General features: G+C 60.3%; 12 protein-coding genes and 2 long non-coding RNA genes across 35 annotated transcripts; 11 read left to right on the top strand and 3 right to left on the bottom strand.

The window, feature by feature from the left end:
* The first annotated feature begins 8445 nt into the window (after positions 1–8445).
* Positions 8446–11820, top strand: CCDC166 (coiled-coil domain containing 166). The gene is made up of 2 exons (XM_032610552.1): positions 8446–9545; positions 9637–11820. Exons 1-2 carry the CDS (start codon positions 9105–9107, stop codon positions 10531–10533), a joined length of 1338 nt encoding a protein of 445 aa, XP_032466443.1. The 5' UTR covers positions 8446–9104; the 3' UTR covers positions 10534–11820.
* Positions 11821–25910: 14090 nt separating this feature from the next.
* On the bottom strand, positions 25911–37562 carry ZNF623 (zinc finger protein 623). Of its 2 annotated transcripts, none has more exons than XM_032610069.1 (2): positions 37447–37562; positions 25911–30019 (listed from the first exon to the last, which is right to left on the bottom strand). In XM_032610069.1, exon 2 carries the CDS (start codon positions 29930–29932, stop codon positions 28448–28450), a length of 1485 nt encoding a protein of 494 aa, XP_032465960.1. In that variant the 5' UTR covers positions 29933–30019; positions 37447–37562; the 3' UTR covers positions 25911–28447. The 2 variants fall into 2 exon arrangements, with proteins under 2 accessions (XP_032465960.1, XP_032465961.1); XM_032610070.1 differs by lacking the exon at positions 37447–37562 and adding an exon at positions 35282–35297.
* Positions 37563–44196: 6634 nt separating this feature from the next.
* LOC116742439 lies at positions 44197–53830 on the top strand. Of its 2 annotated transcripts, XR_004346461.1 has the most exons (6): positions 44197–44624; positions 45037–45163; positions 45612–45725; positions 46154–46457; positions 49029–49511; positions 51263–53830. It is a non-coding gene; the product is annotated as an uncharacterized LOC116742439 (long non-coding RNA). The 2 variants fall into 2 exon arrangements; XR_004346460.1 differs by having other exon boundaries at positions 49029–53830.
* Positions 53831–55653: 1823 nt separating this feature from the next.
* On the top strand, positions 55654–60830 carry TSTA3 (tissue specific transplantation antigen P35B). 3 transcript variants are annotated; one of them, XM_032610085.1, is made up of 11 exons: positions 55682–55797; positions 56815–56971; positions 57287–57401; positions 58532–58660; positions 58745–58818; positions 59017–59150; positions 59271–59335; positions 59700–59766; positions 59925–60004; positions 60215–60314; positions 60488–60830. In XM_032610085.1, exons 2-11 carry the CDS (start codon positions 56826–56828, stop codon positions 60541–60543), a joined length of 966 nt encoding a protein of 321 aa, XP_032465976.1. In that variant the 5' UTR covers positions 55682–55797; positions 56815–56825; the 3' UTR covers positions 60544–60830. The 3 variants fall into 3 exon arrangements, 1 of the variants encoding a protein (XP_032465976.1); XR_004346459.1 differs by having other exon boundaries at positions 55654–55786; positions 59925–60314; positions 60488–60537; XR_004346458.1 differs by having other exon boundaries at positions 59925–60314; positions 60488–60537.
* Positions 60831–62994: 2164 nt separating this feature from the next.
* PYCR3 (pyrroline-5-carboxylate reductase 3) lies at positions 62995–67929 on the top strand. The gene is made up of 6 exons (XM_032610086.1): positions 62995–63137; positions 64682–64746; positions 65196–65375; positions 65684–65896; positions 66225–66317; positions 66511–67929. The coding sequence occupies exons 1-6, from the start codon at positions 63038–63040 to the stop codon at positions 66691–66693; spliced, it is 834 nt and encodes a 277-aa protein (XP_032465977.1). The 5' UTR covers positions 62995–63037; the 3' UTR covers positions 66694–67929.
* A 67-nt stretch (positions 67930–67996) lies between these two features.
* TIGD5 (tigger transposable element derived 5) lies at positions 67997–73077 on the bottom strand. The gene has a single exon (XM_032610068.1). The coding sequence runs from the start codon at positions 73045–73047 to the stop codon at positions 71119–71121; it is 1929 nt and encodes a 642-aa protein (XP_032465959.1). The 5' UTR covers positions 73048–73077; the 3' UTR covers positions 67997–71118.
* Positions 73078–73239: 162 nt separating this feature from the next.
* Positions 73240–88010, top strand: EEF1D (eukaryotic translation elongation factor 1 delta). 3 transcript variants are annotated; one of them, XM_032610061.1, is made up of 10 exons: positions 76238–77111; positions 77264–77278; positions 79720–80801; positions 82680–82800; positions 83199–83270; positions 86800–86899; positions 86978–87078; positions 87233–87451; positions 87594–87788; positions 87913–88010. In XM_032610061.1, the coding sequence occupies exons 1-10, from the start codon at positions 77076–77078 to the stop codon at positions 87949–87951; spliced, it is 1980 nt and encodes a 659-aa protein (XP_032465952.1). In that variant the 5' UTR covers positions 76238–77075; the 3' UTR covers positions 87952–88010. The 3 variants fall into 3 exon arrangements, with proteins under 3 accessions (XP_032465954.1, XP_032465953.1, XP_032465952.1); XM_032610062.1 differs by lacking the exons at positions 76238–77111; positions 77264–77278; positions 79720–80801 and adding exons at positions 73486–73577; positions 84134–84217; XM_032610063.1 differs by lacking the exons at positions 76238–77111; positions 77264–77278; positions 79720–80801 and adding an exon at positions 73240–73577.
* Positions 88011–88657: 647 nt separating this feature from the next.
* NAPRT (nicotinate phosphoribosyltransferase) lies at positions 88658–95555 on the top strand. Of its 6 annotated transcripts, none has more exons than XR_004346455.1 (17): positions 88658–89490; positions 89583–89710; positions 89791–89873; positions 90128–90258; positions 90365–90480; positions 90740–90936; positions 91013–91153; positions 91447–91531; positions 91620–91700; positions 91797–91899; positions 91985–92139; positions 92241–92348; positions 92435–92485; positions 92553–92682; positions 94741–94885; positions 95055–95209; positions 95435–95555. XR_004346455.1 is itself a non-coding variant. In XM_032610064.1 (17 exons), exons 1-16 carry the CDS (start codon positions 89265–89267, stop codon positions 95137–95139), a joined length of 1965 nt encoding a protein of 654 aa, XP_032465955.1. In that variant the 5' UTR covers positions 88658–89264; the 3' UTR covers positions 95140–95171; positions 95435–95551. The 6 variants fall into 6 exon arrangements, 3 of the variants coding, with proteins under 3 accessions (XP_032465955.1, XP_032465956.1, XP_032465957.1); XM_032610064.1 differs by having other exon boundaries at positions 95055–95171; positions 95435–95551; XR_004346456.1 differs by having other exon boundaries at positions 88659–89490; positions 92580–92682.
* LOC116742265 (maestro heat-like repeat-containing protein family member 6) lies at positions 95335–96464 on the top strand. Its single transcript, XM_032609591.1, has 3 exons — positions 95335–95347; positions 95751–95947; positions 96134–96464. The coding sequence occupies exons 1-3, from the start codon at positions 95335–95337 to the stop codon at positions 96320–96322; spliced, it is 399 nt and encodes a 132-aa protein (XP_032465482.1). The 3' UTR covers positions 96323–96464.
* Positions 96149–99793, top strand: MROH6 (maestro heat like repeat family member 6). The gene is given in 10 exon segments (XM_032610083.1): positions 96149–96274; positions 96388–96525; positions 96620–96734; positions 97062–97217; positions 97315–97555; positions 97807–97926; positions 98183–98285; positions 98397–98462; positions 98596–98689; positions 98691–99793. Coding segments are annotated over 9 exon segments (1089 nt in total). The 5' UTR covers positions 96149–96274; positions 96388–96425; the 3' UTR covers positions 98785–99793.
* Positions 99794–102374: 2581 nt separating this feature from the next.
* GSDMD (gasdermin D) lies at positions 102375–108293 on the bottom strand. Of its 10 annotated transcripts, none has more exons than XM_032610072.1 (13): positions 107236–108288; positions 106535–106677; positions 106219–106315; positions 105921–106141; positions 105545–105737; positions 104711–104879; positions 104493–104595; positions 104207–104260; positions 103849–103944; positions 103549–103724; positions 103266–103407; positions 103096–103169; positions 102377–102965 (listed from the first exon to the last, which is right to left on the bottom strand). In XM_032610072.1, exons 4-13 carry the CDS (start codon positions 106135–106137, stop codon positions 102726–102728), a joined length of 1464 nt encoding a protein of 487 aa, XP_032465963.1. In that variant the 5' UTR covers positions 106138–106141; positions 106219–106315; positions 106535–106677; positions 107236–108288; the 3' UTR covers positions 102377–102725. The 10 variants fall into 10 exon arrangements, with proteins under 10 accessions (XP_032465972.1, XP_032465964.1, XP_032465963.1 ...); XM_032610079.1 differs by having other exon boundaries at positions 105921–106012; positions 107236–108282; XM_032610075.1 differs by having other exon boundaries at positions 102378–102965; positions 103849–103920; positions 107236–108274.
* On the top strand, positions 103651–104581 carry LOC116742440. Its single transcript, XR_004346462.1, has 3 exons — positions 103651–103752; positions 104192–104283; positions 104441–104581. It is a non-coding gene; the product is annotated as an uncharacterized LOC116742440 (long non-coding RNA).
* A 6550-nt stretch (positions 108294–114843) lies between the features above and the next one.
* On the top strand, positions 114844–194487 carry ZC3H3 (zinc finger CCCH-type containing 3). Of its 2 annotated transcripts, none has more exons than XM_032610056.1 (12): positions 114844–114942; positions 116367–117669; positions 118868–119064; positions 144336–144489; positions 169136–169323; positions 175180–175222; positions 175297–175458; positions 175541–175610; positions 177481–177612; positions 191468–191652; positions 192239–192627; positions 194315–194487. In XM_032610056.1, exons 1-12 carry the CDS (start codon positions 114855–114857, stop codon positions 194344–194346), a joined length of 2943 nt encoding a protein of 980 aa, XP_032465947.1. In that variant the 5' UTR covers positions 114844–114854; the 3' UTR covers positions 194347–194487. The 2 variants fall into 2 exon arrangements, with proteins under 2 accessions (XP_032465947.1, XP_032465948.1); XM_032610057.1 differs by lacking the exon at positions 114844–114942 and adding an exon at positions 115043–115078.
* A 7740-nt stretch (positions 194488–202227) lies between these two features.
* Positions 202228–204844, top strand: MAFA (MAF bZIP transcription factor A). The gene has a single exon (XM_032610084.1). The coding sequence runs from the start codon at positions 202573–202575 to the stop codon at positions 203602–203604; it is 1032 nt and encodes a 343-aa protein (XP_032465975.1). The 5' UTR covers positions 202228–202572; the 3' UTR covers positions 203605–204844.
* Positions 204845–212514: the final 7670 nt, after the last annotated feature.

Raw genomic sequence — 212514 nt, 5'->3', positions numbered from 1 at the left:
CCTGCTGCAGCCTCCAGAACGTCTCCACCAATCCGGGCCTTTGCACGTGCAGTGCCCACCGCCCGGGACGCTCTTTCCTCCCTCCGCCTTGCTTCTCCGGTCTCTGCTAAGGGGGTGCCGACGGTTAGGGTGTCATTCGCAGACAGCCCCTCCACTCCTTGGGCATTTGGCGGCAGGGGCCGGGCCATCCCCAGCGGGTGCGAGCGCTTGAACTGGGCAGTTGCTGAGGCACCGCCAGGAAACTGGGGGTTAGTTCCAGGGCGGGGGTCCCGGCAAGCGGCTGGGAGAGCAAACCTGGAGGCGGTGAGAGTCTATGAGACTGGCTGAGAGGGGGCTGCCGTGCGCAGAGGTCAAGCGCTCGCAGAAAAAGGAAGCCAGGTAAGGGGGCCGACGGGCGGGGGTAGCCAGGGAAGGAAGTGGGAGCACCGAGGGGACAGCCAGGCAAAGGCCCCGAGTGGGAGTGTGCCTGGCGCGTTGCAGCCACAGGGAGGCCCCGTGTGGCTGGAGCCCAGGGATGGAGACCAAGGTATCAGCAGGGGGCGGTGGGCAAAGCTGGAGGGATCTTCCCCGACCAGGGCTCGAACCCGTGTCCCCTGCACTGGCAGGTGGATTCTTGGCCGCTGTGCCACCAGGGAAGCCCAATAAGCATTTGTGAAGTTAATGAATATTATGTGCAGAACTAAATTCGCAAGTGCTTTGAAGGAAAAAACGACTTCCTGTATCTTTCAGCGTCTCCTTCGGCATTCATAGAGTGCCCTATTCTTAGGTCCCAATAAATATTTTTGGTAGATATAGTGAAGAAGGTGCTTCGTCATATGACTTTATATAGCATTCCGAATGATCTTTCTAGAGGATATATTTTTTTACAAGAATAATTTCCCAGGGATATGTGATAGAGAACTGAGTCAACTAGTAAAGAAATGGAGCCTCTGATCCCAATTCTGGAACGGACTCACTGTGTGACAGTGGACAAGTGACATAACTTTGCAGCTCTGCAGCGTCCTCATCTGTAAACAGGAATAAGAAAAAAATCAGCGCTAGAAGGACCTGAAAGCTCTTAGTCACATAGAAATACTAGCACACTGTACAGAATATACAAGAAAGTTCATGGCAGTATCGCTTGCAATTGTGAAAAACTGGAAACAACCTATGAGTACATCAAGAGGAGACTACATAAATGAGGTCATGAAAAGCAAAGGAAGACAGAAATTGTCACACACCAGAGAACACTAAAGAGATATGATAACTAAAGGCACCGTGGATTGGATTCTGGAACTGAAAAAGGACAGCAGTGGGAAAAATGGTGAAATTTGAATCAAGTCTGGAGTTTAGTTTATACACAGGCTATACAAGAGGACTTATGATGAGAAAAATGTCAATCACAGCTTTAAGCCCTTGGTTTGGAAGGAGCCAATGAGAAAGCGCATTGGAAGGGGATGTATGTACAATTTCATTCACAGGAAATCGGTAACGGATGATACTTTCCTTGCACTTTCCACCCCAACAATAACTTTGTGCTCCTGGTGCTTGAAGAGTCTCCATATCCTGGTGAAGAGAATTCCCGTGCTTGGGCAGCTGACCCCCTTTCCGGCCACCTGGGTGACCTGGACATCCCAGCTCAGGCTGAAGCGGGGGAGGAAGATGTGCTGAAGCCTACGCCTCTGCTCTGCCGCTCCTGCACTGACTGCTGGCCAGCTTCCTAGGAACCAGAGGGAGGCGAAAGCCCAGGCCTCCCTGCCACACACGTGGCCCCGACGCTGCCTCTGGGGCACCCTTCTGGCTTGCGGACATTGCCTCCATGTTATCTGCAATGAGCCTCACGGACCACTGTCCTCCTCTAGCTCAAGGGACTTGGCTTGAAATTCAGTAATTCATTTTTCTGATTGATCAAGCCTGCTGTTGAAGTTCTCCACTGGGTTTTTAATTCTTCGTTTCTATTGTATTCTTCAGCACCACAATTTCTGTTTGGTTCTTTTTTATGATTTCTGTCTCATTGTTGAAATTCTTGTTTCGTTCACGTGTTGTTTTCTTGGTATTGTTATCTATCTTCGTTCTCTTGTGGCTCACTAACAATTTGGCGATCTCTATGAAAAAATGTACGATGCATGTATCATTTGATTCAAAAGGAATTTGTCATACAAAAATCTCACAAGCAGGTAAAAATAGTTTTCGGTAGCATTGTCTTAGCAGGGAAAAGTTGGTGGCAATGTAAGTGTTCATCAGTATCAGACTGGTTAAATTAATCATACTTCAATTAGGCTATACAGCCGCTATTATATATAGAATACCACGTAGCTAGTAATGTGTTTTATATCTATATATACTGCCCTGAAAAAGTTACTGAAGATATATTGTTAAGCAAATAAAACATTTACAACAAAAAAATAAATAAATAAAAATAAATAAAATTATGGACAAAGGATTTGAATAGACATATCTCCAAAGAAGATATACAAATGGTCAGCGCCCCAGGAGAAGATGCTCAGCGTCGTTAGCAATCGGGGAAATGCAATCAAGACACACGAGGCCACGCTCCGTCACTAGGATGACTTTCAGAAAAAAGTCTTGGCAAGGATGGCGAGAAGTCAGAACTCATACGGTGCTGGTGGGATGTAAATGGTGCAGATGCTGTGCAAAAGTGTTCGGCAAGTCCTCGAAAAGTTAAAGATAGAATTACCGTACAATCCAGCAATTCCACTTCTGGGTATATATCCAAAATAACCGAAAACAGGTATTCAAACAAATGCTTGTACACAAGTGTTCACAACAGCCTCTTCACAAAAGCCAAAAGGTGAAAACAACACAAATGCCCATCCACTGATGGATGGATAAAGAAAATATTATCTATACAGACAATAGAATTTAATTCAGCCATAGAAAGGAATGAAGTACTGATACGTGCTACAATGTGGATGAGCCCTGGAAACATAATGCTAAGTGAACTAAGTCAGATACAAGAAGTCGCATATTATATGAGTCCACTTAAATGAAATATTCCGAATAAGTACCTCCATAGACAGGGAAAGCAGGTTGGTGGTTCCCAGGGGTTGAGGGGAGGGGAGACGGGTAGTGACTGCTTAATGGGTACAGGGTTCCTTTCGGGGGTGATGAAAATGTTTTGTAACCACATAGCAGTGGTGGTTACACAACATTGTGACAGTACCAAATGCCACTAACGCGTATACTTCAACATGGTTAATTTTATGTTATGTGATTTCACCTAAAAAAAAAAAGAAGTTACAAGGCTGGGAGGAAGCAGCAAAAAGGAAGCCGTATCCAGGAGAGAAATAAGCTGATAGAGCCAGCCCCATGAATGACAGAGATGGTGGAATTGCCAGTGACTCTAAAGACAGCTGCCATAAGTATGCTCGTGGGCATAAAGAAAGCATGAATAAAGTGAAATCAGAAAGGAAAATTATTAAAAAGAACCAAATGGAATTTCTAGAGCCGAAAAATGAATGTCTGAAATGAAAAACTCAGTGGATGGGCACCGCAGAAAAAATGATCAGTGAACTCAAATACACAGCACTATAAACTATCCAAATTGAAACCCACAGGAAAAAAAAAAACACCTCACTGACCTGTGGGACGGTGTCAACAAAAGGGGGGGTGCAGAAAGCATGTTTGAGAAAGTAATGGCTGAAATTTTTGCAAATTTAAAGAAAAAATTAGATATTCACAGATCCAGGAATTTAAATGAAGCCCAGGTAGGAAAAACACAAAGGAACTCGTAACTAAACTGCTGAAAACAGTGACAAAGAAAAAATACTAAAAGTAACCAAAGAAATTTACATGCAGAGGAACGAAAATAAGCATAAACTGCAGAGTTTTTATCAGAAGAAAACAATTCAAAGCAGAAGGAAAAGCAATGACATCATTAATGTACTCAAAGGGGAAAAATGTGAATCTAGAGTTCTCGAACCAATCCCTAAAAGTGTAGTGTATAGAAAGCACACAGAAGAGATTACAAATGAGAAGCTGGGTACGGTTAAAGTGGAACCCAGCGTTAAAAAATTAGAAGAGTGGCCAAACAGGAGAGGGGATTCTTCAGGCTGGAAATGAACTAAATCTGGTGAGAATCATGGTACCGTGGAAACCGCTGGAGCCTTTAGTGGAAAGCCTCCTGCCAGTGGAAATGGCTGATATAATCATCATTAAATGACTCGTGCATTGATGGAAAGAGGATGTAATTAAATGTTCTGTTATATTAAAAATGTTTTCATATTATTGACATCTTGTAATCAAGAAGACTGATACAGAACATAAAAATAAACATAAAATTAGAAAACTAACAGAGGAATTACGAGTGTCAGGAATGAAAGACTACCTTCCTACCAGATCCTTCAAACATTGAAAATAAGGCTTTATTGTCAAGAACCCTCCCACCAATACATTTGATAACTTAGATGAGATGGCAAGTCCATTGAATGAGTGGGAGTATTCCCCAAATATAATCACTAATAAACATAAAGGGCTTCCCTGGTGGCGCAGTGGTTGAGAGTCCGCCTGCCGACGCAGGGGACGCGGGTTCGTGCCCCGGTCCAGGAAGATCCCACATGCCGCGGAGCGGCTGGGCCCCGTGAGCCATGGCCGCTGAGCCTGCGCGTCCGGAGCCTGTGCTCCACAATGGGAGAGGCCACAACAGTGAAAGGCCCACGTACCACAAAAAACAAAAAAAAACAAAAAAAAAACATAAAGATAAACTGAAAAACTCTATGGCCACAAGGACGGAGAGAACAGAAGGCCCATCGATGGAAATGGAGGAAGGACTGATCACCACTTGGACAGGCTGAAAGGGATGACAGCTGGACTCACTACGGAGGGTCCGAGGTGAGGAGCGGGCCGAGAGGCCAGGAAGGTCGGCATGCTTGACTCGGAAGGCACAGCTGGGCGTTCCCCCAGCTGTGGGCAGCAGGAAAGGCAAGTGGGAGCCTTAGTAAACTCAGTAGACAAGAGCGGGGCCTGGTGGGCGGGGGGCGCGGAGCAGTCCAACGCAGCTGCTGGGGGCAGTGGGACCTCTGGCCCCTGGAGCAGCAGGGACATGTGCCAGCTAGCAGGCCAGCCCCTCTTCTCCCTGCCTCCCCCCAGGAACCCGCAGCCAAAGGAGGCCTCAGCCCTGCCATTCTGCCGCCAAGAACGTGGCCCTAAGCAGAATCATCCCCAAATCAGTGAATTTCAGCAAAAGAGGAATTCTGCAGCATGAACTTCATTACATTTACTTAATTATTAAATCAAATTTTCAGTGGACATTTGATTCACCCATTAGTTATTTTTTAATCTGCTATTATGTGTTTTCTCTCGGGGCCATTATTTCTACCCAGTCCAACTTTCCCTTGTCCAAATATCCTGGCAGATATAAATTTTGTCAAGTCTTTATTTTCTCATCGGTTGTCAGTTGACAGTTTCATTGCGTGCAGTTGTAACCTCCACCTTCGTTTTGAGTGCGTTGTTGACTCGGGGTATTTACTATGCGTTGAGAAGTGCGGGGACTGTGCATTTAATTTTTAGCTGACCCACGGGGAGACCATGCGCAGTTTGGGGGGCCTCATCCAGGAGGCCCAGAGTTAGGGGGAGCAGGCGTGTGGCAGGTGACAGCCCCCAGGTTGAAACGATTTGGCCTAAACCTCCTGCTTCATCCATCACCAGCCTCCTTATGACCCTGGAGACCAGCTCACAGGGATCGCACCTCCCACACTGCAGAGTGTCACAGTCTGAGTATGGGCCCCACCCCTTCCTTCCCCTCAGTGTCCAAGTCTGAGTAGATATCAGCTGTGTCCCCATGTGTGTCACAGTGTAGCCCACCGCCCACCCTGTTGCCGGTGCAGCCCCCGACCCTGTGGGGTAGACCTGCCGTGCTCCCCTGCACCTGGGTCTCTGAAGTTGGGCTCCCCTCTCTCCTGCTCCCAGCGTGGGCTATGGACCCAGGTACCCCAGGTCACTCTGGGCACCTGCCTGGGCCCCTCCCAGGAGAGCACCTCGGGGTTGTAGCTGTGGTTGTCTCTAGATCACGTGCCCAGACTTGGAAACGGGGGTCCCCCGAGGGGGTGCGCCCCCCAGCTGGGCGCCTCGTCGTGGCTGTCTCTCAGGGGCATCTCTGAGCCAGCCCGTGGAGGTGGGCGCTGGCATCGCCATCGGGACCTACGCAGGGCTCTGGGCTCTGGGCATCCTTCTGTTTGTCATCCTCTTCCTCACAAACAGGTAGGTGAGCACCCCTGGGAGGGGGGGCATGCAGACCAACCTGGACCACACCCCGAGGCCCAGCCGCCCTGGTCTGGCCGCTCAGGGAGGACCAGGGAGCCAAGCCCACAGGCCCTGGGCTCCAACGAAGCCTCTCCCCGAAGCTGCGACCCCGCTGACCCTGAGTAGGCCAGGGCCCGGATCACCGCAGCAGCATCACCGCAGAGCCCCAGCCGGCCCTCACGTGCTCTGCACATACGCGCACCCCGGGGCTCCCGCTGGCTCCCACCTGCCTTGGCTCATGGGACTCGGGTGGCGGTGCCGCCGTGTCCCTCACTGCACCGCGCGTCTGGAGAGGGCACTTCCTCCAGGGGCGCCATGGCTGTGGGAGCTGACGCACATCGTGGCCTGGATCTGGTCCTTCCACCTGGGGCTGACCGTGAGCCTGGTGTGGGTCTGGCACCGATTCCAAGGTACTTGGCTGTGGAGGGGCCGCCACTTGAGGAAGGGTGCCTGGCCCAGGGCCAGCTTAGGTTGGGGTGAGGGGAGGGGGTGGGGCAGGTCTGCAGGCAGCACACAAGCTGGGATATAGGGGAGGGGACAGACTTGGGTCCTGCCCAGGGCACAGAGAACAGCTGGGTCTGGGCTCTCCAGGGCTTGACCTCAGCCAGAGGACGCACTGGATAGACAGGCTCTCCTGGCCTCACTCACATTCCTGCCCATCCTCCCCTTTGCCATGGTGATCGCCATCAGCACTGCGCTTCTGATCAAGGGACAAGGTACCGGGGTGGGGCTGAGGCAGCCCTGCTGCCAGGCCCCCAGGGTCCCTTTGTCTGACCTCTGCTCAGCATCTGGCCGCCTCTGTGGTGTCAGACTCCCACCGGGGCTGAGCTCCAAGGACAGGGTCTCTGGCATCACCTGAACCCACCCCCACCTCCACAGGTCCACTTGCCCTGGGCAGGTGGAAGGGTCATAGGCACTGGCCATGTGGCCTCAGGCTGCCGTGGAGTGGGATTCAGTTAAAAGCAGCTGGCTCCTCCCTTTGCCCCAGGGCACAGCACAGGGACAGGAGAGGACTCAGCCAGAGAGGCAGTGCACACAGTGGGAAGAGCCCACCAAGGTCCAAGTCACAGACCCAGTGCTTTCAGGAGTCCTTGGGCAGCTCACTCACTCTGCCTGTTTCTCCATCTGTGAAATGGGAGCAGAGGCCGCTGGAAGTGCTCACCCCCCGGGTCAGACACACAGCCCAACCCCACTGGGACTCCTGAGAAGGGGCGCAAACCCCAAGTCTCCGGAGCTCAGTAGGGAGGGCTCCGAGGCAGAAGGAACAGTAAGTGAGGGCAGGAAGGTGTGCCCTCCGGCGGCCTGCCCAGGCTTGGGGGCAGGGGCTGAGTGGTGAGGGCTGCATCCCAGGAACAAGCCGGTGGGACGTTCTGCCGCAGCCTTCAAGGTCCTTGCAGGCCCCTAGCAGAGCCCGCTGTGGGGAAGGGGCCGGGGTGGGAGGAGAAGGGGGACGGGAGGGGGCATCCTTGCCAGAAGCTGAGCAGACTGCTGGCCCTCTCCCACCCGGTGTCCTTCCAGCTCGGTGTCCCTGCCAAGAGATGAGTGACCCTCCAGACGCCTCCCGGCCGGAGTCCGAGGGTACTGCAGCCTTGGCCCCGGGAGGGACAGAGACCCCCCACGCCATTCACGAAGGGAGTGGGGAAGGACCCCAAGGGTGCGGAGAAGTATCAAGAGTGACACTTGGCTTTGAATCTGGGCCCTTGGAGGTGAGTTCCGTCTCCCGTGGGCGGTGGTGGGACCTGGTGGACACCAGGCACCGCTTTCCCAACACAGTGAGAGAAAGCCACCGGACGTCCGCAGTGGCGGGCATCTCAGCCCGCTTGCAGGCCGGGCGTCCCCCTCTTCCCTGGGAGAGGGGCTGCTCCCGGAAACACCCACGCGCCCCGTGGCTGTCGGCGGGGATCGAGCCCGAGGAAACGGAGGGGACAAGGTCCCCTTCTGCCCCTAATCGCCGCGGGGCAGAGGCAAAGCGCAGCCTCTGCGGCCGGACTGGGCTGGGAGCGCAGAGGTGGACGCTTGCGGCTGGTGGCGGGGGTGGGGGGCGGGGGGCGGACCGGGCGGGGTGCGAGGGGCCGTGAGGGAGCCGAGCCCGGCTTGGGCGTGGTTTGGAGGTCTTCCGGGCGGGACCGGGGCTGGGGGCGTGGCGGGGGCGCGGCTTCCCTCAGGACTCCACCTTCGATTGCATCCGGATTGCGTAATCGGGAATTGCCCCGCCGGGAAGAACCCGGTCTCGAGGAATCCGGAGACAGAGGAGAACGAAACGCTCGCCACACCTCTTCTGGGAGGAGGCGTTTATGAGCTTTAACGCGAGGACACCTCGCCGGGGAATCGGGAGGCCCGGACGACTTAAAATTTAAAAACCTCTGCCCATCGGTTGCCTTGCTTCGAAACAGAAATTAAGAGACCCAGGTCGACCTAGACACTCCCGCGACAGATGTGTGCGGCGCAGGAGCCCGGGAGGAGCCCGGGAGGGGCGGCCCACGGTGCGGTGTGCTCTGGGAAGGAACAGGGTCCGAGTCTGCGGAGGACCGGCCCGGCCTTGAGAGCAGGGCCCGACCACTCGCAGTCTGTTGCGCAAGCAACGGGGCGGGAGTTGGGGAGGGCGGCTAAGTTCTGTTTCCAGGGAGACCGTTCGGCTGACCGCCAACAGAGCTAAAGGTGGACAAACCCCGACGGGCGGCCAAGGTCCTGAAGAAGCCCCCTAGTAAAGGCTGGCGACGATGCCCTGACCCTTGATTGACCCCAAACTCCTGATTCTGCCTCTCCCAACCTCGTGACCCTGAGACGCGTCGAACCCCGCCAGAATCTTCGGACTGGTCGAGGGGAAGGGCTGAGCTGGAGGAGCGGGCTGGAGGCCTCGACCCATGGTGCCCAAGAGGAAGCGCTGGCCGAGCGCCGGGGGCCGGTCTGGCGCGGCGGGAGAGGGCACCGAGCCGCCGCTATCGGAGAGCGCTCATTACTTGCAGCGAGAATACAAACTGCTCTCGGAGCAGCTGGACGCCTGCGAGGAGCGCGTCGACCAGGTGCTGCAGGAGAACGCCTTCCTGGACTGCGAGGCGCAGCGCCTGCGCGAGGAGAACCGGCTCTACGCCAGCTACGTGAGCACGCGCGCGCAGCGCTGCGCCAACGCTATCGTCCGGCTGGAGGAGCAGAACCGCGTGGACCTGACGCAGATCCACCGGCAGCGCGCAGAGCTGGCGTCGCTCTACCGCCGGCGTGAGGAGGGGGTGTGCGCGCAGCTGCTGGAGATGGAGACGCGCGCAGCGCAGATGGCGCGACAGGTGCAGGAGCTGCAGCCGTACAAGGCCAGTACGCGCCCCCGCGGGAGGGCCGGGCGCGGGCAGGGCGAGGTGGGTGCACGCCGCGGACCGGAGCTGACCCGCGGCCCCGCCGCAGGAGCTGCAGCTGGAGCAGCTGGCCCGGATACGGGCGCTGGAGCGCGAGCTGCTGCATATGCGCGTGGAGCACATGCAGCTGCTCCATCGCATGAAGCGGTGTTTCCTGGAGGACAAAGCAGCCTTCGAGCGCGAGGCGCGCCAGCGCGTGCAGTCCCTGGCGCGGCGCGCGGAGCGGGAGGCGGCGCGCGCGCTCATCGCGCACACACAGGCCATCAGAGAGGACAACGGGCGCCTGCGGCAGGAGCTGCTGCGGCTGCAACGCCGGGCCCAGGTGCTGCACGACACGCGGCGCCAGTTGCTGGAGCAGCGTGAACAGCTGCGGCGCGAGCACGAGGACATGCGGGACCTGGCCCACGTGCACAGCTGGCTGCGCCGGGGCCCCGAGGGCCCGCCGCTTTGGCAACCGCCGCTGGCCAACTCGCACCCTGAGCACTTCGCCTCCACCACGATCCAGTCGCGCGCGACCTCCCGGGCCCCATCAGTCTCGGCCTCCCGGAACCCGTCTCAGGTCTCGTGGCGCGCGGCCTCTTGGGCCCCATCGGTGCTTTCGAAGCTCGCGGTTCCCTGGGTCCCGTCATTGGTCCCGTCGCGTGTTGGCTCCAGGGTCCTGTCGCTGGCCCCTTCGAAGGCGGGATCACGGGTCCCATGCCAGGACCCATCGCATGCGAGCTCCAGGGTCCCGTCCTTGACCCTGTCGCGCCCAGGCTCCCGAGTCCCGTCCCTGACCCCGCCACGCCTGGATTCCCGGGCCCCTTCGCGGTCCTCATTGCGTGCCGCCTCACAGAACACCACCCTCTCTGGGAAGTCCGTCCCCGGGTCGGGCTCTTCCCGTCTCCCAGTCGAAGGAGACCGTGAATGTGACGCTGCAGGCGAAGGCGCCTTGGGGAGATCCTGAACTTGCCCGGAGGAAGGCCAATGAGGCCAGACGGTGCGGGGGAGACGGGGGTGTGCAGGACGCGGATTTGGTGAGTGGATTATCAATAAAGGTGTGACCCCCACCCCCACCCCTCTCCGTTCTGGCACCGCCTGCTTCGCTGTCCAGCATTTCTGGCCGGCGCAGGGACCACTCATTATGGCTCCCAGTTTCCAAGCTGCAAGGTAGCTTGATTGTCCTGTGCCCTGTGTGTCTGCCAGGATTGAGCATCCCTCAACCCCACAGCTGACCTCTGGCAGGGGCAGAGGGAGTCGGCCATGCCATCGTCCTGCCCATGAGGGCTGAAGTCTGGTGGCAGAGATGGACATCACGGGCATGGACAGGTAGTATGAGAGCAGGAAGGGAGTCTGGCGGGCCAGGGAGGAGCTGGTCCACTGCGTGTGGCGGCCAGGAGGGCCAGCGTGGTTTGAGCTGCTCAAGAGAGCCATGGGGGGTGGGCGTGAGCTTTGTTCTGGCGCCACGGGGAGCCACGGGCGTTTTTATGTTTAACCTATTGTTTTTTTGTTTGTTTTTGCCGCGCCCTGCGGCTTGTGGGATCCTAGTTCCCTGACCAGGGATTGAACCCAGGCCCTGGCAGTGAAAGTCCTAACCACTGGACCTCCAGGGAGTTCTGGGGGGGGAGGGTAATTTTAAATTTTGATTTAGCTGTCAGTCCAAGTGCACGGAGGCCAGTTAGTACGCTCTCCCTCACCTGTGGTTTGCATTCATCAACGGCTGCATTGGGGAGGTGGAGCGTGGGGGAGACCAGGGCGGATGCGCCACCGTGGCCCATGGACCTGGGCCCTGTGGAGGGAGGAGTTCAGACCGCAGCTTTCAAACAGAGCCCCCCCAGCCCCCACCAACCTTGCCGTGGAAATTTAGTTAAATGTTCTGGTTCTGGGTTGGAAGTGCTGGTGGGGGGCTGGCAGCATCAAACACAAATTCTCTGAGAAGAGTTCACTTGAGGGACTTCCCTGGTGGCGCAGTGGTTAAGAATCCGCCTGCCAATGGAGGGGACACCGGTTGGAGCCCTGGTCTGGGAAGATCCCACATGCCACGGAGCAACTAAGCCCGTGCACCACAACTACCGAGCCTGTGTGCTACGACTACTGAAGCCCGCGCGCCTAGAGCCCGTGCTCCGCAACAAGAGAAGCCACCGTAACGAGAAGCCCACGCACTGCAATGAAGAGTAGCCCTGCTCGCCCCAACTAGAGAAAGCCCGTGCGCATCAGCGAAGACCTAACGCAGCCAAAAAATAAATAAATAAACCTATTCAAAAAAATGAAATCTTGTTACCAATAGGTTCTTTTTTTTTTTTTCCCCCTCCATTGCGGTGTGTGGGCTTTTCATTGCGGTGGCTTCTCTTTGCGGAGCACAGGCTGTAGGCACTCGGGCTTCAGTAGTTGTGGCACGTGGGCTCAGTAGTTGTGGCTTGCGGGCTCTAGAGCGCACGCTCAGTAGTTGTGGCGCACGGGCTTAGTTGCTCCGCGGCATATGGGATCTTCCCAGATCAGGGCTCGAACCCGTGTCCCCTGCATTGGCAGGCGGATTCTTAACCACTGCACCAGCAGGGAAGGCTTATAACAACATTTTAGTTTTGCCTGGACTTTTGTTAAGCCACAAATTAGACATTGTTACTCTTTGTGAAAATTCACCCACTTGCATCCTTAGCATTTGGGACACATCTGTATGTACGTTAGGCTTTGATAAAAAGTTCACTTTCAGAACCCTGTTGGGCTGGTTCTGGTAGTTCCTTCTTCCTTGCACAGCTTTCCAGCATCTCCCTCTTAACAAGCTGCTCAAACTCAGCCCTGGTCTGCCCGGCAGGCTGCCCGCTGACGGTGCCTGTGGGGATGGAGGAGAGCCACCCCATAGGCCCCGAGGAGGTGGAGCAACAGGAACTCCCCATGCCTTGCTGGAGGGGATGCAGACTGCTGCAGCCACTCTAAGAGACAATTTGGTGGTTTCTCACAAAATTAACATACTTGTATAATATGATCCAGCAATGACACTCCAACCCAAAGGAACTGAGAACTTATGTCCACACAAAAACCTGCACATGTACGTTTATAGCAGCTTTGTTCATAACTGACAAAACTTGGGAGCAACCCAGATGTCCTTCAGTAGGTGAGTAGATAAATACATGGTGGTCCATCCAGAAAATGAAATATTAATTAGCACTGAAAAGAAATGAGCTATCGGCCACGGAAAGACATGGAGGAACCTTAAGTGCAAATCGCTAAATGAAAGAAGCCAACCTAAAGAGGCTGCACATTGCATGATTCCGACTCTGTGACATTCTGGGAAAGTCAGAACCATGGCCACAGCTAAAAGATTAGTGGTTGGGCTTCCCTGGTGGCGCAGTGGTTAAGAATCCGCCTGCCAATGCAGGGGACACGGGTTCCAGCCTTGGTCTGGGGAGATCTCACATGCCGTGGAGCAACTAACCCTGTGCGCTGCAACTACTGAGCCTGCGCTCTAGAGCCTGCGAGTCACAACTACTGAAGCCCACGGGCCTAGAGCCCATGCTCCACAACAAGACAAGCCACTGCAATGAGAAGCCCACACACCGCAACAAAGAGTAGCCCCCGCTCTCCACAACTAGAGAAAGCCCGCACGCAGCAACGGAGACCCAATGCAGCCCAAAATAATTTTTTTTAATTATTAAAAAAAAAAAAAAGAAGACAGAGACACAGAGGACCACACCTGTGTCAGCAGAGCTGAGGCTGGAGCCCTGTGGCCACGAGCCAAGGGGTGCCAAGGATGGCCGGCGCCATGAGAAGCTGGAGATAGGGAGGCTTCAGAGGCAGCACGGCCCGGCTGGTGCCTTGACCTCACACTCTAGCCTGTAGAGCTGAGACAGTAAGTTCTGTTGTCTTCAGCCACCCAGATTGTGGCACTTTGTCACGGCCGTCCCAGGAGACCGATACAGCCCTTGCATGCAGACATCAGCTCAGGAGGTGGCCTCCCGTGGGACACGTGTCACGACGCTGTTAGAAGAATGGGGACGCGGAAGGGCCACAAGAGATGGACAAAAGCACCCGTAGAAGGACGTGGAGAGTACGAGTCCATTATTTCGAGGACAAGAAACCAAAACCACGTGCTTATTTTCACAGCACAAGACGGGCGCTTGAGGACATACTCTGCCATCAGCAGACCATCCCTCGGGCCAGGGGAGGGGATCTTTCGCTCTTTGCCATTTCCCAGAGGGAGATACTTCATTTAGTGTGAGGCTTATGTTGACCCCTAACTTGGAATAAATCTCACTAAAACAATACGACTTGGCTCCCTTTTCTAGACAAAAGTTGCCTGATTTATCGGCCAAGGGAGCCAGGACCTCACCCCTCTCCCTGGGGTGAACGTCCAGAGGAACTCCCGGGGAGGGGCGTCCAGCGGGTCACGAAGGACAGGGACGAAGCAGCAACGACCCACCAGCTTGGGTTTTCTGGGCCCCAAATGGGAGGTGTGGGATGCTCTGCTCTGCGGGCCAGGTCCCGCGGCAGCTGCTCAGGGACAGATCGCACGTGGTGGGCGCATCCGGGGAGAAGGTGTGCGGAGGGGTGGACGCCTCGGGCACCAGGGGCACACCCGTCCCTTTCCACCAGCCATGGGACAGCCCGCTGCTGAGAAGGCTGGTGCTTCCTCAGGACACCTGCCCCTGGGGACGTGCGGACAGGGAGCTGAGGTGCAGACCTACCTTACTGCGCCTTCACCACCACGCTTCTCCCCCCAGGGTGCCGCATCCAGCAAAGGGTTCGCAGGGAGCCGTGCACAAGGACACAAGGAGGCAGCTGTGTCCCTGCCGTCTGCCCGCTGCCACTCCCTCAAAGCGTTCGCCACCAGGGCTTGCCCAGCCGGGCACAGAGGAAACTGCAGGCTGGGACAAGCCAGCCAGCAAGGGGAGCCGGATGTGCCCACTGTTGGGCAGCCACTAAGCGCCAGGGTGACCCACTGGTATCACTCGATAATCGTCATCAGATGGGATGTAGCTAATTGCACAGTTCTGTGTTGTCCACACTTAATTCCACACGATGGCGTCACGAGGTGCAGCATCACAAAGGAGTAAAAACCAGAAACAGGCGACCTGGACGCACGGCCAGCTGGGCTGCGGGACAAGCCCAAAGACCCAAGACAGGCCATCCCAGCTTGCACTCAAAGGCCATCTGAAGGCCTCCACCACTCCACACGTGGGGTGGGAACAAACCAACAAACCCGGCACTTCCCTGCTCACAGCTCTGAGCTGGAAGAAAAATATAAGCGCTGGCACAAAAGTTTGGATTTTATAAATAAGAAAAGCCACTTGGATGTTCCAAAGGGCACATTTCTATTTATTCCAGAGGGCCATGGGTCCCGTGCCCTTAAGGCCTCACTGGCCATCATGGGGCCACCCTGAAGCAGCAAGGCCCTTCCCCAGCTGGGCTGTGGGCAGGACTGACCCAGAGAAGCTTCTGCTATAAACTGAATTGTATCCCCCCTCCCGAATCCTGTGTTGAAACCCTAACCCCAGTGTGGTGCCATTTGGAGGTGGGGCCTCTGGGAGGTGATGAGGTGAGATGAGGTTGTCGGGTGGGGCCCTGTCATGGGATTAGAGCCCTTATAAAAGGAAGAGACACCAGCGCGCTCTCTCCCTTCCCCACGTGAGCACACAGTGCGAAGGCACCATCTGCAAGCCGGGAGGTGGGTCCTTGTCAGAACCGGCCACCTGATCTCCGACTTCCAGCCTCCAGAACCGTGAGAAATAAACTTCCACCGTGTCAGCCTCCTGGTCTGTGGTGTGTTGCTATGGCAGCCCGAGCAGACTGACACAGCTTCGTAACTTGATAACTTAATGGCTATTTTCTCCCATCTTCAGTATGTATTAATGAACTTCGAATATAAATATCCTGTAAAATGAGAAAAACATGTAGGAAAGTTCCAAACATGCTCATCACTTAGCTTCAACAACTCATTTTGCCAATACTGTTTTCTTTCTTCTTTTTATTAGAATTTTAAAGTAAGTCCCATACATTATGCCATTTCACCCATAAATTTGTCAGAATGCATCCTTCTTAAGGACTTTTAAACACAGAACCACACTATCATTATCACAGCAAGCTCCTTAATACCACCTAATACCCAGTCCATGTTCAAATTTCCATGACTGTCTCAAAAAAGCCTTTTTACAACTGGTTTGCTCAAATCGGGGTCAGGTGGTCCCTCAGTGCGATGCCTCTGGGGCTCTGCTAGCTCCTCACGGCCCCCCACGTTTTTCTCTCTGGAATTCAGACAAAAATTAAAATCTTCCACCAAGCCTTTGGATAACCTGAAATAGCGTTCCCACGAGCAAGGGGGACAGGTGTCCTGCCCAGTGACCAAGTCTCCAAGTGCGAGCCGGTGCCCTACAGAAGCCCACTCCACAGGTTTTTACTTCGGGGCTGGGCAAGCAAAGACGCCTGGAGTCTGGAACAAAGAGGTCGCCTCTCCCCACAAGTCTCCCTGATGTGAACATGGCCAGAGGAACCCCACGCACACCTCCACTTCCCTTCGCCTGTGGGTCCCCTGATGCCTCGTCAGGAAGCCCAGATGGTGGACGCCCTTCCCGCAGCGGCTCCGAGCGGTGGGTGCTGAAGCCCTCGGGCCCGCAGAGCCTTGCCGCACAGGGAGGCCTTCCCGCCGTTGCCACGCGGGTGAGGCTCGTGCTCCAAGCAGACCCGGCGGGCGGGCCCAGGTGGCCTCTCAGGCTGAAGGCCTGTCCGCACACCTCGCAGCCGAAGGGCTGCTCGCTTCTGTAGTTCCTCTGGTGTCGCAGAAGGTCCGGGACCCGCCTGAAGGTCCGGCCACACTGGAAACGCTCAAAGGCAAAGCCACTCCCCACCCCACCCCTGGCTCGAGGGCTGCCAGAAGCGATTAGTGTCTCCACCGGTAAAGGGCCTCCCTTGCCCGGTGGAGGAAACAGGCACTTATACAGGCTGGCAGCGAGACAGGAGAAAATCCACACAACGTGTCTTATCAGCTCACTCCCATCTAATTAGGGATTCACTCCAAGAAAGTGGCCCAGCAGTGAGAAAGAAGCACACAGATGTGCTAAAACTATAAATGGTGGAAAGCTGAACATGAACTCAAGTGCTCACCCAGATGAGGTCACAGCTAGGTCAACGCTGGCGTCATCCGCAGGAGGGAGGACTGTAATGCTGGAGTTCACCTGAAGAGCCGGGTAGCACCTTACATACTTGTGTTTACACAGGAACAAAGACACCAGTCAGCATAGAGACTGTGCTCTCTGTTCCCCTAACCAGCCCCCGCTCCTGGGTTGGGGGAGGGTGCCGGGAACAGGGACCCACATCCTTCTGAACCACTCACCCTCGGCTTCCCTCCAACCTGGCACCCGAGACCCTCTCTGTCTTGGGGCTCCACACCACCCAGTGTCTGCCCGGCTGGTCTCATTTCCACACGTCTGCTTGATCTCACTTCTGAGGGAATCTGAAATGAAAAACAAAAGACCACCACAGTCACCACCTCCCGTAAGGGAAGGAGGCGCCCTCATCATCCCTGGGACGAGCACAAGGAATAAGGCACCTGCCCACGGCCACACAAGAAGCCCCTCAGAGCAGGGCTGTCAGGCCCGAGACCTCATGCCGGGCGTGCGCCTGCTGGTGCGGCCGCGAGGTTGGAGCACCCACACCCTCTCAGGCCCCCTGCCGTGCACACCCACGGCGCCCGCCGGCTCGGCACACAGCAGAGCAGCGCTCCGTGCAGGGGCGGGGCGCCAGCCCGGGTTTCCAGGGTCCGGTCAGACAGCATCTCCTGCCCACGGTCCCAGTGGGAGGGGAGAACGTCATCGGTGGGTGCTGGGCGCTGATCTCCCCTGGGAGCAGAGGGAGACCCTGGGGACCCCTCCGCACTTCCTGAAACGCGGGTCTCTCCCGCCCCACAACCCGCGGCTCACCCCACTGTTCCAGGCGAGAGACGCGGCCAGGTATGGGGCCTCGAAATCCTCCAAGGAGAGAAAAGGTGTGGTTTTCTGTATAGAAGACAAAGCGAGGGTGCAGGCCAGCCCTTGGGGCAACGTCCAGGAAGCCACCCCAAAGCAGAGAAGACAGACAGGGAGGAGGGAGCCAGGGCCAAACCATGACAGGCTCTCCCCACCCTCCTTGCCGGCGGGGCCAGGTCTAACAGTGGACGGGTCTGAGGAAGGAAGAGTGGGCTGCCTCCAGGGCAGCACGAAGAATGCCCTTGGCCAGACTCGGTGCAGGACGGCCCCTCCACAGACACAGGACAAGAGCTCCAGCTCCCACACCCCCTTAGCCCGAACTCGAGGCCCTGGCGCCATCGAGGGACTGGATGGGCCCTGCAGGCTGAATTCAGCCGAGCTCCTGAAACTGCCGGCATCACACCCCGGCCCAGCCCCCTCTGGCCAGGGTCCGCACACTGCCGCCACTCTTCCCCTGAGGAGTGCATGGCCACCTGCAACACAAACAGCTCCCGCCAGGAGCAGGACGGCAGACCTGGCTGCTGCTGAAACGCACGTGTCTGGAAGAAAAGGCGGGGGGCCAGGGGGTCTCAAAGGAGGAGAAACCTCAAAAGGCCTGAAGCTGAGGCTCAAGGGAAGGCTCCTGTCATGGAATGAATGTCTGTGTCCCTCAGATTCATCTGCAGAAGCCCTAACTCCCAGTATGGCTGCATTTGAAGGCGGGGCCTCTAGGGAAGTATTTAAGGTTAAAAAAGGTCATAGGGTGGGGCCCTGATCCGATAGGATTAGGGTCCTCGTAAGAAGAGACACCAGAGCCCTCTTGCACCCTCTTCCTCTCTCTCTCCTTCTACAAGCCAGGAAGCGGGCCCTCACCAGAACCAACCATGGCAGCACCCTGATCTGGGACTTCCAGCCTCCAGACTGTGAGAAATCAACCAATAAATGCGTGTGTGCGGAGTTACGGCAGCTTCAGCGGACTAAGCACCTAGAGAAGTGAATGTATTTTCACGTTTTCTGTAACATCCGCTATGGTCTTAATGTAAATGAATCACATCTCCCCCCACTCCGTAAGACAGAGCTGGCAGGCAGGCAGGCAGTCACAGACCTCTGGAGCCACCATGGTGGACCACTCCCACGGGTGGGCTGGGGGCTGGGGTCCTGGTCAGCCTGCAGGGCACAGGGAGGTGGTGCTCACCTGGGACACATCCGTGGGAACAGCAGAGGCCTTTCGGGAGACGTGTGGGCCCCTCCGGGGAAAGGCAGGTGCTGAGGGCTCATCTGTGAGACAAAGAAAGTGAGTGAGAGCTGCAGCCCAGAAGCCCCCACCTGACCCCAAGAGCCCTGAACCTTCTCAGTGCACCAAGGGAGATTCAGGAAAACCAGTGACACGAGCCCATGCACGCTCCATAATGGAAGGGGAATTTGGGGGTCAGGTGGGGGCCAGCATCACTGTAAGGAAACCACTGGGTGCCCTGGGTCCCCCACCCCCATACACACGGACCCTGACATTCCAGAGAGCAAGCCACAGGCTGTCACCAAATGGTGGCGAGACCATCATTTATGGCTGAAAACCAGCAGCTTAGCCGCAGACAAGTGATTGGACAGTTGGGGGCTAAACCCCACCCTGTGTGCTTCCCCAGGAGACAGGGGCAGGATGGCCCATGCCCTCAGCAGTGCACACACCAACGTTCTCGGGCACTTTCCCCTGAATCAAATTCTTCCACCAGAGCTTCATTATTCTTCACCAAGTTTTGGGAATAAGCAGCAAGCTCCCCTAAACTGGGCAGACATGGTCTGCTCAGATCCTACTTCTGCCCCCAGGTTTGTTCAGAGCCACCCTCCTCAGGATCCCAAAGTCTCCGGCCACAGCGAGTGCCTGTGTCTTTCCTGGGCGAAATGCAGAGCCCCGAGATGCAGAAGAGCACAGTTCCCAAGACACCCAGAGAAAGGGGCCAGCTGGATGAAGATGCCTAGTTTCCCACGACAGGGATGAAAGAACAAGGTCACGCTACAGATCCTACAGACGTGAAAAGTACCGTTACGTCCACTATGACCAACTCTATGTCAGCAAGTTCTGCAACTGAGATGAAACGGACAAATTCCCTTATAAACGCAGAGTTATGAAACTCACAAAAAACAGAAAAAACCCTGTCACAGAGAAAACACCAGACCTAGCTGATTCACTGGTCAACCCTACCAAATCCTTAAGGAAGCCTATACCAACCTCAGAAGCCTGTAGAATGACAAAGAGCAAACCTTTTCCAGCCTGTGTCGTGAAGCCAGCAAAGTCGACACGAAAACCTGATAAAGACATCATAAGACAAGCAGCTTACAGGCCAGTATCTCTCATAAGCAGACACAGAAATGCTTAACAAAACATTAGGAAGCCCAGTAGAGCAATTTACTGAAAGAGCTCTGTGTCATGACCAAGTTTATGTCCAAAACACAAGGTTGGTTTGCTATCCATTCCCGGGAGTGAGGGACTCCAGGGCTGGAAAGATTCAGAGAGCTTCCAGGTTGGTGAACACGTGGAGATTTGAGAAGAGAGCAGTGTTTAGAGAGGCCTTGGAAGCTCCGGGCCCTTTCCCCATACTTTTCCTAAGCAACTTCCCCCTGCTGTTCCTGAGCCTTATTCTTTTATCATGAACCAGTGATCCAGTAAGTAAAATGTTTCTCTGAGTTCTGTGAACTGCTCTAGCAAACAGGCCAAACCCAAGGCAGAGGCTGTGGGAACCTGCAGATCTATAGCCAGTCAGTCAGAATCACTGGTGGCAGCCTGGACTTGAGACTGGTGTCTGAAGTGTGGGGAGAGGGGCAGTCCTGTTGGACTGAGACCTTAACTTGTGGGATCTGATATTACCTCCAGGTAGAGACGGTCATAATTCAGTTAGCTGCTTGGTGGTGTGGGAAAAAACCACACATCCGACCTAGGAATATATTTAACAAAGGATGTACAAGTCTTCTACTCTCAGAATTACAAAACAATGCTGAGCAAACTAAGTTGGAAATAAATTGAGTGATATCCCCTGTTTATGGGTATTGTCAATTCTCCCTAAACTGATCTAGAAATTCAACACCACTCCAAGCAAAATCACAGCAGTTGTTTTGGGGTTTTGTTTGTAGAAACAGACAGGGTGATAATAAAAGTTAAATGGAAAAGCAAATGACCTCAAATAACCCACCTTGAAGAACAAAGTTGGAAGACTTACACTCCTTGATTCTAAGACTAACTACAGTTAACTAAGGCAGTGTAGTACTGGCACAAGCATAGATACAGATCAATGGAACAGCAGAGACCGCAGAAACAGACCCACACATACAGTTAAGTGTTTTATGACAAGGGCATCAATGTAATTCAAAGGGTAAAATTTATTATTTTTTTTCAATTAATGGTGCCAGAACAATAAGGGGAAAAATTAACCTTAACACACCCTCCCTAACACCATACCCCAAACTAATTCAAGGTCGATCTTGGGCCTAAATGTGAACGCTGAAACTATAAAGCTTCTAGAAGAAAAAAATTGAAGAATATTTTCATAACCTTGGGGTAGGCAGAGATTTCATTGGTGGGACCCCAAAAGCACTCACCTTAAAATTTTTTAATTCATAAATTGGACTTTATCAAAATTAAAAGTTTCTGCTTATCAAGAGACAGTTAAGAAATAAAAAGGCAAGCCACGGACTGGGAGAAAATATTTCCAATATATATATATCTGACAAAAGACTCGTATCCAGAACTAGAACTCTCACAAACCAGTAAGAAAAAGAAAAATGAAACTCAAAATGGGAAGAATATTTGGACTCTTCCACCAAAAGATATACATGGCCGGGCTTCCCTGGTGGCGCAGTGGTTGAGAGTCCGCCTGCCGATGCAGGGGACGCGGGTTCGTGCCCCGGTCCGGGAAGATCCCACGTGCCGCGGAGCGGCTGGGCCCGTGAGCCATGGCCGCTGAGCCTGCGCGTCCGGAGCCTGTGCTCCGCAACGGGAGAGGTCCAAAAAAATATATACATGGCCTATAAACACATGAACAGGTGCACTGGGCACAGGTGTCATGGGCAGTGCTTGGCATGAGAGCCTGAGCTCCTCCACCCACTAATAATGATCACAGCGATAAGTAAGAAGAGCTCCCTGCACTGGGCATCCACTATGGACTATAAATGGGCTGGAGTTGGCCGGCTGGAAAGCAGACAGTAAGGGGGAGAACTCTATGAGATACTGCTACCGAACCAGGCTTGGGTCTGTTCGCCTGTGTACAGTAAAGCCAATCTACTGACACTGGGCTGCGGGGAAGGAAAGTGCAGCACTTACTGCCGCCACCAAGCAATGAGAATGGGCAGCTCATGCAAAAGACCTGAACTCTCTGATGGCTCTCAGGGAGGGGGTCTTAAAAGCAGTGTGAGAGAGGGGGCTGCAGGCTGTGTGAGCAGCTCGTGCGTAATTCTTGGATTGGTTGGCATCAAGGTGAAGTTTCAAGCATCATCAACCTTCTGGTTTCAAGCAGTCTAGCGTCTGTTCTTGCAATCAGCAGTTTTCATCTGGTGGGTTGGCTTCCTGTAAATACAACTTAGGAATGCGTGTCAGGCCTTTATCGCTATCTTTCCGGCAACTGGGAGTTCGGTGATTCTGCTATGTGGCAGATTTATAGTCTAAATTGTTACCAGCGCCCCAGCCCAACAGCTATTCTTTGTTTCTACATCTTCACATTTCCCAATCATTAACTCTTGAGCCAGCCTTTTACTTCAAAAGAGGACACAGGGGCTTGTATAACGTTTCAATACGGCCAGAGAAGCGGGCAAAGGCTGGAGTACCCAAGGCATCCTGGGCCATGGCTATACATGAGAGGGCAGGGACGGTCTAATACCACACCTCTGTGATCCGTACACTTCAGAAAGACCCCCCCCCCCCCACTGCGGTGAGCCAATCAGAAGGCGGCAGGACAAGACCAGGTCGGGGAGACAGGGAGACGACCACCGACCACTGAGGAGGTCGAGAGGAGAGATGAAAGGGGCCGGGAGGTAGACGTGGAGGGTGGGAACGGAGACAGGCGGGAAAGACTCAAGGTCACCACGGAGCTAGAACGCCAGTCACTTTGCGTGATGGTCTGGGGCTGGAGGACGCGGCTCCCACCTGCGGAGGAGCCCCGAGCGGGGTGTTTTTCATACTAAGCCGGCAGCCGGGCACAGTGTCTGGCTCCCACCGGAGCGGTGCAGGCTGGACTCGCAAACGTGGAGGGCGCCCACGACCACAGACGGGGCCGCCCGGGGAGGGCGCAGCTGGAAGAGGAAACGGGCCGGAGGCGGAGGACGCGCCGGGAGGGACCTGAGGCGGGCGGGCGCGCGCACGCTGACCGACAGGTGGGCCCCTACACGTAAGCCTAACCGGACCTCCGCGAGGACGGGATCGGGAAGGGCCGCGGCGAGCGAGCGAGAAGAAAACTTCCCAGCGGAAGTGCTTCTCCCGCCTCCGGAAGCTGCGCTTCCGCCCCTCTAGGCGTTCGTCTCGGTGGTGGAGGGCCACGGGGCCGACCCCAGCCCGGCCCGACCCGGCCCGACCCGACCCGGCCCGCACTCCCGGGCCGCAGGAATAATAATGAAAACACCATACGTCAGTCTGTGGAATGCAGCTAAAGCAATGTTTAGAGGAAAAATACTGGCTTTAAATGTTTACATCAGAAAAGAAGTAAGGTCTAAAACTAAGAACCAAACTTCCACTTTAATAAACTAGAAAAGGGAAGGGAATCTAGCTCAAAGTAGAAGGAAAGAAATAAAATCGTTCTATTTCAGTGAAATAGAAAACAAACAATAGAGAAAATCAAGGAAAACGAAAGCTGCTTCTTTGAAAGGACTAATAACCTTGGTAAATCTGTAGCTAGACTGATCAGAAAAGCAGAAGGAAGACACAAATCACCAACACCAGGAAGAAAAGCGGAGATATCATTTTAAATATAACTCATTAAGATAGAATGTAAAGTACAGTGCACAAAAGCAATGAAATGTTTCAACAACCTTATGCCAACGCCTCAGTTATATTAGATGAAATAAGTAATTCCTTGAAAGATACAAGTTACCAAATTGTCACAAGAAGAAATAGAAAAATCTGAGTAGTGCTTTATCTATTACAGAAATTGAAGTTGTAATTTTCCCACAAAGAACTCCCCAGGGTTTCACTGGTGAAATGTATCAAAGGTCTAAGGAAGAAGTAATGTCGTTACACAAACAACTTCAGAAAATAGATGTGGGGAGACTAATTCACAACTCTTTGAGAGCAATGCTACCATGATATGAAAACAAGACGTCCTCTCACTTCTACTGAAAATTGTATAAGATGCCCAGCAATAAAGCAAGAAAAAGGAGCAAAGTCTATACAAACTAGAAAGGCAGAAGTAAAATTCTTTGATTACATAGAAAACGCTGAAGAATCTAGAATAAAGCTACTGGAACCAGTAAGTGAATTCATCTAGGTTGCTGGATACAAGGTCAATTAACAAAAATCAAATGTATTTCTACACACTGGCAATGACAACTGGAAAAGGCTTTAAAAAAACCAAGACGGAAATCAAAAAGTGTAAAATATTAAATTTTTTGGTAAATTAGACTTAATCAAAAAAAATTTAATCTGATCTTCAAAAGACATCATTAAGAAAATTAAAAGGTAAGCCAGGAACTCGCTGTTGGCCTTCGGCTGCTTCATCACCGCCGCCTTCAAAGACCAGAGCGAGTCTCGCGCATCACGCTGAAAAACGTAGAAGACGTCACGTATTTGAAAGATATGAAAAAAAAATTTTTTTCTTTGACGATGGAAATGGTCTCAAGGGAAACAGGAATGTCACTTTAACCCTATCTTGGAACGTTGTACCGAATGCTTGCTGGAACTCTACCTCATGTGACAGGATCAGGACATGTATCTGTCCCATTTCCAGACACATATGAAATAACAAAGTTATTAAATTATTCTGAATTTGAAACAACATATTTTTACACCTAACGAATTGTAACTCATTTATCTCTTCCCTTGCAGCATCTTCATCTGTTATTTGGTTGTTAATTTCTTTCTTTTTGGTGTAATAATGAACATCAAAAGGCATATTTGAGGTGAAAGGTTAATGTGCTACTTAAACTTAATTTTACAAGCAAAAACAAAGGCCACCAGAGTGGAGTATTACAAGAATAGGACAACCACATAGTAAGGATTTGTAAAATATTTATATTTGAAGTGTTCCCCGTATTTCCATTATTCTTCATGTAATATGAAGTGAGCACAAAGGGTGGTTAAAACTTTCAGGTTGCCTGTGGAGTTATAAGAACTCTATTTGTGCTTTGCATCTATGCAAGTTCACACTGGATGTGATTTAGAAGCAGACATCCTCTTTTATATTTTAGGGTATGTCTGAATACTGGAAAAATTAATACAGTTATTGGTGAGAAGCCTGGTTATAGCCAAAATTGATGAGATTTTATTTCATTTGTCTTAGGAATGCCCACAATGCTTGTTTTTCTTACAGGTGACTAGCAACTTTCTCCACTAAAGACTAAATACCACTTTATATGCTATAAATCACTCCAAATCATTTTAAGTCTCTTAAGTCAAAAAAAAAAAAAAAAAAAATAGGTAAGCCTAAGACTAAAAGGAAGTATTTATGGGCTTCCGTGGTGGCGCAGTGGTTGAGAGTCCGCCTGCCGATGTAGGGGACGCGGCTTCGTGCCCCGGTCCGGGAAGATCCCACATGCCGCGGAGCGGCTGGGCCCGTGAGCCATGGCCGCTGAGCCTGCGCGTCCGGAGCCTGTGCTCCGCAACGGGAGAGGCCACGACGGTGAGAGGCCCGCGTACCGCAAAAAAAAAAAAAAAAAGGAAGTATTCATAATAAATATATGTTTGGGGGAATTCCCTGGCGGTCCAGTGGTTAGGACTCAGCGCTTTCGCTGCTGAGGGCCCGGGTTCAATCCCTGGTCGGGGAACTAAGATCCCACAAGCCGTGTGGTGCAGCCATAGCTTAATAAATAAATACATGTTTGGGAAGAGACTTTGACCTAGAATATAAAAAAGACTCTCATAAGTAAATAACACAAACCACCCAATTTTAAAATGGGCAAAAGGTGTGAACAGACACATCACAAAAAATGATACAGATGCTCAGCCTCATCATTCGGCAGGCAAATATAAATGAGAAGCATAAAGAGACACCGCTGTGTGCCACTGGAGCGGATGAGGGTTTGGAACCGTGACAACACCACGTGTCGGTAAGGATGTGGACCAGTGGAACGCTGCCAGTGCAGGAGTGTAAAAGTCTTCAATCACGATGAAGAACTTTTTGGCAATTTCTCATGAAGTTAAAATTCACGTATCTTATAATCCAGCAATTAAATTCCTAGGCATTTACCCAAGTGAAATAAAGAGGCGCGTCCAAATAAATACTTCTACGGAAATGCTCATAGCAGTTTTATTCGTTACAGCCAAAGCTGGAAGCCCAAATTTCCACCAACAGATGAATGAATAAGAAATGATGCTTACGCGTACAACGTAACACTGCTCACAGAGAAAAAGAGCTGTGGAAACACAGAACCGCTCGGCTGAGTCTTTAAAACGTGCCGAAGTGAAAGACGTTTGGGTTACACAGGATTACGTGCCATATGAATCCGTTTATACGAAGTCCTGGAACAGGCATAACGAATCCACACTAGCAGGAAGTGGTTACTCGGGCCTGAGGTGGGACTAACCGGGAAAGGACAAAAGGGAACATTTTGGGGTGACAGACATGTTATCCTTGATCATGATGATGGTTACACAGGCGTATGGATTTGTCAAAATTCTGTACACTTAAAATAGGTGTTTTACCGTATGGCAACTGGACCTCAACCAAACAAAGTTGGTTAAAATGGGCTGGTAATATCTGCTTCTATACCATTTGAAACATCTCCAGTCATGGTGGGTTTTCCAAAAGACGGAGCACTGTGTGCTCTTTTTGAACTATTTACCCCCTCAAGGCTTCTAGGGTTGCTGGAGTTTAAGAACTCAAGATATACCCTCACGGGCAATCCATTATCACAGCACTTCGAAACCGGTTGTTTTGTTAATGTTCAGATAAAAGAAATTCAGAGGGAACAACTAACAGTTCTGCTGTGTAATAAAACTGGCCTGCTTTCGAACAGCCGTACCCAGAGAGGGATCCACCAGTCCTGCCGTTTCCCCAGATTCCCTCCCAGACCATCCCCTGCTCTAGCCGACAAATGTCTACTTATCTCTGTAGACCAGTTTGCTGTCACCTCCTCTGCGAAGCCGTCCCAGTTGCCCCATGCCAAATTAGTCACCTCCTTACCTATGCTCCAGCTGGGAACACACTTCTCTTTCAACACTTAACTCAGCGTACCGTGACCTTCCTGCCTCCCCCATCAGACTCTGGACGACTTCAGGACAGATGGTGTCTCCTTCTTCTCGGTTTCCCAGTATTTAGCACTGGTCCTTTTAGATAAGTACATTTTCAAATCAATGACAAAGTGAGCCAGAGAGCAGGGAGAGGGGAAGACGTTGGCTCCATCATGGAATGGCTGAGACGGGAAAAGTCATGTAGCGCACCAGGACTGTGTGCCCTTTGAATGAATCAGGAAGATACACGGATGACTGACTGAGGACAAGCCTCCCCCAGGGCAAGCGGAGAGTCATGGACAAGCCGTGAAGGCAAAAACACAAGGGGCGCCATCTCACTCTGGCTCCTGCCTACAAGTGCTGAACGCAGTATGAGCCGAAGAGGCCAGCAGGGCCGAGAGGAAGCATTTACGACAGACCAGCAGATTACACAAAACAGCAACAGCAAAAAGAGCATCCGAAAACATATTTTAAAGCGCAGTAGAGAGAGGACAAGCCAGGTACACAAGGACGGGGGTGTGCTTTGTACTGCCTTGCTCTAGACGCCAGGGACACATATATCTATCAGATACACTCACTGTGCTCCACGAGTTAACACTGTAACAAGGAAAGAGAGAGGATCTGAAACACGATTTTGACATATCAGAGTAAGGGCAGCAACAGAGGTGAAGGACCACCGAGGAACGGAAGCAGAGGGGTAGCGGGCTGAGCCGAGAGTCAGCCGGGTGAGGAGAGGGGGCATTCCAACCAGGACAGAGGCAAGGAGGCAGGAGCGGCCTGGGTAAGTGGGGACGTCCAGCAGTTAGTGCTGCCGCAGTGCCAACGGTGCGGCAGGGAGTTAACCGGCGGGAGAAGAGGCCCCAGGAAGCAAAAGGCCTTCGGATGTAGGATGGGGAGATTGGAACTTATCCTAAGGACGACAGGGAACCAATTTGTGGTTTTAGATAAGAAAGGATGTTTCTCCAACTTGCCTTTCTGACAGATCAAAATATGCTAAGGAGGGGCTTCCCTGGTGGCGCAGTGGTTGAGAGTCCGCCTGCCGATGCGGGGGACGCGGGCTCGTGCCCCGGTCCGGGAGGATCCCATATGCCACGGAGCGGCTGGGCCCGTGAGCCATGGCCGCCGAGCCTGCGCGTCCGGAGCCTGTGCTCCGCAACAGGGAGAGGCCACAACAGTGAGAGGCCCGCGTACCGCAAAAAAAAAGAAAAAAGAAAAAGAAAAAAATGCTAAGGAATACTCTTTTAAAGTGATACGATTAGGTACATCATTCTACTTTAGAAGGGATTTAACTCTGGGGTGAATTGTCATTGTGCACTGAAACAGAAGAACCTTCTCCCGAGGCCGAGCTCCTCCCCCCAGGCTGGTCCAGCTCCAAGTCAGCTGTCCAGTCACGTGGCTCTCCCGCGGGCACGTGCTCCCAGCGGAGGAGGAAGACAGCGGGCGGGCTGGGCAGCCAAGTGGGAGGTGGCAGCCCACTCCAGAGGCAGCCCTGCCGGTGACTCTGGGAAATGGTGACACGTCCAAAGCCGCATGACTTAGGGCTCACACCGCTCGCTTCGACTATCACTCAGTGAGTTGGAGAATAGTTACAAGTCTGTGTGCTCCCCCTGACCTACATACTTCTCACCCAAATGTATGGGGGTCTGACTCAAGGGAAGTCCCTCTTGGTGAACCTCCTGGCTGCCTTTAAAGTTTGGAGTTGAGGTGAACTCTGTCCTATACTGACTACATTCATAGAGTTTGTCTTCAGCATGAATTTTCTGGTGCTGAAGGAAGTTTGACCTCTGAATAAAGCCTTTCCCACAGTAGCTACATACATAGGGCTTCTCTCCAGTGTGAATAACCTGGTGTAGGAGGAGCTTGGAGCTCTGAATGAAGGCTTTCCCACAGTCCTTACACGCAAAGGGCCTGTCCCCAGTGTGGATCTTCTGATGCTCAGTGAGATGGGCTTTCTGGAGAAACGCTTTCCCACATTCCTTACACTCATACACCCTCTCTCCAGTGTGGATCTTCTGGTGTCGAATAAGGTACGAACTCAGAAAGAACGCTTTCCCGCACTCGTTACATTCATAGAGCTTCTCTCCAGTGTGGATCCTCTGGTGCTGCGTGAAGTTCGACGTCTGGCTGAAACGCTTCCCGCACTCGCCGCACACGTAAGGCCTCTCCCCGGTGTGGGTCCTCTGGTGCTGGATGAGCTTCGAGCTCCGGATGAAGGCCTTGCCGCACTCGTTGCACTCGTAGGGCCTCTCCCCGGTGTGGATCCTCTGGTGCTCGACGAGGTCCGAGCGGTGGCGGAAGGCCTTCCCGCACTCCTCGCACTCGTACTGCCTCACCTCCGTGTGGACCTGGTAATGCCGGATGAGGCTGGAGCTCCGGATGAAGGCCTTGCCGCACTCGTTGCACTCGTAGGGCCTCTCCCCGGTGTGAATCCTCTGGTGCCGGATGAGCAGCGAGCTCTGACTGAAGCCTTTCCCGCACTCCTTGCACTCGAAAGGTCGCTCCCGGGTGTGGACGCGCTGGTGGCGGATCAGGTCCGAGCTGTGACAGAACGCCTTCCCACACTGAGCGCACTTGAAGGGCCTCTCTCCTGCGTGCGCGCTCTGATGCCCCACGAGATCCGCGTAGAGAACGAAGTCCTTCCCACACGCGTTACACACGTAGAGTCCGTCTCCGCCGTGAGCGCGCGGTTGCTCCACGAGGCGGGAGCTCTGGCCGAAGCCCCTCCCACACTCGTCACGTCTGTGAGATTTCTCCCCAGCCTGAGAAACCTGATGTCTGACCAGGTCCGAATTAAATGGGAAGCTTCCGCAAGCCTCGCGCTGGTGGGCCTCCCCTTCGATCAGCTCTCTCTGAAGCAGGAGGAGGTTTGAGCTCAGGACGGGGCTTCCTCCTGACGTACTGCCCACCTGCGCTGCCTCTCCTGTTTGGATCTTCCAGTGGGTAACTGTCACCTGCTTGAAACCTCCCTCCGGGGAGGGGCAGCTCCGCAGGCTCTGCCCGTCCAGGTTTCCCAACAGCCCCCCTAATCTGGGTTCAGAGCCCCCGCCAGGCGCAGGGGCAGCGAGCTCCATCACGGTGAGGGCTTCGGACACTGTCTTCTGCAGATTTCCATGCTCAGAAATTCAGGCTCCGGAGTCACCTTCTAGTCACCCGTCAGTCTGCAATCAAAGAGAGTACGGTTATCTTTTCCCTTCCTTAACAGACGGGAATCTGCTGGAGCGGGAGGGCGGGTAGCAAAACGCATATCCAAGGAGTGGGAGAGAGGAAAATGTTCCCTCTGCCCACACTCCCGGCCCAGCACCGTGCTCGGCTCACCCCGCCGGCCTCTCCGCCGGCGAAGGCCTCTCTGGGCTCCACCGCTAACACCAACTCCAGGGGACAGACTGGCCGATGGCAGATGGGCAGGGATGTGGCTTGGACTCCACTCAAAAATCAAGACATATTCCAAAGAAACACAGATGGATTGCTCTTACCACCTCTGCGCTGCCCCTCCTCCCCCAGCCTAGATGGTCGATGGGATTATATTCATCTGGGGTATATATTACACTCATTCTCTTGCATATTAATCCTAACTCCCCTGCCCTTCCCCTCCTCTATACTTGTGCGGGAAAACCCCAACTCGAGTAAAATTCAGCTTCCTTCCTGATCGGTGTCTGCACCCCTGCCGACTCAGTTCTCTCTACATTTATAACCAGTTGCCTAACGGACCCTGAGAGCTGCCGGCAATTCCTACACTTGGCCAACTCCCCCGTAAGATCATCTCCTGGTTTCTCCTCTCCTCTCAAATGTCCAACACGCCGTCCTTCCTCTCAGGGACGATGACCTTGCGTCTTCCTTCAGTGAGCAAATAGAAGCAATGAGACGAGAACGCCCACTTTCTCCCACATTTACCAACCTACCTGTGTTTGCGCCCACACCACACCCTCCCTCTTTACAGGGTTAAATGTCCTTGATCGAATCCAAGGTAAAGACGTCCACCTGTGCACCCCCGGCCCCGCCCTGCAGAAGTCTGGGGTTGGAATGTTCACCACAGCCCTGTTCATATCACCAAAATATCCATCAACAGAAAAAAGGGTAAACTGAGGAGTCCTCCAACAAGGGAGGAATGCATAGCAATGAAGAGACCTGCCCCACACAAAAGCACAGGTGAACCTCACAGATGTAACGGTGAGCCAGAGTTCATATCGTATGATCCTATTTACACAAAGTTCAGAAACAGACAAAACCAACCATGGTGGGAGACTCGAGTCAATGATGGTCTCTAGGGAGAAGATCGTGGTTGGCAGGGGGTGCAGGGAGGCCTCAGGGTTCTGGTGACCTGCACGTGGGCCTCGCTCCACAGGTGTGTTTGCTTTGGAAAAGCCTGTGCTTATTTAACCTCCCACGGTCTCTGGGACGCTGTGCCCAGCTCCCTTCTCCAGCTCTGGAATTCTCGCACCCGGAGCTGAGCTCCGTTGCAGTCACGCCCTCTCCGTTGCGAGCCATCCGTCGCTATGTAACAGTTCACCTCAGACTTCCAGCAGAAAAGGGACCCAGCTCCCATCTCACAGGGCCGTAGGTCGGAAGCCCAGCCTGGTACGACTGGGGCCCCTGAGAAGGGTCGCACAAGGTGTCAGCCAGGCTGAGATCTCCTCTGGAAGCTCTGGGAAAACATATTTCCACACGCTCAGGTTGTTGGCAGAAGGTGGTCCCCTGCGCTTGTGGAACTGTCCCCGATCACTGGCTGGTGGCCCCTCGGGATCACCCGCACCTTCCAGGCAGGAGCAGCTCAGACGCCCTCTCTGATTCTCTTCCGTGACCAGCTGCAGAAAGCCTGCTTTCCGAGGGCTCCCCGACTAGCCCTACCTTATGTCAACTGACCGCCAGAGCCCTCCCTGGCAGCCGGGAGGGGTGCACAGTCGGGGCCATCTCAGGACCCTGCCTGCCACACCCCAGCTGGGGCCCAGCCCACGACAGAGCGCAGAGCACCGAAGTCTCCACCTGGGGCAACTCGGAAGGGTCACCCAGCCCCGAAGCTCCACTGGGATGTGTCTGGGCCTGTTTCAAACCCACTGCCCGATCCCTCCTTCCTCACAGATGCATCCCCGAGCGTGCCCCCCAGCTGCGCCCACTTCCCAGGAGCTCCGTCCAAGACGACCCTGCATGATCACCTCTCACCCCAAATCTGCACCAGTGGGAAGCAGACCAGTTGCTATGCAGCCCCACAAAGCGATGCCCTCCAAAACCCATTTCCAACGTGGCTGCCAAGGACAAGGATGTGCCCCTGAGGGCACAGCCAAGCAGAGGGGAGCAGCCCGGGGCAGGAAAGCGGTGTAACCAGGTAACACGAGCTCTAGGGCCGCAGGGCTTCTTCCCAACAGGCTGTTCTTTTTTCTTCGCGAGGGGCAGCTCGCATCAAGTGCACACATCTCGATGAACTTCTGGCGTACACCTGCCTAAGCGCCAACACTTCCATAGCCCAGAGGCTCCCCCTCCAAGGGGAACCATCTCTATTATTATAGGTGAATCCTGCATGTTTTCTATTTCAATTAAATGGAATCATACGGTTATGTTTTGTGTCTGCTTTTTATTCAACATGTACCCACTTTTTATGGAGACAGAATTCACACACCATAAAATTCACCATTTTAAAGTGCACAATTCAGTGCTTTTTAGAATACCCCTAAGGGTGTAGAACGTTCCACACGATCTAATTACCTCCCGGGCACGGTCACGCCCCCACCATGGGTCTGCTGACGCTGAGCGCCGCACTGGGGAGGCCACTTGTGTGGCACAGACCTCACGGTGTGCGGCCTCCACTGCGTGAACACACCGTCGCGCGCCTTCCTCTCTCCTATCCACCAACACCGAGGGGCTGGCAGCTCGGGCTTGGGGACAGAGCTGCCATAACTGGTCCTGTGCTTGTCTTCTGGTCGACAGAGGTGCTCATTTCCGCTGGGTCCTGGGACTCCTTCGCTTCAGTGGCCACCAGTTCAGGCCGCCCTTGCAGACTCCACTGGGAACTGCAGCCGCTGTGGACCAGCGACTGCTGTGGGTTTGGGGTTCTTCCCCTTCCTGAGTGGGGGCATCTATGTGGTGGGTGAGGAGACAGCTTTTGGGGAGGGCGGGACTTGTCTGAGTTTAGACTGTGACCACGTGAAGAGGCCCTGGTGCCGGGAGAAGGCCACACACAGAGATCCTGGCTCTGGGCGGGAAGCAGTAACTGAGCATGACCTGGTGTGGGGCCCAGGGTGGCCGATGGGGTAAACAGTGGCAGAGACACACTGCCCGGCGTCCCTGCTTCCTCTGAGTGATTGAAACCCCTCCAGAAATTTTAGTGGACACACAGCAGTGAACGACTTCATTTCCTGAAGTTCCCTGAAGTGAGGTGTGACCCTGTGACTGATTCCAGCTGTGAGACAGGAATGGAAGGGATGTGCGCATGCCTCCGTCTCCCACCCTCTCGCCCACCCGCGGTGACGTATGGTAGGCTCCAGGGCGCTGGAGGGGCAGAGCCACCCACCTGCCTGTGAGATGGAACACGAGAAACCAAGGTTCCTGTTGGAAACACTATGTTTGAATCTGTTACAGCAAAATGAACCCATGCTTAAATACTGCTATTAGACGTGACTATTCAGAGGCCACGTTCCCTGTGATGATAAAGAAACTGAACCCGCAACCGAGAGCTGACAATGAGGATGAGAAGCTGAGCACAAGTCTATGCAAGGCATTTCTCTCCGTGTGAGATTTGCAACACAGCTTCCTGGAGCAGCAGCCCTCTTGGGGTGCCCTGTGACGCAGCATTTACGACCACTGCCTGGTGACGTTCGCTGAGAATGTTCTTCCGAGTTAAAGGCCCACTAACTTGGTTTAAAATCTTTTCTGCTTATAAAAATTACTTTTAACTAGTTATTTTTTCAAGGTATAAAGGTAAACTATGCTATTCAAGAAAAACTTAAAAAATAACAATAAAATTACCCTTAACCCCACCACTCAGATTACACGGGCATTTTTCCTCTAGTGCTTTTCTGCACCAATGTATTATGAAATCAGGACCACACTCCTCAGTCTCATAGCCTGTTTTACTTCACTTTTATATCTTGTTAATTCTTAGCGATTAAAAACATAAGATACACATTGTAAAAATATTTCAAGGGGTAAACATAAAATACAGACTATGATAACCCCCAGCAATCCAACAGAGAACCACTGTTAGCTGTTCAGTTTATACACATTCATCCAGACCTCTGATTAAACAAAAACGATGATACATTTACTTAGGTACACACGATTTTCAGACATGAACACGGGCTCACACTATACCCATCCACCTGCAACACTTTCTGGCATTCTTCAAGTTCATTCACACAGATGCACCTGGCGTTCTGAGCAGCGTCGCCAGCACAGGCGCTCAGAGGCCCTACTACACATCAGGCGCCACAGGCAGACCATCCCTGTGCCTCTGGTGTCACGAGGAAGGATGCTCCCTGACATATTCTGCCCGCTTCTCTTCCCCAGACAGGTGGAAGGAGTTAGCCAAATGAAAGGTCTGAGAGAATAACTAGGCATGCAGCACCCAACCTCTTGGACAAGGTGTCCAGCAGGCAGGACAGTGTCTAACCAGCACTCGCCTGAGAAGTCCAGTGTCACTCCAACCTAGGCTTTGACCAATAGTGAGGTGACCTCTCGCTCTTCATGGGCCTCACTGGCGCAGACCTGGGAGGGCAGGAGGGGTGCTACTTATGAGGGCCCCTCAAACTCCAACCAGGCAGTGCTGAACGGGCCTGCATGGTCTCAGGGACACCTCCAAACCTTGTGAGGCAGTTATTACCTCTATTCTTTACTCTACTTCACAGAGGCTGAGAAAGTCAGTTACCCAAGGCTGTGAAGTGGCAGAGCTCAGGTTCAGAGCCAGGCCTGTCTACCTCCACTGCCCATTTCCCGCTGTTGAAGATTTTTTTCCCTTCCCAACTACGATGTCACTTCTACAGGATATTTTGCTTAGATCAGCTGGGATTAGTATTATAAAAGTAAGCTTAGGGCTTCCCTGGAGGCTCAGTGGTCGAGAGTCCGCCTGCCGATGTAGGGGACACGGGTTCGTGCCCTGGTCCGGGAAGATCCCACGTGCCGCGGAGCGGCTGGGCCCGTGAGCCATGGCTGCTGAGCCTGTGCATCTGGAGCCTGTGCTCTGCAACGGGAGAGGCCACAATAGTGAGAGGCCCGTGTACCGCAAAAAAAAAAAAAAAAAAAAAGGCGGGGGGAAGACTTGGTTTTTTGTTTTGGAGGTGATATTTTCTGATTTTTTTGTTCAAAATGACTGTTATACCATCTGAAAACAGGCTTGCATATACTTACAAGAATATAGCTTTAAAAATGTATGCCTTTTCATGATTTTCATAACTTTTTTTAACTTTAGAGGAAGTTTTAAAAATTAAATATACCTTGCTTTGAATAAACATTTATCTTAAATTCAGCAATCTTTCAGTTTCTGCTTAGCTCCTTTTTCTTCTGTGAATTCAAGCAAAATTAAATTGATACTCTTTCATTTAAAGAAACCTGAATGAAATGAACAAAGGAAGTAAAAATACGCCAGACATCTGGTTCCATAACATCCAAGGCTAATGTGGCCCACTCTTCTGTTATATAGAATTTGCGGGACAAAATATAACATGAAACTGTCTAAATACACAGTTGATGCTGAGAGATGGGGCAAGCCTCAGTGCTGCGAATGAAGTGGAAGCTTAGCCTGGGAGTGGAGCCTGTGAGCAGCCCAGAGGGGCTCAGAGATGGTGAGGGGGCAGTGCCCGCTGCAGGCACTAGAAGCTGTCTGCACTGGTGAAAGGGCGTTACAGCCTTGGGCTTACAAGTTAGCCAAGGTCGCTGTCTGCTGCTTACAGCCTAAAGAAAGGAAGCAGGAAGGTTTGCAAAGCTTCACCCTTGGGAATAATGGGAAAAAGAGAGTAAAAAGACACACGAGGAAGACACGGACTAGAGCTCCAGGAGAATCCGCACCTCTGTGCTGCCCTGCAGCCGCCACTGTCATCAACCTGAGCTTCTGCCACTGCAGCCGTGTTGGGGACCCAGTGCCTGGCGTGTGCTTTTCTTCTTTCCTCACAACCATCCATGAGGTTTAGGGAGGTGACTCGTTTAAGGCTGAGCCAGCTGCTAGCTGCTATCTCCTCCTCCTCCCACCCCACCCCACCCCACCCCATGGCCATTTGGTTTTTGCTCCCAGGGCTCTGCCCAACGAGGCCAATGGTCTTCTCCTTTCCTGACAAGTTCAGTGCCCTTTCAACAGTCATCTTCCACAACCCGAGGCAGCACTGGACATGCCTGACAGCTCCTTGAACTGGTTCAAGGCCTCGCCCTGTTTCTGGGTCAGCTGCTTCCCTGAGCACCCCTTCCATCACTGGCTTGTGAATGTGGTCTGGGCCTTCTCAGCTCAGCCTTGCAAGCCCCATCGTCCCCAGGACCTTTCCAGGAGAGTCAGGAATCCATCACCATCACTCCAGGAAGGGCTGGAGCCACCAAGTTAGGCTTGTGAAAGTACAGAGACCCCTCCCCACTCATTTCTCTCTGTATTCTCCATAAGAGGGACGCTGCAGTTATCACCATTATTGAGATACCGTTACAATGTTACATCTACAAAAAGTCCCACCTCTGTGGACAGGAGCAAGGTATCGCCTGAAGACTCGGTTAGATTGGCATCTCTCAGACCCTAGGTGGGCAAAAGACATTTCTGTCATTCATTGGGACTGGAGCTCGGGGAAAGGATGTGCTGCAGAGAGGCTACTGCAGCGTGATGAGCTCTACAGACAAACTGCCTGAGTTCAAACTGGCCTCCAGCTAACATTCCTGGGAAACCACAGGCATGCTACTCAGGCCCTGAAGATCCCATGACCACCATGCAGCCACTGCATGAGGGGGTAAGACGTCCAGAACATCAGCAGAGACGGCCACCGGGTTCAGATACGACTCTAGAAAGGGAGCCTTCAGGGGAGAGCTGGGACAGCGCAGCCCATCACCTCTCCCCACCTGGGAGTTCTCCTTCAGGACCAGGGCTGGAGGGGATCCTGTTCATCACTTCTACCCCCGCCAGGGCAGAGGTGCCGGCTCTGCATCTCCTCCAGCACAAAGAGGCTCGAGGCCCCGGCCACTTCCCCAGCATCATTTGGAGCGCTCCCTTGGACTCCTGGGAGAGGAGGCAGACTTAGAGCAAACAGTAGTACTAGCCGCACCTGTGTCCCCCCCACCCCACCCCGCGCCAGGCCACCTCGGAAGGGCTGGTGGGCTTGAGAACTGCGACACAGACGCTGAAGCTGGAGGCTCTACGGCTTGGGTGTGTGACCCCTGGAGCCAGAGAAAGGAACCAAGAGAGTGCAACCGGGTATTCACCCACACGACGTTCCTTAGGGAGAGAAGCTGCGGGCCCCGGGCCGGACTGCAGCCCAGCGGGGGCGGCCGTGACGGCTGCCAGGAGCCGGGCTCACCGTGGTCCAGGCTCCGGGACCCCCGTGCGGGCCGACCGCGCTCAGCCCGCCCGTCCGCCCGACCGGAGGACCCTGCCGCCCCCGCCCCCGCCCGCGGCCCGGAACGCGCCACTCACCCGGCGCCCAGCGGCGAGAGGACGGCGCGCGCGCCCGCACGCGGACCGCTGGCCGCCCGCCCCGCTGGCCTGCTGACAAAGCCCGCACGGCCGCCCGCACGCCGCGGCCGGAAATCGGCCCGAGGCCCCGCCCGGGGAGCTTCCGGTGCCGCTCTAGGCGCGCAGAGACCAGCCGGTCTCTCGGTGGTACGGGCCTCCGGCCGGCCGCGGGCTGCAGGGAGCCCGGCAGGGAGCCGGGCAGGGGGCAGAGCAGGACGGCATCTCCCGCGCCCCCGCAGCCTTGAGCGCCGCCTGCCCGCCAAGTGTGAATGGCTGACAGGGGTTGTGTCTCCCGGGAGCTGTAAATGCTGGCGTTGAGAACCAGGCGGAGCTCCCGGCGCCCAGCGGCCCCGGGCCCGAGGGCGTGCGTCCCCCCTCCACCTTCGGGCACGGGCCGGGGGCCGCTCCTCAGAGAGGCGAGGCCTGGTGTGGCGCGGGCCGCCGAGGGCTTCCGCCTCCTTCCCGTGGCGGGCAGCGCTTCCCGAGCCTTCCCTCAGAGGCTCACTCCAAGCCCACGAGGAATGTCCTCCAACATCTTCCTTCTACGGACCAGGGACTGAAGCTGGAGAAGCCAGGTCACTTCCTCGAGGTCACACAGCTAGTGAGTGGCCAGGTCGACCGCCTCGAGGGCCACGCTCCTGCACCGGCCGTGCGTTTGGTCCTGCGGGAGCAGGAATGGCCGCTGGGGACAGTCGCGGGAAATCCCGCTGATTCCCGCCCCCCAACCCCCACCCCACCCCCGGGTGGAAGAGCATGCCTCCAATTTCCAAACCCAAAGCCGACCAAAACACAATCCAGCTGGACCTGGGGAAGGGCAGTATTCACAAGCACCAGCTCTGTCAGGGGGTGAGATGCAAGGAGCAAGCAAGGGGGTCATTACAATAAGCAGTGCCAAAGAGGGGCCCTGGGCCCTGAGGAAGTGCTCCTGGCCGCCACCGGGAGCACACACACACCTCTCTGCACAGCAGGGAAAGCTTCTTGGAGGAGGAGGCCTGAGAGGGAGAGGGATGTCTCTTAACAAAACATGGACAAGATCTGTATGCTGCAAATTAAAAAATGATGATGAGGGCTTCCCTGGTGGCGCAGTGGTTGAGAGTCCGCCCGCCGATGCAGGGGACGCGGGTTCATGCCCTGGTCCGGGAGGATCCCACGTGCCGCGGAGCAGCTGGGCGCGTGAGCCATGGCCGCTGAGCCTGGGCGTCCGGAGCCTGTGCTCCGCAACGGGAGAGGCCACAACAGTGAGGCCCGCGTACTGCAAAAAAAAAAAAAAAGAAAAAGAAAAAAGATGGTGATGAAAGAGATCAAAGAAGAACTAAATAAATGGAGACATTATCGTATTCATGGACTGGAAGACTCAACATCGTAAAAATGTTAATTTTCCCCGAATTAATCTAAAGGTTTAATGCAATTCCTATCGAAATTCCAGAAAGAATTTTAGTAGACACAGATAAGCTTATTCTAAAATGTATATGGACAGGACAGGCCCTAGAACAGCTTAAAAATTCTTGAAAAAGAAGAATAAAATGGAAGGACCACCACCTGATATTAAGACCTACAGTACTGCTGCTGTAATCAGAACAGTGTGGCATTGGTGGGGGGATAGACACCTAGGTCTATGGATCAGGATAAAGAACCAGGCACATATCCCACACAGATATGCCCAGAGGACTTTTGACAAAGGTACAAAAGCAATTCCATGGAGACTTCAATTAATAATAACATCAGTGTCGGCTCATCAATTGTTTAAAAAAAGAAAAGAAAAGAAAAGTAAAACAGCCAAACTTGTGTTTTTTTGTTGTTAAACTTTCGTCAGTATTATTAATAAGCAGCAGTCCCTCTCAAATACCTGTGGGTGGCGCAAAGTCAAGAGAAATTTCATTTTCTACTCAAGACCAAGATTTGCTCTTTGAGAACGTTACGTTGTTTTGCTTAACTTTTTAGGTTCTTCTAGAATCTAAATTAAATCTACTTTCTTTAAAGCACTTAGCATTCCCATCACATGTCCAAGGGCAGCTACAAGGTCATATGTGACATGTTTTTCCAAGATGTTTCATCTTTGGGCGAATCCAGAAAATCTTGCATATAATCTTTTGATTGTTCCAGAGAATGTTATCATGATCAGCACAATTGAGGTCAGGTCTCCCAGTGACATGACACATAACACAAAAAAATGCTTCTAGATTTTTGGCCAAAAGTCTGACTTCTACACAGCTTTACCTTCTCTAACCATGTCAGTGCTAGTAGCACCTACTTGCCCTCGGTAATTTTTTAAATCAATGCCTAAAATGGTAAGTTTCTTTTTTTCAGTCCTTTCCTTAAGTTAAATGAGTGTTTCATCTAGACCAACCTATATGCGAATTCAAGAGAAGTGTGAATTAATATTACAAAATATTTCTCAGCCACTATTGCAAGTACTGCACTAATTCCTGAGTACTGCTGGAATCATAGATTGGAACGGGAAGAACAGCAAGAAAGATCCGACCCATTAGTTAATTTATCTTTTTTCATACCTAAGTGCCTCCACTGCTCAGCTTCCCCTGCACAACCCACAGATCTTTGTGGTCTTCAAAAAATTCTCTTAAGAGGGGACTTCCTTGGTGGTCCAGTGGGTAAGACTCCATGCTCCTAACGCAGGGGGCCCAGGTTCAATCCTGCATTGCCACGACGAAGAAGTCCACATGCCGCAACTAAAGATCACACATGCCGCAGCTAAGACCCGGCACGGCCAAAATAAATAAATAAATATATTTTTAAAAAATTCTCTTAAGGGCATGAAAAGGCAAGCTGCAGACTGGGAGAAAATATGTGCAAATCACATATCTGACAACGTATTTGTATCTGGAATATAGGAAGAATTCTCTAAATAGTAAGAAAACAAATAATTCAATTAGAAAATGGATAAAAGATTTGAACACACAGTTCACCAAAATATATATATACAGATGGCAAATAAGCACATTAAAAGATATTCAACATCATTAGCCATAAAGGGAAATGCAAGTTAAACCCATAATGAAATATCTATCAGAACACATCTCTCAGAATGGCTAAAATTAAATACAAATAGTGACCACACTAAACGCTGGTAAGGGAGTGGATCACTTCTACGTTGCTGGTGGGAACATAAAAAAGAATTCTAGAAAAGAGTTAGGCAGTTTATTGTAAAGTTAATCATATACTTGCCACATGACCCAGCAATTGCATTTATTGGGTATTTATCCTACAAAAATAAAAAAAGGTATGTTCACACAAAAGCCTGCACCTGAATGTTCATAGCAGCTTTATTCACAACTGCCAACTGTCCTTCAACAGGTGAATGAACAAACAAACCCAGGTCCATCCACACCGTGGGAAACAACTCTGCAACCAAAAGGAACAAACTTTTGATGCAACGTGGGCGCATTACAGGGCATTATACTGAGTGCAAAAGCCAGTCTCAAAACGCTGCATACTGCATGGTTCCAGTCATACGACACTCTCGCGGTGATGACATCGTAGAACCAGGCTGGTTCCCAGGAGTTAGAGTTGTGGGGAGGTGTGAGAATGCAGAAGCACCGTAAGGGCGTTTCTTTGTGGTGATGGAGCAGGGCTGTGTCCTGATTATGGTGGTGGTTACAAGAAACCATACATGTGACAAAATTTCAAAAAACTACACACCCCCTCCCAAAATAAAGAGTGTGTGCAAAACTGATGAAATCGGTTAAGGTCTGTACATGAGTTAATACCATCTCCAATTTCCTGGTTTTGACAATGTAAGATGGTTTTTTTTTTGGAAAAGCTGAATGAAAAGAACATGGGACCTCTCTGTAGTACTTTGCAAATTCTTGTGAGTCTAAAATTATTTCAAAATAAAAAGTTAAAGTTAAAAAAACAAAACATAGGGCTTCACTGGTGACGCAGTGGTTGAGAGTCCACCTGCCGAGGCAGGGGACGCGGGTTCGTGCCCCGGTCTGGGAAGATCCCACATGCTGCGGAGCGGCTGGGCCCGTGAGCCATGGCCACTGAGCCTGCACGTCCGGAGCCTGTGCTCCGCAACGGGAGAGGCCACAACAGTGAGAGGTCCGCGTACCGCAAACAAAAACAAACAAAAAAAAACCCAAAACAAACAAAAAAACCCATAAGTTATACTTAATGAGTATAAAGATGTACAATAAAAAATTATATAGGGCTTCCCTGGTGGTGCAGTGGTTAAGTATCCACCTGCCAATGCAGGGGACACAGGTTCGATCCCTGGTCCGCGAAGATCCCACATGCCATGGAGCAACTAAGCCCATGCGCCACAACTACTGAGCCTGTGCGCCACAACCTCTGAAGCCCGCGTGCCTACTAGAGCCCATGCTCTGCAACAAGAGAAGCCACTGCAACGAGAAGCCCACGCACCGCAACGAAGAGTAGCACCCGCTCACCGCAACTAGAGAAAGCCCGCACGCAGCAACAAAGACCCAACTCAGCCAAAAATAAAATAAATAAATTGTAAAAATTATATAAGTGAAAAATGTCCATATTTAATTATAACTATTTTAAAAAATACATTTGGAAAAATTGTACAGTGACCACTCATGTACCCAGCATCCCGTTTCTACCATTATTGCCTTGCTATATTTCTTTATCATGCATTTATTCTATTCATCTGCATACCTATTCTGTCTACCCATTCATCTTATTTTTTGGTGCATTTCAAAGTAAGTGGCAGACGTTAGTAAAATTCAATCCTAAATAGTTCAGCATGCAGATCACTAACTAACTAGAGTTCAATATAGTTAGAGGAGACATTTTTAGGTAAAATTTATACAGTGAAATGCACGTCTTACGTGTACCCTTGCGTGAACTTTGACATACGCAGACCCTTGTGTCACTCAAACCCTGATGTATGTAAGGAGCATCACCATCACCCCAGAAAATTCCCTCAAGGCTCTGCCCAGCCGATGCCCCCCGAATCCTAAAGACACAGACACTGCTCTCATTATCTTCACCATAGATCGGTTTTCCCTGCTCTTGAGATTTCAAGCTGAAATGTTGAAATTTAATTTTTTGAAAATTTAATTTTGATTAAATATGTTTATAAACATAAAACATTTGCAATTCGAGGGTTCAGTGTCCGTCTAGTTGCCAAGATAAAAAATCGGTATCAGGCTGAGTGCATGCAATGTCTAGACCTACAAATGTACATGCTTATGAGGAACATGAATTCCTTGATAATGCAAAATGTACAAATATTGTGAATACTACAGGAATTTGTGAGGACCTCTGAAGCCACGAACTGCAGCATGAAGAGGTAACAGTCTGCATTCTTAAACCTTTGAGTGCTGGTAGCTTTTAAGCCTCACCTCTCCCTCTTCCCTTTGCCCCACATCTGGGCAAGTGGATGGGAAAGGCTGGGTGCCCCCTCCAAATCCCTGCCTGCAAGTGGGAACCGTCAACCTGGCCCACGCCCTAACCATGATCAAACCCCAATCTAGTCTTCTTTGCTTGCTTTCTCAAGCCATTTTCGGAGGGCTGCCCTGCTGTCCCCAGAAAAGCCTCCTTATGTAACTAGTGAATCTTTTCATACCTTCTTGGTGTGTGTGTGGCATCGTAAGTCCACATCACAACCAATTTTTTTGTGGGGTCTATTCTGTCCCCGCAGCGTGATTGCTACAGAAGAGAAGCAAGAGTAGGGATGGTCCTCACTACTACCAGCTGTCGCTTCCTTATGCTGGATCAGTTGCGCGCCAAGGATCTAAGTAACTCATTTGTATTTCCTCTCACCTAAGCAGCACCTCCACTGCTCCAATCCTCCTTGTACCTGGAAGCAGTACTTTTCCAACACCAGTTGGTCACAACCACAAACCTTCCTGGTATCTGGACCAATCGCTTTTTTTTTTTTTTTAAAGACAGAGTTTTGGGACTTCCCTGGTGGCGCAGTGGTTAAGAATCCGCCTACCAATGCAGGGGACACGGGTTCACATGCTGCAGAACAACTAAGCCCGTGCGCTACAACTTACTGAGCCTGTGCTCTATAGCCCGCAAGCCACAGCTACTGAGCCCGCTAGCCACAATAACTGAAGCCCGCGCACCTAGAGCCCATGCTGGGCAGCAAAGAGAAGCCAACGCCATGAGAAGTCCCCGCACCAAAACGAAGAGTAGCCCCCGCTCTCCGCAACTAGAGAAAGCCCGTGTGAAGCAACGAAGACTCAATGCAGCCAAAAATAAATAAATAAATAAATTAAAAAAAAAAAAAAAAAGACAGAGCTGTGTCAATGCCAAGCCCAGATCCTGGGAGACAGAGGTGGCTGTGTGTGACTATCAGGCCCTCCGAGGTCGCAGCCCAGGGCGGCGCCCGCCAGGCGGTGGAGGGGATGCGGACTGTCCTAGGAACAGGAGGGTCCGGAACAGGTTCCTAAGTCTGCCTTAGAAAGAGTCTCAAGTTGATTCCCAAGTTCATTCAGATCCACGGGACCAGAACTCCCTCGGCAAAGGTCCGAAACCTGTGCCTTCTGCAAGCGTCCCAGGTGATCCTGCGCAAGTAACCGAAAGAGGCGGGGCCTGGGCGCGCAAGCGCGGAGGGGCTGCAGGGAATTGTGCCTGTGGAGCAACCCGGGAGGAGGAAAGGGGCCTGAAGGAGGCGGGGCCTGAGAACCTGTCCGAGGGCCGGGCGGGGCGGGGCGGGGCGGGCCTGCAGAGACAAAGAGGGGGAGGAGCCGGGCGGGAGCCGCGCCGGAGCCGGCCCGCTCACCGTGGGCGGGCTGGGGCGGCCCGATTCGGGCTTTGGGCTTCGGCGGTGAGTCCGGCGCGGCGCCGCTCCGACCCCGCTGAACCGCGGAGCCCGGGAGCTGTAGCCTCGCCCCAGGCAGGCCGGGCGGAGTGGTGGTGGGTGGGCTTATCCCGCTTCCCCGCGCGGCGCCCACCCAGCTCCCCTGCTTTATTATGGATTGACCCGCGCGCCAGGGTCCTCACGTCAACGCAGAGCGTCGGCGTCCCCGGGAGGCACCTGTCCCGGCCAGCCTCGTAGCTGATGCCGCGGAAGGGCCGGGGCTCGGTCCGGACCCCCCGGGCCCGCCGCCCTCCCCTGCCGGCTCTCCTCTCCGCAGCGCTCTGCCCTCGCCTCGGAGGGACCGGGAGCCGGCTTGGTGGGCAGCTCCCCGGCCGCCGGGCCCCAGGTGAGCGCGCCTGCTCCCAGGACCTGGGCTCCTTGCGACCCGGGAGATCTTTCCGCGGAGCCCTCCGCACCTGGGAACCTGAGTCCCAGGTCCTCTCCAGGACGAGGGAACTCACTGGGGCGTCCCTCGTCCCTCCCCTTTTTTCTCCCGGGGCCTCCCTGAGGCTGGGGAGGGACACTCACCAAGGAAGACTGTAGGGAGAAGGTTGGGGGATGGAAGGTGGAGAGAAATAGGGCCAGCTGGACAGGTTGGGTTGAGGGTTGTCATTAGGGGTCCCCTGGCAGGCAGGGTACCGGGGACGGGGTCCAGGGGTCCCACACGCCTGCTAGTGAGCCTTCTGCCTCCCCCACCTTGAATTTCCCCACCCCGTCCTGAGGTGGTGACCCCACGGGCAGCACCAGTGTTGTTTCAGGGCCTGCTGACCTTTGGGGACATGGCTGTGCACCTCACGCAGGAAGAAGGGGCACGTCTGGACCCGGGGCAGAGGGCCCTGTATAGAGACGTGATGCTGGAGACTTAGAGGAACCTGGCCTCCCTGGGTGAGGTGTCTCAGCCCCACGCCTTCCCTCTTCCCCACCCCCAGCCCACACTCAGAGCTCAGGTGGGATCCCAGAGGGGCCAGGCTGGCTGTGACTCCAGGACCAGAGTCAGGAGAGCCAGGACATTCTGCTCCCAGGCCCAGGGGACAGGTGGGGTTTCTGGACCCATCCCCGGGTCCAGACGTGCCCCTTCTTCCTGCGTCCCCGGGGCAGGGCCTTTCCCAGCACTTTGCTGCTGGGTGACTAGAGTGCCCACTTCTCCCACAGCTGTGGACCTCGGCTGCGCCCACATCCCTGCCCTGCTTGCTGTCCCCCTCAGCCTCCTGGGGAGACCCCCTGTTTCTAAGCCTGCATCCTGGGTCCAGCTAAACCCCAGTCCCAGGCTGCCCCTGGGGCGGGAAGCCAAGGGTGCCGTGGCGCTTCAGTTCACCCATTTCCTCTCTGGCAGGAGTTCCAGGATCCAAACCAGATCTGATCTCCCAGCTGGAGCAAGGAAAGGAGCCCTGGGGCTCGGATCTGCTGGGGGCCCAGGAAGGAGAGACCGCGGGAGACCCCAGCACAGGTGAATGAGGGGTGCCGCGGGCCTCAGATTGTTCAGTATATATGCTTAGTACACACAGCCAGTGTCGTGAATGGTCAGACAGGACAGTCACACGGTCGTCCCCGTGGGACGAGTTATCAGACAGAACCCTCAACTGCAAGGAACCGAAAACCCAACCCAACCGGCCAAAGTTGTGGGGAGGCTCTTGGCTCAAGTCCTGAAAGTTGGGGGTGGGGTTGGTTCTCTGCGCTGTGGGTCTCAGGCTCCGAATGCTGTTGTTGGCACAGGGGTGAAAGCCAGACTATTTAACGTTGGTTGGGTCAGACATCCAGCCTCCAAGAACGGAGGCTGGCCACGTGTGGTAGTGGCCCACTGGTGACCATCGCACCATCAGGACATGTCTGTCCACCTGCTGTTAAACAGAAACTTCTGTTCTCTATTTCTCACAGCAACGCTTCCAACACCAAATGTAGGGCGGTTCCTCACACCAACCAGTCTCCGCCTCTCTGCACATCAACTGGGTGTCCTACGATTTAGTTCTGACACTGACCACCCGGAGTTAGCGCAGACCCTGCCCGTGAAGGGCCCAGTCCCACGAGACCGCCCCCACTTCAGGTGCCAGTCACAAGGCCAGGCTGGCACCTGTGCTTCTGCTCGACCAGCTGTGGATTGGAGGTTCCCACGACCCCACCCTTGGGCTTGAGGCCAAAAACAGCTCAGAACTCAAGGAAACACCGTACTTAACAGTTACTGGTGAGTTACCGGCTTATTATAAAGGACACAACTCAGGAACAGCCCAGTGGAAGAGAGGCACAGGGCAAGGTCTGGGGAAGGGGTGCAGAGCTCCCACACCCCCTCTAGGTGTGCTCACTCCCCAGCACCTCCACGTGGTCACCAACCCAGAAGCTCTCCGAACCCCTTCGCGTAGGGTGGTTGTGGAGGCTCCACTGCCTGTGTGTGATTGATCAAATCATTGGCCACTGGGGATTGAACCTGGTCACTAGCCCTTCTCCCCTCCTTGGAGGTCTGGGGCTAGGACAGAAAGTGTTTCAGGTTTTGCAGGCCACACAGTCTCTGTCGCAGAGCCCACGGTTCTAGTAAGCGGAAGCAAAAATGCTGCATGTGTGTCCCAGGGCGGATGGCCCTGGCTCCTTGTACACCTGCCGTTGGTTGAGTGCCTGTGCACCCCAGGGAGGGCCACAGCTCGTTCCTCAGCAGAACCTTGCCAGGTTGCATCAGGCTGCGGCCTCTAGTCATGCATATATGGGAGGACCAGTGTTTTTGGAGGCCCTGTACCTCCTGCTTTATCTCCTTTGCCACAAAATGGATCCCTTGATCTAAAGCTGTGACCTGTGGCTTCGACGTTTAGAAACCCGGGGTGGGCCCTAGAAGCAGGGTGCTGGCAAAGGTGCTTCAGGCAGACCTGTGTCTGGAGTAGGTATCAGCGTTGGTCGGGACCAGCCACTGTCTCCTCCAGGATGGAAGGTCCTGTGTGATTAACTGGCCCACAAGCACTGGTCAGTCTCCTGCAGGTTTCACACTGAGGATTCAGCCTTTGCTGACAGGTCACCCGTTCAGTGGGGACAGCAGCTAGAGGGGTTTCCACAAGAGGGAGCTATGTACGTCCCCTCCCTGCACTGGGGTTCCTCTTCCCATGGGCTCACCTGTTCAAGCTCTGGTGACCAAGGACAGAGGCTAGCTGATATGCCCAGGACAGGCCGTCCTGTCCCCCGGTCCCTGAGTGCCTTCCCCACAATGGATCTGTACACCGTCCATCGCACGCCTCTCCCCAGGTGTGACCTTGCCCTGGGATTCACCTGCATCCTCACCTCGGAGCTGGCAAGCAGGCACCCTGCCCTGAGCTCTGCCCCTGGGAGATTGCCCCATCCCTGGCCAGATTTGGAGCCCACCCAGGCAGGTAGTGGGCCCTGGACCACCTGGTTGTTGGGGTCCCAGGGAGGCCCCGGGGACAAGCTGAGACAGCTGCTAGTGTCAAAGAGATGAGTGATGTGAGGATCTGGGCCCTCATTCCGATGACTAATCGTGTCTTCTGGACCTGCCAGGCCTGTTTAGATGCATGTGCCTGTAACCTGTCTGCTGGTGGCCGCTCTGACCACATAGTCATTTTCTGTCCCTTGTCCGGTCTCTGCAGAGCCCAGCGGCACATCACACACCACTTTTTTTTTTTTTTTTTGGTGTATGCGGGCCTCTCACTGTTGTGGCCTCTCCCGCTGCGGAGCACAAGCTCCGGACGCGGAGGCTCAGTGGCCATGGCCCACGGGCCCAGCCGCTCCACGGCATGTGGGATCTTCCCAGACCAGGGCACGAACCGGTGTCCCCTGCATCGGCAGGCGGACTCCCAACCACTGCGCCACCAGGGAAGCCCCCACACACCACTTTTGAAATCGCAAGTGTGTCCTTGCCCAGAATCTAAGGGCTCTGCGTGGCACAGCTGACCAGGGACTCCACGCAGGGTCCCGTGGCTCCTGTCCCCTCGCAGCCGGGACCTGAGGCAGAGCCCTGGCTTTCTTCCAGGCCCTGCTCGACATTGGCAGCCTCTGGGTCACTCAGCGACAGGTGGGAGCAGTCTCCCCCGTGTGGCGTGTCTCCCGGAGCGAGGAGGGCGAGGTCACCTGGGCCTCTCGCCATAGACTCGACGTGGCCCTGGCCCTTTGTAGGTTCTGCCCCACCCTCTGCCGTGCAGGCATCTCTCTAGGGTATCTGGAGCATGTAACACTTCAGTGCGTTCACTGCATCCAGTTGGCATGAGGTCATCGACACAGTGACCGCCGGCCCGCTGTGGATGAACACATTTGCCAAATTGAGCGTCCCTTCCCGAGTGCAAGGGGCTGCTGCTCTGCCCATCACAGGCGCCGCGTCTGGCCCAGCAGCTGAAGCCAGGCCTACACTTGGGCAAGCTCCCAGCGGTTCCCAGCAGCAGGCGTGAGCCATCCGGTGGTTCATGGGCCACACAGGTGGACCTAATGGGGCCGTGGTGGAGCCACCGTCCCTGCATCCCTCTGCTCTGAGGTGGCCGTGTGCACACAGCACCGCTGCTGGTTGAGGACCTCGGCCGGGGCTGGGGGCAGTCTCTGCGGTGTTGTAGTGTATCTTACGACCGGGCCGAAAGCAAGCTCATCCCACGAGATGAACTGTGCCAAAACACAGCAGTAGAGGGCTGCCGCTCGCTCAGGCAAAACAGCGCCGTCTGTCCTGCTGTGGTAGCTTTTATTTAAGCATTATCTAGGTTTACATTTTAAGACTTGTTTTCTTAACATTCCAGAAATGCCAGAGCAGCAACATATGCTTTTATTGATTATACAGGTAACAATGGGCTTCCTTGAAGATGTGCCGTGCTTCGTCCTTGACCGCAAAAGCAGCACAAGGACATTGCCTTGTGTTTCCATTATTCTGATTGTACTGAAGTAGCACAAGGACATTTGCTTGTGTTCCCACCATTCTGATTCTACTGAGGACATCTCATGGATCAGTGCCCGAAGCACTCAATGCTTATTCGCAGGGCCCTGGTTTGCCGGGGTGGGGGGGGGGGGGGGGGGAGCGGGGGGTGGCTCAAAGCAACCAGGACTGTTTGCAGTTCTGGCTTATTCGCCAGCCCCCAGTTTGCTGGGGGGGGGGGGGTGGTCTCATGGGTCACGTCTCCTTCCCATGTCCTCAGTTATTCCACTACACTGGGGCTTCCACTTGGCCCTTCCCAACGTAATGGCTCTTACCCCTCAGGTCCGGAGACTGATGAGAGGGTTATCCCCGCTGCTAAGTTCATCCGTCCTGACGAGGCCCTGCAAGTGGGTCCGTGACTTGGTTCCCCAGCCCTTTTGTCACCCAGCTTCCATATGCCCAACTCTAATGGCATTTTGGGGCCCTATTTTCAGTGTCAGCTCAAATGCTGCATCCAGCAGCCTGCCAGGTGTGGGCATCCCTCTTTTCCCAGCATTCAGCTCTTTGGGAAGGAGAGTATCTGTTGTGCTAACTTGCAGGAGGTTTGTCTCAAGGGGACCCAGCCTCCCCTTCGTCAGCGGGCCCCAGGTCTGAGAACTGCCCAGATCTGGGTGAGGGATTGGGCTCTCCAGCATGGCGGCTCATCTTAGCCTTCCCCTCCCCATCTCTTGGCCTTTCCTGGTTCTACAAGTCAAGCAGCAGCCTGGCCAGCTGCTCACTGTCTGGCACACCGAGATCGATTACCCATCGCCAAGCATCCCCATCCCGCACCCCAGGGCCCTGCTCCTCCCCTCTCCGGGCCTTAATCTCCACCAAGGCGATGGGCCAGCCTGTGTCTTCAGAAGCCTTGGTGTTTGGCTTTATGGCTAAGCGTGTGCCCCACAGTCAGCACAGCCACAGTGGGGAGCTGACGCTCTAGAAGAGCTACGGAGGCCTCTGGCTCTTGGCCTCCCCTGGGGGCGGCTGCCCTGAGCCTGTCATTCTCCTCAGTGCCGTCCACGACATTTACAAAGGACAGGCGACCCCACAGCCTCCCGAAGACCACTGCCCCACATGGCTAGAGGGCAAGAATGACCACGTAACCTTGCGCTCCCCTCCTGCTGCCCTGTCTCCAACTACCGCCGCAAAGGCCCTGCCTCCTGATGCTGTGCCAGCTTTCTCACCCCAGCCCTGCACTAGAGGCTTGTGGGCCTCTGAGCAGCGGGGCCTGGTTGCAGTCCCCCCGTCCAGTACTAGTCACCGCAGTTTGGGTCCCCCTGAGCACAGAGCCTGAGAGTTTGGGGTATAGACGGTGTATTTGGAAGGCAGCAATTTTGGAAGCAGGCGAGAGGGAGCAGGGAGACAGGAGAGCAAAGTCAGTACAGAGTTGCCACTGCAAGTGTGCGGGGCACGACAGCTCCAAGGACCGTGACCGCTGAGAGGCTGCAGGAGGCGTCTGGGATTGTCCATCAGAGCGAGGGAGATGGGACACTTGTCCTCTGTTCCCACCCCCGGGGCGGTGCCTGTCACGCAGCATGGGCTGGCAGCATGGAGCTCTGGAGGGGTTGAGGTGCACCTGTACCCCAGAGGATGCGGGCAGTCAGAGCTCTGCAGAGCTGTCTGCTGCAGTGAGGAGGCCGGAATCCGAGAGAGGCAGGGGGCCTGGCATAGTGTGCAGGCAGTGTCAGCTGTGAGCTTCCACTCAGAAAAGGTGGGGAGGGCTTCCCTGGCGGCGCAGTGGTTGAGTGTCCGCCTGCCGATGCGGGGGACACGGGTTTGTGCCCCGGTCCGGGAAGATGCCACATGCCGCGGAGTGGCTGGGCCCGTGAGCCATGGCCGCTGAGCCTGCGCGTCCGGAGCCTGTGCTCCACAACGGGAGAGGCCACAACAGTGAGAGGCCCACGTACCGGAAAAAAAAAAAAGGTGGGGAGGAAACGGGACACAGGAGGGGAAGGTCCGTGGAGGAGGAGAGCACATGAGCACAGCCAGTGAACCTGGTGTCACCTGTGAGACACCCCACGGAGAGGGCTGGCGCGTGGAGTCCGTTCCCCCCGGGCACGGAGGGGGCCCCAGGTGGACCTTCTCAAACAGAGTAACACACAGGCCCTTTCTCTTCGTTGCAGGTTCCAGCCGGGGGTCTTTGCGTAAGCAGGTGATGGCGAGGGTGAAAATGACTCAAGCCTCAGAGCCTCCAGAAGCATCTGGAAGGTTCTCAGGGGGTGGGCCTCCAACACTGGTCTGCAGAGAAGCCGCTGGGCACGAGGGCAGGCTAGGGAGCCTTGAGAACTTCCTTTTCCAGGAGAGACAACCACACAGAACCTACTGGACCATCTCCAAAGCAGAAGGTGCCCAGAAAGGCGGTAAATGAGGACCCGAACTTCTCCGCAGCCCGCGCCCCGGGGCCCGTAAGAGAAACATGAAACGGTAGCGAGCCCACACGTGCGAAACGTGAGCCAAGAGCTTCCGGTACCTCTCGCGCCTGTGAGACACCGGGCCACGCACAGCGCCGAGAAGCCGCACGCGTGCGGGAGTGCGGCCGCGCGTTCAGCCAGCGCTCGCACCTGGCGCAGCGCCGCAGCGCGCACGGGGGCCAGAAGCCGCACACCTGCGGACAGTGCAGCCACGCATCCACAGCGGCGAGAAGCCCTTCGGGTGCCAGTGGTGCGGGAAGCCCTTCAGTTACAGCACCCTCCTCGCCCAGCACCAGCGGATCCACACCCGAGAGAGGCCGTTCCGGTGCGCGAGGTGCGGGAAGAGCTTCATCTGGAAGTCCAGCTTTCGGAACCACCAGAAATCACACCGAGGCAGCGTGGACCTCTGTAAGCTAAGCTCTGGAAGCAGCCGCTGGAGGGGAGAGCTTGGGACTCGCTGCTACTCCAAGGAGCGCCCCGGAAGGATGTCCCCGGACACGTGGAGCAGTGCCAGAGCGAGACCAGCACGAGGGACCGGATTGTTTCTCCACCCGTGATCAACTTGTGCATTTCGGGTCCTTCCCACGACAGGGGGGTGGCCCAGGCCTGCCTGCCCCGGCGGGCGCCACCCGATAGCCTGCTGGATTCCGCGTGGCTGTGGCACTTCTTGGGCAAGTTGATGGTTTGAAAGTCGCTATTTTCAAGTGCATCCAGATTTTATTTTTGAAACTTAAAACGTAGGTCTTTGTCTCTATTTGCATCATAGGTGGGTTCTAAACGCCTTTGAAATCCAGATGGGCTACAGAGCTTTTGGATAGTCAATCTTTCATCGCACAGCAGCCCTGAGCACCCGGCGGAGGGCATGGGGAGGTCACGTAACTCTAGTCATCATTCGGTTCGGGCTCGTTATTTTCGGATGCTGATTTGCTGCAGGGGGCTGTGACTGTTCCACCTGGGGCAGCTCAGCCCTTGCGCTGTTGGCGCTGTGACTTTACTCACTCAGCTTCGCTTTCCTGTATGCGCACTCTTTGCTTGTGTCACACTGAGTGTGCATGGCATTTGAACTGTTCTTTTTTTCCAGCCAGTTCTTCTATACGGAATAGGTTTGCATAGTATGAATGTTTTCTATACAACAGTAACATTAAAAACTATTAAAACACATGGTAGAAATATGAGACAACAGATATAAAAGAAGCCACTGGTCATGAAACACAGAAGATCCATGAGAAAGTTAGTTTGCAAATGCTGCCCAAGCGTGGGGGCAGGGGGGAGGCTGTGCCTTTGTGTCCTGTGACCACCCACTGAATTCTTGTCATTCCCGGATACATCATACCACCACTTACAGGCTGAGCGTCACCATGTCTAATGAAACTCCAGCCATTTTCCTACAGACATGGTCAATAACTTAATTATAGAAGCAATACATGATCATTTGAGGAAATATACAAATATATAGATATAAAATAAAGTAAAATGGGGGACTTCCCTGGCGGTCCAGTGGTTAAGACTCCGCGCTTCCACTGCAGGGGAATCTCCAGTCCCTGGTTGGGGAACCAAGACCCCACATGCCATGCAGTGTGGCCTAAATAAATAAATAAATAAAATTAAGTAAAATATAACAGGAAGTTTTATTTTGACTCATATTGGTGCTGTAGGAACCCGGTAAACTGACAATGAAACGGGGGGATTTGGGTGTTGCCCACAGTGTTTCACCCAAACTATGTAGATTCAAAGCTGTAACAGAAGAAAACTTTCCTGAACTAAAGGCATATCTGATTTCAATGCTGAAAGACCTGATTGTGCACTAAGAAAAAAACAGAGAACACAAAGTCTAATGAAATTACTGAACCACAAAGATAAAATACTACACAAACATCCGGGAAAAAGAAGTAGATCACCAACAGAGGAAAAAAATCAGTTTGCCCCAGACTTTAATTAACAAAGGCTGTAGCTCTTTCCGTATTTATTTCCTTAATGTGTCGTAGTCATATTTTATTTAATTAATTATTTTATTCATTTCTTTTGGCCGCGTATGGGGCATGCAGGATCTTAGTTCCTGGTGCCCCCTGCGGTGGAAACTTTGAGTCTTAACCACTGGATCACCAGGGAAGTCCTACAGTCATATTTTAAAGCTTATTGCCTTTCTCTTCCCTTTACCTCTTTCCTACTAGTGTGTGATCGCAATAGTTAAATTCAAATTAAGTTCGTAAGATGCAAAAAATATGATGGAATCTTTCCATAAATAAAGGAGACAACATGGCTCCAAAACACTACGTGAAACAGGATGCAATTAATGAACCAGACACTGGATTATCTTCCTTTGGGGAGGGGGAGGGAGTAGTTTTAGAGCTATGTAATAATTGCATTATGTTGGAATGGTTTGAGAGGAAGTTTTGAAATTGCTTTTTGAGAAAATGTGCTTATGTGGATATCAGGTTTTCGAGGAATGGATTGTAGTGAACAGCTCTTGTTTCAGCCCATCCCACATCTATCCCCTCCTTCTTTCTTTTTGTAAGAGCACCTCACCTTTGGTTTGCAGCACTTCCTAGGATCTGTTGTAGGAAGTCACAGTGGTGGTCTCAGTCTGGGTGCACCTCCTCCCGTGGCCACTGGTCAACCCGGGAGGAAGCTAAGGCAATCAGACCCTCCCCTCCAGTCCATCACTGAAGGAAAAGGTGTGTATATATCTCATGTCACCTGTGAATAGTGATAGATTTACTTCTTTCCAATTTGGATGCCTTTTCTTTTTCTTGCCCAGTTACTCTGGCTAGAAATTCCAGTACAATGTTTAACAGGAGTGGCAAAAATGGATATCCTTGTCTAATTTCTTACCTTAGGGGGAAAGCTTTCAGTCTTTCATTCATAGAGTATGATGTTAGCTGTGGGTTTTTCATAAATGCCCTTTATTAAGTTGAGGAAGTCCTCTTCTGTTCCTGGTTTGTTGCGTGTTCTTATCATGAAAGGGTGTGATTTTGTCAAATGCTTTATCTGCATCAGCTGAGATGATCATGTCGTTATTTTCTTTGTCTTTTTTTAAAACAGTTACAGGCGTTTTATTTTTTTTTTTATTATTATTTATTTAAAAATTTTTTGGCTGCGTTGGGCCTTTGTTGCTGCACGTGGGCTTTTCTCTGTTGCGGCGAGCGGGGACTACTCTTCGTTGTGGTGCGCGGGCTTCTCATTGCGGTGGCTTCTCCTGTTGCAGAGCATGGGCTCTAGGTGCACGGACTTCAGTAGTTGTGGCACGTGGGCTCAGCAGTTGTGGCTCACGGACTCTAGAGTGCAGGCTCAGTAGTTGTGGCTCACGGGCCTAGCTGCTCCGCGGCACGTGGGATCCTCCCAGACCAGGGCTCGAACCCGTGTCCACTGCATTAGCAGGAAGATTCTCAACCACTGCGCCACCAGGGAAGCCTGAAAGTCTCGTTTTCTTAGTCACCTGATTGAGGATGTTACCATCTACAAAATCTCTTCACTGGCAACACCTAGATTTGTGTTTGATTGAATCACTGGGTGCTACAGCCTGGCCAAGTTGACACCTAACACCAACCATCACACCAGGCATCATTCCTAACTTCCTCCCCATAACTTGCGTAGCTAGTGAAGCATGAGTCCCGTTAAGTCTACCACCTCGATGTTGCTTAAGTCAGTAAACTTCTTTTGCGTCCTCGTTACCTGAACTACAGCAGTGGCCGCTAAGTGGTCTCCTGCTTTTAATAATCTCCTGAAACGTGTTTGTCTTTTTAATGTATTTATTAAAGTATATTTTATGTACTGCCCCCTCAGTGTCCCGAATATAGTAACAGAGTTGCAGTTGTTTCTCACAAATGCAGTGTTTGCCCTAGGAAAGCACTGAGGAGTTGCAGCTTCTCCATTTTTAGAATGGTGTTTGGTTCTGCCGCCTCTCCTCGGTCCACAGCTTGCGGGCTTTCAGAGACGCGCCGCCTCTCCTCCTCTCCCACGCCCCCACGCTCTCCAGCAGGGGCTCGCGCCCAGCGCCAGGCTGGGTTAAGGGCGGGTCGGGGTCCGCCCAGGGGAGGAGGAGCCGGAAGAACTACATTTCCCAGGCTGCTGCGCGGTTCCGGACTCCATTTCCCAGCAACGCCCGGGGCGCCCCGCCAGGACTCCATTTCCCAGAGTTCCGCGGGAGGGCCCGACCTGGTCCCGCTCCCTCCACCTAACCCCATCGCGTGGCAGGACTCTCAGCCGGCGCCTGAAGCTGCTCTCCGGGCAGGTCAGGTAAGACGCAGGTGAGACAGCGCGGGGCACGAAGGGACCCTGGGACGGGGGGCGTGGTGTGACGAGCCGGGGCCTGGGCCTTGGGTGCCCCGTGACAGCCAGAGGGGCCTGAGGGGTACCCGGAACTGGGGGCATAGGAGGGGCCTGGAAGCGTGGGAGGGGGCCCAGCTGCAAGATGCGGTGGGTTCGGAGGTGGGGCCAGGAAGGGGACCCGGGGGCGTGGGAAGCGCCTGAGGGACGTGGAGGGGCCCGGCCGTGGTGGGGTCTACCCCAAGGCCTGCTGCCGCGCTGCGCGCGCTCTCGAGAGCAGCGGAATTTCTGGGCAGCGTCCCCTCCTGTCCGGGCTGCCCGTGGGGCCCTGCAGCGGGGTCAGAGCCGTCCTGTAGCGGCCCGAGCAGATTTCCAGCCTCCAGGAAGGGTCCTCAGAAGTGGTGGCGCCCCGAGGCCTGTCCATTTCTTAGCCAGAAGCGCAACCTGCCCAGAAGGAGCCAGGCTCTCGAAGGCTAGCTGGGACCAGCTGGCCGCTGGTGGGCACCGGGTTGCATACACAGGCGCCGCCCCTTCCCCGTCTGTAGCATATGGACTTTGGCTGGGAGCAGCCCAAACGACCTGGGCCAGGAGCCCCCAGCCCCAAGGTTGGCTGCCTCCCCTCTTGTCAGACAGAGGGGAGCCGAATGTTCCCTTTCTTGGCCCAGTGGGGGTCAGGGTTGGGCCTGCAGGGCAGAGCCTGGCTCTCCCAGCTGGGTGGTAGTCCTAGGGCCCCTGTGCAGCTCTAGACAGAGGGCTTCCTGGGGAGCAGGGCTGAGAGGAGGGGATGACTCAGGCTAGATGGGTCTGTCTGGTCCCCAGTGGGCAGTCTCCCTGCGCTGCTGACCTTATACTGTGCCCGTTGCCCCAGGCCAGCCCTTGGAAATCACAGTGGGGCCCAGTGCTAAGGGCAGTGACCCTAGGCTGGGGCATCTCGGGGGAGTGGGGTTCTGTTGCGTGGGAGCGGGATGGCCTCAGCCTCACACCATTTGGCCCTGCAGGTGCAGCCAACATGGGTGAGCCCCAGGGGTCCATGCGGATCCTAGTGACTGGGGGCTCTGGGCTGGTGGGCAGAGCCATCCAGAAGGTGGTAGCAGATGGGGCCAGGCTGCCCGGAGAGGACTGGGTGTTTGTTTCTTCCAAGGATGCTGATCTTACGTGAGTGGGCTCATCCCTGGAGCAGCCCCACCATGCCCTCTCCAGACTGAGAGCTCCGGGCCAGGCCTGTTCCTGGGCCTGGTAGCCTCATGTCAGGCCCGTCCCTGCCAGGTGGCTGGCCTGGCCTGGGTGTGTGCAGTTTTGCTCCTGGGCAAACTTCCTCCCATCTCTTCCTGGAAGCCCACACCCTCATGCCAGCCAGGGCCTGACCCTCCCACCTTCGGCCCCGCCTGCCTCCTGCCCCCAGTGCTTTCAGCCAGGGTGCTAGTTCCCTTGGGCCTCCAAGCAGCCCCTGATGGCCCGGCTCCCCCTCAGGGATGCTGCACAGACCCGAGCGCTGTTTGAAAAAGTCCGGCCCACACATGTCATCCATCTTGCTGCAATGGTGGGGGGCCTGTTCCGGAATATCAAATACAATTTGGACTTCTGGGTAAGTGAGGGGGCCCCAGTGAGCACTGGGAGCCAGGACCCCGGATTCTGGGAACTTCCTGGCCAACTTCCCAAGCTCCTGTTCCGGCCCCGGGAAGTCCCTGAGGGGCCCCCAGTGACCCACACTTGATTTGTAGGTAGAGGGGCACGCAGGTGGGCCTGGGGGCATTTGGCCGAATAGGAAAAGCCTCAGAGCTAACCTGGGGGTTGGAGGAGTTGAGACAAGCCAGTGTTTGCCTTGTGATCCCCGGCTGGTTCCTGCCCCTGGGCCTTCAGACCCTCCTGGTTCCAGGAGGTCCAGCTGCACTGAGCCAGGCCCACAGTGCGCTCAGGGGTGCAGAGGTGCGTGAACTGGGCTCTGGGCCTGCAGCATGTGCCCTGAGGGGTTGCACGTGTGGGGTAGGGGCAGGAGGAGAGCTGGGCTGGCCCACAGCCCTGCCCCTGCCTGGCTGGGCCTCTGAGGGCTGGCCCATCATCTCCAAAATTGGCCTTGGCCTGGTTTGGCCCTGCATCGGGCCTGGGATGGCAGAAGCTTAGACCAGATTTTCCCTGGGGGCCCCTGTCGCCACAGGGCCCTCCTCGTCTCAGTGACAGCCTTCGCAGCAGGCTGCCCGGCCACCACCTCTCCCCAGACCACCCAAATGCCCTGGCCAGCTGAAGTCCCCGGAAGGGGCTGGAGGAGGGGTGTGGCCAGCCAAGGCTTCACTTCGCTGAGCCCTAGAGCAGGGTGAGCTCCTGGGGGTGCGGGAGTGGAGAGGCTGCTTCTTCCTGCCCTGCCCGCGGGGCCGGGTTGGGCCCCCTGGGCTCCTGGCTCGCACCTCACCTGCCTAGCCCGCAGCAGCCCCTGTGGGCAGGCTCAGCCCTGAGCTTAGGGGTGTGGCCCTCTCCTCAGGGCCTTCCCCCAGCCTCAGAGTAGGCAGGCCTGGACCCTCCTACAGCCCTGGGGGTGGGACTAACAGGCTGGGAGGGGGCCATGGTTTCTGGACAGTGGGTCCTGGGAGCTGGTAGAACCACTGCCTCAGGTACTGCCTGCCAGGGTGTGTCCGCACTTCTGTCCCTGGAGGGGCAGGTAAGGGCTGGCATCCTGCCTGGGGCCTGAACCCTGCCCTGCCCCTACCCCTGCTCCCTCAGCGGAAAAACATACACATCAACGACAACGTGCTGCACTCGGCCTTCGAGGTGGGGGCGCGAAAGGTGGTCTCCTGCCTGTCTACCTGCATCTTCCCCGACAAGACCAGCTACCCTATCGATGAGACCATGGTGAGGGGCGGGGCTGGGGCGGGGCTGGGGCGGGGCCTGGCCTGGGGGCAGGGCTGAGAAGCAGCGGCTCCTCTGCTCCCCCAGATTCACAACGGACCCCCGCACAGCAGCAATTTTGGCTACTCTTACGCCAAGAGGATGATCGACGTGCAGAACAGGTCCTCTTCCCGCGCGTGCCAGGCTGAAGCCAGCCAAGAACGGGGAAGGGGGCCCCAGATGCCCTGTGGTGGGTGGGCCCAGGGGGCCGCCCTGGCAGGGCTCTCAGATCTCGGCTCCCCTCCTCGCTAGCCTCGGCTGGGGTGGGGCTCGCCCGTGATCCGAGCATGAGGGCCAGAGGGCATGCTGTGCCCCCGCAGGGCCTACTTCCAGCAGCACGGCTGCACCTTCACCGCTGTCATCCCCACCAATGTCTTTGGGCCCCACGACAACTTCAGCATCGAGGACGGTCACGTGCTGCCTGGCCTCATCCACAAGGTGCATCTGGCCAAGAGTGAGTGACCGCCACCCGTGGCACAGCTGTTTGCTTGCTTGATGGGGCCCCTGGGGAACAGCGGGGAGGAGGGGCGGTGCTGGCACGTCCCCTCTGACACCTGCCCTCCCCACCCTGCAGGTCGCGGCTCAGCCTTGACAGTGTGGGGCACAGGGAGGCCTCGGAGGCAGTTCATCTACTCACTGGTTGGTGCCTCGAGGGGCACAGCTATTCCCCAGAACGTCTCCTGGAGCTGCCGCGCTGGCTGTGGGGAGGCATGAGGGAGCCTAGGAAGGGCCGGGTGTCCAGGCTGAGCCCCCAGGGGAGCAGTCACTGGTCCTTGCTGGGTCCGTGTACGTTCCATTCCCCAGGGACGTTGCTGGGTACAGCTCTGAGCTCATCAGGAGAAAGGACTTGGGGCTGAGCTGGCCAAGCACTGCTCAAAGGGGGGTACCCCGGGCCCCAGCCAAGCCTGGGCTGCACCCCGCCAAGCAGGAGCACTTGGGAGAGGTGACCTGGGCCCGTTGGGCCGTAATTTGTGGCCTTTGACCCTGGCTGTCTGACCTCCAGGACCTGGCCCGGCTCTTTATCTGGGTCCTGCGGGAGTACGATGAGGTGGAGCCCATCATCCTGTCAGGTGGGTGCCCTGCAGTCCCACCCCCATTGCAGTGGGGCAGGACACCCGTCTGTCCTGAGAGCCGCTGAGCAGGGCAGCGGGAACGTCTGTGGGGCTGGGCGGCAGTGGGTCCAGGCAGAGGAGGCCTGACCTGGCCGCTGGCCCCTCGGTCCCCACAGTGGGTGAGGAGGATGAGGTGTCCATCCAGGAGGTGGCTGAGGCCGTGGTGGAGGCCATGGACTTCCATGGGGAGATCACCGTATCCTTTGGTTCTAGGCGGGAGACCATGGGCCTCCCTGCAGGAGGCCGTGGGTGTGACGCACCCATGGCACTCACCCTGGCAGCCGGGGGTGAGGGTGTCTGCTGCTTTCTCCTGGAGGCTCCCCCTGGGAAGGCTAGACAAGCTTCAAGGGCAGGCTGGTGGAAGGGTGGGCTGCCCCTTCTTCTGTGCCCTTGACCAGGTGCCTAGTTTGATACAACCAAGTCGGATGGGCAGTTTAAGAAGACGGCCAGTAATGGCAAGCTGCGGGCCTACCTGCCCGACTTCCGGTTCACGCCCTTCAAGCAGGGTGAGCCCTCCCACCCCATCCCTCAGGACCGCCCGGCCCCTCCCCAGGCCTCAGCTCCCTACTGCCGGTTGGGGGTGGACGCCCTGCAGCTTTGGCCTCCATGCCCTCACCGTGGAGGCAGGACACGGGGTGACTGCCCTACGTCCCTGGGCCTCACCTGCCCGCCTCTGCAGCCGTGCAGGAAACCTGTGCCTGGTTTACTGACAACTATGAGCAGGCCCGGAAGTGAAGTGTGCGGCGGGAGCGGGTGCCGCCCTCTCCCCGGCGCTCAGCCAGCAGAGCCCAGCGGCGGCCACTCAGAACCTGCTGGGGCTGAGGGCACTGCCCTCGTGGCGGCCGGCCCCTGCCCCATGCCCTCTGCCGGGGCAGACCTGGCTGACTATCCGGTGAGGCCACCGTTCACACCGTCCTCAGGGAAGCCAAGGCCTGGCCAGGCCCAGCACCCTGCTCCCCGACACCAGTCGCAGAGCATGTACACTTCTGATCCCTGGGAGCCAATAAAGTGCGTTTCCACAGGCCTGGCCCCGGCAGCTCTGTATCAGCCCCCCATCTCCCCCGCCCCAGCACTGCCTCCTGGAGCCTGGCCAGCCCCCAAGAGCTGCTGGGCCACGGTGGCCAACTGTCCCTGGGGTAGAAGGGCAGCAGTGGCCGGAGACACGGAGAGGTGGGTGTGTGGGCAGGTGGCAGGAGAGGCTGGACTGTCAGCCGGCGGGGACAAAGGGCAGGCACCTCCACGCACAGCCAGGTGCAGGCCTGGGTAACCTGCACTCCACGGGCTTACCCACCCCCCCACACATCCCCAGGACTTTGGGGAAAGAGGCTGGGTCTGGATTTGGACAGGCTGAGCAGGCACACAGGTGGATCTGAGGAGAGCAGTGGCGATCGGCCAGTTCAGGCCTGGCCCCTCATCTCCCTATCCCTGAGGTAGCAGCGTGGGTGCTGGGGCTTGGCCTGCCCTTCTCCCATGGGCAGCAACAGGTGTCACACAAGAGTGGGCCTGGCGGGCACAGCGGTGAGTGGCACAGGCCTCCCATCCTCAACAGGAAAGTCTGGACCGGTTGACCCACCGGCCCCCGCCTAGCCAGTCAGTGCCGGGTGTGCTTCCCCCAGGACCCAGGCACCTTCCCTGGCTCCGGGGCCCACCTCCCCAGGGGTACCCTTTGCTGTCTTCACACCAGTGACTCCCAGCTCTCTTCTGGCCCCAGGTGTGTCTGCCACGTTCCTTACTTCCTTTGTTCATTCAGGCGCTATGGGCTGCCTTCCCTGTGCCAGCCACGCAAGTCCCAACCTCCGTCCCGTGTCCAGCTGATCCCTCACTGCGTTTGTTACCACCACCCCGGCCCACGGGCCTCTCCAGGGGCCAGTCCTGCCCCTCTCACATCAGTGCCTCCCCACCTCTTAGGTCTCTGCTGACTGAGGCCCACCCCACCTGCTTGTTTCTCTGGAAACACCTCCCCTCCCCCACCCCCCAGGGCTTGGAGCTCCAGGACCTGGTCGGCCCTTCATGCTGTATCCCCTGGGTGCCAGCCTTTGGGAATCTGAAGGGTCTGCCCCTGTGGGCATTCAGGGAGAGGGGGAGGGGTGGCCCCTGAGTTGGAGCTCGGATCAGCCAAGTGAGAATGGGCGGAAGGAGGCCCTGCGCGGGGCAGAGAGGCCTGGACATGCCTGGCCGGACACAAGTAGTGGTTGTGTGTCCTGACTTGTCCCTTGGGTTATGGGGTGTGTGTGTTTATCGTAGAGGGGCTGTCTCTCCAGCCAGAATGCAAGTCTGCGGGGTGGGGGTTTGTGCACTCCACTGCTGTGTGCCCTTCGTTCCCAGCCCAGAGCAGGGCCCCTACGCTGAAGGGGCAGCGTTGAAGGAAGGAATGAAGGGATCTCATTGTTGAAGAGCTTTGAACATGTCAAAGTAGAGTTTAAAGAAAATAACATCTTTAAAATTCAGTCTTAAAAACTGCAATCTTAGTTCTTCAACCTTGTTTTTCCCATGTCAATCAAAAATTACAAGCACAGCCCACACCCACACCCACCCTCCCCCTCTCAGTCTCTAAGGTGGGCCCTGGCCCTGGCGAAGCACTTCATCTCCCACAGAACCAGCAAGAGGGGCCAGGTCTCCGCTGGGGACCTAGGCCTCATGAAGGTCTCCCCTGCAGCTCCCTGAGAGGCCCTCAGAAACCAGAATCCAGGCTGGCCTGAGGACCTCCTTTAACAGAAAAGCAGACCCCTGCTCCCACGTTTCACTGGCTGTGCCAATTTTATGCTGTCACCCAGACCCGCTGCGGCTTGGGGAAGAGCTGACCACAAGCCCTGACCAGGCAACCCTGTCCTCCACACCCAAGTCCACTGGCAGGCTCCAAGAGGCCTGAGGCACCCACCTCTGGGACAAGACCAGAGGAGCCCCCACCCTTTCCTGCCCTTCGCCTTTAAATGACCAGCTCAAGTTGCCCTTTGGGAAATTTCACACATCGGGACAGAAGCCAGTACAGCATTCTGGCCGCCCGCCCGGCGCCCCGCGCCGCGGCCCACCCCTCCTCGCCCTAGATCTCTCCGGCCAATGAGCTGCGAAGGGGTGATCCCAATTGGTAGCGATCGATCGAGCGTGGAGCCCGCGGGAGGGGGCGGAGCGTGAGGTCTCGGCAGCCAATGGACGAGGGCAGGTGCTGGGCGGTGTAGCCCATTGGCGGCGCTGAGGGCGCGGGCGGGGCGCGGCGCGGGGCGGTGGCGAGATGGCGGCGGCGGTTGCGGCGGAGTCTGGCCCGAGGCGCTTGGGCATCGTGGGCGCCGGCCGCATGGCGGAGGCCATCGCGCAGGGCCTCATCCAAGCAGGTGGGGCGCGTGGGGTCCCGGGCCCGCGGGCTAGCGGGCGTCCGACACCGGCCTGTGTGGGAGGGACGGGCTTACCTCTCCGTTGCTCACCTGCCCCGCGGAGCCCCGGGCAGCACGGGGCCCTCCGCGCAGGGGCCCCAGGGTGGGGCTGGCCGGCGGGCGTGGGCGGGGCGGCACGCGGACCCTGTGCCTCCGGTCTGCTTCCTCTGGGAGCGCGGCTGGAGGGGACGTGGTGGAGAGGCTCAGCGCCGGCCGTCCCCACGTCCGAGTTGAGATGTGCTGAGTACACAGAATAAAATACACGCCGAATTTGGAAGATTTATCATCCAAACAAAAAATAACGTATCTTAGTAAGTTTTAATATTGATTAGGTGTTGGAAGGGTAACATTTTGGCCACCTTGGGTTAAATAAAATGTACTACAATTCACCCGTTTTTTCCTACTTGTTTAGTAAGACTACTAGAAAATGTAAAGTTACGCGTGTGGCTCGAGCGATACTTCTCTTGGACAGCCCTAGCTTAGAGCGCGGGATCTCCTGCCGACTTCCTAAGCTCGTGCCTCGGTCGAGCTGCCTGACCGCGCTGAGCCTCCGACTCTTCTTTCTGTTTGTTCGCCGGCTGCACCCCTGGTGTCCGGCACTGTGCACATTTGGGGCACATCATTCTCCATTCTTCACATTGTAGGCTGTTTAGCCCCTTGCCTGGCTTCTCCCCACTAGATGTCAGTGACACCCCCAGTTGTGACAGCCAAAATGTCTCCAGACACTGTCAATGTCCGGGGGTGGGGGCAAAATCATCCTCGGTCGAGCACCACTTACAGCAGGGATGGAGGTGCTGTCCTAATCATACCCCACAGTATTTAGAAACCTTTATATGTAGATATGGACTGGTTTTCTGCCTTCAGCCATATGTCAAGGTCTAGAAAGGTCAAATCATCAGAAAACAGTTTACTGCAAGTCTCAGGTGTTTTACCTGTAAAACCTGGAGTATCACCTGCCTCCCCTGCTGCACGGAGTCTCGCAGTGCTGCCACCGTCTCTTCAGGCCGTGGGGTGCACTTCTGCCTTCCTGCTAGACCTTACAGAAATCTGATCTGTAGAAGATTTCTACCAAACGGGGACTGAGCCTCTGCTTGGATGTCCCCGTACAGATGCACCCCCCTCCGGAGGAAGCTCGTTCCCCACCCCAGCCTCCCTCCCCACCATGCCCCCTCCCCAGCCTCACTGTTCCCGGAGGCAGGGATCCCTGGGATCTGTGTCCTCACGAGACAAGGCAAGCTCCCGGCCCCTGTGTCCGGCGGGGCGTCTGGACTCAGCAGCAGCAGCAGGTGGGCAGCGATGGCTGCTGAGTAGAATCACGTGAAGCTGGTTGCCTGGTCCCAGCCGAGTGGAGCGGCCCCGCCAAGCACCTGGCTTCTTGGAGAGGCTCAGCGTGGCCCAGGTGTGGCTGAGCCTCAGAGACCTGCTGTAAGGGGCCTGCCAGGCTGGCTTCTCCCCACGCCACATCCTCACTGACGCCCCCTACCCGCCTTTGCCTTTCCTTCCAGGAAAAGTGGAAGCTCAGCACGTGCTGGTCAGCGCGCCGACGGACAGGAACCTCTGCCGCTTCCGGGTGAGCCGGGCAGCTCCTCTGAGTCGAGGCTTCCCAGGGCTCAGATGGCTCTTGGCTCCTTGGGGCCAGGGAAGTGCTGCTTACTTAGCTAAAGTTTTGAGACGGGCTGGGCTGGGCTGGGGAAGGGGAGGTCAAAGGCCAGAAGGAAAGTCAAGGTTGTGGAGGGCCCGGGTGGGGTAAAGGGGTGTGTGTGTGTGCGTGCATGCTGGACGGGCAGGAATGTCACGGGCACTCACTGGGATCAGAGGGCTCGAGGAGGTGCTGACACCAGGGCCATCTGAGGTTGAATCCTGAGCGAGAACGGGTGGTCTGGGCGCATCATGGGCATTAGGTTTAGGGCCGTTTGCAATGGGGGGCCCGTGGGATTGCAGGGTGGGCTCCGGCAGGGAGGGCCGTGGTCTGGGAGGATGCCCGCTGACGTGGGCCTGGTCCCGGCAACCCTGCTGCAGGCCCTGGGCTGCCAGACCACCCACTCCAACCGGGAGGTGCTGCAGAGCTGCTCCCTCGTCTTCTTTGCCACCAAGCCCCACATCCTGCCGGCTGTCCTGGTGGAGGTGGCTCGTGTGGTCACCGCTGAGCACATCTTGGTGTCTGTGGCTGCTGGGGTCTCCCTGAGCACCCTGGAGGAGGTGAGTGGCCTGTCGGGGTGCAGTGGGGGCTGAGGCTCTGACCCCAGGGTGGGCTCTGCTGGCCTCCCACCCCTGCCATCCCAGACCGGCTGCAGCCTGGGTCCAGCCCTTCCAGAAACCAGGATGGGTGGGTTGGGGGGCAGACAGCCTCTCAGCCGGCCTGCACAGGCGGCCAGGTGGCTAGGGGGCTGGGGTTAGGGCTCCTCCCACCTGGGGTTAGGGCGCCACGCCCGGGAAGTAGCGGGGAGCCTGCTCTGGCCCGGCGTGTGCCTGCCCGGCAGCCCTGATCGCAGCCTCTCTCCCGCCAGCTGCTGCCCCCGATGGCGCGAGTGCTGCGGGTCTCGCCCAACCTGCCCTGCGTGGTCCAGGAGGGGGCCATGGTGATGGCACGGGGCCGCTATGCTGGGAGCGACGAGGCCAGGCTCCTGCGGACCCTGCTGGAGGCCTGCGGGCAGTGCGAGGAGGTGCCCGAGGCCCAGGTGGACGTCCACACTGGCCTCAGCGGCAGCGGTGTGGCCTTTGTGAGTGTCGTCTGGTCCCCGCACCCCAACCCCTGCCCTCACAGGCCGGCCCTCGGCAAAGTGGGGCCTTGTGGAGCCCCCCACCCCGACAGCCCCTGGCCCCATGGCTCCCCGGCTGGGTCCGCAGCTCCCCGTGTGCGCCGCCCACCCCCTGTTATCTGTGCCTTCCTGGGCCTTTGAGGCCGGCCCCTTGGCAGACCCCTGGGCTCTGGCCTCGGCTCTGGTGGCTGGTGTGCAGGACCTTGTTCCTGAGGGTCCCCAGCCTTTTCCAGGCTGGGTTCTGTGTCCAAGGGAGTGCTGGCTTTGTCCCCGCCCCCCGCTGCTACAGGTGTGTGCCTTCTCGGAGGCCTTGGCCGAAGGAGCCATCAAGATGGGCATGCCCAGTGGCCTGGCCCACCGCATTGCCGCCCAGACCCTGCTGGTGAGACCCTGCTGCCCAGTCCTGGGGGAGTGTGTGGAAGGGGAGGGGGCAGCACGCCTCCTGGGAGCTGTGGAAAGGGAGACGGGAGGCCTGAGCAGCCTGGGCTGAGACGGGGCGGCGGGGGTGGGGGTGGGGCTGAGCCGAGGAGGGGCTGCTGGCCTCCCCCGAGTCACCCCAATGCCACTTTCCCCAGGGCACGGCCAAGATGCTTCTGCAGAAGGGGCAGCACCCGGCTCAGCTGCGGACTGACGTGTGCACGCCCGGCGGCACCACTATCTATGGGCTCCACGCGCTGGAGCAGGGCGGGCTGCGGGCGGCGGCCATGAGCGCCGTGGAGGCTGCCACCTGCCGGGCCCGGGAACTCAGTAGGAAGTAGGGCGCAGGCACTGGGTGCAGGCCGTGGCCACCCCCCAGCCCCTTCCCGAGGACTCGGGTTCTCTCCAGCCTGCAGGCCAGTGGGGGAGCTGCTTGAGGTGTGGGAGGCTGGCTGGAGGACAGGTCCTGGCCAGCGGGGATCACAGCGGGCTGTGGGCCCCTCTCCAGACCCTGAGCTCGCGGCCAGCGGCAGGTGGAGCTGGTCCTGATGACCCTTCCCTGGGTCAAGAGTCCTGGAGGGTCCCACGGCCTGGCCTCTGACTGCAGGATTTGGTTCTTAGCATGTCTGTGAAAGGACCAACAGGCCAGGAAAGCCAGCAACTTAGGGCCCTAAGCAAGGACGAGGGGCCTCTGGGTGCGGGGCAGACTACCTGCAGCCCAAGGCTCACAGGGGCCTCCCCACCCCACACGGGCCCTAGTGCTGGAGCCCCTTCCTTCCACCCGCCAGCGGTGAGGCTCGCGGCAAAGTGATCCCCTTGGCTGTGAACAGGGCTTACACGGCAGCCTGCCCCTCACTGCCCGCACAGCCCTGAGCCCCCCACCACTCCAGCCTTCATGGGCGGCTGGCCCTCAGCCAGCAACTGTCCGTCTGACCCTGGCCCTTCCACCTGCTAGAAGGCTCAGCCTGAGTCCATTTCGGCACCTTTTCTTTCACTTTTGAACTGCGGCTGTCCTATAGCATGGAGCAACCAATATTTAACTGGAGGCTGGTAAAACCAAATTCCAAGTGCCTGGAAACACGTCTCAGCCAAGGCCCAGGATACTGGGCTCAGACTCGGAACTGTGGGTGTAGGTGGTCTGGGGACAGGGTTTCCCATCACCCGAGAGCTCTGCAAGGGTAGGCTCCCCCTGCCCCCGCCCAGCACTCTAACCTCACCCTCAGCTGTACGTCCATGGGTCCCCGCCATGTATCTTCCAACAGAATCCCTGAGGACCAGGCAGGGCTCAGCTTGGGGAGTGGAAGATGCACCTCTGCCCAGCCCTGCCCTTAGGCGGTCACCTCCCGAATGTGAGGTGCCCGGTGAGCCCAGCTGGTGATGGCCCGTGACAGGAAATGCCAGTTGAAGAGGGCCTGACCCAGGAACAGCAGCTTGGGGCAGGGGCGGGCAGGGTTGCAGCCCAGTCACTGGCCGGCCAAGTCTCTTCACCTTATACTGCGAAGCTAAAATTACTTTTCTCAGAAGCTGGTGGACGTGAACTTTTTTCATCAATGTTGTTCCTTTTCTGTACCTTCCCCACTTTTTCAAATCAGGTGTTCTGGATCCAAGCACTAGACAGTTACAAAAATAAGACTAGAACAGGGATCATGTGACATTGGCACATCCAGCCTTTATTATAAAGCGTGCTGGGCCTATCTGGCCGGTGACCTCTGCTGTCAGTGAGGTTGGCTGTGAAAGGGTCCCTCGACAGGGCAAGCACCCACAGCCCACTTTAGCACCCTTGCCCCCGGGGCTCTTGGGCCAGCAGGCTGGGGGTCCCAGGAGGCCCGAGCCCCTGCTGGAGGGCGCCCCCTTCCTCTCACCCCGCGCTCCAGTGCTCCAGCTTCGGTCCAGCTGTCACCTGGGGGCTCATTCCCAAGCGTGAGGCCCCTCGGGCAAGCTTGGCCTCACACGGGTTCCCTCTGATGCTGCAGCCTGGTCTTGCCCTCCCAACCCCCCAGCTGGGCTGGCTTCAGCAGAAGCCACAAGCTCACCTTTCCACCTGCAGTGCTTTCCTGCTGTGCCTACCACCTAGCCCACGGGGCCAGCCCTGACAGTGACTGACCAGGGGCTGCTTTTTGGAATCAGTGATCTTTATCGCCTTGAGGATTTGTCAGAGGGCTGTGAACAGGATGGGGAGAGCATGATGGCTGTGTCCCTGAGCACCTCCCAGGCCACGGGGCTCCCACACCCTCACAAGGGACGTGTAATCCTTGAGGGCAAGAAACCCAGTCTCCAGCATGGTGCCCAGCACTCTGCAGGTAGGGCTGTTGAAGGAATTCAGGCGGCCGCTAAGACCCCTCCCTCTGTGCCACCAACCGCCTTACCCTCCTTAGCGCAAACCAGGGAGCGGCTTAGATGCCCTGGGCCCAGCAGGTATCGGCAGTGAGGCCACTTCACCCATGCTCCTGCAGAGAAAAGCTGGCGTCTCCCACAGCCTCTGCCCTGTGGTTCACAGCGAGGTGAGCCCAGGGAGGTGGGTGACCTCGTGCCAGAGCCGCGATGGGGCGCGGGGTCACAAGGATCATTGCTGGGGCTGCGTTTGGGGCCAGAGCCACCCTCTTCACGTGCAGGGCCCGGTGGCACCAGTGCCCCCATTCTAGAGAGGACACCTTCGGAGGCCCTTGGATGAGGCAGTCCCCAGCCCAGCAAAGCAAAGCGGCTCCCAGACCCACCCTTGACGGGCCCCCTAACTCTTCAAGGCCCCAGGCCAGCCTGCGCTGTGCCTCGTTTCCGCGCTGCCCATCCAGGGCCTCGGAGACCGCGCAGAGCCACCTCCTGGGGTGCAGCCTTGGTTCTCCAGAGGGGACGAGGCTGGCGCCACATGAGAGGAGGTGGGAGGTCCTGTCCTGATAGCCGGTTCTCAACACCAACTGCAGTCCCCCTGCCCAGGCTCTGGGGTACAAGAGGATTAAAGGCTGAGACAGGAAGCTTGGGGTACAAGAGGATTAAAGGCCGAGACAGGAAGCTTGGCGAGAGGGGCAGGGCTGATGATGCTACCAGAGGCCACCCTCGCCAGTGCCCACCTGGGCTCTGAGGTCTGTCTCTCCACAGGCCCCTATAGGCGGGCAGGGCAGAGGACCAGCAGGCTGGCCATCGTGACCAGGAGCTCCCGGCCTGGGTCCCCGGGTCGCCACCAGCTGGAGAGGCAGGTGGTGTAACATGCAAGACATCCTGAAGCCCCGAGCAGCTGCTTGGTTAGACCCAGGGCCGGCGTAGGCCGCCAGAGGCTCCTGCAGGTGTGCAGGCTTGCCACAGATGGAAGTGGAGGTGCCGGGTGGGCCCCAGCAGTTGCGGCTGGAGGCTGCTGCCTGGGCCTGGCTAGCCAAGCCTCTCTTCTCTTGTTCCCAAATCCTACATACTGTCCCTCAGCTTTCAGATTTGACATACACATCCATGTGTGGTTTTTTTTGGGGGGGGGGTGTGGTTCCAAGGAACAGTTTACGTCCTTGCTCTGGGAGCGCCCAGCCGTCCTACCACCGTGCACAGCCCTCCCGTCCCACAGACACAGCACCTGTCTGTGGCCTCTGCAGTCTCAGACCACCAGGAGGATGGGGCAGGTGAGGATGAGGGCAGAGCGCTGAGGCAGGCAGCACCTCAAATCCAGCCCCACTGCCCCTCACAAGAGCTCTGGGTATCTCTGCAGGGCAGCCTCTGGGAGGCCTGGATGGGTATCTCTTGGCCTCAGGCCACCAGCAGGACCCTGAATCTAGAGCTGGACAGTTACAGAGCCCTTGCCTTCTCCTTACAAACTGTGCCATCTAGGAGCCTAGTTGATGGGGCCATGGGAAGCAGTTCCTCAGCCACGCCTTGGGCAGTGCCAGGCGCGGGAGAGAAACCTGAGAGCAGGCTGGGCAGGGGAGCCTTGGAGGGGAGCTAAGGCACTGAGGGTTGTCCTGGCATGGCCGTCAGTGCCACAGGGCTGCTCCGGGGAAACGGGATGGCTCTGGGCTCTGGGGCTGGACAAAGTGGCCTGTGGCTGGCCCGGCCACTGGTCTGTCACCAGGGCCCAGGTCTAGTGCTCGCCAACCCCACGGAACAGGAGAGCTGTTCAGAATGTTTTCTTAAGGAAAGTTAAAAATCCGAGTAGAACAGAAACCTACAGCCCTCGCTGCACCCAGAACCTTGGGAGGCCCTGCGTGCCGGGCACCATCCTCCCTTCCAGCCCACAGAGCCCTCCACCCCGGGTCCCTGAAGCGTATCTGTTAAAGACAGACTTAACGCGCTAAAAACAAAACGAGTGGTGTGCTTCCCATTGAGACGACCGACCGCATGGCTGTGGTCGGGAGGGACAGGAGCGCAGGGCCCTCGTCCGGTACCAGTGCTGGGCGGTGTGGACAGGAACATGGCTGGAGGCCTCAGCCCCACAGGGGCCAGGGTGGGAGCACAGCCACCTGCTCTCTGATAAGTGCTGTGGTGTGTGCGCCAGGCCTGCACGAGAGGGCACCTGGCTAAGACCGCAGACCCCACGTGCGCGCCTGCCCAGGGAGGGGAAGCAGGCGCCCACGGCCTCTGTTCTGTCCCCACGTGAAACGCGGGCACCAGTGGAGGGGACGGCCTTTCACCAACAGAGCTCCTCTGAGCCAGGCTGGGCTGGGATCCCTGCAACCCCGAGCTGGTGGGGGGGAGACCACCCCAGGGGAGGGGAGGCGAGATGGGGAGGCTGTGTGTATCCCCTCCAAGTGCCGCAGGAGAAAGGCCACTGGGGGCTGCTCGGACGGGCCTGGTCACACCCCATCATCAGGGACTGCAGGAGAGGGCCCGATGCCCCCCAGCCTCCGGGCCATGCTGATCAGTGAGCGAAGCTGCACCAGCTTCAGCGGCCCTACCTCCCGGGGGTCCCGGCTCTCCAGCCATCGCAGAGCTGTCTCCAGGCCCCGCACGGCCTCCCCAGCGGAGGGCACGGCGGCCTCCTCCTCCTCCTCTCCTCCCGCCGCGACAGAGGGCAGGCTGGCTGGGGGCGGAGGGGCCCCAGGGACCAGCACGGGAGGCCGGCTGGGGCCTGGGTCCTCTCTGCAGCCGTCGGGCAGCCCCCCGTCATCGTCCAGGTGCAGCCACTCGGCCACCTCCTCGGGCGCCAGCCGCTTGCAGGCCAGGGCTGCCAGGTGCGTGAGGTCGCTAAGCACCGTGCTGCGCTCCGCGGCCTCCTCGGCCTGGCCGGCCGGCTGCCCAGCGCACTCCTCCGCCGGCCGGGGCTCAAAGGCAGCCCGCAAGCCCAGCAGCCAGCAGCGCTCGATGCTGCCTGCCTGCACCAGGTCCCAGGAGAGGCCGGCCAGGTAGAGCATGTCCTTGAGCATGAAGCTGCGCATGAAGTCCAGCGGGGACCCCCCGGCGCAGGACACGGCCAGCCGCAGCAGCTCCCGCTTGTACAGCTGCTTGAAGGCGGCCACCACCCCCTGCTCCAGTGGGGCCGGGATGTGCGCCCGGCTGCTGCCCTTGGACAGGAACAGCACCCGCACCGCCCCGTCGGGGGTCTGCAGCTCCTCCGGAGGGCCCAGGGGCTCAGGCCGGCACCTCCTGGGGGTCTCCTCGCTGTCCTCCAGCGTGGGCATCCTGGCCGCAGGGCTGGGGCAGGGCGGGTGGGCGACCAGCAGCACAGCCTTCTGCTGCAGGCAGCTGCGGCGCAGGTAGCGCCTGACGCCCGGGACGAACTCCTCGAAGAACCAGCCGCGCAGCAGCGGGCGGCTGAGCCAGGCGTCGGGGCTGTAGCGGTAGGAGGCGGGGAACTTGTCCTGGTTGTGGTGGCGCAGGCTGGGTGGGTCCGGCAACTGACCGATGACCAGCGGCTTCAGCTTGTGGCTGCCGGTCAGGTTGGCGGCCAGCAGCACCGTCACCCGGTCGCCCCGCCAGCGACGGCCACAGCCCCCCGCGCCCAGGGGCGCGGCCTGCTCCGGAAGCAGCTTCCAGTAGAGGCCGGTGACGTTGGCGTTGTAGATCTGCTCGTCGCCGTAGCCGCCCTCGGCGGGGGCAGGGGAATTCAGGGCGCGGTCGGGCAGGGGGCCGGTGCGGGTGAGCTGCGCGGGCTCCTGCTTGACCGGCAGGCCGGGCGCGGGGCCGGCGGCTGGGGGCTCGGCCTCGCCGTAGATGCGCTGGCTGGAGATGCCGTGGCGCTTCTGCCAGCGCCAGAACCAGCCGTGGCTGGCCTTGAAGGTGCACTCGGGCCCGTAGATCTGGCGCGCGAAGGCCTCGGCCTGCGCTTGGATGAGCGGCCCCGACAGCGGCACGCCGTGCTGGCGCAGCGCCAGGAACCACGAGTAGACGGCGCGGTCGATCTCCTCCTCGTTGGCTAGCCGCATCTTCTTGCGCTGCGTGCCCACCTCGCCGCCCAGCTGCTCCAGGAACCAGCGCAGCTTGGGCTCGTCCTTGAGCCAGCCGCGCAGCGTGCCGCCGGGGACGCCGAAGTCGCGGCACACGCTGGCCTGCCGCTCGCCGCCCTTGACGCGCTCGATGGCCTGCAGCTTGTCCTTGATGGAGTAGGCCTTGCGGAAGGCCATCTTCACAGCCACGCGGGGCCGCGGCCCGGGCGCGGGGGGCGGCGGCCGCGCGGCGGCGACCGGGGCGGGCGCGGGGGGCCGCGGCGACTGCGCGGGGCGCCCGGGCGGGGGGCGGCGGCCGCGGCGCGGGGCCGGGCCGGCCGGGAGTCCCGCGGGGTACATGGTTGCTGCTGCGGCTGCGGCGGCAGCGGGGGCGCGGGAACCGGGGCCATACGCCCGCCCGGCCGGCCGCGCGGGGCGGGCGCTGGGGGCGGGACCGGCCGGGCCCTCCCCTTTGTCTCGCCCGCTCGGCACGCGCAGGCGCGTTGGCCCCGCGCGGCCCCACCCCGCGCTGCACGTCACCCGGCACGTGCCGGCCGGTGTGCTCCGCCCGGGCCCGCCGAGTCCACCGGAGCTGCAGCGGAGGGGGGCGGGAGCCGGCGGCGCTGTGCCCGGCGGGTTGCTCCAGCTCCTCCGGGAAAGGGCGAGCCCCGCGGGGGTCTCCCACTGTCTTCTGTCCACCCGCGGGGAAAGTCGCGCGGAAGGCCCAGGCAGCGCAGCGGGCCGTGCGCGCGGGCCGCGTCCCCCGCGTCCCGGCGCGTGGTAGAGCCCGCTGCTTCACTTCCCGTGCGCGGCCAGCGCGGCCCTCCCTTTTCTTTGCCGTCGCGCGGCGCCGAGCCCTCAGCGTTGGTCGCCGCGTCCTTGGCTGGCGTGTGAGTACCTAGGGTTGCGCCGCCAGGCCCTGGGGCCCGGGGAAGGGACGGCCCGCGCTGCGCTGGCAGGGACTTGGTTGGAGAGCCGCCGGCAGGCCGGCTCCGGGGCGCGGGGCCGGGTGCGGGCTCGCGGCCGCTCAGAGGGGCGGAGCCCGCGGGCCACGTGCCGGCCGGACCCCTGCGGCTTCCCCGGCGGGAGGGCGGCTGCGGGAATGTCGGGGCCGCGCTGGTCTCCGCCCCGGTGGGTGACAAGGATGTCTGCCCACCTGTGACCCGGGCCTGTAGTCCCCCCGTTTCTTTATCGACGTTTGTGGAGCACCTACTTCCTGTCGGTTCTGGGCTTGAGGGACAGGCACGGACCCAGTCTTCGTGGAACCTGGAGAGCTCACGAACTCGGGGAAGGATAAGGATGTGATTGCTGGGTGACTGAAATACAGCGTTCTCTGAGAGGGATGGAGGGCCTGGATTTGGATAAGGTGATCCGGGCAGGAGGCGATGTCGAAGCCACTGTCTGAAGGGGAGGAGGGTATCTTCCTGAAAAGTGGGCACTTTCAGTGGAACGAAGAAGAGAAAGCCTTGTCCTGGAGCCAGGGGGTTGGCATGGGGCGGGGACCAGCATGACAGGGTTTTCAGAGTGAAGGGCCACCCTGGAGCAAGAGAGCTGTTTGTGTGGCTGGACTTTGGGGTGGTCCCTGCCTGTCGTGAGAGCAGATTGACCCTGGCAAGTAAGTGGTGAGGGAGTAGGCCTGGCCTGGGTCGGGGAAGGACCCGGTCTTGCCTCAGAAGCAGCTCTGAACACCCCTAGTTCCTAGGAAGCCCTCAACCATAAGTGGGTTGAGCCCCACCGTCGTGCTCAGCTCCAGACGTAGGGGTTCCCTGAGAAAGCTTGGCACACAGACTCCGAGGAGCAGGTGCACTGTGCCACCTCTGCGGGGCAGTCAGGCCTGGGCCCTGTGCCAGTGCCGGGGTGCCCTGCAGCTCTCCATCTCCTCACCTTGGAGCGCCGCTGCTGTGCCTTCCCCTAGAGGAGCCTGGGGGGCAAACACGCTTGACCAGTGTTTTTGTGAATGAAGGTTTCTTGAAGGTGATCCTAAATAGGCGGCCACAAAGAACGTCCCCAGTGCGCCGCGCTCTGGTGTCAGCTTTTCAAGGGCTGCAGGCGGGAAATGCTGGCATGAGCCCTGGCCCTGTGTCCCTATTTGAAGATGGCACGTGTGAATTTGAAGTGGGGCGCAGTGTGAGATTTGTGTGAAGGACAGGCGTCAGGATGAGACGCGGAGTCCCAGATTCTCACCTCACCGACCCGGAGCCTCAGTTTACCCCACTCCCGTCTCCCAGCTGTGTGAGGTGTCAAGTGTACTCAGAATGGTTGAGAAGGCGCGTACAATGCTGGAGCCGCCCTAGGGAAGGGGGCACAGGCACCTGGCGGTCAGGGCAGATAGACCAGGGCACCACAGACTGGGATAGAAATAGAACCAACGGCCACGGCATTGTAGCACAAACGTCATGCGGCTGGCTGGGCCTCAGGTGGGGTGACTTGGGCAGCCGCAGTGTGAGTGCTGAGTCTTGGGGTGCAGGGGCCCCCCTCCACGCCAGCAAGACAGGTTGGCATTTTTGAGTGGGGCTGGACTGTCCAGGAGTCAGAGGTGGGGAAGCTTCTGAGTAGGAATTGGGGGCTGTGGAGTTCGCCTCTAAAGGAAATCCGAGGGCAGCACTCGCGTCCAGTTGCCCCACTACTGGCTTGTTCTCATCGGCTGAAGCGTGCTGAGTGCTCGCCGCCTTCTCTTGGACACTGCACGCGTGGAGGCTCTGTTGTGCAGCACTGGTCCAGGCCGCGCCAGCCGGGGGCCCCATCTCCCCACACCGCACACCGATTCCCACTTCCTGTGGAAGGGGGGCAGAGCGCTGAGACCTCTGGGTGGATGACCTGGGAGCCCCTGCCTGTGTGTGACTGCGATGGGGTCACATGGGCACCTGGTTACCTGAGACTGTTTGGAGGATGAGAACGAGGTGTGGAGGATGGAGCTGGGGGAGGGGGCAACCCTCACCCCTCCCAGAAACCTTCCCCATTCACCCAGCCTCACGGGGACCTCTTGGCAGATTGGTGGGCACGGCTCTGCCGGGCCGTGTCCTCACCTTCAGGATCCTCCAGCGAGGAGTATCCTGGTCAGGGAGTGCTGCCAGGTTCCCTGTACTGGCACTGCAAGAACTGCCCTCCCAGCTGGGCAGAGGCTGAGAAGGACTCCGCAGCCCCCAGAGTCCCTCAGCACAGCCAGGAGTGCTGATTCGCACTGGCGCTGGGCTGGGGGAGTTGCAGAGGAAGAGCTGCTCGCTGCCTTCGCCCCAGATCCTGGTGGCTGGGTGGGCCGTGATCCCTCCAGGGCCTCCCACGCCTCAGTGCCCCCTCTTATGGGAGTGGTCTTGACATGCTTTATGCCCCAGGGCTGGTCCTTAGTGTCAGGCGGCTTGCTCTTGGCCCTGCAGGTGAGGAGTACAGGGTGGGACCGCTTCCTCTGCGTCCTGGTTCTGCTCCCTGTGTGCTCCAGTGTTGCGGGGGGTGGGGGGGGGCGGTGGAGGCCCGACTGCTCCTGTAGGACGCCCAGCCCCTAGCCGAGAGTTCTGTGCTTCCCTGGTGGCCTCCTCGCGGGAAAGTGTTCAGACTCAGAGTGGTTCTTCTACTGGGAGAGGTGGGCCCCTGCTTCTGACGTCGGGGGCTGTGCCAGCTGTCCTGGGGCCTCATCCTCCAGCAGCCCTGGGGGTGCTCTTGGCCCCATCCTGGCACTGGCTTTACCAGGCAGCCCTCAGCTGTCTGTGGTCGTCTCCCCAGGTGACAGCGCTCCTGTGTGGTGTCTCTAGGGAGTCCTCCTCCCGCCAGAGCCTTGCCACACGAAGCCCCTATGGTGGGTGTCTGCGGAGAGCCTGCCTGGGACCTCCGTGCACGCCTGTCTCCTGCCTGCTAGCCTCTCTGTTTGCCCCGCAGGACACCTCGTGCACCCTGTCCTGGGGTGACTTGATGCTGGCGCGCTGGCCGCGGTGTGGGGTAGACGGGGAGGCCAGGGGCCTAGGTGGCAGGGCTGACTGGGTCCTCAGCCCCTTGGTGCCGCCTCTTGTGGATTCAGGGCCGGGCACCCCGTCTGTCCTCTTGTGCACCCTTCGGTGCTGGCCTGCGGGGACGGCACACCCTGCCCACCTGGCCTCTCGCCCCCATAGTGGCCCTGCTGAGGGAGAGGCCTGTCCGGCGTGGACACTGGGGCTGGGTGGCTGCCAAGACCTTCAGCCAGGTCCTTGTCGTCCTACACCTGGTCCAGCGGTCTGGACCCAGTGGCGGTGCGGGGATGGGGAGAGCCCACCCAGCACTGATCCACGTGGGCAGCGGGGCACTCGAGGTGCTGGCTCACCTCCCCAGGTTGGCTCAGCTCAGCGAGGAGCTCAGATGGGGCCTCCCAGGGCTGCCTGGCTCCGGCTAACAGGAACCCCAGCATCTGCGCATTTCGAGTGATGAAGGAGCAGCAGCTGCCCCCTGGGATTTTGGTGGTGGGTCTTGGCTCCGGTGCTCGCCTTTGTTCCCCAGCAAACTCGCCTCCACGCCGCCTCACCGAGCAGCTTCTGAGAAGGCCCCCCAGCCTGCTCGGGCCGCCCTGTCTGACTGCCTCTAACTCTGCTGCTTTCTCTTCATGCTGTCCTAGGAGATCAAAGTGAAAGTAAGTACTCGCCCGTCCCAGGCTCCTGTGTCCCCTTCACCCGAGCCAGGGGACCCCCAGCCCAGCCCTCACCATGCCTGGCGAGTCCTGACACCTCTGGGGCCAGGCTGCCGGCCTCGGTTTCCTTGTCTGGACCTGTTGGGTGTGGCCTCAGCACCTTCTTGGGCTGAGCCAGTTCCTGCCTCGGCAGTAGGGTGGGCACCCCGTGAGCAGGTCAGGACTGGCGTGCACCTTCCACACCTCTGGGCAGGGCAGGGTGCCGCCGCCCCAGCCAGCCCCTGGTCTCAGGCCCTGTCCCTTGCTCACGGGCATCTTGAGAAGGGGCCTCCCCTCCCCCGAACTGTGACCCTTAGAGCTCTGAGCAGAGCCTGGTTTGATGTCAGGAGCCGAGGACAGCGTTTAGGCCACTAGGTTCACGTAGGGCTTCCGCACTGGGGGGTCAGCCTGGTGGGCAGGGCTGAAGGGGCCAGACCAGCCCTGACCCGCGCTGCGCTCCTTTGGTGAGGGTCTGCCAGAGAGGTCAGAGGGCAGACAAGCCCAGCCTGGTAGGCCTGCAGCCCTCGGTTACAGTGAGTGATGTCACAGTGCCCCGCCTCCTGGGCATGGGCTCCCGCCCCCCAGCACTGCCTCTGCAGTCAGCCTGGCCTTGGTAAGTGCTGCTGGCCCCGGGGAGGGAGGCTCGAGGGGGTGGCCAGAGACCTCTCTGAGCCTGGGCCTCCGCCCCTGCATCAGGTGCTGTGAGAGACCCCTGCGAGCCCCTCAGAGCACAAAGGGGAGTCTCCCTGAAGTCCCAGGTCGGTCGGGACTTGGCCCACACGTCCCGGGGTGATTGGAATTGGGTTTTGGTTTTGGTCGGGGGGCTGTAGACCCTGCGGTGAGTGGCAGGAAGGCTTTGCTGTCCCGGGGTGAAAGTCTGCCCCCTCGGGGGGCCTCCTCCCTGGGGTGAGGGCCCAGCAGGTCTGCCCTCGCTTAGGCTTCACCAGGTGACCTCGCAGCAGCAGGAGACACGGGGGCCATCCTGAGAGCAAGCTGCGTAGCCCCAGGCAGTCGGCCTGGTGCTTCTGCTTCTGGGCGGGCACAGGGTCCAGAGTAGGGTCTCAGAGGAGGAGTCCCTGTGCTAGTCAAGGCCGTCCTCTAGAACAGGCCAGCCAGGTGTGAGCTCGGGGACCCCTAGGTGCACCCTAAGAGCAGACTGGCCTCCAGGGCTTTCTGGGCTTGAGCTGCTTCTAGCCGGAGGCTGCGGTGGCCCAGGCCCCTTGGTTCTGCTGAATAGGGTCTGCTGTAGCATTCTGGGCTGCCCAGCAATGGGGCTAGCCTTTACGGGGCACCATGCCCGGGAGCAGAATGGGGCGCCCTGTGCCAGCGGCAGGGCCGAGGCCATCGCCTCGTGGCTGTTTGCGCACACCCCGTGGCCCAGCAGCCCTCAGTCTCGCACGGGGGCAGCAGGTGACGAGGGCTGCTCTGAGCTCAGGCCTCTGGACAGAGGCTTATCCAGTAGCCACAGCGGCAGGTGTGCGGAGCCCCTTACACCAAAAGGCGCTGGAGTGCAGGGAGGATCTCGCGTCCTAGGACAGGACTCGGAGGTTCCCACATGGTTCCTTTAGTTTAGGTGCACCCACGGGTGTGAGTTGATTGTCTCCTGGTCCGGAGGCATCGGCCGCTGACCAAGGAACCTGATTCTTAACTGCCAGAGCCACTGGCTTCCTTCCCTTTTAGACACTCACTCCCTGGCATCTCCCCTGATGTGGCCTCGCAGGGGTGGGTGCTCCACCCTCTGTTCCCAGGTGCCCCTTGGCTAAGATCTTCTAGCTTCCCTTGGAACATGCACTGCTCAGGATGGCGGTGTGGCCGTGCAGGTGGGGGACTCAGATCAGGCAGAATGTGCCAGGAGCGGGGCCGTCCTCTGAGACCACCAAGTGCATTTCTATAAAACAGAAGCCCGAGTGCCTCAGGGAGGTGGCCAGGCTTAGCAAAAACACAGGACGTCCAGTTAAAGTTTCGGATGAACAGCGGCTAACTTTTCAGAATAAGTGAGTCTCTAATGTTTCACGGGACACACTTGTTCTAAAACTCATTTGCTGTTGACGTAAAAGTTGAATTAGCTGAGCGCGTCCTGTGTTTATTTGGCCGCTGTTCTTGGGGTTCACCGAAGAGGTTTCTGTAGCCAAAGAGGTTTGGAAAGTGTTCCCTGGGCCCCCTTGGAGAGCCTGGGTGCATGTTGGATGAGAAAAGGCAAGTTTTGCGGTTAGGAGGATACACACGTGCAAACACACCACGCATTACGTGCTCGTGCGTGTTTACTGCTTCCCCAGCTCCCCGTGCATGCTGCCCCTGGGCACCCCATCCGGGCGGCCGAGCAGGGAGGGGCGGGGGTGCCGTCTGCCCACGGCCCGCGGTGTTGCAACTGCCCTTTGTGCTTGCTTTTTAACGCTGCGTGGAAGATGAGCGGGAAGGCCTCCTGTGCCCTGGAGACGGTCTGGGAAGACAAGCAGAAGTACGGGGAAGCCGAGCGGCGCTTCTACGAGCACGAGGCCATGAGAGCCGCCGCCCAGCAGCTCCCGGCCGAGGCACTGGCAGTGAACGGGCCGGGCCGGGAGGATGAGGCCGAGGAGGCGGGCACCCCCGACGGCAACGGCAGCAGCGAGCCCGGGAAGAGCCACAATGGGAAGAAGCCGTTGCAGAAGCCGAGGAAGCGCTCCCCGAGGGGCTGGCTCAGCCAGGGGGACCTGGCCCTCGTGGGCCTCTCAGCCGACCACGTCTGGCTGGACAAGCCACTTTTCGACCAGGCGGAGAGCTCATACCACCAGAGGCTGGCAGATGCGGCCGCCCAGGCAGCCCGGCCTCCCGCCCTGGCCCCTGGGGCCCTCTGCGCCCTCGGAAGCCAGGTGGCCTGCCACCACGTGACCTGGGGTGTCTGGGTCAACAAGTCTTCCTTTGACCAGGCTGAGCGGGCGTTCGTGGAGTGGTCTCAGGCCTTGCTGCTGGCTGCGGAGGGGAGCGGCGGGCAGGGGGCTCCCGACACGGGCCAGTGGGCGGCTGCCTCCGACCTGCACCTCATCCGCCAGCCCAGCCCGCCAGCCAACGGCCAGCCCCCACTGGGCAGCCTGCAGGCGCTGGTGCGGGAGGTGTGGCTGGAGAAGCCCCGCTACGACGCGGCCGAGAGGGTCTTCTACGAGGCCCTGTTTGACGGCCACCCCCCTGGGAAGGTGCGCTTGCAGGAGCGAGCTGGTCAGGCTGAGGGCGCCCGGCGCGGCCGCAGAGACCGGCGGGGCCGCAGCGCCATGGGAAGCCGGCGGCTCGGGCCGCGGCGGGGGGACGGGGAGGCCTCCTCTGCCCTGCCCTACCGGTACTTCCTGCACAAGGATGCCGAGGCCCCCTGGCTCAGCAAGCCGGCCTACGACCGCGCGGAGTGCCGCCACCACGCCGCCGAGGCCCTGCGCATGGCCTGGCGCCTTGAAGCTCCATCCCTGGTTCACCGACCCAGCGCCCGGTCTGGCCCTTCCATGTCCAGCCTGAGACCCAAGTAGGGAAAACGTGCCGGGCGGGTGCCTGGGCTTCCCCGGGCCGGGCTGGGTGGCCGGCGTGCTCCCTTCCCTGCCCCCACCCTGGCGGGACTCCTCCCAAGACTCCTGGACCGGCTGAGTTGGAAGCTGGCTCGGGTCGGGCAGGGATAGCTATCTGCCCCTGGGGCATTGCAGCCTCTGGGGTCACCCCCACCAAGTTGGTGGAGGGAAGGGGTCCACATGGGCCTGAATCTGTCTTGCTCAGGGTTTCCCCTTTGGCCAGGCAACTTCCAGCTTCTCCCCTGACTCATGGGACAGGGGAGCGATGAAGGCTCCCGGCCCCCAAGCCCCACTGGGCCGCTTGCCGACCCATCCTGCTGTCTCCCCCATCTCCTTGTCCAGAACCACCTGAGGTGAGGTGGGCGTCTCAGGTGCTCTAGCACACGGCTGGTCCAGTGGCCTGAGTCTGGAAGACACCCACTGGATGAGGCCAACTTGCCTTCAGCCTGTGGACCCAGGGGTCTGGCCCCCAGAGCGGTTTATGCAGCGCCAACTGGTCGCTGGAGGCCAGAGCCTGGCCATGGAAGGGATCCCTTAGCCCACTGGGCTCAGGCAGGAGGGCAGAGACCGTTGGACTCAGGGCAGACTGGGGGCCCCCCAGTGGGGAGAGGCCCTGGGCCACAGGCCGGGCCAGAGGGGGCGTGGAGGGGCCTCCCTGGACCCCAGACTCCCGGCAGGAGCCCCTCGGCTCCTCGGTGGGGTTGGATGTGCTGCTTTGACGGGATCCTGGCCTTGGTGCGAGGGGCAGGGTGTGGGGCCCACCGCCGGGGGGAGGGGGGCGTTCCCCATCAGGCAGTACGTGTGCGTGCGGGGTGGCGTGGAACTGAAACTGTTCAGTGATGCCTCTTGGAGCTGGGGTGGAGGAGAGTCATAGGGCTCAACCTCCCTTGTCACGGGGGTACACTTGGTGAGGTCCAGTGATGGCCTGGGATCCGCAGCAAAGAGAACTGGTGAGGTTGGGTCCTTTTCTGTTGCACTTGGTGAGGGACAGAGCGGTTCTGAGTCAGCAGACTTTGTCGTCTGTGAGAATTCGGGCTCCGGGCCCAGGTCCGTGGCAGCTCCCCCGCCTTGCCGAGTGGTGGGAAAGCAGCAGGCTGCAGACGTGCCAATACAGCGATTTGCAAAAGCGGACAGTGGCGGGACCTGGCTCACAGGCCGGCGTTTGCCAGACCCTGGTCTAGAGCAGCAGTTCTCAGGCTTGCTGGTCTCCTGATGCTAAGAGAGCTTTTGTTTTATTAGTTTTTCCTACATTAGTAATTAAATGCAGAAGCACTTATTTGTTGAAAAATAATAACAAGCTTGTTACACGTTAATGACGTTTATGCAAGAAATAACTTTTCTGTAACAAAAAAGGTCAGTGAACTAAGTGGTCTTGTTTTACATTTTTGCAAGTCTTGTGTCTGGCTTAATAGGAGGCAGCTGGATTCTTACACCTGCTTGTGCGTTATCCGTTGGTGTATATTGTCCGACAGATCCAGCCTTGAACAGTTGTGTGATTGGAAAGGGGAGGACCTTGGGGACCCCCAGGGGTTCCTGGCCATGCTTTGAGAGCCACTGGTCTTGGGGACTGGCCTGGGGACCACCCGCCTTAGCACTGAAGGAAGCCCACGTGGTGTGGGGGAGGGGCTTGCAGGCTCGCTGTGGTCCGTGCTGAGAACCTCTGGTGCTCTGCCCTGGGCCCTGGAGCCCTTGTTACCCAAGGACCGGGACAGCCTGCCCTGTACCCTCGGGGTCCTGGCTGTTGGAAGGGGCGCTTGCGCAAGCCAGCCCTGGGGTCTGCGAGGAGGTGCCCCCTCCTCCCGGCCAGGCTGTCTTAGTCTCTCCTCCCCTCTCAACAGGAAAATGGCCACAAACTTTCTAGTGCACGAGAAGATCTGGTTTGACAAGTTCAAATATGACGACGCAGAAAGGAAATTCTACGAGCAGATGAACGGGCCCGTGGCCGGCTCCTCACGCCAGGTAGGGGCTGCTGCGCGTGGGGTCTCGGGGTGTCTGTGCCAGCACAGCGGGACACGCACGTTGGGCCCAGGTGGCCCTGCTGCAGGTGCTGGGGTTGGGTCTTCGGAGGGCGGCTGGCTGGCTCCCGAGGAGCTGGAGCTGCTCTCGTGTCCCATGTGGGCAGGGCGCTCCCAGCGTCTCTAGGTGCCCATCAGGACCTGCGACACGTGGCCCGGCTGGGCTTGCGGGCCACGTGCGCCTCAGGCCCCGTCGTCAGGGCCACAGGACTCCATCCTCTTCCGTCCTCAGGCCCGTGAGCTTTTGTTTTGTGCAGGGCTTTCCTGCTCTCTCCACAGGAGGCTGCCTTTTTAATTTTTTTTTTTTAAATGAAAGCATTGTTCTTCCTGCACCATCTGCAGGAGAACGGCGCCAGCGTGATCCTCCGTGACATCGCGAGAGCCAGAGAAAACATCCAGAAGTCCCTGGCCGGGGTGAGTACCGCCCTCGTGGCAGACGGTGTGCCCGGCGCTTCCCCCGGTGCTGCTGATGATGTCGCCCCTTGGAGCAAAGTCAGGGTGCGGCGTGCAGCGCTGTGTTCCCACACGGCCAGAGGAGACATCCTTCCTCTCGCGTCCTTGCTGGGCTTGCTGGCGGTCACCCGGGACTCCCCGCCTTGCCACGGCTGCTCCTGTGGACCAGGCCTGAGGCCTTTTCCTTCCTGCTCGCTCCCTGCTCCGAGAGTGTGAGGGGCTGGCGCGTGCTGTGCTTCCTCCCTTCCCTCTTAGGTGTGGCCCTCCTCGGAGAGATGGGTTCACAGGGTGTGCCGAGTCCCAAGTCATAGAGTCACCACCATCTTGAATTTGAGGCCCAGGAGGGGCCCTGCAGCCCAGCTCGGGCTCAAGGTCCCATGTGAGATCAGGAGAGGGAAACGGTCATGTCCAGTGTGTCCCTGGCCTGGCCGGGGAGTGTGTCCCTCGGAGTGGCAGCCCTGCTGCTCCACCTTCCTTCTCAGAGGATTGTCTGGGCTACAGAGTGGTGTCCCAGCCTCGAGGGCCAAGTGTCAGCAGAGCTGTGTTCCTTCTGGAGACTCCAGGAGAGAATCCATTTTCTCGCTTTTTCTGCCTTTCAGAAAGCTGCCCACATTCCTCGGCCTGTGGCTTCTAGCCAGCAGCGTCACGAGCTTTGACATCTATTTCTGTCACGTTTCTTTCTCTCTCCTGCTTCTCTCTTATGTGGACCTTTGCGATGACACTGGGCCCACCTGGGTCATCCAGGGTAACCTCCCCACGTCCAGATCCTCAACCTCGTCACATCTGCAAAGTCCCTTTGGCCACGTGAGGTCATCTTTTTACAGGGTTGGGGACATATTTGGGAACTTCCTGCCTGCCACAGCTGGCTCGGATATACTGGCTCCTGGCCATCAGCTGGGCGGCCCTGGGTGGGTGTCCCCCAGGAAGCGTTGCCACCACTGTCTGCCCAGCAGGCCCTGCTTTATACTTGGCCCCCACATGCTCCTGCCTTGCCTTCTGCCCATTAACCCCAAATCCCAACTGCCACCCTCTGCTTGCCTGAGCAAGTTCGGGCCAGGCAGCCACGGGATCGAGGTGGTGCAAGGTCTTCGCACTCGGGCCAGGCATGTCGGGCTCCAGTGCTCGGAAGGCTGCGGCCAGGGGCTCAGCAGCTCTGGGGCTGCGGCCCTGGAGATTCTTAGGCTGTTAGAACTCTTCCCCCACCGGGCCTCAGGGCCCTGGCTGTTGGGGTCAGCTTCGGGGTCCCGGTCTTCAGGGAATTCACCTGGGCAGCTGTTAGGGCTTGGGGACGGGTCTGCTTAGGCTGCTGTAATAATGACGCAGCACAGACCAGGTGACCGAAACAACAGAAATTTATCTTTTGGTGATCAGGAGGTTTGAAGTCCAGGATCAGGGTGTGGGTGGGGTCGGTTTCTTTGGTAGACGGCTGTTTTCTTCCTGTGTTTTCCTTCTGTGTCCAAATTTTTTCACACACGGACACCGGTCGTTGGATTAGGACCAGCCTAATAATGTCATTGTGACTGATGACCAGTGTGAAGACCCCATTTTCAAATAATCTCCCACTTTGAGGCCCTGGCGGCAGGGGCTTCCACGTGAACTTCAAAGGAACGTCCTTCGGCTGCTGGTGGCCCCGGGAAGGGTGCTATGGCCCAGCCCCATGCTTGGGCTTGGGTAGTGGGGCTCAGCAGACACTGGGATTCCAGAGGTTCCCGGGGACTGCGCGTGGTGCCAGGCACAGGGCTGGAGGCCGGGATGGAGGCTTCTGGATTCGGAACCTTGGTATGGCACCACCCCCGAGGCCACCAGGTGGCTGTCTGCGGCCTGCTGTTGGGAGCTCAGACTGGCCTGGGTGGCCTGGGCCTGCCTCACTGAGCGCCCTGGCTTCCTTCTCAGTCCGGGTGGGCAGGGTGGGCCCAGGGCCTAGACACCGTGGAGTGGCCTGGTGCTTTCTGGGCCGAGCGGTGGTGACCCCATGGCCCCCAACAGCCTGGTCTCTCCCCTGCCACTTTGTCGTGGCCTTGCAGCAGGTGGGGCCTTGTCCTCCCGGAGCCTGCAGCCTCGGGACCCATACACAGTTGGTCCTCACTTGGTGGTGGTGCCAGGCCTGTGTCGGGAGGTCCCCGGGGCCGGGCAGCAGGCACAGCAGGGCAAAGGCTTGAGGTTCCAGCCTGCCTGGAGGCACCGGGACCTGGTTCATTTGCTTAGCGGGCACAGATCAACCGGGAGAGACGGCCTCGGGGCAGCTGCTGAGAGGGGGTGGGGCCTGAGGGTGCAGGTTGGCGGGGGCTGGCGGGGCTTCGTGGGGAACAGCTGGTCCAGGATTTCGTCCCTGTGCTACGGAAGCCGTTGGACCTTCTTAGTGGGAATGGTCCTGGGAGCTGAGCCGTGGGAAGTAGCTTGGAGAGGAGGTCACGTGCCAGGTGGCGGTGGCTGAGACTCGGCAGGGGTGGTCAGCTGTGGGTGGATGGGGCTGCCATTTACGAGCCAGAGTAGGAGGTTGGGGTGGACACTTGGGTTGGTCTGAGGAGAGCGGTGGCGTGAGCAGAGCCCACCCTGGTCCTGGGGGCCGGTCAGTGCTCCTGCAGCCACGCAGTGCCACTTGGCCAGCTTTGCTGGGAGTTCTGTGTAGTGGGAGCTGGTGGGTCTAGGAGACGGTGTCAGCTTAGCACCGCCCATTGGTCCCAGGGCAGGGAGCCAGGCATGTGTCAGCCTGTCCTGTCTGGAGACCTTCACCTTGGTAGTGCCCTGGGGGTGTGCAGACCAGGGGAGGAGGCCACCCCTATGGCTTCCCTGTGGCTGCTTGGTGGGTGGGCCCCAGGCCTTTATCTTGACTGGACATTGGAGGGGGCCAGCAGCCCTCTGGCAAGGGCAAGGTGCACTGAGCCCCACCCTTGGAGCCACTGCAGTGGGGGACAGGGGTGCTGAACGGCCTGTGTGCAGGCTCCTGGGGTGTAACTCGGGCCTGAGCTCCCTGGGCAGTGCCGCCTGGGTCAGATGATGGGGGCTCCCGGTCAGGGAGGAGCCAGAGGAGGCTGGTGGCCAGGCCAGGGTCCCTGGGTCACCCAGAGCTTTCAAAGGCAGGCGGGTGTGTGGGGGTGGCTGCCCCCAGTGCTGTCCCCTCCTGTGTCCAGCTCAAGGCTGTGTTGCCCGGTGCTCCCGAGCTGCTGGGTTTGGCTGCCCCTGGAGCTGAGTCCTTTGCTTCCTCCCACCCACCAGGCAGCGGCAGCCACGGCTCAGCTCTGCGCCGCCTCCACGTTAGGGCCACCCTGGGCTCCTGCTTCCTGTCACATGCCGGGCTGGGGATGCCACTGTGGCCTCAGGCTTGCAGGGCTTCCTCTCTCCTCGCCTGGGTGGAGCATGGCCGGCGGACCCCGTGGGGCTTGATGGGCTTCTCATCCAGCTTAGGGCTCTGCTTCAGAATGGCTGTGAATGGGGGGGACCCCAAGGAGCAGGCTAGGGTATGAGCCCTTCCTTTCCCCCTGCCTTGCAGAGCTCAGGCCCCGGGGCCTCCAGCGGGCCCGGCGGAGACAACAGTGAGCTGGTCATCCGGATTGCCAGCCTGGAAGTGGAGAACCAGAGCCTGCGAGGGGGTGAGGCCCTGGGCCTGACGGGCGGGGGGCCCCACCCCAGCACTTGCTGCCTGACCGGCATCCCCTTTGCCCCCGCAGTGGTGCAGGGTCTGCAGCAGGCTGTCTCCCAGCTGGAGGCCCGGCTGAGCGCACTAGAGAAGAGCTCGCCCGCCCACCGGGCCACAGCTCCGCAGACCCAGGTGAGGGCCCTTCCCCGCCAGGGACCCACACCTGGCGCTGAGGAGCGGGAGGCCGCGGGCTGCCCCCATGTGGGCTGTGGCCCAGGCAGGGGTGGAGGGCTGGAGGCCTGGCGTCCTGGCTGCACGGGCCCCCGTCTCCCCTCCTGTGTGGCAGCACGTGTCTCCCATGCGCCAAGTGGAGCCCCCCGCCGGGAAGGTGGCCACCGCCACAGAGGACGATGAGGACGACAACATTGACCTGTTCGGCAGCGACGAGGAGGAGGACCGGGAGGCGGCCCGGCTGCGGGAGGAGAGACTGCGGCGATACGCCGAGAAGAAGGCCGCAAAGCCTGCCCTGGTGGCCAAGTCCTCCATCCTCCTGGACGTCAAGCCTGTGAGTGGCTCGCCTCTGACCCTCCCCTCGCGGTGCCCTGTGGTCCTGGAGGGATCAGCGCCGGGCAGGGCAGGAGTAGACTCAGACTGTGTTGACGGCGGGAGCGGGCTCTGACCCAGCCCTCCTCCCCTCTCCTCCCCAGTGGGATGACGAGACGGACATGGCCCAGCTGGAGGCCTGCGTGCGCTCCATCCAGCTGGATGGGCTGACCTGGGGGGGCTCCAAGCTGGTGCCAGTGGGCTACGGCATCCACAAGCTACAGATCCAGTGTGTGGTGGAGGACGACAAGGTGGGCACGGACCTCCTGGAAGAGGAGATCACCAAGTTCGAGGAGCACGTGAGTGAGGGGCCCACACAGGGTAGGGGCCTGGGGTGTCCAAATGAGCCTCTGGCCAGGCACATGGGTGCTTGGGCCTTTGGGAAACAGGGCCCCGTGTGACCACCAGCCTCCGTCTCCACAGGTGCAGAGCGTTGACATTGCTGCTTTCAACAAGATCTGAGCCCCGGCACTGGCCTGAGCGTGTGAAGCCTTGCAGCCAATAAAGACTGAGATTCCAGCCCTCTGGCTCCTGTCCTGGTTTGGGCCCTGCTGGTGGGCGCATTCAGTGAGCCGCACTCTGCCAGGCCCCCAGCCTCACACTGGGCGGGCATCTCACGCACTGCTCCTGCACCAGTGGCCACTGCCCTTCTCCCCATTCTGGGTCTCTCCACAGCCCTCCTGTGGCCGTGTGACCCACCCCTCTGCCCCTCCTGTTCCCCTGACTCACTCACGTCTCAGTTGCAAGTGGGACGTCCAGGTCTACCTCTGACAGTGTACATTGTTTCCCTCACTGTGGGAGGCATCCCAGTCTTCCACCATCTCCATTATGCTTCCTTTCGCTGAGCCGTCCCCATGGGTACAGAAGTGCCAGTCCGGAACTATCCAGGGAAGAGGCCCCAGCGGCCGTCCTGGCCCTGCTGTTGTGACTACAGTCACGTGCCCCATCGGGGCTGACCTGTTCAAAACCCTGCCGGGTAGCCGACCGTTTCTAGGAAGGAGGCTGGACTTCTTCCCTTAGCCCCGAGGCCCCTGCTGCCTGCTGGAGACCTGGGCCCTTGACAGATCGCATGACACACTGCCCTGTGGAATTGTGCCCACTGTCCTCCCTGGGCCCCCACCCCCCTCCCCAGTCTGGGCAGGACTCGTGTCACTAGTGGTTCTTGCCCTGGACCCACCGTGGCTGGTGAGAAAGAGTGGGTTGTGGTTACTCTGGTCAGAGCTGGTGGCCTCAAAGGGCCCCCCGAGTCGTGGGGTTTAGCGTGTAAGACCCGAGAGCCTTCGGTGCCGGCTGGCGGTGGATGACCGGCCCCCTCGTTCTGTCGGCACCACCCTGCTACCCGAACAGCGTCGCGTGGGCCTTGCCCTGGTGTGGTGCCGGCCGCGAGCTGCCCTGCCCAGGCCTGGGGTGGCTTCTGGGCGGGCGAGGATGGAGTCCAGCTGGACGTGGAGTTCGAATTGCCCTCTTCCACCCTCTCCCCGCGCTCCCCGAACTTGGCCGCGCGGCCTGGGGCAGGACAGACCATGCTCCAAGGGGCCAGGGGGAGCTGAGCTGACCAGCGAGAGCACAAGTCCCCACCTCCAACCACGGTCCGGCTCCTGGGACCGCTCAGAGAGCGTCCGGAGGCCAGCGGCCCGCCCTGACGGTTCTGGTTGCCAGGAAAGGCGGTGGTTCCACGGTGTCCCAACCCGCTGGCGGGGCGGGCCCTGGCCAGCGCGGCGTCACGCGGGCGGGGCGGCCAGAGTCCGGGGCGCCAGGGCAGCGGCCAGAGTCCGATGGCGGCGGAGCAGGACCCCGAGGGGCGCGCGGCGGCGCGGCCGCTGCTCACCGACCTGTACCAGGCCACCATGGCGCTGGGCTACTGGCGCGCCGGCCGGGCACAGGAGGCGGCCGAGTTCGAGCTCTTCTTCCGCCGCTGCCCGTTCGGCGGAGCCTTCGCCCTGGCCGCGGGGCTGCGCGACTGCGTGCGTTTCGTGCGCGCCTTCCGCCTGACGGACGCAGGTAGCCGCCCCCCCGCCCCCCGCAACCCCCGGCAGCCCCCGGGCCCGGCCGCCCCGGCGAGCCCTCGCCACCACGGCCTCTGTCGCCCCCAGACGTGCAGTTCCTGGCGTCGGTGCTGCCACCAGACACAGACCCCGCGTTCTTCCAGCATCTTCGTGCTCTCGACTGCTCCGGGGTGACGGTGCGGGCCCTGCCCGAGGGCTCCCTCGCCTTCCCCAGCGTGAGTGCCGGGGGAGCGGGGCACGGGGGTGGGGGCCAGAGCAGGGCCGGGTGGCGCCGAGCTGACAGCCCGCCCCGCAGGTGCCGCTGCTGCAGGTGTCTGGGCCGCTCCTGGTGGTGCAGCTGCTGGAGACGCCGCTCCTCTGCCTGGTCAGCTACGCCAGGTGGGGCCCGGGGCGCCAGGTGGTGCCTGGGGCGGGACACCCGCCTCCCGCCCGGGGCCGGAAGCCTGGGCTCTCCGGGAAGGAGCGCTGACTTCCGGGCCCGGACCCGTGGGGCGTGGCCCCTGGGGGCGGAGCGCTGAGCCGGGGTCCTGGCAGGGGCCTCCGGCTCCCGCTGCTCGGGTCCTCGGGAGAGGCAGCGCTCTGGGTGGCTTCCCGGCCGTCACTGCGGGTCCCCTGCCCCCTTGCTCCCGCAGCCTCATCGCCACGAACGCCGCGCGGCTTCGCCTGATCGCAGGACCGGAGAAGCGGCTGCTGGAGCTGGGGCTTCGGCGGGCTCAGGGCCCCGACGGGGGTCTCACCGCCTCCACCTACAGCTACCTGGGCGGTGAGGGCCAGGAGACGGAGGCCTGGTTTGGGGGAGGAGGAGGCCAGCCCTGAGACCCCCTTCAGTGCCTGAAGTCCCCCAACTTTGCCTGATGCCCTGACCCCAGGCTTCGATGGCAGTAGCAACATGCTCGCAGGACAGCTGCGGGGCGTGCCGGTGGCCGGGACCCTGGCGCACTCCTTCATCACCTCCTTTTCAGGCACCGAGGTGCCCCCTGACCCGGTCAGTACCCCTGTCCCCCCAGCTGGACTCCAGAGGGCAGACCCCCCAAGCCGAGCCCTTCCCGGGGAGCAGGAGAGGCCAGTCCCTCCTCTGTGCACAGGCAGATACCACGCCTGGCCCACCCAAGCCACGCCGGGCAGGTGGTCTCAGTGCGGCACTGGGGAGCTGGCAGGCAGGTGGCTCAGACTCTCTGCTGGGGTTGAACCAGTCCCCACCCTGCGCTCTGGGCCCTCCAACATTCACCAACCCTTCTCCATAGATGTTGGCTCCAGCGGCTGGTCATGGCCCCAGGGTGGACCTGGCCGCCCGCGTGGAGACGTGGCTGGAGCGTGTGTGTGGCCACCTGGGGCTGGGGGTGCGGGAGCCACACCGGGGTGAGCGGGCGGCCTTTGTGGCCTATGCCCTGGCCTTTCCCCGGGCTTTCCAGGGCCTGCTGGACACCTACAGTGTGCAGAGGTGAGGCCCGGGCATCCCCCAGGGTGGGCTCAGCAGAGCAGCAGCAGACCCCCTACCCCCATGTCCCCACCTGCAGGAGCGGTCTCCCCAACTTCCTGGCTGTAGCCCTGGCACTGGAGGAGCTGGGCTACCAGGCAGTGGGAGTGAGGCTGGACAGTGGCGACCTGCTTCAGCAGGCCCAGGAGACGCGTGGCGTCTTCCGAACAGTGGCGGCCCAGTGAGTCCCCCTGGGAGGGGCTTTGCCTTCTGAGAGATCCCCTCCAGTTAAGGAATGTTGGGATGGGACAGAGGGAGGGAGGGCCCGTGCCTCTCCCACCGTGAGGCTCTCTGATATGCTGCTACCTCAGTAGAGGTACTGCAGCCTTGGCAAGGAAGTTGGGGTGGGCTCGCTCAGGGGCCCACAGAGCCAGTGTGGCTGAGGGCAGACTATCAGGTGGCGGGGAGACGGCATGACTGGGTTGGGAGGGGGCCGGGTGAGTCAGGAGCGTCTAAGGGCTGCCCCCGTCACAGGTTCCGGGTGCCCTGGCTGGAGTCCATCCCCATTGCTGTCAGCAACAACATTGATGAGCAGGAGCTGGCCAGGCTGTCCCAGAAGGTAGGCGGGGCAGGGGCGGCCCAGAGGGTGGCTCGGGGGGCCCTGGGCCTGCAGATGCTGGCCGAGCTCATTTCCCCCTCCCCCGCAGGGCAGTGAGGTGGACGTCATCGGCATCGGTACTAGCGTGGTCACCTGCCCTCGCCAGCCTTCCCTGGGCTGTGTCTACAAGGTGGAGACAGAGTCCGGGGCCCAGTGGGGATGGGCTGGGGATGGACCATGGGTCCAGGGAGAAGGGTCCAGATAGCTCAGCACCCTGTCCCTGTAGCTGGTGTCCGTGGGAGGCCAGCCGCGGATGAAGCTGACCGAGGACCCCGAGAAGCAGACGTTGCCTGGAAGCAAGGCTGCCTTCCGGCTCCTGGGCTCCGACGGTGAGGCCCCGCCCACCCTCTCCAGTTGAGCTCGAGGCCCCAGGCCCCGTGCATGCTCGGCGCCCTCACACGCGCACCCACGCAGGGGCTCTGCTGTTCGACGTGCTGCAGTTAGCAGAGGAGCCACCTCCCCAGGCTGGCCAGGAGCTCAGAGTCTGGCCTCGAGGGACCCAGGAGTCCTGTACCGTGAGGCCGGTGCACGTGGAGCCGCTGCTGCGACTCTGGGTCCAGCAGGGACAGGTGACCGCCCCTAGCCACCCACCCCCTTAGCCTGCGCCTTCAACTCAGATCAAGCTCGACACCTGACCTCGAGCCAGCCCCTTCCTCCCTCTTCCCCCCAGCTGTGTGAGCCCCTCCCATCTCTGGCCGAATCTAGAGCCTTCGCCCAGCAGTCCCTGAGCCGTCTGAGTCCTGCCCACAGGCGGCTCGAGCAGCCTGCGCTGTACCAGGTGGGTGTAGGGCCCACATCGTCAACCCGCCCTGTGCCCTCTCTCCCCCCACGGCCACCCATCGTCCCCCCCTCTCCTCCCTGCAGGTGGCGCTGTCTGAGAAGCTCCGGGCCCTGGTGGACAGACTGAGTGCAGAGGTGCCCTCTGAGAGTCCCCTGCTGGGAGCTGCCTGAAATTAACATGAGTCACTCACTATCTCCACAGCTTGTCATGTGTCATTTCTTCACCCAGCCTGCCACTCACTGGACCCCCAGGGCTTCCCAGGGTGGGCTGGAGTCAGGAATCAGCATGAGGGTTCATCCTCCCAGGGAAGACCCCAGCCCAGCCAGGGCAGGTAGGCAGCCCCGTGCTGAGGCCTGAGGTTGGCTAAGGCCGGTGGGGTGCGGGTCGGTATCTGAGGCCTGGGGAGCTGGACTGTAGGAGCAGATCCGGGGCAGGACAGGGCAGGGCTGTGGGGAAAGGGAGGGGGCTTTGGTGCCCAACTAGGAGCTGGGGGGGTTGGTTACTGGAAGACCTCTCCATGCTAGAGACTCGAGGCGGGCTGGGGATGAAGTGCCAGATGGAGGGGCTCCGGGATTCCCCCCGGGCGGGGCAGGCTCGGTGGGACACCTCAAGCTTCCCCAGCCAAGGAGAGGCCTGGGTGTCCCCTGCCACTGCTGCTGCCAGCTCTGTGGGACCCTGTACCCCTGGGCTCCACCCATCTGGCTCCCTGTCGGCCCTGGCATCTGTCACGGCCCGGACTAGGCCTGGGCCTTGGGGACCCAGCTCCCGCCCCTGCAGTCCTGGGAAAGGAGAGGAGGGCTCGGGGCCTGCCTGCACTAGAGCTGGTGAGGGTGAGGGAGCAGGGACTGGCTCAGCTCTGGGCACCTGGCCAGGGTCCCGGGCTGGCCCTGCCTCTGTGTGAGCAGGCTCGTCAGGTCTCCACCGGCTTTGGCTGTGGAGGAGCCACTCAGGAGAGAGGTTTGAGGCCCTGCGGGATAGAGGGCGGGGCCTGGGCTTCTCCCACCTGGGGGGGGGGACACAGGCAGGCCAGGACGAGGGGGAATGCCGACTGTCCAGGGTGCTTCCCGGAGCACTTCTGCCTGCCCAGGTATTTGGCCAGACCAGCTCTTCTGGCTCCCCTGGACCAGGCTGGGCAGTGGCCGTTGCGCTGCTGGGTGAGGGTGACAGCGGGGATTTGGGGCAGAGGCCCGGTCAGGCCAGCCCTGGGGAGCAGGAGGCTTGGAGAGAGACACAGACTCCGCCCGCCGCCGCCACACACACTTCAGGACACGCACCAGGCCCCAGGTACCCACAGGTCACCGCTTCTGAGCTTTGCACTTCCTCAGTGCCAGGACCCAGACACTCCCCCCCACACCGTGATCCATCCAGTGATGTCAGTCACCTGCAAGGGCACCTGGGAGGCACAGGGCAGCTCCTCTTGCTTCCGGCTCCCCCCCAGGGCTGCTCCGAATCACCCCCATGCCCGGGATGTCCGGCCGGGTCAGGATGCAGAGAGGAGAGCCCAGCCCCCGGCCGCAAGCGCAGCCTGGACCTGACTGCTTCTTTAGGGCTGAATCAGGCGAGGCCTCAGCTCAGGGCTGGGCCCAGACTTCTAAAACCTGCTGGGGCCTCCTCAGGGCTGTCTACGCCTGCCCAGGATTCCCTGCCCAGACGGGTCGGAAGTCAGGGTCAGGGACCCTTCCCCCCCTCCCCTTGCAGATCCACTGTCTCCCAGGGACCTTGCCCTTTTCCCAGGTCCTGGTGGGCAGAGCCTAGGCTGGCCACTCACCAGCAACAGTCTGGGCGGGAAGACCCTTCAAAAGCCCCCGTGGGCACCACACCTGGGGACACCCCCGTGTGGCTCCCCGACCTCCCGCCCCCACACGCTGCCACGCCTGTCCCTGGGCCCGCCTGCCTGGGGCCTGCTTCTAGGTGAGGCCTGGGCACGGCTTCTGGGAGGACCAGTGCCAGGTGCTGCAGGCTGAGCCCGGCTGAGCAGCTCAGTGTGCGCCGCGGCCATGGCTGGGGGCACGTGGGACTGGGCCCGGGGGGCTCCCGTGGGAGCCCTAACCCTGACGGCTCTGGCTGAAGGGATCCGGGCCCCCCTTCCACCGGCCCTCAGCCCGAACCTGAGCTTGAACGCGGGGTAGAGCCTGGGCAGGCAGCCGCCATTTCCCCAGCTGGCAGTGAGCCCTTCTCCCAGCCTCCTGCCCAGGAGCCAGCCCCCGAGGGACCCGGTCTTCGTCTGGTGAGCAGGAGGGATGCCTGGGGGGTAAAGGGGGACGGAGCCGGAAAAAAACAGAAAGGCACGGGGGTTTTGTCAAGAGCTGGGACGGGGTGGGGAGGAAGAGAGGGGGAGAAGCAAGGGGGTCTCATAGTCTCCCCTCGCCCCCACTCCCAGACTCCCCAGAGTTCCTTGGAAGAGGGGGCCCTCGCAGACCTGGCGTCGTACACGGCTGCCTGTCTGGACGAGGCTGGCTTTGCGGGAACGCGGGCGACAGCACTCACCCTGTCCTCAGCCCTGGAGGCCCGGGGGGGAGCAGCTGGAGGACCAGGTTAGCCCCCGTCCCCTCCCTGCCCTTGGAGTCTCCCGCCTGGTCCCCTCCAGGGTTGGAGGCTAGAGGGAGCAGCCCCCTTCAGGCCGCAGCTGCTTGGTCGGGGTACTGAGGGTAACGTGCAGGGGTCACGGAGACTGGACTACTGACGTCCGCCCCTCCTCGCCAGGTGCACGGCCTTGTGCGAGGGCTGCTGGCACAGGTGCCCAGCCCGGCGGAGTGGAGGCCCCAGCGGGCGGCCCTGCAGGTGCTGAGTGCACTGGCCCTGGAGCACCCTCGGGACGTGGTGTGTCCACTGCTGCCGCGCTCACTGCCCCCGGCCCGGTAACCCGCCCCGCCCCGCCCCGCCGGACGCCGCATCCCCCCCCCCCCCTCCCCACCGCGGCCCCGACGCAGCTTCCCTCCCCTTTCCAGCTTGTTGTGGAGACTGGCCCAGGGTGGGGTGGGTCATGGCGGGGCAGGGCCTTCCCTGCCTTCCGCTCCTGCCTCTCATCCACTGAGGGTCCTCAGTGCTGGGTTCCAGGCTTGGGGCCTGCCTTCTCTCTCCAGGCCTCTCCTGCAGCCCAGCCTGGCGGGGTGTGCTTCTGAGCAAGCCAGGTGGCTGCTGCACCCCAACGCCCGTGGCTCTTCGGTTAGTCTGCCCCAGGAGAAGCTATCTGTGGCTTTATTCTCTACGGTGAGTGTTCATAACGGCAGGCTTGTTTCACCGCTACTGGCCAAACGGGGTTCTGAGTGGTCCCTGCCGGGCAGCTGGCCGGGCAGCTGGTCCTGCAGACTTGGCTCCCTTGTGGTCTCTGCACAGACGCCACTTATTTTGTTTCTCTGGGATCGCGGGCTTGATTACCTGCCCCTCCTCCTGCTGGAGTCCTAGTGGCCGCCTCCCCGACCTGGAGACTCCCCTCATCGGCGCGCCGGGCTCTGGCTCGCACGCCCCGTGCCCCCGGGGCGGCAGCCGAGCTCTGGCGTGGCCTGAGCCAGAGCCCGCGCGAGAACGGGCAGGTGCTGGTGCAGCTGCCCTGGGTGCTAAAGGGCTCGGCCAGGTTCCAGCTGGAGGCACTGGCGGTAGGTGGCATTGCCAGGGGACTCCCCTGGCCCTGGCCCAAGGGGACAGGAGAGTCTGGGCTCAGGGGTTCGGGGGCAGCAGGCTCTCACCTGAGTCACACCCATCCATAACGTCTCTCAAGCATAGAGGCTTTGTCCTCGCCCTGTCTGCGGTGTCTGTGCCTGAATGAGCCCCTTGTTCCATAGGCCACTCGCGCCCTTGGGGAGATGCTGGCTGTGTCCGGCTGCGTGGGTGCCACACGGGGCTTCTACCCGCATCTTCTCCTTGTGCTGGTCACACAGCTACGTGAGCTGGCCTGGGACCCATGCCCCACTGACATCCCCAAGGTTTGGGCCCCATCCCACCAAGGGCTACCGTACAGCCACGCCAGGTGAGGGGTGCACACCGGGGGGAGTGAGGGCTGGGCCAGTGCCCTCCTCTGCTGCCCACCCCCCTCCAGCTGCACAGGGGAGGCCTTGAAGGCCCTGTTCACTGGGGATGCCTGCTGAATGGTGGTCACGTGCATGGAGCAGGCTGGAGGCTGGAGAAGACTGGTGGGAGCCCACACCCACCTGGAGGGTGTCCTGCTGCTGGCCAGGTGCAGGGCAGGGGTATGGGGGTTGTTGGGTAGAGGCTTCGTGAGGGGCGAGGCCGGAAGCGGAGGGAGAGCTCCCATTTCCGCCTCATCACAGTGCCATGGTGGCGCACGCCGACCACCAGCTGCGAGGCCTGTTCGCGGACTTGCTGCCCCAGCTGCGCAGCGCGGAAGACGCACAGCGCCTCACGGCTATGGCCTTCTTCACCGGAGTGAGCCCGCTTCCAGGATGGGTGGTGAGGGGTGACCATGGACTTGGCCCCTAAGCGGCCGGGCCGGCACGGGAACGCGAGCGTGCCGACCCTGTGTCCCCCCGCCCAGCTGTTGCAGAGCCGGCCCACCATACGGCTTCTGCGAGGGGAGGAAGTCATCCTGGAGCGGCTCTGCGCTTGGCAGGGCGACCCCGAGCCCACCGTGCACTGGCTGGGCCTGCTGGGCCTCGGCCACCTGGCGCTGAACCGCAGGAAGGTGAGGGGCAGGACTGGGCGGGGTCTGGGCGGGGTCTGCGAGGGGTCTCCCACGAGTCCCCGTCCCTGCAGGTGGCGTCACGTGAGCACGCTGCTGCCCGCGCTCCTGGGCGCCCTGGGCGAGGGTGACGCGCGGCTCGTCGGCGCCGCACTGGGGACGCTGCGGAGGGTCCTGATATGGCCGTGGGCGCGGAGCTGGGACCGCTCCTCCCACCGCTTCTGGAAGACGTGAGCCCGCCCCTCCGGCCCCGCCCGTCCCGCCGTCACCACCCCCTCCCCAGGCTCTCCCAGGGTTCCTCAACCAGGCCCCGCTCCCGGCCCCCAGATCGCGCCCCCAGACGGCAGCCCTCCGGACACCCTCTCCCCGCTGGCTCCGCCCTCACCGCGCCCTGCTATGCAGGCCCGGGACTCGGTCCGCGCCTCGGCGGTCGGGCTCCTCGGGACGCTGGTGCGGCGCGGCCGGGGCGGGCTCCGGGTGGGGCTCCGCGGCCCCCTGCGGAAGCAGGTGCTGCAGGCTCGTGCCGCTGCTGTTGCGACTGTATGACCCCAGCCGGGACACCAACGAGGTCAGTCCCCCCAAGACTGTCCCATGGCTGTCTCCACCCAGCCCCACCCATTCCCACGACAGCTGCCTCTCCAAAGATTACAGGTCGGGGACTTCCCCCAGGACCTCAGGTGCAGGTGACATGCGCAGCCAGGTTCCTGGTCATTCCTGGGCCGCCTGCGCCTCCACCCCTCATCCTGGCCACCTTCCCCCTCCCAGGCCGTTTCTTGCCACTTTCTGGACTCCTAACCTTGCTCCCTTCCCCTGTTCCAGAGCTCAGAGTGGACCCTGACCCTCTGTGACCAGGCCCTGCGCTGGGGCCTACTGGAGGAGATGGTCACCGTGGCCCACTGCAACAGCCCTGAGGCCCTAAGCCGCATCTGCCACCGCCTGGTCAGTTGGGGAAGGACAGTGACAATGATGGGGTATATGGTCAGCTGCCCGCTTGGTCCAATATACACCAGGGCCACTCCCCCCAAACTGAGTCTTCCCACCCTTCCAGTCAAGGTGGTGGCAGGTGTAAAGCCTCAGGTCCTGATGCCATGTCCCGGGGGATCCCCAGGGTCCTCAGCCCCTGGACTCACCTCTGCGGCCTCCCTTCCATGCAGAATTGGCCCTCCTGTCCTGCCATGAGCCCTTCTGTCCCCGGGTTCAGTGGTACCCAAGTCACGTGCCCCTCTTCCTGAGCCAGACCCAGGGCTACCTGCGGAGCCCACAGGACTCCCTGCTCTGGGCAGCTATTGTGCTCATGGGTAAGGCAGTCCTGGTGTCACACTGTCCCTTGCACCTAGGGCTCTGGGAGCTGGGCCAGCCCCTCCCTGCTGTGGGCATGGGGCCAGCACTCAGGGTTTGCTTTGGTCCAGGCTTCCTGGTCCGTCACTCAAGCCCGAGCCGCATCAACCAGGACCTGCTAGACAATCTGTTCCAGGGTGAGGACCCGACTCACCGGGGCATGGGGTTCCGGAAAGGTGGTGGGTGCTAGGGCGGAGCAGATGGGAATGGATGGATGGAGAGCTGGGGCTCTGGGGCCCTCCCGCGCCATGAACTGCCCTGTCCCCACAGACCTGGGGCAGCGGCAGAGTGACCCTGAGCCCACTGTGGTGGCAGCGGCACAAGCGTCCACCCAGCAGGTGGTGCTGCTGGCTCAGGCGCCACGCCCACCCTGCCCGGCCCCCACCAGTCTACAGAGACAGCCCGTTCCAGCACCACCGGAGCCCTGCTGGCCCCTGGGGCTGCTTAGGACCAGGCTGAGCCCGACTGGCCCGCCTTCCGGGTGGGAGCCAGGGTGCTGTCTGGCACCCCACCGCCCTGTGGCCAGTCTTGGCAGGGGCAGATCTGCAGAAGAGGCCCCCCCCTTGAGGGGCACCCTGGGCTCGGTGCTGGGCACCAATGCCTGCCCCCCGGAGCCATGCAAGGCCTGTTGCCCACAAAGACCCCTCTCTGGGAGCTCACCCCCCCAGACAGCCCTACGACCTAGACGGGGCACGCACCTTCTGACGGAGCACCATTTCACCCTCAGCCTCTTGCCTCGTACACCCCTGGGTCCATCTGTCCCCCCTCAGCCCCCTGCCTGGATGACACCTGACCTCCCGGGCCGAGGCCTGGCGGGGGCCACTGTGAAGCTGGCACAGCCCTGGGAGCCGGCGCCGTGATAGGCCGCCCTCTGCCTGGGCCCTCCCGGCCACCCCAGCAGCCCATTACCCCTCGTCACGTGCTCCACTCCTGGCTGGCCATGTCCTGGCCTGAGGTTCTGAGGTTCCTGGCCAAGAAGCACTGATCTGTCCTCCTGTCCACGCCCGCTGCCCCACAGCCTGGCCCCGTGCCTGCCCCTCCCCCGCACTTACCGCGTCAGACCCCACCTGGGCCTTCTCCGGAAGCTGTCCCTGACCTCCCCACTGGACAGCACGGGCCTGAGATGACACCTGCGGGCTCAGGTGTGGGCTGCCAGCATTCGCACCCCACTAGGCTGAGCTGTCGCGCCAGCACCCCAGCACCCTGCTCAGGGGTGAATGGAGGCGTGACTGGACGTGTGGGGAAGAGGCCCCTCAGGACGGCTCCGAGGCCATGACCCAATCCATCCAGACCCTGGACGGGCGGCTTCCTCCACCTGGAGTGCCCACCTTGAGGTGTCCTCTTGCCCTTTCAGGGCCCCCCCAATGCTGCCTCCTCAGAGGAGGAGGCCTCAACTCACACAGCCTCTTGGAGGCTGGGGTCCTGCCCATCCCTGTGGAAAGCGTTTAAAATAAACACACAGATCCTAGGGGTTCAGCGTCTCTCTGGGGCCTGGGTCTGGGCCAAGGCTGGGTTCTGATGCGCTGGGCCTGGTCCGAGATCGGGCTCGGGCTAAGATTATAAGGAAGACAGCACGTAGCCAGGAGTTTGGGTCAGCTCCGGGGTGGGCGGAAGGTCAGGCAGGTTTCACCCTGAGCTGAGAAGCTGAGAAGCTGTGCTTTGGGCCTATGGATGCTGAGCCAATGGGGTTGGGGCTCAGCAGGAAGGGGTTGGGTCTCCTCGTAGGTCATTCCCAGGGCAGGGGAGGCCCGGGCCGAGGGCACTGGTCTGTGTGAAGCCAGGGGTGTGGTTTGGGGTATTGGTTCGGCTTCTCCAAAGCAGATGCCCAAACTGCATTAAACTACAAGAAATATATCGGGGTACACGCTGGAGAGGCCAGGAGGCTGTCAGACGCCCGTGAAGGAGAGGAGGACGGAAGGAAGGGAGGTTGGTGGGAATGTCCTCAGGGGCTTCTTCCGCCTGTCACCCATCACGGAGGCTCCAGCTCCCAGGCCCGGGGGTCCCTCCTCAGCTTCCATGGCTGCAGGTAGGGCCCACGAGGAGCACCCTCACAGCCGCCCGACCTGGGCTGGGTCTGGGCCCGGGCTCATCAGGAGCCTGGTGGACCTCAGTGGCAGCCCCCATGGGCAGAAGCAAGCCTGGCCCCCACTGCTTGCAGCCGAGGAGCCAGAAGCTGGGTGAGCATTTGATGCCCATTTCCCCACCAGGCACACGCTTGTCCCACTGCAGAGAACAGCTGGGCAGGCTAGTGGCAACCCCCACAGTGATGCCCACTGGAGAGGAGAGCCCAGCCTCAGATGAGGGCTCGGACAGGCAGCACCCCGCCTCTTCTCGCGACACCTCCGTGATGCCTGGGCTTCTTAGGCCTGGGAGCCCGTACTCCGCCCTGTAGCGGCCATTTGGAGTGCAGGCTTCGCTTGCATGATCAGTCTTGTGTGCAGGACTGCCTTGCCACGGTCCCCTGCCCCATCGCTGGAAGCCCTGCTAGACTCCCTGCTTGCCAGGTGTTAGGTTCACTTAGAGCCCGTTGCTTTGTCCTGGGAGTGTAACCCTTCTCGGGGATTTCTCTGCTGGGATCCTCAGGGAGGCTCCAGGTGGATCAGTGCTGCCATAGCCCCGCTCCCAGGCGAGCATCGCTGGTCTGTGAGTGTCCAGGCTGTCCAGGCTCTTCCAGTCCCGTCCCCCTTGGTTTTGCCTTTCAAGTCCCCCTAATGAGGTTCCCAAAGGAGGGGCGTGGGCCCTGGTGAACACAAACAGGCTTGAGAGGCGTCCAGCTTTTCCTCTCCCTGTGTGAGGGGTAGATTTCTAGGGGTTTCTTTTTGCTTTTTTAAACATTTATTTATTTATTTAGGCTGCACCAGGTCTTAGTCCGGCACTCGTGATCTTTGTCGCGGCATGTAGGATCTTTTAGCTGCGGCATGCATGTGGGATCTGGTCCCCCGACCAGGGATCGAACCCGGGCCCCCTGCATTGGGAGCACAGAGTCTTACCCACTGGGCCACCAGGGAGGTCCCTTCTAGCAGTTTCTGTACCAGGATCTGGGATGTTTGGGGAACCCTCTGGTTTTGTTTTCTTTTTTAATTATAAATTTATTTATTTATTTATTTTTGGCTGCGTTGGGTCTTCGTTGCAGTGCGCGGGCTTCTCACGTGGTGGCTTCTCTTTGTTGTGGAGCACGGGCTCTAGGCACGCGGGCTTCAGTAGTTGTGGCACGCGGGCTCAGTAGTTGTGGCTCACGGGCTCTAGAGCGCAGGCTCAGTAGTTGTGGCGCACGGGTTTCGTTGCTCCGCGGCACGTGGGATCTTCCCAGACCAGGGCTCGAACCCGCGTCGCCTGCATTGGCAGGCGGATTCTTAACCACTGTGCCACCAGGGAAGACCCAAACCCTCCGTTTTAATATTAATTTTACTGTTGGCCTTGACCCTGAGTTTTCTCGGGGGTTAATGTCCCAACCACAGCAGGGCCGATCATCCCTTCTCTTTAGCCAGTCCTGAGGCTGCAGGGCGGCGGTGAGCCTGACAGGAGGGGAGTGCGGCTTCCCCTGCCTTCCGCCAGGCGGAGGATGGCAGACTGGCTCCCACGGGGAGAGGCGAATTTCTCCTGGCTGTTCAAGCTCCAAGATGAGAATAACTCCTTGGCTGAATCAGTTACTATCTCTCCTTGCACGTGGGGCCGTTCCACCCCTGCCCCCACCTCCCAGGGAGGCTCAGGCACCCTGGTCCAGGGAGGCTCTGAGCCCTGCCGAAGGCCCAGGGACTGCGACTCAGGGGCCCAGAGGCCTCCTCTCAAGAGACTCTTACCTTTGAGCGAATTAATTTGGATGAGACACACCCCAAAGGCCAGTTTCTCTGGTTCGGGTCACTTCCCTGGGGCCCCAGTGTAGCCCCAGGAGTGAAGATCTGTCTGCCTGTCAGTACACCTTTTCTCTGTCCTCTCTGCAGCCCCGGAGGGCAAGGACAGCCCCCGCTACCTGCATCAGTACGTTCTCAAGTTCCCTGAGGCAGACAGAGAACCATCTTGAGGGCTGGAATCGCCCTGTCCCGTTCTTTCCAGGCCAGCCGGCTGGGGGAGGGCGCCAGGAGCCCGGCCATGTGGCTGCTCACTGTGGAGTGATCCGGTGCAGCACAGGGAATGCCCCCTCAGCCCCACGGGAGAGATGCCTGCTCTCAGCCCCCAGGGCCCTCCCCATATGGAGGCACCATCCCCATCGCTGCCCAACCCCTGACATAGGGCCCCTCAAAAGCTCAGTGAGCATTTTCCCTTTGTTCGTCACATTTATTGTCTTTCCTCAACTCCCAGGCCTTGTGGGGAGCTGCCCACGTGGCTGGGTGTGGCTCCTGGCAGCTGGGTGGGCATGAGCTCTGCCCCACTAGAGAGCTGCCCTGCGGGCAGGCTGCAGGCTAGCAGAGCCGGCTCAGCCTGAATAGCAGTGCGAGGCAGGCGTAAAGCGCGTTCGCACAGCCCTGGGCCTCCGGTTTCCAGCACACCTGGGGGGCGCCCACCTGTGGCTCAAGGCCACACTCCTCCAGCAGGACCCAGGTGGGTGCCTCTGAGCCCCAGCTGCTCCCCAGGAGCTCGTGCGGCAGGGACACGGCCCTGCGCTCCTGCCATGGGGTGCTCCGCTCCAAAAGGCTCTCCACCTGGCAGGACAGGGTGGGAGGTTGTCAGAGGGGCCCCCAGGCTTCTGGCACCACCCACACCACCCCAGCCCGGATGCACTGGGTCCGCACCTCCGGCACAGCCCCTCCCCTACAAGCTGGGCCCACTCACCAGTTTGAACGCCCCCGACAGGGCCCCCATCTCCAGCGCCTCAGCCAGCAGCACGTGCTGGGTTGCACTCAGCACTGGGGAGAGACCTTGGGTGAGAGGGGGTTCTGGAAGGCCAGCTAGGGAAGCCCACATTCCTGCTCCCTGCCTGTCCCAGCCCCAGAGCCCCTCACCAGCTAGAGCTTGCAGCAGGTAGAAGACGGGGCCAGCAAGTCTCTTTTCCAGCCTTCTGGAGGAGGACACCAGGCACTCGAGGACAGCACCCACCGGTCCATCCCGAGGCTCCAAAAGCCCGCCACGCAGGCCGTGCTCCAGCTGGGGGTAAGGGCGTGGGGCGGCGGGTGAGCGTGGGGGCGGGGCGCAGGCACCAGCTCTGCCCGCCCCGCCCCGCCCCACCCCGCCCCCCACCCACCCACCACCCCTGCACGCCCCCCACGCCCCACCCAGCTCTCTCACCGACTCATCCAGGGCTTGCAGGGCCGCCTCGTCCCGCAGCACCTGCCCGAGGGCCCCCAGCAGCTGCCCACAAGGCTCCCTGGACAAGCCCTCCAGGCCCACGGCCCAAGCCTCCACTTCTGCCTGCAGGCCCTGGAAGTCTTCGGTGGTCGCCAACCGGTCCTCCACGGGCCCATCTGTGGGGACAGGGCTGCCATTGCCCAGGTACCCACATGGCCCCGGGGAGCCCTGGTTATGGAGGGCAGACCACAGGGGGGCAGAAGGGGAGCCCACCAGGGGGGTGGCCAAGAAGGTACTGACCCGACAGGAACTTGAAGCAGATAGGGAGGAATTTTGTGGAGGCGAGGCGGGAGGACCGCTGCAGCTGGCCACCTGCAATGTAGGAGGGCCTGTAGCCTGGACGAGGCAGGGCTGGTCAGCGCAGGGCTGGGTCCCCGAGCCAGAGAGGCCTGAGGCCTCCCCTCGGCCCTCACAGCCTGTCACCACCACCCCAGTACTGGCAGCCCGGGACAGGGAGCAAGGTCGAACCAGGCTGGTGTCAGCCTGTCACCGTGTCACCCGTGTGTGCGCGCGCGCTTGTGTGCGTCCCCCGCTGTGCTGTGCTGGGCAGGAGAATGCCTCGTCAGCTCATCCCGTTGCCCAGGTCCACAGGCCTCACCTTCCTGCTGTGGCCTGAAGGTCGTCTGCTTCTTATCCGGGAAGAAGAGGATGTCTGGCAGCCAGACAGGAGCAGAGGTGGGAAAGCAGGTTAGCGGGGCACTTGGCATCTCCCTCCCAAGCTGGGACCCCCTGTGCAGTACCCCCATTGTGCCCCAACCTCCCAAATGCCAGAGCAAGGGACCCTCGGCCACCCCGACCCAGATGCCCCCAGTGACCCCTGGGGCTCTTCCAGGCCTCTCTGCCATGGAGTCTGGGCCCCAGAAGTCACCGTGATCCTGGCTCACCCCAGTCAGAGCCAATAACCAGCTGGGCCACCCGAAATGCGAGGATGCTGCCCGCGGGGATGGTGACCATCTTGTTCTGGCTCAGGTGGCCCTCGCCTCTGCCCTGAGGGATGGATATGGGCTCAGGACTGGGCTCTGGGTCACGGGGCCAGACGTAACAGGGTGCTGGTGGCAGGGGTCTACCCCACTCTGCCTCCCCAGCCCGAGCCCCCGTACACCTGCAAGCACATGGCTCCCGGAAGTGCAAACTGGCCGGAGCCCTCCTGCTTTTGGGTCCGGGTGACTTCCACCTCCTGCTGTGTCTGCAGCACCTCGGTCACGACGAACACGTCATCCCCACGATTCCGCAGCTGCTGCAGGACTTGGTGCTCAGGCCGCCGCAAGCGCCTGTGGCGAGCGGACCAATGGGAAGCTCGCAGCGGTGCACCCTGCGCTCCCCTCCCCCTGCCACGGGTCGGGCTTCCGTTCCCTGGACCTCAGCCTTTGTGGCCACAGGGGTTGGGGGCAGTGACACGGCCGAGGAGACCAAGAGCTCTGTGGATGCCCAGGCACGGGACACTCATCATTCCCTCCCTGGTGCTCCCGACAATGTTTGTGAGTGGGTGGGGTGCAGGAAGAAAAGACAAGGTCCAGTGGGGATGGCGGACACCTGAAGACCTCTGGAGGGGCCCACCCTGTTGGCCGGTTGCTCACCTGGCTGCTCGCTCTCTCCACTCCCTGCCGCTCCCCGGGTTCAAATCTCATGTCTCCGCTCTGAGCTAATGGTCCTTCTCCCCAGGGTCCCTGTGTCTGCTCCACCCCAGCAGCCCAGCCCCCTCGCAGTGGGACTTGGTCTGACCCCTGACCCTAGGGCCCTGCCTGGCCGCCCTGGCCCACAGAGTGCAGGCCCCCAGGACCTCTGCGGCCTCCTTCCCTGCCCACTGGTCCCAGCACGCCCCTGCCTCTGGGACTTCCCTCAGCCTGGCAGAGACCCCCCTGTGACTCCTGCTGCCCCGAGGTCCTGACCCAGAGGCTGCCCAGTTTCAGCAGGGCCCCGCCACCCCAGGGCTCACCTCTCTCGGTGCATGGCTTCCCAGGTGTTGGGCGCCACTCGCAGCGTGCACACAATCATCGAGGCGCTGGAGCTGCCGGACACCGCGGTCCTGCCTGCCAGCTTCCCCTGTCCTGGGGCCGCCAGCTCCACGCTGCCCTGCAGCTGCCCATCCATAGCATCGTGGAAATGGAAGGTGTTGCCACACTCCACAGCTGGAGCAAGACCAGAGCTGAGGCCCATCCCACCATCCGCCGCCTTTCCCCCCGGGCGGAGGGGCCTCTGAAAAGCGCCTGCCCTCTGGAAGCAAGAGCCCAGAGGCCCAGAGCAGGTGGCAGCGGGCCTGCCCACTCCTCCCCCCACCCGACCCATGGCTCTGACAGTGCCAAGTGGGGTACCTGGCTCTGGGGCGTCGGGCTCCAGGATGTCCCTGAGGGACAGGTTGACACGTGTGTAGCGGTGTTTCCAGAACCGTGAACTCGAGGGCTTCCTGCCCAAAAGGCAGTAGGGCTGGAAGCTGGTGGAGCTCTGCAGGCTGTCCACAGGGGTGAGCTCCCCACCGTGGTCCAGCTCCTGGACCACACTCCTGACCACCCTCGCAAAGGCCGATGCCATGCTCCTGAGGAGGGCAGCTGGGTCAGGCCTTGCACCCGCAGGGCTGGAAGAGGGCGGGCGGAAGAGGGGGAAGGTAGGTACCTGGACGTCTCCAGTGATGGGGAGCTCTTTCCCTCCAAAGCAGTCCTGCTTGGCTAGTCCTGGGATGCTCTGACTGGCAGAAGGTGCTTGCTGCTGACTATCACCCAACACAAAAACAAGCAGAAGCACACCCGGTCATCCACTCATCCACCTTTCCAAGGGGCCATGAGCACCTCCAGGGTGGGGCGTCATTCACAGCCCTCAGTGGGACTCAGGCCACGCGCACCATCTGTTCTGTGATCAGAGTGCCCACGTGGAGCCCGAGAAAGCCCTGGGACTCAGCGCTTGGGGCGGGGGGGCAGCCCTGGCCACTCACCAAGGCCTCTCGTCCCTTTGTCACTTCAACAAGGCTTAGGACTGCTCACGGAAAGGAGGCACTGAGGAAGGGCAGGGCAAGGCTGGGGCCTTGGAGTGACCCCAAGCCACTGCTCTGTCTGCTGTAGCAGCTCCCCCCGCTGGCTGAGGTGTTCAGAGGGCAGGGGAGGAAACAGAAGCCGTCACTTCCTGGGCAGTTGGTGCAAAGGCCCACAGCAAGGCCCAGCCAAAGTGTCCCCAGCTCCTAGACGTGTCCTCCAGGGCTTTCTCTGCGCCCAAAGCTCCGTGAGCCACTAGTCTGTCTTCAGGGGTCAGAGGCCAATGTGGGCCTGACTCAGGACCCAGGACATCTGGGCTCCAGGCACGGGGGCCAGCCCTTAGGAAGCCTCTGAGCTTCAGGGATGGTCTGAAGTCTGAGAGTGGCCCAAGGAGCACCTAGAGGGCCTACCTGGAGTTAAGCCCAAACCAGCCGGGCTGGGGAGGGCACCCCCTTCCCAGAGGCCTGGGGCTTCCCCAAACCGGTCTGGAATTGCGAGTCCTTGGGGGGCTTGGGGAAGCCGCAGAAGGGTGCCCGGACCGGGTCTCCACCCAGAGGAGCTGGCCTCCCCCCACCCAGCACTAGGGAGAGCCCCACCCTGGAACCAGGGCAGGCAGTGGGGTGCAGCGCGCAGGGGCGGGGAGCAGGGTGTGGGAGCAGCTCACCGTGACCGTGACTGTTGCGTGCCCGCGCCCACAGAGCTGAAGCCAGGCCGCTCTGCTGGCTGGGATCGGAGGGCCCTGTCCCGGAGCTGCCGAGCTAGCACACAACCCAAAGTTTCCCAGATCCAAAAGTGAAACCTCGGCCGGCCTGGAGCAGCCACAGCCCGGAAACACCCCCGGGAGCCCGCCCCCGCAGCCCCAGCCCGGCGAGGGTGGGGGAGGGTCAGGGTACGCCAGCTCGTGCCCCACCCGCTGCTGCCTCCAACTGCTGGGCGCTTCTTCAGTCCTTCTCTCTGGAAACTCTGGGCCACGGCAAAGGGTCTGAAGAGACATTTCCTCAAAGAAAATGTATTGCTACAAATGGCCAACAAGCGCACAAAAAGGTGCTCACGCCATTTGCTGCCAGGGAACTGCAGATCAAACCACAGTTAGATGCTGCTTCACACCCCACAGATAACCGTATGAAAGAGAAGTAACGAGTGTCGGGGAAGATGGGGGGAAATTGGAGCCTCACACACTACTGGGAATGTAAATGGATGCAGCCGCGGGCGTGCAAAAGAGTCTGGCAGTTCCTCGAAAAGTTAAACAGAGAATTACCGTTAGATCTCATTCATTCCACTGCTAGGTGTGTATTCAAGAGAAGTGAAAACATATGTTCACGCAAAAACCTGCACATGGATGTTCCCACAACATTACTGTTAACAGCCAAAACGCAGAAGCACCGCAAATGTCCGTCTGTGGAAGCACAGACGATGTGGTCAGTGCGTACGATGGAAGACACAGGAGGGTGTGGTGCTCCGTCATACAAAGGAATGAAGTTGTGACTCACGGCACAACGAAGATGGACCTCCAAACATTATGCCAAGTGAAAGAAGGCAGACGTGAAAGACAATACCTCACGGGATTCATGTATGCAAATTGTTTAGAACAGGCAAACCGTAGGGACAGAAAGCAGCTTAGTAGTTGCCAGGTGCTGCGGGGAGGGGATGGGGAGTGACACAGCCTCTTTTGGGGAGTGGAAATGTTCTCAACTCTGAATACGCTAAAAACTCCAGAGTTTCACACTTTTAATGGGTGAATTGTATGGTATGTGAATTGTATCTCAATAAAGCTGTTACTTTGAAAAGCTGAAGCCAAGTAACAACACCCAGGCCTGTCTCAGGTTCTCAACACCCTTACTCTCCTGGGCTGCTTGCGGATCATGTCCAGTGCAAGGCAGCCAGGAGCCCCGTGCCCCCTTTTCTCCACCGCTCCGCCGCCACATCCTGCCTCTGGGCCCCGTGACACTCTGGAGCCCGCACCAGGGCCCCTGCCAGTTGGCTGGCCTGAGACTCAGCCCGCAGGCTCCGTCCGCCACACGCATTCATTCGAGCCATGAGTGTTTATCAGCACCTGGCGCCATGTGCTCCTGCCGATGAGGGCTCTGGCCGTGAATGGGACAAGGGCCCCTCCAGGTAGAGCCGCTGGCAGCGGCCCCGATGCCAGTGCAGGGAAAGTGACTTCCTGGGGGGTGTGTTTTGGAATGTTGCGGTGCCCCGGGGCTGAATGAAGCATGGCCAGGGCATTGCTGCAGCGACTCCTCGTTCACATGTTCAGTTCTTTGGCAATAACCTAAACAAGAGGTACTGGGCTTGGTGAGTGGTTGTGTCACTAGGCTCCTGAGGGCAGAGTCGGCCTGAGATGACAGGAAGCGAGTCCACTGGGGAGAAAAAGCAGAAGGAAGGTGGGTGGGGCTGGCCCTGCACCCCCTCCCCCTCCCCATTTGGAGGCCTGGGGAGCACCCGGATAGTTCCAGGGCCAGGAAGTCTGGGGCAACCTCCCGTCTTCCTCACAGCCACTCTGTGATATGGGGGTGGGTGAGGCCTCCCTGGGCAACGTCTGGGCAGACCCTGGGGGTCCAGAGCCAGCTAGGACACCACGCCCTGGGGCGAGAACCTCGACCAGGGATGGGAGCCTGGGAGGGGGCTTCTGGCTGTGTGCGGGGAAGGGTTAGCACCTCTGGGAGAGTTCTAAGGAAGAGGAAGCTCACCACAACCCGATGCCTCCACCCACCCGGTGTGGGGCAGGGCCGGCCAGGCACTGCTGGGAGCTGGGCAGTGGAGGCCACAGCCTCTGCCCTGGAAGGGCCGAGCCCCTGGGAGGAACAAGGACAGAAGATAACCAGGACAGCCCTTTGGAGGCAGCGGTTGGGATACCTCAGAGGACATGGGAGAGTGGGCTTAGGGAGAGGAGCCTGAGGGTGTCCACTGTCCTCCAGGCAGGGACAGTGGAGGCCAGGACCGCGTGAGACGGGGCTAGGGGGTAGTCGGCCCGAGGAACCCACCCAGCCCCGGCCATCGGGCATCAGGGACGGCCAGGGTCCAGGCAGGGGTAGGGGGAGCTGTGGGCCTCGGGCTCATCTGGGTCCGCGATGTGGGTGGTGCAGCCCAGGGGGCTGGCTCCACCCTGTGCCCGCCTCCCAGTGACACTTTGGGGGTTCCCAGGGTGCCGGAAGTCGGCGCCCAGGATGTCGGCAGCCGCGGCCCGCGCTGCCGCGCCCCCAGGAGCCCGCGCGGGCAAGAGGCGCCCCGGAGGGTCCCGTGTGCCCGAGAGCCGCTTGGCCGGGAGTGAACGAACGCGGAGCGAGGGGCCGAGAGGCCGCCAGACGCACTGAAGTCCCAGGAGTCCTTTCCTTTGGGAGTTGAGTCCCCCCGGGGCTTCCCTCCCGCTCGCCGCCCCCGCCCCGCTTGCTGGCCCGGACCCTCGGCGGCGGCTCGGACCGCCGGTCGGCGGGGCCTGTCCTTCAGGCGCTCAATCAACGCTCGGCGGATCGCTGGGCGACGGGGCGGCCCCAGAGCAGGGCGGTCTCGGATCCAGGGGCGCCCCGGGAGTCAGGAGGGGCGTAGGCATCAGGAAGGGGCGGCAGAACTGGGTGGGGGGGAGGCAGGCGGGGAAACTACTCCCCGCAGGTCGGGATCCGCGGAGGCTCACGGTGCGTCCTGGGGGCCGGCGCGGGGGACTAGCGGTTCCCTTCGCTCACGCCCCGCCTCCAGCCGCCCCTCCCCCGCGCGGCCCTCCTGTCTTGTTTCCTTTTGGTCCTCGGTCCGGAGGCCTGCGGCATCCTGCCTGGCTCCGGGCACTTTGTGCTGACAGGGGTCGGGGGAGCGGCTCAGAACCCTGCCCCACTCCAACTGGTCCTCTGCAGAGGGAAGCGGCTCTTGTTTCCGACGCTCTGAGCCTCACTTCACTTTGCCCCAGCTGCAGGGGGCTCTTACTGCTGGGATCCAGGCATTGCTGGGCTCGGGGTGGGGGGGCGGTGGTGTCTCTTCCACCTAGTTAGGTTTGCCCAGTACTAGGGCATGTGGGAAATTGTGGAGGTGAGATTCACACCATCCATCCACAGTGGTCCCCGAGAGCCTCGTGGAAATGCTGCCATCTAGGAAACAGTAGATTAATCAACTTTTCTCCCAAAAGGATCTGGTTCTGAGGCTCATGCTTTGCTGTGAGGGTGGAGGGTCAAGTGGGGGATTGGAGGCTGGGATGAAGGAGGGACCCACAGAGCCCTCAATGGCAGTTCTCTTCTACACTCACTTCCTGCCTCTCTCCCTCTGGGATGAAAGGCAAGGAGGTATCCATGGGGTAGCGGTCCCAGCCGGCCAACCACCTGTTCCCACGTGAGGGCCCGGTAAGCCAGGGTGCCTGACTCCCATCGCATGCAGACCTCCTGGAGGGAAGGAGATGGCAGGAGGGGGACATTCCCCAAGGGAGGTGCAGGCTGGGTTGGTGGAGGGGGGACACAGATACTTTTGCAGGCCATAGAACCAGGAGACAGGTAACAAGCTCAGGAAGGATTTGACATTTTGTGCTTGTGCCCTGGTAAAAGTGCATTCGGTACAGCTGCATTGCTTTCCTACTCTCCCACCCCCTTCAGAGAGGCTGGTGCCTGGGGTAGCCTTATGTGGTGGGGCTGGAGAGAAGGGGGGTGTGCAAGGCCAAGGGCAGATGTGGGTGGGGTGGCCGGGGGGAACAGCTTGCAGCTCAGGAAGGCTGCTTGGGCTAGGGTGGTGAAAAGAGCAGGAAGCTGGGTGTGGGAGAAGGGAGGAGAGCAGAGGGAGGTGAGGGGTGGCGGTGGGAGACAACTCCCCTGTGAGGGGAGAGAGGGAGAAGTCCATGGAAATGGACTTCCAGCACTAGGTATGTCTGTTCCTCAGCACTTGTTTGCTGAATGCCAGTAATGGAGTCCTTTTTATGGCCCCAGACCTGCACCTGGGCAGCCCTATGGGAAGGTCCACTGCGGGGAAGAGAGAAGATTGGCAGAGAAGAGATCACTCGGAGAGTGGGCAGCCAGCGAGAAGAGACCACTGGAGGAGAGAGATGGCCTGGAAGTAGTTGGCCCAGGACGCGCAGGAGTCTGGGGAGGGTGAGGCTACCCTGTGATTTGGGATGGGAGATTGACCCCCTTTGTGTAGGTCTCCTCATCCTTAAGTTGGAAACGACAGGGTTGTTGTGAAGACTCAATGCATTAATGCGTGCTAACACTAGAATGGGGCCTAGGGACTTTCTTGCTGGTCCACTGGTTAAGAATCTGCCTTCCAATGCAGGGGACGCGGGTTCGATCCCTGGTCGGGGAACTAAGATCCCACATGCCGCCGCGCAACTAAACCCATGTGCTGCAACTAGAGACAAGCCTGCAACAAAGAGCCTGCACAGCCCAAATAAATAAATAAATAAGTAAACAAACAAACAAACACAGACCTGTGCTTTAAAAAAAAAGGGGGGGGGGGCCTGGCACACTGTAATGGTCTATAAACATGCTCAATATTTTTGTTCCATGTAAAGAACTCAGCACCTGACTTTAAAATTTTTAATTTTTATTGAAGTATAGTTGATTTACAATGTCCTATTAGTTTTTGGTATACAGCAAAGTGATTCAGTTATACATGCATATGTATTTTCATATTCCTTCCCATTATGTTTTTTTTACAGGATATTGAATACAGTTCCCTGCGCTATACAGTAAGACCTTGCTATCTATTTTATATATAGGAGTTTGTATCTGCTCATCCCAAACTCCTGGTTTATCCCTCCCCATCCCTTTCCCCCCAGCACCTGATATTTTTGTTCATAAGGCCTTGCACGTGTTTCATTATCTCTTTTGGGGGGATTCTGAAAAGTGAAATTCCTCAAACGGTATTCAGGGTCTTGGCACGTGTTGCAAATGGCCCTTCAGAAAGGCTGTGCCAACATCCAAAAAGTGAATAGTGAAGTCTCTTGCCCTCAGCCCCAAACACTGAAGGCAGACTGCTTTAATCTTTGCCAGCTTGATGGACATCAAAGAGTTTTAAGTGTAACTGTCAAGGTCAGTTTTAAGGAGTTAATCGTGACAGCACTTACATCCCACTTACGGTTTCACAACTCCAGGAGACAAACCCACAAACCCTGCCTCCTCTCAGCAAGTGGCTGGGCTCTCCGCTCCACCACCCCAGGACTACAAACCCTGCCTCCTCTCAGCAAGTGGCTGGGCTCTCCGCTCCACCACCCCAGGACTGAAGTCCAGGAGCAGAGAGCTTGTCGGGCACAGAAGACAAGTTCAGTGCTAGACCCATGAATCTGTCAGTGTGTGCTAATAAATCACCCCAAAACCTAGTGACACAAACATCCACTGGTTTGCTCATAATTATGTGAGGTGCCCTAAATGATGACATTTAGGCTCATCTCTGCTCCACATGGTATCACCTGGGTTCATCGATTTTGTGGCTAGCTGGCAACCACTGGCCTCATGTGTATGGCAGACGGCTGGCTGTCAAGAGGGTCAGTGGTATTAACCAGGCATGTGTTGTCCATCCTCCATCAGGCCAGCCCTGGCTCATTCATAAGGCTACGGCTGCAGGATTCTCAAGAGAAGCAAGACAGGGCAAGTCCAAAGAAGTGCTTTTCAAGATCCCTGGTGGGAAATTCCCTCATTCTACGCGAACTCCCCTACCCTGCCCTCAGAGTTCAGCCAAGGCCTAAGGGTCTTACACAGTGTTCAGCTGGTGGGGCACGACCTGTGGCTCACCCCATCTCACAGCCTGAGTGCAGGGGCCATTCTATTGCCTGGTCTTCCTAGCCTGGGGCCACCTCCGCCAAAGAAATCCCAGGGTGCCCACTGCTGTATGGTGAGTGGAGCAACATTGACTCCCTAAGGTGGGTTCAGGTGCTGACCTAAGAGGCTGTGGGCTGCATCCTCGCCTGCAGGAGACAGAGCACGTGACCCCTTGAATCATTGGTGATATATGTTTTACCTCTACATATGTTATAAACCCACAATACGTTTTTATTATTTTTGCTGTATCTATTTGTCTTTTAGAGAAAATAAGAAATGAGAATTAAAAAAAAATTACTAACATATTTCCCGTTTCCTGTCCTCTTTCTTCATGTAGATCTGTCTCCATATTGTATCATTTCCCTTCAGCTCGAAGAATTTCCTTTAACATTTCCTATTTTTCAGGTCTGTGCAGACACATTCTGTCCACTTTTTTTTATTGTGGTAAATACATACAAATTGTTATGTAATCATTTTAAAGTGTCCGCTTCAGGGGCATTAAGTACACATTCACAATGTTGTGAAACGATCACCACTGCTTGTTTCCAAAACTTTTCCATCGCTGCAAACATAGACTCTACCCAGAAAGCATTAATTCCCCATTCCTCCTCCCCTCAGCCCTTGGTAACCTCTGATCTACTTTCTGTCTCTATAAATTTCCCTATTCTAGCTATGTCATATAAGTGGAATTTTGCCGTATTTGTCCTTTTGTGACTGGCTTACTTCATTTAGCGTAATGTTTCTGAGGTTCAGTTATGCTGTCGCATGGATCAGTACTACATTCCTTTTCAAGGCTAAATCCTGTTCCATTGTACGGATATACACTGTTTATCCATCCATCCTCATGGACACTTGGGCTATTTCCACCTTTTGGTTATTGCGAATAATGCTCCATCCAACACTGGCACACGTGTTTGAGTTCTCACTTCTTCAGGGTATATACCCGGAAGTGGAAGTGCTGGGACAAACCCTAATTCTGTTTTTAACTTTCTGAGGAAACACCAGACTGTTTTCCACAGCGGCCATACCATTTTATACTACCCCAGCTCTATCGAGGGATTTACACACCTGGTTTTATACTTGTTTCCACTGATACACCAAAATCTTTCATGTTTTCAGAGGTTTAACACGTCTCTGTAGGGCCTCTTCGATCTTGGACGTTTCTTCTCCTGTCCTGGCCGGCGCAACAATAGTCTCCTGGGCCCTCATCCCACCAGGTCGCCGCTGGGGTGGGGTCTGGAATTCGGCCCTCGCCCAGTCCCGCAAGGAACGAGAGTTCTTGGCGAAGGACGCGGCCAGAGCGCTCCGGGTCGGCGACCACCTACCGCAGCGCCCCCTCCACACGAGCGGTGAGTCCAGTTCCCGGCGCTCCGTAGTGACGTTCTCCCCCCAGCTCTGCGCATGCGTGACCCCGCCTCTCCAGCCGTTGCCAGGGTGACGGCGCATCTCTTCTGCTCCCCCTCCCCGCGGCCCGGCAGTCGCCCAGGCCTCGCCTCAGTGCGCAGTCTCGGCACCTCCCCGCGCTCCGCCCAGCCCGAGGGGAAACGGTCGCGCGGCGATGACGTCGCGGGGGCCTGGCCGGGCGTCGCGGACTCTGGAGATGGAGGAAAAGGAGCAATTACGGCGGCAGATCCGTCTCCTGCAGGGTGGGTCAGGTCGGGTCGGGCCCGGGTCACGCGTCCCTTTCTTCCCCTTTTCTTCACAGCGGGCCCCTGCCCGCCTCCCCTAAGGGAGTGGCTTTCCGCCCGCGGTCTCGGCGGCTAGGTCCGGTCGGGTGGGGAGGTAGGTGGGGTCGGGCTGGGTCTAGGGGACCCGGAGGGGCGTCCCGACTGGCCTGGGTCACCTCCAGCTCGGGTTTCGACGGAGGGTGCGAGCGTTTCCGGCGCTGCGGCTGGTGGCGGCGGGGCGGTCGCTTAGTAACCGGCGGGCGGGAGGGGGCCCCCCCACCCCCACGCGCGGGCACGTACTCGGTGCCCCCTGGGCGCTCCCTCGCTCCCCGCGCCCGACAGTGGCAAAGCCCGCTCGGGGCCAGGTGTGTGTTTCTTCCCTGGACAGCCCGTTTTGACGCTCCTTCCGTCCGTACAGTCACACTCTCCGTGATATTCCCGGCCCAGACAACCCAGTCTTCAGTTTCCAGACTTTTCCATTTGTAGACCTAATGTGGTTTGCTATACTTAAAAAAAAAAAAAAATTCCCCTTGTAAAGTTATTCCCACAAAGAGAAGACTTAAGGACTTGGAAAGTGTGTATGGGGGAGAGTTCAGGTGGGCTGAGCCCACCTTCCAGGCACTTCCTGGCCTTCCATCATATCTGCCCTGAGGTGTCACCAGGTCTGGACCTGGCTCTCTTTGGGCCTGGGGGCGGGACATATGGTGGGGGAGCGTTGTAAGGGTGGGGCTTGTTGGCTGAGTTGTAACAGCTTGGGTTGTTTCAGCCGAGGCCTGTGCCCCACCTGCACGGGCACAGCTGTCCAGGGGCTTCCTTGGCAAGGCCCCGTGGCGGTCCACTGCACCGCGATTCCAGATGATTAGGCCTCTCCTCTCCTCATGGGAGGATGGTGTGACATTCCTGTCAAGTGTGGAGTACCCAGGGGTGTCACTTACCTTACCCTCACTGCCTCGTGTGCCAGGCAGGGAGCTCATTAAGGTGCAGCCCTGCTCCCTTTCTGTCTGTGGGCAAGCCAGAGGGCCTCCATGTCTCTTGAGGCATTACAGCATAGGGCCTTGCTGGTCTTTTCATACTGAGTGACACTTCTTCTCAAAGGATTGTGAACCCAGCATAATATTCCTGGAGGATAGGGAATATGCCACAGGGATACATTTTAAGGATAAGCAACTAGAAATAGGATTGAAGTAGAACTGACGGGAAAAGACTTATGGAGAAGATTGGCCTAGGGAATTTGGGCTGACTTTCAGTAGTTCTCACGCACTGGCAGCTGCCCCTCCTGCACTGGGACGTGACAGGATCCACCGGGGTCTGCGGGGTGTCTGGTCAGCTGATGCCCCTCCAGGGAATTCTCACTGATTTTACTCACCCTCCGGTTAATGGGGCCTGTGCTCCTGTCTCCTCAGGTCTGATCGATGACTACAAAAACCTCCATGGCAATGCCTCTGCCCCAGGCACCTCCGCCGATTCCCAGTGGCAGCCGCCCGCTTACAGCAGCGGCAGGGCCTTCAGTGCTCGCTGCCCTCGTCTGAGCCGGAGGGGCTTCTCCCCGAACCATGGGCCCGTGTGGCGCAAGAAATACTCCCTTGTGAATCGGCCCTTGGGATCCTCGGACCCACCCGGTGACTGTGCTGCACAGCCGCCCCTTGGGGCTGGGGGCAGCCCGGGTCCCAAGCCCCAGCAGTACATCCTGGAGAGGCAGGTCCAGCTCAGTCCGGATCAGAACATGGTCGTCAAGGTCAAACCACCGTCAAAGCCGGGCTCAGCTAGCACTGCAGGGGTCCTGCGGGGCTCCTTGGAAGACTACGGGGATGCCCCCTGGAGCAGCCACAGGCCTCAGGAAGGTGAGGGTGAGCTTCCCGGCGGGCAGCAGCAGCCCTCGAGGCCAGGAAGAGCTAAGGGGAACTGCAGTGAGGAGGACCCCCTTCTGGTCTGCAAGGCCCGGGTGGTGAAGTCAATGAGTACTGTGAGCAACAGCCCTTCAGAGCCCCGGCGGATGGTCGGTGAGAGCGCAGTTGCGGCCAGGGCCCGCTTCCTGCCCTCCAGCCCGCCCCAGCGGGGCGGCACGGCCCTGGGCCGGAAGGTGGGCTCACAGCCTGTGGCCAGCTGCGGCACACAGCTCCTTGGGGACGGGAGAGCGAACGCCGGCCACGCAGATCAGTCAGCTGCCTCTGGCCTGGTGGCAGGCCCAGCTAGACCTGCTGCTGGACCCAGGCAGACCCGGGAGCCCTTGCTGCTGGTGTCCTGTCGAAGCAACAAGTTCCGGCAAAACAACTACAAGTGGGTGGCTGCCTCGGCGAAGAGTCCCCGGGCCCCTCGGAGGGCCCTCAGTCCCAGAGCAGTGGCGGAGAATGTGTGCAAGGCCCCCTTTTCTGCAGCGGACCGAACGGAGAAGCCGCAGCTCAGAGGCGACCTGGATGCCAAGCCCAGGAGGTTGGCCGCAGCCTCCGTGCCTGGGGCCTCCCTGAGCAAGTACAAGTGGAAGGCCTCCAGCCCCTCGGCCTCCTCGGCCTCCTCCTTCCGTTGGCAGTCAGAGGCCGGCAGCAAGGACCATGCCTCCCAGCTCTCCCCAGTCCCGTCTAGGTTCCCCCCAGGGGACAGACCAGCAGTGGGACCCAGCAGCTTGAAGCCCCTCTTCAGTGAGACCCCGCTCTCGGCTTACAAAGTGAAGAGCCGCACCAAGATCATCCGGAGGCGGGGGAGTGCTAGGTGTGTGTCCCTGACCCGCCCCCGGGGCCCTGTCTGGCCAGGCAGGCTCCGCCTTGTATGCAGAGCAGGTGGGAGGGCCCACCTGCAGGGGTGTGGGAGGCGGAGAGGAAGCATCACCGTGACGGGGCCTGAGCGCGGAGCTTTGCCTGTGGTGGTGTCACCATAGTCAGTAGGAATGAGGCCAGCGTCACTGCTGTCCCTTACAGCTGAATGACAGGGCTCAACCTGGCTCGGGGCTGGCCTGGGGCCCCCAGCCAGGTGGGGACAGGTGGAGGTGGTGGCAGCATCCCACCCTTTCTCCTGTGGGCAAGAGACCAGAGACTGCTGGGTGGTTTCTGTTCTGGGCCCGCAGGTTTTGTGCCCAGGCCAGGAGCAGGGCAAGCAAACCCAGGGCGCAGTGTCTCTATGGGAGGGGGTCGCCTTTCCACTGGGGAGGAAGGCTGCCCCTTGATGACCGGGTGACAGGGTGAGTCACTGCCTCACTGAACCCACGTCACCTTCCCTGCCCTCTGTCCTCTCGGGTCTAGAGGAGGCTCGAGGACGGTGTCATGGCCCAGTGCTCCGTCTGGGGTCAGGGACTTAATTGTGGTGGCTGCCAGTGGCAAGGGCAGAGGGCCTGCCTCTGCCGTCAGACGTGGTGACACTCACTGACCTCCCAGCAAGTCCCACTCCAGAGGTCCTTCCTGCTGTCTGACCTGGTCTTGGGCCCTGCCCTCCCCGATCGGTGCTGTCTTGGATTCCTCGGGTTCCCTGCCCTCCTCACATTTTCTGGACAGTGGCCTCTGTTTCCGCCAGTGTGGGGAGGGGGTCACCAGGCTGGTGGCAGCACCTCCTCCGTACAAGGCCTGCCTGCTTTGCTTCTCCTCCAGTTCCAGGCGGGAGCTCATCTGGCCTGGGGCGGTGCAGGAGGTGCTTGTGGAGCACTGGGTGGGGGTCGAGGGCTGCTCTCCTGCGCTCTCCGCTCTCCGCCTGCCCTGGCTCTGGGATCCTCCAGGGTTGTGGCTGCGAGCCTGGCGGGGAGGAGGAGGGGGGTGGCGTGGGGGGATGGGCAGGGAGCAGCCTTCTGACGGCTGGCTGCTGAGGTTGGTTACCTCCGGGGACTGAGTCCGTGTTGCTGGGATCTGGGCGGGCAGGGGTGGGGAGGTGAGCCACTCGCTGGGGGAGCCTGTTAGGAGCCGTCTGCTCTTTGTCTCTGCAGCCTTCCTGGGGACAAGAAGAGCAGCCCCCCACCTGCTGCCACGGCCAAGAGCCAGTTCAGCCTGCGGCGGAGGCAGGCCCTCCGGGGGAAGAGCAGCCCTGTGCTGAAGAAGACGCCCAACAAGGGCCTGATGCAGGTCAGCAGGCACCGGCTGTGCTGCCTGCCTCCTAGCCGGGCCCACCTCCCCACCAAGGAAGGTATGACCAGGAGGAGGGGCTCCCTGGGCCTGTGACGGCTCTGCTCCCTGTTGGGACCCACCTTCGCCGTCCACCTTGCATTGTGGGGCCCTGGCCCAGGAGCGCTCAGCCTGGCGGGCAGTGGGTGGCCTGGGCTAGTGAGTGGAGAAGGAGAAGAATCGGGGTATCGTGCCCTGCGCTCTGGGTCGGAGAGATGCTTCCAGGCAGGCATGTGGTGGTCTGTTCACATCCCTCTGTGTATGTGCGGCCGAGTCCCTCTTGGCAGGAGGAGCGGGAAGGTAGATGAGAGGGTGGCAGCCCCGCAGCCCTGAAGGGGGAGGAGACGTGGCTTGTGCCGCCCAGGGCCTCTCCCTCCTTTCCTCACTGCCTGGGCCACAGGTCTACCCCTCCCCTCCCTGCTGGCTGCTGCCTTTTCTTCGGGAAGCCTGAGCTGGCCTGGGAGGGGTCGGCTTTGCCCTCTTAATGAGTCCCTGGAGTCCAGCAACAGAATGGGGAGCGCTGTGGGCGTGGTCCCCGCAGGAGGCTAGCTCCCCACTGCCGCGATGGCAGTGCTCTGGGGAGGCTGCAGAGCCAGGCTTCGTCTGGGTGCCTGGTCCTGAGGTGGCCCCTCTGAGTGGTGGGGTGACCGTGCCGGCAGCGGCTTCTAGACTGACCCATATGAGATCTGGAGGTGACAGGGTTTGGGGCCGGGCAGGCTCGGCGCTGGGTGCTCCAGCCGGGGCCTTGTGCTCTAACAACTGTGCTACGCTTGGTGCTTGGGGAACCCAGCTGAGGGCGTGGTCCTTGGCCTGGCCAGGAGGCTTTGAAGAAGGCTTCTGGAGGAGCTGGTGCCTGGGCTGTGCTGAGCATTTGCGCGTAGCCGGCCATGGGAGGGTGGGCCGTGGGGTCCCAGGCAGAGGGTCGAGCGGGGCGGCGAGAGGGCTGTGGGGAAGTGAGGCTGGAGGGTGCCGGCCTCCCACCCATTCTCCTTTGGCCGTATCCCGTGCACCATGGCAAGTGTGGATTTCATGCCAGGTGACAGAGCAGAGGGAGCCCCGTTAGTGGTTCCTGGTTCCTGTGAGGTGGCTGGATTGGGGGGTGGGCCTTGGCTGCAGGACTGGCTGGGAGTGAAGAGGTTGAAGGTGACCAGCGGCCAGGCTGCCGCAGGTTGACTGGAGAGGACGAGTTGAGGATGCCCCTCGCTTCGATAGACTGGTGGCGGGGGGGCCCCCAGGGAGCTTGAGGGCAGGTGGGGGGTCAGGTGGCCTCTTGGGGCAGCTGGGGGAGAGGCCAGGAGGTGGTGTCTGTGGACATCTGGGCCTCTGTGGGGACTCATGGCCCCGTTCAGATCCTCTCTGTCACAGTGTTGTCTTAGCCGGCCGAGATGTCGGGTGTGCAGAGAAGTTGCAGACAGATCTGTCCCCACAGATGAGGTGTCACGCGCGATGGCAGCGTGTAGGCCATGATGGTACTCAGGGCCGGCTGTGGGAGGTGGGCGGTCCGGGTGCTGGAGATCCAGGAGACCCAAGGCAGGGGTGGTCCCTCCTGCCCTCTGGTGCCCGCATTCGAGCTGGCCAGCTGCTGAGACATTCCCATCGTGACTTGCCACTAGCAGGGTGTCGGGGCGACAGAGAGGGGGTGGCCAGGTAGGGCCCCTTGTGGAGGTAGTATTTCAGCGAGGCTTGACTGACGGACGTGGTTGGAGGTGGCTTGGGGGAGGAGTGTCCCAGCCGGGGCAGCGTGCTGGGAAGGCCCTAAGGCCCTGTCCTGCCTTCTTGGGCCCTTCCTGGCAGCAGAGCTCTTGGGGGATCTGGTGGGCGTCTGCTGGGCGTCGGGCCCCCTTGCTGGGCCTAGAAGCAGGTGTGTGTGTGGAGCACCTGCTGGGCAGGTGTTGAGTGTGGCATGGTCGTGGCAGACAGGGCCCTGGGCCTCTTGGCGCCCTTCCTGCCACCCAGGGGTGCTGAGTCCTGATGCAGGTACGCACACTGGCCTTGACTCTGTCCCTGCCAGGCCTGTGCTGCCCCTGCCTCCAAGGAGTCTGGCCTGGGGGTCGACAGGCCCAAGGCAGGCTGCTGCTGGCCTGTGCAGTGGGCACCCCAGGGAAGGAGCGCCACGCGGTCTAGGAGTGGGCCAGGGACCCACGGACCGAGGGGCCCTCTGCGGATGGGTGGGCAGCAGTAGCATCGGGAACTCTCCTCGCAGAGCCAAGCTTTCCCACCAGCCGGCCAGGTGGTCCTGGGTGCCCTCTCTCCCGGCTCCAGGCCGGAGGGCTCTGGTGCGGCTTGGGGGCCGGGGTGAGGGCTGCCCCAGGCACGGGAACAGCCTGGCAGCAGCCTTGCTGCAGGAACCACTGGCCAAAGGGCGGCGGGGGAGCTGGAGAGCTGGGTAGGGGCCTGTGGGCAGCATCCCTGGGCCATGGGCCAGAGATGTTCTGGGATGCTCACCCGGTCGCGGGGTGGACAGAGGGGTGAGGGGCTGGCGGGGGCACAGACGCTGGGCCTGCAGATGCGGTAACCAGGCCAGGTGGGAGAGGAGGTGGCATGTATCGTCCCTGGAGCTGCACCTGCACTTGTGAATAGCCTGGTCCCTTTGTAGGCCTAGAGCAGAGTGGGGTGCAGGCTGGGGACGGTGGTGGCTGCCGCCTGCTGGCAGGGCAGCCATGGTACTCGGTGGGAGGGGGAGAAAGGCTGAGGGCACCGCTGGGTGTGGGGCTGTCCGGTGGGGACTGCGGCGCCTGCCAGTGGGGCTGCCACATTCCCTGCCTTCACGCTCCTCTCCACTAGGAGGCAGATGAATCAGCTCATAGTTATAGACAGTGTGATAACCACGCACAGAATGCCCTGCAGGAGAGGTGGAGGCTGAGGAGGGGAGAGGGTCCTGTTGGGGGAAGGGCTTGCAGAAGGCTTCCCCTCACTCAGCCACTTGTCCATCCCCGCATGCATCCTCTGTCCTCCACCCCCTCATCCCCTCCCCGTTTCCTGCACAGCTGTGCAGGGCAGTGTGCTGTCTCCTGGGGTGTGTGTGTGCTGGGGCCGTGCTGCGTTGCTGGACACAAACGGCTCCTCAGGTGCTTGTAAACAGACTGAAAAGTTGCTTTCAAGGGGGATTCCTTGTCGGTCAAGTGGTTAGGACTCAGCGCTTCCACTGCTGGGGGCCCGGCTTCAGTCCCTGGTCGGGGAACTAAGATCCCACAGGCTGCACAGCGCGGCCAAAAAAAAAGAAAAGAAAAGTTGCTTTCAGGTGGCAGAAGCACTCTGAGGAAAAGGAGACAGGCAGCAGTGCTGCAGGGAGCTTCGGGGAGGGTGGGCGGCGGAGACGTCTCTGAGGAGTGACATTTGAACCGAGCCCTGCGTGAGGAGAGGGGCACGTGGGCACACCTCTGCAGGCGAAGTCACAGGTAGGCTGAGCTTTGCCTGTTCCAGGAGCAGAGACTGGTCCTGTGTGGCCCGTGTCCTGGAGGGTGGGAGGGGCTGAGGCCAGAGGGCAGGCAGGACCAGGGATGGGAAGTGGCGCTCGGCCACAGCAAGGAAAAGGGGGTTCTGTTGGGAAGCCCCTGAGGGACAGTGGAGGCACCTGGGCCTGCATGGGTGTGCTCAGGGACACAAGGCGGCCGCGTCGGGGCCCCAGGAATGTCCAGCGGTCCCGGAGGGGCAGCAGCCAGGATGAGGTTGTGGGTGAGGCAACTGAACTACAGGCCGAGGGGTGAGGTCCTCATCCTTGGGACTTGACGGCAGGGAGCTCACTGGAGAGGCTTGCGCTGGCGGAGGCGAGTGTGCTGGGCCGGCGTCGTGAGGCCGGGACAGGTGGAGGTCATTTCCCTGGGCTGACGGCTCCCCCAGCCCCCTCCTCTCAAAAGGCCTACCCGGCTTCCCGCTTCCCAGCTCTGCCTGCCTGCCCTCCCTTGGTGGGCCTGAGCAGCTGTGTGTGTGTGTGTGTGTGTGTGTGTGTGTGTGTGTGTGTGTGTGTGCGCGCGCGCGCGTGCATGCAGGGCGTGCTCTCCCATCTCTTGGAGAGTGCAGACCCCACCTTCGGGCCACTGGCAGGGCCTCCCTGGGAATGGGGGCAGAGGCTGTCTCTGCATCTACTTGCTTTGAGGCTTCTCTGCCCTGTTTCCCACACAGACTTTTAGTGCCAGATGCAGCCCTCCGCTTGGAGCTGTGTCAGACCTGACCCTTTTGGGACGCCCTCGCTCCTGAGGCCGGGAGGGCTGAGGAGGGGGAGAGGGAGAGGTGGGCTTCCCCGGCTGGGGTCCCCACTTCAGGCCGGCTGTGCAGCCTGGTGGCCAGCAGAGGGCGCACTTGCCCCTCTTATTCTTCATCCACCTTTTTCTGGTAATTGATTGCCTAATTTCCTCTTTATGTGAAAGAAAGCAGATATCAAGTAATTTGCAGCAATAACCTGCTAGTGCTGGGCCAGTATCGAAACTCCCCTGTTCATTTCAGGTGGCAGATAAAACACTAATACGTAATTATCCTTGCAAATTGGATTGTTTTAAATAACCAAAAGGCTATGGCCAGGAGAAAGCGATCCCGTCTCCCTTGAGTTACTATTGCAGTGTAATTGCTGCGTTCAATCAATTTCCCTGGCATTAGAAATTCCATCACAATCAACATTAAGCTTTATTCATTGTGATGGCTAAGAGCCGGGCCATTTCTCCTCTTTTTCTTAACTGGCAAAATTAATCACGGAAAAGATTTTAAACATTTACCCGTGCGAAAGAGGTCAGCTCTGCCACTGTGTTGCTCAACAGATAAGGGGGCTAATAAAAAGAAAATTGAATTACTAATGTCACCAGGAGCAGAGTATATAAAACCTGGCGATCGCGGGTCCAGGGGAAGGGAGAATCCATTTTCTCGGGACAAGGTGCGCTCATTTTTTATTTGGGTTCGTGCTGTCAGCAGTTTAGCTTGAGGGCGCGTAAACAGGAGGAAACAGTTAGGGAATAATGAGCCCGAGGTACACAGTGCCGCCCGATGTACGCTGCACACAGTTTATTTGACACAGCAGATAATCGCTTTAATTGAATTCGCAACTGCATGCTTAGCAGGCCTGTGGCCTCGTGCCTTGGGGACCTGACCTTACAAAGATTCCAGCCTGACTCCTCCTCTCGCTCTGCCCCCCCCCCCCCCGCCGGCCCTCTGACCCCTCCCACCTAGTTCCCTGGGCCTAGAGTCAGACTTTGGCTGGGGGGTGGGGCAGGTGGTCCCTGGGGGTCCCCACGTGACACCTCTACCCCACCCCGTGCTCCCTGGGGGGATAACTGTACCTTGGCTGCCCGAGGCCCCACTTGATCCGCCTCAGTGCTGACAGACCCCAGAGAAGGCAGCAGAGAAGAGAACTTTTCGTAGACCTCAAAAATGGTTTCCGATTGGCCACCCGTTGGGTTGCGGAAGTTAGTTGTCACAGCCCGCGGTGTGGACGTGCGCTTTCCAGTGCAGACCTGGGGCTTCGGGGCCAGCTCCGGGGCTCCTCTCCCCCGGCCACAGCGGGGGGAGACTCCGGCTGCCCTGAGGTGACAGGCTTCGTGTGTGCAAAGAGGGTGCTGCCTGGTCCACACCAACCCAGCACGACGCTTGTGCTGTTGGGGGCTGGCAGCCCACCCAGCACACTCGGCCCCAGGCTAGGGGGCTTCCTGGTAGCAACAGGCCATGTGATTCCTCCCAGTCACTTGGAGAGGTCTGCTGTCAGGTGCCAAGGAAAAGCCACGGGCGGGTGGGCGGGCAGTGGCGTCCTCGCCGCCCAGGGGTTGCCCAGGACGGCGCATGTGTGGCGAGAGCCCACCCACCTCTCCTTCGCCTGCCTCTGCACAGACAAGTGGCCAGCGCGGTGGGTGGTGTGTGGGCCTGGCGGCTCGCTCAGGGCTGTGCCGGCAGGGCTGTGGTTGACAGGAAGGGCCCAGAGTTCACGGTGCCATCAGATATGGATCTGAGCGCTGCCGAGGCTTTCACTCAAGCCGGGCCTCACACAGCCGCCTGCCTCTGGCTCAGAGCTTGCCAGCACGTGGCGGGCGCTTCCCTCACATCTCTTAGTCTGCCGTGCCAGCCACGCGGTCTGGAGGATCTGCTGTCACCTGTTTATGGATGCAGTGGGCGGCCACTCATCCTGGGTCATCGGCAGAAGAGGTAGGTGTGGTCTTGGGCCCTGCCCGTCTTACCGCGCCCCAAGCCTCTCCCAACAGGCCCCGCCTCCCCTCTGAGCAGATGTACCCAGTGGACACGGGCAGGCGGCGGGCCAGGTGCTAACGGCAGCATCACTCCTGGGAGGCAGCCCAGAGCCCACTGCTTGGCGCCGGGCAGCCCTGTGCGTGGCCTGTGCTGGCCTCAGGACCGCGGGAGGGTCAGTGGTCAGAGGGGGCGCGGTGAAGCCTCGCCCCGGGTCTCCGCGTTCATCAGGAGTGTTTTTTCACCACCAGCGCCCACTGGGAGCACTTTGGGATGATCAGGAGCCAGGGCTGTGGCCCAGAGGGGTGGCCGCAGGGCCGGGGCTGGGTGACCCCTGTGGTGTCCCCGTCGTGTCCAGTGCTCTGGTCCTGGGTCCCGGTCCCGAGGTGTGGGCAAGCCCTGGTTCTAAGCCTCCAGGCTGGTGCTGGCGTTGCCTTGCTCTGTCCCCACAGCTGTGGAAGGTCATCTCTTGGGGGTCTCTGTGCGGGTCGCGGGGGCGGGGCCGGCTTGGCGGATCCTAGGCTGGGCGGCTGCTGGTGCTCCTGGCGCTCTTCTCGCTGCTGGGGTTTCCCGTCGTGGAGCGGTCTGTGGTCCGTCATCACCCGCTGGCGTGCGGTTGGGTGGTTTAGCTTTACTACGGCAGATGCTGTAAAGGGCGTGAGAGCAGTTCAATCTGGAGCCCTGCTTTCCTAAGGGAAAAGGAAAATGCTGAAGTAGGCCCTGCAAAAGGCAGCCGCAGCGATCCTGAGCCTTGCATAAACGATCAGGCGTGTCGGAGGCCTCCAGTTTTACGTTGGTCATGGCCGTGCTAATTAATTCTTCCACAAGAGCTGGCGTGGGAGTGCGTGTACGCGTACGCGCATTGCCTGTGTGGCGCCTGCCAGGCGTGGGGCCTCTAGGGGAGCTGTGACCTCCGCGGAGTCAGGGGCACCTGAGTGACTCCATGAGGCTGAAGCCCTGGGAGCCGCTCCTCACCTGGGAAGGAGGGGTGATGTTCTCACGATGGCCAGAGCTTGCAGCCCCGGGGTCTCGTGGGCCAGGGTCCCCAGGTGTCCGATGAGTGTAGACAGTGTGCTGAGGGTGGCCCGCCCCTGTGTCCTGGCTGACCGAGTTAAACCCAGCCTCTCTGCCAGCTGGGCCTGGCCCGGCCCGAGGGTCCCTCAGCCGATGCGCTCTCAGAAGCCCACCCGTCCGTGGGCGCGGGGTGCAGGGCGGAGTCTTTCTAGGGCTGCTTTTTCTCCCAGCCTCCCCCTGGGCCCTCAGTGCTCTCCCTGTGGCTGCCGCTGGCCCCTCAGGTGGTCTGTCCCACCTGCTCTCCTGGGCCCAGCCCCTTCCTCCCTTGGGGAGTGGGGGCCACCTGGTGACGGGGACGTGGGAGCTCCTACCTGCTGGAGGTGGGCCATGGCCTTCCAGGTCCTGGATTGTGGCACCTTCTCTCTACAGCTTCAGCATGTTGCTGGGCACCCCATCCAGACCCAGGTCCCACTCCTCCATGTTCCCATGGTCCCAGTCCAGGAGCCCGCCCCGGGCTACGTTACGGAGCACCCCTGCCCCCGCACACCTCGGCCTGGCCCTGTGCCAGGGCGGCCAGTGATGCAGTGGGCTCCCTATGAGACTCAGAGCCGGGGGTCTGGGCTGGAGCTGCTCTTCCTTGGCCCTCTCTTTGAGTGAAGCTGGGGGCGCCGAGGTGGGCAGCTGGGCTTGGGCACAGAGAAGCCATCTCAGAAAGGAACTCCAAAGACATGTTTCCCCTGTGGAGCTCTCTTTAGCCGGGCTCTCCTTACTGCTTGCGTTTTAAAGGGGGAAGATGCCAGGTGGGGTGGGGGTTTGTGGTCGGCATCTGTCTCAGGCTGCCACCTCCATGCTGTGTGGTCCCCTCGGCTTGGGAAGGCAGGGCAGCAGGGGGAGGGACTGCAGGGCCACACTGCCCCTCTTGCTGCCCTGACACTGGGGCCGGCCCGGGTATGTATGTCCTTGACTCTGGGCTGTGAGACAGTGCCCCAAGGGGCAGCACGTGGGGAGACAGGCAGCCGGGGAGCAGAGGCCGGGGCTGAGGGCTGCTGTCCAGGGTCAGAGCTGCCCACACGGCCAGTGGGTCTGAGCTTGGACGGAGCGCAACAGGACCAGATGGCTGGACAGTTGACCTCCAGGTTCTCTTTTTTTCTGAAATATGGAGGTGTAAGCTTATAAATTCTCCCGAGCATAACCTTAGCTGTCTTCTGCAAGTTAATTATTTTTGTGTTCCTCCAAAATGTTTTCTAATTTTCATTGTAATTTTTTCTTTGATCCAGGGTTATTCAAAAGGGATTGCTTCATTTCCAAACCCCTGGGGCTTTTGAGTTTCTTTGTAATGACCGCTCCCCAGCTTCACTCCACTGGGCGAGCTATCTGTGTGATTTCAGTCCTTTGAAGTCTGCTCAGACTTGTTTTAAGGACCAGCTTAGGGTCAGTTTTGGTAAAGCTCTTGTGTGTACTTAGAGAGAATGATTCCACTTGGGGAGTTTGGGGCTCTGTAAGGTAAGTTGTATTAATTGTGTTGTTCAGGTCTTCTGTATACTTTCTGATTTTGCGGGGCAGGGAGGGTGTCTGCTTTTTCCAGTCATAGAGAGAGAGTGTTAAGATCTTCCACTGTTCTCCAGTTGTCACTTTTGCATTAAGCATTTTGAGGTCATTTGACTGAGTGTAAACCACTTAGAATTGTTATATCTCCCAGGTGGATTGAATCTTTTACTGCTACGAAATGTCCTTTTTTATCTCCAGTAAAGCTTCTGGCCTTAAAATTTACTTTCTCTGAAGCAGGTATAGCTAGGCCAGTTTCCTTTTAGTTAGTGTCACAAAATGTGTGTATATACACGTGTACACACACACACACACTCTCTATGCAAATGTATTTATGTGTGACATGTGCAGACATGTTTACTTTTATCCGTTATTATGTTTAGATTTTTTTGTATCCAGCAAATAGTTGTGTTTTAAGTGCAATCTGAAATTGTTTTTCTAAAAAAGGGTTTCGTTTGTTCACATTTAATGCAATTACTAGGGTATTTGGGTTTAAATCTGCTGTCTTCCTCTGTGCTTTTTCTTTGTTGCACCTGTTTTGTTTTTTTCTCTCCTTCTTCTTCTTCTTTTGGATGTGTATTTTTAAATTCCATTTTCTCCTCAATTAGCTTATTATACATTCTTTTATTCTTCTTTTGGTGGTTTCCCCAGAGGTTATATTGTGTGTTCTTGACTCACTGTTATTGGTACTTAGAAATTACTGTCTGATCCCTTCCCAGACAATGTAAGAAGCTTGGAGTACTTAAACCCTATTTTCCTCTCTTCCATCAAACGTGGGGAACTGCCATGATTTTAATTCTCCATATATTTTAGACCCTAGAAAAAATTGTGTACAGTCAGCATTGACCTAGACTATGTATTTATTCTCCCTTTTCTCTTCATCCTTTCCTTGCTTTCTGTTTGAGAAACTCTTCTTAATATATCCTGTAATATTGCAGGTGTGCTGGGGACCATTGCTCTCAATAGATGTTTATCTGAAAAGTCCTTGTTCTTGCCTTACTCTCTGGAGAGTGTTTTTGCCTGGGAAGCCGTGGGGCTTTCGGTGCTGGGGAGAGACCCTTCCCATCACCAGCTGACGGCGTTTGGTGACGTCAGCTGTCCTTCCCAGGAGGGTGGCGTGGCTCTCCCCGCTCTGGCTGTGGGGCTTTCTCTGTTTCTGGTCTTCAGCAGGTGTGCTATGGTGCTTCCTGTACGTTTTACCTATTTGGTTCTCAGCAGGTGTGCCATGGTGCTTCCTGTACATTTATCTGTCCTGCTTAGGGTTGGTGCTATTTCTTGAATCTGTGGCTTGATGGTTTTCATCAATTTTGGAATTTCAGCCATTCTGTCTTTAAGCATTGCTTCTGCTCCATCCCCACCTCTCCTTCTGGGACCTCAGCTGCATTTGTACTGAACCTTTTCACCATGTCTTACATGTTTCCTGTGTTCTTCTCTGTGTCTTCTGTGACCTGTCTCCATGCTTAAATCTGGGTAGTTTCTTCTAACCTATTTTCTAGTTTAGTTATTGTCGTTTCAGCTTCGTATAATCTGCTACAAGACACATCCGTTGAGGTTTTAGTTTTAGTGACTTTTAAATTCTAAAATTTCTATTAAAAAATAGTTACTAGGTCTCTGCCAAAATTTGCAATCTTGTCTTTTTTTTTTTTTTAATTAATTTATTTTTGGCTGTGTTGGGTCTTTGTTGCTGTGCGTGGGCTTTCTCTAGTTGTGACGAGCAGGGGGGCTGCTCTTCGTTGTGGTGCGTGGGCTTCTCATTGTGGTGGCTTCTCTTGTAGTGGAGCACGGGCCCTAGGCGCATGGGCTTCAGTAGTTGCGGCACCTGGGCTCAGTAGTTGTGGCTCACGGGTTCTAGAGCGCAGGCTCAGCAGTTGTGGCGCACGGGCTTAGTTGCTCCGTGGCCTGTGGGATCTTCCCAGACCAGGGCTCGAACCCGTGTCCCCTGCATTGGCAGGCGGATTCTTAACCACTGCGCCACCAGGGAAGTCCTGCAATCTTGTCTTTAAGCCCTTGAATGTATTAATCGTTTTTAAAGTCCGTGTCTGACCACCCAGTTATCTGGATCCCTGTTCATTGCATTGCCTGTTTTTTTCCTTCTTAGTTTTGTGTCAAGTGTGATTTGCTTGTATGTCTGGTTATTTTGTATCGAGTGGTGGACGTTGTGTATGGAGTTCTGGAGCTAGTTCAAGGCCGGATGATGTCATGTTCCCCCAGACAGGGTGCGTGGCCCCTGGGGGAGCAGACCTACAGAGTCAGGGCAGTGTGGGCAGTGAGAGTACCCAGGCACTTCCTGCCCAGGGAGGGCCCCACGCTGGGGCGGGCTCACTGCACCAGCAGGCTGGCCTGCAGAACAGGGTCTGTGCAGGAGAAGGACGAGGGAGGGGTGGTGGGAGCCCACTTGCCCACCTGTCCCCAGTGTGTGCTTGGTGGGGGAAGAAGGGCGGCTCCCTGCAACCCCCAGCAACCTGTGTGCTGGGGACAGGAGGGGCTCACTGACCCGTGGCCTCTGAGAAGTAGAGGTCTCTGGGTGTGGGGTAGATGGGGCAGCCCGTGGGCCTCCTGCACGATGGCCTTGCTCCTGTAGGCCTTGCCCCGCCTCCGCTCCAGGCCCTGGGAGGGGCCTCTGGCAGCCCTGCCTGCCTCCCCATGCAGAGCCTGCTGTAGGGGCTGGGCAGGCCTGGGCACAGGCGGTGGAGGCTGGGTGAGGGGCCAGGGGTGCTGCCTGCCCAGGGGTGGGCGAAGAGTTGCAGTGGGGTTGCATGACAGCTGGGGTGGCGGTGCTTGTGTCAGTAGGGCCTTCGGTGACATCCAGGGAGAGCGCTGGATTCTGAGGCGGCCACCGGCAGAGGGCCCTGGTGCACAGGCTGCCCGAGGGAGTGGGGCAGCCTGGTCTGGACAAGAGCTGACCGCCTCGGGGCACACTTCTCTGGGCCCGGGGCGGGCAGGCCGCCTGACCATGGAGAGGCCTCAGCCTGGGAGGGTGGGTGTCTCTCTGCCCCGCAGGGCGTGCAGGCTGGGCTGGTGGGGCTCAGACGTCCCAGCAGCTCCCTCCCTGCTCCTGCAGCTCACGTGGGCTGGAGCTGCTGGCTTTGGGCAAGGAGCAGGACCTGGTGACACTTGGCTCCCAGCTCTGTTGTACCTGAGGCCGCTTGTGTCTTCTTGGGGTGGTGGGAAGGGTCGTGGGCAGGAAGGTCTTGCTGCCCCAGAGCCGGTGGGCAGCGATGGTGCACTTGCTTGGAGCCCCCTCGGCTGTGTCCCCTTGGTTGCCCCCCGCCACCGTGTCCTCCTGGGAGGATGTTGACACAGAGGGAGCCCAGTCAGGGTGGGCACCAAGGATGGGCCTCCCCCAGGCTCTGAGCTGAGACCCTCTGCTTCCCACCCTGCCGGGGCCCCGCTACTTGCTCTGCCGAGGGGGGCCCCGAGGGCGGTGGGCTCAGCTGTCCTGGAAAGGGCGGGGCCGCGTGTACCTCTGCCGGGGGCTTCTGGACAGGCCGCGTGACCCTGGAGAGGCGCCGTGTCCGTGGGGCCCTCTCTTCGTAGCCCTCCTGCTTTCCTGCCTTCCCTCTCGTGTCCATGGGAAGTGAGCAGTGCTTCCCCCAAGACTGAGCCCTTTCCAGGCAGATCCCAGGCTGAGAAGGCACCACAGCCCAGCTGGGCCGTGCTGGCACCACCTAGGCATCACCTGTGTGGCCCGGGGCTCAGCGGTCACAGGTATCCTTTTGATTTGAAGCTTTGGCCCTGATGCATAGACTTGATGGAATTTGCAAGGCAAATCTGTAGCCTCACGCGACGACTGTAAACCTATCAGCTTCTAATCATCAGGCGCGCCCTCATTTGTTGGTTTGCCTGAGTGTCTCCAGGCCTGGCAAAAGGAGCTCTGGCCCTTCTGGTTGCCTCTGGCCCAGGGGTCCCCAGGGGTCTGCACTGTTCCTGCTCCCACTGCCGGCTGGTCCGGGCAGCACTGGGACAAGGTGTCTAGCTCAGGGAGGTGGCAGGTCCCCTGCCGTGGGGTTGCAAACGTGGGAGCGAGCTGCTGCCCTCCCCACGCCCTCCTGTGCCCCCCGGGGGCTGAACCCTCAGGTGCTGTGCGTGGAGAGGCCCGGGTGGGTTCCGGGGCCAGCGTTCTCTCCGGACCGGGCACGGGTCACTGACTGCCTCTGCCCCGGGACCCATCCTGGGATGCTTCGGGGCATCCGGCCGGCCCAGGGGTCTTGTCCCTGGCACACTCGCCCCCTCCCGTCTCGTTAAAGTTTTTGGGTGTGGCAGGGACCTAAGGGACGTGCTGCCGCTTCTGCCTTTCCTGCCCATCTGTGGATGGGGAGACTTCTGAGATACTCCAACCCCGGCTGGCTCTGACCAGGAGAGCCGTGGGCCGGTGGGCAGGGCCCGTCCTGGTCCCCCAGCGCTTGCCGGCCGTTTGGGGCGCTGCGCTTTCTGAATTAATTCGGAGCTGTTGTGTTTCCTTCTCATGGTGTATCCCAAGCTGTGCCGGTCCCTGATGGGCTCCGGCAGTGCCAGCGGCCGTGCGGGTAGGTGGCAGCTGAGAGTGGGCGCAGCAGCAAGGGGCCGCCCGACCCGGCAGGTGGCGTCCTGTGAGGCAGCGCGTGCTTGGTGCGGGGAGGGGCGTGAGCCTGCTTGGCGGGAGACGTCTTGTAGCGCGAAGGATGGCTCACTGCAGGGATGCCTTCAGAGCGGCTTGCTCGCACCCCACATGCTGGGCTGCAGCAGGGCAGCCGCCAGACCCTGAGCTGCCGCAGGCCGGGGGAGGCGCGTGGGGCGGCGAGGCGAGGGGCCGCACCTCCCTGCGTCTGCAGGAGATGGAAGGCAGGCCTGGTGTTGTGAGAGAAGCTGAACTCCGTGGCCCGGGCCTGCCGCAGAGTCTGGGAAGGCCGAGGAGAGAAGCTTGCTCTGTGCCAGGCCCTGCTCGAGGTGGGAGACCGGGGGTCTGAGCAGGCCCGGGCCCACCAACTCCCGGCGTGTCTGGGGTGAGCCCCGCTGGAGCCCACGGTGGTCCAGCAAATCACCAGCGCCATGTGTTCCCGTCACTGCTCGCTCTACACCCGCGTGGGGGTCTGGAATGTTGAAATGGGGGACGGGCTGGACCCCGGGACTTGCCCGGCTGAGCTCAGGCACCCCGGCTGCCCCTCCAGGCTGTTGTGCCAGTGGGCACCGTGACCTGGGGCGTCAGCACTGGGGGGGCAGCCTGCGCCCCAGGCCTTCTCTTGGGAGCCCCTTTGCTTCCCTCTCTTCCTTCTGTTGAGTTTCTCGGGGCTCCCTTTCCCCCACCAGATGGCATGTGCATCAGGTGTGGCGCCCTCTGCGTGAGAGACAACAGAGTGGCCTGCGGGCGCCCACCACCCTGAGTTTGGGAGGCCTGTGCCTGACCTGCCCGGGCTAGCCCTGTGCCCCACAGCCCTTCCTCAGACCCCTGCACCTCCTTCCCTCCTCCCTGCCCGCTTTCCTCCCCCTTCCCCTCCCCCCTCCCCCCTCCTTCCTCTCACAGAGGGCCAAGACCCTGTCTTCTGCAGGAGCCCCAGCGCTCACAGATGGGTGGGGCTGCCTTGAGCCCCGTTTCTCAGGGGCCCCCAGACGGCCCTTGGTCCTCACCCGTATGGCCCCAGCTGCCCCCAGCCTTACATTGGCCCCAGCAGGAGCTTCTTGCCAGCTGTGGGCCTGGGAACTGACCCCGAGGCGGGTGCTGCTGGCTCAGGGGCTGCATCCTGCACAGGGACTGGAGGATCCCAGAGGGGAGGGGAGGGGAGGGGAGGGGGGAGGGCAGAGGGGGAGGGGGAGGGGGGAGGGGAGGGCAGAGGGGGAGGGGAGGGGAGCGGAAGGCTCACTCTGGAGTCTGCTGGCCCAGCGCAGCCGCAGCTAAGGCCGGGCTCCTCCCTGTGGCCTCCACGGAGCTGAGGGTGGGGAGGCAGGGATGCAGCCCGAGCTCCCGAGCTCCCGTGCTCGTGCGCTGCCCTGCCCTCCTTCTGCCCCCGCAGCGCCCGGCGCCAGGCAGGCTGGCTGTAGGGCTGAGTGAGGCCGGGGCCCTCCCCACACCCAGGCTCCCCTCCGCGGCCTGCTCGCTGCCCCTGTGCTGCAGCCCTGACCCTTCGGCCACCAGCAAGGAACGGGTGAGCAGCCGGAGAGCCCAGGCAGCCCGGAGCCTGTGAGGGGGTACGTGGTTTTCTCTCCGTGGCTGCTGCTTTTTATAGTGGGCTTATTTCCAGGCTCTCTTGAAAGCGTCTCTCTCTGGCGAGGAAGCAGGGCAGGGATCCTGAGAGGCTAGGCTGTGGCCAGCAGGAGCGCTGCCCTCACAAGGGCCGCCGGCTCTGGGCCACGTGGTGGAGCCGGGCTTCCCTGGGGTGGCTGAGGCCCAGTGTCTGTCAGACACCTGCGGGGCTGTGCTGCCCACCCTGTGTCTGCTGAGGGAAGCCCCTCTCTGTGCTCTCGCCCCTGTGGGAGAGGATGGGGATGTCCCTGGGGGTCAGAAGGGCAGAGGCAGGCTCGTCGGTGCCCATCCCGTGGTGCCCCGTTGCTGTCACAGCACCTGCCGGGGGCGGGGGAGGGGGGAGACGAGGTGTGTTCTGCAGCGCCCCCTTCAGGGACAGGGACTGGTCCCTCTCCGTCTCTCGTGGCTTGGAACGTGGGGTATCTGTCCACCTGGGACTAGCGGGCAATTTCCTGCGCCCCTGAAAGCCCCCAGCAGAAGCTGCCAGGGTGGGGTGGGCCTTCACCTCCCAGGCTGGGCTTCGTCCCCTCAGCTGGGCTGGCCCGGCTCGTGTGGAGGCCCCGTTGCTGTCGGTGGAGTGTGGACAAGGCCCCTCGATTCTCCCTCGGGGACTTGGGAGCCCCTGTTGCTCCCCTGGTAAGGGAATGGATACCCCTTCCAGCCCTCCTGGCACATATGGGCCAGGCCCTCAAATGGAGGGACATAGTGATGACGGAAGACTGCCCTTTTGTGAGGGCAGAGACACACGCCAGTAGACCCAGTGCGGGGTAGGTGTTGACTGGTACCTGGTCCCTCCTGGGCAGTCAGAGGCCTCTGGCCTCTGCGTCTGAGCATGTCAGCCCTAGGCACGGCGTAGGTAGAGAGGCCTCGGCGTGAGGTCTTGGCCTGCTCTGGGGCCTCTCCTGCTGGGCTAGCTTCACTTCCTGTCCCCTGGCAGGTGCAGGGAGCTGGGCTGAGCACCGTGCCCGGGGCGGGGGCACTGTGGCCGGCTCCGTGTTTACCTGGATGGGGGTCCCCGCAGGCAGCCAGCAGCTCTGTGCTTCGTCCCACCTGGATCTCAGGGAGTTCGGGGCCACCAGTGCTGGGCCCTGCCAGGCAGGGAGACCTGCAGCAAGTGGAGAGGGAGCCTTGGCATCGGGTGGGCAGGACCAAGGGGTCATCTGAGCCCCTGGGCACCGGCACGGAGGGGGGCCATCTTGAGAGAAGTTTAGGTGCTTCTGGTGGTGCTTGGCCCTCCAGAGCCCCTGAAACCCTGGGCAGGAAGGGCTTGCTCAGTCCAGACGCCGGTGCGGACGCTCTTCGTGTTCAGGGCTAACGTATCAGGTGCTGCCTCTGCCTCTTCCAGCGTGCTGTGGAGGGACCTGCCCTTCCCGGGAGGAGCTGAGGGGACTCGCCTGCCCTGAGAAGGGGCGCTTGCTGCGCTCCCTGCCGCTTCCCCAGGGCCCAGAGGCCAGCATGCAGCGGGCTCGCCAAATGTCTGTTGACTGACTGAGCGAGCTCTGTGCAAGGGACACACTGGTGTTGGTGCTGCCTGGGCATCCTTTCCTCAGCCCTCTGGCCTCTGGGGTGGCTTTTGTCAAGCATGAGGGTCCAGTTCCCTCTCTGGCTTCCTCCATGGTCTGCAGTTGCTTTTAAAACACTTCATTTTCACTGTTTTCTTTCTAAGCTTTTTCACGTCCCTGGTCACTTGATTCCACGTAAGGAACAAGTGGACCTCAGGCCACAAAAGCAAAAGAGGCTGTGAGATGGCAGGCCTGGCTCGGTGCCGGGCTGCAGACAGATGATCACCTACCATCGTGCACTGTCAGTGTGGGTCCAGTGAGGGGGCCTGGGCCCGGGACGCCCGATCAGAGGGCCGCAGGCGAGCAGGAGTGGCCAGTAGGCCGCAGAAGGGCCAAGGGGCCCCAAGGGTCACTGTGGTCAGGGCTGGGCTCGGAGCCTAGGAAGGCACAGTCCTCCATGACCCAGGGCCAAGGGAGGAGGGGACCAGGGTGGACCCCCGGTTGTGAGCTCCATCTCTGGAGGCTGGAGCTGAGCCTTAGGACCTGCCCCCCGCTGAAGGCAGATTCCTGTCTCTAACATGCACGTGCGTGCCCTCACCTGTGAGGCCCTGGGGGCTCGCATCGGTACATCCATGGCCACCCCACGCGCTGTCCTGGACACTGGCACCTCTTGTGCCCGCGGGTCCTGGAGCCCTGCCGGGGCTGCTGAGCCAGAAGTGCGTTTGCCTTTTGTCCTCAGTAAGAGGTGGATTTTGCTCATGGGGTCTGAGTGAAAGCGGACAGGGTAGAGTACCCAGTCCCAGGATGTCCTGTCGTAGCTGCTTCTGGCTGAGGTCAGATGGGGCACTGGGGGGAGCAGCTGGCTCACAGTCCGGGGCCTACAGGGTGTGGCCCCAAGCGGGCAGGGGCTGCTCGGTCTGCTGGGGAAGGGGTGAGCACCAGCCGTGCCCCTGGACGAGCCTGCGTCACGTGGACGCTGCTCGCAGCACGCTCAGGCCTGGTCCTGTCTCTGGGGGGCGGTCCTGGGGGGGCGCGCTGTCGACCTGGCACGGACCCTGCCTTCCCCGCCTCTTGCTCCTGTGGGCCCCGCTCAGCGAGTTTGCCCCCTACCTGGATCTCCCAGCCACACGCTGTGCTGTCTTCTGGGGCGCGCCTCCCTGGGATGTGCTGGGGCTCCCCTCCCCCTGGGCCCAAGGCCTGCAGGTGGGCTGGGGGCTGGGAGGTGCTCGCTTTCCCCTCTTCCATCCTCTAGAGGGATGGTTAAAAGGGAAGGGAAGACCCACCCCCATAATGTACAGCGACTGTCAGGGAGTAAACTACTCCCATTTCATACAGACGGGTCAGTGTCGTCGCGCGATCGATGGCTCGCACACAGTAATTATAGGAACGAGCGGCATGTATCGCTTGAGTGAGTTTGAGAAGAGTAGGGTCTCAATCTTTCCTCTAATAGGGCCCCGACAGTCCCAGCACTGCGTGTCTCAGGCTGACAGTGTTGTCATTAAACACCAGGTAGTGCGGGACGACGGAGAAGGCGGCCGCAGGGACAGGCAGCCGACAGCGGCGGTTTGTCATCACCCAGCTGCCCACGCTCCTCTTGCGGCGGTGCCGACCGCTGCTCCCTGACACATGGCCCTGTCGGGCTGCCACTGTGACTTAGTAATCAAGAAACGTTGTTGTTTTTTTTTAATAAATTTATTTTATTTTTTATTTTTGGCTGCTTTGAGTCTCTGTAATCGGTAAACGTGTGTCAGAGGCTGGTCCCCAGTTCAGACAGCAGTGCTGCAGGAAGCCCAGCAGGGTGAGGCCCTGGGCCGGGGGCCACTCCCTCTCCCTCGAGGGCCAGACCTCCCCTCCCAGGGCCTGGGGTCCCCTCCCCGCACCGTTGCAGACGTGTGCACACCGTGTGTGTGTGTGTGTGTGTGTGTGTGTGTGTGTTAGCGAGTACATCCACTCATCCTCCCAGGCAGCCACCTGTGTGTCGGAGTCTGGCAGGGCCTCTCCATGGGCCGCCCGAGCCATTCCCGAGGGACCTGCATGAGTGCTGGCCTCCAGTGGCCCCAGGGTGCAGAGCTGGGGTGTCCTGGGTGCCTAGGAGGGGCCTCTGGCTGTCCCGTCACCTCCTCTGTGACTGCCACCGGAGATGAGGGCTGAGCCGCCTGATTGCAGCAGGGCTTTTCCAGTGTTCGAAGTGTCGGGAACCATCAAGCACAGGAAAAGTGGAGTGATTTATTAGACTCATAAAAATTCATACTTTGCGATCCCAGTCATCCCACGTCTGAAGCTTGTTAGAGTGTGGTCCCTGGCAGCTCCCGCCGTGGCAGGGGCGGGGGCGGGGCGTTTGCCTCCTCCTGCTGGCTGCCATCCCTGCTCATTTGGAGAAATGGACAGGCGTCTGCAAGCACGTGAAGAACAGTTCACGGGGCTGGGGATTTGTCATAATATTACTGTGTTCTCGTGGGTGGGAGCAGGACGGCCAAGCCCTGTCACCTGCGTGCTCCCTGCACCTGCAGGGCCTGGGCTGGGACTGGCTGGGGCTGGCTGGGTGCCGGAACACTGAATGCAGTGGGCCCAGGGCTGGCACCAGGTGAGCAGTGCACCCATGTGAGAATACAGACAGAGGTCTAGGCGTGCAGGGGGATGTCTGGGGGCGCAGGGGGAGGTCTGGGGTGCAAGGGGGTCTGCAGGGGCAGTGAGAGATCTGGGCTGCAGGGAGAGGTCTGGGAGCACAGGTGGAGATCTACAGGCACAGGTGGAGGTCTGGGCGTGCAGGGGAAGGCCTGCAGGTGTGTTTCTAGCTGTCTTTATGGGACGGAGCGGTGTGTGTCTTCTAGGCTGATGTCAGTGGGAGTTGAGTCCATCTCTGTCCTTCCTGAGAGACCCCTGAGCAGAGGCCCATTGGCCCAGTGCCCCCTGGCCCAGCCCGGGCCCCATCCTGCTGGGCATGGTGGGCAGGTCATTTTCCTTCTCTAGGCCTTAGTCTTCTGATCTCTTCACTGGGGGGCTGACGTGCCCCGTCAGCTCTGCTGTGCGGTGGGCATTGTGGATTCTGTGCGAAGGGGATGCAGGGACAGAGGGTCCTCACTTCTGTTGACAGGGAGGCGACACCTGAGCTGGCCAGAGCCAGTCCTCCCTGGGTCCTTGCCTGTAAACAGTGGAGGGGCCTGGAGGTCTGGGCAGGATGCGGCCCCGCCCCCTGTGGGACTGGCTTCATCTGCTGCTTCGCAGGCAGCGGCAGGGTCCTCCCAGCAGGTGTCTCGCCGGCTCTGCTGCTGGCCCGGCCCTTCAGCGAGACGTGAGGGGCCCGCGGGGGGGCTGCCGTCCCCATCCACCGCCCACCTCCTGGACACCTGCTGGGGACCACCCCTCTGGCGGTTGCTCTGGCTGTGTGGCCTCCTTAGCGCCTGCCTCGGCCTTCCTCTTGCTGCTTCCTGATGGTGGCGGAGCCTCTCCTTGTGGCCCCTGGGGTCTGCTCGCCCCTCCTCAGCCCCAGGGCGCTTTTCACCCCCAAATGCTGTTGTGGCCTTGCTATCTCCAGGACTGTGTCACTGAGGGGACAGCTCAGATGGGGCTGACCTTCGGAAATGCCCTGGTAGACGGGCAGTGTCCAGAGAGGGCAGCGCCCCTCATCGTGTGGGCCGGCAGGGTCTCCCCACCCAGGAGCAGTGCACCCTCACCGGGAGATGCAGCGTCTTGCTTGCGTGGCCTTTGCTCTGGCTCCAGTCACGGTCAGTGCCATCCTGCCAGGCCCGGGGCTCTGCGCAGGTGCTGTGGAGGCCTCTCAGAAATGCGTGCCGGCTCTTCTGTGGCCACTTTCCCAAGAGGGCGGCTCGGCCATGGTGGGAGAGAGGCTGCCTGACCCCCGCTTGGCCGGGGTCCTGCACGTCGGCCTCCTGCATGTGGCTTCCTGTCCTGTGTGAGGCCCGCCTGCTGCTGCCGAGAGGGTCAGGAGCCTCTGGGCACCCACAGTCCAGCTGCAGGCCCGGCTTTCCTGTTAGATGGGTAGGAAGGTGAAGCCCTGGAGGGGCTGTGTGATGTGTTCTGAGCTGGGTACCAGGGGCCCGTCTGGGCTCAGTCCCTCCCACTGGCTCTCTGGGGACCCTTCCCTGGCTCAGGCTCTGTGAGCTTATTTCCTGCCCGCTGTCCAGACCTACCTGTCGCCCTCGGCCCGGCCTGTCCTTGTCCCTGTGCTGGCGCAGAGTCTGGGAGCAAGCTGTCCCATCTCCCTCGCTCTGATGGACAATCCCAGACGCCTCCTGCAGCCTCTCAGCGGTCACGGTCCTTGGAGCTGTCATGCCCCGCACACTTGCAGTGGCAACTCTATACTGACTTTGCTCTCCTGTCTCCCTGCTCCCTCTCGCCTGCTTCCAAAATTGCTGCCTTCCATATACACCGTCTATACCCCAAACTCTCAGGCTCTGTGCTCAGGGGGACCCAAACTGCGGTAACTGGTACTGGACGGGGGGACTGCAACCAGGCCCCGCTGCTCAGAGGCCCACAAGCCTCTAGTGCAGGGCTGGGGTGAGAAAGCTGGCACAGCATCAGGAGGCAGGGCCTTTGCGGCGGTAGTTGGAGACAGGGCAGCAGGAGGGGAGCGCAGGGTTACGTGGTCATTCTTGCCCTCTAGCCATGTGGGGCAGTGGTCTTCGGGAGGCTGTGGGGTCGCCTGTCCTTTGTAAATGTCATGGACGGCACTGAGGAGAATGACAGGCTCAGGGCAGCCGCCCCCAGGGGAGGCCAAGAGCCAGAGGCCTCCGTAGCTCTTCTAGAGCCTCAGCTCCCCACTGTGGCTGTGCTGACTGTGGGGCACACGCTTAGCCATAAAGCCAAACACCAAGGCTTCTGAAGACACAGGCTGGCCCATCGCCTTGGTGGAGATTAAGGCCCGGAAAGGGGAGGAGCAGGGCCCTGGGGCGCGGGGTGGGGATGCTTGGCGATGGGTAATCGATCTCAGGTGTGTCTGGACAGACAGCTGGGCGGCTGCGGGGGCTGCTGGCATCTGGGCTCCTGGGGCTTGTCCCATAGCCGCCTCTCTCCTGCCGGTGGCCCCAGACAGTCTCTGCTCAGAGGGGTCCTGGCTCCCTCTCTTCACTCATTATGCAGTGGTGAGATCGGCAGCACCCCTTCTTCTAGTTCTCTCCCTTTGAAGTTCCATAAGAACCTGAACTCCCTCTCAACGCCCCTAGTCGCGGTGAAACAGAGCGAGAGCCGTGACCTCCGTCTGATGGGCTCTGCCATCTGTGGTGGCTCGTTGAGGCCGGGGCCGGGGTCAGCTGGAGGCCGGGCTGCTGCAGACAGCGCCGCCTGACCGGCCACGCGAGCTGCACAGGCCCCGGGAAGGCTGGCGCTCTCCCCAGTTCCGCAGCCCGAGTGCCAGACCGCCTGGGCTCTGCTGCTGTCGGTCCAGTCCCCGCCTCTTGGCCGGTGGCCTCTCTCCCCGGCTCGCTCATGCAGGAGCCGGGCCCTGCTGATAGATGGGCTCACATCCCATTCAGATATGATGCCAGCAGTTTTTTTGTAGTTTGTCTTCCATTGCGGTAGTAAAGTTTTTAATTAGGGAAGCTAATGAGATCGATTAGTCATTAGAAGTGACCTCTGCACGGCAGGGCGGAGAGGGCTGTGTGCGTGAGCCTGATAACGCAGCGCCCGAGCGTCGCGTCGTTGGCAATAAAGGCGCGAAGGGTTTGATTTGAGTGAAACGTGCCACGGGGAATACATCACGCGGAGAAAAGAATTACAGCCCTGGGAGCCTGTAATGAAGGGAATTAAACCAACATCCTATCTAAATAACATGATTACCTACACAAACTCTCAGCCTGCCAGGAGGAAAGGGAGCGACTGCTGCCTGCCGGGGCTGCTGCCGGGGCAACCCTCCAGCACCACAGAGCTCGCCCATGCCTGCCGCTCTGCCTTTGCACTGGGTTCAAGGTTCCGGTCCCTGTGTGCCATGCGTGGTCTGAGGAGCTCTCACTCCTATCAGCCGTAGGATGGGGGGCGACACCAGCCGTCTGTCCGCCCTGCTGAGCTCTCTGTGCCCTCAGCGTGGGCGCCTTGGCCTGTTCTCTGCAGGGCCGCTGTCCTGAGTGCTTCCACCCCCACAGCCAGGCTGCTCATGGGGAAGACCAGGAGGGTCTGCGGGGCCAGGCTGTGAGGGTCACAGCCCCACTATGGGGGGCGGGGCATGGGCTGCTGTGCCCTCCCCTCTGCCTCTCGGGATTGCGGGGGCTGGGGTCTGATGGGGGCCGAAGTCTGGGAGGTGACACTTAGCCTTTTAAGAGGGAGCCCTACTTTATTACTTTGTATTTACTTAGAAGTGTTTATCAGGTACTAATAAGTAAAATGCAGTAAGTTAGTGAAAAGGTAAATTTCACAGTGGGGCTGCATTGCAAAGGAATGTTATAAATACTGATGCCCGTTAACAGCAGGAATGAGGGCCAGGCCCAGAGGTGGTATGTCCCAAGAGGAACTTTGCGGAATGCAGAGTCCAGTCCCTTGGGCATTGGGGGCTGGGGGCTTCCTGGAGGAGGTGGCATCTGGTGGAACAGGGAGGGGGATGGGAGAAGCCGATGTTGTGCGTCTGGGCGAAGGGGGGTGAAGCTGGCCAGGCCTGGGGCTCCCGGTGCTCAGGATGAAAACAAAGTTGTTGAGGAGGGGCCCTGCCCCAGCACAGCCCAGCCCTCCTTCCCACCCTGCACACTGGTGCCCCCGAGCTGCAGAGCCAGGGCCCTGGGGCTCTAGGGTGCGTGTTGCAGCCCAGACTGGCAGGTGGTGGCTGGTGTGGGAGCCCCCCCCCCTCAGAAGGGGGCCGAGGGCGGGTGGCCCCAGCGGTGGCGGAGGGGATAGGCAGGTGGGCTGTCCAGGTGCAGAGGCTGTGGGAGCAGGGAGTGGGTTTGGAGGCCATGGTGTCAGCGTGGGGCTTGGCAGTAACTTAGAGGAATTCCCGTGTTCCTGAGTGCTTAGTTGGAACAAGCTATTATTGATTTTCATTGGTCTCTTCTTGCTTGTAAGACCTTGAAAATTCAATTCAACAAACATTTATTTACTGGTGCCCCCTGTGTGCTAGGCTCTCCTGTACATCCCAAATGTGTGGGGGCTGCCTGGAGCTAAAGAGTCCCTCGCTTTGGTCACTCAGCAGGATCAGGCATCCCGGGTGATGCCCGGTGCTTCTGCCGAGCTTCCCTCTTTCTCCCTGACTGCCCCCTGAGCTGCCACCCTTGGACGGAGAGAGAGACGGAGACGGAGATGGAGACTGGGGGATGCTGGCCTGGCCCGGCGCGAACTTCTGTGGGCCCCTGCCTCCAGTCCCGGGGGCAGAGGCGTCCTCCGCTCTCAGCACTCCCTGGGCCTTGCAGCCCCACGTCCACCCCGACCCCGGCTGGGTGCGTGGACCTGCACATGCTGCTCCTCTGGTCTGGGGGCTCTCAGGGGGGCTCTGAGCTGTGCTGTGTCCTGGCCTTCTGACGTGGGTGCGCGGGAGCCCTGTTAGAGGCTGCAGTGCCCTAGGGATGGTTTTGGGGACACCTGAGGGAGAGGCTCTTCCAGCATCTGGACAAGGAGGCATAGTGCTGTCCTGATGGCCGTGCAGGTGCGGTAGCTCCCGTGGGGCGAACTTGTCCTGCCTGCTCCCAGGCAGGCCCCGCACCCCACCGCCCATCAGGCTGGGTGAGCCTTGGAGAGCAGGCATCTGGGCCAAGGTGCTGATTGCTGACTGGGGGAGGGCCTGGCTGTGGGCTGGTGGTCTGTTGTGTTTAGGGCTCTGGAAGGTGACTTCTACCCAGTGTTGCTGTCGCTGTTCACTGAGCAGTCACCGCTCTTCGTGGAGTTTGCGGGTGCCGGGAGGATATGTCCTTGGGGCCCAGGGGAGCAGGTTCGGGTCGTGGAGCACCGGTTTGTGCTGTCAGGGAGCGGGGTGGCTGTCCCCGAGCAGCCAGGAGTGTGGGAACCTGTGGGTCTGGCACCACCGTGCCCCTGCTGGACCCCAGGCGGCCTTCAGCTGAGGGTCAGCTAATTCTTGCCCAGGGATCATAGGCCTGTCCTTGTGCCGAAGCTCTGGTGGTGAGAGCACGTGTGTGTTTTCCTGGCCTCCTTGTCTCTGCCCCTTCCCGTTCACCCTCCCCCCACGCCCCTCACCCCCTGCCTGGCTGTGCTGCCCAGAAGCTGTCTGCTGCTGGGGTGGCTGGTAGGGGCCCCCCTTCCAAGCAGAGCCCTGGGCTCCGTGCAGGCAGGTTAGGTGGGGCCACAAGGAGGCGCCTTTGGGAACCAGGGTCCGAGCAGCCTGGCCTGAGGGGCTGGGGTGCTGGGTCGGTCACAAGAGGCAGCAGCGGCCGTGTTCCCGTGCTGCGTTAGCTTTAATTATCTGGGCAGTTAGAGCTGTATATTATGAAAGTCGGGCAATTAGATGCGTTCCTCATAGCTATGGGGAAATTGCTGGCTATCAAGTGGACGGGAACTGGGGCAAAACAGATCCCTGTTAATTGCATGAAACATTCAGCAAGAAATCTGTGGTGTACATCACCCTGCAAAATGTTCTGAAAACAGAAGTGATTAAGTACGTAAATCTACATGGACACCCGGTGAGGGTTCCCAGAGAGGGCGGTGAGCGCTTCACGCCCGCAGCCTCGCGGACCCGACCGTGGGCCCCTCCTCACTGCCCACGGGGAGCACCGGCCTGCCACGCCAGCTGCTGCAGCTGGCCGCACCCGCCCCACTTGCTCTCCTGGAGGCCGCGCTGGCCGCCTCCGGCTCCGGCAGCCCGGGGCTGCTGAGCTCTCTGGGAGTGGGCGGGGGCTTGGATCAGGGGGTGATGGGAGGCCCCACCGACCTCCACTGACCACCCGTGTCTGGGTTTCCCTGCAGCCTCCAGCCTGCACGGCCAGCGGACCCCTCCCACCAGCAAAGTGATCAAGACTCGCTACCGCATCGTCAAGAAGACCCAGGCCTCACCTCTCAGCCCCGCCCCCGGGCCCCTGGCCCCGCCCTCCTGGCGGGCACTGCGGCTCTCCCTGTCCAGGTAGGAGGCCTGTGGCTGCTGGGCTCCAAAGTGCAGGGCGGGGCCTGAGGACCGAGCACACCCCCAGAAGTGCTTGGTCTACAGTTGTTGGCTGGGGAATGGGCTGATTTTTCTGTCTAGCAATTTCTGCACGAGACGTGTGGCCGGCCTGTGTGTGCTGTGCACTCACGCAGACACGCACGCTCCCTGTCCGTTAGCAGCAAGCTGCCAGCTTGGGGCGGGGGGTGGGGTGGTGGTCTGGGAGCAGCCGCACCACCTGGGTGTCCCTCAGGGAGAAGCTTCTGGTGAGAGAGGCTGGGCCATCTCACTATCGATGTATTGATTGTTACGGGCAGGGGGTGAGGCTGTGTGCCTCTCCAGCCGCCCGCACCAGGGTCTGGCCTGCACGCTGAGCGCTGTGGCCTCGCTCCAGGCTGCTTCTGCTGGAGGGCATGTGTGGTGCGGTCGGCTCCCTCTTTTCTTCTGGGTCCCCTGGGCCCAGAAGCAGGAGGGCTGCAGAGGTTGGGGTGCAGCTCCTTCCTTCAATGAGGCAGGCGAAGGGGTGACAGCCTGGGTGGGTTGGAATCAGACAGTGGCAGGTCCCCTCCCTCTGTCCTTCTGGGGAGCGGTGTGGGAGCCCCTTGGCCCGTTGTTGGCTTCCACCTGGCTGCGCTGGGCACTCCAGAGCACGTGGCCTCGGGCCTTGGGGCCAGGGGGCCATTGTGCCCCAAAGGGCTGGGCCACGGGGCAGAGCAGCTATAGTCCTGGGCAGGGGCCATCCTGCCAGCCCCCCCCGGGCCCCCCACTCTCTGGACATGGGAGAGGAGGTGCTGGCCTACTGGCCCATCGTAGGTGTGCCCGGAGGTCAGCGGTGGCCACTGCCCTCCTCCCTTCCCACCAGGCCACACGAAACTTGGCCCTGCTACCGACTTTTCTGGAGGCAGTAGCTGGAAGTATATTTTAAATTAATTTTACTGCACTTTTTGTAGTATTTTTGTTTTAAATAGATTTATAAGCATCTTGGGGGCTGTTTCTACAAATTTATGAAGATAATTTTCACTCTCTCGATAAGGTTAAATTTACACCTTCTATTTCCATATTAATTCACAGTGCTAAGTGGGTCTAATTTTCTTCCGTTCTCCTATCTGGTGAGCATGGCCTTTCCTAATGCAATTTCCCCCTCACTAAATCACTGTGATCGGGAGTCATGATCGAGCTAAATTAACTTAAATTAATTTACTTAACGAGAGCCCCAGATCTTCGTGAATGAGGTTCAGATTTATTGATTCTTGCTCCTCTCTCCCCCCCTGCAGTCGGCCTTCCTGCCCGTGTTGGCAGCCCTGGCCTGGCCCCGCCTCTCCCAGGGGGCCTGGCTGGGGGCCGGGGGTGACCTTCGTCAGGGAGGCACCAGCGGGCCTCTCCTTCCTGGCCTCTGAGTGCCACGGAGGCCCAGGTGTGGGTCCGGCTGGCCCAGTGTTGAGTGTGCCAGGCCCTGATGTGGCCACTGGGCAGGAACAGGTGCCAGGCTCAGGGGTCGAGGGCCCCTGAGGAGGGAGGTGGCTGGGGGCGCCCCCGAGGCAGCAGCCGCCTCCTACTTTCAGCCGGAGTGTCAAGCCCGTCAGGCCGAGAACAGCCTGGTCAGCAGCAGGGCGGGGGGGTGTGCCTTCCCCTCAGTTCTGGAGACAGGCGGGGGCTGCCTCATGGACAGGTGTGTGAGGTCCGCACTCGGGTCAGGTGGATAGGACGGGCCATCAGGACAGGCCCAGCCCAGCTGCCAGCCCCGCCCGGCCACTGCTTGCCTCAAGCTCCCAGCGAAGGTGGTACCGGGCCTTATGGGGAGGGCGCGCCCCTAGATGGCTGTGTGTAGCCCCGCCAAGGGCCGTGCCCAGTGCCCGATGGCTCAGGCCCCGCAGCCCTGGCCTGTGCTTGGTGTCTGGGCACTCTGAGGCAGGTTCCCAGCTGCACCAGGCCCCAGTGCCCTCCCTGGGCATGGAGGTGCGGCCGAGCCCACGCCAGGATGGCCACGTGTGCACTGAGGGCATGTGTGGGCTGTGCTCGGTGAGGCCTCCCTCCGCCCGCCTGCCTCTCTGCAGGCCTGCCTGACCCATCGCCACGCACCTGGGAGGCTCCTTGAACCCAGAGCCCTGGACCCTGAGGGCCTGGCCTCTGACGTGGTCTGCGGGGCAGCAGGGCCGAGCGGCCAGGGCACCCTGGGAAGCGTGGGTTGGGCTGCCAGTGGCCCGGGCTTCCTATGCTCAAGGCCACCTGTGCCCTGGCGAGGCTGCCTTCTCAGCAGTTGCCACCCTCCAGCTGCCCAGCCTGCCGTCGGCCGTACACGCCAGGCTCAGCTTGTCGAGGCAGCAGGAAGGGCTTGTCTCCAGGGCCGGAGGCCAGTCTGATGCCCTCCCACCCTCCTCCTTCAGCTCCATCAGAGCTGGGGCTGCCTGTGTATGGTCAGCAGGTCCCAGAGAGGTTCTGGGGCCACCTGGCCTTGGCCTCTGTCCTGTGCAGCTGCAGGTTCCTCAACTCTCCCTGGCAGAAGGTCGGGGTGCTGGTGGCTGGACTGAGGCCAGTGTGGGCTACGGGCTGCTGCAGTGATGAGAAAGCAGGGCAGTTCCACCAGGCAGCGGGGCTGAGCCCAGGAACCAAGGGCTCTTCTTGGGCCTCCCGATCTGTGTCCCCCATGGAGAGAGGACACCTCCGAGGGGCGGGCTGGCAGGCAGGCCCCAGCAGTTCTGGAAATCTCAGTGGGCAGAGTTGGGGGCTGGTGGACACAGGTGGGAGGTGAGGCGGGTGGCCCAGCAGCTGAGTGCCAGTGTTAGCATGAGGTGGCCCTGGACCCCACCCCCCTGCAGACCCCTCACTGTGAGTCTCTGCAGAGAGGAAGCTGTGTGTGCGTGGCGGGGGCTGCCAGCCTGGGGGAGCCCAGGGAGCCCCCGGTAGGTGGCACACAGCGTGTGACCCTGGGCTCAGCCCAGACCCGCGCCTGACGGCCATGGCCTTGGCAAATCCCTGCCCTCCCTGTGCGACGAATGCCAAGCCCCTCGTAGCGGTGGGGACGCCACGCTGAGTCCCGCACCGCGAGGGGCCTGGTTTTAGAAAGACTTCAGAGGTGGCGGGGCTGCTGCGAGCCCTCTCCCGAGAGGGATGCAACAGGGCGCTGCCCAGGCTGGAGACGGGCCCCTCCTCCACTCTCAGCACGGCCCTCACTCATGTTGGGGCCCCTCGCCTTCCAAACGCTTGGGGCGGAGCCGGTGGCCTCAGGAGAGGCACGTTGCGTTTGAACGCTGCAGCGTTCTCCTCCCTTCCCCACCCTGCTGGCCCTGGGTCAGGGCGGCACGGCTCCCTGCCCGCTCCCTGCTCTGGGGGGGCTCGGGAGTGGGCATCCCCAGGCCTGGCTCCTGGTGTCTGGGAAGAGGCAGAGGGTTGCAGGGTCCTTGGCCTCTTCCCCTCCCTGGAAGCCCGTGTTCCGCACCGTGACTTGAGCCACCGTGGCGGCGTGGCCACCACTGACAGTGCTGTCCCGGGCAGCAGGCTGCACGTCTGCCTTGCAAGGCGGCTTTGCACTTTGTTTCCCGGTTTAGACAGAAACCTACTCTGAGCCCCATGTCAGTTTTGGCCTAATATGTGGGGAGCTGAGGGGCCACGTGGTAGCCCACATTCACAGCAGGAGTCCTGGGGTCCCCTTCCCCCCACCAGCTGTCTGGTCTGTGGTGAGGCCCTGACTCCAGAAACACCCGAGAGGAGAGTCAGCTGGAAGTAGGGCAGTTGGCCCATCAGTTCTGTCGGCCGGTCAGCCCTCGTCCACGTTGGGGCAGACGGAAGGTGGGAAACCGCCGGGCAGCAGCTCCTGGACGCCGTGGGCACTGCCCATCCCATTGAGAGCCATGGGCTGGATGAGGCAGCCGCTGCCCTGGCCAGGGGAGCGTGTGGAGGCCGGAGCAGGAGGCACACAGGGTGGGGGGTGGCTGCCCCTCCTGGGGAGGACTGTGGCCTGAGTGGGGCAGAATCCTCGGCACCATGGCTCCGGCTTTGGGGCTGCCTGCGTGCAGGGGGAGTGGAAGCTGGCCCGGGCAGGCCGGGTCCAGGGCCCCAGGAGGTGTGGCTGGGGCTCGAGGACTGCACAGCGCCGCTGCCCAGAGCTGGCTCCCAGGACCTGGGCAGCAGGGGGGCCCACGAGCACACCCCGGGGCTGAGGTACACACTAAGTGAGGATTTAATTTTTTTTGTTCTAAGATCTGTGGATTTGCCTGTGTCCTCGCCAGCTTCCAGCAAGTTCATTAATCTGAACTGAAGCTGAAATGTGACTTTTTTTATCCCTAAACTGCCTGTCACTTTTTTTCTTTCCAAATTCATTTGACATGAAAGTGCAGAAGAAACAGGAGCCCCTGTGCTTAAGCAGATGAGTCTGGCGGCTGCTCCATCCCGACTACAAATGGTGCTGTCACAGGGGCTGCCGCTCGCTGGGCTGCCTTCTTTTATTTTATTTTTGTGTCTGTGTGGTAAATCTTAAGTAATCTCTGGGCAGTTTGACAAGGTTTGGGCTGCGATTTTTTTTTTTTTTTTTTTTTTTTTTTTGCGGTACGCGGGCCTCTCACTGTTGTGGTCTCTCCCATTGCGGAGCACAGGCTCCGGACGCGCAGACTCAGCGGCCATGGCTCACGGGCCCAGCCGCTCCGCAGCACGTGGGATCTTCCCGGATCGGGGCACGAACCCGCGTCCCCTGCATCGGCAGGCGGACTCTCAACCACCGCGCCACCAGGGAAGCCCACGAGTCATTATTAAAGAGGAATTCGGGGCGAGGATGGGCAGTGTCCCTGTGGGGTGGCCTCGGCTCCACGTCCTCCCTTCACGCCTACCCTTGCCGGCTCCCTGGAGAGCAGGAGGCCAGCCTTGGCCCTGCTCCGCCTCCTTCTCACCTCCGGTTACCGGGGTGTTGGGCAGCTCGGGCTGCCGTAACGAAACGCCTCGCACGGGGCGGCTTATGCCACAGGTGTGTGCTCCTCACGGTCTGGAGGCTGCACGTCTGAGGTCAGGGTGCTGGCCGGGCCCATTTCTCCTCCAGGTTGCAGACAGCCACCCGCTCGCTGTGTCCTCGTGTGGAGGGAGAGCAGAAGGCTCGGGGGTCTCAATGAGGACGCGAATCCCATCACGGGGCTCCACCCTGACGACCTCATCTCACCCTCGTCACCTCCCAAAGGCCCCGCCTCCAAACAGCATCACAGTGGGTTTAGAGCTTCAGCACAGGAATTGAAGGGGGGACACAGCCTTCAGCAGAGAAGGGAGTGTCCTGTGCAGACCAGCAGAACCGGGGTCCCCACAGCCTTCTGCCCTGCCCTGAAGGGTGTGGCAGTTAGAGGGACCCCGGGCAGAACCCTTCTGGGGAAGCAGTATTCCCTTCCAGTCGCCTCCACCATGGCCAGAGTCTCTCTGGCGAGGCCCCAGCCTGATGGTGTGCAGAGACCCCTCCCGGCTCAGCCCGGGCCGCAACCCTGTGACGGAGCTAGTAGGGTGCCCAGTGCTGGGCAGCGGGGCTCCCCTGCAGATCCCTGCGGGCAGCCGTCCTGTGCGGCGAGTTCTCTGCCCGCAGCACGCGCCTCCCAGCAGGCAGAGGGTCAGGAAGCAAGCAGAGGATGAGCGAATACTTTCAGGGGGTGGCGAGTGCTGGGAAGCGCTGAGACTCACCCAGGGTGGACGGACCACCAAGGAGCCCAGAGAAGGCTCCTCTGGGGCTGGGGCCAGCGAGGTCCGTGTGGGCCACACTGTGAGGGCCTTTCCCGGGGGGCTGGGAAGGAGCCCGGGATGTCTGCTCAGAGGGCAGCGGAGGCTGGTGTGGAAGGTGGGACCTGGGCCCTGCTGCTGGACCCGCAGGGGCTGGGGAGATGTCGGTGGGGGCTGCGACCCTTCCTCCCGGCGGTCCCCCTTCCCAGGCTGTGACTGCTGTGTGCAGGCGCTGGGCACACACCGTGGCCGACCTTGACCTTGACCTGGCTTGCATGGTCCTGGGGGTGCCCGCCTGCCTCTGATGTGGAGGCTGGGGAGCTGCACGCCGCGCCTGGCTCCGTCCAGCCCTGTGCCTCTAGCTGCCCCACGACAGCTCTGCCCGTGGGCGACTTGTACTGACAGCCGAGGAGGCTGCCGGGCCGAGCACCGCTCCGGCTGCCTGTGAAGGGGCTGAAGGGGTTGTGGCGAGTGGGTAGCAGAGCTCTGGACTGGTTCTGTTACAGCAGAAAGTGCCCGTCTCAAGTGAGGAGAACGTTCCCCTGGTCTCACCGGGACGCCCCCTGGGCTGAGGGTCCCGGATGACCGCTTCGGGCCCCGCCTGATCCGTCGGCAGCGGGCAGTCAGGACTGTCCTGGTTTCGTGTCAGAGGCAGGGTTTCCCCGCCGCCCGCCCCCACCTGGCTTGTGCCCGGGGTTGGGGGCAATGAGAGTGGAGGAGTGGGACAGTAGGGGTCCCCCAACACGTTCTGTGGAGCCTGCTCTCTGCCCTGATGGGGCTGTCCCCTCCGGGAGAAGGGCCTTCCATCTGGGCTGGAGCTTGGGGGCTGTTGGGGTTGTGGCTTTCAGTTGGGTGGCACCTGAGCATTTTCTTTGCCTGGTCCCTGTGTGTTGCAGCTCAGGCCTGGCGGAGCAGAACAGGTGGAGTCCCCAGGCGGGTGGCTAGTGGCTCCCAGCTGCCCCTGGGCCTGCGGAAGAGGAGCCAGTCCACTCGCTCCCCAAGTGTCCGTAGAGGGCCTGTCCTGTGTCAGGCCCCTGCCTGCTTGGAAGCTGCGGCCCAGGGCCCTGCTGCCCACTGACCACCACTCTCTCTGCCTGGCCCTGCAGATGGTCGCCACTGGGCTGTAGCCCTGCTCTGTGGCTTGTGGCCTGAGTGGGCCACTTTTATGTCAGCACATTGGGGGCAGCGCCCTGTTGCTGCTGACCACCCCTCAGCCCCAGGAGAGCTGTGAGCCGGGGGCTGTCGTGTGGGAGGGATGCACGGAGGAGCCAGGGCGGGCCTGGGCCAGTGGGCAGGGCGGGGACGGGGGCTGTCGCCGTGCGCTGCTGGCTCACTCCTGGTCCCTCCTAATCAGTGTCTTGCGTTTAATTTTGGGGGGTAACTTTATTTCACATACTTCTGAACTTATAGAAAAGTTGCAAAAGTAGTACATGGAACTGCTGTGTATTCTTCACCTAAATCCACCGGTTATTTGTGCCTTGCCGCGTCTGCTGTCTTGTTTCCACTCTCTGCACAGACCACCGTTTGTGAGGACATTGCAGCCTCGGTGCCCTTGACCAGGGCAGCAGAGGTCTCCTCGGGTGTGATGAGACTCAGCTTCGCCGTTTGGGCAGGAGCGCTGTGGGTCCCTCTAGGTGTTTGTGGCGTCGAGCCTGTGTGGGCGTCCTGTTCCTTGCTGGGCCTCACCCGCTCCTTCTAGACCCTTAGTGATTTCCAGCCCCTCGTTCCTTGCGTATCGGGTTGGTCGGGTTCCTGTGAGGAACTGCTGTCCCTCATCTCCTGTTGCCACGTATATTCATTTATTTATAATGGTGTGGACTCCCGATTCTTACTTTTCAGGCTGTAATCTGTGGATGTGATTCACTCGATCCTTCGTCGGCCATGGCGCTGGCCCACGGAGGCCCCCTCTGGGCTGGCCCTGTCTCCTTTCCACGTGGCACCGTCACTCACCGAGCCTCCCTCACCTGCTCAGTGGAAGCTTCCAGGCTCACCTGGGACTTGCCCTCTTCCAGCCCGGAACCAGCCGCGTCTGCGGACCCTGGCTCCTGGCTGCTCTCAGCCGCACTGCCGAGGGTCTCGTCAACAGTGCCAAGGGGTGACGGGAGCATGTCGAGCGGGTCCGGGCAGTGGGGTGCGTCCTCCTTGCAGGCCTTCCTGGGTCAGAGTCGGCGCACCTGTGCACACAGCTGTCTCCGTGCTGCTGCTGCTGCTTCAGGCCGCCTCCCCCTGTGCCCTCGTGACTCCCCTGAGGAGCCCTCTTCTGGCCGCTTTCACTGTGGTCCTTTTGGCTGGTTCTAGACGCCGCAGGGGAGGTGCACACTCGGCACTTCCGCCTGCAGCCACCCCCAGCGATTACTGATTGCCCTGCTCTCACAGGGCTCTTTGTGTAGACCCAGGTCCCCTCCCGGAGCAGCGCCCCCTTTCTGTTCCAGTTCCCATCGCATCTCGTCGTGGTTTAATTTGCATTTCCCTGATTACCAGTCATGTTGAACGCTCAGGCACGGGATTGTTTAAGGGATTGTGTTCTTTTGTGTCTTCTTTTGTGTCTTCTTTTGTGCTCACACCTTTTGCCCGTTTTTAATTGCTGGTTTGTCTCCTGTTCTTGAGTTGCGGGAGTGGTCCACTTGTTCAAGGCCCTGTGTCCGCACCTTTCCTGGCCAAGTCAGCCTCAGCTTGAATGAGCGCCTTGTTTCCTGCCCAGGAGTCTGGTGGTGGATCCATGGGGGCTCTCGGCCCTCTGGGGGGCTTGTGCCCCGTGGCTGCCGTGCCGCCATCCTCAGCCCTGCATTCAGAGTGTGAGGTCAAGGACCCTTCCCCCTGGAGGCTCTCACCTGGCTCTGCTCTCTGCCAGTATCGCCTCCCCAGCCCCCGAGAGAGCCCTGCAGGCCTGGGTCTCCTGGGGGACCTGGAGGGGAAGCCTGGCCTTTCTCAACCTTTCCAGGCCCACGGGGAGCGCAGGCTGCTGCTCTGTGCTGGACCCCGTCCTCCACCCTCACTCACATACACCCCTTACCAGCCTCGGGCCTGGGAGTGGTCAGAGGACAGCCTTTCCTGTGCTCCGGGAGCAGCCAAGGGCGTCCCTCAGGGTGGGATTGGAAGAAACAGGTAAAGAAATCAGAGCAGGAAGGACTTCCCTCAGGGGGGCGCAGTGGTTGAGAATCCGCCTGCCGATGCAGGGGACCTGGGTTTGAGCCCTGGTCCGGGAAGATCCCACATGCTGCAGAGAACTAAGCCCGTGCGTCACAACTGCTGAGCCCACGTGCCACAGCAGCTGAAGCCCGCGTGCCTGGAGCCCGTGCTCCGGAACAAGAGAAGCCACCGCAATGAGAAGCCCGCGCACCACAACGAAGAGTAGCGCCTCGCTCGTCGCAACTAGAGAAAAGCCCACGGACAGCAACGAAGACGCAACAGAGCCAAAAATAAATAAATTTATTTATTAAAAAAGAAAAAAGGATTATGAGAAAAGAAATCAGAGCAGGAAGTTTGGCCTGAGGGTGACAGGGAGGTGTGACCTGGCTCTTGGTGCTAGCTTTGGAGAGGTTAGGGTGGGGCCTCTTTAAGGGAACTGGTGGGCGCCAGTAGGGGTCAGGGAGGGACCTGGGGTGACCCTGCCCCCTCCCCTCCTGCCCCCTGCCCCCGCCTGCTTCCCCACGTGGTGCTGAAGCAGGTCTCCTCTGGCAGGTTTTTTAGAATTTTATTTTATGAGAACAGGCAGTTACGGCTCCCCAAGTGCTGTAAAAGTTAATGTGATGGCCTCCCTGCGCCTGGGCTCATTTTTATAATTTTTTATTTTATGAAACAGGACAGAGAGCTTAGTGACTTATTACTATTCATTTCGTTTCAATGCAGTAAATATTGATTCAGTTGGGGGTTTTCAATTTAAACCACTCTGCGATTATATAAAATATTACTGGCCTCTGAAATTATGCTTACCGATCCCTTCGGCTGCTCATTAAGGAAGGAGTGCAGTTGTAGGTCCCTTTACCCTCATCATTCTAATAAACGGGCTGAGGTGCGTTTCTGCACGGGAGGTGCCGTGGAAACTGCTGGCGGGGGCCTGACAGCAAGGATGCAACTCTTAACTTGGAAGTCGGTTCAAAGCGCGTCTTGCTTATTTATTTCTCTCTCTGTCTGAGTCTAGCAGGCCTTTCAGCTGTCAGCAGCCCTGAGGCCTGAATGCCTGCCTGCGCTCCCCGGTGGGTTTGGGGAGGGCCTGGGGCTCGGGCGACGATGTGGGGCCTTGACCCCTCACCCCCTTGATGGTTTCGGGGAGGTGAGGGAGGAGACCAGCCTTGCTAGGGCACAGCTGTCCCCTGTCGGCACTGAGGCTGGGACGTTGAGGGCTACCCGCTCTCCCTCCAGAACCTGGTCCATAAGTGGGGCCTTTCTTGGCCACGTTAGAGCTCAGCCCCTCGCTGGCAGGCCTGGCCTGGGATGCAGGACCCTGAGGAGAGGGCCCTGGATGCCAGGGCCCAGCTGGTGCACAGGCCGAGGTGGCCCTGCTGCCTTCCTTCTCTTCTGTGCTCTCTGTCAAGCACCGCCACCGGTGTGGGCTGGCATGTGGAACCCCCTGCCCTCAGGAGCCGAGCACTAGGCCAGCCTGTCCCTCTGGGTCTGGGGTCTGTTCGTTCTCTCAGTCCCCGTCCTGCCCCGCGTGGGCAGCTCTAGGACGGACCTGTGTGATGTTGGGGGACATGGCCAGCGCTGCAGGGAGTCAGCACTAAGGGTCTGGAGCCCTGAGCGAGGGGAGGCTGTGCTCGGCCGGGCCACCCCAGTGCCACGCGGCCCCTGTGCTCCCAGGCAGGGGCGAGGCAGAGCCATGCTCCTCCTGCTGTCTGTGCTGGCACTGCGGGGGCATTGACATGGGGTGTGCGGGTGCTTTGTGTGGGGTGGGGCCGGGTGGGGCTCACATGCCTCTTCCCCATCAGTCCGAGTCTCCGGCCCGTCCTCCCCAGTGGCCACACAGCCCCCCGTGACAGTTGCCCCCCAACGCAGCTCTGTGCCACCACTTCTTCCCTGGCCATGGGGACCGCTGGTGTGGGTCCAGGGTCACAGGCACTGTAGCCAGACTGTTTGTGGCGAGACCACGTGACAGGTGGCACCTGTGCTCCATCTGCAGGCGGCGTGGGAGCGGAGGCTGGCGGCCTACACTGGAGCCCCCGTTTGCTCCGTCTCAGGCCAGGGGCTGCCGTTCCGTGGCCATGGTCCCTCCCTCTCCGGGCCCGTGGTGAGCTGGCCCGGAGCTCGCTGGCCCAGGGTGCACCCCTGGGTCAGTGTCCCTGAGGGCCATGCTCGTAGGCAGGAGCTGCTGCACAGGGCTGGGGCCAAGGCCGGGGTGCAGGGCACAGCGGCCCCCTGCTCTGCCGCAGGTCCCTCCTGGGACGGCCTCTGTCGTCTGGCCAGCCCCAGCCCTGCTGGTGCCTCGTCTGTGTGATTCATGGGCCCTCGAGCCTTCGGCCCTCTTGCTTCATCCCTTGGCCCTGCTTTTTTGTCGCTGCCTCCACACATTGGTGTCTTTCTCTCCATGGACGGACGTGCGCGTGTCTCCCTTCTGTCCTGCTCCCAATGCCCCATGCCCTTCCTCTCGCAGTGTGGGGCACCGCTCCCTGGCGCCTCAGGCGTGCGCGCAGTGCCAGGGACAGGGAGGTGAGGAGGGCGGGCGTGCCGAGTGGCCGGGGCCCCGGCGGTGGCAGGCTGTGAGGCGCTCTTAATCTAGAACGCCCGCGCCCGGCGCCACCCCGCAGCCCAGCACCAACCCCCAGCCTCCGCGCCTCGCTGCAGCTGCCCCTCGGGGAAGGGCTCTCCCAGGCCACCCTCCATCCCTGCTGCCTGTGGCCGGGCCTGCTTCGCCTGCCGTAGCGCACTGCGTCTTGATCATGAGACGTGCAGGGGGCTTCTTTGCCCTACGGGAGCTGGCTTGTGTGGCCAAGCCCTGCCCAGCAGCCTCTAGACTGGCGTGGAAAATGGTCAGGCAGGCGGGAGCCTCGCCTGAGCCTGGCTCCTTGTGGGCCAGCGCTGACAGGACAGCACCCTGCAGGGCCCCGTGCGACACTGCCACTGCCACGGCCAGAGCACAGGCCACGGTGTGGCCTCCCCGTGCGCTTGGTGACAGTACAGCGACTCACAGAGGAAGAGTGGGACAGGCCAGGTTGGGTGTTTCAGGATAAACCTAGAGAGAGCATCCCTGCCGTTCGCCCCGGGGGAAGCTTTGTTCCGAAGGCAGCGGGACTGTTGGAAGGAAGCTGGGCAGGTCCCGTGAGGTCCCTCTCTGTGGGGCCCTGTGGGAGGTGGCCCTCGGGGGTGTCCAGGCCCTGGCCACACCTTGCACTGTGGGCCCTCGTGCATCTGTGTCGGTGTCCCGGGGGATGAGGAGCAGGGGCAGCTGAAAGTACTGCCCCCGACGGGGAGACAGAAAGCGTCCTTGTCCACCAGTGCTTCCTGGGTGCCTTCCACAGTCAGACGCCGTTTGAAATGCCACTTTTATCCTGGCTTAGAGGTGGTAGTAAAGCATCGTTCAAATAATCAATACCGTATTTAACTCTTTGCGTACGTCCAGCCTCCTGCCTGAGCTTACCCCACAGCACAATTCCCCTCGGGGCCAAGCCAGGGCCTCTGGAGATGGGGTGGGGGGAGGCGTTGTTCTAGGAGTCTGGGTAGCTCAGGAAAATGGGCTCCCTGCGTTGACTGTGGGGTCCGGGGGGCTCCCCTTGCTGGGGACCGTGCCCAAAGGGCTCCCACAAGCAGGTGCCCGCTCAGGCCCCTGGTGGGCCTCAGGCAGCCTGACCACCACCTCCTCCCCGTGCCCCACCCTGTGGCATCAGCCCTGCTCCCCGTCACCCTCAGCTTCTCTGGGCAGTGGGCTCCCAAAGGGCACAGGGGCACCCAAGTAGCTGCTGGGCCCTTGGGGGTTGGGTGGGCATGTCCTCGCCCTGCCATGGCTCAGCACTTAGCCTCCCCCCCGCCACCCCCAGCATGTTGCCATGTGGGTCCTCAGAGGTAGGCCTTTGGTTCGCCCCTCTTCCACCCCTGGCCATTGAGGGCTCCAACCAAGACCGGGGTTGCTGAGCCAGAATGTTGTGCATCCACTGCTTGGGGCGTCCACGTCACATCTTCTCCCACCTGGCACCCTGCTAAGGCTGTCGGAGGGCCTCTCCAGCCACTTCACGTGCGAACTGGTGAACAGTGGAGGAATCGTGGGGTGTCTCCTTTTAAATATTTGTCCCAAGTGGGAGGGGCTGCGGTTGCAAAGACCTCTGTGAGTTGGGGCAGGCCCGCTGACAGCTGCCCTTGCCCCGGCCACCCCTTGTGCGGTGCAGTCACCGCGGCCAGGCAGGACCCTGAGCCCAGCTCTGGCTGAGCCTGGCTCTGGGCCCGCACTCCCATCTCCTGGAGCCAGAGCAGCAGGCGGGTGCAGAGCCGGTTTATTTTCCTCGGACTTTCTCCGAAGTCAGCAAGGTTTCTGTGGCTGCCCCACCCACTCCCCAGAGTAAGGAGCCCCGGTTTAATTTGCGGTTAGATGTCTGTTAAGATTGCGTCCACTTCCCAAGTCAGCACTTAATTGGCAAGGCGCTTGATTTAACAGCGTGGGAGCCTCCACCGGAAAAATGGCTTGAATAAATCACCGTCTGACACCAGAAAATAGATATAATCTCAGCATTAACTACATTAATAGTAGCAGGAGCCGAATTAAGAAGGCCATAAAGCATAGGTGGGGGAGCATGAATTATGGCCCAGGCTCTGTCCCCTTGGCAAGGGGGATCCTCTGGGGGTGGGGCAGGGCAGAGGGGGTGCGCCAGGCCCCTCCCAGTCTGCCCCGCCCTGCCCACCTGCCCGGTAGGGGCCCAGGTGGGTATGCCCAGCTTGGGGCTTGCATGTGGGCGTGGCCAGGCCACCTGTCCCGCCCCACCTTGCTGGGCTCCGGTGTCTGGCCCTGGGAGGGAGGGTGGACTTGGCCGCTCTGCCCTTCGGGGCTCCCCCCACCCCACCCCTAGGGCCTCCTTGGGGCCGGCCCTGGCGGAGCACTTTCCACCTGGACCATCCTCCACCAGCAGGTGCTAGCCAGGTCTCTGCCGTGTGAGACCCAGCGCCGATGGGACCGCACTGCCGCCACCTCCTCCCTCCCACAGATGGCTCTGCCCCGTGGTCTCTGCAGCCCGGATGTGTTCCCGAGGCAACATTTGTAGGTGGCTACAGCCTGACCTGGCTGTTGAAGTTGTGCCTCTTTTGTCCACCTCACTGAGGTCGGTCCGCCCAGGAGGGGCCGCCCTGGTTCTGGGCTTTAGGGAGAGCCAGGGGGGCACCTCCTGCCGTGCTGGTTTGCATCTTCTCGTGTCCTTCTTGGCGTTAGCTGCCACTGCCAGAAACTTTTCGACAATTTACTGGAGGAGAATGCTATCCAGTTTTCATTTCAGTTTTTTTTCCCCCCACACCACATGGCTTGTGGGAATCTCAGTTCCCCGACCAGGGATTGAACCCGGGCCACAGCAGCGAAAGCGTGAAATCCTAACTGCTAGACCGCCAGGGAACTCTTTTAATTTCAGTTTTATTCATTCTCTCTGTCAAGTTCAGCATTCTTTATGTACTTGTTCATTTGTCTCTGGCCTGTTTCTTACAGGTTTTCAAGACTCTCTAAGTATTCGGGGTGGGGGGCACCCTTTTGGATTTTTAACAGAACTTTTTACTTTTCTGTGTTCTTAAATCTGTCAGTCTGTTAAGATTTAGTATATTGATTTGCTTAGAACAGCCTTCCTCATCCCAAGATCACATGAGTTCGGTTATTTTCTTCTAGCGCTATGTTTTCAAGGTTTGCATTTAAAACTGTAACCTATCTGGACTTTACTGGGGACATGGTGTAAGACTAAAGGTCAAATTTAATTTTGCTTAACGCTTATCACCTGGTTGTCTCTGGACCACTAGACGTTCAGACTTATTTTCCAGTATTTAAAAATGTCACTTTTGTCATGTACAAACCTTGTTCCTGAACTTGGCCTTCTGGACAGACCTTTCTCTTTGATTTCCCTTTGCAAAACATTTGTGGCGGTTTGTATTTTCAGTGGTCAGTTCTGTGGGTTTTCACCTTGCGTGCCTACCGCACAGGTCGGGGTATGCCCGTCTCCTGCCCCGGGAGCTCCCACACGCTCCTTCCCGTCACGTCCCCAGCCAGCCACCCATAGGTCCCACTCCTCTGGCCTCTGGCCTCTGGCCTCTGGACTAGCTCCGTCTCCAAACTTTTGGACTTCATACAAGTGGATTCATGTAGTAGGTACCGTTTTGTGTGTGACTTCTTTTGCTCACCGTTTGTTGTGGACTGAATCATCCAACTTCATAGGCTGAGTCTCTGAACCCCAGTGTGGCTGTGTTTGGAGACGAGGCCTTTACAGAGGTGGTTAAGGTTAAATGTGGTCATTTAGGGTGGGGCCCTAATCTGATAGGTTTGGTGTCTTTATAAGCAGAGGAAGAGAAGCCAGAGCTGAGCACTCAGACGCCACCTGCGGGCCAGGAGGAAAGGCCTCACCAGGAACCAGCCCTGCTGGTGCCTTGAGCTGGGGCTTCCGGCCTCCAGAGCTGTGGGCCAACCTAGCCGCCCGTCTGCGGTGCCTTATGGCAGCCTGAGCCAGCTGAGGTGGTGCCGTGTGCGGCAGAGGCGTCTTCTTTTCCCTCACTGTGCCGTACTCCTCTCAGGGTGAGCCACACTGCGCTCGTTTTGCTCTCGATGGACGTCTGGGTTGTTTCCAGGCTCTGCTGCTCTCTGTCCTGTTGGGCATGTTGCCGAGTGACTAGGAGCCCTCCTCTCTATGGAACTGCAGCCTCAGCGGGTGGATGGATGCTGGGCTGTAGCAGGGAAGGCCGGTCTCCCCCATGGCTGTCCTAGCCTGCACTTGTGCCAGCCACAGTGTGAGGGTGCTCCGGTCACGGGGGCCGGGGTGGCATCTCACGTCCCGATGACTCACGGTGCCAGAGTCTTCTCCCACTTCGGCAGACCTTCGTGAAGTGCCCTGTGGAGTCTTTTGCCCACTTTTGTATTAGTTTGTCTTTTTATTGATTTGCTAGTGTTCTTTATATATTATGGCTACATTTCTCTGTCAGATATCTTCTCACAGCGTGGGGCTTGCTTTTCAGTGCTAATTTGTCAGTCTTCTTTTATGAGTAGTGCTCTTTGTGTCGTGTTGAAGAAATAGTTGCCTACCCCAAGGTCACGCTTTCTTCTAGAAGCTTGGCTATTTTAGCATTTATATTCAGCCTACGATCCTTCGTGAGTTAACTGTTACTCGCCACCTGAGGTGGGGGGTCAAGGTTTCTTTGTCCCCTCACAGAGACGTTTGCTGAGACGAGCCCCTCCCCCCACCAAAATGCGGAGCCAGAGGCTGTGCTCTCGCTGGGCTGTCCCTCCTCGCCACCCGCCTGTGTGTCTGGCCTCCGTGTTCTTCAGGCGAACCGCAGCAACACTGGCTCAGTCTCTCAGCCTTCCGCAGCCAGCCAGCCTCCAAACCCACCCGCCTGCATTTAAGCTTCTCATTCTGCCCTCTGTGCAGGGCTTGCCTCGTCTCGGTGCTGCAGAAACGGTGTCGCGTGGGTTTTGCCTGTCTGTGGGCACACCTGCCAAGGTGTCGCCTTTAGTGTTTTGTTTTGCTTTTTTTTGTGGACCCAGCCAGTCCTGCTGGTGTCTTGGAGGCTTTGACGGGCGTGTGTTCACTTTGCAGCTAGCTGCGTGCTCACCCTGCCTCTCAGGAACTTTTGCTGTTGAGCTCGTGGGCCTTTCCCTGGAGTTGCTTGGATCCCGCGTCTGCGCGGCCACCACCCCCTTTCCCGGGGAGCCAGGCTGTGCTCACGTGTGACTCTCGGAGGAGCCGTCCCACCGGGGACTGTGCGGGAGGGGCACCTGCCCCCCGCATCTCCTCTCTTCCTGAGTCTCTTTCTGTAGCGGTGACATGCGGGTCCCTGAGGGCCGGGGCTTGTAGCATTCAGGGGTCTGGTCGTGTTCCCACTGTGTCACACGCTCCCGCTTGGGCTGCCCTCCAGTGTCTCTCAGCTCGGCCACGTCCAGGTGCTGGGGCCTCTTCGTGACGTACATGCAAGCGTGAATGTCCTAGGGGGTCACCAGAGGGACACGGGCGACTGGTGTGAGAGCCAGAGGTGCAGCGGGGATGCAGCGAGGTGCCTGCAGAGCAGATGGCAGCCCTGGGCTCTGGGGCTGGAGGGGAGCTGGAGAGACGGGGAGGGGTGCAGGTGGCCAGGGCCCTCTAACCCCGAGCAGTAGGCCGCGTGGCACTCTGCGAGTGAGGGGCTGCGAGCCGCGTCCTGAGAAGGGCCGGCTGCAAGGTGGAGCGCGCCGAGCGCCAGCCAGCAGGGCTGCGGGGCAGTGTGAGGGCAGAGGCCCCGAGATGGGCTGCCGAGCAGGTAGGTGATGGGAGGCCTGGCCAAGGAGCGCGAGCCCTCTGCTGCCAGAGGTTAGGTGGCTTTTCACTGGGGCCTCGGCCCATCCCACTACCAGGGCTCCGTGGGGGCGCTCTCTGGGCTCTCTGGACGCTGGTCCCCGCGTCCCTGGTGGTGGCGGTCAGAGCAATGGACACCAGGGCACAGAGGAGGGGTTGCTCTGAGGATGGTGTGTGGGCAGCAGGGGCTGACGCGCTGGCCCAGCTTTGAGGAGGGAGCTTGAGGAAGCGCCCTCGGGGCTTGGTGAGGCAGAGTCTGAGGTCTTGGCTTGGGGTGGGACGTGGAGGGGTGGTGGAGGCTGGGCTGGACCTGAAACCCGGGCATCGCGGATGTTGCCCGGGGGTGTCCTCGGGTTGCAAGGGCCGGAGACCAGACGAGCCAGGCGACTGGCACAGGGCTCCTTCAGGGGTGTCTTCAGGGAGCCAGAGAACCTGGGGCTGGCGCTCTACTGCCTGAGCCGCCTTCCCTCGTCCGTTGCCCACGTGGAGCGCCTCCCCGATGCAGCCCTGCGGGAGAGGGCTGGGATGAGTGGGCTGGACTTCACGGGCACGGTGAGCCAGCGAGGGCCGGGGTGGGGGGGCGGGGGGAGTTGGTGGGCAAGAGAGAGCGATGTGGGAGGGGCCGAGGGAGCAGAGGAAGGGCCCGCCCTGCCCCCTCACCAGCCATCAGGGGCCAGGGGAGCCCTGGGCGACAGCCCAGCATGGAAGGCGACCCTTGGGTGCAGAGGACCGAGGTCCCGCCTTGGGCTACATCAGCTATTTGGCTGCCTGATCCTGGGCTCCCCCAGCCCCTCAGCCCAGCGAGCTGAACTCTGCCCTCTGGAGTGGGGCCATTAAGGCCCAATAATAACCTGTTTTTTGCAGCTAACATACAAAACACCAATAGCTTCAGCTGAAATGGATTTTTAAAAGTGTCATTTTATGGAGAATTTTACTTTCTATTTTGTTGTTTACTAGGCTCTTAAAAGGAAAGCTTGTAATGCATGCATTGATCGAAATACCAATTGAATAGATGTGAACACATAAAACAACCCAGCCCCCCATCATGCAGCCCCGGCGCTCGTACTGCGGGCGGCACGATTAGTGTAGCCCACCAGATGCCGGCTGGCCAGGGGCACCCCGAATCATTTCTGTTCATTAGTGGGGACCCCCTGGGAAGGAGCGGCACCCTCAGAGACGACGCCTAGGTGTCCTGCTGGGTCAGGGGGGCCTGTGGGAGCCAGCCCCCTGCCTGTACCCCCCGCCCCCGCAGTTCCACCCTCAAGTGCTCAGCCTGTGCCCTGGGCCGGCCAGCTCTCTCCAGGGCTGTCCTGTCCTTGTCGCGACTCACCAGGGCCCTCAGGCCTCAGCTCCCACCCGGACCCGTAGCCCCGCATCCACTGCGAGCAGGTGTGTCCTGGGAAGCGGAGCCATCACCTCGCCCCTGCCCCAGGGTGGCCGGGGCCACACGCAGGAGGAGCACGTCACGCACCAGGAGGAGGGTCCCAGGAAGCCAGGTGGCCCCAGTCATCCTGAGGCCCGCACCGTCCGTCCGTCCTTCTGTCCATCTGCTGGGTCCCTGGCTCCCGGGAGCCCGCCCTGCCACCCCTCCTGGACTAGCCCCCGAGGGCCTCTGTCCCTCGCCCCCAGAACCCAGAACGTTCTGTCAGCACCTGTGCGACAGGATGCCCTGCACGACGGCCAGGACCCCGAGTGAGGCCTCAGCTGGGAGGGCACAGCCTGTGGCGGGGAGCCAGGCCGTCAGCGTTTCCGTGGAAAGCCCGCTTAAGCAGTTTGCAGCCGTCACGGTGGCGGCAGCGGCTGAGCCTGACCTACTTGGGATTCGCCGTGCAGCCGCCTCCCCGGGTGCCCCTTCTGCTGACGGCGCACTCCCTGCTTGCCTGGAGCTGCGTGGAAGCCGCTCCACTTCCTGAAAAATGCTTCCCCACTTGTTTTCTCTGCTCCCGGCCAGCCTGCCTGCCTCCTGGCCCTGCGGTGCCCAGCCCCGGCCTCAGTCCCTCCAGCTGAGCCCAGGGGCCTCTCCTGGTGTAAGTGCCCCACGTGTCCTGTCTCCTGCCCACCGAGGTCTCCTGTCTGTGTGTCTCCCCTCACACCTCAGGGCACCCCGGTGTGCGGGACCCGGGTGGCCCCCCAGCCTCCCTCCTGGTGTGCATTCACCCAGCACGGATCACTGGAGCCCCCGCTCACCGGCACGCCCCCCGCCCCGTGGTGCCCGCTCCTAGGTGTGACACAGCCCTGTGCCGTTGGGGTTTGGGGGAGGCTTCCCAGGGACCTGACGTCTGACCTTGGTCTCCGGGTAGACCTGTGTGACAGGCACAGGGACGGCACGTGCACAGGCCTGGCTCGAGGGGGGTCGCAGTGCCCTCCAGGAAGCAGTGGCCGTTGAGGGCTCGAGAGACCCGCCTGCAGGGGGCGCAGGTGGAGCGCGGGGAGCTGGAGCAGACGTGCAGCTTTCAAACCCACTGATGGGATGGGGACCCCACCAGGGAGCCGTGAATGAGGGCAGGACCCCAGACTGCCTCTGGGGCGAGAGGGCCGCTTCCTCGGTAACAGTGACAGAGGTCTGGGTTGCGTCCCCATCCCGGGGCGTGCGGGGCGTGCGGAGGAGGGGAGCAGACTGTGGGGACTGGAAAGAAGGTGCCAGCAAGACGCTCTGTGCCTGAGGGGCCTTCCTGGAACATAGCCGTCAGTTCCGCCAGCAACTTCTTGTCCAGGCGCGGGCTCCCTGGGCCTGGCCCTGTCCCCAGCGGGGTCTGTCCCACCCTCTCTGGGTCCACGTGGCCTGTGCCAGACTGCCTTAGGACTGGGCGCTGAGAGGCCTGGAGCCCTCAGGAGTGGATACGCCGGAGCGGGGCCCCTTCAGCTCCAGTGTGGTCCTGCCATCCCACCTGAGCAGTGACAGCCGAGGAGGAGCCCGCGGGGCTGTGTGGCGGCCTGAGGCAGTGTCAGTTTAAAGGCCAGTGGACCCGGCGAGGAGGCCCGGGCACCCGGGCGCAGCTCCAGGGTGAGGCTCGCCCTGCCCAGGGTGTCCTGGAGGCTGGGGCTGCTTCCAGGGTCTCCAGGGCCAGGCCGGCTCCCTGCACCTGACCATGCCCTCCGTTAGGAGGAGCCACTCTGGGCCTTAAGGTGACGTGGCCTGGCAGGCTGCCTGTCCTCGGCCCAGGGTCTTGGGTGCGCTGGGGCAGGTGAGGTGCGTGGCGTTCAGGTGCTGGTCTGCCTGTCCACTGTGTGCACGCACACCTGTGCCCCAGGCTGCCAGGCCGCTTAGCCGAGGATGCTCTGGGTGGGCCCATCTCAGCCGTGCAGCCCGAGAAGCGGACCCGCAGCAGGGGCGCCCTGCGCATGGTGTTGGGAGCTGCACAGACCTGCTTGGGCAGTGGCCAGGGAGCGTGCAGGGAGTCTGGGTGTCCAGGGCCAGCCTTTGAAGCCGTTGGGGAGTGGGGGAGCCCTGGCAGGCTGGGCACTCGGCCGCTGCCGGCAGTGCGCCCCGCAGGCCGAGCAGAGGTTTTGTCACACTCATCCTGGCTCCCTGGGGAGAGCTTTCCTGTGTTACCAGACCCTGATGCCCCATCTCTCGGGGTCCATTTTCCCTGGGACTTCTTACTCACTTCCTGGGTACAGCAGGTGAGAGGGGCCTCAGAGGGCAGAGCCCCTTGGAGTTCCTGGATGGCCTTGGGCCTAGAAGTTTCTAGCTGCTCCCCAGGCAGCGGACACATGGGCCGCTTTTCTTTTTAAACCTACTTTTGTGGCGTGTGTGTCTTTCTCCCCATTACTGCCGCTTTTCATTTAAAATGTTATCTCCCCCCCACCTGTCCTTCGTGGCCCCCAGGGGGCCGAGGGGAGGCCCAGCCCTCACCCCAGAGTAGTCAAGGTTATGGTGATAAATCCTGGGGCATTGTCACTGCTATTCGGAGTAAATTGGCTGGCCGCTTTCGGGTTGAAGGAAAGATAATTTGCTGTAGTATTTCAAATGGATTAGAAATGGATTTGAAGGGAAAGTTCATGCCTCCCATCACAAAGACGAGAAAAAGGACTATCTTAAGGCAGGCTCCCTCCCCGGCCTTCATTATCCTCGCTTAATACCTTTCCTATTTTCCAGCCTTAATGAAATTTCCTGGCGGCGTGGGCCTGCCGGACGGATGGGAGCAGCCTTTTAGATCTGAGGCTCCTGTTGTAGAAAAGGAATTACAGGCCCTTGCTGCGAGGGCAGGCGCGTTCTCTGGGTCCTTGGCCCTGCTATTATCTCATTAATTTTATCCCCTCTTCTCAATACAGTTCGTTTCCAAAGGCTGTCCTCTCCATTAGGGTAACAATTTACTGGAGTGCTGTGACACCCACGGCAATGAAAGGCTACAAGGTGTTTGGGGCGGGAGGGGCCCAGCCCACTGTTCTAGTTCCTGCCTGCCCGGCACCTGCCGGGCCACAGGTCCAAAGTCAGCGCGACCAGCGGGAGAGGGAGGGGCAGAGGCGGCTCTGCGAGACTGCAGGCCGGGCCGGTTTCCACGGGCTGGGGGCCCTCCCCAACCCTCGCCAGCCCTCCCCGAGTTCTTTGGATGCATCCACCTCCCCCAGGCAGCCCCAGGGCACCATCTGGGAATGCAGCTTCTCCCAGCTTGGCTCCCAGGCTCCTGGGGTGCCCCAGGGAGCTGTGGCTCCAGGGCTGTTCTCGCGCTGCAGCCCTGCACCCAGGCACGCGGGGTCCTCGGGCCCAGGTGTGAGCACAGACTGTGAGCACAGAGCCGGGGCCTCGGAGCAGGAGGCCTGCTGCGCCTCCGCTCCTCCCGGAGGCCCGCAGTCGCCCCGCCACTGCACCAGAGCCCAGGGGCATGGCTTTTCGGGTCGGAAAGGGGATGGATCGGTTGGTCGTGTTCATCCATAAGAATAATCAACATTGTCCCGAGAAAGAAATGTCACCTGAGACGGGCATTTTAGCTGTAAGGGTAAATCGCAGAAGGCAGTGATTAACGGGGCCACTTCTTCTCCTGGGGGCGGGGGGTGGCCAACAACAGCCCCAGACTGAGTCTTCTCTGTGTGCAGAGCTGTGGGACGCAGGCCCTCGGGCGGGGGGGGGGGGGGCGCGCCTGAGGGGTCCGGCACACGCTCTGCCCTGAAGCTTCCAGTTCCTTCTGGCCCCAGGACCTGCCGGCCTCCACCCTGCTGGGTCCTGCCTGGGCGGGGCCTCCTCTTCCTTGGACTGCCACGTGCCGCTTGAATCCCACGGCCCACGGAGTCGCCTGCGTGGCTGCCTCTGGGGGCGGTGGTCTGTCCCTGTCCAGCCTCAGCCAGGAGCGCATGCCCACAGGTGGGGAGCTTCCTCACCTCTTGAAGGGCCTGACTCCCTTCCTCCCCACCGTCTCTCACGTTTGATGGGGGCCAGCGCCCTGGGCGGAGGGAGAGGCAGGTGGGAGAGGGGGTGCCCCTGGTAAGGGGAGGGGCGGCTGAGCGCGTCTTTGTTCCTGGCAAGCGCAGTCACACGACTGAGATGCACAGCCTGTGCGGGAGGCTGGGGGCTGTCCCTGAGCAGCCACCCCATGGTGAGGGCCTGAGTGCCACGAGCAGCCGGTGCGCTGGGGGGCGACCCTGGGTGCACAGATGGGGGCTGCGGAGTGGGGGGACCCCGACGCTGCCCCTCGCCCAGGGCTGGCAGATGAAAGGGCAGCTGCTTTGTGGGCGGGGAGACCTCTGAGGGCTCGGGATGGTGCGGGGCTGGGGGCCGGGGCTGTCGGGGGCCTCTCAGCCTCGGGCTAAGTGAGCTGTGGTGACCACCAGCCTGGGCTCTGCTCTCGACCTTGGAGATCAGGGCTCAGGCCAAGCTGTGCCTTCCGGGCAGCAGCCACAGCTCCTGCAGAGGGCCCTGGGCTCCCAAGGCTGGCAGCGCTCTGCAGTGAGGGGAGGAGACCCCACCCAGCCCTGCCCCTCCTCACACCTCCACCTGGCCTTGGTGTGAGCCCAGGGCACAGGGCAGGTGCCCACTGGACGTGCAGATGCCCTGAGGCCAAGGCAGGTAGATCTGCAGTCCCGAGGTCCGGGAGAGCCTGGAGGTCTGGCTCCTCCCCCAGAGGATGCCCACGTGCCCCGTGAGAGGGCAGCTGGAGCCTGTCGGCACGGCCAGCGTGAGCCGGGCTGCCGAGGACCCTTGGCAGGAGTCCTTCGCTCCAAGATCGGTCTCTGTGAACTTAAGTTTTCATTAGGGGGAACTGGGCTGTGCGCTTTCTGGCCGGCCTCCTCGGCTTCCCGCCTCACGGTGCTGCTTCAGGTCCCCAGCACCCGGCTCACTCGGCTGGTGAGAACGACCCCCAACTCGCAGATGGAGAGATGGGGGCCAAGGGGTGGGCCCGGAGGCCTGCCGCGTCCCATCTGCACTTCAGACCCAGGTCTGGGCCCCCTCCCTGGCCCTAGGGAGCCAGGAAAGGGTGTGCTGCTGCCCAGGTGGAGTTGGGGTTCATATGCTCCCAGGGGAAGGGGCCTCAGCGGGAGTACTTTGGAGAACCCAGAGGGAAGGTGCCGTGTGTGCCCCAGGACGGGCCCTGACTTCAGCTGGCTCCTCTGCTGGGCCCCAGGCTGCTGCTGGTGGCACTGCCTGCAGTAGGACCACCCTCCTCACACCCCGCCCCTCCTGCTGCTTGGGGGCCATCTCCGGGTAGAGGTGATGCTCACGCGACAGCTGATGCTCCCTTGCCCAGGTTTGCCAGTGGGGCCCGAATGTACACTGGGTGGTGACAGCGTGATTAGCAGAATCTAAGCTCATAGGGAATTAAGCTCAATTTGCATAAACAGATTCCTGCTGAAACGCACGGGGTTGGGGGTGGTGCAAGGCCAAGTCCTTCTGGAGCCCTGAGGCCCTGGGCAGCGGGAGGGCCTTGGACCCCTCGTGGCAGCTCGGGGGAGCAGGTCCACCAGGGCAGCTGCAGGCCCACCCTCTGTGGGACCTGAGTCAGGGGGGTGTGGCCGCTGCCCGCTGTGTGTCTGTCGGGGGACTTCTCCCGACCCGTCTGCCCTTGGGCTGGCCTGGGCGTCCGCTAACCCCAGGACAGGCGGCTCGGTCCTCTGCCAGCCTTTGACCTCGAGGAGACTTCAGTCTTTCCCCTGACACAGCTTGCCGGCGGGAGCGGGGTCTGTGAGCCTGTCCCCTCCCAGTCTCCATGCAGGGCCCTCCGTGCAATGGAAAGAGAGGCAGGGAGGGCGGGCAGTGGAGCTTGCTGACCCCACAGCACGGCCTTCCCAAAGCCGGGGTGGCACCACTGGGGCAGCGTCCAGGAGGTGTTCCCGGGCAGTGGTGATGGCCACAGGCCTTAGAGTAGACCCTCAGGGCCACCTTAGTGCAAGCGCCCAGGGCACAAAGGAGCCCCCTCGAAGCCGTGTCGCAGAGGCGTGCGTGTCGGCAGGGGAGGCTCAGTCCCAGCCTGGTTGGTGGGGTTGAGGGTGCCCCTTCCCGTGCCAGTGGAGGGCGGGAGACAGGTTTCCGCGACCGCGGGCCCTGGGGCTGGGCTGACAGGCGTTCCCTGTCCTTGCAGGTCCTTGGTGCTGAACGGCCTGCGTACTGCTGCAGTTGGTGGGAAAGCCCAGCCCGGCTCCCCTCGGTGGCGGAACAAAGGCTACCGTTGTATCGGAGGCGTCCTCTACAAGGTGTCGGCTAACAAGCTCTCCAAGACCTACGGCCGGCCTGGCGGCGACGGGGGCAGCAGGCCGCTCCTGCGCACAGGTGAGGCTCCTGGCGGCTGAGGGCCGTGCGTGCGCCAGTTGCTCCAGGCTGGCCACCCGTCTGAGGCCCCAGGCCTGGGGCTCTCCCGGAGCCGGCCCGGCCCAAGCGAGGGCTTCCCAGACGGCGCCCAGCCCCAGGGCCACTTCACTCCTGCTCGCAGAGCCTCAGCAATTGCCCCTCACAAGGCTGGCAGCGGCCACGATGGGGAGGCCCCCCAGGGACGGCTTGGGTGCACCTGCCTCTGGCTTGGCTAAGCCGCCTCTGATTTTCTGTGTTTTGCTCCTGGACAAAGGAGATGAGCCAGGTATGGTAAACACGGCCTGGGCTGCGGTGCCTGATCGCTTTGGCAACGCCCCGCTGTGCCTGGAGGCCCCACCACATGCGCCCCCGCGGCTGGGAACAGGCCGCAGAGAAGGAGACGCTTTGGATCTGCTTACCGTGCCCATTAACTAGATAAACAGTTTGGTTCCAGTCCAGTTCTACTCTTTCCTTTGCTGTCGAAAAGGGAGAACAACGAGGAGAGGCTGCAGGTGGTAATGGGGATGGCACAGGCCCAGCTACCCCAGCCCAGCCCGACCCGCCCAAAGGGGCAGGAGGGAAAAACAGTTTGGTTCAGTCCAGGTCTACTCTTTCCTTCGCTGTCGAAAAGGGAGAACAACGAGGAGAGGCTGCAGGTGGTAATGGGGATGGCACAGGCCCAGCTACCCCAGCCCAGCCCGACCCGCCCAAAGGGGCAGGAGGGAAAAACAGTTTGGTTTCAGCCCAGGTCTACTCTTTCCTTCGCTGTCGGAAAGGGAGAACAACGAGGAGAGGCTGCAGGTGGTAATGGGGATGGCACAGGCCCAGCTACCCCAGCCCCCAGCCCGACCCGCCCAAAGGGGCAGGAGGGAAAAACAGTTTGGTTCAGTCCAGGTCTACTCTTTCCTTCGCTGTCGGAAAGGGAGAACAACGAGGAGAGGCTGCAGGTGGTAATGGGGATGGCACAGGCCCAGCTACCCCAGCCCAGCCCGACCCACCCAAAGGGGCAGGAGGGAGAAGAGGCCCGGGCCAGGGAGGAGGCAGGGCGTGGGCGACCCTCCTGGAAGCCCTCCCTCTCTTCTCCCAGGGCCTCTGTCTGTTGGCCTGGGGCGCCTGGCTGCCTAATTCCAGGCCAGGTGCCCCGGACTCCCCAGGACAGGCACTCTGCGCCTGCTTTGTGCCTGTTTCCCACCTCGAGGGGTCGGGCTGTGTGACCTCTCAGGGCCTCTGCCTTGACCTCGAGAGCTTGGTGGTGGAGGAGCAGGTGCAGAGGCCTGGCCGGGCCTCCTCAGGGGCCTTGGTGAGACTCAGCCCCGAGGGGCTGCTGCCTTGGGTCAGGGGATGCCCTGAGGCCAAGGCAGGTAGATCTGCTGTCCCACCCCGATTGCCTCTGACACCAGAGCTCAGCGGGCCTGTAGCACGTGTGCTCGTGGTCTGTGGGGCCCACACGCAGCTGTGGGCATCTCAGAGGGCAGGGACCTCAGACCTCCTCTGTCCATGGCCGCTTCCAGCCTGCTGCTTCCCCTGAGCCGGGCCCCTCACAGGGCTGCCGCAGCCAGGCCTGCTGGCGGGCTGGACAGGGCCGTGGGTGCCTGGGCATCCAGAGAAACCCACAGGGCTTGCAGCGGCCGCTCGGCGGAGTGGCCGTCCGGCGGCCCGAGGGACCAAGCCTCTCCGTGGGCCCGACCTCTGGCCCCAGCTATGCCCGAGCCCCCCCACCCCACCCTCACGACCGGCCCAGCAGGCAGGACCCCCGCTCCGCTCCCTGCCGTCCTCCCTTGGGCTGGACAGGTTGTGGTTTGGGGCCATCCTGGCCCTCGCCGGGACCCTGGGCTGCACGTGAGCCTGATCCAAAATGGGCCGGTGGGCCTGTGGGACGGGGCTGCACCCGCCACCTGGGCTCCTTGCGTCCCCTCGCATCCCTCACGCCCGCATGCAGGCGGAGGAGAGGCGCCTGGAGGCTGAGAGGAAGAAGCGGCTTTGGACTCAGCCTGCCCACAGGCATCGCGGGGCCCCACGTTCGAGCCGCCTGCTGGGCGCTGGGCCCCGGGTCTGAGCCGGCTGCTGCCCCGGGGTGCGGTCAGAGCAGGTGGGAGGGGCCGGCGTTAGGGACTGTGGGGCACGGCCCCGCCGCCTGAGCTGGCAGCTGGCCGGGGAGGGGGCTGCGACACTTCTCCCCGGGGAGGATGCCACGCTGAGCCCGCTGCCCTCCAAGTGCTGAGCTCCGCAGAATCCCACCTCCGCGCTCAGACAGAGCCGCAGGGACAGGACAGCTGCAGGGTAGCGCCCTGGCCTTCCCCACCCGTCTCCCCCCAGCCCTCCAGCCTCTGGGCGATTAGGTGAGGAAGGGGTGTGGGGGGGCCCCTCCCTGCTGACCCGCCCCTGCGGGCCACAGCTGCCCACAGCCTGCTGACTAGCCTGCTGGCTGCCAAGGGGCACCCTGGGGCTCAGCCCTCCCGCCTCAGGGTCGGGGCAGGGAGGTGGGGTTTGGAGCACAGACCACAGGGCAGCCTGTCCTGGGGGCATGAGGCCGGCCCAACACAGCACCAGCTGCCTGGACCCCCATACGGGTGGCCGGCTCTTGGCTCTAAGGAAGGTGGATTGCTCCCAGCTGTGGGAGTGCCTGTGGACCAGCAGCCCACTTGGGAGAATGATAATTAAAGAAAGAAATTTTCTCCTCCGGAGTCGACAGAACTTTGACTCCAGCGAGAAAGCGCAGGCCTCCTTGGGAGGGGGCGGGGGCTCCCCCCCCACCGCCGTCTCCTCCTGGCTGCCGGCCTCTCTGGGACAGCATCAGCCCCTGGTTGGGGTGCCCGATCCATCCCAGGCTTCGTTGGGGAGAGCCTTGCCCTGCCCAGCTCCCGAGCCCCAGGGGCAGGGCCTTCTAGCAGGCACACCTTGCTTCCCTGGAACCCCGGGGCCAAGCACTTCCTCCCAGGTCTAAGGTCTGCCCACCCAGAGGGCCCAACCCTGGGACCCACCCCCCCACATGCTTTGGCCTGGAACCTGGCGGGGGTCCTCCCAGGCGGGGGCTCTGATGGGGGCTCCACTGGGCCTGGCCTGTTTCTCGGCCCCAAGAGCCAGCAGGTCCCTGCAGTGGAGCAGAAGCCGCGAGTCCCCCTGCCAGAGCCGCCTTGCTCAGCCTGGCCTGCAGGCCTGGCTCCCAGGCTTCTTCTGAGCCCCAGGCCCCAGACCGGGGCGGACGTAGGCTGTGGTGGGCAGTCTCCCTGCTGCTGACCTGCTACCACGTGCCCTGGGCAGGTCGTGCGGGGCGGGGTGGGGGTGGGGGCGGTCTGAGTCGCTGCCTGGGCGGGGGCTGCCTCACCGCCTGAGTCTGTTTTGGGAAGACCCCTGGGAAGTGCAAGCTCTCCGGAAGGCTCGGTGCCTCCTGCTCTGCGGTGGCCAAGGGTTTTCCGCTGAACGTTTCAGCGCCTCCACACCGCTTTTCAAACAGCTACTTTACGTGCCTTTTTTAGCACTGCAGAGTACTTGAAGAGGTGCCTCCTGTTCTTCTAAAAACTCTTGCCGGGCCCTGCACTGGCATGTTTTTAAGAGCAGAAGTGGAAAGAGTAAACCTGCCCGCACACCCCCACCCCCCCACCCCCTGCCCCGACCAGAGGCCAGGCCTGCGGGCAGGTCTGACAGGCAGGCACATGACGCCAGCGGTCCCTGGCGGGAGCAGATGGCGCCACAGCGTCACTGGCGGCCTGGGTGACTGCCCCGGAAGCCGCGCTCACCGACAGTGATCAGATTGCACTGTCACCCTCAGGCTGGCAGGTGGAGGGCCACCGCGTGCCATCTGGACTGGCCTCCACTGCCACCCCGAGGATGGGTGTCCCCGGCCTGGAAACCAGACTCCAGTATGGCCTGGAGCCGTCCTAAGACCCCCTCCCCACCGGCCCTCACGCTCTGAGCCCCCTCTCTCCCTTCTGTGTCATCGCGTTCCCTTCCCCCATTCACACACAGTAACGCAGCCGCCTGGGCCGCCGTGCAGAGCACTTCCCTCCCGCGGGGGTCTCGCGGCACAGCCCTGGAGCCGCCTTTTTTAACTTGAGGAGACCGAGGCTCAGAGGAGGGCGGACACTGGCCAGAGGGCACTGGCCCAGGACGGGCTCACAGAGCGTCCAGGGAGCGGCCAGGGCTTAGCAGAGGGTGGGCTGCGGAGGAGGGCGTCTCAGGGTCCGGCCTGTGGGGCGCAAAGGGGTTTGGGTTTGGACAGGCCGAGTGAAGTGTCAGAACACTGGTGTGACTGGGTGTGGAGCTCGGGAGACCGAGCTGAGCGGGCCCTGGGAAAGGACGCCCTGGGGCGAGCCAGGGAGAGGGCCTTACAGGTGACAGGAGGGCCGCCTGCCCAGGCCTCCCACGCGGCTCCGGCTCCGGTGGTGGGGGGCTCAGGGCCAGGCAGCTTGGGGGCGTCCCTTTTTAAACCTGGGATGCTTTGTCATCGCCTCAGGTCCCTAGAATTTCTGAGTGATGTCACTCGTGCCTCCTGCTGCCGGATCCATTTCAGCAGCTGCCTGTGGGAAACCGGATCTGGTCTGGGAAGGGTCATGTGTGTGTTGAGGAACTGTGGCCATGCTGAGCAGCTCTCACCCTGCCCGTCCCGCCTTGGTCCTGGGGAGTGACCTGGTATCGAAAAGGCAGGCGGGAGCCGTGTATTAGCCCGGATGCCCCTTCTGGAGGGTGAGCTCACACTGCAGAAGACACTGCCACCCGCCTGCCCCCAGGCCCAGCCCCACCCAAACCCCAGCTGCCCTGGCTGAGCGTCCACCTGTTCCCTTCCTGTCGCCGCTGACCACTTTGTGAGCAACTCCCCTTCAGGCCACAGTCAGTGACCTCAGAGAGGCCTTGCTTGGTCTGTGCCCTTGGGGTTTTGAGGAGTGTCTTACACGGTGCCTCTGAAACTGTGCGGAGTGGGTACCCGCCAGGGCCTCCAGCCACACGACACAGGCCGCCGTCGGCACATGGCTTCCTCAGGGCCTGGGAGTGAGGACTTCAGGATTTGTGGCCATACACATCTTTTTTGTTTTTATCTTATGACGCTTTAAATAAGCTATTCTTAGCTACTGCAGAACCAGGTGGCATTCCCAGACCCCACTCAGGTCACGCGTCCCTGGGTTCTCCTCCAGGCAGAGGGAGGTGGCGGGGAAGCCCCACCACCCACTGTTCCTGGGACCACTTGCCTTGAGGCAAGACTACTGGCCAAGGACTTCCCTAGTGGCGCAGAGGTTAAGAATCCTCCCGCCAACGCAGGGGACACGGGTTCGAACCCTGGTCTGGGAAGATCCCACATGCCGCGGAGCAACTAAGCCCGTGCGCCACAACTGCTGAGCCTGCGCTCTAGAGCCCGTGAGCCACAGCTACTGAGCCTGCGTGCCACAACTACTGAAGCCCGCACGCCTAGAGCTCGTGCTCTGCAACAAGAGAAGCCACCGCAGTGACAAGCCTGCGCACCGCTACGAAGAGTAGCCCCTGCTCGCTGCAACTAGAGAAAGCCCATGCATAGCAATGAAGACCCAACGCAGCCAAAATTTAATTAATTAATTAAAAAAAAAAAGACCACTGGCCGGCAACCAGGGTGGCCTCGGGGAGCTGTGCCACCAGACCTAGTCCCTGAGCCTTCGTCCCCGTCCGCTTCTGCCGTCTCGCCTCGGCCTCTCCCCTGCACAGGGCTGGGAGGTGGCCTGGCAGGGGCCCAGGAGGGCAAGCGGTTTCCTGGAGGGGTGGCAGTGCCTGAGCTGAGGGTGGGGCATCCCATCCCGGTGCCAGGCAGGTGAGCAGGGAGAGGGCAGAGCCGGGGCGGTGGGCCTGGAGTGACCCGGCCTCTCCCCACCACAGGCCGCTTGGACCCTGCCAGCAGCTGCAGCCGCTCCCTGGCCAGGTACGTCCCTTGGGGTTGGGGGCGGGGGTGCTCCCCGTCCTCCCGGGGCTCACGGACGTCTGCGCCCTCCCCAGCCGGGCCGTGCAGCGCAGCCTGGCCATCGTGCGGCAGGCGCGGCAGAGGCGGCGGCGGAGGAAGGAGGAGTACTGCATGTACTACAACCGCTTCGGCAGGTGCAACCGCGGCGAGCACTGCCCCTACATCCACGACCCCGAGAAGGTGGCCGTGTGCACCAGGTGCGCCCACTGGGGCCTCCCTGCGGGTGGGGTGGTGGCTTCCCCGGGCTCCTCGCCCCTCAGACCCTCCCTGTTTGCCTAGGTTTGTTCGGGGCACGTGCAAGAAGACGGACGGGACCTGCCCCTTCTCCCACCACGTCTCCAAGGAGAAGGTGAGTTTCCCCTGCGCCCGTGGGGCCGGGGGTGGGACCCGGAGGCTCTGCCCCTCCGTCCCGCCACGTGCCCGGTGGCCCCTAGGTGCGCCTGGGCTTGGCGAGGGGCAGCTGTGTAGGGCCGGGCCGTGGCGGAGGGGGGCGCACAGTGCGGGGAGCTCTGAGGTCAGGGGTCAGTGCTGGCCAGGGGGCCGCCCACCGCGCGGAGCGGGGGCTGCAGCGGGTCAGAGGAGGGGGGATCCGGCGGAGGCGCTGCTGCTGCTGCAGCTTTTCCCCTTGAGGAACTTGAAAAGAATCAGCATTTTTCTCCCTAGTAGAGCTTCGAATCTCTGCTGTGAGCAATTTGGAAATTCACGTCGAGTTTCGGGTTCATTAGCTCCGGCTCCAAAGCTGGTGTAGGCTCTGAGCTGCCTAACACAGAAACCCCGCACCAGCGCCCTGAATTAATGTTATTGTTATTTGTGTGGACGTGCTGGGTGCAAACAAGGTTAATTGAAATGAGAACGCAGTTTCCTTTTGATAATGATGCTGACAGCTAGAGGAGTTCCGTTTGGTGCAAGAGTTGGCTTTATTACCCCTTTTTATTAGCGCTAATTTGGGTCCTGTATCAAAACGCACATTAAGGGAATTGTCTGCAGCCGCAGGCCGGCCGCTCCCTTCTGCGCTGCAGTTAAAAGACAATTAAAAATAGTCTCCTCGCTAAATCACCCTTTGTTTCTCTGCTTTCTCTCCTTCGCTCCTCAGCTGTAGTCGTATTCAGCTCCCCCCGACCCCACACCTCTCCCCAGAAAAGTGGCTTTTTGAAGCTCCTGTGTGTCCTCTGCAGGCAGGCGGGAGTCCAGTGGGGTGCAGCGAGGAGTCCGGCCGGGAGAGGCCAGCAGTGGGGGGTACCCGGGGACCACGTGGGCAGGGCAGGCAGGTCTGACAGCGGAGGGAGGAGGCCCCCGAGAGGTGTCAGGCCTGTGGAAGGTGTGAGACCTACAGGGTGACAGCCGTGTGAGCTCCTGGCAAGGTTCCATCCCGCCAGGAGGCTGGCCTGCAGGAGGGGCAGGGCTCACCCCAGGGGCCCCAACCGAGGAGTCAGCCTGGGCGACTTCAGAGGCACACACCCTCCCCTCCCGCTGTCTGCTGGCCCTCAGGCCTCAGTCCCCCCACGGGGGGAGAAGGGGGGCTGCCCACCCTGTGTCCCCCACCAGGTCTCCCCTGGGCCCACCTGCTGACGGGCCAGGGTGCGGGGAGCCTGCCCCCTGCACCCGTCCTCCACAGTGCCCGCCTGCATTCAGTGCTCAGCAGAGCCCCGTGGCCAGGCTTCACCAGGCCAAGTCAGGTCTCCAGTTCACGGATGCTGCCAGGTGTCCACGCATCAGGCAGCTGGAAACTCTGCTGGATTTCAGGCCCTATGGGCTGACACCCCACCTAGAGCCCCCATGCACTGCCTCCCTCCTACCCCCTAGCCCTGCCCTTCTAGACCAACTTCCTCCTGGCCCATGCCACCCCAGCCCTACACCCTGGAAACCAGGCAGGCTCGGGGCAGGTGATGGACTCAGGTGACAGCACATCTGGGCCTGAGCCAGCCTGCTGGGCTGGGTCCCCCGTCTCAGTATCCTTATCTGGACCGTGTGAGGGCAGACGAGCTCTGCCCGGGCGACCACGCCTTCTGGGGAGGCTGAGGGTCTGACTTCAGGGTGGGCGGCCCCTCCTGCTGGCCAGCGCTGTGTTTATTTCCACAGTCAGTGTGTGGCTCATGCCTGGCGGTGGAGCCCTGGGTGGGGCCCTGGGGTCCTGGCGTTCCTGCCTGTGAAGTGGGGTGAGGAGGGGGGCTCGGGGGAAGTGGCCTGCCCTCAGCCTCACTGCCTTTCCACCCCACCAGATGCCTGTGTGCTCCTACTTCCTGAAAGGGATCTGCAGCAACAGCAACTGTCCCTACAGTCACGTCTACGTGTCCCGCAAGGCGGAGGTCTGCACCGACTTCCTCAAAGGCTACTGCCCACTGGGTGTGAAGGTGAGGGGCGTGGGTGGTGGGAGGGGCTCGCGGGTGTGTCCTCGCCCATCACGCTCACCTGTGGGCTCAGCCCAGCTCAGCACCGGGGCTGCCGTTGTGGGAAAGCCCCCGGCAGCTGAGCAGCCCTCGGCGCCGCAGCGCCTTCTGGGAGGGCCCGCCCCCGAGGGCCTGCGGGGCTGGGGGGAGGCTGCACGGGCCATGGGGGACCCCGGAGAGGCCTCCTCGGTCCCGGTGCCCCGAGAGGGAGCCTCCTCACCGGCCTAGGGGCTGCAGCAAGGCCCGCTGCCACCCTTTCCCCACACACTTGTGAGTGACCGCCCTGCCTCAGGGACCCGTGGTCTGCCGTGGGGGACCAGGCCTGGGCCCTGGGCATGGGGAGCGCGTGTCAGTGCGGGGCCAGCTCCCCGGCCCCGGCCCCCGCGTTGCACACCGCACCCCTCCCTTCCTGTGCCCGGCTCTCTGCAGTGGGTCGAGCCCTTCCCCGAATCCTCTTCCTCCTGCCCCAAGCCTAAGGGCTGGGCCGGCTCCGCAGACCCTGGGCCCCAAGCAGACCCTGGGCCCCAAGCGGAGCCAGCGGTGACCCTGAGGGCGGCCCTTCCTGGAGGCGGGGCCCAGCAGGCAGCTCCAGAGCAGCCCAGGTGCGGGGGGGGGGGGCAGGACCCCCAGAGGCTGGGGATGATTATTGTTAGAGATTCCATTTAAATGAAAATATCAAAGCGGTCTTTAAGGTCTGCCTCTATTAGTGGAAGTGCTTACTGCGTCCTTTTCGGGCTGCGAGGCTGCCCCATGATGGATAGCAGCTTGTAATTATAGGTGGGAAAAGCGCTGAGCAGGCCGGATCCGCGGGAGCAGAAGCAGCAGCCTGGGCCGGCGAGGGTTAATTTTATTCTAAATAATATAAAAAGTGCTGAGTTGTCACCTTGCTCCTGAAGTGGAAGTCCTCAGATGGGCCCCAGAGAGTTTATAATATTCCACCGAATCAAGTGGAATTGTTAACCTTGCTTCATAAAGCGCTGGCTTGTTAAAGAGGCGCGTTCCCTTTTCTTGTGAGTGATTTAGGCCCAGAGTAGGTCTCTGCCCCTTCCCCTTTCGGGGCCGGGCGCTGCCCCTGGGCCTGAGCTCCGAGGTCGGCCCCTCGTGTCTCCTCACTTTGTCCCTCCGGACTCAGGACACTTGGGGACACGGCGTCCTCCTGTGGGACGCCTGTCACTTCGGCTGGTCCAATGGCCACATGTCACGGGGTCACCGCCACAGAGCTTTCTGCGCGAGCCCCGAGTCCCGTCACTCCTGGCGCTGGCGGTGGGGTCGCCTTGGTCCCTTGCTGTCGGGTCCGTGGAGCAGCTGTTAATGCGCTTGCCGCGGGGGACGCCACTGCGAGGCGCGGCGCTAACGGCCCTGCTGCTCTGTCCACCGCGCTCGGAGCAGCGTCACCAGCGCTGCCCTCAGAGGGAGAGTGCCCCTTCCCTGCCTGCTCCCACCGGGAGTGGGTAGCAGTGCAGACTCCGCGACTCCCACCGGGACCTCACTGTCGCCGTCCAGTTGCTCACGTGGTCCCCAGGGTGCCTTCTGGCGCTGCAGGACGTGCACCCGCCCTGGAACGGCCGTCCCTCCCGGCGCCCTGGCTCCTCTTCCTCGTGTTCACAGCGTGTGGTCAGGGTGCTCACTGCAGCTGGGGTGTCGCGCGTCTCCCGCGCCTCCTGCTGCAGCTCGCGCGCGGTCTCATCCGCGGCCACCTCTGTACTGACGCCGCCGCCCAGCTGCGTCCCGGCCCTGGTGCCTCCCTCACATACTCTCCTCGACCTCCTTCTCACCCTGCCCCTGCGTGTGTCAGGCTCCGGGCTTCCAGGGGCGCTCTGCCTGCTGGAGAGGCCCCTCCGCCCCTGTCCCCTGCTTCCTCCTGCCCTTCAGAGGCTCTTTGTCCTGGCATATCAGTCTTCGGAGTCACAGACAGTGTCTCCTTGTCACCGCCTGATAGCTTGCCCCGGGTACCCTTTCTCGGCTGAAATCCTTCCTGTTTTTATGGGAGCGTCCTTCCATTTTTCTCCATGTGGGCCTGGTTCCAGGATCTGCCTCCACTCAAGGCCACGCGCCCCTCCTGTACCTTCTCCGGTTTGGCTTTACCAGCTGCAGTGAGGCGGGGTGGAGGCGAGGCTCCGGATGGGGCTCAGACCCCAGTCCACTCGCGGCCGTGGCCCTGCACAAGTTGTTCATCCTCTGGGCCTCGGTTTCCTTTCTGTAAAATTGGGATAACGGTAGTACTTACCATGTAGGAAGGTTGTGAAGATTAAGACGTTAGTGCAGGGGGCTTCCCTGGTGGCGCAGTGGTTGAGAGTCCGCCTGCCAATGCAGGGGACACGGGTTCGAGCCCTGGCCCGGGAAGATCCCACCTGCCGCAGAGCAACTAAGCCCGTGTGCCACAACTACTGAGCCTGCGCTCTAGAGCCTGCGAGCTACAACTACTGAGCCCCCGTGCCGCAACTACTGAAGTCCGCGTGCCTAGGGCCCGTGCTCCGCAGCAAGGGAGGCCACCGCAGCGGGAAGCACACGCGCCGCAACGAGAGGTAGCCCCCTCTCACTGCAACTAGAGAAAGCCCACTCGGAGCAACAAAGACCCAGTGCAGCCATAAATAAATAAATGAGTAAGTAAGTAAGTAAACACGTACATACATACATTAGTGCAGTGCTTCACAGCCCCTTGAGCAGGCCCTGGGGTGTCAGGGAGGCTCCAGTGTCCCTGTTACCCAGCCTGTGGTGTGGGGTGCGACCTCGCTTCGTTTCTTCCACGTAGTGAGCCTTTTCCCGCAGATACGTGCTAAGCTGTCCGTTCTTTTCTCTCTGATTTGTGGTGCCACTTTTTAAAGCCAGCTTTATTGAGGTACAGTTTACACATCGCCCCGTTCATCTGTTGGGCAGGTGTACCCTTCAGTAGGTTTTAGTAAGTTTACGAAGTTGTGCAGCCATCACCACCCCCCGGTGCTGGAGCGTTTCCGTCACCCCAGAACATTCCCTCAACCCTTTCTGTGGTCGGTCCTGTCTCTGCTGCCCCCACCCCCACCCCACCCCCAGGACACACTAACGTACCTCCGTCTGCGTGAACCAGTCTTTTGTGGGCAGCGCACACGAGGGAGTCCTACCGTGCAGACTTCGGCGTCTGGCTTCCGTCGTGAACGTGTTTTTGAGGATCGTCGTGCTGTGGTCTCGAGCAGCACACGAGCGGCCCTCCACTGCGTGCAGAGACCACTTTCTGTTTCTCCACTCGTCGGGGGATGGGCAGTTGGGTTGTGGCCAGTGGGGCTGTTTGGAGTGAGCCTGCTGTGAGCGTCTGCGGGTCTCAGTGTGGACACAGCCTGCAGGGATAGCCGCCTGCACCGGTCCAGCTCCCACCAGGAGTGAGTGAGGGTCTCATTTTGTCACCTCCTTGCCAGCCCTGTCACCCGTTTAAGTGCACAGGGCAGTGGTTTTTGGTGTATTACATTTTTAATTTTGTAACTGTAGTAAACTAAATATAACATAAAATTTGCCCTTGTTGAGTGTACGGTTCAGTGGCATTAATTACGTTTATAGTACTGTACGACACCACCACTATTTCCAAAACTTTTCCATCACCCCAAACAGAATCTCTATAAAGAGTCGGCAATGACTTCCTGTGCCCCCTCTCTCTCCAGCTCCTGGCAACCACAGATCTACATTTCGTCTCCATGAATCTGCCTCTTCTAGATATTTAACATAAGTGGAATCTTACAGTATTTGTCCATTCATGTCAGGTTTCTCCCGCTGAGCACCACGCGTTCAGGGTTCACCCCTTTTATGGCTGAGCAACGGCCCATCGTGCGTCCAGACCACACTCGTCTGTCCTCTCCTCTGGGGATGGACACGGGGGTTGTACCTTTTGCATGCTGTGACCATCAGCGTACGAGTGGCTCTTCAGGTTACTCCTGTCACTTCCTTTGGGTAGAGAGGCACCAGGAGTGGAATTGCCGATTATACGATAATCCTGTATTTAGCTCTTTGAGGGACCACTGGACTTTTCCGTAATGACTGCACTGTTCGCGTCCCCACCAGCAGCGCCCGAGGCTTTCGCTTCCTCCACATCCTCACCTGTGACTTACCTTTCTTACTGGTTAATAGCCATCCAGCGTGTGGCATCTGACTGTGGTTTCAGTTCACAGTGCCTTAGAGATTAATGATGTTGAACATATTTTCACATGCTTCTTGGTCACTGGTCTATCTCCTTTGGAGAAATTTCTCTTCAAGTCCTTGCCTTTTTTCCTTTTTTTTTTTTTTTTGGCTGTGCCCCATGGCACGTGGGATCTTAGTTCCCCGACCAGGGATCAAGCCCACACCCCCTGCATTGGAGCGTGGAGTCTTAACCACTGGACCACCAGGGAAGTCCCTTCTGCCCATGTTTGAATTGGGCTGTTTGGGAGTTTTTTGTTGTTGTTGAGTTATAGGAGTTCTTTATACATTCTGAATACTAACCCCTTATTGGAGATATGATTTGCATATTTCTCTTCTATTCTGTGCGTTGTCTTTTCACTCTCTTGGTAGTGTACCTTGATGCACAGAAGTTTTTCATTTTGTTTAAGTGCAGTTTATTTATTTGTTTTTCTATTGCCTGTGCTTTTGGTGTGATATCTAACTTATCTGTGTCAAGTCCAATGTCATGAAGCTTTTCCCTTGTGTTTCCTTATAAGAGTTTTATAGTTTTAGCTCTAAAGTTTAGGTCTGTGGTCCATTTTGAGTTAATTTTTGCATATGGTATTAAATAAGGACCCAACTTCATTCTTTTGCAAATGGATATCCAGTTTTCCCAGCACCACTTTTTAAAAAATATTTATTTATTTATTTGGTTGCACCGGATCTTAGTTGCAGCAGCCGAGCTCCTTAGTTGCGGCACCAGGGCTCCTTAGTTGTGGTGTGCGGGCTCCTCAGTTGTGGCATGTGAACTCTTAGTTGCGGCATGCATGCGGGATCTAGTTCCCTGACCAGGGATCGAACCCAGGCCCCCTGCATTGGGAGCACGGAGTCTTATCCACTGCGCCACCAGGGAAGTCCCAGCACTGCTTGTTGAAAAGACTGCCCTTTCCCCATTGAAAGATCTTGACACCATTGTTGAAAATTTATTGACCATACTTGAGATGGTTTATTTCTGGCTTCTCTTTTCTATTACATTGGTCTATATGTTTGTGTTTTGATTACTATAGCTTTATAATAAGTTTTGAAATCAGGAAATATGCATCCTTCAAACTTTGTTCTTCTTTGCCAAGGTTGTTTTGGCTATTTAGGGTTCCTTGAGATTCCATGTAAATTTTTGGATGGGTTTTTCTATTTCTGTTTTTTTTTTTTTTTTTTACAAGGTCTTTCGGATTTTAATAGGGATTGCATTAGCTCTGTATATCACTTTCGGTAGTATTGTCATCTTAACGATACTAGGTCTTCCAGTACATGAATGCATGATGTGTTTTCATTTATTTAGACCTTCATTAATTTCTTTCAGCAGTATTTTGTAGTTTGCAGTGTATAAGTCTCTTGCCTCCTTGGTTAAATTTACTCCTGAGTGTTGGGCTTCCCTTGTGGCACAGTGATTAGGAATCCGCCTGCCAATGCAGGGGACACGGGTTCGAGCCCTGGTCCGGGAATATCCCACATGCCACAGAGCAACTAAGCCCGTGATCCACAAGTACTGAGCCTGCGCTCTAGAGCCCACGAGCCACAACTACTGAGCCCACGTGCCACAACTACTGAAGCCCGAGCGCCTAGAGCCCGCTCTCTGCCACCGCGGTGAGAAACCCGCGCACCGCAACGAAGAGTAGCCCCCACTCGCCGCAACTAGAGAAAGCCCGCGCGCAGCAACGAAGACCCAGTGCAGCCATCCATAACTAAATAAGTAAATAAATAAATCCTGAGTGTTTTATACTTTTTGATGTTATTTAAATGGGATTGTTTTTTAATTTCCTTTTTAGATCATTCATTATAAATGTATAGTAATGCAGTTGATTTTTTTTTCTGTACGCGAGCCCCTCACTGCTGTGGCCCCTCCCGCCGCAGAGCACAGGCTCCGGACACGGAGGCCCAGCGGCCATGGGTCACGGGCCCAGCCGCTCCACTGCACGTGGGATCCACCTGGACCGGGGCACGAACCCGTGTCCCCTGCATCGGCAGGCGGACTCTCAACCACTGCGCCACCAGGGAAGCCCCTGCAGTTGATTTTTGTGTGTTCATTTTATATCCTAAAATTTTGCTGAATTCACTTATTAACTCTAACAATTTTTTTGTGGATTCTTTAGGGTTTTCTACATACAAGATCATCTCTAACAGAGATAATTTTCTTCCTTTTTGATTTGGATGCCTTTTAGTCTTTTCTCTCTCCCTTCCTCCCTCCCTCCCTCCCTTCTTTACTTCCTTCATTTTTTTTGCCGAATTGCTCCGGCTAGAGCTTCTAGTACTACGTTGAATAAAAGTGAACGACGGGGCTATCCTTGTCTCGTTCTTCATCTTATAGAATAGCTTTCAGTCTTTCACTGTTGAGTGTGCTGTTAGCTGAGGGCTTGTCGTACGTGGCCTTTATTGTGTTGAGGTTATTCTCTGCCAGTCCTAGTTTATTTGGTGTTTTTATTATGGAAATGTGCTGAGTCCTGTCAAATCTTTTTTGTATCCGTTGAGATGATCGTGTGGGGTCTCTCCCTTCATTCTATTAAGCTGGTCAGTAAACATGTTGATCACCTTGATCAGCCACAGTCATATTGATTGATTTTTGGAGGTTGAACCATCTTTGCATTCTGAGACTAAATCCCTCCGGATCACGAGGTATAATCCCTCTAATACGCCACTAGTTCAGTTGAGGATTCACATCTGTATTCATGAGTAATATTGATCTGTAGTTTCCTTTTCTTGTAGTGTCTTTGTCTGGTCTTGGAATCAAGGTAAGACTAGCCTCATAGATTGTTTTGACTGTTGTAAGTTAGGAAGTATTCTTGCCTCTTCAGTTTTTTGGAAGAATCTAAGAAGAATAGGTATCAGTTCTTCTATGCATGTTCAGTAGAGTTCACCTGTTGAAACCATCTGGTCTTGGGCTTTTCCTTGTGGGGAGGCTTCTGTTACCGATTCAGTCTCTGCGCTATACAGTTGACCCTTGAACAGCACGGCGGGGGGCAGTCAGGGGCACCAACACCCTCCACCCCCCGGCGCAGTTGAAAATCCACATACAGCTTTACAGCTATTCCTCCGTGTACGTGGTTCCCTGCCAGCTGCTCTTGGTGTGATGAGTCGTTTCCTATTGAAACCTGGATGTTTGGGTTGTTATGAGAGTCTGGATCTTATTTAAACCTTCTGTTTCAGCAGGTTTCCCCTGAGTCCACTCTAGGAGGTGGGCAGGGGGCGTGCAGGTAGAAATCCTGGTCCCCCCACTCGGCCTTCACTGACCTCTGAGGAGGGGTCTCCCTGGTGGTCCTGGGTGGACGGCAGTACTCGCTTCCCACTCGGCCTCCTCCGGCACCATCCTAGCAGGGCAGGGAGGGATGCCAGGGTCAAGGCTCCCCACTCAGCCTTTGCTGGCCCGGGTGCGAGGGGCCACCCCTTATCTGCACCCGCTGACACTTCCGAGTTGTCAACTTCTTCTGCTCCAGGTCAGGATGGCGAGGCAACAGGAAGTCCCAAGAGGCACCACCGTGTCACTTCTTGGGTCCCCAGGTCCCTGGTGGCCTGCCTCCTCTCCGCCTTTTATGGTCTTCCTACGGTTGTCAGGGTCTGGTGGTGCTTAGTGGAGGAGTAGGGACAAATACGTCTCCTTCGTCTTCCAGGAAGTGGCAGTTCCTTCTATTTCTTTCTTTTGCCAGTTTTGACTTATTTTCCCCCAGAAGTTGATTTGTTTTATCGAGGTTTTCAATGTATTGGTATGCCTTTGTGTGTATAACATTCTCCATTGCATCTTGAGCTCTTAACCTTTTCCATCTGTATTTAGTTGGCATTTTCTCGCCTTTTCTCTGGGCTGTCTCGCCCGAGGCTTGCCCATCTAATTGTCCTTTTCAGACAACAGGTCTCACCCTTGGGATCAGCTTCTGTTGCTGCAGGGCCCTGGTCTTGCAGTGGCCTCTGATGCCCTCAGAAGGAGTCCAGCGGGCACCTGGACTGGGAGGGGGCGGCCTGTTCTCTGCATGGGCCCCGGCACCGAGGGCTCGTCATTTATCGTGTGACGAGCATCTTCTTGGGGATTGTGTAGATTTACCGGAAGGTTGCAGATGGTGCAGAGAAGGGCCCGCGCACCCTCCACCCAGGCTCCTGCACTGCTAGGATCTTGTCTTTTTTTAAATACCATTTTGGTAAGTGCCGTTTATTTATTTATTTTTGGCTGCGCTGGGTCTCTGTTGCTGCACGCGGGCTTTCTCTAGTTGTGGCGAGCGGGGCCTACTCTTAGTTGCGGTGCGCAGGCTTCTCATTGCGGTGGCTTCTCTTGTTGCGGAGCACGGGCTCTAGGCGTGCGGGCTTCAGTAGTTGTGGCTCGCGGGCTCTAGAGCGCAGGCTCAGTAGTTGTGGCGCACGGGCTTAGTTGCTCCGCGGCGTGTGGGATCTTCCTGGACCAGGGCTCGAACCCGTGTCCCCTGCATTGGCAGGCGGATTCTTAACCACGGCGTCACCAGGAAGACCCTAGTGTCTTACATAGCTGTAACTGTCTGTCAAAAGGTGCGTTACTACCAGCTTAACTTGAGGCCTTGTTCGGATTTTACCCCGTTTCCCCCTCATTTCTATTCTCTGTTCTAGGATATCACACTGCATTTGGGTGCCAGTATTGGAATGAATGATGAAGTGATTGAGGCAGGGCCTCCACGGACAGTGGCCAAGAGTAGGCACACTCGAGAGGCCTGCAGAGGGGCCAGTGGTGGGCAGAGGTGGAGAGGGAGGGGGTTTCCAAGCTGGAAAAGGGGGCAGCTTTGATTTGGGGGGGTGGAAAGGAAGCTGGTGAGTCACCGGGGACGTTGATGGGCCCCCCAGTGGAGGTGTCGCTGGCCCCTGAGGGAGGACATGGCCCCCGCGGGAGGGCGGAAGTGAGTGGGCGGGACCCAGGTAGAGTGTGAGGGCCAACGGCCCCTGGGCCGCGCAGCATGTGGGGCTGCTGTGGACAAGCCAGATGGAAGAGTCCGACATGTTGCTGGCCAAGGAGGCGAGGACCTGCAGCCCCACGCCAGCTCCTCCACAGTCACCACCAGGCCTGGCGCAGTCGGCCAGCGGGGCCGTGCCCTGGACAGAGTGGCCCCCAGGAGCCGTGGTGGCTGAGGGGCGAGCTCAGGTGTGCGGCTCAGTGGTCCTCCTGGCCTCGCCCCTGCAGAAGGGCTTCGGGAGGGCAGGCTGGCGTCTTGGGGGCAGTCTGTGCCGCGGGCTCTGCCGCCCCCGAGGGGACCAGAGCTTTAGAGCCCTTGGAGAGCGACGGCCACTGGCACGGAGTGTGTGGCGGGTCGCTGTAGTCGGAACCTCCAGGCGACTCCCAGAGGCTGTGCCCACACGTTCATCGTGACGGCGCCCTCTGTTATCTTTTTGATCATTTTAAGGATTGAAAGCTACCTTGCATTTTTTAATTCTCCTTTCTCTGATTTAAATGAAGCAGAACGTCTTCCCTAATGTTTAAACCCCTTGTGCCTTCTCTTCTGAAAAATAGCTGGGGTTTTGTTGTTTTGTTTTTAAGTGAATGTGGAGACATTTCTCCAGTGTGTCGGTTTTCTCTTACTGACTCATGGGAAATTTATAAAATATAAATGTGAAAATAAAAATATATCATTGTGGGACCTCCCTGGTGATGCAGTGTTTAAGAATCCACCTGCCAATGCAGGGGACACGGGTTCGAGCCCTGGCCCGGGAAGATCCCACATGCCTTGGAGCACCTAAGCCCGCGAGCCACAACTGCTGAGCCCGCGTACCACAACTACTGAAGCCTGTGTGCCTAGAGCCCGTGCTCTGCAACAAGAGAGGCCGCTGCAGTGAGAAGCCCGCACACCGCAGTGAAGAGTAGCCCCCGCTCGCCGCAACTAGAGAAAGCCCAGGCGCAGCAACAAAGACACAATGCAGCTAAAAATAAATAAATAAATATTTTTTAAATTAAAAAAAATATATATATATATAGCAATGTAAAATATTCTGAATATTAATCTTTTGTCATTCACATTAGTGGCAAGTGTCTTCAGTTTGTCATTTATTTTTTTACTTCTTTGTGATGTTTCTTTTTAATAGTTATTTATTTATTTAGCTGCACTGGGTCTTAGTTATGGCATGTGGGGTCTTTAGTTGCGGCATGTAGGATCCAGTTCCCTGATAGGGATCGAACCCAGGCCTCCTGCATTGGGACCATCAGGGAAGTCCCATCTTTGTGATGTATCTTGACGAACAAAAGCTCTTAATTTTTTTTTTTTTTTTTTTTTTTTTTGCGGTACGCGGGCCTCTCACTGTTGCGGCCTCTCCCGTTGCGGAGCGCAGGCTCCGGACGCGCAGGCTCAGCGGCCATGGCTCACGGGCCCAGCCGCTCCGCGGCATGTGGGATCTTCCCGGACCGGGGCACGAACCCGTGTCCCCTGCATCGGCAGGGGGACTCTCAACCACTGTGCCACCAGGGAAGCCCTGGACATACAACTTTTAATATTGATTTTGTTTCCAGCAACCTTGCTAAACTATATTAGTAATTGTAGTAAATCATCCATAGGGTTGATTCTCTTGGGTTTCTCTACGTAAACAGTCATATCTTTTGAAGTAACGACCATATTTTCTTCCTTTGAGTTTAAATGCCTTTTCTTTCTTTTTCTGCCCTGCCTGTAAGCCCAGTGTGATATTGACTCGTCATGGCCGTGGGCTTCCAGCCATGCCCCTTGGCAAGTGAGGCTTTCTGGAAGGTTCTATATTAAGCTAAGGAAGTTCCCTTCTATCACGAATTTGCTAAACTTTGAGTTGATGCTGAATTTCATTTTTTTTTAATTTATTTTTGGCTGCGTTGAGTCTTCATTGCTGCACGCGGGCTTTCTCTAGTTGGCGGCAAGTGGGGGCTGCTCTTTGTTGCGGTGCACGGGCTTCTCATTGCGGTGGCTTCTCTTGTTGCGGAGCACGGGCTCAAAGCACGCGGGCTTCAGTAGTTGTGGCACGTGGGCTCAGTAGTTGTGGCTCACGGGCTCTAGGGCGCAGGCTCAGTAGTTGTGGCGCTCGGGCTTAGTTGCTCCGCGGCATGTGGGATCTTCCAGGACCAGGGCTCGAACCCGTGTCCTCTGCATTGGCAGGCAGATTCCTAACCACTGCACCACCAGGGAAGTCCCTAAATGTTCTCTTATCATCTAGTTCTGGTCAGGGTTTGGTTCTAAGATTATTCTGGTCCAGTAAACTAGTTGAGAAGTATTCTCTGCTTTCCTTTTCCGTGGACCAGTCCATGGAAGGTTGGAATGATGCAGCTCTTGGATATATGGTTGAACTACCAGTGAGACCCTGGGCTGGAGCTTCCTTGTTTTTTAACTACTGATTCAGATTCCTGTATGGTCATAGGAATGTTCATTCAGGTTTTATATCAGTTCTTGTCAATTTTTCTAGAATTTGTAGATTTCGTCTGCTTTCAAATTCATTGGCATAAAGTTTGTTCATTGTATCATCTTGATATCTTTTTGCTTTCTACAGTGTCAGCACTTCTGTCATTCCTAATACTGTCCATATGTTCCTTTTCTCTTTATCTCCTTCCCTCTGCTTTCTTTGGGTCATTTTGGTGTTTTCCTTCTAACTTCTGAGGTATATCCTCTTTACTAATAACACGAGCCTGTAAGGCTGAGGACTTCTCTCCGAGTGCTGCTTCAGCTGCACTTCACAAATTTTGATGGGCTGTTTTGGTGTTATCATTTGGTTCTAAATATCACCTGATTTCCATTGTTCCTTGTTTGACCAATGAATTATTTAGCGGTGACTTTCTTAATTTCCAGCTCTGCGGGGAGTTTTGTGTGGTTGGTTGGTTTTGCCCCTTCCTCAGTGACCTTGGTCTAAGGGGGATGTCGGGCCTTTGAGACCTGAGACTAGCCTGTGTCCACCACGTCTCTGCATAGATTTTCCTCCGTCATTTCACTTTCTCGATAGCTCTCGGACGATTTGAGAAGGTTCTTTACACTCTAGCCTAGGATTCGGTTGTTCTTGGGAGCTAGTTCAGACTAGTTCTTGGGAGCTAGTTCAGCTAGTTCAGACCAGCCATCTCTAGTAGGAAGGTCAGCCAGATGTGAACCCCACGCAGGATTTCACATTTCCCAGTAGCCACCTTAAGAAAGTGAAACAGAAACAGGTGAGATGAGTTTATTTGACCCAGCAGATCACAAATGTCAGCGTGCGACCAGGGAGGAAAGCTCTGTGCCGCCTTTTACCTGGCGCCCCCTGTGCGTTGCACCTGTCACACCGTCCAGGCTCAGAGCAGCCGCGGGGCTCGTGGTCACCGCGGGACAGTGCAGGTCCAGCGCCCTCTAGCCATCTCTCTGTGTGCAGCCTGGTGCTGGGCCCTCTCCACCCAAAGGTCCTTCCTGTCCCCTCTACCTGCCCCGACCCCCCTTATTCCCCAGGAGACCCCGAGGGGCAGCCCTGCATGGCCCCAGCGTCTCCATGTGTCTCTTTTTTATGTGTGCACCAGCGAGGGCGGGGCCACTGGGTTCAGGATCCTGTCACTGGCCAGGCCCAGGGCAGAGGGCCGTGTGGAAAGGAGGGAGGGAGGGAGGGAGGGAGGGAGGGAGAGCAGGCATTGGCCTGAGCCTGCCTTTTGCTCGGGGGTCTGCCCAGCACAAGGATGTGGTGCAGGGGTGCTCGGGCTGTTGCCTGCCTGTCTTCATGCCAGCCCCCAGGCTCCAGTGTGAGGGGCTTCTGGTCCCTTGGGGGCAGCGGGGAGCCAGGTGTGGGGCCAAGAATGGGGTCAATGCCCAGATCCTGCTCACAGAATGGGTACACGCCCCGTGGGGTCCTCGGCCGGCTCTGTCCTGGGTGCTGGGAGCAGAGCTAAGATCAGGGACTCTCGGGGCACGTGCCCGGGGAGAGGTTCTGGGGCCCAGGAGGAAGTGCTCTCGACGCTGTTGCCGTGTATTTCCAGTGGCTGTGCCGGTGGGCACCCTCGAGCTGCTCAGGCACCGGGGCTGGTTTTAAACTCCCCCCGGGTGGGTTTGACGGGGACTCTGCTTGCAGTGGTTCCCATCCGGGCCTGTCTCCAGCATATCGCCTGTCACCTGGCCCATGAGGCTTGCTGTACCTGGCTCTCTCCTGCTGGGTCGGGCCCCCTAAGCCAGCTGTTGGGTGTGGGGAAGAACAGGACCCCCTCCCCTAGAAGAGCCAGGCAAGAAGTGGGACACAGCCCGGCTGCGGAGTTGGGCCCTGCTGCCCCAGTCCTGGGGGCAGGAGGGCCGAGGAAAGGCAGGCCTTGGGCCTGGCGGGCAGAGCTGAGGCTGCCTGTTGCCCGAGCTGCTTGTAGGCCGCCCCCACGGGGTGTAATTAGCACCGTGACAGGTGTGGTGGATCAGGTGTGCAGCCGGCCTCCACCCGGGGCCCCCAGGCCTAGCGCCCCCACCCTGGTCCTCTGCCAGGATGGGTGGGCTGTGGTCAGGAGGAGGGGTTAGCGCCCTGGGAGTCGCCACCTCAGCCTGACAGGACCCTCAGTCCAGGCCCAGGGCTGGACTGGCTGGTGCCCTCGACCCTTGGGCCGCTCAGGGGCATTTTCTTGATGGGTGGGGTGTGGGCTGCGGGGCCACTCTGGCCCTCGGGCCTCAGGCCCCCAACAGGAAGCCTTTGGCCCAAGCCTCACCGGGCGGAGCAGGCAGGGCCACCCCAGTGGCGCAGAGGCCTCCACTGGCTCGCCCAGCCACGCCCCTTCTCCCCACAGTGCAAGAAGAAGCACACGCTGCTGTGTCCCGACTTCTCCCGCAGGGGTGTCTGCCCCCGGGGCGCCCAGTGCCAGCTGCTCCACCGCAACCAGAGGCGCCTCGGCCGGCGGGCAGCCACAGCCCCGGCCCCGGAGCCCAACATCACGCCCCCCAGGAGCAGGGCTTCCACCAGCCACGGGCCCAGGTGACGGGGACAGTGGGCGCTGCATGTGTAAGCACAGGGTGGGGGGTGGTCAGGAAGGAGCCCTCCACCCCGCCGCCACCCAGCTCTGTGGGCTCCAGACCCTAAAAGAAACCTCAGTCCAGAGTCGATCAAGTGACCTCGAGGCGTCCCAGCCACTGGTCCCCAGGCTGGGCGGAGCCAAGGGCATCCCTGGCCCAGACCAAGCCATGCAGGGCTGCCCAGCCGCCGCCCTGGGGAGGAAGGTCGGGGCTTCTCAGCTGCCCCCTCCAACTCCCCAGGAGAGGGGAGGGTCCCAGGTGATGCTCACGGCTGGGGCCCCTGTTGTGCTCACCCGCTGTGAGTGTGGGAGCCCGTGTGGATGAGGAAGGCTGCAGAAGGTGAGGACAGGGTCAGCGTGGCATTGCTGCAGGTCCTGTAGCGCCGCCAGCCTGTCCTTGGGCCGAGGGCCAGCCTTGAACTCGCATGGCGATGCCTGATGGCTGCCGGGGCGGGGCGGCGCCGGGAGCCTCGCCGCCGGGACAGGCAGTATACAGGTGGCCGGCCGGCCACCCACCCTCACGCCTCTGCTCCCCTTCATTTCCCGCAGGAAGTCCTTGGCCGCCCAGCGCCCCACCAGGCAGACGTCCAGCTGCCCCACCTCCGCGGCAGCCGGCTCGGCCTCCACCCCGCCTTCCCCACGGCTCTTAGCTGCAGCCTCAGCCTCCTCCTCCTCCGTCTCCTCCCCCCACTCCTCCTCCTCGCCCCCGTCCCCCTCCTCCCCCCCGTCCTCCCCCTCCCGCCTCTCCCCCTCCTCCCCCTCCACCTCCCTGCCCCTGGACCTGGAGGAGCTGTCCGTGCCGGAGGAGGCTGCCTCGGCGGGGACGGGCTCCGGCAGCCTCTGCAGGCTGCCCTCCTTCATCTCCCTGCAGTCCTCGCCAAGCCCAGGAGGCCAGCTCAGGGCCCCAACCCCCAGGAGCAGCCCCACCAAGGACTCAGGTAGGCAGCCCGCCTGCCAGAGCGCAGCCTGCACTCCTGCAGTGCCCGCCTCAGACCCACTGGGTCAGAATCTCTAGGCGGGGCCTGGATGGTTCCGGCGAGCTGGCGTGGGCTGGGCGCTGCTGTGCCCTGTCCCTGGCTTGGCAGGTGTGCACCTGCGGGGCCCTCGGGGGCAGGGCCGGCGAGGTGCGAGCACAGCAGCACCGCCTGCGCAGACCGTCCCAGCCGGGGGCTGATTTAATTAGAAAGCACGCATTTCTGTTAATTTGTTCTGGAAGATCACTGCAGGCTCCTGGAGAGAACAGATGTTCCCTCTCCCCCGATGAACATTTGGGGCTTGGTAAATGGCTCCACTCAGCCTTGTTTAGGAGAGAAAAGAGGATTTTATGGCTGCAAACGACCCTTTCTGTAAACATTTTACAGCTCTCTGCGCGTTTGAGTGACGATAAACCCCACGCAGCTCGGCGGGCTGCAAATTTGCGACCATACGGCTATCATTTTATTGTCATATTTCACGGTCATAGCGTTAATGGAAGACGCTTGCTGCAGCCTTTGCTAACAGCTCTGCTGAGCTCACTCACACGCCTGCTCACAGCCACCGCGTCCCAGACGCCAGGCTGCGGCCAGGCCCTCCACCTGCCCACCCGGCCTGGCTGGTCACCAGCTCCTTCCATCGGGAGGACACACTGGGGCATGGGGGGAGGGAGCAGACAGCCCGAGGCAGCCACCTTTGAAAATTCTTTTTTTTTTTTTTTTTAAAGTAAGATAAGGAGCCCTGCAACCAGCCCCAGAATCAGAGGAAGCAGGCAGGGTGGGTGAGAGGCTGCAGACCCCCACTGTCCTGGGGGCCCCCCTCAGCCTCCTTCCCTGCTCAGGCCTTGCTGACCTCCCGGGAGCTGGAAGGACAGGCAGAGCGGGGCTGAGGCCCTCGGGTAGAGGCCGGTGGAGTCTGCAGGCCGGGGGCCCTGGCTGGCTGGGCTGACCTCTAGGCACTGGCTTAGCTGAGCCGGTGACTGGGGTCCTCGGCCCTGAAGTGGGGTCCCAGGAGGAGAGGCGGGCTGGCAGGGGGCACGTGGACAGTGCCGTGCCGATGGGCAGCCACACAGAGGCGTCTGTAGTCAGCGGGGCTGCTGGCCTGGAGTGTTCACAGGAGGGGAGGGGCATTGGTGCCCAGTGAGCGTGGGCCACACAGGGCAGGAGCCTGCTCTGCTGTGGGAAGCCTCTACCACCGCGCCCCTCCCGCCCCGGCATGTCACCCTGCACAGGGGCCTCGGCCCCGCCCCTCACCCAGCAACTGCTCACACCCACCCTGGCTTTTCACGCCAGGGGCTCCGTCTGTCCAGGTGCGAGCCTGTGCTGTGTCTGCGTGCAGGCGGCCTGCACCTGGTGTTTATAGCTCAGCCTGGAGACTGCTGTGGCTCCCGGTGACCCACCCACTCCCCAGGGGCTACCCCACCTGGCAGGCCTCTGCTCCCCCACCCAGGGGAGCTTTCAGCCCCACAGGCCAGGCCTGCACCCTGCTAGACGCCGGACCCCAGGGAGGGCAGTGGGTGGTGGACTAGAGGACGATGGTGTCAAAGCCCCTCTCCCCATTTCTAGCGGTCCCTGACCCAGAAGCTTTGGGAGGGGGGGTATTCCTCCTGGCTGGGGGACTCCTGGTGCCTGACCTTTGCCCCTCTCGGAACAGGGAAATCGCTGCACATCAAACCCCGTCTGTGAGGGCCCAGGGAGCCGGCCCACGCCTACCTCAGCCCTTCATCCCTGGAGAGGAAGGAGACTCTGCCCGCCACCGCCCCAGAGGAGGGACCGCTTGCCACAGAGCGCCCCTGCAGGGGCTGCAGGGCCGTCGCTCAGCCCTCCTGGCTCTCAGCCCTGCGTGATCAGTGCCCAGGCCTCACCTCCCTCGGGCTGGGCTCCACCCACCTGCCCACCCCGGGTTCTTCAGCCTTGCCCCGAGGGGTGCCCGGCAGGGCTCACCCCCAGGCCGGTCCCCACTGTGGGTGTGGCAGCGGCCATGCAATGCGCGCCCCCCCCACCCCCACGCCGGTCCTCCCGCAGACCTCCTGCCCAGGGAGAGACTGCCGGGCAGGCCTCCCTGGCAGGTGTTTGTGTTCAGCAATAAAGGTTCTGTCCTGTGTCCTCGTGGCTGTCCTGACTGCCACCCCACCGCTGCCCGGCCTGCTGAGCATGGCTCAGGTGGATGCACACTGCCCAGAGGCCCCAGAGCGTCCCCAGGGGTGCCACCCCAGGGTGGCCTGGAGGCCTGAGATTGAGGGGAAGGTGAGGGGCAGGCCACAGACCCCCCTCCAGGGCCCCCCACTCATTCTCCACCTGCCCGCCTGGCCCTGGTGAGGTGGAGGCACAGCCCCTTCGTGCCTTCGGGCAGGAACGTGGGCCACTTCCCTGCCGCCCCTAGATGGCTCAGAGGGTTGGGGCAGCCTGTCCCCCACGGCTAGGCCAGTGTGATTTGTGGCTGGGAGAGACCCAGGAGGGGCCTGGCTGCATGTTGGATGCCACAGCCTGGGGCCAGAGGACCTGCCCCAAGCTGGCACCAGGCCTGGGACAGGGCGGCCCGAGGGAGGAGGCAGCGTCTCTGGTCCCTGGGCTTGGGGAGCCCTGGCGGAGAGCACGGGGGCCTCGGACAGGGCCTGGCCCCCTGCTGGATGCCACTGCCCAGGCTTAGAGGGGTGCATGGCCACTCAGGGTATTTACCCCTCACCCCCAGGAAGTGAGCTGTGCTCCCGCTGGTGAGCGTGTGCCAGCAGCCCCCTTCTGGGGCGGCCGCCCCGTGCCTGCATCTCTGTATCAGTTGGCGGCCGCCCCGGGATCTGCATCTCTGTATCAGTTGGCGGCCGCCCCGGGATCTGCATCTCTGTATCAGTTGGCGGCCGCCCCGGGATCTGCATCTCTGTATCAGTTGGCGGCCGCCCCGGGATCTGCATCTCTGTATCAGTTGGCGGCCGCCCCGGGATCTGCATCTCTGTATCAGTTGGCGGCCGCCCCGGGATCTGCATCTCTGTATCAGTTGGCGGCCACCCCGGGATCTACGTCACAAACCACCCCGTGTGCTGGGGACCTCTTGCTCCCCAGCCTGCAGCCTCACGCTTCTGCCAGGAGTCGGGTCAGCTGCACGGCCACTTGTCCTCCACCTGCTCCTTCTGGGCCCAGGTTGAAAGGGCAGCGCTGGCTGAAGGGTAAGAGGGCCACCCGTGTGGGTGCAGCTCGGGCCTCCGCCCACACTCCATCCTCGATGGCCCCTCGGCCCAGCCCCGGCACGGGAGGGATGGACACTCCACCCCGGGAGGCCAAGGTGAGGATCCGGGGGTCCTGCTCTCCACTAGTCCTTGTCTGTGTGATGGCACGTCCCTGTGGCAGCTCCAGAGGTGACAAGAACCACGGCCAGTTCGTGGCAAGGGTCCTGCCCAGCGTCAGCGTGCGGTGGCTGTTCAATCCAGCGGAGCAGGGGTCCTGTCGTCTCGCGCTGATCGCTGGGGCCTGACGTGTGCCAGTTCGGCAGGATGGTGGATTCTGGAGTCAGACCCAGCTGTGAAGAAAGGGCCCCCAGGGGTTTCCATGGTGGCGCAGCGGTTGAGAATCCGCCTGCCCGTTACACGGGTTCGAGCCCTGGTCCAGGAAGATCCCACATGCCGCGGAGCAACTAAGCCTGTGTGCCACAACTACTGAAGCCCGCGTGCCACAACTACTGAAGCCTGCACGCCTAGAGCCTGTGCTCCGCAACGAGAGAAGCCACCGCGATGAGAAGCCTGCGAACCGCAATGAAGAGTAGCCCCCGCTCGCCGCAACTAGAGAAAGCCCGCGCGCAGCAACGAAGACCCAACGCGGCCAAAAAAATTAATTAACTAACTAATTAATTAATTAATTATACAAAAGGGCCCCCAGCCCGTCAGGGAACTGAGTGGACCAGCTGTGGGCCAGCTAGCTTCCCCAGCCTGGCCCCGCGGGCAGATATTGGCAGAGCCCGTATCCTCATCCAGCCACCCCTCGGGTCTCTCGGTGGTGGCCTCGGCCCAGGGCCTTGGAGGAGCCATGTGGATTGGTGCGGCGGGGGCCAAGGATCCTGGGCTAAGTGATGACAAAGGGGAGACTGCAAGAGCCGGGGATGCAACCTGCCCCGCTGCCCGGCTCCTCCTCCTGGCCAGGACGGGCGATCCTCCCCAGGCTCCCTCTTGAAGCCCACAGTCAGCGCCACCACAGCAGGCAAACTTTCGATGATGGGAGGGCGGGGGATAAATCCTCCCTCCTCCACATGGGCAGATAGGAGACCACCGGGGACACAGCTGTTGGTCCCTCCTGTTCTGAGAGGCCGGCTCAGACCCTCACCTGCTCACTACCTCCCTGTACTTCGGTAAAAAAGGGTACACGCACCTGAGACTGCAAGGTGGGCACCAGCTGGACAGGAGGTGAGCAGGTGTCTCTATTGCGGGGGCTCCCGACAGACCAGTGGGCAGCTGGAGGCCCACCGCCTGCCTGGGACTGCCTGCTCTCCGGAGCCTACTCTCCCCAGCCGCTCTCTCTCCTCCACGTGCATACCTGTACCCTGGCCCCACTGACCACGGTACAGCCCACCACCCGGAAGCAGCCGGTCTGACAGCTGCAGGCCACCGTGGAAGGCTCAGGAAGGGCTGGGCACCCCGGGAAGAGGAGTTGCCCCACCAGCGGCTGCCCTGGGCCCGTGTCCTGGGGACCCTCCAGCCCCTGTGACCCCCTGAGGACCTTGTCAGCCTCAGGCTCAGCCTGGTCAGAGTCTCTGTTCCAAGGCAGGAGGAGGGGGCAGTGGTCACTCTGGGCTCCTCGTGCTAAGGGGCAGGCCAACTGGGCGCCCCGAGGTTGAAGGCGCGGGTTGCCGCCCCACTGCCCTGCACCAGCCCCGACTGCGTGAGGGCTGTGGAGCCCAGGCAGGGCCTCCTGGAGCCTTTCTTGCCTTGTCAGGAGCCCACTGCCCTCTTCAGGCCTGTCCACCTCCCGCCCGCTACCCTGTGAACTGCCCTTTGCTCTAGTGAGGCAGGTCGTGCAGCCTCTCAGATGATGGCCCCAAGGACAGGGAGCCGTGGCGGGCAGGCCCTCTAGGTGAGGCCTGAGGTCAGGTGACCCGCAGGTGGCATGGGCCTGGGCCACCACACGAGGGTCCTCAGAATCTGGGCCCCTAGCCCCAGGGGAGGCGAGGCATCCGAGGTGGGGGGTGCACTGGGGAGGCCTGGGGGCCGCGAACGCGGCTCCCACGTGGAGTCCGGAGGAGGTGCTGCCTGGGCACGGCCCGGCCTCTCCTGGGGGCTGGGAGGAGTTGGAAGGGGGCGTGTGTGGCGCTCCAGCGGCCTGAGCCCTTCCCCAGGGAGGCCCTGCCTACCCCGCAGAGTACGCCTCACTGAGCACCGATGAGGCCCTGGGTGGGGAGAGCACCCGCAGCGCTCTGAGCTCAGGAAGAAATCCCCGGGGGGAGGGAGTGGGGCTGAGCAGAGGCCTTCAGCTGCGCCCTGCCCCAGGCCGAGTGGCACCTCTGGCCCCGGCCTGGAGAGCCTAGGCCGGCTGTTCGGGGACGGGAGTCTTGGGGCTTCACCTTGTGAATTCTATGAGGCAGCTCGGTAGGGGCCGTGGGGACCCTGCAGCGCCGCACTTTGTGATGGAGCGTTTGACCCTTGCAACAGGACTTGCCCAGAGCCCAGGGCGCTGAGCTGGGACTTTGACGCAGCACTGCCCATGGGCGGTCCTGTGGTCCCCAGAGGTGGCGCCACAGGCGCCTGACCACCCCCCAACATCAGGCCAAGCCCCCTCGACCCTTCCCTTTCTCGCCTGCTGTGGTGGCCCCTCCACATCGGGTGGGCGGGGCTCCTCCAGAGGCTCTCCTCGCTGGCCTGGCCACCTTGGGGCAGTCATGGGGTGCAGGGAGCCAGGGCGGCCTCCAGCTCCCTGAGCCCGGGGCCTTGGTCCCTCAGACTCTGAGAAATGGTCCTGACAACCTGAGGGAACTTGGGGGTCTCTTTCCCCAGAGGAACCTCCAGACTAGAGAGACAGAGAGCGAGACACACACACGCACGCACGCACGCACGCACCCCCGACCTTGAGACCCTGGCCCGCGGGCCTCCTGACGATGGCGCTGAGACAATAAAGATGCCGTTTGATGCTGGACTTGCGGTGATTTCCTGCACAGCAGTGGGAAACAGATAATTTACTTACTATTTTATGGTTTACTTCCTGCTCTCTCATCCCCACGCTGGTAGACTATTTGCCAAAGATGCTGTGCCAGTGTAGTGTTTTTCCTCTACGTGACCTGTAGGAGACTGTGTCTGTGCCCCCCTGGGATGTGGGCTGAGCACTGCCGCACCTCACAAAAATGCCAGGCATGTCCGCCAGGCTCTCGGACACTCCCTCTGGGAACCAGCCACCATGCTGCGAGGAAGCCCAACCAGTCAGCTGCCGTGCGGAGGCGCCAGTCCAGCTACAGCCCCCGTTATCTGCCAGCTGTCAGCTGTCCAGTCGCTCTAGCCTTCAAGTCCTCCCAGCTGTCGGGGTCAGAGAGAAACATCCACTGCAGAGCCCATGAGCACAGTATTGGCTGCATCACGCTTCCCACACAACAGGGCCACCTCCCTGGTGAAAGGCAGTGGACATTGCCCTCGGGCAGGCAGCCTGGCGCACAGAACGTGCTCAGTAAAGACTCGGGCAGTTTAATGACGAGCCCCACGGGGCTCCCTGTGGAGTTCCATGGGTTCAGGTGCTGATTGTTTGGTGGGTGTGAGAGGCCCCCAGAGGACGTGGTGGTGGTGGATGGAAAGAAAGTGATCCTTTTCTGGGCAACGTGGAATTGGCGTGATCTCTCCCAGCCTCCGCCGTCCAGGGAGCTGAGAAGACAGCCACGGCCAGGGCACACAGCACACCTGTATGCTGTTTCTGTGGCCTTCTACCAGCCATTCCTGGCAGACAGGATGGACCCTGGTCCCTCGCGGCCTCTGCTCCCCAGACTCTGCTGTGAGCGCCTCCTTGAACTTGCCCCACCCCAGGCCAGCAAGTGGCAAAGAGGAGTTTGAAGAGAAAGGAGCCAGCCTGGAGACCACCACCTGAGTCAGGAAGGGGCGGCACCTTCCCTGGGCTGGGAGAGCCTGTCTTGCCCACTGTGCAGGGCGCTGGGTGGTCGGCGAGCCCTCCAAAGCCTGCATACGGGGACTCTCGGCCCCTTTCCCACCTGCCCAGCTGTGACTAACAAGAGAGACGAAAGCTCAGCTGAGACCATGCAGAGTCAGGGAGCAGACTGAGGGCTCCCCAGGCTTGGGGACCGCCAGGAGCTGAGGCCAGGCCTGCTGGCCCAGACCTTCTAGAAAGCCAGTCCGACCCCGAGGCAAAGTCCAGGACCAGGGAGCTTACCGGGTGCCTAAGCCCGTCAGGGACATGGGTACCCTACTTGGTCCCGGGCTGCCCCGAAGGCCCCCGTGCCTCTCCCCAGTTCTGAATGCAGTCTCTGCAGCAGGCCTTGCACTGGGTCCCCTCCCCCAGTGGAGGGAGTGAATGAACGACCCGTGTGTGTGACTGAGTGAGGGGCTGGCTGGCTCTGGGCTGGGGCAGGGCCCAGCATCCTTGAGCATCACATTTTGGGGCTGGATGTGGCGGGAACTGTCCCTGACTTGGTGTGGCTGAGCAGAGGACTCGAGGAGGTTCAGGGTGGGCTTGGGAGGGGCCTTACTGCATGTCTCAGGACAAGACGAGACGACTGGGCGGGACTGGGGGTGCCACAGAGCCCAGGCACGGCTGTAGGTCAGTGCCCCTCGGCCTGAGGCCAGGAGCTGTGAGGAGGGCCCCCATGTGCACAAGCCTGGCTCCACCCAGCACCCTTCTGAGCTTGGGACCAAACCCGTAGCTGGTCCAGCGGCCTGGCTGGAGCCACAGTGTGAGGGGCAGAGGCCAGGTGTCCAGACCCAGCAGCCCAATGCAGACGCGCTCTCCCCCTCAGACAGGCAGACGTGCCACCAGCTCGCCATCGCCCCTCTGAGCTGTGGCCTCCCTCTGAACGCCGAGGGCTTTAAAGGGAGCCCCAAACCTGGCAACGCATCTGGCCTAGAGCCCAGACCCCCCGCCTGGGGCCTGTGTTCTGCCACTTGCTGGGCCATCCCTGTGGGACGGGTCCTTGTTCTCCGCATGGCCCTGCCTCACAGCCCAGCCCCACCCAGAGGGATGTGGGGGAAAGGAGGAAGGGGCAAGAGGTGCCCACTGTGCAGATGGGGCCGGGTCACCCCCATGACATCTTAAGAGGTGCGGTTTCACTCCCCATTGTATGACACTTTTCTTACTATAAAATATTATTCATGCCAGGAACAAGGTAAAAACCCTGGGGGATAAATGCCCCCAGCACGTGGCTAGGCTGCCCCTGGTGACGTCTTGCCCACAGTCCCTCCAGACTTTTGCTTCTATGCGCATAGATGGTTGCATTTAAGACTGAGTTTTTAAATTATAAAAGTCACATAATAGTATAGAGAATTGGGGGCCTCTCTGGGTCATGCCCTCCCATCTCAGCTGACCCTGGAGGGCCGTGGCAGGGACCGCCCCCTGCTCTGGGCGCACCCACTGCTCCACAGTTCTTTACCTAGTCACCACGCCCTGGGCAATAGGTGCACCTCCGCTCCCTGAGCCCAGCCCTCCCGGTTTCTCCTCGCACTGGAGGCTCCCCACCTCCGCCGCCCCAATCCCCGCCCCCGCCCAGCTCTGCGCCACAACCCTGCCAAGAGGCCAGACCCGGGCAGGTGGGCAGCTGGAGCCCGGACGCCTAATGCGGAGCGGGCCTGGCGGCCCTCTGGCCCTGAGCGCCCCTCCCACCCCGGGTCCCTCCAACCAACCCCTGAGCCCCAGGCCTCACCCGTCCCGCGGCTCAGGCCCCGGTACTAGGGTCCCTGGCGCCCCCACTTCGCCGGCCTGCGCGCGACTCCCTCCCCACCTGCGCCGCACACCCTTGGAGTCGGGCGTCCCGCGGTGGATCCCGCCGCACGGAGGTGCCAGCAACTTTGTTGACTAAATTCCTGAACCCGCCTGAACCGCGGAGCTAAAAATAACCGGCGCTCCCGCGCAGCGCCCGGCCAGGCCGCGCAGTGTCACCTGTGTCGGGAGACCGGAATGTCCCGGCCCCACCACGCTAGCGGGGCTGGACGCGGGCTCCCGGCCGGCCGGAAAAAAACCTGGGAAGAGGCTGCTGGGTCACGGCCAGCTGGACTGCAGGGGAAGGAGGCACCGAGGAGCACCCCCTGCTCCCCGAGACTCTGGACGCCCCGTCGCGGACGCGAGGCCTCGGAGGCCTCGGGCCCGGTCCCGCGCCCCCCGCGCGCCCCGCGCCCTCTGCCCGTGCAGTCCCCCGAGGCGGCCACCAGAGGGCCCTGCCCCTCCTCTCCCTGGCGGCGGGTCACCACCCCTTCCCACAGCTGTTCCCCGCAGGAGATTGACAGCTGGGCTCCGGGTTGCCATGGGGATAGGCAAATGAGAGCGACGGGTCTGGGGCTCCGATTGGCCCGGAGGCGCGTACCCCTCCCATAAAGGCGGGCCCAGGCGCCCGGCACTATAAGGGGGAGCGCACAGCTCGGCGCTCGGCGGTGGAGGCGGGGCCGGGCTGTACGCGGGCGGAGCGAGGGGAACCCGAGCAGCCGGAGGCGGTGGCCGCACCGCCACCCGCCGGGCCACCGCCCGGCCGCCGGCTCGGGAACAGGGGGCCGCGGCCGGCCTGCACCCGCCGGGGAGCGACCCAGGGCTGCCCGGCGGCGTCCCCGGTGGCCACCCCCGAGTTGGCTGCATGAAACTTTTCTCCGCGAGCTTCAGCTAGGAGCCCGCGCCTCTCGCCGCCGCCCCCGCAGGGACCCGCCGCCAGTGGGGAGCGAAGGGGGGGGAGAGGCCCGTGGCTCCCCCCCCGGCCTCCTGTTGGGGCTCAGCCGGTTGAGGCGGCGGGCCCCCCGGGCAATGGCCGCGGAGCTGGCGATGGGCGCTGAGCTGCCCAGCAGCCCGCTGGCCATCGAGTACGTCAATGACTTCGACCTGATGAAGTTCGAGGTGAAGAAGGAGCCACCCGAGGCCGAGCGCTTCTGCCACCGTCTGCCGCCCGGCTCGCTATCCTCGACGCCGCTCAGCACGCCCTGCTCCTCCGTGCCCTCCTCGCCCAGCTTCTGCGCGCCCAGCCCGGGCACCGGCGGCGGCACGGGGGGCGGCGGCGGCGCGGCGCAGACCGGGGCTGCCCCGGGGCCGGCAAGCGGGGGCCCCGGCGCCGTCGGGGGCGCCTCGGGGAAGCCGGCGCTGGAGGATCTGTACTGGATGAGCGGCTACCAGCACCACCTGAACCCCGAGGCGCTCAACCTGACGCCTGAGGACGCGGTGGAGGCGCTCATCGGCAGCGGCCACCACACCGGGCACCACGGTGCGCACCACCACCCAGAGGCCGCCGCGGCCTACGAGGCCTTCCGGGGCCAGGGCTATGCGGGCGGCGGCGGCGGCGCGGACGACATGGGCGCCGGCCACCATCACGGCACGCACCACGCCGCCCACCACCATCACCACCACCACCACCACGGCGGCGCGGGCCATGGCGGCGGCGGCACGGGCCACCACGTGCGCCTGGAGGAGCGCTTCTCCGACGACCAGCTGGTGTCCATGTCCGTGCGCGAGCTAAACAGGCAGCTCCGCGGCTTCAGCAAGGAGGAGGTCATCCGGCTGAAGCAGAAGCGGCGCACGCTCAAGAACCGCGGCTACGCTCAGTCGTGCCGCTTCAAGCGGGTGCAGCAGCGGCACATTCTGGAGAGCGAGAAGTGCCAGCTCCAGAGCCAGGTGGAGCAGCTGAAGCTGGAGGTGGGGCGCCTGGCCAAGGAGCGGGACCTGTACAAGGAGAAATACGAGAAGCTGGCCGGCCGGGGCGGCCCCGGGGGCGCGGGCGGAGCCGGCTTCCCGCGGGAGTCCTCGCCGGGAGTCGGGGCCAAGGGCGCTTCCGACTTCTTCCTGTGAGCACCGGACCCCGAGCCCGCGCCGCCGCCGAGACGAGGCTCGCGCGGGCGGCCCGGGGCCTCGGCTCGGACCCCGCGGCCCAGGGCGAGGACGCATGGCCGGGCCGAGGCGCCCGCCGCGCGTGGGCCGCCGCGTTAACGCCACCGCCTTCCGGCCGGGCCGGCCCCGCGAGCCCCGCTGCGAGGTCTGCAGGCCCCAGGCTGGAAGCCCTTTCCCGCGGCGCGGCCTCCTCGCTCCCGGCCCGCGCACCTTACCGGGTGGCCGTCCTGACGCTGCCACGACTCCTCTGCTCGGAGCGCGGCGATTCCCGGGAGAGTTGGGCCGGGTCGAAGTCCTTCCTGGCGTCCGCTTGTACATACGTGAGATGCGGTTCTGCGCCCGACCTCACCCGGACCGCCGCGAGGGCCTCCGCCGCCGCCCCGCGCTCCTTCGTTTACTTCCTTTTGGCCTCCCTACCCTGCCCTTTTCTACTCCTTTTTAAAGCGGTCTTATTTTCGAAGTATTTATATTTATTTTGTTCGGTGATTAGAAAAGAAAACCTTAGAGGAAGCTCCCTGCTTCCCGGCCGGGGTTGCCCTCGGACGTCGCGTGTCCCAGCATGTGTCGCTCGCTCGGAGGGGCCTGGCCCCTGCCTGCCCTCCTGCCTGCCTGCCCCCCACCCTGCCACTGGCGTCCCGTAGAGATTGAAGCCGAGGAACATTATCCATGCTGTGTTCAGTCCTGCTGCCCTACTGTGCTCCACGGGGGGAGGGGGGTGGGAGCTGGCCCAGACTCCCGAGCTGCTATTTCTCTATGCACCAGATCGTATTTATGACTCCCGGGAAAATATATCTTATTTTAACCCTCAAGAGAAGTGAAAGAAAAAAAGTAATGCACAGTATTTCTAGCAGAAAAACAATTTTTTTAAAGAGGAGGTTTCGCCTGAATCTCCTGGCATGGGGGCGGGTGGAGAAAGTGTTTTTATTTTAATTTAAAATGTGTTTCGTTTTTTGTGGATTCTTCTTTTAAGAGCTGATCACTTTTTGGAGTAGCCGGAAGAGGGGGTGGGGAGGCCAGTGCTCCGGCCCCTGCAGGCCCCCGGCCCCGGACCGCAGCCCATCCTGCACTCCTTCAGCGCCTGCTTCTGCTGGGCGCAGGAGACTCCAATTCGTTGCAAGTTTCGTTGTGTTGTTGTATTCGTTGGGTTCTTTTTCCTTTTGCTACGAAACTGAAGAAAGAAAAACACACACAAAATAAATCGGTTTAGATCCAAAAACCACTGGAGCCTGGCTGTTTTTTCTGTGGCTTTCATTTTTGCCATATTTTTTCCTGAATAGAAAGAAAAGGAGGTCCCTGAACTGGGCCCTGCCTTAGCTCTGGGTGACCCGCCTGGGCCGACAGGGAGAGACTGACCAGAGTTGTTAAAAAAGGCTGCTGTCAGGGCCCGACCCGCAGGCACCTGCCCTGCCGCCCCTGGGCTGCCCCACTGGGAGGAGGGCCGCACAGGGCGGCCCCGGCCCCCACTAAGGTAGGACGCGGCCCGGTGCGTGAGGCCGTCCTTGGGGGTGACCCCACACACAGCGCCGATGCGTCCTGGTGGCAAGCGCTGTCCTCAGCTCTTCTGAGCCTGCGGTCTCCCACCTGAAGGGCCGAGGCCTGGACTGCAAGGGCACCAGGGAGGGCGGCACCTCTGGGAACTTCACGCTAAGAGAGCTGGGGCCACCGTAAGATACTTGACTGTTACCTCTGTTCACAACGGGAGGGGGATGGAGTCCGGTGAAGTCTACGGTTTGCACATTTGGAGAAGAGCTTGCCACGGAACTTGCCAAGGCTCCCTGCTTTTCTGTCTGGGGACAGCAGGGCTCCTCCTCGGGGCTGGGACAGCTGCAGGTCCCGCGAGGATGTCGCCTGAGTTTGTTTTAGTGCCTCTGTCTGCAAGACAGAGAAAAGCCGGGGGCTGCCCCCTCCCTCTTTGCCTTAGAATGAAACTTAGAACTGAGAGGTTGGGTCTCCGTGAGGGTTTGAGCAAAATCCCCAAACCCAGGGGCTGAGTCCTCCAAATCCCAGGGAGGGGAGCAAGCTGCCCTCTCCGCGGGCAGAAACGCTGATGCAGAGAAGTAGAAGTGTGGGCGTGGGGGAGCGAGTTAAGGGGAGCAGTTGGGGAGACTGCAGCGTGGCGAGGGGGAGGGGAGCACGTGGCGGGTCCCAGCCAACCTCAGGACGCCCCGCGGATCAGACTCTTGCCGACGACGACGAGGGGCCCAGAGTCTGGGTGCGTGCGAGGGCCGGTCCTCTGGCTGGTTTTGATGAGGGCACCTTAGTTTCCACTGCTGCCGCCTGAGGGGCCATTGGAGAGCCATCCTCCGGGCAGAGAAAGCGGATGGAGGGCTGAGGGCCGGGCAGCCTGACGGTCGGTCTTCTTTTGCGGGGAGGGGTTGGTGGGCAGGAAGCCGCGCTCATCCCTCTCCCTCCAGCACCCCAGGCCTCTCAGAGCCCAGTACTCGGGGCCTGGACCGGGCAGTGGGGCTGGGGTGGGGCGGGGAGGCTCGGGAAGTACCCCCGCCCCCGCGCCCCAGTTCTTGGGTTCCTCTGCAGGGCGGGCCTGAGCGAGGGGCTGAGCGCTGGGTTTGGTTTCACTTTCCTCTTGTATTTTCTTTTGCTTTTTCCTGCCTGCTTCCCTCTTCCTTTTTCCTTCCTTTCTTCCCCCACCTCTTCTTTCCTCTGGTTTTCCCTCTAGGAGAAGATGGAGAAGACAAATGAACACGGAGGACAGGGAAATTATCGGGGGAGGCAGGAGGAGCGCTTATTTTTGTGTTTAGAGGCAGACCTTTTCCAAAAAGCTTTCAGGGGATCCACGAACTCCTGCAGGAAAGCAGCCAGCCTGTGGAAAGCATCTCTGAGCCCCTGGAGCACCTCTGAGTCCTCCAGGAGTGCAGAGATTAGGCCCTCTACCTGCTCCCTCCTCCTAGCCGGGCGCCGTCAGGCAGGTGCTGGGGGCGGAGCTTCTGCCCACGGGGGAGGTGCTGCTGCAGCCAGGGGCGGGGCGGGGCCCAGGGGTGGGGGCGGGAGAGGGAGGTGCCTGGTGGAGCCACTCCACCTCACTGGGCCTGGGGCCGCGAGAGCAGGGGGACCTCGGGCGTGTGACAGCCAGTGCTCAGGTGTGTCTCTATCTGCCTGTATGAGTGTGATGGGACTTGTGTCCCTGTAGGTGTGGGGAGGGCAGTGGCAGCACCGAGATCCCTGGAGCCACCTGGACGGGTCTGAGAGGGAGCTGGCGGGGCAGCGAGGGCCCCCGCCTGGGGTAGGGGCGACTGCAGTGTCCAGGCTGCAGGACAAGCCTCCACTCAACGCCCAGGTCCCTGGGCTGCTGTGCCCGCCTGGATGTTCAGGGGGCCGTAGTGGTACCCTTGCCTTGGTCACTCCTGGCAGGGCCCATCCCAGAGCCTCGCACCCTGTCAGCTCACACCTCCGTCCTCTGCCCTCCGGGAGGGGGCTCCCCAGAACCAGCATACAGGCAGAATCTGCACCTACCGGCCTTGGGGCCCCAAGCATCCTGGCCACCCCCTGCCCCTGCCCCTGCCTCTGGGGGGATCCATTCTTCATTCCTTTGTTACTTCATTCAGTTGGAGTCCCAACTCTGTGCCAGGCCCAGTGGGGACCACAGCAGGGACCAAAATGACAGCCCTCACCTGGCATTCCAAGGGAGAGAGACAATCACCCACACACAGCCGCGGCTGAGTGCCTGGAGGAAAGGACGGGGTGGCGGCTCGGGGTAGGGTGGTCTAGGACATTAGAGCAGATTTGGGGCAGCCTGGAAGACAGCATGAGGACGTCGTGTTCCCAGAGGGCCCAGGAGTCGCCCTCCGGAGGCCTGGGGGCTGAGTGAGCGGACTGTGACCCGTGGCCCTGGAGAGGACAGGGCAGCACACACGCACCGGACACGCACACACGCATCACACTCGACATACGCAGGTCCACGTGGAGATGGCAGTGCAGCTGCGGCTCCCACACGCGCACTCAGTGCACTCCACACACTCCCCTGCATGGCTGCCCCGCTGCGGACGGTGGGTGGCCGGACGGAGTCCCTCTCCCCCTCCCTCACCTCTCCCCCGCCCTGGCCCACCACAGCTGTGCTCACTGCCACCCGCTGGGATCCCCAGGGCCACCCCTGCACCGACAGCCCCAGCTCCCAGCCCAGCACGCCACACCCCATCCCGGCCCTGCTCCGCCCCTGCATTACAGGCCCTCACCCCACACACAGAGCACCCAGCTAGGCCTCATTTTCCCCTTGTGCAAGGATCCCTACACCCCAAACACATGTGAACACGGCACAGCTGCTGCCCTCGTCCTCCAGCTGGTTAAGGATTCCGGGGGAAAAACCCTGAGCTGGGATTCGAGGGGACTGAGACGGGCCCTGGGTCCCTTCCCCAGCTGCTGGCCCTAGGGGATGCCCAGGGCTGCTTGGTACTGGGGCCCCCACTTCTGTTCACAGTCGGCAGCGCCCCCTCCCCCGCCTCTCTCCATTTCCACACCAGCCCAGCCCTCTGCAGCCGATGGCTGTCTGCTGGCCCCTCCCCGGCCTCCTATTTATAGCTGCTCCTGGGTGGGGCCGGCCAAGGCCAAGATGTCCTCTTCCCTGGCCTCCCCCCTCCCCAGGATGGGCGCACACGCAGACACGCACACGCAGATCGACACGGCCACACGAGTGGGCTGAGACACGTGCAAATGCACAGACCCACACACACACGCACACACAGGGCTGGACGTGCTCGGGAGCACACAGATCCCGGAACCCACGACGGCACACGCGGGACCTGCACAGACACACACAGATAGCGCGTGGGTTTTCTGGCCCAGGCCCAGGCCCTTCACCCCACGTCCTGGCCCTGTGACCTCATGAGCTCTGACACTGGCCACCCCAGGGAAGTGCCCCCCTCAGCTACTGCCCGGCCCCAGCCCCTACGGCTGCCCCACCTGCCCCTTTATCCTCTCCCTCTGGCCAGCCTGGGTCCTCCGTGCCACTAGTGAGGCTCCAGACGCCCTCCAGGATGGAGGCCTCCTCCCGCTGCCTGGACTAAGAGCAGAGGCCTCTTCAGGCTCACCTCGCGTCCCCCGCCGTGTGGTAAAGGCCAGGCCCTGCCCCAGTGGGAACCATCACCAGTTGCACTGGACTGGGGGCTCCACGTCCAGAATTTACTCTCTCAGCGGGTACCAGGTCCAGACCCGGGCTGGGCCTGCGTGATGCCGGGCTGGCCTGGCCTAGAAGGGCGCAGGGAGCTGTGAAGGATTCCGAGCTGCAGGCTGACCTGTGGGGAACTGGTGGGGCCGGGGCTGTGTGACCTGCCCACCAGGCAGGGCTGGGAGCCTGGGGCCCAAGGAAGGGTCAAAGCATCCCGCGGCACCGGCCCGGGGACTCTCTGGCCCCAGAGGCCGAGGGACGTGGGACAGGGTGAGCACCGGGCGTCAGGACAAGTCACCCAGACCCCAGTGGGCCTGGGTCTTCTCACCTCTAGCCGCTCGGGGAAGCAGACAAGTGGCAGGTTTGAGCTGGCCACAGAGATGACAGGCTGCGTTGTCCCCAGCACTTGAGGGGACAGTGGGGGACAGGGAAGGGCCACCAGTCCCGTGGAGGTCCAAAGCTGCCCCCCCGCACAGCCCGTAGCCCTGCCTGCGGCTCTGACCCCACAGGACCAGCTCTGTCACCTCCCTGGGCCCTGCTACACCGTCAGCAGTTCCCGAGGCCACAGAGTCTGGCCACGGGCCAGGGAGGCCCTGCTGGGGTGCAGGGAGGTTGGTCTCACCCCTGCTCTCCCAGATACAAGCCCAGCCCGCCTGGCCACCACGGGGACACAACACCGGATCGAAGGAGGGCCAGCCTGGAGAAAAGTCTGCCTTTCCTCCAGGGGGAGGGGACTCATTCATTCACTCAAAACTATTCATGGAGCACCTACTGTGTGCTAAGGTCTATTCTAGAAGGTGAGGACAGAACTGGGAACAGGACAGACAGCCCACTGCCTGGGGGTCCTATTCTGGCGGGAGGCTGCCCTCCAGCCTGGGGGCCAGACCAGCAGAGGAGGCGGAAGGGCCGTCCTGCGTTTGCTCCTGGTGAGCCGGCGGGGTAGCGCTGGGGCCCGGGAAGTGGGACAGCGGGCCCAGGTCACTGTGGGGGAAGTTTTGCTAAAAGGAGAGCAGATCAACAACGGGCCTGGGAAAAAAGTTAGAGAAGGTGGGCGTGGACCTGGGGGTGAGGGCGCGGGGCTGGGGGAGGCAGAAGGGCGGGAGCTGGAAGGACCGGACCGGCGGGGGCCGCAGTGCAGGGAGCGCTGGGGCTGCGGGGGAGGGCAGGGCAAGGCGGGCAGGGCCGCTGTGGGGCACCCCTCGCTCCCACCACACCCTCGCTGGCGCCGGGCTCCCGGCACACCTGCCCTCGGGCCGTTCACGAGGCTCCCGCCGCCACCGCCGCAGCCTCGCCCGCGGCCCCAGCGCAGCAGCGACGAGTAATTTGCCGTTGGCGGGCTCAGCGCCGGCCTAATTCGCGGTGACACCGCTCAGCTGCTGAGGGCTCGAGTTGTCACAGCCGATTAGCCGCGACCCCGGAGGAAAGAAGGCTGGCAGGCGGGGGCGGAGGAGGGGACGCGGAGGGGCAGGCGCAGGGGAGGGGCAGGCCGAGTGCTCCGGGAGCGCTCTCCCGCCTCCGTCTCCTCCTCCACGCCCTCCTTCAGGGAGCTTCCAGGCTGACCTGGCGTCCTCGCCTAGGGAGGAGAACGGGTCGGGAACATTCTCAGGACTCGGGCGCCAAGCTAGAATCCTGCTAAAATGCAGACGCCCTGAACCTCAGGGCGGCAAGAACCAGCATTTCTAGGGCGCTCGGGGCTGAAGCCACAGGGCAGGGGGTGTGGAGACCAGAAGGTTTTCTTTGGGGGCTGGGTTGGATCGCAGGAGGAAACAGGTTTGGGAGGATGGAGGGGCCTGCAGGGAGACGCCCCCAAGAGTCAGGGGGTGGTGCTGCAAAAAGCAGACTGTGGGTGTGGGACCTCGGCCCAGTGTTGATGGGAGCAGCGTGCGGAAGGCATGCTCCAGCTGCCTGCAGCAGCAGCCCTCCTCCTATGCCTCTCGGCCCTGGCACTACCCTGAGCCTTGCCACTTCCTCCACACTGGCCTCCCTGACTCTGGAGCGCTTGCTGGCTGACACCCCAGTTAGGTGTCCTGAGGCCAGCTGGGATCGGCCTTGCCGGCCTCAAGGGGAATTGTTCCCCATCGCTGGGCCACTGCCTTCCCAGATAGCCACGCTCTGCCACCCCCCGACTTGCCTCTGCCCCCCATCCCACCGTTCCCTCCCTTCCCGGTCCCCACAGGGGCGGGAGCCTTGGCCTCTTGCCTTGTGGCCTCAGCCATGTCCCTTGCGACTCCACCTCGACACCTGCATCACTTCAGTCGGGGCCCAGCCCCCAGGAGGCTGCCTCCCCACTTCTCTCCCATGGGCCCTCCCCTGACTCTCCTCCCTCCCACGCTGTCCTCAGAGAGGGCCCAGGAATGCCACGGTGGAGTGTCCAGCATGTGCCAGGTTCCAGATCGCCCGATGGCCTCCTGGGAATGATCCTGGATGAGCGCTGGGCTGAGGGGCTGCCCTCAAGGTCGCTCAGTGGGGCCCAGCTGGACCCCAGAGGCCAGTCGACAAGGATGCAATGGCCAGTCCCTCTGTTAAGGAGAGCTCCGCTGCCCCTTCTCCCGCAGTGTCAGACCCAGGGGACGGGGGCGGGGTCCCCTCGAGGCCCCCTCAAGCTCTCTGCAGGGCACAGGTGCCCCAGCGAGCAGCTGACGACCTGGTCCTAGCAGGAGGCACAGCCCACTACTTCCCTGAGACACAAGGGGTTTTAAACACCACTGGCCATGGTTAGGGTCCACCCAGACCTGACCCCAGCTTCTCCCTCGTGCCTCTGGTCTCTCCTCTTCAACTCCAGGCAGGAGCCGCCTATGGCTCCCCAGTGCCCTCACCCCCAGCTCCTGAGGGATCTGACTGTAGCCCTGGGGCCTCAGGGCTCTCTGATTCCTGTCCCAGGTGCCTCATCCTTCCTCACCTTTCCCACTAACTCCCACCTGCTCCCAGCATCCCGCTTGCCAGCTCCTGCTGACCCCACACTCATCCACCCCAGATACGGTGGTGAATGGAGCCCCACCCACCCCATGCGGCCCCTGGCTCAGCCCCAGGTCCACCCCCACTGCCTGGGGCCGCTACACAGCTGAAACCTCCCTATCCTCGGGGAACCCCATCGTTTGGGGTTTGGGAGGGGGCTGGGGCGTGGCCAGAGGGGCACCGGAGGAAGGTGGCAGGGCTCCCTGGCCTGCAGCCACCACCGCCCGAGGCTTTCCTCAAGTGCTGCCGTGGGGGTGGGAGCCACGCCTTCCCAGGGTGGGAGCCACGCCTTCCGGGGTGGGAGCCACGCCTTCCCGGGGTGGGAGCCTCGCCTTCCCGGGGTGGGAGCCACGCCTTCCCAGGGTGGGGCACGTGACTTTGTGACTGCGGGTGTGAGTGGCAGAAGGTGTCAAAAAGTGGCCCTTCCAGATGTGTGTCAGTGGGTGAGACGCTCTGGCTGGGTCACTGCAGGACACGTACATGGATCAGTACACAGAGCATGTGGAAGCACAGCCCTGGGACCTGTTACTCCAGGGTGGGCAGGTGTGAGCACTGCCGCCACCTCGAGCTGCAGGGGCAGAGCTGGATGGGGGGGCTCTGCTCTATTGGGAAGAGAGCCGGTCAGCAAGTTAAATAAGTAAATGATAGAGTAAGTCAGAGAGCGAGGTGAGGTAGGCACAGGAGACAGCGCCGCGGGGTGGGGTGGAGGAGCAGAAGGGAGGTGGGTGGGGGTGCAGGGGGAGGGGAGGGTGGGAGAACTGCAGGGGGAGGAGAGGGCGGAGGAACTGCAGGGGGAG

The sequence above is a fragment of the Phocoena sinus genome, chromosome 17, assembly GCF_008692025.1.
Source record: "Phocoena sinus isolate mPhoSin1 chromosome 17, mPhoSin1.pri, whole genome shotgun sequence".
NCBI lineage: Eukaryota > Metazoa > Chordata > Mammalia > Artiodactyla > Phocoenidae > Phocoena > Phocoena sinus.
This window is presented reverse-complemented; position numbering and strand designations above follow the sequence as displayed.

Excerpts from the sequence above, each read along its gene's own strand:
- TIGD5 (XM_032610068.1), bottom strand. The coding sequence starts at position 73,047 with ATGTACCCCGCGGGACTCCCGGCCGGCCCGGCCCCGCGCCGCGGCCGC.
- CCDC166 (XM_032610552.1), top strand. The coding sequence starts at position 9,105 with ATGGTGCCCAAGAGGAAGCGCTGGCCGAGCGCCGGGGGCCGGTCTGGC. Across the intron at positions 9,546-9,636 it reads AGGAGCTGCAGCCGTACAAG|GAGCTGCAGCTGGAGCAGCT; the intron begins GCCAGTACGCGC and ends GCCCCGCCGCAG.
- PYCR3 (XM_032610086.1), top strand. The coding sequence starts at position 63,038 with ATGGCGGCGGCGGTTGCGGCGGAGTCTGGCCCGAGGCGCTTGGGCATC. Across the intron at positions 63,138-64,681 it reads GCAGGGCCTCATCCAAGCAG|GAAAAGTGGAAGCTCAGCAC; the intron begins GTGGGGCGCGTG and ends CTTTCCTTCCAG. Across the intron at positions 65,897-66,224 it reads GCGGCAGCGGTGTGGCCTTT|GTGTGTGCCTTCTCGGAGGC; the intron begins GTGAGTGTCGTC and ends CCGCTGCTACAG.
- LOC116742265 (XM_032609591.1), top strand. Across the intron at positions 95,948-96,133 it reads TCCAGCTGGAGGCACTGGCG|GCCACTCGCGCCCTTGGGGA; the intron begins GTAGGTGGCATT and ends CTTGTTCCATAG.
- MAFA (XM_032610084.1), top strand. The coding sequence starts at position 202,573 with ATGGCCGCGGAGCTGGCGATGGGCGCTGAGCTGCCCAGCAGCCCGCTG.
- ZNF623 (XM_032610069.1), bottom strand. The coding sequence starts at position 29,932 with ATGGAGCTCGCTGCCCCTGCGCCTGGCGGGGGCTCTGAACCCAGATTA.
- GSDMD (XM_032610073.1), bottom strand. The coding sequence starts at position 106,137 with ATGGCATCGGCCTTTGCGAGGGTGGTCAGGAGTGTGGTCCAGGAGCTG. Across the intron at positions 104,261-104,492 it reads GGTTATTGGCTCTGACTGGG|ACATCCTCTTCTTCCCGGAT; the intron begins GTGAGCCAGGAT and ends TCTGGCTGCCAG. Across the intron at positions 103,408-103,548 it reads TGCAAGCCCTGGATGAGTCG|CTGGAGCACGGCCTGCGTGG; the intron begins GTGAGAGAGCTG and ends CCTTACCCCCAG.
- TSTA3 (XM_032610085.1), top strand. The coding sequence starts at position 56,826 with ATGGGTGAGCCCCAGGGGTCCATGCGGATCCTAGTGACTGGGGGCTCT. Across the intron at positions 59,151-59,270 it reads CAAGGTGCATCTGGCCAAGA|GTCGCGGCTCAGCCTTGACA; the intron begins GTGAGTGACCGC and ends CCCACCCTGCAG. Across the intron at positions 60,005-60,214 it reads ACTTCCATGGGGAGATCACC|TTTGATACAACCAAGTCGGA; the intron begins GTATCCTTTGGT and ends CCAGGTGCCTAG.
- NAPRT (XM_032610064.1), top strand. The coding sequence starts at position 89,265 with ATGGCGGCGGAGCAGGACCCCGAGGGGCGCGCGGCGGCGCGGCCGCTG. Across the intron at positions 92,140-92,240 it reads TCTGGGTCCAGCAGGGACAG|CTGTGTGAGCCCCTCCCATC; the intron begins GTGACCGCCCCT and ends TCTTCCCCCCAG. Across the intron at positions 92,683-94,740 it reads CCCCAGCCCAGCCAGGGCAG|AGTTCCTTGGAAGAGGGGGC; the intron begins GTAGGCAGCCCC and ends CAGACTCCCCAG.
- ZC3H3 (XM_032610056.1), top strand. The coding sequence starts at position 114,855 with ATGACGTCGCGGGGGCCTGGCCGGGCGTCGCGGACTCTGGAGATGGAG. Across the intron at positions 114,943-116,366 it reads GCAGATCCGTCTCCTGCAGG|GTCTGATCGATGACTACAAA; the intron begins GTGGGTCAGGTC and ends CTGTCTCCTCAG. Across the intron at positions 192,628-194,314 it reads CAGCCCCACCAAGGACTCAG|GGAAATCGCTGCACATCAAA; the intron begins GTAGGCAGCCCG and ends CTCTCGGAACAG.
- EEF1D (XM_032610061.1), top strand. The coding sequence starts at position 77,076 with ATGAAGGAGCAGCAGCTGCCCCCTGGGATTTTGGTG. Across the intron at positions 80,802-82,679 it reads ATGTCCAGCCTGAGACCCAA|GAAAATGGCCACAAACTTTC; the intron begins GTAGGGAAAACG and ends CCCTCTCAACAG. Across the intron at positions 83,271-86,799 it reads TCCAGAAGTCCCTGGCCGGG|AGCTCAGGCCCCGGGGCCTC; the intron begins GTGAGTACCGCC and ends CCTGCCTTGCAG.